The following is a 288358-nucleotide window of genomic DNA, read 5'->3' as shown; positions in this document are numbered from 1 at the left end:
CCCACCTGAGACTGGAGGAGGGTCTCAAATATTTGGGATACAAAATAGCAGAATGGACCTAGCTTATTGCAAAGATGGAAAAGCGACTCAAAATCTGGTATCATAAATATCTATCCAGGGATGGCAGACTTATTATCATTAAAAGTGTATTAGAGGCTACTCCGGTCTATTGGATGTCACTAGCATGGATTCCTATGGGCATTCTCTCTAGGATACAAGCCTTATGCTGTAGATTCCTTTGGAAGGGTAGTCAGACGGGGAAAGTTTTTGCATGGATCAAGTGGGATGCTCTAAACTTGCCAAAGAAATGGGGTGGCTGGGGCATTAAGAAGCTGGAGGATTTCTCCTCAGCACTGGTAGCAAAGCTTGGTTGGCAGCTCATTACAACAAGCAGTCTTTGGACAAAGGTGGTTGTTTCTAAATATATTGCCCCACTCCAAGTGATTGACTGGCTAAAACTGCCTCAAAGGCTCTCCATAGGGATTTCAATCATGTGGAAGGTTGTTATCAAATCTATGGACTCCATCGGAGCAAGCATTACTTGGAAAATACATTCTAGATCGGCTGTGAGGATTGGGTTGGATCCATAGATTGGCTGTGGAAATGCTCACATGCTGCCAATATAACTCACAAACCATCTCAATGCAACAAATATCACTCACATTAGTCACATTGCAAACTCTAAGCATACCACTTTATTTTAGCAAGCATGGAAATCGGCCCACAATTTGAACATTCCGCATCAGTGGACTCAGACCTGGAATGATTATATTGAGGCCCTTACAGAAGCACACATCCGAATAAGTGAGGGTGAAGATGAGGTAATCTGGGCACTTTCGAAGACCAGGAGATACTCACCTAAGGAAGGCTACCTTGTGTTGGCTGAATCTCGCAGACCTCTAGCCATCGAGTCATGGTGGAAGAACCTTTGGAAGCTCAAAGCACCTCCCAGATGTAGACTCCTTATGTGGACAATATTAAAAAATAAAATCCCCACAGGAGACAACCTCCTCAAGCGTTCTCAATATGGTCCATATTGGTGTTGTCTCTATAAATGCTGCAATGAATCGGTCTCTCATCTTTTTATAGAGTGTACAACTGCACAAGAACTATGGAAATCTATTCTAATATCGGTGGCACCACAATGCAGGTGGACGGGAACATCTATCATAGAGGCATGGTCTGATTGGTGGACTATCGCTATCCCTACCAAGCTTAGGAACCTACCACTCCTCGTTAGTTGGGCTCTCTAGATCGCAAGGAACAGGCTCACTTTCCAGAACATCGTCCCATACCAGCTCTCCATTGCTGCTCATGTTTTGTCTGATTTTGCCCTCATTCTAGATGACATTGAACCCTTTAGACCCCGCATTATTGCACCGAAGCCCATAAATCACCGGATTCCTTGGGCCTATTTTGACGGCTCCGCCCAGGAGGGAGGATGTGGCAGAGGCACCATTCTATATATTTTTGTTTCCCACCTATACAACATTCAAATGGGATTAGGGCGGGGAACAAATAACTTTGTTGAATTAACCACTGCAAAATTTATTGTTCAATTCGCTTTGGATAAACACTGTAGAGATCTACAATTATTTGGGGATTCTAAAGTTGTATGTGACTGGCTAAACAAATCTACAAGATGCTCTACTTTTTCATTGAGACACATTTTGGATGAGGCTCTGCGACTTATCTCTTTTTTTGACTCTTTTACATGCCATCATATTTACAGGGAACGGAACACAGCTACTGACAAATTATCCAAAGAGGCTGCAGACAGGCCTCCAGGCACTTGGTTAATACAGGAACAAAGGGATGGCGCTCATTATCAATACTACCATCAGCCATATATGGACATCGCTGTATAGTATCAGCTCATTGGGACCAAGACATATTTACATGTTTTTTTTGTTAGTTTACTCCATCTGTAAATATACATGTTTTTAACTAGAGATGATCAGCACTCTCAAAGTGCTGGACTATTATCTGGTAAATTATTATGCAGTATATTACCTGACATTGATGCCTCCCTACGTGGACATAAGGCATCCAAATTTTGAACATTTATATTCCTGAACATTATTTTTGGACAGGCAGCGCCTCTCTTAAAGCATATGAATCATGCATTTACAACATGTAATTTTCTTACTTAATGAAAATTATGATTTTTCCAAGGGGAAAAAATATGATCTTGGATGCCATAAAGGAAAATCTGATCTCTCATGTATCTGAAAATATTATGGAAAAGGAGATGTTCGATGCCTTAGTTAGTATTTTCAAAAGTCAGTGTTGAAAAGTAACTAGGTTTGGTCTTCATAATGACATGTGTAATTGTGATTTTATGAAATTGGTGAAAAGAAAGAAAAATAAAAAATTTGTAATGCTTGTCTCATGGGTTTCATGAACAAGAAATTTTATTTTAATAATGGCTCCCATTGTGAGCCTTTAGGATTAATTCATCTAGTCATAAAGGTAAAATTTAGTCAATGTCATGTATGAAGGACCCTTCTTGGGCATGATACACTTGTATATGAGTCAATAGAAGTGTCAAACAACCCTCCAAGACAAGCACAAGCATCCTCCTACAGGTCGGCTTCAAAGAAATAATAATATCTTCATAAAAAGGACATGTCGGTTCACCAAAAGTCATGTCGGCTTATTATGAGGCAACAACCACTACAAATAGGCAGCTCGGCCTATTTCATAGCACAAATTTTTGGTCATCTATAAGTCTGTAATTCAGTTGAAGTTTGAAGTGAGAAAGGGAGTGTGAAGTTCACAAGAAGAAAGCCTACTAAACCAATGAGGAAGGGAAGAAGAAGAAGATCAAAGTTTTTAGCATTGTTTTTAGGGCTTATCTCCTCACACGTGTGGCATAATCTAGGGTTGTTGATGTTGTAATAAATTAGTCCTAAATAATTCATCAAGAAGGTCTACAAAACACCTTCTATGCTAGTTGAGAACATTAAGAGAAGCACTCTAGTAAAGCGAAGGAGGATAGTAGCCTAAATCCTCTCCATCTCCTCACATGTGCAGAATTGTTGAAGTACGAAAGTTGTAGGTCCATCAAAGAAGGCTGAATTTCAGAGTAACTGAGATTAGCATTAAAGGAAGGAAGTTTGACTAATGTTGACTTAGTCAAAAATATGAAGGAAGGGTTTGTTTCTTGGCCTTGAAGTGGAAAATAGGTCAAGGGTATTGGTCTTGGTATTCATTAATTGGAATATGTATAAGACGAAGAATTTGTTCGGGTTTTCCTCTCAAAGAGTGAGAGGTTTTGGCCTTATATAATAGCCTATATTTTGTGTCTCTTATCTCTTTATGTTTTATGCATTGGTATTGTTTAATGAAGAAGAACATTAATAACCTAAGTAAAAGAAGATCTTAATCTAAATAAGTAAAAGGCACTCACAAACAATTACTATTAGAAGAGAAATCACCTAATATCGATGCCCTAGATTTATCAACATGGTTTAAGAGCTAAGGTGACTAACTCGAGGAAGGGAATCTTATCAAGGGGCACTCAAGTATCAAATCTCAAGAAAGGCATCAAAGAGAAGATCGTCTTGAAGTCAAAACCATAGATCAAAGAAGTCTACAAAGAAGTATTGAGATCATCATCAAGAGGGAGAAGGCCAAAACCCTACATTTACTCAAGTTAAATTGTTTTGAATACTATTCATCCAAAGGAAGCTAGATCAAAAGGTTGTGGCATCTCACTCTCTGTGGGATCAAGAATCATTTTTGAAGAAAACTATCTTCGACAAAAAGAAGTTTTCTATTCTCTATATCATCATCAACATCAAGGAAGCAACAAGGAGAAAGGAGCATCCTATCAAATAAGTATATGACCTTATTTGAATCTGTCAAAATGTATTTTTGCAAGGAGAGAAACAAATTGGTTGGGGCTTCAAACTATCTTGCATGAAAGAAAAGGACGGATCTAAATCTCATTGAAAATGAGGTCATGGATCATGTCAAAGGATCTATCACAAAACCAAGAGAGGAATATGCTCAAGATATTGTCAAGTATATGAAAGGAGAAATTGGGGCTCAAAGGATTCTCATTGAATCCATCAAGGATCCCCTCATCCCATATGTATCTAAACTCAAAACTTCAAAAGACATCTATAACAAACTAGTAGAGTTGTATTATGTAAGCATTGTTGGAGAAGTCATCTCATTAAGGCAAGAACTCTACAAGCTGAAGATGTATAGGGAAGATGGAATAGCCTCATACTTTATGAGGATATCTGAGATCAAGGATAAACTACGAGATCTAATCTGAAATGGGGACCTAAAGGCTTCTTTTACACCTACAAGAACCTCTCCCACTCCAAAGCTTAAACAATTTCCAAGATCTTACTTATGATTGATAATTTGCGGAATTAAAAGAACTTGAAATAGGTATATGCCTTTTGTTTTCCTTTAACTAACCAAATGACTTAAGTTCATTTGCTTTACTGATATTTACACACACATAACAGTAAACAATGCAGCGCATAAACAAACACATAAGACAGAAAGTTTAATTAGGAGTTCACCCAATTCTCATGGGCTACGTCTTCATGAGTTCTTGTCAATTCGACTAGGCTCTTTGGGATTATGCTAACGCTTCTTTTACAAGTTCCACACTCAACTCCATAGGTTTACAATTATACCTATGGGCTTAGAATACCATCTTACCCCTGGCTGTCCTTACTCTGCAAATAGATCTAGGCTTCTCTGGACTAGAATCCTTCAATTAATGCTCTAAGCTATCTTGAGCTCTAGCTTGCACCAAATCCCTCATAATTCTGTTAACTGTCTCTGGAACTCCGTCTTCTATCTTCAACACACCTCGGACATCAGCAATAGCTTGATCATTTGATCTCTTTGTTGTTCTCCGGATCTTAGCCCTTAAGCTTCTCTGGCTCTCCGACTCTTAAGCTTCTCTGGCTCTTCAGTTCTTAAGCTTATCTGGCTCTCCCGTTCTAACTCTCGGCTCTTGGTTCTTGTAAGGAGAATAACTGCCTCCAACCTCTGGTGGTGTCTCTCTGTTATCCTCTCACTGGCTCGAATTATTACCATGTGTGAGCTCCCCCCAAGTCTCTACACAACAATGGGATCTATCCCTGAGATGGCTCGAACTCCTCGAGTCCACAAGAATAACACCTCCAGACCCCCTGGACGGTTACCAAAACCTATTTGGTTCCCCAAAAACGCCTTCCTTTGTGTTGGACCCTTCTGTCTGTCTCTTCGCCTTCTCTTTTGCGTTCTAATTTGCATTTTCATGACACATTCAGTTACATCATTTTCTTATGGTGGGTAGCAATGATGTTTGAAATAGAAAACGGCTTGGAAAATGAAAGGACTGGCGGGCACGGGCAAAACCCTTTCAATGGAGCTAAAATCCCCAAAACAGATCATTTTACCAAATACACAGGAATACATGGCAAAACATAGAAAACCCAACTATGAACCTTAGCCAGATCTCAAAAGGAAACTACACCCGCATCTATAGAATCGTCGGGTCCGTGCACATCGCAAATTGCATGTCGCATGGTCTGTTGTTCCCCTTTGCTTTGTTGTGCTCTGATCTCTGATCTCCAATCACTCTGATCGACGCTATCGGCTATTGGCGCATCGGCCCATCACTTATCGGAATATCGCATATCACATGGTCTAAAGACCTGAGGTCCATTCCTTTTCCGATGGAGTATTGTGATGTGATATATCGGCAATCGCAAATCACAATCGTTTACGGCCTAAGGTCCATACCTTTCAACTTGACTCATTGTGATGCGACTTAATCTGGTCCGTCAATTTGCCTTTTAATCCGACGGTTCGCACTAAACCTGAAACATCAAGCAGTCCGCTCAATCTCCACCATTGATCTGCGATCTCCAATTCAATGGCTGACAGTCTTTTCGGATGGCCTACTTGCATGGAGATTACCCCCCCCCCCCCCCCCCCCCCCGAAAAAGAGGTTTCCTCTCTCCTACGGCGCGCTACATGTCGGTTGGTGTATGGAATCGGGTGAAGCCCTTCCAATACCACTTATTGCCTGAAGCCTGCTCGAAATACCATTTACCACAGGACTCAATTCCTTCACTGTTTTGTTCAATAATCCTTCGGGTCTGCTTCATCGCATTTCTCTTAAGGCCACAGTCCAAACACACCGCTGGTGTTGGGTCCCTATAATACTAGTGATTACCCCATTATTATTGTAGTTATACCCCTTATTAATATTGTTGTGCCCCTATTGCCCACATATTGTTATTACTGTGCCCCATAGAATCCCTCTATTGTTATTTTTGTGGCTTTATATTATTATTGTTAGGTCGGCTGGATTATATTGTGACTCCTTAGACTCCTATATATAGAAATGAGGTTTTGTCATTTGAATCATCCAAGAATTGATCATTTATGTAATGTAAAGGAGATTTCCCCTCGAAGAGGCTGAATTCTAAGGCGTTGATATATCTTTTCTATCTTTTCTTGAGCTGGTTCCATAACATTTGGTATCAGAGCTGATTATCTTTCCCGGTTTCCCTGCAATACCCCTTAATTCAACTTCCTTTCCTTCCGTAGAAAATTTGATGAAAAGTTCTTGAAAATTAAAAGCTATTGTACCCAAGGATTGTAGCCATTGACCTCCTAGTACAACATCAGCACCTCCCACTGGAATGGAAAGCATTGGGCTAGTCAATACATATTCTCCCATGGATAGCTTGATATTATGGCACTTTCCAGAGCAATTTGTTGTTCCTCCATTTGCAATTATCACTTGACACTTTGGTGCTGGATATAGGAAGAAATTCAATTCTTTTGCTACCTTACAATGAATAAAATTGTGGGTGCTTCCTGAATCAATCAACACTATTACCTTTTTCTTCTTGATTTGTCCTTCTATCTTGATGGTTTGAGGAGTGGTAATTCCCGCCAATGCATTACAAGATATAGTCGGATTTATTTGTTCTTCATCTAGGCTTTGTTCCTGGAGTATATCTTCTTTTTTTGACCTTTCTTGCTCCTTTTCTTCTTCCTCTTCACAATCTATGTAGAATAATTTCTTCTCAGCACACTTATGACCTTTAGTGTATTTGCTATCACAACTGTAACAAAGCCCTTTTGCTCTTTTTTCTTCCAATTGTTGTGGTGTCAACCTTATAGGTTGTGGAAGACTAGGGGCAACAACACTTCCATCTTTATAGTTGTGAGTGGTATGCTTCCTGGTTGCCATAATTTTGCTTTCCATTTTTCTTGCTAACCTGAATGCCTTCTCTAATGAATCAGGTTCCCAAAGGCGAACATCATGTTGGATATTATCCTTTAAAGACCCTATGAACACTTCAATCCTATGCTCCTCTGGAGTATCTTTTACCCTTATGTTCAATTTTTGGAACTCCTCAATGTGCTCCATTATTGAACCCTTTTGTTTGATACTTATCAATTGGCTAAAAAAAGTGTTGCTTTTTGTATCCTCATAATGTGCTATCAATTCTTCCGTAAAAATTGCCCAAGTGATAAATTGTTTACGAGAGCAAAGCCATTGATACCATACAAACTGATTTGGTTCCAAATATAAAGTTGCCATACGCACCTTTTGTGTGTTTTGCACATTACTGAGATCGAAGAATTGCTCCATCTGTAATATCCATGTGGCGGGATCCTTGCCATCAAACTTCCTCATATCGATTTTTGGAATATGGTGACTCTTCGATCTAACATTAGAGTCTATGGAATCATGATTAACATTTCTTTTGTTCTCATCATGAGTTTCCTTTAGTACCCTTTCACCCTTAGTGACCATTTCTTGTAGCAACTTATTCATATTTATCTTCAATTCTTCCATCTTATCATCCATGCCATCAATTTTAGCTTCTACGCCTTTCTTTAAACAATCCATCTTAGCTTCTACACCTTTCTTTAAACCATCCATCTTAGCTTCTACATCTTTCCTTAAACCATCCATCTTAGATTATGTTGCTTTTTGTGCAAGTGACACTTGTTGCACTTGTTCTTGTAATTTTGATATATCATATAGCATTTCTTCTTCTTCTTCGTTTCTTCTTATTTTTTGTGCAATATCACATTCATTTAAAGCCAGTACAGTTTCTACTGCATTTATGGAAACAATTCAAAGGCTACATGGAAACCCAAAGATTATTGTAAGTGACAGAGATCCCATTTTCACTGGAAACTTTTGGACAGAATTATTTTCTTGTCTTGGTACTCAGTTAGCTCATAGCTCATCTTATCATCCTCAATCTGATGGGCAAACTGAGATAGTAAACAAATGTTTGAAAGGATATCTTCGTTGCTTTGTATCTTATAAACAGACACAATGGGTCAAATGGTTGCCTCTGGCTGAATGGTGGTATAACACTTCCTTCCATACAGCAACAAAAATGACCCCATTTATGGCACTTTATGGGTATCAACCACCATCCATCACATCATATTTAAGAGAAAATTCTAAGGTTCAGGTAGTGGAACATCACATCGAACAACAACAACAAGTCCTCCAACTCTTAAAGGATAACCTCATGTTGGCACAGAATAGAATGAAACAACAGGCAGATCAACATCGTAGTGAAAGAAGTTTTGATGTAGGTGATTGGGTATTCCTACGGCTACAACCATATAAGAAAATGTCCCTCAAGCAAGCTAAGAAGGATAATTAATTATCACCAAAGTATTATGGTCCGTACAAGGTGTTGCAAAAGATTGGTACTATGGCATACAAATTGTAGCTTCCTGCAGCGTCTCTATTGCACCCAGTTTTCCATGTTTCATGTTTAAAGAAGGTTATAGGGGACAAGCTCCCAGTTCAAACAATATTGCCAGAACTTGACGAGGAAGGAAAAATTATATTGGAACCAGAAGCAGTCACAGAAACAAGAACTCGACAACTACGAAATCGATCAATTTCAGAGTATCTTATCAAGTGGAAGAACTTATCCGCTGAAGATTCCACATGGGAGGATGAGAATTTTATGCAGAAGTATCCAGAACTACTCAAGCGTTGAGGACAACACTTTTTTGAAGGAGAGGGGCATGTTGGGTCCCTATAATACTAGTGATTACCCCATTACTATTGTAGTTATACCCCTTATTAAGATTGTTGTGCCCCTATTGCCCCCATATTGTTATTACTATGCCCCATAGAATCCCTCTATTGTTATTTTTGTGGCTTTATATTATTATTGTTAGGTCAGCTGGATTATATTGTGACTCCTTAGACTCCTATATATAGAAAGGAGGTTTTGTCATTTGAATCATCCAAGAATTGTTCATTTATGTAATGTAAAGGAGGAATCCCCCTCGAAGAGGCTGAATTCTAAGGCGTTGATCTATCTTTTCTTGAGCTGGTTCCATAACAGCTAGCTTTTCTTCGATGCGATAACAATGGATGACTACTCCATTGTTTTGCTCTCGTCCATTGGTATTTTGAATCCAACGGCCCTTAAGCATTAACGCTGCATTTCTTTGACGGGCTTACGTTTCAACGTAGTTTCCCTGTCATACTTCGATTTAAAAAAATTTCGAAGACTTGGAAAGATTATTCAAGATCCATTTTGGATCACGCCACCCCATTGGGAATCTTTTGGACCCCAAAAGACTGACATATTGATCCGAACAGTAGATGAGAGTAATAGCACCCTCTTCTTTCAGCCTCCATGCACTTGCCTTGCATAGTGCCTCTGAACCAAAGCCTTTGAACACTTCCTTCCTAGATGTGCTGGTCCTCCGATTAAGAACTGTCTTCCTCCTTGACTTCATGCAAAACTCCTGCTGAGAAGGTTACAGAAGGTAGTTTGAACTTCTCTTCCTTGATCATTGATCCAAGGTGGCTCAAACAAATGTGAAGTTACATCTTCTTCACAAAAATTTACATTTGTATCTATTTGACATATTGTCAACAACAACTGTTAACAACAACAGAATTACAGACAACAACTGGATGGCCTAAACTCTTGCTTCATCAAAAGAAACAGATTTCACATCTTGTGAACACCTCCATGTCTTTACATTTGCATACAAATGATTGACTAGATAACAAGCCAACAAAACATGCCTTTAAAACAATTGACCCTTCAAGTCAAGCATGTAGAAAAATAACTTTAGGATTCTTTTTCAAAGATGAAACACTTCATCATTATCTCCATCTTGGAGACCAAATCAACTTTTTCCAAGTCAACATTAACATTACATGCATGCTTAAAAACAAAGTAATCAACCCTTCAAGTTAATTACACACACATGTTTAAATACAAGGAAATCATCAACATCCCTGTGTTCATGTACATCATTCTCATGCATGCATTTCATCCTTCAACTTTCGCTTAAGTACACTGTACTTTCGAAGCTGAAATGAACATAATGTTGCAGCAATAAAATGAGTCTCCTACTCAACTTTTCCATTCACCTTCTTGGTAAAACACTGCAACTTGCATTCCATTAACAAAGAAATGCAAATAGATGCATTATATCAATAGACATGCAATCTTAATTGGATAATAATTCCAACCATTTCTTACCAATCCATTTCAAAGGTGCTACCTTTGTCTGCACATCAGCATGAACATGTGAATAATCCTGAAACACGTCAATCATGGAATCTTTCTTTACATTCCTACCATTCTTTCTTTCCACCTTCTTCAAGTTTCGTGGAAGCATTGTTGGATTCAGAGTCCAACACTTTTCAGCAATGTGTCCTTGTTTATGACAATAAGTGCAACGCATGTGCATCTTCTCAACATCATGTTTTGCCTTGGCCAATGGACCTTTGGCTTTGTGCTTCCTTTCCTTCAAAAGTTTCATGTATGGGCCATTCTCTTCCAACATCTAGAAACATTATGGTTATCCAAACCACAAAAGGAACATGCAATTCTTTTCCCATAATTATATGGAAATTTACCATGCTCGACATAATCAAAAGGAATATGATTAGAACCAAATTTATACCTTTCTCTTTCACCTTTATTACCTTCATGAGGAGGTGAATCAAATGAAGAAGTGGCTCCCTTTGGAACACCATCAATCTCTTCAAGGCTTTCAGAGTTTCCACAACTCTCTAGTTCAAGTGTATGCTTATGAACACCTTTGTCCTGCAAAGTATGTTTCAAACTATTGCATTCCCCAAGAATACAATCTTTACACTTCTGAGGTAGAAGACCTCACATGAAACTCCTTCTTGGAACTATCTCAATTTTCTTCATGGAAGCTTTGGAACTTTCTCCATAAGATTGTCCATAGCCAAGACCCAAATACTTAGGCCTTTCCTCAGCCATTATTGGTTCAACAATACCTTGTGCATATTTTCCCAATCCTTTTCCTTCATAGCCCATTTTGGACATTAACTTGGAACCTATACCTCTGGTATATTTTTCAAAAGAACCAATATAAACATTCTTAGAGGAAATTGAAGACAAACTGGAATTGTTTACCTCTTCTTCAAGCTGATACTTGACTAAGGCTTCTTTGGTAACAAGGAGTTGTGTCTCCAACTCATGCACCCTTTCCAGGTTCATATTTGTAATATGAAGTTGGCCTTCCACTTCCTGCAATTTGTTAGAAAGCAACTACTGCTCTTCCTTCATGGAATTCAACTGCTCTCGAAGCCCAACACTCATTTCTCTCACCATATCCATCATGATGAACAAGTCTTGCTCCATGTCTTTATCACAGAATCTTGTGAGGAAGGAGGGTTTTGAGGACTCACTTGTAGAAGTTGTCATTATCAAAATGAACAAAAGAACTTCCAACAAGATTAACAAAGAGCTTATTCAAGCAACCTTTTGTAACAAACCTCTTGTGCTTCAAGGATTGCCTTGAGGTCCTTTGGGATAAGAAGATTGCCTTCGGCCCTTCTTCCTTCTTGTCCTCTCCTGGACTTAGCTATCAGTAGCTTTCCCTTCACCTTTGCAAATCAAACAACAGTTAGTTTACAATCAATCAAACACCTTTCAAGTCAACCATGCATTCTGATCTGATACCACCTGCTCTGGTATAACTCACTCTGATATAACCAGCTTTGATACCACCTGATCTGAAATGGGGACCTAAAGGCTTCTTTTACACCTAAAAGAACCTCTCCCACTCCAAAGCTTAAACAATTTCCAACATCTTGCTTATGATTGATAATTTGCGGAATTAAAAGAACTTGAAAGAGGTATATGCTTTTTGTTTGCCTTTAACTGACCAAATGCCTTAAGTTCATTTGCTTTACTGATATTTACACACACATAACAGTAAACAATGTAGTGCATAAACAAACACATAAGATAGCAAGTTTAATTAGGAGTTCACCCAACTCTCGTGGGCTACGTCTCCGTGAGCTCTTGTCAACTCGACTAGGCTCTTTGGGATTATGGTAACGCTTCTTTTACAAGTTCCACACTCAACTCCATAGGTTTACAACTGTACCTATGGGCTTAGAATACCATCTTACCCCTGGCTGTCCTTACTCTGCAAACAGATCTAGGCTTCTCTGGACTAGACTCCTTCAATTAGTGCTCTGAGCTATCTTGAGCTCTAGCTTGCACCGACCCCCTCAAAATTATGTTAACTATCTCTGGAACTCCTTCTTTTGTCTTCAGCACACCTCGGACATCAGCAATAGCTTGATTATTTGATCTCTTTACTGTTCCTCGCTCTCAGCCCTTAAGCTTCTCTGGCTCTCAGGCTCTTAAGCTTCTCTGGCTCTCCAGTTCTTAAGCTTCGCTGGTTCTTCGGCTCTGACTATCAGCTCTTGGCTCTTGTAATGAGAATAACTGCCTCCAACCTTTGGTGGCTTCTCTCTGTTCTCCTCACACTGGCTCAGATTATTACCATGTGTGAGCTCCCCCTGAGTCTCTACACAACAGTGGGATTTATGCCTGAGATGGCTCGAACTCCTCTATTCCACAAGAATAACACACCCAGACCCCTTGGACAGTTACCAAAACCTCTTTGGTTCCCCAAAAACGCCTTCCTCTGTGCTGGACCCTTCTATCTATCTCTTCGCCTTCTCTTATGCATTCTAATTCATGTTTTCATGACACGTTCAGTTACATCATTTTCTTATGGTGGGTAGCAATGATGTTTGAAATAGAAAACGGCTTGGAAAACGAAAGGATCGGTGGGCGCGGGCAAAACCCTTTCAATGGAGCTAAAATCCCCAAAACAGAGCATTTTACCAAATACACAGGAATACATGGCAAAACATAGAAAACCCGACTATGAACCTTAGCCGGATCTCAAAAGGAAACTACACCCGCATCTATAGAATCGTCGGGTCCACGCACATCGCAAATCGCATGTCGCATGGTCTGTTGTTCCCCTTTGCTCTGTTGCGCTCCGATCTCCGATCTTTGATCACTCTGATCGGTGATATCGGCTATTGGCACATCGGCCCATCGCTTATCGGAATATCGCATGGTATAAAGACCTGAGGTCCATTACTTTTCCGATGGAGTATTGGGATGCGATATATCGACAATCGCAAATCGCAATCACTTATGGCCCAAGGTCCATTCCTTTAAACTTGACTCATTGCGATGTGACTTACTCTGATCCGTCGATTTTCCTTTTAATCCGACGGTTCGCACTAAACCCGAAACATCAAGCAATCCGCTCAATCTCCACCATTGATCTGCGATCTCCAATCCTTCGGGTCCGCTTCATCGCATTTCTCTTAAGGCCATAGTCCAAACACACTGCTAGCTTTGCTCCATTGTTTTGCTCCCGTCCGTTGATCTTTCGGATCCAACGACCCTTGAGCATTAATGCTACATTTCTTTGATAGGCTTACGTTTCAATGTAGTTTCCCTATCATACTTCGATTTAAAATATTTTCGAAGACTTGGAAGGTTTATGCAAGATCTATTTTGGATCAAGATCTGGGAGAAGTCATGTCTAATAGTGAAATGACTACAGTTGTATTAAATTCACTACTAGAGGAGTGGGGTAACTTTACTTCAAGTATTTGTGGGAAGAAAGAAGCTACTCCATTCCAAGATCTATGGCCACTATGCAAGATTGAAAAATCTAGACTAAAAGCCAAATTTGATGTGGGAGCAGGTGAGAAAAATCAAGCTTATGCTGCAATGACAAGAAGAAAGGGACAATTTGGAAAGTTGGTCCTTAGAAAAATAAAAAGAACATGGCTAAAATCCAATGATATGGGTGTCAAGAATATGGACACTACAAAAGAGATTGTCCTAAGATCAAGAAGGACAATAACAAAAGAAGAACAAAAGAAGCTCATATCACCAAAGAAGTGGAGGAAGCTAGAAAGAATAAGTCCAAGATAGAAGAAGTAAGAGATCTCTACTAAGACTGAGATAGTCTTCCTCACCTAAGTTCTTTTAAAATTCCTAAGTCTTCTGTTGTAAGATATGGCTCACTAAATGGGATGCATCAAGGCATCATAGAAGCATTGAACGAAAGAGCTCAGGACACCATCATAGAGAAGCATGAAATATTGTTAGAATCTATGGAAGTCAAGGATATAGCTCTTGGGAATCTCATTGGAGACACAAGTGTCAAGGTCATATAGTACAAGGTTCATCATTCATCTGACAAAAGGAAACATTTTAGATGAAATTCAATTTTTGAAAGTCCTCAATGTGCTCTGCCATCGAACCCTTTTGTTTGAGATTTATCAATTGGCTAAAGAAGGTGTTTCTCTTTGTATCCTCATAATGTGCTATCATTTCCTCCGTGAAAATTGACCACATGACAAGTGGTTTACGAGAACAAAGCCCTTTCTACCATAAAAATTGATTCAGTTCTAAATAATTAGATGCAATATGAACCTTTTTTAACAGTGGTACACCATGTAGATCAAAATATTTCTCCATCTGCAGTATCCAATTTACCAAATCCTTGCCATCAAACTTCCTCATCTCACTTTTTCTTAATTTTAGGAGCTCAATCTTGAAATGGCTGTAACTCTGTAATTTTAGATCTTTAAGTTCTAAAATTTCGGCCTGTAATAGCCCTCTGAGTCCTCTTTCTAACTCTGCAAGTTTGATTGCAATTGGATTCCCGAAGAAATATTTATTCCCAATCTCCCGCGATGACCTAATTATAGACTAGTTCAGTAAAGTGAACTTGTACGACGTGCCACATGTCACCATTTCCACCTTAGGTTCTAAAACTTATACCCAAACAAAATACAGTCTGTCCTCTTTCTTTAACTTCTTACGAAATTTCAATCTGATGCTCAGAGAGAAAGTTATGACGATTTTCCCAAGGTCACCTGTTTAGGATGTAATTCGGGAGTCTACAAAAACCCTAACTTCCTCAGATCATATATCTGAAAATATAGCGAGACAAGATCTGAAATTTGGATCGAGGTTCAGACCGATTTCTTCTCAAATGGGTTTTTTTTTAGCTTCTAAAACTTTGTAGCGAAAAAGTTATAGCGAAAATTCCACGATGGCCTGTTTTAGATGAAATTTTGGAGCTTGCAAAAACCCTAACTTCCTTAGATAATATCTCCGAAAATATAGCGATACAAGATCTAAAATTCAGATCCAAGGTTCAACGAGATTTCTTCTCAAATGGTTTTTTTTTAGCTTCTGAAACGTCGCATAAAAAAAGTTATAGCGAAAATGCCACAATGACCTGTTTGGAGCAGTGAAACCCTAGAATCAAAAGCTCTGATACCAAATGTTATGAAACCAACTCACAAAAAGATAGAAAAGATAGATCAACGCCTTATAAATAAGCTTCTTCGAGGGGGAAACATCCTTTACATTACACAAATGAACAATTCTTGGATGATACAAATGACAAGACCTCCTTTCTATATATAGGAGTCTAAGGGGTCATAATATAATCAGAGCTGACATAACAATAATAATGTAAGGGCACAACAATAACAATAGTGGGCTTATATGGGGCACAATAATAACAATATGGGTACTACATGGGCACAAAAATATAATAAGGGAGTTGCACTAATTATAATAAGGGGTTACACTAGTAGTATAGGGACCTAACATAGACACAACATTCTTGTTTTCACTTGGGAAGACAGAATGGAGGATTGGGTAAGCATCTGGCATCTAATGCTCTTTGAGGATGTATTAGGGCATCCAAAGTAAGAGTATTCATTGAAGACCGATATTCTTTGAGGAATGGGAATCCAAGATAAGAATAGACCTGGTGGAACACACCTTGAGAACCCGGGTGGGGTATGTTCCAGAAGAGACAATGATGAGGGTGTCTATACATCATTAGTCTTGCTAACATTGTGCTCTGATCTCGTGGAGAGACATAATTGTTAATAAAGGCTTTTCTATGTGACAATGTTGGTTGATATGATGTTATACAGATGGGTTACCAATATGACTCTTCTTATGATAAATTTTTCAGATTGAGAATGAGCAAGTACCATTATGAATACCCCCCTAGTTAAGAGGGAGGGTTGAAAAGTAACTAAGTTCGATCTTCATAATGACATGTGTAATTGTGATTTTATGTAATTGATGAAAAGAAAGAAAAATAAAAATATTGTAATGCTTGTCGCATGGGTTTCATGAGCAAGAAATTTTATTTTAGTAATGGCTCCCATTGTGAGCCTTTAGGATTAAGTCATAGTCTAAAAGTCAAATTTAGTCATGTCATGTATGAAGGGCCCTTCTTGGGCATGATACACTTGTATATGAGTCAATAGAAGTGTCAAACATCCATCCAAGACAAGCAAAAGCATCCTCCTACATGTCAGCTTCAAAGAAATAATAATGTCTTCATAGAAAGGACATGTCAGTTCACCAAAAGTCATGTCGGCTTATTATGAGGTAGCAACCACTATAAATAGGAAACTCAACCTATTTCAAAGCACAAAATTTCAGACATCTGTAAGTCTGTAATTCGGTTGAAGTCTGAAGTGAGAAAGGGAGTGCAAATTTCAAAAGAAGGCATCTTACTAAACCAGCGAGGAAGGGAAGAAGAAGATCAAAGTTCTTGCACTGTTTTAGGGGCTTGTCTCCTCACACGTGTGGCATTATCAAGGGTTGTTTCTGCTGTAATATATCAGTCCTAAATAATTCATCAATAAGGTCTACAAGACACCTTCTATGTTAGCTGAGATCATTAAGAGAATCACTCGAGTAAAGCGAAGGAGGATAGTAGCCTAAATCCTCTCCATCTCCTCACACGTGCAGAATTGTTGAAGTACGAAAGTTGCAGTTCCATGAAAGAAGGTCGAATTTTAGAGCAACTGAGATTAGTAGTAAAGGAAGGAAGTTTGACTAATTTTGACTTAGTCAAAAATACAAAGGAAGGGTTTGTGTCTTGGTCTTGGAGTGGAAGATAGATCAAGGGTATTAGTCTTGGTATTCGTCAATTGGAATCTCTATAAGAAGAAGAATTTGCTCAAGTTTTCCTCTGAAAGAGTGAGAGGTTTTGGCCCTGGTTGATAACTTATATTTTGTGTGTCTTGTCTCTTTATGGTTTATGCATTGGTAATTGTTTTATGAAGAAGAATATTAATAACCTAAGTAAAATAAGATCCTAATCTAAAGAAGTAAAAAGCACTCACAAGCAGCTACTAGTAGAAGAGAAATCACCTAATATCGATGCCCTAAATTTATCAACAGTCAGAATATAAATAAGAAGATAATATTATGAGACAAACTCAATCCATGGAGATGACTAGATCATACATATCACTAGTTACCTTACGAATATCACATAGATTCATGATTAGCTTTTAGTGGTTGGGGAGAAGATTGCAAATGCAAAGCTAGTGAACATGGCATTGAATGGTTTCCCAACTTCATGAGAACTAATTATCAAAGGTATTCTCACTGAGGAAAACCTTATTGACTTTAAGAGGCTTTAACTTGAATATATCCAAAAGGGGAATTTAATGGATTCAAATCCCAACAAGGAATGTGTTGATGACTTAGCTCTATTGGGTCAAAGAAATAAGGGTAAAGATAAAGGACCTTGCAAGGGTAAGGGAAAGACTAGGGATTCAACCTCGTAGCTCTAAAATAAGGAATTGAGTAAAATCAAGTGCTTGGTTTGTCATAAACATGATAATTATGGATCACAATGTCCAAAGAAGAATAAGGGTAAAAGCAAGCAATGACAAAAGAAAGGATCAGAATACACAAAAACTCAAATGAATCAGTTTAACATCGTGTTTGAGGATTTATTGATGATATTTTTCCTTTCTACTAGCATGATTCTAAAGGATGCATGGTATGTGTACAACAGAGGCATCTTGGCATGTAAAAAAACCCAAATTTGTTTTCTAATACAAAGAAGTAGGACTCATGAGTATAGGTTAAGCTTGGTGATGATGCCAAGAATCTAGTAATACGAGTTGGTATTATTCTCCTTCTAGCTCAAGTTAGGTAAATCTTTAGATTTCGAAGATGTCTTATTTGTTCCAGGTCTTGGGAAGAATTTGCCTTCAGTTTTAGGCATGGAGGATAAGGGCTTTGTAATGGAGTCCAAGAAATGACAAGTCATCATCATACCAAAGGATTATATCCTGAATACAAATCCAGCAATGGGGGTTAGAGAAATTAATTTGTATATCTTGTAAGATGAAGGTATTGAAGCTTTGGCACATAAGAGTAACAACTTGTGTGAGTTATGGTACAAGAGAATGAGGACCTACATCACAAGCGATTAACTATTTTAATGGAGATAGTTACAGGTATTCCACAATTAATATTTAATAGCACGATGTATGTAGAGGATGCACACTTGGAAAACATGCCAAGATTGCTTTCATGAGCAACGAGCATAGGTCTAAGGGGATTATAGACCTAGTACATTCAGATGTTTGTGGACTGATGTTAGTAGCATCAATAACAAGAAGTGTGTATTATGATTCCTTATTGATGAATTTTTTTGCAGGACTTGGGTCTACTTCTTAATGACCAAGGATGAGGTATTTAACAAGTTTTAGGAGTTTAAAGCTCCAGTTGAAAACTAGGCAAGGAAGAAAATAAAAGCCTTGAGATCAAGCAATGGGGGAGAGTATACCTCTAAGGAATTTGAGGGTTTTTGTATGGAGGCAGGAATGAAGAGGGAGACAATAGTTCCATGCAACCCATAATAGAATTGGATGGCCAAGTGGAAGAATTAATCCATAGGGATTGTTAAGGCCATGATACATGACTAGGACTTGCCATTATTTCTTTGGGAAAGGCATGCAACAAAATAATCTACATCGAAAATTAGTTTCCTCGTAGGATCTTGGATGACAAGACACCAAAGGAGGCATTCACTATTGTGAAGCCATAAGTGACTCATTTTCACATCTTTGTTTGTCTAGTTTATATTCATGTATTGGTAGAGAAGAGGGCCAAGTTAGAGCCCTCCAACATGAAGGGTTTGTTTATGGGTTGAAATGATACTTCAAAGTCTTATAAGGTCAGTATTCAAGAGTAAAGGGAGACAATAGTGAGATAAGATGTAAATTTGAGGAAGACTTTCTAACTAGGAAGTTCCATGAGCCTATTCCAATGATATAGGACGAGGAGAAAGAAGCTATAGAGGTTGAGTTAAGATAAAAAATGAGTTGCAATAAAGTAAAACAACCTTTAGGTGAAGAGGACAAGACATGAGCACCTTCTACTTCTATCAAAAGCCTCAATGGTTCAATTAGACATTGAGAGATTCTCAAGAGTGTGTTGAGACTCCTAGCAGAAATTTAAGAGAGAGCATACCTTCGAAAAAGTTTTTGGACTTTGTGACATTGATGAGCATGATTCTATATCATGAGCATTATAGTACTCGATGTGCAATAGACATGTTGTCGCTCAAATTGTACACATGAATGTGACAATACTTAGGGCAGGGGGTGTCACTCTGATCTTGGTCCTCTTCGTTTAGGCTATCTCCCTACAACAGGCTAAGGGGGTAGTTCTTATGGATGAGATGATGAGTTCAGGAGACACAACTGAATGGCCTAGAAACTTGGTTAAGGGTAATTAGAAAGTTAAAATATTTATTCACCACTTGATTAAATTTAAGAATTTATTAAGTGTGAGACCAGTGCCTTAGGAGTCAAATTACTTGCAGAATGTAGATTAAATTCCAAGTTATCGGATGAATAGTCGCTGCTAGGATGAGAAATTGTCCTATATGATATGCAACACCTAAAGCTAAGTGAGATGAAAGCTCTTGGTTAATTTTAATTAGAATGCCTATTCTAGATGAGAGCACTCAATTTACCCATCTTAAAGCAAGTCTCACAAGAAGTTTGTATAAAGAAGCCCACAAGAACGAGGCTATGGCCTCATTAATGCTACATATCGTGAGGTTATGACAACCCAAGTTCCTTTGTTCCTACAAGGGATGTCCACAAGACAACTACAAGGTCACATGTTTTAACCTTAGTGCAAGGATCAAGCGTCGCAAGCCAAGAGAGAGGGGGCTCCTATCTTTCTATCAACCAAGCTTACGCTTGGAGGTACGTTTTATAGATGCAATTCTGATCCTAGAATGCTATGCAAGATATGAGTGACAACTTTAAGTGAGGATGTTATATGACTTTTAAGTACTTAAAATTAAGTTACTTAAGATTTAATGATGTTCAACACAAGCGCATAAAAGAAGTACTTGAAGAGCAATTATAGGAACAAATCTCACTAAAGAAAATGTGCTAATGAACCACTTGATTTTCTAACTTATCCAATGAATCAATGAGACAAGCAGCTTCCAATAGATTATCAAATTAAAAGATTTAGTCAACGACTTAACGTTCCCAATGAGAGAAGTGCTCTAAAACAATGATACTAAAAAGCAAGGAGCACCAATTTATCAATGGACTTGATATATAAATTAGAAACCAAATGAGACAATGAGGAACACTCAAATGATATATAAAGTGACCTTATGAATTAGCAATATCAATGTTATTTAAATGATAACAATAAGGAACAAGGACAATATTATATCACTTTTAGCAATTAGATTCACTTCTTTAGAGCACAATTTCTTTAGATATCAAAGAGAACTTATTATGCAATCTTGAGATGTGAATGAAGAAAAAACCATGCCAATGATGTAATGCAAAATTCAAAGAGTGACCAACAAGACCACAATTGCTCTTCCATGATGATTAGTCCATCCACTTAGAGCAAAACCACTTAAATCACTTTGCCAATGAGAGAAATGATCCTTAAAATGCTCAAAATGAGTTTCTTGTGAATTTAGGTGTTCCTTTTATCACTATCATGACTTATATCAGAATTATAAATGCATAGATCAGACCTTATAAATCATATGTCAGTCATCTAAATCCACTTAGAACATAAAAAATGCAATAACCCAAATCTTTCCTATCATTTGAAATTAAATGTGAGATGATTAGAGACTTATGCCAATGTATTCCAGAAATTTTTTGAGGTGTGTACTCGAATATTTTACCATTGTGATTAGATGAATTTAGATGTGATCATAAAATAGTGAGGATAATGATAGGGTTAGAGATCGAACCCTTGGCCCTAAGGCCTTGCTAGATGGCTAGTTGACTTCCCAAAGTGCACTAGAATTATTCCAAACACCCGCAACACAATTATTAGCCTTGAAAAATAATCGGTCAAACCTCTTGTGACTAAAACTAGGACTATATGGCTGAATGATGGACAAATGAGATCTTAAACCCTTTAAACCTCCTTCAACGAGTGATGAAGCCTACAAAAGCAATTGTTAGCTCAAAAATTTAATGGATCAATGGCAAAACAATCTTAGAATCGACTTCAAACCTTGTCAAACTTACCATATAGGTCTTCAAAAAAAAACTTAGTGCCAAACCAAGCTACAAAACCCATAAATGTGCCCAAAAATGACTGCAATGAAGGGATAAAGGCCTAATAAGGCCAACGACTAGGGTGAGGAGGCCTAATAGACCCGCGACCTAGCGCAAAAGGCCCTCTAAGGCCTGCAATTGCCACCAAAAGGCCCCTAGGGCCTATGACGAGGAGAAACAACCCTCCTTAGGGCTATGACTTGGAGGGAGAGCCCTCTTTAGGGTTGCGACTTGGAGGGAGAGCCCTCTTTAGGGTTGCGACTTGGAGGGAGAACCCTCTTTAAGGTTGTGACTTGGCAAGATAAGCCCTAGAAGGGTTGCCACTAAGGAAATTAAGGCCTAAAAGGCCTGCAAATACCCTAGAGAGGCCACAAAGGCCCGCGGTCAGGCCTTAGAAGGTTGTTTCTAGGGTTATAGGAGCCCACAAAGGCTACGACCAACTATAGAAAGCCCTTAGGGGTTGCAACTAAGTGAATTAGGGTCATACAAGACCCGCGGCTAGCCAACGTAGGCTACGACACCTTGCAAACACAAATTTACCTCCAAAGGCTAATGACTTCCTTCTTCAGCTAGACATTAAACAAGTGTTGCTTGGGAGGGCTAGATCTTACCCTCTAGGACTTAGATCAACCTCCTTCTCTTCACGAATAGCCCATAAATTAATTTTCGCTTCAAACCCTTGATTTATCACCTGCAAAAATGAAATAGAGAAGACCCAAGAACCCAATATATACAAAAATGATATAAAACCTCAAAAATTATTTACAAAACTTTACAAATAAACAAGGGTTAATGGAGAAATAATTTACAAATATTTACAATATTTACAAAATAAAATTTTCTCTCATTAACATATTAAACTTTATGGTAGAGGTAAAATAATGATAGAATAATTTTTTTTTTATTTTTTGCAAAGGCCTCCTGCATAAGATATTCGTTAGATGAAGACATGGAGCCAAACAAGGGTGTGATCCCTTCACAGCCTGTGAACTTAGAGGCCAGGGGCTAGAGCAACCTGTAACTCAATGCATTTCAAATGATAGATTATTAAATAAGAGGGGTTTGATTCATGTAATAGATCTATAAGCCTAGAGATACCTATGAGACATCGCTAGATGTAGAGAAGTTACTCTCACCCAACACCTAAGGCAAGATACCTGCACTAATAGATGTTCGTATTACCGACAATTGAAATAATAATAGACAATATAATAACTCAAAGCTTGTCAAATAAATATCCAACACATACCACACATCAACAAATGAGAGACACCTTGAATTGAACCCCAAATACTTTTTATTAAGAGCAAAAAATTTCAGTAGAGCCTTGCTCAGTACATCAAATAATCGTTACATCATCCAAAGATGAAATGAGGAGCTTCCTAACTTCCTTATATAGAAAATGAGTAAAGAAAACCCCTCCAAGTGGAAAATACTGGCTAGTTGGCTTGATCCTCGTCAAAATAATCTCATTCATCGATCTTCAATTGAAATAATTTGACCTCCACCATCGATTGGATTTTATTTTATTTTTTATTTTGAGGAAAAATCGAATTTTTCTTAAAATCCATTTTTTATTAATCCAAAAAATAATATTTTGGACTAATATCCTCAAAAAATGCACTTTTTCTTAACCACTAAGGTCTAAAGGGTCAATTTTTCTTTAAAAAATCCATTTTTCCCTTGGTGGAGGACCTCCAAAATTTAATTCTTTTTTGACCCATGAATTTTTCTATGATTTTCCACTTGGAGAGAATTTAATTTCTCTCAAATTATTTTTTGACTCACAAATAATTAATTTTTTGGCTAATTAATTTTTATTTATTTTTGCCAAAAAAATAATAATAATAATAATTAAAAGACTCAAGTGGGGATTAATTATTTTTTCCACCCTCAAATATTTTAGCCATGGTGTCTAACTATGAGTAACCATGCATTAAAACATTTTTACAAGATATTACAAATTGATTTAATCCTTAGAAGGGGAAATACACATTTACACAGACCCTCAAGACAATATCCAATTCTGCAACACAATATGATATAGTATGAAAAATACATAGACTCAATAAACACTAGGACTTGCCTAAGACCTTGTCAATGAATTCCACCCTAGCTTGGGGTTCATTTGGGAGAAAAACTTCGTCGGTTATGCGTGTTTACAAACACACATAATTCATGGAGGTTAAAAAACTCCCTAGGAAGAAATCTTTCGACAAAAATCATAGGCTTGCCTAAGTGTTGTTACATGGCTTCATAGTCATACTAGAATCATTTATAATAAGAAAAGCAGAATTTGGGTTTACAATGACAAAGTTAATGTTGAATGATGACATTGATCTTCGAAAAAAATTGTCCACTACTTTGTAGTCTACTTCTCGGACCGTTGACAAAGTGTGGTCAATAAGACCGACATATATGGTAGGATGCCATGGTGGAGGAATACACCTCCATAATGAAGAATGATGTTTGTGATATAGTGCAAAATTAGGAAATGATGTCAGTTATAAGTTCTAGGTGGCTCTACAAGATCATGTAGATGGCACAATTGAGAAGTTTAAAGTGAGGTTTATGGTGAGAGGGTTCTCCCATGGAGAGGGAGTGAACTATGAGGAGACATTTGCTGTAATCATTAGGTACACATCTATTAGAGTTGTTATGTCCTTCATTTCATTTATGGGATGGAGGAAACATCAAATGGATGTGAAGATAACTTTCCCTAATGAGATCATTGAGGAAGAAGTTTGCATAGAGTAACCTCAGGGCTTTGAGGTAAGTGGGAAGGAGTCCCATGTGTGTAGGCTTAGGAAAGCCTTGTATGGAGTCAAGGAGACATTGAGAGTGTGGTATTCTAGGATTGATGAATATCTATGGAGTATGGGCTTTACCAAAAGTGAAGAAAATATTAACTTATATTATATTTTTGTTCACGTTGATTTTCCTATTTTGGTGTTGTGTGTAGATGACTTGTTTTTAATAGGTGTAGTGAAGCTCATTACAGGTTGCAGAGTATACATGGCTATAGAGTTTGATATGAAGGACATTGACTTGATGCATTACTTCTTGGAGTTGGAAGCTTGGAAAATATTTCCTTAGGTAGGGTACATACGTAGTTTAGATCTCGAAGATGTTTCAAATAAAGGATTGCAAACCTATGGTCACACCCATGATCACAAATCAAAAGAAGGTGACAACTCTAGGTTCAGAGTTGTTGGATCCTATAATGTATAGGTAATTGATAGGTTCCTTGATGTATTTGGTCAATATGAAGCTATATATATGTTTTACAATGAACATTGTGAGTCAATTCATAGTGAAGCCAAAGTAGGAGTGTTGGATAGAAACAAAACATGTTCTTAGATATCTAAGGGCACAATGGAGCATGGTCTGAGATATCTTGGAGATGTTGAAGTGAAATTGTAGTCTTATTCATACTTATATTGTGTAAGCAATACACCAAATAGGAAGACCACCTTAGGGTGTTGCTTTAGCATAAGATTAGTGATGATATTTGTACAACAAGAAGCAAACTTTCGTGGTGCTTAGCTTAGAAAAGGTAGAATACATGGTAGCTAGCATTGCCGATTGTGAGGCCATTTGGCTCTTCAAGTTACTCATATGTTTGTTTGGTTTGGAATTGGAGCTTACAATAGTTTATTATGATACTCATATTTGTATCAAACTCTTTAGGAACCCAATATTTTATGATAGCTCCAAGCATACAGAGAACAAATATCACTTCATATGAGACACAATTGAGAAGGGAGTAGTGAAACTCTAACATATTCCCATATATCAACATATAGTTGATATTCCAAACAACCACTTGGCAATAGGGAAGTTTGAGGCATTTAGAGACATGCTTAGATTGGTGTAGAATTCCTTCCTTGCTTCAAGGGAGAGCCGAGAATTATAGCTCAGAGAGGAACTGCCACACATGTTTAGTGTGAAATATGTAAGAAATACTTCAAGATATTTCCAAAGAGTAATTCTATTTATGAAAAAAGTATTATATTTTGTAATTTTATTAAAAAGGTGAAAGTCTTATATTTAATAATTTAGTCTAAATGGTATCTTGTGCGTGACTTAGACTATGAGTAATATTAAAACATATTCTCCACTAAAACTGTAAAGACTGGGCAAAGTAGAGGCTTTCAAGACACTTAAGTAGTTGTACAAGTTGAGTAACAGAGAGGGAGAGAGAGTGGTCGATGAGGAAAGAGACGTTTCCAACAGTGTGTAGTCTCATGCAATAGTTTTGTACAACCATATATATAATGTCATATAGATCCATACAATTGTATGAACAATAACATGCAATTTTGTACATGCATATGAATAGGCCGTACAAGCTTATCATGTAGGTCATACATCAAGTTTATAGTGTTTTTGGTTTTGTCAGCAGGTTATACAAGCATAATTTAGGGTGTTTTTGTTATCCATGCAATGCTTTTTTCTTTGGCAACATGTGGAGGTTTCCTTGTGAATTTTTCGAAGGAAGTTGATTTGAATGAGAAATTACTTATATATGTGTGAAATTAATTCTTATGATTTTGCTATTTGATTTCTAGCTTGTGTGATTGATGCTATTTTTTGGAATTCAATTTCAACATTAATTAAATTCAACAATCTACTTGTTTGATTGGGATTGTGAGGACATTAGTCACCTAGAGCTTAAAATTCTCACACTGCTCATTGATCCAAGTGGATATTGGTGGCCACCCACCAATTCCACTTGGACCCCCACCATTGTTTCTTTCATTTTTTCAGTTTCCTTAATTGTAGCATAGTTTACTATTTTTAGCAATTTTTCGGGTCCTCAAACTTCTAGAGCTGTTTTGAGGCCCTAAACACCGTTTTTTTTTGGGAAAACTGGGAGTAACATGGGTCAATGGATTGATGTTTCTCTTCTTAAAATTGTAGTCCTCGGATAGATCTTTCTAACGAGGTATTGTGCGTGTCAAACGGAGATCATATGCCAAAGTTACGACCCTGGGAAGTTGATTTACCAATTTACCCAAAACGGGACCCATGGTTTTGGATGTTTAGGGTTTTCCATTGTTTCTCAACAATAAATAGGCCTTCGAGCCTCATTGTAAGATAGTTCAAAGGCATGTATCCGCCACATCTCTTCTCAGAGATAAGCTACCATCACCCTAGCTAGTTTATTTCCATTTCTGTTTGTAAGCATATTTCAGTATTTTACAGTAATGAAATGAAGTATTATTTCTGCTGCATCTTTGTATGTATGGTTATATCTATAATTTGTTGTGTTCCTGTTTAAATCCGGATCAGTGGTATCAGAGCAGTCTACTCTTTCTCTGTCTTTCTTTGCATGTCCCCAACGAGGTCAGGATATAAGGAGTTAGGGCTTGAACTAGTCGAACCTTTACAAGACTAGCCTCGCAAATCCCGATGGCCTCCCATGGCGAATGAAAAGAAATATGAAGGGGTAGGAGATCCTATCAAAATCTTGCTCGAAGAGGCCCTCGAGCGACAAAGGAATACGATGATAGACAACTTTGCCCAAATCCTTCAGCGACTACCCAGGGGCGACACATCTACTTCCAGCAGCTACTCTGGAAGTGCCACACCCTTTAAGGTACAAGTTAACTTTGACATTCCCATATTTGAGGGTCAGATAGATGCAGATGTTGTAAATAAATGGTTAAATTTGCTAGAAGGGTATTTTTATGTTCAAGATTTTTCCGGCCTAGAAAAGGTTACTTTCGCTCTTCTCAAAGCTGCCCCCCACGTCAAGGACTGGTTGGAAACCTACTGCGAGTAGAAGGATAAAAGTACGACCTCACTATTTTTAGCCGCACCCACTTGGAATTCATTCTGGGCTGCCATTAAGGAACAGTACTACCATGTCGGAAGCTATGAGGATCAACACATAAAGCAGACCACGTTGCGATAAGGAAGGGACCAAGACGTGCCAGAGTTTACCAATATTTTCCATACCCTTCGCACAAAGTTGGGTATCAAGGATTCAGAGCAGCATTTAGTACTCAAATACCGTGACTTCCTATATTATGGCCTAAATCTACCTCAAGCTGAGAAAGGTAGGATCTAGGGTAACATCAAACCACGCTTAACCTAGTAGCTAGCCCTACCAGGTCAGGAGAGGGCTCTCTCCTTGTCAATCTCAGGAAAATATGGTCAATGAAGCTTGAGATGACTGATATAAAGACTAATTTTAGGCTAGGTATATGCTCAGAGAAGTTTGATTGAATTTAATGTTGGTTTGTTGGCTCAAATGTGAAAGGCAGATTTGGGTCTGGAGAATGGACACAGTCTTGCAAAGGTTTATGTGGGGCGAGGTAGGAAAATGGTTTAGTACTTTGAAATAAGTGAGATGGAGAGTCTCAAGACTGGTGAGGAGTTGGAGAGGGCATGAAAATCTTAGGGATCCTCTTCAAACAATTGAAAACATAAATAACTAAACAAACCTTATGTAGAGCACTGCAACATCAATGAATTCTACCTTTATCCTTGATTCATTTAGTTAAGCTGAATAGAAAGAGATGATGGTATACATAAACACATGTAAACTTGCATTATAGAAGGAAAAACAATACCAAATCAAGTTTCCACAAGAATCCCACAAAATGCTGCAAACCCTGGTCTATTCCTTTGCCAAACTGCAGAGATGAATGTACAATAATGCTCAAAGCATTCACAAGAGTCCAACCTTTACAAATGACTGAAAAACTACTAGATATAGGCAACAAACAACTCATGCTAGGCTTTAGGGGTTGAATTCATGAGTTTAGGAGCTATTTCAACAAGATCTAAACTAAGAACTGAAAAGTAGGCAGTGGAACAACTTGCCTCTAAAACCTAGGAAACTGATTCATTTAGTTCAAAACTACCTTTTCATGATGTATCTACCTCCATGAGTGAAATTTTAACATTTTTACATCAAATTCCATCAAGTTACATCAAATTACATCATGAGTTTGACTATGAGAGAGAGAAAAGTCAAACTGAGGAACAACTAGGCGAAAAACAGAGTTTTTTGGCAAAAAAGTCAATTTCCCATCCTGTGTGCCGCGCCACTGTCCTTATGCGTAGCGCCCTTTTGTAGCTAATTTTGGAGGCCTTCCCGTGCACCAAATTTGCTCCAAGTGGGCTTGTTGGAAAGGTCCATCTGTCTACTTTCCAGAACAGGTGGAAATTATGAATTTGGTGTCCATTTGCCCCTCCAAAAGTGAGTTCTCCCAACACTGCTTCCTGTGTGGCCAAAAGGGGGCAGAAAGGGCATTTTTGAGGTGTTTTTGACCCTTTTGGAAGCTCAAAACTTGACAAAATTTCTTGGCCATTTGTCGGCACTCATAATTTTTCACGAGGAATCCAAAAATGCTGAGTTTTCCTCCAGATGAGGTCCCTAGCAAAAGCGAGCGCTGGGTGGCGCTACGCACTAGGTAGAAAAATTTGTGTTTTGCTCCAAAAATTCAAAATTGACAAAAAGTGTGCCAAATTTCTTGAAATTTGGGCTGAGTGTCCTGCATTAAGTGCTATGTTGGGCTAAGGAAGCCTCAGCCAAAATCTTGAGCTTGTCTTTTTTTTTCCCTTCCTCAAAGCTTTCCTCAACTTGGCCTTCAAAGTCCTTATTCTTGCTTTGCAAACTTTGTTTCTTGCTGTAACGACCCATTAATAAAATTTTAAAAACTTTAAACTTTATAATATATATATATTAAATTTTATAAAGTATTTAATTAGACTTTATAATATGAATCTATAAAAATATCACTTAAACTTTATAGCTTATATAATATAAATGTTATAAAATATGTCATTTAACTTTATAATACTTATAATGAAAATTTATAAAAGATATCATTTAAACTTTATAACGTATATACAGGACGTATTATAAAACATAAAGGGAAATTGTAAGCGTAAATCTCAGCTGTCCTAAAAGATCTATATATATATATACCACAGTCCATTAATAAAGGCGCGCCCGAACCAGCTGAATACTTATTGCAGAGCGCAGAGGACAGTGAGAAATATCTGAGAGCCATCAATGCGTGGAAGGTGGTGGCTGCAAGTGGGAGGGCGGCCACCGCCAAGCCGGTAAATAAATAGCAGAGGTCTGAACCGAGAGAAGGGGGGGGAAACCAGAGAGAGGCAGCAGAGAACGAGAAGGATAAATTCATCAGCAGGAAGCCGAGAGAAGGGATTTTACCAATTGAAGAGCTTTAAGTGGTCTGGGGTTTTGGGCACGGAGGGACAGAGAGCCTCTGTGGAGAGCTTTCTGGATTGAGCAACTAGGTTTTCTCTCTTTGGTTGGGTGGTATTGGTCATCTCGAAACTGGGTCAAAACAGCCACGGCATCACCAGCAGCGGGATCACCAGTTCAGCAGCAGAATCAGCAATCAGCTAGCAGTTCAGGTATGTGCCGATTACAATTTTTGCATTATTGTTTTCCAGTTATGAGCATTTATATGTTTGTTGTATCTCGAAATGTGGGCATTACACATGGTATCAGAGCTGCGTTCAAACCCTTTGGGACCTCACAGGCCCTTACACAGCTAGAGATTTCCCTTTGGATGCTTTGCATCTATTGAAACTGTGAGGGTTTTAGCATCCAATCCTCTCCATCCTTCATTTTCCTTTTCGCATTCTGCAGTTAGTGCTCCAGCAGATTTATCAAGAGGACGCTTCACATTGATACTGGATCGAAGACTTTCCTGCAGAGTAGGAAAAATCGAAATCACAAGGTATTAATTTTGGCGCAGTTCTAAAAATCCCCATTTTGATTGAAGGTAGGTTATCTGTTAGGGAAAAAGCGAAAACACACGGGTGTTTTTCTTCTGAATTTTTGCTGTAAAATTCCCCACTGGTTTGAATCTCTGCGACTGCAAAAATGTTATCATCTCCTGGATTTTCGCCCCGGCACATATTGCCCTCGCCCTCACCCTCGCCTGCGCCTACGCCTTGAAGTCTTAACAAATCCTCTGATGATGGAAAAAAAAAAAAGGGCTTTGCTCATAGGGCCTCCGGCTCCCAAGAAGAGGAAAAATCCCGAAACTGTATTAGATGACGAACACAACTGGCAGGCGTACATACCCTTACCAACTAAAAGACTATATATTTTCTTTATTAAAATTAAATCTAGATTTTCAAATTTAATCGGTTTGACGAAGCGCAGCTATCAATTGTAGTGATAATGATATCATCATCTCTCTACAAATGCACCGGCCTTCCTACCTCGTTCACCTCCCGGTGGAGGAGTTTACACTGATAAAAATTGTTGGTGAGAAGCAATTTAAAACCACTTTATACCAGTGGTCGGCAGCATTTTATCCCAGCGATAGAAGAATGAGGGCGCAGAAAAAGGTGTGAAACGCGTTAGCGACTGCGAAATTGGACGTTTCCTTTGGGCGGTTGGACGGCATCCGCAGAGTTGATAAATTGACTGTTTCCTTTTGGCGGTTGGACGGCAGCCGTTCGGGTAAACGGTAATGCCGTCAAATGGGCATTACATGGACTGCTTTGTACAGACCATTCATTTTATTTTAGGGCTGCTTTGCATAAAAAAGTTTAATTGAGATGCGATATGAAGCAGTATCGCATTCTGCCCTGTTAATCGTCTAAAATGCTTATATTTCAACACTCTTGATTGATTTTAGTTTTTAAGTCTCCCATTCCACATTTTTTTTTTAAACTGAAATTTCGATTGTTAAATAATAACAATAAAATTTTCTAGTGACATATTTCCTTAATTTATCTGCGTCAACAGGCATTGTGAATTAAAGCTTAATACATTAAATGCTTTTCAGTAAGCATGAATATCCATGAATATCTATCTACCTATGGTTACCTTATTTCTCAACGTCTTTTTTTTATCAAAGAGCATATTCCTTTGTTTCTTTTTCCCCCTTAGAAAAAGAAAAATCTTTTATTTTGTTGATGAAAAAAAAAAGTTACATTCTCAAAGAGCCGTATAGCTCTCTGATTACCAATGATCTGTATCAACTATGCTATTTTATTATTAGCCATTTTAATTGGTTTTTGGTTTGGTTCCAAAAATATGGTGACGACCCCGTCGCTATGTGTCCGTGTTTTAATAAACAGTTATTTGATAAAATGGTCAAAATTGATTTGAGGAACGTTCTTTTGATTTTGGACATATTTATTGTTGGATATCTAGATGTAGGCTTATTTTATTTTCAATTGGATTGTCAATTTATAAATTGCAATGATCTGTTCAGTTGTGGTTTTCGATTATTAGCCATTTTAATTGGCTTTTGGTTTGGTATCGGAAATATGGTTACAAAAGTCCTGTTGCTATGTATCCGTGTGTTTTAATAAACAATTATCTGATAAAATGGTCAAAACTGTGTGGAGGAATGTTCTTTTGATTTTGAACATATTTACCACTGGATATCTAGACGTAGGCTTATTTTATTTTTAATTTTGGATTGCAGACTTTAAAAATATCTCAATATCTTAAAAGCAATAAAGCTCCAGTAGTTGTTTAACTTCACTAGTATCTATATATTTTAAAATATACCTCTTACATAGAAAATGTACTAATTAAACAATGCTATAAACCAAAATGTTAAAAGTATATGACCAAAACTTATTGATAATAATCCATTCTTAAAATGGTTGATAATATACTGGTATTAATCAGTGGTAAATGGCCGTCCTCAAGCAGGAGGGAGATTAAAAGACCATAAAATCCAAACCAATACTCAGTCTCATCGTAACACAGGTTGCGCGGGGGACTTGTGTTGGGCCATTCAACCATATAGACCTATTCTACATAGTAAGAGATTTTCCAAATTATGTCTGTGGAAAATGTACATTATTCATAATTATATAACAAATTTTATTAAGTATTTCTACACAATAGACTATGCAGAGATATCAGTGAATTCTAGATCAGAATAAGAAGGCGAAAATTCTGCGTTTGTCATAATGAAACATGGACCTTACTGAACACATCATTTTTCCCTCCTAGGTTTCAGGCTAGTATGGAAAGGAAACAATCCTTCTTTTATGGATTAAATCCCCATCCCAATAATATATTCGGGACATAAATATATATGACCCCCTTAAATGTAATAGTCAGGTTGAAGTATGACGGGTATGTTACCGATGTACCTTGTGATCGAGACATCTAACATTTTCATTTTGTGGATGTTGTTAGGTAAATAAACCTTAGATGTCTTACCTTTGGGAGCTGATAAACTTCTGCATTATTCATATTAGGATAGAATACCCTGCATTAGGACAAGGAGGTCGCGAGACCACCCTCCTTGACCTCAGTACCAGTAAGATCCGCCTAGCGGGTAAAAATAGCAAAATTATACCCGTTTATAAATGTGATGTTGCAAAGAAAATTGTGTGTTAAAATTCGGTTACCCACCTCATTTTTATTTATATAAAATTTTATTTTTTCAGGGACCATTACTATGGTAAGGACGTATGAGCGACGACGACGTGACCAGGCAGCATAATCACCATTAATGCCGCCACCGTCGCCATCGCCATCCCCATCACCCTCGTCACCACCAAGGCAACTGTCAACATCAAACGCCCCAACGCCAGAGTTGACTGTGATAATGAACTCTTTGGAGGCCTTATTGGAGACATTAAAGGAATCAGCTAAGGCTAAAAACAAAGAGGAATTTCAGCATGTAGCCACCAGTTCAGCGGAACCAAATAATTTGGAGCCAGAAGATCGAGAGAAGACATCTCTAGAGAGCTTCAGAAAATTAGACTCCCAGAATTTTCGGGAGGTCGAGCTGGTGAACGCGCTGAGGCATGGTTGGAAGGAATGAACCGGTGCTTCAGGTTAAGAGAATATTCACCTTCTGCAAAAACAAAAATTGTTGTGTTTCAACTAAAGGAAAGTGCCTTGATTTGGTGGGGAAACCTGGAAAAGCAGCTACACCTTACATCAGATAACGTTCCTTGGGATCTGTTTGAGGAAAGGTTCCGCGCGAAGTATTTACCTCCATACTTTCAACAACAGAAAGCCAGAGCCTTTCATACACTAATCCAGGGAAGTAAAACGGTGGAAGAGTACGAAATAAGGTTTATGGAGCTGGTAAAATACATTCCCTACTTAGACTCTGATGAACGTCAAGCTGAACGCTTCATATTTGGGTTAAACCCTCACATCAGAGCCTTGGTAAGTATGTGGAAACCATCATCTGTAGCCGAGGCAGTCGAATGTAGCCGTTATGCAGAAGAGCACCTTGGAATCAAAAAGGATATGGGGCCAGCAGGGCCTTTTCAATCAGGGTTTCCAGGGAAGGCTCCTCGGAACGTTTTCAGAGGAGGTAGCTCGAGGCCACCTTACGGTAACAGGTTTACCCCAAGTATGGGGACAAGAGTTCCCATGAATGTAAACACTATAGCTGCGGAATCGTCCAACACCAGACCATGGGCATCGCGAGGGACTACCGGTAGAGGAAGGAGTGCGAGAGGAATCAACATGGGAGGACGCGGCTCGTTCTCTAGAAATTCACACCTTGATTCCAGAGGATCAGCGCAGCTCAATTGTTGGGGATGTGGGGGGCCGCATTTCCAGCGTAACTGCCCAGAAGCGTCATCGGATATATTGCAAAGGACTGGGAAGGAGCCGATATCAGCCAATCGAAGTAATCATAGAATTCATGCAGTAGTCAACCACGACCAAGCAGCCCATCAATCCACTGTAGTGGAAACTTCAGGTATTATCAATGGTGTAAAACTCAAAATCTTATTTGATACTGGTGCCACAGATAGTTTCATTTCGTCATATGCATTAAACAAATGTGGGTTGGCAGCTCGTAGACAAAATGATTTCCACCAAGTGGAAATGGCCTCAGGAGAACTCCAAACCGTGGGCTTGAGTGTGGATCAATGCAAAATTGACCTAGGGGTCTGTTCGACTAAACTAAGAGTCTATGTCACAGCCTTAGGGACGTATGACCTTATCATCGGTATGGATTGGCTGGAAGCTCACCAAGCTTGGGTGGACTGTTATGGAAAAAGGATTTTAGGCGTAAATGATGAAGGAGAAGTAATCCAAATTCAAGGAATCAAGAGGGAAGTTTCCTTACGCTACATTTCGGCAATGCAAGTGAAGCGTTGTTTAAGAAAGGGTTGTCAGGCTTATGCAATTCACGAAGTAAGCCAGGAAAAGGGGCCATCCTTAGAACAATATCCGGTGTTAGCCGAGTTCCCGGATGTATTTCCAAAGGAACTGCCTGGATTACCCCCGGTAAGAGAATTGGATCTCACTATTGAATTAAAGCCAGGTACCCAACCGATCTCAAAAACACCTTATAGAATGACAGCTCCAGAACTTCAGGAATTGCAAATCCAGTTGAAGGAACTACTCGATATAGGGCTTATCCGGCCCAGTACCTCACCTTGGGGCGCTCCGGTAATTTTTGTGAAGAAGAAAGATGGATCCTTAAGATTATGCATAGACTATCGAGACTTAAATCGAGCTACAGTAAAGAATCAATACCCTATGCCGCGAATCGATGATCTTTTCGATCAAATGAAAGGAGCTGCTGTCTTTTCAAAAATTGACCTTCGATCAGGGTATCATCAGCTAAGGATTTCTGAAAATGATATCTCTAAGACTGCATTCCGGACACGTTTTGGGCATTATGAATTTACTATGGTACCATTTGGGTTAACAAATGCGCCAGCCGTATTTATGAATCTTATGAACAGTGTTTTCCGTCAGTATCTTGATAAATTTGTACAAGTCTTTTTAGATGATATTCTCATCTATTCCAATAATGAAGAAGAGCATAAAGAGCATTTATGGCTAGTATTGTCCTGCCTTAGAGAACGTCAGTTATATGGAAAATTGTCCAAGTGTTCTTTCTTTCAGGAAAAGATTCATTATTTGGGTCACATCATATCAGGTGAATGGATTTCAGTAGATCCTGAGAAGGTAAAAGCGATCATGGAATGGCCAATACCGAAAAATGCACATGAGATACGAAGCTTTATGGGCTTAGCAGGTTATTACCGGAGATTTGTGGAGGGATTCTCCAAAATCGCAAAGCCAATCACAACACTTCAGCGTAAAGGTGTTAAGTATGAGTGGACCGAGGAATGTAATAAAGCATTCTCTGAACTCAAAAGACTACTCACCAGTGCACCAATCCTAAGAGTCCCTGATATGGGCAAAGACTTTACGGTATGTACTGATGCATCCAAGCAAGGGCTGGGTGCAGTATTGATGCAGGATAAGGGAGTGATAGCTTATGCTTCCATAAAGCTAAAGCCTCATGAAGAACTCTATGCTACTCGCGATTTAGAATTGGCCATTGTAATGCTAGCCTTAAAGATCTGGAGACACTATCTGGTGGGACGAAATTTTACACTTAAAAGCGACCATCAAAGTCTACAATATTTGTTCACTCAAAGAGACTTAAATGCCAGGCAAAGGCGATGGAGTGAATTCCTAAGTGAATATGACTTCGGAATATCATATATTAATGGAAAAGAAAATGTAGTAGCCGATGCCTTAAGCAGGAGACCCCGGATATTTTCTCTCATACCCATTAAAGTGGACTTAAGACAACGAGTACTGGATCGTCTTATAAAAGACAACTGGTATTTAAAAGTGAAGGCGAGTCTTGAAGGAATTAAGGCAAAAGACTCAAAATTTGCGGGTTATGAATTAGAAAACGATGGGATCCTGCGATTCCACGGAAGGATGTACATCCCTGATGATAAAGATCTTTGAGATACCATCCTTAAGGAAGCTCACAAAGCAGTATATTGTGCTCATCCTGGAGTAGGGAAAATGTATGCGGATACCAAGAAACTCTTCTTTTGGGCAGGCATGAAGCGTGATATCACTCAATTTGTTGCAAAATGTTTGGAATGTCAGCAAGTAAAGGCAGATCATTGTCACCCAGCGGGCCTCTTACAACCCCACGACATACCTATGTCTAAATGGGAGACCATCTCTATGGATTTCATCACTGGACTACCTCTTACTTCTCAAAGACACAATGCCATTCTGGTAGTGGTGGATAAATTAACAAAAAGCGCCCATTTTATTCCGGTAAGAGATACTTATGATGTTGCTGACGTGGCTCGAGTATTCATAAATGAAATTATCAGATTTCATGGAGTAACTAAGAAGATTATATCCGATAGAGATTCGCGATTCACTTCCAGATTCTGGACGTGCATGCAGACAGCCTTAGGTACTAAGCTAAATTTAAGCACTGCTTACCATCCTGAGACTGATGGGCAAACTGAAAGAGTAAATCAAGTACTTGAAGACATGTTGCGAATGTATGTAATGGATCAGCAATCTCACTGGGAAAAGTATTTACCCTTGGTTGAATTCGCATACAACAACAGTTACCACAGTTCGATTGGGATGCCTCCATTTGAAGCTTTGTATGGCAGACCGTGCAGAACACCGTTAAGTTGGGACAGGTTAGAAGATCGAGTGATAATAGGACCAGAATTAATCCATGAAATGGAAGCGCAGGTCAGACAGATTAGACAACGATTAAAGGAAGCACAGGATAGACAAAAGAGTTATGCTGATGCTCATCGAACTGATAGGAGGTATGAAGTAGGGGACCAGGTCTTCGTCCGCATCAAACCAAATAAAAGTACTATTCGATTCGGAAAAGGGACAAAGCTGTCACCACGATTTATAGGACCGTTTAAAGTCGTGGAAAGAGTTGGACCTGTTGCCTACCGTCTTGCTCTGCCACCCCACCTGCATAGAATTCATAATGTATTTCATGTTTCTGTATTAAGACATTATGTAGCTGATCTATCTCATAACATCCAGTGGAAAGAATTGCAGGTATCGGACGAGGGAGTCATAACGGTCGAACCTTTACGTATACTGGAACGTAGAGTTCGACAGTTGAGGAATCGTCTGGTGGACCAAGTTAAGGTCCAATGGGACAAGTATAGTCCTGGATCAGCAACTTGGGAAAATACAGAGGACATATGTCAGAGATACCCTAATTTATGTCCATTTTGAAGAACTTTACAATATGTTTTGTATATATTTACTTCACCACTGTCAGAGACCCAAAAACATTTGAATGATTAGTGATAAACATGAAACTTTGTGGCATAATATATGTTTAAATTCCTGCTGGTACATGGATACCAAAATAATATGTGTTTAATTCCTGCTGGTACATGGATACCAAAACAATATATGTGATTATTTTACTAAATTATAAATGTTGAAGTAAAGTTAAGGCCGTTAAATGATTTTACTTCTGGTAGAAATTGAAACAATATAAATCTGTTTTATTTATGCATGTCAAAGATGAGCAACTGAAATGGAAGACATGAAGTGAATACATCCTAAAGAAAAGTCAGAATACATGCATAGAAAATGACAAAATTATGTTATGTTGTAGTATCATATGTAAATAATACATAAGTTATTTCGAATATGCTGATGCACATTTTACAAATACATGGGTAAGTGTAAGATTGCAGATAAACTGGCAGATAAACTATGATTGCAGATAATTGATCCAATTTTCGAGATGGCCACGTGATGACAGAACCTCAGATCAGTTAAAGCTCAAAGTGATTCTATGATAGGGTAGTAGCCCTAATTCTACTGGAGGGGTGGAGGTGTTACCCACCGTTTATCCTCCGAATCCTGGAGTCATGGGAGGACTGTGCGAGTCACGCTCCCCTAGACGTGTGATGATGACTGCCGGATGCCTACTGGGAATCAGGTCGGTATAGCCGACGCTGTTACCTTCGTGTTATGAATGGTTAGGTCAGTAAATTGACGCCATGGCATACTCTAGTAGAGGACGGATAGGATGGGAGCATAAGAGATTAGGGAGGATAGGATGAGTTTGAATAGCTTGGGGACCTGGATAGAAAAGGGCATGTCCATTAAAACCTTGAACCTAAAGCTCTAACTTCGGGACGAAGTTTTCAGAAGGGGGAATGTATGTAACGACCCATTAATAAAATTTTAAAAACTTTAAACTTTATAATATATATATTAAATTTTATAAAGTATTTAATTAGACTTTATAATATGAATCTATAAAAATATCACTTAAACTTTATAGCTTATATAATATAAATGTTATAAAATATGTCATTTAACTTTATAATACTTATAATGAAAATTTATAAAAGATATCATTTAAACTTTATAACGTATATACAGGACGTATTATAAAACATAAAGGGAAATTGTAAGCATAAATCTCAGCTGTCCTAAAAGATCTATATATATATACCACAGTCCATTAATAAAGGCGCGCCCGAACCAGCTGAATACTTATTGCAGAGCGCAGAGGACAGTGAGAAATATCTGAGAGCCATCAATGCGTGGAAGGCGGTGGCTGCAAGTGGGAGGGCGGCCACCGCCAAGCCGGTAAATAAATAGCAGAGGTCTGAACCGAGAGAAGGGGGGGGGGAAACCAGAGAGAGGCAGCAGAGAACGAGAAGGATAAATTCATCAGCAGGAAGCCGAGAGAAGGGATTTTACCAATTGAAGAGCTTTAAGTGGTCTGGGGTTTTGGGCACAGAGGGACAGAGAGCCTCTGTGGAGAGCTTTCTGGATTGAGCAACTAGGTTTGCTCTGTCTGGTTGGGTGGTATTGGTCATCTCAAAACTGGGTCAAAACAGCGACGGCATCACCCCAGCAGCGGGATCACCAGTTCAGTAGCAGAATCAGCAATCAGCTAGCAGTTCAGGTATGTGCCGATTACAATTTTTGCATTATTGTTTTCCAGTTATGAGCATTTATATGTTTGCTATATCTCGAAATGTGGGCATTACACTTGCCAAATAGTGATAGGCCATGTACCTCAACATCTTTTTCTCTTTGTTGGCCTTCTCCAACATCTTCTCCAAGTGCATGTTTGACCTCTCAAGCCAAGATTCACAATCAGCTTCAATCTCTTGCTCTAGTGGTGTCAACTTGATTTTCTTCCTCTTGGCTACTTGTCACTTTTCTCTTATGTTTTGGAGCTCCATGATAGTTTTCTAGTCCTCTAATTGTTTGTTCCTTTGCTCAAGATAATTGATTACCCACTTGGCTCTTTCCAGGTTGAGAGACAAGTCATGAATGTCAGCTTGCTATTCCTAGATGATCTCTTTGAGCTTTGAGCTTTGGGAGCCCAAATCAATGTCATCATCCTGAATGAGAATGAAATCTCTCTCTTGACCTTCTGAAGGTACCTCATCATGCAATGGCCGCTTACCTTTGTCCTGTACCTGCTTTGTTATTGAAGGAAACGAGACCCCTTCCACCCCGGGTGGAGATAGTACTTGTTTTGTTGCTGCAAACAATCTCCTTGTGCCCTTTTGGTAGGTGACAAACACTGACACACTAGTGGTTTGAGTCTCATGCACCTCTTGCTGATGTGAAGGCTCTCCTGCCTCATGAAAAACTGATGGGGGTACTTGAGGGCTTGTGAAGACCTCATGTGAAATGAAATCATCCCATGAAACATTCAATAAACTCAACTGATGCAAAACCACAATCTTGATTAATGCAAAGTGATAGATGTTGTTATATTGCTGATGAGGAGGTTTCCTTTGCACCAATGTGGTCATTTTCTCAATATTCCGACATATGAAATAAGGGCTATTCATCATCCTCACTCTAGTAAAATGCATCAATAATCTGACATGATAGGTGTATAGGCAAGAAAATTTGCCTTCATAGCTAAAATATTTGATTATGAGTTTCATAAGGGGAGCATATGTGTCCTGTAGGTATCTGAAAGGGAAGACCCTACTGATATGCCTCTGAAAGCCAACCTTGATATAAGGCTCATAATGATCTTTATCCACCAGTTGTCCCTTGTTCCACTGCTCACCCACATTCGGAATGCCTGTTGCTTCAGCTATAGTCTCAGGTGTCAAAGTGAATGTCACACCTGCCAAATTGACCTGGCCATTGTGAAGATGGAGCACAAAAAGTATAGCAAGCTCATGGTGGTATTTGACTCTTTCCACCATCTCACAAAATTGGTAGCAAGATTGATGTTTGAAGCATGCTACAGCAAGAGGGCAAGCCAATAGCTTAGTAAGTGTAGTGGGCTCCTCCTAGATGTGTTTCCCTCCCTCGTGAGGCTTCCTTGGTGCATGAATTTCTTTGGAGGAATCACTTATTGTTTCCTCATCTTTGTCATAAGATGAATCTGTCTCCATGTTTGCCATTATTTGATGTTCTTTGATGAGTATGAAGAGATTTTATAAGAACAATAGGTATTTGCTATTAAATGATAGGGATTTGATGATGGGGGACAGTGAATGAGGGATTGTGATGCTGCTTGTAGGGTTTTTGGGAATGACAGGGTTTGGGGAATAAGGATTAGGGTTTAGAGATGCCAATTAGGGTTTGGGAGTAGTGGGATTAGGGGTTTTAGTTTTAGGGATAAGGAAGTGGACGAGTTTGAATGAGAGAGGAGGGAAAATGAAATGAGGTGAGTGAAATGTAGTGAGGGGATGTGAAAATGGTAGAGGGGGATAAGACAACAAAAATTGCAATTTTTCAAACCCTAGGCAGCATTTTCAATTGACTGTGCAAGGAACTAGGGCTTTGTTTTTTACCTATTGAAACACCATAAAAATTGATGAAAACCCTTACAATGGCAATATGAGATGCTTGACTTACCTGGAAGGAGGAAATTTGCAAGTTTGGAGCTTGGAGGAGGCGATTTGGATGAGTTTCAGGCTTTGGAGGTAGGTGCGCCACGCCTCTCTGGTGTGTCGCGCCCGTTACAATCTCAGTGTATTTCTTGCGTTGCGTGCGCCGCGCCTCAACCCAAGTGCGCAGCACCAGGAACCTTCACAATTTTTCGCTGCAATTTCACTCCTTCGGCTAAAAAATGACTTGGCTCTTTTTCTCTTTCACTCTTTGGACAAATGAGCTTCTTCAATATGAAAAAGACTTTATATACAAAGGATTTTAATTTTTCACTTATAAAAACCCACTTTCTAATGTTTGCCTTTCACTTGTCTTTTAAAACTCTGTTTTGGTAGTTTGACTTGTTTTTTGCCTTTGATGGACTCAATGCTTTGAAATTTTGACTCTTTTGCAGGAGTTGGAGTGCAGGAGCTTGGCTAGGTGACCAGGGCTGCATCTTAGAATTATTACATATAGGAAAAATGAAATAACATGAAATCTTGTACATAAAACATAAAAAACTATGTTTTTCCTCAAAACCCTCTGAGCATGTGATTATTGAAATTTTTGTTGCTAAGGCTTTATTTGACTTCCTTATGTGCTTGCTAACCATTATTGAGCTTTTACAAGACTTTATTGACAAAACCCTAGACCTAATGAGACCTAAAACCCTAAAAATGACTTGCAAATGTAAAGACAGAAAATGACTACAAATGACATAAATGTATGAAAATGGACCAGCAGGTAAAGACCATGAGGGAAAATTTATAAAATGCCACTACCATCAGATGATCCATGATCCTAATGGAATGCAGATGATCAGATGAGACACCTAACATGCAATGCAACAAGAGTATTTTGATCACTGATGGAGGGATGAAGATACCGACACTGACAGCCTACACAGGTACATCCAGGATGAAATATAATTCGAGAACATCTCCTCGCTCGGCACGACATACCAATATGCCGTCAAGATCAAGAAAATTTTTAAAAGAAGAAGCGAGACTTTGGATCTGCGAATCCGAAGTAAGGGAAAGGTGCCCCAAAACCGCAAAACAAAGGACAAAGCCAAGGCGGGGCAGCCCAAGACAATCCGCCAAAGCTACAAGCAAAGAACAGTGCCGCGAAGCCGAAAAAGGACACGGGAAAATGGTGTGAGATCCATAAGAGCTCCACTGATAGCACAAGTGAGTGTCGGGCCAAGCAGTCATTGGTGGCCGAGCTAAAGGTTTCAGAATCAAATGCATGTTTTGACTTTGAGTCAGAACCTGACAAGGGTAATGACAAAGGGAAACAGATTATCGATGCAGAGCCCAATGCCACCGTTGCCACCACGAAGATCCAGAAGGAGAAACCTGAATATCCAGAGGAGGAGGAACGCCTCTTCCACTCCCAGATGTGGGTAAAGGGCTCCCCGCTACAATTAATTGTCGATAGTGGGAGCCAAAAGAACCTCATTTTGGTAGAGGTCGTGAAGTGGCTGGGCTTGCCGACTACAGCACACCCACAACCGTACACCATTGGGTGGCTTCACCAAGGATGGGATCTTCGCGTGAGCCAACAGTGTTGCCTTCCATACAACATCAAGCCCTTCATGGATGAGGTATTGTGTGACATTGCCCCCTTGATGTTTGTGATGTATTATTAGGCAAACCATACTTGTGGAAGCGACATGTTGTGTATGAATCAAAGCCCCATGTTGTTATTGTTACTTTGGGAAATAAGTTTTACAGGATACCGGAGGTATCACTGCCTACCGCCATCTCTTTGGTTACTGCAAAACAATGTAGTAAGTTCATTTCCAAATCTCAGAAATTTGTTTTCCTGATGATACGCCCTCAAGGAAAGAAGAAGACAGTGGCCACGACCTCCAAACAGGGCCCCTCCGCACGACAACTACAGATGGAGAAGGTCATGAAGGAGTACGAGGAAATCTTCACCTCCCCCGCAGGGGTTTCTCTCCACTGTCAGATCAAGCACTCCATCGATCTGACCCCAGGTGCACCGCTGCCTAATGGACCAATCTATCGGCACTCCATTTTGGAGAACGATGAAATCAAGAGGCAGATTCAGGAGCTGCTACATAAAGGTCACATCCATTCGAGTTCATCGCCCTATGGGAGCCTGATCGTGTTGGTACAGAAGAAGGATGGGACTTGGAGACTCTGTATTGACTATTGGGCGCTGAACAAGATCATTGTCCGTAAGAGGTACCTGATCCCACAGATTGATGACCTCCTGGACAAACTGAAGGGGGAAAATACTTCAGCAAGATTGATTTGAAGTTAGGATATCACCAGGCACCAATCAAACCCTCCGAGGTGTGGAAGACTGCCTTCAAAGCCAAGGAGGGCCTTTTCAAATGGTTGGTTATGCCTTTCAGGTTGACGAATGCTCCTACAACCTTCATGAGGCTAATGGATGACATCTTGCAACCATTCACCAACTCATTTGTAGTGGTATACTTGGATGACATCCTGATCTTCAACCAGAGTTGGGAAGAGCACCTCCACCACATCCGATAGGTTCTCCAAACACTACGGCGACACAAGTTATGTGTCAATTTGGAGAAATGCACTTTTGGCATGACCCAGGTTCAATATCTGGGATACATTATTGATGAACAGGGGGTGCATGTGGATCCAACCAAGATCCAAGCCATTCGGGATTGGCCATCTCCAACCACTCTGACAGAGCTCCACAACTTTTTGGGTCTTGCCAACTTCTACCACAGGTTTGTGTTGGGATTTTCTCATATCACTTGGCCCTTGAGTTAAGTCACCAAGGGAGGAGCAAAAGCAAAATTCTTTTGGTCTGAATCTCAACAAAACGCATTCACAGAGTTGAAACATCGCCTCTGCTCGGCACCAATGCTCTTCTTACTAGACTTGCAACAACCATTTGAGGTCGAGACAAATGCCTCTAACTATGTTATTGGGGCAGTCCTTACTCAACACGGGCATCCAGTGGCATATCATCATGAGACACTTTCAGACACAGTCCGGAAGTATCCCACTTATGACAAAGAGATGTATTCCATTGTGCAGGCCTATCGACAATGGAAGCATTACATTTTGGGGAAGGAAACGGTCATCCACACAGACCACCGACCCCTGCAGTTCATAGAGACCCAAGGGAAATTGCAGAATGATCACCATCAAAAGTGGTCCACATACCTACAACAGTTCCATTTGAATATCAAGTATAAGAAGGGCAACACCAATAATGTTGCAGATTGCCTCAGTCGACCACCGATCATGGTGTTAACCACCGTGTTCAACTCCTATTGGCACGAGACTTTTGATTGGCCACTTCTCTACAAAAGTGACTCAGAATTCAGCCACACATACCAGGCACTCTTGGAGGGTCATCATGTTCCATATTTTCACCTCCAGGATGCCCTGTTATGCCACCTGGGTCACCTTTGTGTTCCTTCAAGCAAGCGTTCCAAGATGATTTAGGAAGCACATTGCAATCGGGTTGTTGGGCATTTCGGGGTCGAGAAAATGGTGGCAGTATTGCAGAAGTATTTCTATTGGCCGACTCTTCGACAGGATGTCAGGAAGTACATCAGATCATGCACTTCCTGTGACATTGCCAAACCGACCATCAAGAAGCAAGGCCTCTATACCCCGCTACCTATGCCTAGTCGACCTTGGGAATCCATCTCCATGGATTACATGTTGGGCCTTCCTTCTACTAAGCATGGAAACGATTGTGTTTTTGTGATCGTCGATAGGTTCTCGAAGATGGCCATTATAGCGGCCTGCAAGAAGAATATCACAGCAGAAGCCACTGCTAAACTATTCTTTGAATGAGTGTGGGTACACTTTGGGATCCCATAGTCAATCATCTCAGATCGGGATAGCAGGTTCCTCAGTACATTTTGGTCCAGTCTCTGGTCGATGCTCGACACCAAACTCACTAAGTCCATAGCCTTCCATCCCCAAACTGGTGGCCAGACAAAGATTGTCAACAGAATGATCGTACACATTTTTCACATGTACAACTCAAAGAATCCACGCACATGGGATGAGAGCCTCTCCTATGTTCAACACAGTTATAACTAGGCTCTCCACAGCTCGACTGGCCACAACCCTTTTAAGGTGGGCTTAGGATTCCAGCCACTATGTCCCATTGATGTGGCCATGCCATTTGCAGCTACACAGGCAGATTTAGCTCATGTCTAATCCGAAATAGATAAGGCAAATAGCTTCATTGAGCACATCCAACATATTCGCTAGCAGGTCCATGACATTCTGGAGAAATCAAATACCAAGTACAAGCAGTGACATGATCAACATCAGGTGCCACACAAGTTTCAGGTGGGCGACAAAGTATAGTTGCATTTGCAAAAGGAACGGCTTACCGGAGCCTATCGAAAAGTCAGACCACTTCGAGATGGTCCTTACACCATTACCAAGGCTGTGGGAGATAATGCATTTGAGCTCAACATTCCCCCATTCCTTGGCCTACACTCAGTGTTCAATGTGGACCGCCTTCGACCATACTTTCCACCATTACTAGACACATCCGACATTGCAGAACAAATCACACCCACATAGTTAAATCTAGATTGCATGGAACAAGCTGCAACTGATCGGATCATGGACACACAGATTAATCACACTCGCCAACAGAAGATCCAACTGTATTGAGTTGTCAAAGCAGGCCAATTCCTTCACCAGGGACCAAGTTTAGCAGAAGTTTCCTCATCTCATGGAGGAACTAAACGCAATGGGGACCATTGCTTCCTAAGGGGGGAGGAATGATCCAGGTGGATATTGGTGGCCACCCGCCAATTCCACATGGACCCCCACCATTGTTTTTTTCAATCTTTCAATTTCCTTAATTGTAGCACAATTTACTATTTTTAGTATTTTTTCGGGTCTTGAACTTCCGGAGCCGTTTTGAGGCCCTAAATGACGTTTTTTGGGATAGATCTTTCTAACGAAGTATTATGCACGTCAAACGGAGATCATATGCCAAAGTTACGACCCCGAGAAGTTGATGTACCAATTTACCAAAACGGGGCCCATAGTTTGGCGCTTCATCTCCTAGGGTTAGGTTTTTTGGATGTTTAGGGTTTTCCATTGTTTCTCAACAATAAATAGGCCTTCGAGCCTCATTGTATGACAGTTCAGAGGCATGTAGCTGCCACATCTTTTCTCAGAGATAAGCTACCATCGCCCTAGCTAGTTTATTTCCATTTCTGTTTGTAAGCATATTTCAGTGTTTTACAGTAATGAAATGAAGTATTATTTCTGCTGCATCTCTATATGTATGGTTATATCTGTAATTTGTTGCATTCCTGTTTAAATCTGGATCACTCATGGTAACTCAAGTGGAGATTAAAGGGACATTTATGGTGCAAAGCATATGGAAAGCTTGGGAGGCCATTATACCTTAGTTAACTTGAAAAAATGACTCGTTAAGAGATGGTTCATCTTTTAATTAGCACTATCGTCTATTGTTCAATACAATGGTAAATATTTCATAGAATCCATTTAATTTTTGGTCAAGTGCTTGTATAGGCATGGCATCATTCAAATTAATGTTAATATTAGACTAGATATTAGAAGCACTCTCCTTCGAGGTTGGATTCAATTTAGCTAAAACAATTAGGTGGATTGTAAATCATTTTCAATAACTCATTCTAGATGAATTGTTTCTTGAGCTTGGTTTGCAAATCCTTGTTGCTTAGTGGAGAGACTTAAAGTTGCATTTCACCAAAGGTTTAGAAAAGACCACATATTAGATGCTTATCATTGGTCGAGTACAATGCCCATTTTGAGTTTTTAGCCCAATAAAGCGTGCAAGTTGCCTTCTTAGTAGATGACTTAGTCGTTCTAGCTCCAAACTATCTAGAAACCATATATCAAACAAAATAACACAATTTTTCATAGTCTTTGATATTGGGCGACCTTCATGTTTGCGAAGAAAGTCAATAACTGGGAGTGTCCCAACCCAATATCATTACACGCTTGTTTTTGTTATGCTCTTTTGCTAAGTCATCTTGGTATTGGGCCTTGGAGTTCTTTAGCTAACTACTCCTTACCACCATTACTTAGAAATCTACCCTCCTTAGTAATCAACTCCCTCATGTTGTCAAGTTATATGCAACATGACAATTAGTTAGGATATAAAATTTGTTTTTTTATTTGGAAAATTGAAATGATTATGTAATTACGAATGTTTGACATTACTATAATTTTGCTTAATATGATGGTGATTTGAATTGTACCAACTTCCACTTGTAGATCAAAGTGTAGGATGATGTGGTGAGTGCCAAATCAAGGAGTTCCATAGCCAATCAACTCCCCCTTGTTCTCATAATGATAATTATTCATGGCTAAAGTTAATCAATTCAATGGAGAGGTAACTTATGTAGTAAGATGATGGTGGATGGGACCCTAGGCCCCTTATTGATGAGATTACCCTTGATGGCTGGGGCCCAAAATAAGATGACAAGCAACCTTTACTTGACATAATTACTATGTTTGATGCCATTATATATGACGATCATTTGGCCTTTATGTGCACTTTTATGTTTATGATTATGATGTTGTGATTGTTGGTCCTTGGAATATGAACATTCACATTTTTGTTTATTAGCCCATAGGGCATGGACATTCTTAGTTTTGGTTTGGCTTTTATGATAGTGTCTATATTCCAAATTCAATGTTCATTGTGGTTGTTTTTTTTTGTATATTTATTTTTTCATAGTAATAATAATGATTGTATCAACAAAAAGAGAGATTTTGGCTTGACCCAAACAATTTACATATGTCGAGGATAATTTGAGCACAATAGTAGATATAAAAGGTAAGCGAAGCTCTTTTTGAACCAAACCACAATTAAAAACTACCTTTACAACTACCACATTAACAAAGCTTCCACATAAAAACAAACATCGACTAAACATCTAGTTACTTGTTTGGCACTCTTTTGTCTACATTAGAAGGGGTTGCCATATGGGGGCCATGTTCGTTCAAAGGTGAGGTTTGTAACATTTATCACAACTCCACTACATCACCACGAATCAAAATTAGAGAGGTCACAGATCTATCTTATTGTCGTGGGAGGTTGGGCATCTCCCCACTGGTTTCCTCTTTCCAACATCGCAAGGCATGCATTTGTTATTGGACCCCGTTCCCATTTCCCCAAGCTAGTTTATTATTATATGCATGAAGAGAGTTGATCACTCATTGCATGCACAAAAGTTGTTCCTCCCTAGTGACCTTTGTAGCTTTGGGCTTTGCAATTTCCATTTGATAACACTATATACCTTCATGATGGCACTGGAGGTCACCCATTATTGCAAGCTAACAAGAGTAAGGAGGCATAATTCCTTGGAAGAAATGTAACACTAAAAAAGAATGAGTTAGGGGCTTCACTAATTACGAGTAGGAGGCAATTGAAACATGAAGTAATGCCTCCCCTTCTCATGTTAACGATGAATATGGAATGTAATAACTCTCCATAGAACGAGATACTTAATTATCCCATGATTGTACCACAAAATTGTTAAGAGTTGAACAAATTCATGCGAAGAATTGAGGGATGATTTTGAAGAAGTGGGGGGCATTTAATTTGAAATATGTTGGTCTCTCCTTGAGGGTGTCATCATAGCTACAATGATAATGGGTACATATGAGGATGAGTGCATTCTTCAAGTTTCTAATTTTTAGAGCACTATGTTCTCCTAGTCTCTCTTTTTGTGGTTTGACAATATTTATATAAAGACCTTCCTCCATGTCCATGGTTTCCATGCATTAGGAATCGCTCCTTGGATTTTGCTTTCATGTTTTCTCTTTTGTCATCCTTGCCATTGTGGTGTCTAAACATTCTTTATCATTTTATTAAAACTAAATGGAGTTTTTTTTTGGACTTCCTTCCATATATTAGGATGTGGCTAGTAAAACTAAGTACATGTAGGAGCAAGAGCAACCAAAAACATTCCAACTAGATTTCTTTTGCCAAAAAGTCACGAGAGGAGTTTATAGTTATCTAAAATTGCCAAAAAGACACTTAGCCTTAACTATCATTACAAGTACTAGTATACAACTAACATAAACATGTGCACACACATGCAATTGAAGATACTCAATCCTAGCAAGGGCATTAACATCATCTTATATTACAAGTCACCAAGATACTTGAATCCTAATTAAAACATTAACATTACCAAATCCAAATGAAGACATTAACATCACCTTGTATGACAAGTCACTCTTATCTTGAGTCTAAATAATTTCCTATATGAAATGAAATGATATTTTAGCATCCACGAGACTAAAAATAGTCTGTGGGACCATCAGTTCCCTGCTTTTCGCCTTTTGCAATTCAATCATTTTCTTATTCAAATTGATGATGAGTTGGCCCAACCTTCCAACAATCTGCTCGCTGAAAAGACAATGCCAAGGAATTGATGCTAACATATTCCCATAACTTTCTTTGATGTCTTTGAATGCATCGCATTCCAAAACGAAATGTTTTTCCGATTCCACTACCCCAGACATGCAAAATGTACACACTCGTTCTTCCCAAGCTTCTTTAGGTCTTTTCCACCATCCTGGTTCACACCGAAGTTGATGCGAGTTGGTTCTTAATTGAGTAATAAGAACCTTTGCCCTCCATGAAATGCTAGCTCCAATGAACTCTTTTTGTTGTAGATCACACATAGGGTTGAATTCCTCAATGTAGTACTTCTTCTTTCTACCCAACTCTTTTCCCCATACTTGTTTATGAAACTTCTCCATAACAAGTTTTTTTAACTCCTTGCTATTTGCGGGGCAGGCATTGAGGTAGATATTTCGTTTTTTCATCTATGTGTAGTTTTGTCTCATCCATGTTTTCTTTCTTTCACTCATGCCTTCATTGAAGATAACATTAGGCCATCTTCCCACTCCCACTTGCTCAATTATTTTTAGATATCTTATGGGCCACACCATAGCAATTGCTTCAATGGGAGTTGCTCTTGTTACACTCAACATTATCTCATAAGGTACCAAACTTTTTATTTTGAACTTGCTCATGATCAAACGTTTTTGGATTTTCTCGATTTGTTTCCATTTTGAGACGAGGCTACTGCTAACCCATAATTCACACCCATATAAAATCATTGGACAAACTAGGAGTCCAAAAATCACTTTAATCGTTTTCCAATCCCATAACTCTGCTTCTCTGCATATGTTTTGAAGAGCATATAATGCTTTCCACCCTCCTAAAATTCTATTCTTTTTATAGTCCTCCCAATTAAGTTTGTTGTTGAAATCAATCCTGAGGTAACTATACTCATTTACTTCTTCAAGAATGTTGCCTTAAAAGAAGAATGCATGCCGGCTTTGCTTCCTTTTATTAGAGAAAATCATTATTTTGGTCTTGCTAGTATTGACTTGCATCCCCACTACTCTATAAAAATGCTCAAGGACATATAGGTGCGTCTGCAATCCATGGGTCGATTTAGAAATCAATACAAGATCATCAACATATAAAAGAAGCTTTATCACAGACTCCTCCAACCGAACACCATCTCCACCTTCCAGATTTAGCCACTATTCCAATTTATCAATATATAAACCAAAAAGAGTAGGGGATAAAGGGCAAACTTACTTGACTCTGATGTCACTTCTAAAACTTTCTGAAATATCGGTTGAGGTTCTAATTTTGACTTTCACCTCTTCATAAAGTCTATGGACAACGACTCTATAATGCAAAGGAATGTCAAGTTCTTCCATTCTACGCCACAACTTATCTCTAGGCACCGTGTCAAATGCCTTTTTGAAGTCGACAAAACAACAAAATGCTTCTTCTTTGTCGTCCCAAACCTTTTCAATAATGTGTCTCAATGTAATACCATGATCCACTGTACAACGTTTTGGCCTAAAACCTGCTTGTCCTTTTGCCCTCTTCTCTTATTTCTATGCACTTACTGATTCTATTTTTTACCATGTTGCCGAAAAGCTTTGCAAATAAATGATTGATCATAATGGTTCTATAATTGGAAAGATTATCAATATCTCCACTTCTAAAAAAGAAAAACATATATAAAAATATTATTATTATACCTGCCGCTGGCATGATATAACGTATTTAGTTTTTCATTGACTAAAAAAATTAAAATCTATCCAAAGTTTAACATTATGAAATTAAATTTATTATTTTTAAATAAAATTTATTTCTATTTATCTCAAATATGATTGGTTGAAATGTATCCCCTCTTATTGTGTAATGATGGCAATAATTGACTTTTGCGTACTTTATTATTAATTACTATGTACTATATCACTAATTACTATGTAGAATAAATATAAATAATTTGAAAAATAATATTATATATTAATTACTATGTACCATAGACACAAATGGTTTGTAATTAAATTCAAAAAATTCCATTTTCTTATTGGTGTAAAGAATAGACAATTTTTATGGGTTTTATTTTTTAATTTACAAAATAATAATTTAAAAAATATAAATTTAAAAAACATATGTAAAAATAACACGTGTACAGATGGATAGATCAATGTTAAGCGGGGGAGAGAAGTAGGGCTCTGCAACTTTCGGGCTAGGGTTTCTAGCCTCCCTGTTACGGCGCCACACACTGCAAACTGTTTTGCCAACAATCGCTGACCCAGTCCACATCCGGGTCATTACATCTGCTGATCCCTTTCAATGGGAGCGTCTCAGGGGGAGGCTCTCAATGCCTCCCCCAACGTCAATGCTGAGATGTCCAAAAAGATGTCAGACGACACAAACCAACCTATTCAAGGTAATGCACAGGGCTCTGCAACAGGCCAAAAACCGCAGGACAACAACACGCAGAAGATTCCACTGGGTGATAAGCCGGACAGTCCAGAGGACAAAACGACAGAAGCGCAAGGCACTACAGAGGTACCCAAAGCCACCTCTGCTACCTGTAGACCAATAGCAATGGAACGTCCCAAGATCGAGCTACCGAGCCACAAGATCAATGGCCAGATCCAGTACATGAGAGACCACGCGCTGATTGGCAAATTCGTCGGGTTTTGGCCAACTAAAAAAGCCCTACATGGATGGATTAGGGCCAAATGGAAGCCAAAAGGGCAGGTAACACTGCAACTCAGACCGAAAGGATTCTTCACTGCCATTTTTAACTGCCTCGAAGATAAGAATCGAGTCATGGATGAAGGCCCCTACTTTTTCAACTCCTCAGGTCTCTATCTCAGGGACTGGATCGAAATATTCAACCCGGATAAAGAGGACTTTAGTTGGGTGCCTGTCTGGATTTGACTCTACTCCTTGCCGCTGGAATATTGGGACGAAGAATCCCTAAAGGATATTGGCAACGGTCTTGGCGAATTCATTAAAATTGCAGAGGAAACAAAGCTCAGGCGGTACACCTCCTATGCTCGGATCTGCGTCTTCATGCACCTCGCGCAAGCTCTCCCCGACTCAGTAAGTCTCTCTCACGATGATTATGAATGGGTGCAAACCATAGATTATGAACATGTGCCTTTTAGATGCAGGAAATGCCATACCCATGGACATTTATTCCGTGATTGTCCTCTGAATGCGCCTCCTTGTAAGCCCTCGGATTCTGCCTCTACCCCTGATGCTGAAGGCTTCACTAAAGTCTAGAACCGGCACCGCCACAACAAGAAATCCCCTCCTCTGAACCCCAAACCCCCCTCTCAAGCCCCGCTTCCACCCTCTACCAGCAATAGCTTTGAAATCCTAGCCACCCCTATTTCTGATACCCCCCTCTCGGAAACCATCCCCAAGCCCCCGCTTAGCTCGACGCCTGAATCTAGCTCTGGCCATCCTCGCAACATGGAGGTTGACAATATTGGGGCTAATGAGAACCAGATCACTCCCATGGAAGATGAAAATGAAATGGTAGATATAGGAGACCTAGACATCTTCACTCTTGAGCAAGCATGCAAAAAAAAGGACTTTGACCAGATCTCGAAGAAGCAGATTGAGAACCTAACTGTGGCTCTTGCCCGCGCGCAGCAGAATCAAAAATCCCTAGGCATCCAGCAGGGACGCCCATGGGATGGGAAGAAACTCTTTAAAGACTCAAAGAAGAGAGGGAGGAAATCTGATCTACAGAGGACTATTCTCCTGGGGGAGATGCTTGTAGAATCTGGTAGGTATCCCAAACTTACCAAGTTTTTCCCGCCCCGTGAAGGAAGTTCTCAATGAAACTCATCTCGTGGAATATAAGGGGTCTAAACGGCCCCTCAAAAGTCCGTACAATAAAAAATCTGATACAGATGGAAAAACTTCAAGTCTTTTTCCTGCAGGAAACTAAATGCACAAGTCAAACCCTTGGCCCCATTCTTTCAAAAGCCTGGCCAGGGTGTCACTCCGTCGCAGTTGATGCCTCCAGAGCATCAGGCGGTCTAGCCATCGCTTGGGATCCAAAAGCTGTTTCAATAAATGATGCCCACGCTACTCACAATCTAATTCAGGCCTCTTTCCACATCCACGGGACCAATCTGCATGGGAATCTTTCTAATGCATATTTCCCTCAGGAGGCTACAAGGAAAATCGCTCTGTTAAATACGGTAGAACAACTCAATTCTACCAGAGCTCACCCCCTCTGGATCCTGGGGGGCGATTTTAACATGATCACCAGCCTGGATGAAAAAAGAGGTGGCAGAGCAAAACTAGAGGTGGACAACACCCATTTCAAAGACTTCATCCAGCGGAACTGGTTGATCGATCTTCCCTTTGCCAATGGAAATCACACCTGGAACAACAAGAGAGTGGGCGCTCAACAGATAGCATCCAAACTGGATAGATTTCTCCTTTCGGACAATGCCATACATATTGGAGGTGATTTCCAAGCCACAATTTTGCCTTTTTCAGGGTTGGACCACTGGCCCATTTCTCTGCAATGGACCAGACCAGGGGACCACATCAAAAGACCCTTCTGATTTGAGGCTTTCTGGCTCTCCCACCCAAGCTTCAAGGAAATGGTTCACTCCGCTTGGCGAGCTTTCATTCCTCCTCCAGGTTCCAAGATGTTCCAGTTTCAGCAGCACCTCAAAGATCTCAAAGCCCGCATTAAAAAGTGGAACCATTCTACCTTTGGCAACATCTTCCAACAGCAAAGGCTCCTGGAACAAGAAATGGTGGAGTTACAGCTTCGTATCATCCAAGAAGGCCGCAATGAAGCATCTGACCTGAAAGAGCAAAGTCTCTTCAATCAGTTGGAGGAAAGAAGGCAGCAAGAAGAGATTCTCTGGAAACAAAAATCCCGGATCAGATGGTTAAAGGAAGGAGAACGGAACACTAAATTTTTCCACCGCTCTACCATTCAACGTAGGATGTGTAACAATATTAACTTTCTCCTTAGCCCAACAGGAGAAAGACTGGAGCAGCATCAGGCCATAGAAGCTGAATTGGTCTCTCATCTCAAATCGGTGGTGCAGGAAGACCAGTCTGACAGGCGACCAGCAATTAACAAAATCCTGCAACACATACCAAAGCTAATCATGGAGGAGCACAATCATCTTCTTCTTCGCCCTGTCACTCTTTTGGAAGTTGAACAGGCTGTCCTCCAAAACAAGGAAGGTAAAGCTCCAGGACCCGATGGCTTCACTTCCAACTTCTTTCATCATTTCTGGGATTTGATCAAAGATGAGATCTGGCAATTAGTGGAGGAGTCCAGATCCATGCATTGGCTTCTCCCATCTCTTAATGCCACTTTCATAACCCTGATCCCCAAGGAGGACCAAGCAGCCACGCCTGACAAATTTCGCCCCATTGCCCTCTGCAATGTCATCTACAAGATCATCTCCAAAGTTATTGCCAACAGGTTAAAGCCGTTGCTTCCTTTGCTCATCTCGCCTGAGCAAACTGGTTATGTAGAGGGGCGACAAATCCTGGATGGCATCATTCTCACTCATGAGATTATGCATTCGCTGAAGCAGACTAAAAAGCCAGGTATGCTCCTTAAGATTGATTTATCAAAAGCTTTTGACAAACTTAATTGGAATTTCATTCAACAGATGCTAGCAGCTTTTGGTTTCAGCCCTCCTTGGATAAGATGGGTCATGAGCCTGATCTCCTCTTCTTTTTTCTCTGTCCTGGTCAATGGTATCCCCTCTCATCCCTTCTCCCCCTCTCGTGGCATTCGCCAAGGCGATCCCCTGTCCCCCTTTCTCTTTGTGCTCATGGCGGAGGGGCTAGGTCGGACCATCTCTCATGCCCTTCATTCGCATCAGCTTCGTGGCATCTCCGTTCATGAGACCCCTGCTCACACCCACCAGCAATTTGTGGACGACACTATGCTGTTTGGTCATCCTTCAGCCCATGAAGCCTCCGCCTTCAAGAGCTTGCTTGATTTGTTTGCCGAAGCTTCAGGAATGACTGTCAATGCCTCCAAGTCGCAAATCTTCTTCTTTAACACTGCTATACTCATTCAACATCGCATTGCTAGAATCCTCGGATTCTCCATTGCCAAGCTGCCCGCCAAGTACCTTGGAGCCCCCTTGATTGTCTCAGCGCTCAAGCACTCTTCTTGGAGATCTCTCTTGGATAAACTCGAAGCTAAATTATCCTCCTTGACCTTTCGCCCCCTCAACCTTCCTAGTAGACTTATTCTGGTCAAGTCTGTCCTTCAATCCATGCCACTCTATCTCTTCTCGGTCCTTGCAGCCCCGAAATGGGTCCTCAAGCAGATCAGATCTCTTCAGCGCAACTTCCTGTGGGGAGCATCCGGACAGAACAGAAAATGGGCCTTGGTCAAGTGGAATACGATCTGCAAGCCAAAGCTATTGGGGGGGCTAGGCCTCCGCGACCCTCAGCACAACAACGCTATCATGGGGGCTAAGATCTGGTGGCAATGGCTATCCTCCCCCTCTTCCCCATGGGCGAAACTCTGGAATGCCAAATATGCCAACCATAGACCCCATTCAGAGCTCATTCGACTGTCTATTGTGGAAGCAGGCTCACTGATCTGGAACGCTGCCAAACAACACCGTCTTCTTATTCAGGATCATAGTTTCTGGGAGGTCTGCAACGGTCGCATAGCTAGGTTCTGGACAAACTCGTGGCATCAGCAACCCAAGCTCCTCTCAACCATCAAACCGCCCCTCCAGTTTGATTTGATCGCTCCTCTGGAAGCCACGGTTCACCAATTCTGGGAGGAAAACCATGCTCAAGGGTATAGGCACTGGAAAACGGCTGCAAGCTGCTTGAACAACCAACAAGTTCAGGCTCATCCAATGCTGGAAGTAGAACTAATCAGCAGGAAAATCAGATACTCAGACAAGCAGGATATCCTTCGCTAGGGACACTCTCCCAAAGGCAAGTTCACCACTTAGGAAGCCTATGCCCTGATGACCCAGACTCTCGAACCCCCTGACCCCATCTGGAAAGAGCTGTGGTCACCGCAGCTTTGGCCCAAGGTTTCCTCGTTCCTGTGGTTGCTTTGTCACAAGAAAATCCTCACATGGGACAATTTAATGAAGAGAGGCTTCATTGGGCCTTCCAGATGCCCCAACTGTAATAATCAAGAGGAGACTATTCAACATCTTATGCTGACTTGCCCTCTGGCTGCCTTCTTTTGGGAAAGTGTCAGCTCCAAGTGCAGAAGAGATGGTCGACAGTCCGAGGACTTAAATACTATCATTCGTAATTGGCCAGCTGCACCCTACCGATGCAATATGCTCAACTCTCTCTGGAGGCACATTCCAGGTCTCATCTTATGGCATATCTGGAAGGAGAGGAATAAACAGATCTTCAAGAACCAGTCTACCCCTCTGGAAATCCTCTGGTTCAATTACTGCAGTAATCTCCAGGAAACCTTAGCGCTGCAAAAATGGCAGAAGGAAGATTTCCCTATTCTGCCCCAGGAGCAACAAGTTTGGAACAATTGGCAGCTCAAGCTCAATCCGAGTCCTGAGTCGATTGGTCGAAGAGTCCCAAAGGCAAATTCTAATGAAAAATGGGTCTCCCCCCTAGAGGGTGTCATAAAGCTCAACTTTGACGGAGCCTCCAAAGGTAATCCTGGGGAGGTGGGTTTGGGGGAATTTTTCGCAACCATAAAGGGGACCCCATGCTCGTTTACTATGGCTCTATGGGATGGGACACCAATAACTCTGTGGAACTAGAAGGTCTATGGCAAGGTATGCAGCTAGCCCAGCTCCATAATTTTTTCCCTATCGAGATTGAGGGCGACTCCCAAATCATCATCAACATGATCAGTAAGATCCTCTCAGGCTCCCCTCCCTCAAGAGTAGCGGACAGTTGGAGGCTCATGGCAAGATTGGAACTCATAGCTGAATGGTTGCAAGAGCACAGAGCTATCTACCTCAAGCACACTAGAAGATCTGGCAACAAAGTGGCAGATCTGCTGGCTAACAAAGGGGTAACGAACGCCCAGACCCTCTCTGCAGGGCCCCTCTCTAGTCTCAATGATAGCAAACTCCTTCAGGAATGCACTCAGCTGGTGCATCAGGACAACTTCACCCCGGATGCGGGTGGGCATTGACGTGATGGAGGTTACGATCCGGCAGACGGGCGCGTGGCAAGCCCACTGGTTCGCCGGCGGAAGGCAGGTACTCACCTCTGGAACAATTAAGTTGATGGGCCGTCACCCTACGCGACATTTATATCGGTGGGGAGGCCGAGACACAAAGAGTTTCAACATGAAACCTCCGGCCCCTGTGACCCCGTCCTCAGTTGAGAATTCAGATGCTTTGATTTGGAATTGTGGTGCTCTGCCGGTCTCCATGTCGAGACAACTCTTGCCTGTAGGTTCTTGCTGTTCGCCAGAAGCTGAAGTGCACAACCTTCACACCACGGTTGGAAAGCGCTGCTCGCTGGCGTCCTGCATTAGTTTCATCCCTGGACATCATCACTCGCACAACCCGTTCTATGCTCAGCTCCTCCCTGCTCTGTTCGGCTTTCGCCCCCACCTTCCTCTGTTGGGACCCTCTCTCATTTCCGCCGGCTCTCACGACTTCTGTGTTGCAATGCCAAAGCTGAGGCACCGTATGAGATGCCGCAGGGGAGGCTCCAGGCCTAATCCCTCCCCTTCCCCTTCCTCTTGCTTGTCCCCCTCTCGCAGTCCCAGTGAAAGTGCTCCCCATCGTATTCGTGGAAGTGGTCAAGCTCGTCGCCTCCCTCCCTCCCCGCGGAATGTTACCTTCGCCTCTCACCATTACATTGAACCTCGGCCTGCTTTCGTCGCCTCTCCCCCGTCTTCTGCGCCCCCTATCAGCCTGCAGGCCTCCCCTTCTGTTCCGCCTGTTCCTCTGCCCGTAGATAATAGTCCCTCTCGCTTGGCCGATGAAAGCAGCTCTGGCCCGCTCCAGAACACTGGGACGACTGCAGGCGAGCGTGAAGCGGTGGATGACGCTCCTCAAAGGGTTCCCGATCCAGATCCTGATGAAAGCAGCTCTGGCCAGCTCCAGAACACCGGGACGACTGCAGGCGAGCGTGAAGCGGTGGATGACGCTCCTCAAAGGGTTCCCGATCCAGATCCTGATGACAAGGAAGGATGGTGGTGCAGAATTGAAGAGGAATCGCCCTCGGGTGACTATGGACTCTAGTGCCTCTGCTTTTTCTCGCCATCATGTCTAGTCTTTTGAGCATTTTGTTGGTTTTGTCGCCTATGTATCTAAGCGTGTCTAAGCTGATCTCTGTAGTTAAATTAGTTCTTAATCTATGTACGAGTCGGTTTCCCCTGGTGGGCGGCTCAGTTTTTTGGCTTACTGTTGTTAACTCAAGGCTGGTTTCCTCTTGCGAGGCAGCTTTCAAACACTTCTCGAGCCGGTTTCCCCTTGCGGGCGGCTCAATTTTTGATATCTTGCTGACTGTATGGTGGCACTCTGATGCCTAGAATTCTCTGTATTATATGTTACATTAATAGATTTAAGCTTAAAAAAAGAAAGAAAGAAGAAAACGTGTACAATTTGTACAACTCTCATTATATCAATCTATACTTTAATGACATGACATGTGTACTATAATAAAAACATTATATAAAAAAATTGCCATTATTGAGTATTAAATAAATAATTATTAACTTATTATCATTTTCTTCAATGTCAATTTTATATAACCTTTATCTACCCAAAAATTATTTAATTATACTAAAAAATTAATAAAAAAATAAATTTTACAATTTTATTATGGTTTGTAATAATAAAATTATTTTATATTATAATATTAAAATATTATTTTATTTTATTAAACTAAGTAGCAGAGTAGCTACACGGTCTTATTTATATACCAATCAATCAGATACCAACAATGCATCACTTCATTTTGAGCCTTGATAATGATATAAAAATGTTTCATTTGATTTGGTTTGGTTGGACCTGCAATGTTAAATGCATTTACTTTTCAAAGATTCAACAGTTTACATAATCTACAAGCCATACTATGATTCCATAATTCGCGTATCAGGGAAGAATTGTGTAATCATATTGCATTCATTTCCATCAATGTCGTGTGAAGCTAAAATTCCTGTGAATGACCTTAGTAAGGATAGGGATATCTTTATCTCTATGGGCTGAGTTCAACATTGGACGCTAACTTCACCCCTGTGGTTTCTGATTATGCGTGACGTCCCAAATCCCGCACAGCAAGGGAACACCAATGCCACGCCGCCCCTGGCATAACAGGCCAACCAAAATTGAAGAAAACCATAACGGCGCAGGGGACATACGACCAATATCATAAAGACGAGTTTCTACCATGGACAGATCAAATTGTAAAAGCCCCCAAGCACAGTAATGGCAGTAACAGGGACCGCCCGCAGGGTATGGTCAAAGACTAGTTCCCAGTGGTCCTGGTATCGAAACCCCTTAAATTCATCATCTCCCTATTTCTCACATCAGCTTGCCAATTTGTCTCCCTTTTCTTTCGACCTTTCCCACATCCGGTGTCGGTTCCCTACTCCTTTGTTATTCTCACCCTTAAACCCTAATTCCTGCATTCCCAGGTCTACCTCCACGCACAGCATATTGTATTCACCCTTTAACAAGTGTATTTCTGGTCCTCTGTTTCTGTGGTCACCCACTTGGCAGCTGTCCCAGTTGGCCACTCCTCTTTCTCCCCCGGGAAATTTGTGTTCAGGGAGAATGAGTGGGAAGGGGAGCGGAGGAAGGAGTCCTGTCAACAGAGGATAAACGCATTTGTAAGGAAACATTTGCCAGATGGAGCCAAGGTGCTCGTCCACGTGGGAAGGTGGCAGTTCTCCGATGCTCAGCCGGTTCAAGGAGTTCAGTTAGTGCCAGCGTCCTTCAATAGTGCCCCTAGATTGGAGCTTTCAGCTTCGGATGCAGCCGGGGTTTTTGTGAATTTGCCCAATGCCATCTCCATATCCCGGATGGTGGCTGGTCCATTGCTTGGATGGTATGTACACATTTAAATATTCCATTCGGTCCGTTGCTTGGATGGTGTGTACACATTTAAATATTTATGTATTTATTTTTTGGAAAGGTCTAAGGGGCTACACTGCATGCGAAGCCTGAAGGGTAGTTATTATGCCAAAATTGCTCGGCACTTGTACTGGGTCTCATTCCATTTGAACTCATGTCATTTGGGCGGGGTGCATAGTACGGTGAGAATGGAATCTTGGTTGATGGCTTACTATACCGTCAACCTTGACAGTGAATCAATGCCCTGAAAGGACTCTAGGAAAACCAATAGAAAATATAGCCTATTATCTGCAACGGGCCTGATAGTTCAATACAACGGAATGTTACAGATTAGAGGAATTGTCAAGTCAGTATAATGTAGCAAAGAGGACTTTGAGTTACATTGGATTGAACTGTATTGAGTTTGATAAGTAACACTAAAATTTTTGCCTGCAATTCTACGAAAATATTCTCCCAGCGTAAGAGTTATGAACCTTTAAACGCCTATTTGACATTTACATAGTATGAGAAGCCAAAAGTCCTTTTCTATGCTTCTCCCAATTCTTCGAAGCTTTGTGATTATTTTTATACCTTCTTGTGTATTATATAGCCATGTGGACTTCTTTATTGCCTTTCATCCTGGGGACCAGCATCACAACGTTTTCTAACATGAAATTGCTTGGTTCGGCATTCCTGTTTGTTTGTTTCTATCTTTTGATTATACTCTGTAATATGTATACAACATATGTGGACCAGTTTTGATTTTCAGATGCGATGTTGTATATCTATTAGAGTTGTTAGGGCGAGGTGACGATAATTGGCTTTACATCAATAGTGTAGTTCGTTCAATGGAGTGAGGACATGAAAAGTTTTACCTTAATTTGGCGTTGGTCTGTCAGGGTGAGGCAATGTATGCAAAATAGGCCCTAGTGAATTTCAATGTGACGTGTTATTTTGTAGGTCACATACCAATTCAAGCTCCATGTTAGATGTCGCTTCTTGCTGATGAAGCATCTTAGAAGTGACTTCCCAGAAAAAAATTGGTAGGTTAGTTGGGATTAAATGGCCTGATCCAACTGCATCTTAGTTGTTGGTTTTTCTTTTGTTTTTTGTTTTTATATATTTTTGAGTTGGCACTTTTGAGCAGCACAAGCAATTGACAATTGCTCTATTTTGGATATTCAATGGACAAAAGTGTCTTGCCACGCTATGGAAGTGTAGTTAGAGTGTCCAATGAAAATGTGATAACTTCATGGTGCACAATGGTGGACATCAATCTCAGAAGTAATGCAATACAAACACAACTAGCAGCACAACTAACACAAAACCAGGCAACATAGTATTTACGCATCGATCACAAGAGTTATTACGGAGAACCCTCCTGTTAAAATTGGCAACTAGGGCCGAACTCCATGTGGGTCTTCTTATCTATGGCCGTTGATAATTTTCTTGGATTCCTCTCGTCGAGAGGTATAGGATTGGTCTAAAGATCATCCAATTCCGACATGTATTCATGGAGATATGAATTTATTTGTGTTATGTGACAATTCGTCAAGGTCGGCCAACAACCAAATTACCCCAACCTATCCTCAACGTTTTATTATAAATAGAAGAGGACTTCAATTCATTTTGTACACTCATCTCTTGTGATCTCTCTCTTCATTTGTTTGGGTTTTGGTGAAAGAGAGATCTAGAGGGAGTGCCCTAGCCACAGTCATGCAAGAATCTTATACGCTGCCCTAAAGAGATCAAATGACAGTCTTGGAGGTGCCCTAGCTGCAGTTAAACGTGCCCTAGCCGTAGTCAAGGAGGAGGCCTAATTAGTAGTGAAGTGCAAGCCCTAAACTTTAACGAATAAAATAAATGAAGCGAACAAAGTTCCTTCTATAAATTAATTACTCCAGAAGACTTGGAATATGAAATTATCCATTGAGGATGCAAATATTATTTATTAAATATATGAATAAGAATCAGAATGAATGAGAACGAGAGGCTTGCTTTTATATCAGGCAAGTGTCTCTTCATGAAGAGTCATGTCTCAATTAGACATGCCTCTTCAACCTAATTACTACTTAACTAATAATTAATTATGATTATTATCATTTACATTATATTTATATTATTTATATATTTTATTCGTTACATTGTCTCCTTCTTCAAAAAGCTTTGTCCTCAAAGCTTGTCGATGAAAAGAGGCTTGATCTCTTTTCGGCTTCGAACGTCTTTCTCTCTCGGGATAGTCATTCTCGTCGATACAAGTTGATATGATCTTCTTAGTGACAAACAGAATTGTCGCATTGAGAAGGGATCAGACCATCCCAGATTAATCTTCTGTATAACATTCTGATCACTAAAATTTAGTAACGACTTGTCAGCAGAAGACGAAATTGATGTTACGTCATTATTCTTTGAAACATTAATTTGTTGTCTTGGTTCTGACTGGTTCAAATATGTAGCATGGTTGATTCGTCTGTTCTCATGATTCGGATGCCAATATGGAACCTTTTTGGTTTGATTTCTCCTTTCTGGGCATGTAGCCAATTTTTATATTTTCTTCTGGCAAAGATGTTGTTGAGATGGTTATGGAACATTCATTTGGGATGTTCATTGTCTACACTGCAACATCTAAGTGTGTCGTTTCTTTCACTGACTTGTCTTCTTCAGTTGTCATATTCACTCGATCGGTATTTGTTGTTTTGTGTATTTGTTGTTTTGTCATCAACTTGAATTCCTACATTTGATGCTTCTTTCTCGATAAGTTGTTGTACCTTGTTTTCTAATGACTTCTTATCCTTCTTAAGTTTCTTAATTTGCGACAGTAATTTTTCGCTATGGTTTTTAAATTGAGAAGCTTCTTCATTTTTGTCAACATTGATTTTGTCAATTTCTTTTTGCATATTTTGTAATGCCTTTTTACCTTCCTGAGACATTACTTTTGAAATATCTGAGATATCTTCTGGTGTTACTGAATTTGGTTTTAGTGTAAAATTTTGGAGCGTTATTTTCTTTTTCTTGTAAGAAAATGTTAAAAACTTCTTCTTTGTATTTAGAATAAAGGAACCTAGAGTTTCCATCCAAGGTAACCCCAAAACAATGTCATTATCATCAAAACGTAAGGTTTTCACAGTGAATTTTGAGGTAAAAGTATAATCTCCAATATTTAGGTGTAAATTGCTTGTATTGTATTGTTTGCCAAAAATATTTGTTTCAACTATATTTGATTCAATGATCACCAATTGGTTAGCACATTTAGGACTAACATAATTACTTCTTTCAGCAGGACAGATAGAGATTATGATGTCTCTTCCTGAGAGCGATCCTTTGATTTGAAATAATGTATCATCATATTTACCAAAGGTTTCAGGAAACCTTTCATCTCTCATTTTTGTACTACACTCAATTTCTTTATCATCAACAATTGACTCCATTTTTACTTTGTTAAGATGAACTTGGGGGTTTTTTTTTTTTTTAAATAAATTTCTAAGTAATTCTTTTATTTTTTATATATCTTTTTCAAATATTCTCCTTTAATGTGGATTGTTAAAAACTTGAATACCTTTTTATTAAAAAAAATACTCCTTTATATTGTTGCCCTCTATATATTTATGTATTTCTTTATATTAAGACCCCTTTTCAAAATAACTTTATTATCTTATAATAATAATAGTTTCGCTTCTTTTTTTTAATAATAAATTGGTCCCCTTTTTTTTTATATACTTAATTACTTCCTTGATAAATTTTTAATGTCACCCACTTAATAAATATAAAGGTCACGTCTTTTCATATGACAGAGTCACGATGTTAAAATACCATAGGCTATTACCATGGGTTGTTTTTAAAACTTCCGTTAAAATGTTCTCCACGTAAAAAGTAAAACGTATTCCTTTGGTTTTTTTGTTTTTTGTTTTGTTTTTTTAACTTTTTAAAAATACCATGGGCAATTACCATGGGTTGTTTTTAAAACCACGTGCTTCTCCACGTAAAAAGTTTTAAATATACTTGGTATGAGATTTTGTATATGTTTTTGTTTTTTCTTTTACTTTTATTTTTTTATAATTTATTTACTTATATTTTTATTTTTATTTTATTTATTTATTTATTTTTTTTATATGGCAAAAGGCCTAGAAAAACAGAGAAAATGAGAAACTCCCAAATTCTGAGCAAAATGCTTCAATTGTACGACAACAAGGTTGACGAATTTCGGTAGCCAAGGACCTGGATCGGAGAACGAGCTCTGCACTGGTGAAGCAACCTAGAGGACCGAACTCCTCTGATACCAAATGAAGCGAACAAAGTTCCTTCTATAAATTAATTACTCCAGAAGGTTTGGAATATGAAATTATCCATTGAGGATGCAAATATTATTTATTAAATATATGAATAAGAATCAGAATGAATGAGAACGAGAGACTTGCTTTTATATCAGGTAAGTGTCTCTTCATGAAGAGTCATGTCTCAATTAGACATGCCTCTTCAACCTAATTACTACTTAACTAATAATTAATTATGATTATTATCATTTACATTATATTTATATTATTTATATATTTTATTCGTTACATAAACGCTGTCAAGAGAAGACTTTCTATACGCTGTATAAGGGAGATTCAACGCAGATCAAAGGAGGCCCTAATTCTACCTAGCCGTAGTAAAGGAGGCCCTAATTCTTTGTCCTAGAGGGAGACCTAGCTGTAGTAAAGGAGGCCTATACATAGCTAAAGGAGAAGCCCTCATATGCTCTCCTAAATGCGCTAGCCGTAGGTCATGAAGGGACCTTAACTCGCTGTCACAAGAGACCCTCAAATGCAACATAAAGGAGACCTTGATCTGTTGTCTTTAGAGGCTTCAATCAACAGTTAAGGGTGACCCTTATTCATTGTTCAAGGAGGCTCTTATACGCTGTCCTAAGGAGGCCTAAATCCGCAGACTATTGAGGCTTAATTCATAGCTAGAGAGTGATCCTATTCTGCAACATCTAGACCCTAATACGCAGCTACAGGAGGATGTAAAAGGCAGTCCTAACAGCTGTCATAAGAAGGCTTAGTTGTAGTCTAGAAGGAGGCCTTACATGCAACCTAACTGCAGTCACCTAGCCGCTGTCATAATGGATAATGCAACATCGCTGTAGGTGACAACGTGGCCATTTCAGTATTGTTTGGGTATGTTCAAGTTGTTCTTGAACTCGGTATGTTGGGCAGAAGTATCCACAATAGGGAGGAGTTAGGGACTGTTGCTTAAGGGTTGTTTGGATCATTTGTTGGAGGGAATAAAGCTACAGTCCACTGCTGGGCTAGGTCGCAGGCCATAGCCAACAGTTGAAGGTCACTAAGTGTTGCATTCAGAAAGATGAGCAACCTTGTCATGATCAGTGAAGCAACGAAGGAAGGAGAATCTCATTGAAGGAAAGCCTCCGTATTTTGGGATAATTGGTTGAGGTATTCTAGGCCTATCATTTGCTGCATATCTTCAGTTTTGGTCATCAGACCTGCAACCTCATTTGTGTCATCTTCATGGTGAAGATCTCTGATGTCTGATCTCCTATTTTGGCAAGTCAAGTATTGACTTCAAATGTATTTGTACTATCTCTCTCTCTACTGGACTATTGAAGAATTGATCATGGGTTTCCCCACATTGGGGTTTGTCCCTGGCTGGTGCCACATCTTTTGTTCTCTTGTCTTGGCTTGTCTTTTGTTGTTTATGTTTATGTTCTATCTGCACTTTACTATCATGCTGATGTGATTGCTAATTTGAATATTGACATTGGGCTATTATGAAACATTGAAGTAAATTGCTCTAAGCATAGAACATACCTAAATTTAACATGGTATCAGAGCCGAGGTGAAGACAAAGCCCAAGCTAGAGTGAAAGAGCAATCACTGAAGACAATTGGAAAGGTCAAAGGCTCAATGGGTTCTTCATCCCACTTCTCGGCTGAAGACAAACTCCGTGAAAAGTTTGACTATCACGGATGGAAGATGTCTCTTGATCTAATTTTGGAAGAACAAGAAGTGTTGGATTATGTGAAGGGTAAAATCCCTAAGCCGCCATCAAATGCACCGACTGCTTCAAAGAACAAGTACACCAAGGGTGAAGTCAAAGCGAAGAAGATTATCGGAGATTCCATTGACAAGCGTCTGGTGGCCTACATTTCTGATCTAAACATCTCCAAGGAAATCCAAGACAAATTGGTAAGCATGTTCAAGGTTAGTGATGCAAATCAAATTTTGTTCCTAAAAAATAAGTTGAAGGATATTAAGAAGGGCAAAGACGAGGATGTTCAATCCTACTTCTTAAGGATCACTGAGATCAAGAATGATCTTCTATCGATTGGAAAAGTCATTCTTGACAGGGAACTAACTATCACTACCCTTGGAGGACTCCCTTCCGAGTGGTATATATTTAGAACCACTATTCTCAATAATGATCGAATTCCAGGGTTTGAAGAATTGATGTCGAAATGCATTCAAGAAGAAGCCAGGATGGTGGAACAATAAATTCCTTCTAATAGAGGCAACCCTATTGCTTTCTTTGCTCATGCCAAAAGGAGAAATAATGCAGGGTCTAAAGGTCATTTCAATGGAAAGTCCAGATCTAAGGGTGGAAGGAAAGGTAGATGCTTTACTTGCAATAAGTTTGGCCACTATGCGAGGGAGTGTCCAAATAGAAGGGAGACGTCACATGATGATGATCACAATCACTCCAGGGGTAACTTCAATAACAATGATCGAATGAATGACAGGGACAATGGCAAAGGAAAAAGGAATGCAGGACATCAAGGAAATGGTTGACCCTCCAAGAAAGCTAGGAACTCCAGGTATGAAGAATCAAATGTTGTTTCTGATAAGCAAAAGGAGTATTATCTTATATCGGCCCTCTCCACTACCTCTCCTCCAGATTCTTTTGGAAATTGGCTTATTGATAGTGGTGCTTCAAGGCACTTCACCAGATACAAGGAAGCTCTCTCTAATCTGATAGAGAAGGAAACAAACTTGGAGATTATTCTTGGAGACGATGCCACCTATCCCGTAAAGGGTGTAGGGAATGCTACTCTTCAATTGGATCAGGGTAACTCGATTCATTTACAAAAAGTTCTTTATGTACTTGATCTCAAGAAGAACCTAGTGTCCATTTTGGCAATGGAAGACAAAGGTTACAAGGTGGCATTCATCGATGGAAAGGTACGTGTTTGGAAAAGGAATTTTAAAGATGTTTTTACTCTTGGGTTCAGGGTTGGCACTTTGTATCAAGTTGCAGGAAGTCCATTGGGGACCATGTATTGTGACACATCTTTTCAATGGCACCAGAGGTCTGCCCATCTTCATTGTAAGGCCCTACTCGATGTGAGATAAATGGTGACAGGGATGCCTGAATTCAAAGAAGAGCATGAAGGTACATGTCCGAGTTGTACTGAAGGAAAACTTACAAGGGGACCATTCCCCTAATGTAATAGCAAGACCACGGATGTGGAACCAACCGAGGGGTTTCATATTCATGATTGAGAATCTCATGTATGCAGGTTGAAGAAAGCTCTTTATGATTTAAAGCAAGCACCCCGGGCTTGTTATGAGAGGATTGATAGCTATCTGATGACGCTGAGATTCACTAGGAGTGAAGCCAATCCAAACCATTGCTTTAAGGTTGTGGATGATAGATGTTAGGTCCCTATACTACTAGTGTAATCCCATATTGTTATTAGTGCAACCTCCTTATTATATTTTGTGCCCATGTAGTCTCCATATTGTTATTATTGTGCCCCATAGAAACCCATTATTTTTATTTTTGTGCCATTACATTATTATTGTGATGTCGGCTCTGATTATATTATGACCCCTTAGACTCCTATATATAGAAAGGAGGTCTTGTCATTTGTATCACCCAAGAATTGTTCATTTGTGTAATGTAAAGGAGGTTGCCCCCTCGAAGAGGCTGATTGCTAAGTCGTTGATATATTTTTTCTATCTTTTTGTGAGCTAGTTTCATAACATTTGGTATCAGAGCTTTGTATTCTAGGGTTTTGCTGCTCCAAACAGGTCATTGTGGCATTTTTCCATTAACTTTTTCTCTGCGACGTTTCAAAAGCTAAACAAAAAACCCATTTGAGCCGAAATCGTTCTAAACCTCGGGTCCGAATTTCAGATCTTGTCTCGCTATATTTCCGAAGATATGATATGAGGAAGGTAGGGTTTTTGTAAACTCCAGAATTTCATCTCAAACAGGGCATTATGGCATTTGCGCTATAATTGTTTTTTTATGAAGGCTCAGACTCTGCAATTAAAACCCACTTGAGCCAAAATCTTGGTGAGGCTTGGGCCCGAATTTCAGATCTTGTTTCGCTATCTTTTCGGAGATACAATCCAAGACATTTAGGGTTTCTGCAGGCTTCTGAATTACATCCCAAACAGGTGACCTTGGGAAAATCGTCATAACTTTCTTTCTGAGCATTAGATTGAAATTTCGTAAGAAGTTATAGAAAGAGGATGAACTGTAGTTTGTTGTGTATTGGTTGCAGGTCTTAAGGTCGAACTAGTGATACGTGGAACTTTGTACAAGTTTGCTCTACTGAAAAATTATATAATCAGGTCATCTTGGGATATTGGACATAACTCTTTTTTGGAGAATCCAATTTCGATCAGGCTATTGGCATTGGAAAGAGGACGCAGAGGGCTACCGCAGGTCGCAATTTCAGAATTTGAAGATTTGAAACTACAAAGTTACATTTGTTTCAAGATCAAGCTCCTAAAAGAAAGAAAAGAGATATGAGGAAGTTTGATGGCATGGATCCGGTAAAATGGATACTACAGATGGAGCAATATTTTGATCTACATGATGTGCAACTGTTACAAAAGGTACGTATTGCATCTTTATATTTAGAACCGAATCAATTTGTATGGTATAGAGGATTTTGTTCTCGTAAATCACTTGTCACCTGGTCAATGTTCACGGAGGAAATGATAACACATTACGAGGAGACAAAGAGCAACACCTTCTTTAGCCAATTGATAAATCTCAAACAAATGGGTTCAATGGCATAGCACATTGAAGAATTCAAAAAATTGAATATAAGGGTAAATGATATTCCAAAGAAGCAGACGATTGATGTCTTCATAGGGACTTTAAAAGATAACATCCAACATGAGGTTCGCCTTTGGGAACCTGATTCATTGGAGAAGGCATATAGGTTGGCAAGAAAAGTGGAAAGCAAAATTATGGCAACAAGGAAGTCTACCACTCACAACTATAAAGATGGAAGTGTTGTTTCTCCTAGCCTTCCACAACCTACAAGGTTGACACCACAACAATTGGAAGAAAAAAGAGCAAAAGGGCTTTGTTACAATTGTGATAGCAAGTACATTAAAGGTCATAAGTGTGCTGAGAAGAAATTATTTTACATAAATTGTGAAGAGGAGGAAGAAAAGGATCAAGAAATGTCAAAAGAAGAGGATATACACCGGGAACCAACCCTAGAGAAAGAAGAAATGAATCCGACCATATCTTGTACTGCATTGGCAAGAATTACCACTCCTCAAACTCTCAAGATAGAAGGACATATCAAGAAGAAGAAGGTTCAAGCAGTGAAATATCAGGAAGAAAAGGATCAAGAAACGTCAAAAGAAAATGATACTCACCCGGAACCAACCCCAAAGAAAGAAAAAATGAATCTGACCATATCTTGTAATGCATTGGCCGGAATTACCACTCCTCAAACTATCAAGATAGAAGGACATATCAAGAAGAAAAATGTAATAGTGTTGATTGATTCGGGTAGTACCCATAATTTTATTCATTGTAACATATCCAAGGAATTGAATTGCTTCCTATATCTAGCACCAAAGTGTCAAATGACGGTTGCAAGTGGAGGAACCATAAATTGCTGTGGAAAGTGCCATAATATCAACCTATCCATGGGAGAATATGTATTGAATAGCCCAATGGTTTCCATTCCAATGGGTGGTGCTGATATTGTATTTGGAGTCCAATGGTTACAATCCTTGGGTACAATAGCTTTTAATTTTCAAGAAATTTTCATGAAATTTTTTTTGGAAGGAAAGGAGGTTGAATTAAGGGGTATCGCACGGAAACCGGGAAAGATAATTAACTCTAACGGAATGACAAAGCTTCTAAACAAAAAACAATGAGGTGTAATTGCACAATTATGTTCTCTAGAGGTTCCCACATCGAAATCATCTATTTCTCCAGATCTCCAAAAAGTCTTGGACAATCATTCCAAGGTATTTGAGACTCCAAAAGGCCTCCCACCTATTCGTGATCATAATCATGCTATTCATTTGATTCTGAGAAGTGTTCCTCCAAATATCAGACCTTACCTAATGGGAAGACACTTAAAGGTAAAAACGGATCATGATAGTCTTAAATAATTTTTAGAACAAAGATTATCTTCAAAAGAACAACAAAAATGGGTCACAAAGATGTTGGGTTATGACTTTGAAATCATCTACAAAAAATGGGAGAAAAATGTTGTTGCAGATGCACTCTCAAGAAAGGATGAGGATGTGGAAGCATTGTTTTGTGCCATTTCTATTATCCAACTAGATTGGATAAACGAAGCAAAGGATGAATGGAACAATGACGAAGAAGTGTGGGCACTCATTCAAAAGTTGCAGAAGATCCCAGTTCAAACAATATTGCCAGAACTTGACGAAGAAGGAAAAATCATATTGGAACCCAAAGCAGTCATAGAAACAAGAAATCGACAGCTATGAAATCGATCAATTTCAGAGTATCTCATCAAGTGGAAGAACTTACTCGTTGAAGATTCCACATGGGAGAAAGAGAATTTTATAGAGAAGCATCCATAACTACTTAAGCATTGAGGACAACACTTTTTGAAGGAGAGGGGCATGTTAGGTCCTTATACTACTAGTGTAACCCCTTATTGTTATTATTTCAACCCCTTAATATATTTTTCAGCCCATGTAATCCCCATATTGTTATTATTGTGCCCCATAGAAGCCCACTATTGTTATTGTTGTGCCCTTACATTATTATTGTTATGTCAGCTCTGATTATATTATGACCCCTTAGACTCCTATATATAGAAAGGAGGTTGTCATTTGTATCACCCAAGAATTGTTCATTTGTGTAATGTAAAAGAGGCTGCCCCCTCGAAGGGACTGATTTCTAAGTTGTTGATCTATCTTTTCTATCTTTTTGTGCGCTAGTTTCATAACAATTGACCTCTCATATTGATGCCTTATATGGATGACCTCTATCTGATAGGTACAAACCCTCTCATTTGCAAAAGTAAGAGGGAGTTGGATTCCGAATTTGTAATGGTGGACTGCAAGCCTGTGACTACCCTGATGGAGCTTAACTTTAAGAAGTTATGCGGTAGTGCCGCCGGACTTGATTTGGGAAATGCCTCTGAGTTTCGTCAACTCATAGTAGCATTGATGTTCTTGGTGAACTCCCATTCGAATATATGTTTTGCAGTTAGCATGTTGAGCCAATATATGGTTGAGCCTCATCTCTCACATTGGATTGGTGCCAAGAATCTTTTGAGATATCTTCGGGGCATAATCACTCATGGACTGAGATACATTGTTGGAACTGTGAGGCTGCATTGTTATTCTGATTGGGCAAGCAGTGTGGAGGATCACAAAAGCACTTCTGAGTGCTATTTCTCATTGGGTTCTGCTTCGATATCGTGGATGAGCAAGAAGCAGAAGTCGGTTGCTTTGAGCACCGTTGAGGCCGGATTCATAGCTACGAGTATGGTCTCGTGTGAAGCTGTCTGGTTGGGGAAGCTCTTCAGTGAGCTGTTTGGACACATGCTAGATACCACCGTTATCTTCTGTGACAACCAGAGTGGGATTCGATTGTTAAGGAATCCTGTGTTCTATGATCGCTCCAAGCATATAGACATCAGGTACCACTTTATCTGGGATATGGTACAACAAAGAGCAAGAAGGCTCCGTCACATTGGGATTGATGTGTAGGTTGGCGATATTCAGATGAAGCCCCTGGGAAAGGTCAAATTCTTGACTTTCGGAAAACGACTAGGAGTCGTGGAGAGACCCTCTCCTTAGGGTCCTGTATGATTTGGATATTGAACTCTGGGAGCTCTGGGGGGGCATGGGGTACTTCTTGGAGCGATGAGCAACCATAGGGTGAGTGGTGCAGCCTTCCCCTAGTGGTTTGCTATGTAGGCAGGATGAGTGGTTCATCCTTCTCCTGCTGAGAGACAATCATAGGGTGAGTGGTCCAACCTTCCTCTAGTGGTTTGTTGTGTACAGGGTGAATGGTTCAACCTTCCCTTGGGATACCCCTGACGACAGGTATGCAGGATGAGTGGTTCATCTTTCTCCTACTGAGACATCCTATCCACGTAGTATGGGCCTCATGGGAAGTACCTCTCATTTGGCCAATGAGCAGGGAAATGAGGATAGGGACCATAGTACTACTGATGCACACATTGTGTACTACCGTGCTCCCTATGCTAGGATGATATTGATCTGGGATCAATTGGAACTGACTTCGGGTCAGTAAGAGTGGTATGAGACACTCTCTTTATTTGGAACTGATTTTGGATCAGTAAGAGTGGTTTGAGACACTCTTTATTTGGAACTGATTTTGGATTAGTGAGAGTGGTATGAGACACTCTCTTTATTTGGAACTGATTTCGGATCAGTAAGAGTGGTATGAGACACTCTCTTTATATAGGACTGACTTCGGGTCAATAGAGAATGGTATGATACATTCTCGATCACTTCTTCTTTTTCATAGTTCAATAGAGCAGAGTAGAGTAGTGTAGGGCATTGCGTTGATGGCAAAGATAGTACAGTCTGGCAGATGGATTAGCAGATGGAGTTCTCCCTAGTTGAGAGGGAGTGTTAAAATTGGAAACTAGAGCCAAACTCCATGTGGGTCTTCTTATTTATGGCAGCTGATATTTTTCTTGGATTCCTCTCGTCGAGAGGTGTAGGATTGATCTAAAGATCATCAGATTTCGACATGTATTTGTGGAGATATGAATTTATTTGTGTTATGTGACAATTCGTCAAGGTCGGCCAACAACCAAATTACCCCAACCTATCCGCAACGTTTTATTATAAATAGAAGAGGACTTCAAGTCATTTTGTACACACTCATCTCTTGTGATCTCTCTCTTCATTTGTTTGGGTTTTGGTGAAAAAGAGATCTAGAGGGAGTGCCCTAGCCACAATCATGGAAGAATCTTATACGCTGCCATAAAGAGATCGAATCACAGTCTTGGAGGTGCCGTAGCTGCAGTTAAACGTGCCCTAGCTGCAGTCAAGGAGGAGGCCTAATTAGCAGTGAAGTGCAAGCCCTAAACGCTGTCAAGAAAAGGCTTTCTATACGCTGTCTAAGGGAGCTTCAACGCAAATCAAAGGAGGCCCTAATTCTCTGTCCTAGAGGGAGACCTAGCCGCAGTAAAGGAGGCCTATACACAGTTGAAGGAGAAGCCCTCATATGCTGTCCTAAATGCCCTAGCCACAGGTCATGAAGGGACCTTAACTCGCTGTCACAAGAGACCCTCAAACGCAGCATAAAGGAGACCTTGATCCGCTGTCTTTAGAGGCTTCAATCTGCAGTTAAGGGTGACCCTTATTCGTTGTTCAAAGAGGCCCTTATATGCTGTCCTAAGGTGGCCTAAATCTGCAGACTATTGAGCCCTAATTCACAGCTAGAGAGTGATCCTATTCTGCAACATCTAGACCCTAATACGCAGCTACAGGAGGATGGTCAAAGGCAGTCCTAACAGTTGTCATAAGAAGGCTTAGTTGCAGTCCAGAAGGAGGCCTTACACGCAACCTAACTGCAGTCACCTAGCCGCTGTCATAATGGATAATGCCACATTGCTGTAGGTGACAGCGTGGCCATTTCAATACTGTTTGGGTATGTTCAAGTTGTTCTTGAACTCGGTATGTTGGGCAGAAGTATCCGCAATAGGGAGGAGCTAGGGACTGCTGCTTAAGGGCTGTTTGGATCATTGTTTGGAGGGACTAAAGCTACAGTCCACTGCTGGGCTAGGTCGCAGGCCATAGCCAGCAGTTGAAGGTCTCTAAGTGTTGCATTCAAAAAGATGAGCAGCCTTGTCATGGTCAGTGAAGCAGCGAAGGAAGGATAATCTCAATGAAGGAAAGCCTCAATATTTTGGGATAATTGGTTGAGCTATTCTAGGCCTATATTAGACTTGCAACCTCATTGTGTCATCTTCATGGTGAAGATCTCTGATGTTTGATCTCCTATTTTGGCAAGTCAAGTATTGACTTCAAATGTATTTGTACTATCTCTCTCTTTGCCGAACTATTGAAGAATATAAGAAGAATTGATCAAGGGTTTCCACACATTGGAGTTTGTCCCTGGCTGGTGCCACATCTTTTGTTCTCTTGTCCTGGCTTGTCTTTTGCTGTTTATGTTTATGTTCTATCTACACTTTACTATCATGCTGATGTGATTGCTAATCTGAATATTGACATTGGGCTAATATGAAAAATTGAAGTAAATTGCTCTAAGCATAGAACATACCGAAATTTAACACCTCCCAAGGCATAAAAACCACTCTGCTATCCTCTCTTTATCTTGGAGAATCAAGAGTACATCCATAGATGCGAATAACAGGCCCAAAACCCTCACATGCATTTGTTGGCTGGCATGCAGGCTCAATCTTCTCATATCTCTCCTCTCAGAGATCTGCAATAGGAGGTCTCCTCTCTTCACAATGATCCTTCCCAGCAAGTTGTTGAAAATAGTAGCGAGAAAGGTTCCTTGATTTGTGCCTTAATCAAAGGGAGCTCAACGAGTTCTTTTTTAGCATGCTCGAACTCCTATAGTTTAGGAACTAATTCCTACAAGTTAGGACAAATTCCTAAGATTTACGATAAGTCCCTACAAATTAGGACGAGTTCCTATAATTTAGGATGAGTTTCTAGAAGTTAGGACAGTTCATGAAGCAGTTTGACTGATATGCTAGTCCAAGTTATTTTTGGGAAAAGACAAATGAGTGAGTCTCAACTTCTTAATTTGAGGCAGGACGTGTTGCATAAGTTTGTTAACTCATCAATCACTAGTTTGAGTTCCAAAAATAGAACTTGCCAGAATTAGCTAATTCAATGTGCTTTGAAGGAGATTGAAAGGCACAATTGTATTTATTGTTTTTTGAACATGAATTGGTGAGACAAGGCAATAGAGAGCACAGATTTGTGTGTGTGAGCTTGAGGAAGAGTGTGCAAGAGAAGCTTGTGCACAAATTGGTATATGCTATTTAGGAGCAGATCAGGTCTTGCAAGGGTGTTTCAGCTTAGAACAAGCAGAGAAAACCAGATTGGTTTCCAGTGAAATGAAGTTGTATTGTAAGAGATCTGTTGCTAATTTTATATCAATAAAATTCTCAATCAAGCAGCGGGTTTTCCCAGTTGGGTTTCCTAGAAAAAATATTGTGTTTTGCTACTGTGTGACTAATTTATTTCCTTCCTATTACGCTGCAAAATTTAGTAGAGAAATTCTGTCTATATGAAAAGAAAGTAGTTTTCAGATTGTTCATATTAGCAGTGGCAGAATTTAGTGGAATTTCTACATGGTATCAAAGCGTGGATCAGATTAAGGACCAACACATCACAAGTATAAGTATAACACATCCAAGGAGCAAAAACATCAAAAGAAGATACCTCTGACGCAGCCGCAGATCAGGAGCCCTAGTGAAGGTGAAATATTGCACTGTTTTGGGTCCGATAAACTTGTGACAGCATGCCGAGTTTGTGAAGTTACAACCAGCATAGAGGAGACATCTTCTAAGGCAGTTCTGTGTCAAATTTGAGGGATAAATCCTCAAAAACAGGTCCGTATATATGTGTCTTTGGGATAACAGTTGAACTGCTGTAGGTGTCATTTTGGGAGGCCGAAAGGCTAGGACAGTGGGTAGAAAAGTGTCCTAAAGGCCAGCGAAGAAGAGGAGCTGTAGAGGAAGGGCAGCCGCAGGTTTTGGGTGGAGAGTTTCTCTAGAAACAGGTCCGAATATTTTCTAAGCATGCCCTATTGCTGCCCAGTTCTTTAGGTGGTCTCTTTGAGTACCAAAGAGACCAAACAATGGACTGTACGAAGGCAAGAAGAACAACGAATAAGGGAGGACTGTTGGGAAGCTAATCCGCAATATTTGGAGGCATAGTGGGCTGAGTTTTGGGGCTGTAACTGTAGTTACAGTCAGCCCTAATAGAGGGCCGAGAATTGCAAAGAAGGGCACAAAAGCCGAGGTCAAGAGGAGCAGCAGTTGGCTGAGAAAACAAGGTATGTTTTGTCCTCTTGAATTTGATGTTTGCTAGTGGATGAGGTGTCCAGTTTGGACAAAGGTTGGAGGACATCTTGTGGACTGTGTGGAGGGCAGAAAGGTGTCTTTGGGAGCCCTAAGTGCAGACTTATAAAGGAGCATAGGTCTGCTAGGAGTGGCAGAAGTTTGAAGCTCAAGGGCTTGTTCTTTGAAGGGATAAAAGGGCAGCCAAGGGTGTAGTTTGACAAGCCCTAGTTCACAGTTGTAGAGAAGGACTTCTACGGTGAAAAGAGGGCAGTCTCCAAGGCCTTGACTTGTCTACAGTAGCAGCAGAGGAAGACAGAAGTGGGCAACCTAGGAGTTGTGAACAACTCATAGAAGACCCTAAGAGCTGACGATCTTGGAGGAGCAGGAGAGCAACTAGTGGGCAGATTTGTTTGAGACAAGTGCAGCCTTGAGCAGCAAGGTAGGGAGAGCTCAAAGTAGGGAAGTGGTGGTTGAGTGAGAGCAGGATAGAGCTCTCAAGATGGAGCCTTAGCTAGTATCTTTGTTTCAGTCTAAGCTAGTTGGTAGTTGGGCTGATCAAAAGGATGATGAGGAGCATAGCCCTAGGGCGAATGGAGGCATCCACTCAGTCAAAGACTCCCTTGTATAGGGAGAGTTCAAGCCAAGTGGGCAGAGGATTTGGACCTTGGTTAAGGGAGATCAAAAGGGAGTTGAATTTTCCAGTGTCACTTTCAGCCAGAAGAAGCAGCCACAAAGGTACATAGGGTACATGAAACTTATGACTGAAGTGATGGACTCGCAAAACATGGTGGGAAAGAACATGTCTTCAGATCAGGTTCCGTAGAGGAAAGCAAGGAAGTCTTCTAGTTTAGAGGGAGCAACTGCAACAATGGAGAACGTGGTAGTGGTGGAGACAAATCCAGGTGGACAAGGTTCTTCCAAAAGCACCTTCCTTGCTAAGAGGGAGTGTTGAAAATAGTAGCGAGAAAGGTTCCTTGATTTGTGCCTTAATCAAAGGGACCTCAACGAGTTCTTCCTTAGCATGCTCAAATTTCTATAATTTAGGAACTAATTCTTATAAGTTAGGACAAATTCCTAAGATTTCGAATAAGTCCCTACAAATTAGGACGAGTTCCTATAATTTAGGACGAGTTCCTAGAAGTTAGGACAGTTCATATGTTGAAAATGTAATTAGTTTCGGTCTTCATAATTGTTGTTGTACTCATTTTAATATGTATCTTATGTAACAAAGATAAGAAAAGAAGAAAAAGTTATTATTGTAAAGCATGGGTTTCATGCTCTTTATTGATGGTCTTCTAGGTAAAAGCATGTTCTTCGTGCTTCTAGGGTTTGTCAGGTCATAGGATTTATTGTCATGAGTCAAGAGAGTCAACAATGCATCATGTTTATAAGACCCTTATCTTGTAAAAGAATTTATTTTGAGTCTAGAAAGTCGTGGGAACCTCCAAAGTACAAGTCAGCCTAAAGGAGGGAATTCGACCCCTTGGAAAGGCTACATAAAGGTGTAGTTCAACCTCATTTGGCATTCACTCACTAACAAGTTCGATCTCTCTTGAAATGGTTCGATCCACAGCTAAAAGAGGCAAGGAAGGTGGAGCGAATGTCTAGAAGGCAAAAGAAGGCAAAGAAATCTTATTATTGGGCTCTTTCTCTCTCATAAGTGCGAAGTTCTAGGGTTACTGCAGTTACAAAGAAGGCCGAAACTACAGGTATGCATTGTAGGAGGACGAGGTGCAATATTAAGTAGCTGGAAGAAGAAATACTCTGTCTTGACTTCGTTGACCTTGGGAGGAGCTATCTTGCTCTAAGAAGGATCTCTGAAAGACGCCGATTTAGGGTTTATGCATTAGCTACAAGGTTGAAGTTGCAAGTCAAAGTTGCAGAACAAATTTGCAGGTTGAAGCTGTGGTCAAAGTTACAGCTAGAAGTAGGTTGATGCATGATTGCGTTGTGATATTGGAAGTGTTGACTTGGTACTTGGAAGAGGACTTGGTCTAGGGTTTGGGCCTTTTTGGTCTCATTTGAAGCAGATTCTATAAGAAGAATCCTAGGGTGTATGAGCTATGCCTCTCGAGGTGCTTAGTCTCTGCTTGGTTTGACCTATTCTCGCAAGTTTGTAAGCCATTTGTGCCACAAGGATGGGCATCTTGGATCTGAATGTAAATAGTGCCAAATCAAGGAGTGCAATAGCTAATCACATCCCTTTGGCTTGAATGATAAAAATCCCGTTGGTTGGAGTTAACCATTTCAAGGAGATGCGAGTTAAGCAATAAGATAATGATGGATGGGTCCCTAGGCCCCTTATTGATCATCTTGCTGTTGATGGTTAGTGCTCGAAGTAAGATGGCAAAATTTCTTTGCTTGACACGAGGATTGTTCCTACCATGCTTGATGTCGTTATTTATGACGACTAGTTGGCCTTTATGTTTATGATTGTATTTTCGCTATTCCTTGCCCTTTGGGTGTGGACAATCACATTTCTATTTATTGACCTATAAGGCATGGACATTTTCAATTTTGCTTTATTTCCCTTGTGGCAGTTTCTAGATTCTAGGTTTTATGCTTTTGGTGGTTGTTTTTGTTTTGTATAAATTGCCATATGCATATATTTTTTTTGAATATTTTTCCAAACAATGATAATGATTGTATCAAGAAAAAGAGACATTGCGCCCAAAGGGGTTGGATCCAGTGGTGAAAAGTGAGTAGTTTCTTACCATGGGCAAGGTTCAATTCTCATGAGGTCTACTTTCCTTGGAAGCCATGGGGACACCTTGAGGTAGTGGTTGAACGTGTGCTTGCACCCAAAAAGATTATATTAATGGTCTCATGGCTGTGCACACATAAGTGGATCAAATCCCACCTCCATTTTCTCCTTTTTTTATATTCAAATCTTTCTAGTGTGATTAGATTTCAAGGGTTTTCATCTGTAAGGTGGCCAAGATTTGAAATCCGTCGTAGTTGGTAGGAGACAAAAAAAAATCCAGCGATGTTAAGCGTTGGTGTGGCCCAGGCTAAATGCAATCCATAGGTGATTTTGATAGCTTAGATGCCCATGGGTTGTCGTTTCTTAGACCATAGGCTAGTCCTGCAAGTCACGACACATTAGCAAACCTAAACAAGAAGAAGAAGAAGAGAGATTGCTGTTTCATTCAAACAGTTGTCGTATATCAAGCAAAAATTGAGCATACAAGTAAATATATAAAGGCAAGTGAAATTCTTTTTAAACCAAACCACAACTAAAAACTGTCTTTAGGAATACATTTAAATTTATTGGCGGATCAATCAACAAAGCTTCTACACAAAAACAAACATTAACTAAACATTCAGTTTGTTTTCTTGGTGCTCTTTTGTTTGTGTTGAAGTGGTTGGCATATGGGGGCCATGTTCATTCAAGGGAGGGTGTTGTAATATTTATTGCAACTCAAAGGTGTCAGATGTGGGGGGAGGGGGGCGATTTATCGCCCTCGAGGAACAATTTGAACTAACCTTCTTATGGAGTTTGGGTCAAACCTCTAGTAACCAAGCAAAGGCTTATGCCTTGCTCCAAGGAATTTCTTTAGTTATGAAAAAACACCCACACAAACTAATTATTATTTGGGACTCAAAAAATTCAATCAGGCATTTACACCTCGGCAACTCCCCACTTGACCCAAAGTTAAAGTCAATCTTTTGGGGAATTTGCTCAGGATTGGACTCTTTCCCTGAGGTAAGATGTTTTCATGTTCTAAGGGCTAACAAATCCTTGGCTGACTCCCTAGCTTCCAAAGCGTTGGGGCTTCTCTTCGGAACTTGGAGGATCAATTCTAGGGCGTCTTTCCTGCCCACCCTTAAGTTTTAATGGTGATACAAGAATTATGGCTGTTCTGTCACTTCGTGGCTTTATCAGTCCAATTGTCACCCTTAAGTTTTAATGGTGACACAAGAATTATGGCTGTTCTGTCACTTCGTGGCTTTATCAGTCCAATTGTCACCTTGGTGGACACATGCTATCTCGCGGGAGTTTAATTTTGCCATCATAGTATCTACAGACATATCTAGTTCTTATGGTAAGAAGTAGAGACCTGTACGTTAATGTAATGGGGACATTATGGAAGGAGATTTTGGAATTGTTCAAGGCATCTTGCAACATGCGAGTCTCTCCTCTTATGTCTTTTGTCTGCTCTTGGTCCTTCATACAATTGCTGAAATAGGACTTGGTCGCCACCCTGTCTAATGTATTGATACAAGCTATGGCCTATCACCAGAGTAAGGAGCCCTTGGTCTCCACGGATGAAATTGCAGACATGCATGTGTGTATATGTCATTTCCAGGTCAGGGCAGATCAACTGACATCTCTATTATCTGTTGTGCTGGATATCTTGATTGATCAACGTCTCTAACTCCATTGCATTGAGGTTGAAATGGGAAGTCTGCAGTTTCAATTGGAAGAACTTCAACTTGTTGGAAAAGGGAAAATTCGATCTCCTTCAGACATAAGTTATTTATCCAAACCTCAGATTTTGGCTAATTTAATCATGCCTTAAGGGTTCTTACTTCTAAACCTGAACTTGGAAGCTTCCCAATTGGGTTCTGTTGAAGCTGATGGACAGCCCCAAGGCCTTACTCCAGGTTACATTGTCAAAACAGGTCAAATTTTGTCTGTTTCTAGGGGTGTTTTACAGATTGTATATTTTTCATACCCCTGGTTTGATGTAGCCCAATTCAAATATAGTTTGGAACGTCTGGCTCTAGACCAGGACATAGTTTTGTCTGAATTTGTCAGCGTAGTTATTTGAAGAACTATGTGTAATTCCCTTGTGCCTCCGACCACAGACTTTTCTTTTAAAAAAACTCACCAATTATTGTTAAAAAATATGAATTGCAACTCAACTACCTCTTTATGAACCAAAATTAGAGAGGTCATGAATCTGTTTTATTGCTGTGGGAGGCGGGGAATTGCCCACTTGGTCTCCTCTTCCTAGCATCATAGGGCATGCATTTGTAAGGACCTTGTTCCCATTTCCCTAAGTTTACAGATTACCATATGCAAGAACACAAAATTTGCTTCTCATAGATTTTAGTGTTTGAATTTGACTTGTTGGCATTCAATGCATCTTGCAATGCATTCTACAATATCCTTTTTCATTCTAGGCCAATAATATTGTATACTTGCTGTAGCAATCATCTTTTAGTAGCTTGTGTGTCTAGAGTTTTGTTTCTTGTGTATTTCATCCATAATGATTTTTTTTTTAACTCTATTCAATTAGCAATGTATAGTCTATCTTTGTAGATCAACAATCCCCATCTTTAGTCATCTGGTAACCGTCATATTTCTGTTCAGGTGGTCCTTGTTGGAAACTGTTTCTTATTTGAATGAAGTGTTCATTGTCACACAAGGCTTCTTTTACTCTTATCTGTAGGTTGGATTCAGTTAATTTTTGGTATGTTCTATGCTTAAGAGCAATTTACTTCAATTTTCTTATTATCCCAATATCAATATCCAGATTAGCAATCACATCAGCATGATAGTAAAATGCAGATAGAACATAAACATAAACAGTAGAAGACAAGCCAAGACAAGAGGACACAAGATGTGGCACCAGCCAGGGACAAACCCCAATGTGGGGAAACCCTTGATCAATTCTTCTTATATTCTTCAATAGTTCAGCAGAGAGAGAGATAGTACAAATATACAAAACTGATATTTTATGACAGCAACAGCAAACCCTAACTAGCAAAGTCAACGCTGGTGAAACAGGTCAGATTTGAGCTCCAATCAAGCTTGGTCAAAGCTCAGTCAACTCGGCCTCCAACAGCAAGATGTATCAGCCCAAACACTGCTCATAATTCTGATTTCATTCTGCTAATGATGACTGTTTTGAACTTGCTGCAATGCTGCAAATCTGGGACTGGTTAGGGCACTAACCACAGTCCCTAACAGCCCATCAAACTGGCCCATAATAGCTCCTATTGGCTGCGGCTGTCCCCCAATGGTTTGCTGCCCTCCACGCTGCTCCTTTAGGGCAGTTTCAAGCCCAACACATAGACTGGTCTCCCTAAAACAGCTGCAGCACTCAACAGGACCTTAACTAGGTCTGCGGCAGCTTCTTAGGAGGACTGTCCACCCTCCAGCAAGCCCTCCAGCAAACCTCCTAGCCTCGGCCTCCAAGAACAGGGCCTCGGCCCTCCAACCAGCAGCTCTGTCCTCTAAACGGACCCTGAAACAGTACTTAAATGCCCTCGCTGTCACCTACAGCACATCCAAAATTCTCATGCTTCTTTCACGCTGTCAACAGGCTTCTTCTTGCTGTGTTAGGGCCTCCCTTTGACTGCGGCTAGGGACTCTCTTGACTGCATCTTTAGGCCTCTATTGACTGCGGCTTTATGCCTTTTTGATTGCGGATTAGGGCTCCTTTGACTGCGGCCAGATCTCCCTTCAACTGCGGCTAGATCTCTTCTCAAAACTGCTGCTAGGGCTCTCCCCTCAACTGCAACTGCTGCTAGGTCTCTCCCTTCAACTGCGGCTAGGGCACATTTGATGATTACGTCTAGGGCTCTCTTAGATGACTCTTTCTACTACGTCTTCCTTGAGAGAAGACAAACCCAAACAAGTGGAGAGAGATCATGAGATGTTGTGTGTCTCAAATGACTTGAGTTCTCTATTTAAATGCAATGTTGAGGTTGAGCTGGGGGTAATTTGCTTGCTGGTCGACCTTGACAAATTGTCAATAATACAAATAAATTCATATCTCCATAAATACATGTCGGGATCGGATGATCTTTAGATCTATCCTACACCTCTCGGAGAGAGGAATCCATGAAAAATATCAGCTGCCATAAATAAGGTGACCCATATGGAGTTTAGCCCTAGTTGCCAATTTTAACACTCCCTCTCAACTAGGGAGAACTCCATCTGCTAATCCATCTGTCAATCGGTACTATCTCTGCCATCAATGCATTGTTCTGCTCTGCTTTTCTTTGTTGAACTATGAAGAAGAAGTGATCGAGAATGTATCATACCATTCTCTACTGACCCGAAGTCGGTCCCATATAAAGAGAGTGTCTCATACCACTCTCACTGACCCGAAGTCAGTTCCAATTGATCCCAGATCAATATAGGTCATCCTAGCATAGGGAGTACAGTAGTACACAATGCGTCCATCGATAATACTATGGTCCCTATCCTCATTTCCCTACTCATTGACCAGATAAGAGGTACTTCCCATGAGTCCCAGACTGCATGGGTAGGATGTCTCAGCAGGAGAAGGATGAAACACTCATCCCGCCTACATGTCGCCATGGGGTATCCCAGGGGAAGGCTGAACCACTCACCCTGTACACAACAAATCACTAGGGGAAGGTTGGTCCACTCACCCTATGATTGTGTCTTAGCAGGAGAAGGATGAACCACTCATCCTGCCTACATAGCAAACCACTAGGGGAAGGCTGAACCACTCACCTTATGGTTGCTCATTGCTCCAAGAAGCACCCCAAGCCCCCGGAGCTCCTAGAGCTCAATATCCATATCATACAGGACCCTCATAAGAGGGTCTCTCCACGACTCCTAGTCGTTCTCGGAAAGTCAAGAATTTGACCTTTCCTAGGGGCTTCGACAAAATATCGGCGACTTGCTCATCAACCCCAATGTGTTGGAGCCTTATTGCTCCTCGTTGTACCATATCCCGGATAAAGTGGTACCTGATGTCTATATGCTTGGAGTGATCATGAAACACGAGATCACGGTGGTATTCAACACATGTCCAAACAACTCAATGAAGAGCTTCTTCAACCAGATAACTTTACAGGAGGCCATACTCGCAGCTATGTATTTGGCCTCAGCAGTGCTCAAAGCAACCGACTTCTGCTTCCTGCTCATCCAAGATATCGTAGCAGAACCCAAAGAGAAACAACACCTAGAAGTGCTTTTGTGATCCACCACACTACTTGCCTAATCTGCATCAGAATAACCATGCAGCCTCACATCTCCGGCAGTGTATCTTAGTCCATGAAGATATCTTAGAAGATTCTTGGCACCAATCCAATGTGTGTGATGAGGCTCAACCATATATTGGCTCAATGTGTTAACTGCAAAACATATATCCAGATGGGAGTTCACTAAGAACATCAGTGCTCCTATGAGTTGACAATACTTAGAAGGATTTCCCAATTTAGGTCCGACAACACTACCGCATAACTTCTTGAAGTTAAGCTCAATAGGAGTAGTCATAGGCTTGCAGTCCACCATCCCAAATATTTCCAATATCTTCACAACATATTTTCCTTGAGATAGGAAAATTTCTCCCGGCTTTTGCCATACTTCCAACCCTAGGAAGTAGTGCATCAATCCTGGGTTCTTCATCTCAAATTTAGAATTCAAATCCCTCTTACGTTTGTGAATGAGAGGGTCTGTACCTTTCAGAAAGAGGTCATCCACATAAAGCACCAATATGAGAGGTCTATCATCTTCAACCTTAAAGTAAAGGTTTGGATCGACTTCACTCCTAATGAATCTTAGCTTCATTAGATAGCTATCAATCCTCTCATACCAAGCCTGGGGTGCTTGCTTCAAGCCATAGAGAGCTTTCTTCAACCTGCATACATGAGATTCCCGGACATGAACCTCAAACCCCTCGGGATGTTCCACATAATCTTTGAAGTGACGGAACCAAGTGTTTACTTCATCCTTCCAAGAGCTTACGGGCATTATACAAGATATGTCGGAGTTGACCAATTACAATATATCTGTGGTCTTGTTATTACTTGAGGGGAATGGTCTCCTTGTAAGTTTTCCTGGACATATACCTTCATGCTCTTCTTTGAACTCGGGCATCCCTGTCACCATTTGTCTCATTTCGGGTAGGGCCTTGTCATGAAGATGGGCAAACCTTCGGTGCCATAGTTCAGATTGTAGAGATGTGTCACAAGACATGGTCCCCAATGGACTTCCTGCAACTTGATACAAAGTGCCAACCCTGAACCCAAGAGTAAAAGCATTTTTACAATTCCTTTTCCAAACATGTACCTTTCCATCGATGAATGCCACCTTGTAACCTTGTCTTCCATTGCCGAAATGGACACTAGGTTCTTCTTGAGATCAGGTACATATAAAACTTCTTGTAAATGAATCGTGTTACCCTGATTCAATTGAAGGGTAACATTCCCTACACCCTTTACGAGATAGGTGGCATTGTCTCCAAGAATAATCTCCAAGTTTGTTTCCTTCTCTATCAGATTAGAGAGAGCTTCCTTGTATCTGGTGAAGTGCCTTGAAGCACCACTATCAATAAGCCAATTCCCCAAAGTGTCTGGAGGAGAGGTAGTGGAGAGGGCCGATATAAGATAATACTCCTTTTGCTTATTGTTAACAACATTTGATTCTTCATACCTGGAGTTCTTTGCTTTCTTGGAGGGTCGACCATTTCCTTGATGTCTTGCATTCCTTTTTCCTTTGCCATTGTACCTGTCATTCCTTCGATCGTTGTTGTTGAAGTTGCCCTTGGAATGATTGTGATCATCATCATGTGATGTGTCCCTTCTATTTGGACACTCCCTTGCATAGTGGCCAAACTTATTGCAAGCAAAGCATCTGCCTTTCCTTCCTCCCTTAGATCCAGGCTTTCCATGGAAATGACTTTTAGTCCCTGCATTGTTTCTCCTTTTAGCATGAGCGGAGAATGCAGTAGGGTTGCCTTTAGTAAAAGGCATTTCTTGCTCCACCATTCTTGTTTCTTCTTGAATGCATCTCGACATCAATTCTTCAAACCTTGGAATTCGATCATTATTGAGAATAGTGGTTCTAAATATATACCACTCAGGTGGGAGCCCTCCAAGGGTAGTGATAGTAAGTTCCCTGTCAGATATGATTTCTCCAATCGCAAGAAGATCATTCTTGATCTCAGTGATTCTTAAGAAGTAGGATTGAATATCCTCGTCTTTTCCCTTCTTAATATCCTTCAACTTATTTTTGAGAAATAAAATTTGATTTGCATCACTAACCTTGAACATGCTTACCAATCTGTCGTAGATCTCCTTGGAGGTGTTCAAATCGAAGATGTAGACCACCAGACGCTTGTCAGTGGAATCTTTGATAATTTTCTTTGCTTTGACTTCAGCCTTGTTGTACTTGTTCTTTGTAGCAGCTGGTGCATTTGATGGAGGCTCAGGGATTTTACCCTTCACATAATCCAACATTTTTTGTTCCCAATGTTAGATCAAGAGACATCTTTCATCTGTGATAGTCAGAGTTTTCATGAAGCTTGTCTTTAGCCGAGAAGTGGGATGAAGAACCCATTGAGCCTTTTGTCCTTTCCAACTGTCTTCGATGATTGCTCTTTCACTCTTGCTTGGGCTTTGTCTTCACCTTACCTCTGATACCATGTTAATTTTTGTTTTCACCTCACCTCACTTCAATATTCTTACTAGCCCAATATCAACATCCAGATTGGCAATCACATCAGCATGACAGTAAAATGCAGATAGAACTTAAACATAAATAGTAGAAGACAAGCCAAGACGAGAGGACACAAGATGTGGCACTAGCTAGGGACAAACCCCAATGTGGGGAAACCCTTGATCAATTCTTCTTATATTTCTTCAATAGTTTAGTAGAGAGAGATAGTACAAATATACAAAACTGATATTTTATGACAACAACAACAAACCCTAACCAACAAAGTCAATGCTGGTGAAACAGGTCAGATTTGACCTCCATTCTAGCTTGGTCAAAGCTCAGTCAACTCGACCTCCAACAACAAGATGTATTAGCCCAAACACTGCTCATAATTCTGATTTCATTATGCTAATGATGGCTGTTTTGAACTTGTTGCAATGCTGCAAATTTGGGACTGGTTAGGGCACTAACCACAGTCCCTGACAACCCATCAAACTGGCCCAAAATAGCTCCTATTGGCTGCAACTGTCCTCCAATGGTATGCTGCCCTCCACGCTACTCCTTTAGGGCAGTTTCAAGCCCAACACATAGATTGGTATCCCTAAAACCGCTGCAGCACTCAACAGGACCTTAACTAGGTTTGCGGAAGGGTCTTAGGAGGATTGTCCACACTCTAACAAGCCCTCTAGCAAACCTCCTAGCCTCGGCCTCCAAGAACAGGGCCTCGACCCTCCAACCAGCAGCTCTGTCCTCTAAATGGACCCCTGAAACAGTCCTTAAATACCCTCGCTGTCACCTACAACACACCTGGAATTCTCATGCTTCTTTCACGCTGTCAACAGGCTTCTTCTTACTGCATTAGGGCCTCCCTTTGACTGCGGCCAGGGTCTCTCTTGACTATGCTTTTAGGCCTCTATTGAGTGCGTCTTTAGGCCTTTATTGACTGCGATTTTAGGCCTTTTTGATTGCGGATTAGGGCTCCTTTGATTGTGGCCAGATCTCCCTTCAACTGCGGCTAGATCTCTTCTCAAGACTACTGCTAGGGCTCTCCCTTCAATTGCGGCTAGGTCTTTCCTCAAGACTGTTGCTAGGGCTCTCCCTTCAACTACGGCTAGGGCACCTTTGATGACTGTGTCTGGGGCTCTCTTAGATGACTCTTTCCACTACGTCTTCCTTGAGAGAAGACAAACCCAAACAAGTGGAGAGAGATCATGAGATGCTGTGTGTCTCAAATGACTTGAAGTCTCTTTTATTTAAATGCAACGTTGAGGTTGAGCTGGGGTTAATTTGCTTGTTGGCAGATCTTGACAATTTGTCAATAATACAAATAAATTCATATCTCCATAAATACATGTCAGAATCGGATGATCTTTAGACCAATCCTACACCTTTCGGAGAGAGGAATCCAAGAAAAATTTCAGCTGCCATAAATAAGGTGACCCATATGGAGTTTGGCCCTAGTTGCCAATTTTAACATATTCACAAGTACTGATGGCTGCCATATGCATCACTTGCATGCTTCTTTTGAGTGCATTGACTACTTTGTCTTCTTTTCCTTTTATACGTCTTATCTGAAAGTAATATTCATTGAGAAAAGCTTACTATCTAGCTTGTCTAATATTCAAATGTCGCTGATTAGGTACTTAAGCTCACTGTAATCTATTTATTATCTTACAAATTTCCTGCCCCGTCAAGTATTCATGCCATTTCTTCAGTGCATAAATATAGCAGCAAGTTCTAGGTCATTAATGACAGTTTCTCTCATGTTCTTTTAGTTTCCTAAAGTTTAAACTCATATCTTGCCCCATGGTTATCTTGCCGAAGTACTCCACCAAGTTCTTTATATGCATCCGTACACACTACAAAATTTCTATTTGGATCCATGATTTTTAAATTGACACACTGGTAGTAATGTGTTTCAATGGCTGAAAACTTTCTTCACATTTTGAATACCCCACAAATTTTATTCCTTTCTTCTGAAATGAAGTTATTGGGTGATCAAGCTTGGAGAATCCCTTAAGGAATCTTTGAAGTCTCATAAATGATCTCACACTTGTCACATTTTTTTTGGAGCGGACCAAATCATGATGGCCATAATATTTTCTAGATCAATTGCAATTTCCTTTTTCTAAGATGATATTGTTTCAAGTAATGGATTTGTTTTGATAAAAATCACATTGTAATATCTAGGGAAAATTTTCCCTTAGGGTTTGTTACCGACTCGATTAGAAAGTTTGATAAGGTCTTGGTAGCCTCACTGGATTGACACACGCAAGGCGAGGCCCTACTGTCACCTTGGTCTTTGCTCCCACTCTTTAAGCCCAACACCTCCTAAACGACTAAGGGAGGCTTCCCTGAATATTCCGCACTACTCTGAATATATGACGAGTGCCTTGAATGGAGTCAGATGGTTGAAGGTGTTCCCTGGTTGCTACTTGTTCTTGCTCTTGCTGATAAAATAGTGAAAACAGAGTGCATGTATTATCCCTAAATTGGAATTTAACAACAAATACCAAGCAAGGGACTAGGAACAACAAATAAACTTAAACTCATATATAGCAATTAAACACCAAAATGTCCAACAACACAATCTGAGCCATTTTATTGATTTTATGGTGAAAGAGTACATAAAATGAGTTGAAATTTTGGAAACAGGGCTTGCTATGCAAGCTGAGCAAAACCCCGAAAAATGGCCTTGACCCAAGTGGTAGAAATGGTCTTGGAGTGAACTGCACCCTTCTTCAATAATTTCTATTGTTGGCTACTGACTAGAACTTTAATTTTTGTTGGAAATACTGTCCATTTTTTTGTTGTTGTGAAATTAACCCCAGACTCCTCTCACCAAACCCACAAAAACCCAGGAAGGGTTTGGGTTGAATTCGAGTACTGAAATTGACCCCCAAATAGTGCGAGTTGCACAAATGGCCTGCTGAAATGGGAAACTGACTGAAATGAAGAGCTGGAACACCCTTCACTCAACACTATTGGAATCCTCCCAAACTCCTTTGAGAATTACCCAGAAGGTCCAAATCCTCACTCCTCTTCAGCTCTTGACTCTGCCCACCAAAGGCCTTCGCAGGCTTGCATAGTCCACCTCCACACACTGTTAAGAGATAAGGAAATTGACCCACAAGTTTGTCCCTACCCAGCCTGGTAGCTTGCCTCCAAAATTTCGGCAAAACAATGAGAAGATGTGCCTGCAATTTATCTCCCAAATCCCCTCCTTAGCCCGCGCAATAGCCATATCGATTTTCCTTTTGCGCCCAGGAAATGTGCTATGCTAAAGTATCCCTGCAATATAGCTCTTGGAGAAGCCTTGGATGGACCCCTCAATTCCCCACTATGGAGACACTTGAAGTTCTCCAAAGGAAGGGTTGGAATTGCGCTCAAAATTCCCTATGCTAAACAACACTCGTCTTCTTTTGCTAAAAAACTCCAAGAGAACTATAATTGGAAGTTAAAATGATCATTGATACTCAAAATGAAGGCCTCCAAGCTCTATTTATAATTTGTTGGCCCTCTTCTCCCTTGGTGGTAATTCACACTTCTCCTCTTGGTGGGCCCCTTCTTCCACTAATTCGCACCTCTTCTCACTAGTGTGAATTGCCTTCTTTGGCTGGCCTCCACCTTCCACTAAGGTTGCAATTCTCCTTTTCTCCGAAGTCCCATAAGCCAAAATTGTCCCCAATGCCTAAAATTGAAGAATTGCAATATGCCTTAAGAAATTTGTGAAATTTGGGATATCACAATGCTCCCTGCCAAAAATTGCTTGTCCTCAAGCAATGCTTGAACAAGCGTTCTCTCTTTTGGTTGACCTAACTGTCGCTATAAGCAATACCCAGGTCCCCAAATGTGCCACTGCGTCATGCCGAATTTGTGCACTATCCCATCACAACGAAATCCCTCGATGCCAGGGTCCCAGCCATCCTGCTCAATGTGAACCCCCCCCACTCCACACACAATACAAAAATGTATGGGTACAAGAGACCGCCCACATATTGCCGGTAAGTAGAGTGGCACAATACAAAAATGTATGGGTACAAGAGACCGCCCACATATTGCCGGTAAGTAGAGTGGCACAATACTGCCAAGCCCTTGTCAGCTCCTCAAAAAATTGACCCGCTGAGAAGTCGATCCTGGGTACCTCAAGAGTGAACTCCTGGAGGCATGACTGAAGCCTCATAGAATGAATCCCCCACTCCTACAATCCAATCACGACCATCTTCTGCCCGTCATATAGCCACTCATGGGAAGCGCTACCCCATCGCAACATGTCCCGGAGAAGTGAAATGCTTGCTGCCAAACAGAAGCTCAATGGAAGATTTGCGTGACTTTCCCTTGTGGGAACCCACACTTCCCAATCTGTGACCGAACTGTACAACCCTATAGCTCTTAGGTCCCATACTAATTTTGAAGTGAGGTCACCATGTGGGTGTTGTGCCAGTTTGGGCACGACATGACTGCGATCGCCTCGTGCTCTTGCAGTTCCATCCACTCCCGTAATCCTTCTTCACAACCCCAATAAAGGACAAATCTATAGCGTTGAAGACTATTGTTATGTAACCAACTCACAAAATAGAAGAAAAGATAGATCAACGACTTCAAAATCAGCCTTCTCGAGGGGGCAACCTCCTTTACATTACACAAATGAACAATTCTTGGATGATATAAATGACAAAACCTCCTTTCTATATATAGGATTCTAAGGGGTCACAATATAATCAAAGCCGACATAAAATAATAATATAAGGGCACAATAATAAGTATAGTGGGCTTCTATGGGGCACAATAATAACAATATGGAAACAATAGGGGCACAACAATAGCAATAAGGGCTACAATGACAATAGTAATTGGGGAATCACTAGTATTATATGGACCTAACATGCCCATCTCCTTCAAAAAAGTGTTGTCCACAACGCTTGAGTAGTTCTGGATGCTTTTGTATAAAATTCTCATCCTCCCATGTGGAATCTTCAGCGGGTAAGTTATTCCACTTGATGAGATACTCTGAAATTGATTGATTTCGTCGCTGTCAAGTTCTTGTTTATGTGACTGCTTCAGGTTCCAATATGATTTTTCCTTACTTGTCAAGTTCTGTCAATATTGTTTGAACTGGGAGCTTGTCACCTATAACGTTCTTTAAGCATGAAACATGGAAAACTAGGTGCACTCGGGAAGCTGCAGGAAGCTCCAATTTGTATGCCCTAGTACCAATCTTTTGCAACACCTTGTACGAACCATAATACTTTGTTGATAATTTATTATCCTTCTTAGCTTGCTTGAGGGAAATTTGTTTATATGGTTGTAGCTATAGGAATACCCAGTCACCTACATCAAAACTTCTTTCGTTGCGATGTTGATCTGCCTGTTATTTCATTCTATTCTGCGCCACAGTGAGGTTATCCTTTAAGAGTTGGAGAACTTCTTGTTGATGCTCGATGTGATCTTCCAGCAATTGAACCTTAGAATTTTCTTTTAAATATAATGTGATGGACGGTGGATGATATCCATCAAGTGCCATAAATGGGATCATTTTTGTTGTAGTATGGAAGGAAGTGTTATACCACCATTCAACGAGAGGCAACCGTTTGACCCATTGTGTCTATTTTCAGATACAAAGCAATGGAGATATCCTTTCAAAGATTTGTTTACTATCTCAGTTTGCCCATCATATTGAGGATGATAAGATGAGCTATGAGCTAACTGAGCGCCAAGATAATAAAATAATTTTGTCCAAAAATTTCGAGTGAAAATGGGATCTCTGTCGCTTATAATAATCTTTGGGTTTCCATGTAGCTTTTGAATTGTTTCCATAAATGCAGTAGAAATTGTACTGGCTTTGAATGGATGAGATAATGCACAAAAGTGTGCATACTTGGTAAGTCTGTCAACTACTGCCATGATGACACTCTTTCCTTCGGGCTTGGGTAAACCTGTGATAAAATCCATTGAAACCTCTTCCCAATGTTGGCTTGGAATGGATAAAGGTTGTAATAGACCTGGGGTCTTAATTGTTTCAACTTTATTTTGTTGGCAAACCAAACATTCTGCCACAAACTTTTGAATATCCGATTTAAGGCCATCCTAAAAAAATTCCTTCTTAACCCTGTGGTAAGTTTGTAAAAATCCTGAGCGCCCTCCTAAGGGAGAGGTGTGCAATTCCATAAGAATCTTTTGTTTGAGTTGAAAATTCTTACATAGGTATAAGCGATCTTTGTACCATAATGAATCATTCTTCCAACTAAATTTATTAGATGTACTGGGATCTTGTTGTATCTTTTGAATGAGTGCCCACACTTTTTCGTTGCTCTCCATTCATCCCTTGCTTCGTTTATCCAATTTGGTTGGATAATAGAAATGATGCAAATCAATGCTTTCACATCCTCATCCTTTCTTGAGAGTGCATCTGCCACAACATTTTGCTTCCCTTCTTTGTAGATGATTTCAAAGTCATAACCCAAAATCTTTGTGACCCATTTTTGCTTCTCTTCTGAAGATAATCTTTGTTCTAAAAAGTATTTAAGACTATCATGATCCGTTTTTACCTTGAAGTGTCTTCCCATTAGGTAGGGTCGCCATTTCTTAAGTGCATGTAGTATTGCCAACATTTCCTTCTCATAAATGGTTTTGTGTAAATGCTTTCCTTTGATTGGACAACTTTCGAAAGCAATGGGTCTTTCTTCTTGCATTAAAACAACACCAATTCCATTTCCTGAGGCATCACATTCCACAATAAAGGTTTTTGTGAAGTCCGACGTAGCTAAGACTAGTGCTTGGCACATTGCCTCTTTAAGATGTTCAAAGGCTTTCATTGCTTCTGGAGTCCATGAAAATGCATCTTTCGTCAATAATATTGTTAGAGGTGCTACTATTCTTAACAAACTTGCGATAATACCCTGTCAACTCGAGAAATCATCGCAGATGTTTTATGGATGTGGGGATTTTCCATTCCTTGATGGCTTTAATTTTGCTATGGTCTACCTTAACACTTTCATGAGATACAATATGACTCAGATATTCCACCTCTTGTACTCCAAAGAAACATTTGGAGCTTTTTGCATATAATTGTTTCTCCTCCAATAGTTTGAGCACCCTGTCAACATGTTGAACATGATCCTTCCAAGACTTGCTATAGATTAGTATATCATCAAAAAATACTAACACAAATTTTCTAAGGAAGGGTTTGAAAATGGAATTCATCAAACCTTGAAATGTAGAAGGTGCATTGGTGAAGGCCAAAAGGCATGGCCAAAAATTCATAATGACCCTCATGAGTTCTAAATGCTGTTTTCGGAATGTCTTCAGTCTTCATTCTGATTTGATGATATCTTGAACGAAGATCCAACTTGGTGAACTAAATTGATCCATGCAATTCATCCAATAATTCATCAATGACAGGAATGAGAAATTTATCTTTAATAGTGAGCTTGTTGAGCTCCCTCTAATCCAGACACATTCGCCATGATCCATCCTTCTTGTGCACCAATACTATCGGAGTAGAGAAAGAACTTTGACTAGGTTGAATTATACCAGCCTCCAACATTTCTGCAACCATACGTTCAATTTCACTTTTTTGTGCATAGGGATATCTGTAAGGCCTGATGTTTGGAGGAACACTTCCTGGAATAATATGAATAGCATGATCATGATCACGAACAGGTGGGAGGCCTTTGGGAGTCTCAAATACCTTGGAATGATTGTCCAATACTTTTTGGAGATCTGGAAAAATAAATAATTATGATGTGGGAACCTCTAGCGAACATAATTGTGCAATTACGCCTCGTTGTTCTTTCTTTAGAAGCTTTGTCATTCCGTTAGAGCTGATTATCTTTCCCGGTTTCCATGCAATACCCCTTAATTCAACTTCCTTTCCTTCCAAACAAAATTTCATGAAAAATTCTTGAAAATTAAAAGCTATTGTACCCAAGGATTGTAACAATTGAACTCTTAGTACAACATCAACACCTCCCATTGCAATGGAAAGCATTGGGCTATTCAATACATATTCTCCCATGGATAGCTTGATATTATGGCACTTTCTAGAGCAATTTATGGTTCCTCCACTTGCAACAATCACTTGGCACTCTAGTGCTAGATATAGGAAGCAATTCAATTCCTTGGCTATCTTACAATGCATAAAATTATGGGTACTTTCCAAATCAATCAACACTATTACCTTTTTTTTCTTGATATGTCCTTCTATCTTGATAGTTTGAGGAGTGGTAATTCCAGCCAATGCATTACAAGATACGGTCGTATTCATTTCTTCTTTCTCTAGGGTTTGTTCTTGGTGTATATCCTCTTCTTTTGACGTTTCTCGTTCCTTCTCTTCCTCCTCTTCACAATCTATGTAAAATAATTTCTTCTCAGCACACTTATGACCTTTAGTGTATTTGCTATCACAACTGTAACAAAGCCGTTTTTCTCTTCTTTTTTTTCCAATTTTTGTGGTGTCAACCTTGGAGGTTGTGGAAGGCTAGGGGCAACAACACTTCCATCTTTATAGTTGTGAGTGGTAGGCTTCCTTGTTGCCATAATTTTGCTTTCCATTGTTCTTGCCAACCTGAATGCCTTCTCCAATGAATCAGGTTCCCAAAGGTGAACCTCATGTTGGATGTTATCTTTTAAAGTCCCTAAGAACACATCAATCCTATGCTCCTCTAGAATATCTTTTACCCTTATATTCAATTTTTGGAAGTCCTCAATGTGCTCCATCATTTAACCCTTTTGTTTGAGATTTATCAATTGGCTAAAAAAAGGTGTTGCTTTTTGTATCCTCATAATGTGCTATCATTTCTTCTGTAAAAATTGCCCAAGTGACAATTTGTTTACAAGAGCAAAGCCATCGATACCATACAAACTAATTTGGTTCCAAATATAAAGTTGTAATGTGTACCTTTTGTGTGTTTTGCACATTATAGAGATCGAAATATTACTCATCTGTAATATCCATGTTACGGGATCCTTGCCATCAAACTTCCTCATATTGGTTTTTGGAACATGGTGGATCTTCAATCCAATGTTAGAGTCTATGAAATCATGATTAATATTTATTTTTTTCTCATCATGAGTTTCCTTTACTACCCTTTTGCCATTAGTAAGCATTTTTTGTAGCAACTTTGTCAAATCTGTCTTCAAATCTTCCATGTTGCCTTTAAGTTATTATTCTATACCATCCATCTTAGCTTCCACATCATTCATCTTAGCTTCGATGTCATTCATTCCTAGCTTCCACGCCTTTCTCTAAACCATCCATCTTAGCTTTTGTTATTTTTTGTGAGAGTGAATTTTGTTGCATTTGGTCTCGTAATTTTGATATATCATGTTGCATTTCTTCCTCTTCTTCATGAGTCATGCTAGAGCTTTCAGGTTGCTTACTAGGTGTTTCCATTTTCTTTCTTTCGGGCATCAATTAATGAAAAATATACTTCACTGTGCCCTTTGAAATCCTTCAAACTAATTTTTCAAACCAAACGTATGCAAAATTTTTAAAAAACTACACGCCTTTTTTCACTTTGTAGGAGCTTGATATTAAATCTATTGTAACTCTGTAATTTCGGATCTCCAAGGTCTGAAATTGTGTCCTGCGGTAGACCTATGAGTCCTCTTTCCAATCTCGCAAGTCTGATCAAGATTGGATTCTCCAAGGAAGTGTTATGCCAAATCTCCCACGATGACCTGATTATAGACTGGTTCAGTAGAGCGAACTTGTAAGAAGTGCCACATGTCACCGTATAGGACCTGAAACCGATACACCGAAAACTACAGGCCGTCCTCTTTTTGTAACTTTTTACGAAATTTCAATTTGATGCTCAGAGAGAAATTTATGTTGATTTTCCCCAAGTCACCTGTTTGAGATATAATTCAGGAGCTTTCAAAAACCCTAACTTGGATCCTATCTTCGAAAATATAGCGAGAAAAGATTTGAAATTCGAACTCGAGGTTCATTGCGGTTTCGGCTCAAATGGGTTTCAATTTCAGCGTCTGAAACATCGTAGAAACAAAGTTATAGCGAGAATGCCACGATGATCTGTTTGGAGCAGCAAAACCCTAGAATCCAAGCCTATAATACCAAATGTTATGTAACCAGCTCACAAAATAGAAGAAAAGATAGATCAATGACTTCAAAATCAACCTCTTTGAGGGGGCAACCTCATTTACATTACACAAATGAACAATTCTTGGATGATACAAATGAGAAAACCTCCTTTCTATATATAGGAGTCTAAGGAGTCACAATATAATCAAAGCCGACATAACAATAATAATATAAGGGCACAATAATAACAATAGTGGGCTTCTATGGGGCACAATAATAACAATATGGGGACAATAGGGGCACAACAATAACAATAAGGGCTACAATGACAATAGTAATGGGGGAATCACTAGTATTATAGGGACCTAACAGCTATCTTGCTAGGGCATCCCATCAAAGCCATCATCTACCAATCCTTGTCCAATCTCTAGCCGGAACAATAGCAGGGAAGGCCCTTCTCTATCCATATTGATAATCCTGATGATCCCTGACCTGCCCTCTCGTGGGAGATGTCGTCCCATCATTGTCATCTCTATGATCCTCCCAGAATAAGGTGGTCTACTGCCCCAATGGATCCCTGGAACCCAAAGCCATATTGAAAGCCCATCGCTTCCAATTCCTGTCGCCTGCCACTGTGTAGTATTGATGTTCATTGGGAACTGCACGTGCCATACATCTAATCCCTGAATGCTACCAATACACGGATATCTGATACCTACCACTGACTCAGTGGATGCAGATCTCTCCCGTTCTGTCCAATCATCACCACTAAGTCTACTATCTGCATCCTCCGCAATATGCCAATACAATGTCTGAAGCCTGAATACCTAGTGGTAAACTGTCTCAGTTGTACACGATATCCTTCGCTCAGGCAGGATCCTGACATGCCCTCTGGAAGAGCAACACATGTCCCCTTGTGACCAACTTACCGAATGTAGGCTCTACGATGAACAATATGCCACCCTTGCAGAAGATCACCTCATCCGCCAGCCTGTGGCTGCCAACTCGCGCATTCACCCTGCTCCTCCACTGGAGAATCTCTAATGTGCCCCTGAGGCATTAACTCTCATAGCGTCGTCTCAGGCAAATTCCCCAAGTCTTGTTATCCACAATGTGGATCTGGATCAAACACAACAAGGCTCCCCTCAACTTCACGTGGTGCCAAAGAGTGGAAGATGCGTGGGTTCCGATGGGTATGATCAAAAACCCGTGTGGATGCTCCTGACTCGTCCCGTGATCGATTTGCTCTCCCCACCTGGATATATCTACCTTAATGGCATGCTTGACATTATCATCAAGGAATCTCCCTACTAGTGGCACTCCCTCAGTCCGCAGTGAAACCCCACATGCTACTGCATATAACCATGTATCCTCGTGCCTCTTGGCATACCACTGCACCCAGTTGCACATCTTTGTGCATCGTCAGACCCTGCTACATGCTGCCGCATCATCCTAGATCAATTAGTATCCTTCCTGTATCGATGTGTCCATCACTCTATGAGGAAATGCATTGTGATGTGAACCACTCCTACACCATGGTGCACAGCTACGCACCACCTCACACCTTTGCGCTCCTCTGCATATTGTTGCGCACTGCTGCATACCCCTATACACCCCTGGATATTATGGTCTATAATTGAGTCCATAGGCCTCGACTCGCATCCTGTCAGGGTCACCATCTCTACTACAACAGCTCCATGATCTTGGATGAGTGGACTTCCCCTCCTGATCCTCTTAGAGAGATCTAACATGTAGATTGTTGAGAAATCTAGGGCATCAAGTATTAGGTGATTTCTCTTGAGAGATAATTGCTTGCGAATGCTTTTTTACCTTTTAGATTAGATTCTTCTCTTTAGATTATTATTGTGTTCCTCTTTCATCAAACATTTACCAATGCATAAACAATAAAGAGACAAGGGAAACAGATTGTAGGCTATTCGCCAGGGCCAAAACCTCTCCCACTTGAGAGGAAACAACACAAAAATTCTTCATATAGAGACTTCAATTGACGAATACCAAGACCATGACCCTTGACCTATTTGCCACTCCAAGACCAAGACACAACCCTTCTTTGATGAGGTCCTTCTTGAAACAATCTTGTTGCACTTTCGTCCTTCATGGTTAACGCAAGTCAAATTGTCTGCACTTCTGCAATTTCGGTCTTGTCAATAGATTTGCAATTCTCGGCTTATCTATATCCCTGCAATTTCCATGTGCGAGTTGATATAAGATGTCTTCCTTCTTTGCTTGACTAGGAGACTCACCTTAGTGACTTCGGCTAGGGTGTGCGCTGATATAGAGATCCTTTCTAGACTTCTTTGCTGATTGAAGAAACCTTACTGCCCCTTAATGCAGGTCACACGTGTGAGGAAAAAAGTAACCAAAATAGTGCCAAACTAACTCAGATTCTTCTTCTCCTTTCTGCGCTTGATGAGAGGTTGCTATCCCTTTTTTTTGCACTTCTTTTCTGCCTTAAACCTTGACCGAATTGTAGACTTTATTGCCACCGAAATACTTGCTGTACTTCGCACTCCAGACTGCACACTGCACCTTGACTGAATTTCTGTGCTTTGAAATAGGCTGAGCTGCCTATTTATAGTGGTTTGCCTTTGTAATTAGCTTTCATGAGTGAATGTGAGCCGACATGTCCTTTGGAGGGTTTATATTATTTCTTTTTGAAGCCAACTTGAGGGGGAGACTTTGCTTGGTCTTGGAGGGCTAATTATACTCATCTAATGACTCATAAAAAATGTAATATGCCCAAGAAGGGTCCTTCATACATGACATTGTCTCAATTTGACTTTCATGACTAGATGACAAAACCTAAAGGCTCACAATGGGAGCCATCACTAAAATAAAATTCATTTCTCATGAAACCCATGAGACAAGCATAATAATAATTTTATTTTTCTTATTTTCATCAATTACATAAAATCACAATTACACATGCCATTATGAAGACCGAACCTAGTTACTTTTCAACACTCCCTCTTAACTAGGGAGGTATTCATAATGGTACTTGGTCATTCTCAATCTGAAGAGTTTCTCATAAGAACAGTCGGATTGGTAACCCATCTGTTTAGCATCATATCAACTAGCATTGTCACATAGCAAGGCCTTGACTAAAAACTCTATCTCTCCACAAGATCTGAGCACAATGCTGGCGAGACCAATGATGTATAGACACCCTCATCATTATCTCTCTCGGAACATACCCCACCTAGGTTCTCAGGGTGTGTTCCACCAGGACTGTTCTAATCTTGGATTCCTAGTCCTCAAAGAATATTGGTCCTCTACGACTACTCTTATCTTGGATGCCCTAATACATCCTCAAAGAGCCTCAAATGCCCGATGCTTACCTAATCCTCCATTCTATCTTCCCAAGTGAAGACAAGAATGATGTGTCTATTTCTCCCTCTTAATCCAGGATGACATATCTATTCCAATAAAGGAATGTACTCATTCCTACAAAAGGAATGTACTCATTCCTACAAAAGGAATCTACCTAAGCTCCCTCTTGGCTTAGGAATTTTCAAGTTTCTTCCAAGTAAGGAACTTGTTTCTAGGCTCCCTCTTAATTAGGGATCTACAAAAACTCCTCATATGGAGATAATGGGACAACCAACTGCTTGAAGAACTCCTCTTCACGATGTCCTGAACTTCTTTTCGTCATTTAGGATACTTCATATTTTGGGACTTCTTCTTAGGGCACAAACCATCCATCACTTTCATCCATGAGTCAGTCTTGTCATGATTGAAAAGTGATCCATCAATTCATATTTGGCGGCCTTTTTCATGTCATATTTCCTTAAGGATCTTTCATCCTACTACATGTGCATCAGTGGTGGAAGACATCCATAGATCTTCCCTTGGCAATCCTGCATAAACCCATCCATATATTTGTTCAAAAATAAAGGAATGAACATTAAAATAAACATTACCATTGTGATGGTCTTTCATCATGACATCTTCTAGTTTGCATCAACATCCTCCATTCATATCGACACATCTCCCAAAGATATATATTGTCAAGGTTCTCTTTCTCTCTCAGACTCCATCAGAGTCTTCATATCTTCCATGGAGATATCCTAGTTAAATCTTCTTGGTCTTTCGGATGTTGATTGCCTTTACCATGGTTGCATATTCCACGATCTCTTCCTTCCTTTCACACATTTCATTCCCAGGAGCTTCCAATCAGAGTTCCTTAATTGTAGTCAACCACCTCATACTTCATATGAGGACATATTATGTTAGTTTCATCTATTGAATGTGTGACCCATGCGTTCCTGCATTCTTTTGAGGGAGGAGATCCTTTCTTTTGATCATGCTCTTAAAATAGAGCATCGGTTCATGATATCTGCAACCATATGACATGACTTCCACAATATCAAATGTAAGCATACATACCTCATTTTTCCTTTGGGTCATCTAGACTTTCTGCAACAACTTCCTTGATTGAAAGAGCTTCAATCCCTTGATCTGCTTCACTTTTATGTCATCATACAATCATCCCATGAATTCCACAAGTTTGGAATTCTTGATGAAACACTTGCTTCCCCTCATGATCGGTGAACCTTTCAATGAAGATTCCATCAGAGAATCTTGAGGACCTAAATTATCCCCATCAGCTAATGTTTCCTTTTTACAGATGTATGATGAACCTTGAATTAGATGACATTGCCACTTATATTTTCAATGAGATTCCCAAGAGCTATATCCTTGACTTCCATAGATTCTTACTATCTTTCATGCTTCTCTATGATGATGTCCCGAGCTCTTGCTTCTAATGCTTCTATGATGCCTTGATGCATCTCATCATGATAGCCATATCCTACAACAAAAGACTTAGGAACTTGAAAATAACTTAGGTGAGGAAGACTATCTCAGTCATAGTAGAGATTTCTTACTTCCTCTATCTTGGACTTCTTCTTTTCAGCCTCCTCCACTTCTTCGGTGATATGAGCTTCTTCTCTTCCTCTTTTGTTATTGCCCCTTTTGATCTTAGGACAATTTTTTTTGTAGTGCCCATATTCTTGACACCCATAGCATTGAATCTTAGCCATGTCCCTTTTCTTTTACTGAGATCTAGTCTTTCCAAATTTTCAACTTCTTCTTGTCATTGAAGCATAAGCTTTATTTTGCTCACCTGCTCCCACACCAGATTTGGCCTTTAGCCTAGATTCCTCAATCATTCACAGTGACCATAGATCTTGGAATGGAGTAGCTTCTTTCTTCCCATAAATACTTGAAGGAAAGTTACCTCACTCCTCTGGTAGTGCATTTAGTACAACTGTAGTTATTTCTTTATCAGACATGATTTCTCCCAGATCTTGTAGTTGATCCTAGATTTCAGATATCCTCATAAAGTATGAGGCTACTCCAACTTCCCTTGACATCTTCAGCTTATAGAGTTCTTGCCTTAATGAGATGACTTCTCCCACAGTGCTCACACAATACAACTCTACCAGTTTGTCATAGATTCCTTTTGAAGTTTCGAGTTTTGATACATATGGGATGAGGGGATCCTTGATGGATTCTATGAGAATCCTTTGAGCCCTAATTTCCCCTTTCATATACTTGGCAAGAGCTTGAGCATCTTCCTCTCTTGGTTTTGTGATAGATCCTTTGACATGTTCCATCACCTCATTTTCAATGAGATTCAGATATGTCCTTTTCTTCCATGCAAGATAGTTTGAAGCCCCAACCAATTTGTTACTTTCCTTGCAATAAGACATTTTGACAGATTCAGATGTGGACATAAATATACTTACTTGATAGGATGCTCCTTCTTCTTGATGCTTTCTTGATATTGATGATGATATAGAGGATAGAAAACTTCTCCTTGATGAATGTAGTTTTCTTCAAGAATGATTCTTGATCCCACAGAGAGTGATATGACATTGCCTTTTGATCTAGCTTCCTTTGGATGAATAGTCTTCAAAACACTTTAACTTGCGTAGATGTAGGGTTTTGACCTTCTCCCTTTGATGGTGATTCCAATACTTCTTTGTAGACTTCTTTGATCTAGGGTTTTGACTTCAAGATGATCTTCGCATTGATGCCTTGCTTGAGATTTGATCCTTGAGTCTCCCTTGATAAGATGCCCTTTCTTGACTTAGTCACCTTAGCTCTGATACCATGTTGAGAAATCTAGGGCATCAAGTATTAGGTGATGTCTCTTGAGAGATAACTGCTTTTGAATGCTTTTTACCTTTTAGATTAGATACTTCTCTTTAGATTATTTTTGTGTTCTCCTTTCATCAAACAGTTACCAATGCATAAACAATAAAGAGACAAGGGACACAGAGTGTAGGCTATTCGCCAGGGCCAAAAGCTCTCCTACTTGAAAGGAAAACGAGCATAAATTCTTCTTCTTATAGAGACTTCAATTGACGAATACCCTTGACCTATATGCCACTCCAAGACTAAGACACAATCCTTCTTTGATGAGATCCTTCTTGAAACAGCCTTGTTGCACTTTTGTCCTTCTATGGTCAATGCAAGTCAAACTGTCTGCACTTCTGCAATCTCGGTCTTGTCCACAGATCTGCAATTCTCGGCTTATCTATATCCTTGCAATTTCCATGTGTGAGCTGATATGATGAGATGTCTTCCTTCTTTGCTTGACTAGGAGACTCACCTTAGTGACTTCAGCTAGGGTGTGAGCTGATATAGAGATCCTTTCTAGAATTCTTCGCTGACTGAAGAAACCTTACTGCAAAACCCTTAATGTTGGTCACACGTGTGAGGAAGAAAGTAACCAAAACAGTGCCAAACTAACTTGGATTCTTCTTCTTCTTTCTACGCTTGATGAGAGGCTGCTGTCCTTTTTTCTTTCGCACTTCTTTTCTGCCTTAAACCTTGACTGAATTGCGGACTTTATTGCCACCGAGATCCTTGCTGTACTTCGCACTTCAGACTGCAGATTGCACCTTGACTGAATTTCTGTGCTCTGAAATAGGCCAAGCTGCCTATTTATATCGGTTTGCTTCTGTAATTAGCTTTCATGAGTGAATGTGAGCCGACATGTCATTTGGAGGGTTTATATTATTTCTTTTTGAAGCCAATTTGAGGGGGAGACTTTGCTTGGTCTTGGAGGGCTAATTATACTTATCTAATGACTCATAAGAAATGTAATATGCCCAAGCAGGGTCCTTCATACATGACATCGACTCAATTTGAATTTTATGACTAGATGACAAAACCCAAAGGCTCACAATGGGAGCCATCACTAAAATAAAATTCATTGCTCATGAAACCCATGAGACAAGCATAATAATAATTTCATTTTTCTTCTTTTCATCAATTACATAAAATCACAATTACACATGTCATTATGAAGACCGAACCTAGTTACTTTTCAGCACAGACCTCCCTAAGTGACAGTGGTGGTGTCACTAAGGTGCTGCTGCTTTGTGACCTATGTGCCCCACATATCCACAAAAAGTCCTTATCCCCATACAACGCTCTGTATGGTGGCCGACCTATGCCACCTCCTCTGATCGACCCCTGTCGAAGTGTGCTGATCCTCCTACGACCCCATGTTCGACCAACCTACCATGGCAACTCATGGAATCTGTCTACTCCTTGGTCAATCAAATCTGTTAGTGGGTTGTCTGGAACTCTGATGGAAATCTGGAAGTGTGTATCTGCTCAGGGACTGGATCCATCACAGAGCTGCTGCTATCACTGACCAAATCCCTGATGTGATGGGGGATCCCACCTAGATCCCAATGCCAACCTATGCTCCCAATATCTACTCCACTTGTGTCAATTGAACCTAGATCCCAAGTGGATGTATCTTTATTTGAAATATACTTGTCTCCGCCACCCACGGATGCATGCTTAGGCCCCACTGGAACATATCTCTCTGTAAGGGCTTGTTCATTTGGATCCTTTGCGTGCTTAGACATCATAAGAGGCTGCTTTTTCTGATCATCCCCTCGTGTGGTGGCTGCCAGAGTTAACTGGCTGTCTGTCATGGGAAATGAAGAATATCCATAACTCACATCCATACAAAGCTGCTCAACCTGCAACTCAGATTCTTGAAGAGCCATCTGGGTGCTCTTCAAAGACTTCTGGGTAGTCTCTAGCTCATGGGCAAGCCAGTCAACTTCCTTCTCTTTCTCTTCTAGTGCATCATGGTACATCTCAACAAGCATGAGTAAGTGATCTCTATTTGAGAGGAGGTGTAGATAATTGGATCTCATTTCTTCCAACGCCTCTTTGAGTGTGTGAAAGTCTACAAGTGAAGGCTCCCCTCTCAAGCTGTCAGGTGTTGTTGCATTCCTCCAACAATATTCCACCACTAATGCTTGCGTATCATCATGATGTTTTATGGCTACTACAATTTTGTCGGGACTTACCTTCAATTGGTTCTCCAAATTAAAGGCACATGTAGGCTCATGAGCAATTGCTTCATTAGACAAATCAACTGTTAGATCTGTGTTCTCACAGTTGACTACTTGTATGTTACCATCATTGCCCATCTCTTGTTTGGGGATTGGAGTAGCATCCCCTGTTGTGGATGTGGTCTCAACATCCTCTTTATATTCGTCATCCTCCAATTCATCGATCTCACTGAATGACTGGTAATCCGTGACAACGTTTGATTTTCCTTCATCCCAAGTCCCTGCATCGGCTGGCTGGAGTGTATCTGGGTGAACTCCCTCCTCAATGGGTATGTCTTCTCTTATCTCATCGTTGTCTTCACCTTCAGTCTTTGTTTTTGCAGGATTCATAGTGGCATTTTGTTCAACAATCATGCTCCTCTCATTTTCTTCACCTGTAGGTCTGCATTTGCTTTTTCTTCTCGTTGATCTTGCTGATGCCCATTCTTCGAACAACTCCACCTTTTTCTCGAAATTCCTATCACAATTTTCGAATTTATCCAAGAATTCCTCTTATTGAGACATTTTTGTGCACAAGTTCAATACGAAGAATAATGCTGGACTAGTGTTTCAGCATTTGGAATTTAGCCTCACAATAGCAACTTTGGTGTTACCATGATTCAGACCTACAACTGGCCAAAATCATGCTCTGATACAACTGTAATATTCATAAATTGGAATTTAACAACAAATACCAATCAAGGGACTAGGAACAACAAATAAACTTAAACTCATACATAGCAATTAAACATCAAAATGTCCAGCAACACAGTCTGAGCCATTTTATTAATTTTATGGTGAAAGAGTACATAAAATGCGTTGAAATTTTGGAACCAGGGCTTGCTATGCAAGCTGACCAAAACCCCGAAAAATGGCCCCGACCCAAGTAGTAGAAACGGTCTCAGAGTGAATTGCGCCCCCCTTCAATAATTTCTGTTGTTGGCTGTGAACTGGAACTTTGATTTTTGCCAGAAATACTGCCCATAAAATTCTGCAAAATTAACCCTAGATTCCTCCCACCAAACCCACAAAAGCCCAAGAAGGGTTTGGGCTGTGAACCCGAGTACTGAAATTGACCCCCAAATAGTGTGAGTTGGCCAACTGGCCTGCTGAAATGGGAAACTGACTGAAATGAAGAGCTGGAACACCCGTCGCTTAACACTACTGGAATCCTCCCAAACTCCTCTGAGAATCACCTAGAAGGCCCAAATCCTCACTCCTCTTCAGCTCTTGACTCTGCCCACCAAAGGGCTGTGCAGGCTTGCGTAGTCCAACTCCATGCACTACCAAAAGATAAGGAAATCGACCCACAAGATTGGCCCTACTCTAGCCCGGTAGCTTGCCTCCAAAATTTCGGCAAAACAATGAGAAGATATCCCTGCAATTTATCTCTCAAATCCCCTCCTTAGCCTGCGCAATAGCCAGATCGATTTCCCCTTCTGCGCCCAGGAAATGTGCTCTATTGAAGTATCCCTACAATATAGCTCCTAGAGAAGCCCTGGATGGACCCTCCAATTCCCCACTAGGGAGACACTCGAAGTTCTCCGAAGGAAGGGTTGGAATTCAGCTTAGAATTCCTAGTGCTAAACAACACTCGTCTTCTTGTGCTAAACACCTCCAAGAAAACTATAATTGGAAGTTAAAATGATCAAAGATACCCAAAATGAAGGCCTCCATGCTCTATTTATAATTCGCTGGCCCTCTCCTCCCTTGGTGGTCCCCACTCTTCACTAATTTGTACTTCTCCTCTTGGTGGCCCCCTTCTACTAATTCACACCTCTTCTCTCTCCTCTTCTCACTAGTGTGAATTGCCTCCTTTGGGTGGCCCCCACCTGCCACTAAGGTTGCAATTCTCCTTTTCTCCTAAGTCCTGTATGCCAAAATTGAAGAATTGCAATATGCCTTTGAAATTTGTGAAATTTGGGATATCACAGTGCAGATTTCTAACAACAAATATTAGTAGTCAAAATCATTCAAGATATGGCTTATGATCTATGGATTTTGATTTATGGAAAAAATCCTAGCCCTTTCTATGATTATTATTTATTTGGTTGCACAATTGAAGATTTATGAATGAATTTAGCTTGCTCTCCTGTATGACAGACTACTAAGTCTGTGTAAAATGCATGGGCAACAAGTTGTTTTATGTGTTTAGGCCCACTTATGGTGTAAATACAACTCTTGGGAGTTACCCAAGAGTATAAGGGGGCAAGAGTAAATTTGTAGAGGTTCCAGGGAACTTCCCCTCTAGCTTGTATGATTGAAAATGTAATTCCCAAGTAGCTGAAATTTGCTTTTCAAAATTTCTGAGTTATGTAATAAACTACGAAGTTACCATGTTTAAGATTGGCTAATAAAACAATTAGAAAATATACCAAAACAACTCTAAAATTGATAATATTGCAACTAGACACTATAGAGCTGTCATAACCAAATATCAACAAGGATATTTACTTGAAAAGGCCCAAGGCTTGGTTAAAAAAGTGGTTGGAAATATAGATCCGGTTGAGCAAAGCGTCCCACACCTGCAAACCTCCAACCTTTGGCTAGATACAAGTGTTAAATGTGCGCTATAAAAACTTGTATCTAGGACGGGGTTCCTGATATGATGATTATCCCCAAAATGACTTGCTGTGAAGTAATCAAACAATAAAAACTAACAAGCTCGACCTATTCTAAATGTGGAAATTAAAAGAGATTTTGAGATTTTTTAAAATTTTTGGATTGTTGGAATAATACTTGTGCCAATGGAGGCTCACTTTAGAGTTGGAGTATGAAGACAATGCTCGGCTTATGATGTGATCCACCTTGCAATCATTTAAGATCCCCTTAGGGGCGGCTCCCTCTTGAAGCATCCCTAACCCTTACTCTCTATGCCTGGCAAAATATAAAATCTGTACAGCAACAAAGCTTCCTTCTGGAATGGTTTGAGGCATTAAGATCAACTATACCTGCAACACAACAAACAAGTGGAAATCCTATTTGTTCGCCATCACTTAGCTAGATATCTCTTCAATGATAGAGAATATTAGTTTTAGGATAATCTTTAGCAATCATGCAAAATAGAAAATTAATTATAATGCCAAATAACAATAACAATAGCAAGAGAAAAACACCAACAAAAGCCACTCCACAATGTAGAACAGGGTTTGCAATAAGATGAGCTCTTTTTATTAGATAACACTAATCCCTTAAACAACAACAACCACTTTACAATGGGAGAGGGCTAGCCTTATATAGAAAACATTGTAAAGGCCAGCTAACAGCTAGTTGGACTCTCTCATTATTTTAATGCTAGTCTTCCACATTTCGGGACTTAGCTTTTTATAATTCATAAAAATATTACAATAAAATTCATTTAATCCCTCAAGGGGGTCGACTTAGGCAATTTTCCCAAGGAAATTAATGACTATCCTTCCCAAGGAAATTAATGACTATCCCTTTGAAAGTGGCCCATTGCAGACTTTGGTTAAAATAGTAGACTTTCGTTCCCAATGTCCCCTTGGAATGTCCTCCAACAATTTGACTTGCACATTTTTTGATGCCATTTGTCCCTGGCAATTCGACTTGGATAATTTGTGGAAGTTAATTCTCTTCAACAACTATTTTTCCCGTGAAATTTGGTTCATGAAGCTCTAATGTCCCTGTTTTCTTGACTTTCTCCAACGGCTAGTTTTTGTTGACTTTTTGACTTTTTCAGCAAATAGTAATGTAATTCATCCCTGTTTTTTCTAGTCTAGACATTGCCTTCTTTTCCCAAACGTTTTGCACTATTTTGCTTATCATGCCACATAATATCACCTCAAAATTTTTCCTGTTGACAAAAGTTTAGCTTTGTGCCCCATCATATTGGTCAAGCCCCTAAAATATGGTCAAAATTGAGGATCTCAAAAACCCCACAATATATATATATATATATATATATACTGAAATGCGGGTTTTGTTCCTCTCACTGAGTAGATCACTTTGATGCGATGCATGTCCAAAACAGTTGAATGCCCTTAAGAGATATGCCCAAAAAACCATTGCTCACCCATGTTGACTAACTTTGACCAGCCATATCTCTTTAACTGCTGCCTGGATCTAAAATCTGCTATGTGGCATGCCTTTGTCTCTCTCAGCTCTTCTACCTGAGACTAAGTTGACTTTTTGACCACCGAGACCACTTTGCATTGAGAATCATGAACTACCTTGGGAAATGTGAAAAATGTTCAATAGACTACTATGCTTTGCTAGTTGTATTGATGAATACTGCACCAAAGCCAAGGTCACTTATAGACTTGATAGACCCTAACCATGTGGAAATGACATAGGTGCACCTTGACGTGGGTTGGACTGACCCATACACCAGTGATCACCCCTATAAATGCAGGTTATCACAAAGAACCATGGGTCCACATACAAGTCAACCAAGGTCCTCCAATCCATCTAGGGGCGAGATCCCGTCAAGAAAAGTTGTAAGGGACAAAGCATGGCTCGACCAAATAAAAGAGATATAGACACAATGGTAGGACACAAGTCTAGGACGCCTAATACAAAACCTCACATGGTTGTTACATGGCTTTGAGTTGTGAGCTTTGGGCTTACAATGGTGGAGGATGTTGCATTGCAATATTTTTTATGTATCCCTGCTGACAGAGGGGTAACAACTAATGTAATGTTCCTTTTTCCAAGCAATGGGAACAAAGTCTCGCTGAGTAGCCTAGCCATTCCCATAGACTACAGATTAAAAAGTAATGATGTAACATCTGGCAATTAATTTATTAAAAAGTGACTAAGGAAAGAGAATATTATAAGTCACTTTAATAAGAGAAGAAAACGACCCATGGTATTCGGATAACCCATGGTATTTCGATAGTCCATGATTATTAAAGAAGATGAGAGCTCACTCCTTAAGCAAACATTTGGATTATTGTTTTGTTGTTGTTGAGTTGAGCTCTTGGAGTTTGTTTGGGTGAGAGCCCATATCATGTAGAAGGCTAGTTTCGGTGGTAAATGATCCACCCTACCTAATCCAATGAAGAAGGGTTTTGATATTAAGACATATACCCTAGCCACTCGAAAAAGGAGGGATCAAATTAGATCCGCTCACAGGGCTTAACGTCGAGATCACAAGGAGAGGTTAGTCAGATCTCTCGTAGGTGCATAACATTGGAGGAGCTATTGTCAGCAATACAAATATCTTGCTGGTGTTTCAACAGGTTCTCAGAACCATAATTGGCATGTATTTCCATATCCATATTTAATATAATAACGCTGAGTTTTTGTTTCTATTTCTCGTGTTAACTTTGTGTTGTAGTTTCTGGGATTTTACTGTGCAAAATTTGTTTGTTGTGTCGATAAATTAATGGTGCAAATCATGCAATTTGATTGGGTTTTAAGTAAAGAAATTTATGGTGTAATTTTCTAAAGCAAAGTTTTGGAAAAATCTATCGAATTATTTTTTGGGATATTACAGTGGTATCAGAGTTGGTTTTACTGCTAGCTTGGGGCTTTAAGGGGTAATTTTATCAGAGTGCTTAAATTCATAAGTGTTTATGGCAGCCAAATTCCTTATGTAGGGCTGATTTTAGTTTGTGGGAGCCAGAAACTCTAGTGCAGGTTGAAATTCTAGCACAAGCAAGTGATTGTGTGAAAAGTCGAATTATTGTGGGGCCGAATTCGAGGGTTTTTGCAAGAACCACACCCATTACTTTCTTGAGGTCGAATTCATCATTTTTTTGGGCTGAAATCTCATTTAAATTGCTGGGGCCAAGTTAAGCACATTTTGTTTGCGCTGAGTTTAGTGATTGTTGGGTCGAATTAATGAAGAAAGGGGGTTGCAATCATCATTGCTAAGTTCGAAATTTCTTGGGGAGAGCCAATGCAAATTGGAGGGGTATCTTTGGAAGGTTGCATCAAACCCTAGTGCAAAGAAAAGTCATTTGTGGAGGTTGAAATTATGGGCTGACAAGGGCCAAGTTTTTTAATACCTTGTTAAAGCCAAATTTTGTGTATTCAGGCGCTGAGTTTGTGGATTTTGACAAGGACCGAGATTATCTTTATACAGAGATCGAATTCCACCATTTGTTGGGGACGCGTCGAATTTTGTTGGGTCAAATTCATTGTTTTGGCTAAGGCTAAACTGCCATCTCTAGACACAAATCGTGCAACAGTTGAGGGTTGAAATTTTCAAGTATGGAGGGCCAAATTAACCAGTGCGAGGAGGCCAACTACTCAATGTAAATTGCCAGTCCCGGGAAGCCGAGTTTCGGTGCCAAATTATTGCTTGCTAGGGCTGAGCTGTCGTCCTTTAGGGTTGCATTGCATTTGGAGTAAAACGAGTTCTCTGGGTCGAGTCACCAGTCAAGGAGGACGTACTAACTAGCCGAGATCTTCAGCGGAGAGGCCGAATTGACATAATATTGTAGCAAGCATTTTCCTAAAGTATTTTGTCAAGTTCCATCTCAGTAATTTTATTTAAAATTCCTCTAAAAAAATCCTTCAATAAAATAGTGCTGGAATTGCAGTGTTTCTATTTTGGGGTTTGCATATTAATTTAGTTATGCGTAAATTTTATGGTATTTTCAAGTAAAAATTTATAACATTTTTATTTTTTGTAACAACCCTTGATTTTTTAAAGAAATTATTTAGAGGGATATTACCAACTCTGAAGGGTTCTAGGCTTTGAGAGTGTTGTTAATGAGGCCTTGTTGGAAGGAGCTGAGGTGACAAAAAAAGAATCACAAGGGTTCAAGTTAGTTGGGGCGCCGAATCACCAAGGGCCGGGTTGTAGCAGGGCTCATGGGATTCCGCCATAGTAAACTTAGGAATAAATTTAAAAAGTTGATCAATGGACAATAGATGGAAACAAGCCTTAGAATGCATCACAAATGCCATAAATAACTTGGCGAGAGGGCAACAACAGTTTAATTGTACATCAATTGGTTCTTTGGACAGTGATGCTCTTGTGGAGCAAAGATCAAGATAAATTTGCAAACCCTTCCATATTACTCTCTAGCAGAAGCAGCTAAGGGATCTGCAGAAAGAAAAGGACGTGGGAAATTGGCTTTTTGTCCTTGGATCATATTTGAGGTTTACGAAGACAATGGCTGTTCTCTCTAAGTTGGAGGAGTTAGACATAGGCTTGTCCAAAGTAACCCAATTTAATTGGAGGATATTAAGTTGGGAAGTGAAGCCATCAATGCTTGCCTTAATCCAACACAAGTTTATGGAACATCCTTGTAAGGAGGTAAGACTTGTAGTTGCGTCTTGCCTCTGTGTGATCATATGGGTAATTGCGGCTATTTCCCCCTACAATGATAACATTCTAACAAGAGTGTTACAACTGATTATGGAGAGCTTCCAAGGATTGCAAGATATTGAGGACCTCACGTTTGGTAAGAAACTCTAAATCTTGGATATGGTGGCTAGTACCAGAATGTGTGCCATCATGTTCAATCTTGATTGCATTAATTTGATTTTCTAGATATTACACTATTTCTTCACCAGCGTCAGAGAATATCATCCAGGCATTGGTAAAAACCAACATGCAAAATATTTTGTCTTTGATTTTAGGTGATGGTGATGCCATTGGCAAGCAACTGCAATCAAAGGTGTTAGCTATTTGGAGGAAAGAGTAGGTTGTTTCACCTGCTGTTCATGAACTCTTAGAAAGATTGATTGAGCTTAACCTAAAATGGTTCGAAAGGCAACTGCTTGGAAGAGAGCTAAATTCAATGGGGTTGCATGTCGCATGTTATGCCAACAAGGGTAAGAACCAAAAAAGCAGGAAGTGAAATTGTCCATCATAGTAGGAAAGGTGGATATCTATTCACTGGGGTGGTAAAGATTTCTTGCAGTCAAATGGTGCTAAAAACAAAGAAGCAGGTAGAACCTTGGAGCATGGTGTTAATGCCATACTTAAAGAAAAAAACATGTCAACAAATGAGGAAATGGTAGAAGAAGAAAGAGCTGGTGAAGCACATTCCTCGTCCTCTCATAGCATCGGAGGATGACAGCAACATTGACACAATATCTAATGAGTGAGCTAAACAGGTACAAAGAATCTACAAGTTTGAAGGAGCTTGAGGCGAGATATAGCTTGTAGTAAAAGGATCATGAAACGCGTCTTTCGAAGAACACATCAAAAGCTCAAATGATAGTATTGGGTGAGATGGTAGAGCATTCACATTATGGACTTGCCTTCAATGAAATGCGAGCATGGATGAAAGCATCTGTAGTGGTTATAGGGCTTCCAACTGACAATCACCAAGAACACATTCAAGAAAAGGTTAATAATCTTGCAGGAGGCCTATTAGAAATAAAGGAAAAACTCAAGACGCTAATGATTTGGAATTTATCCAGGACAAAGAATTAAAGGTATTACAAACTCATGTGCTTGGATGTGCCTATGTTACTTTATGCAATGGATCGATAAGATTGCAAAATACATAGACACTGAGGCACTTAGAGAAAACATAACAGGAAAACATGTAATACAACAAGTTTAATAAAGAGTTCACCCAATGCTCCTGGGCTACGTCTCCTGGTCCAGCTTTCAGTGGTGGCCTCTCTATTATGTTTTCAAAGCAGAGTTTCTTTACAACAGTGAGCTCAACTTGAGCCTCACTCAATAGATATGAATCAATAGGATTGGAGTACATAGACTCTCCTTACTGGTGCTTGACCTCTACTAGTCACAGTAGCATGAGCCCAATCTGAAACTCATACATGACAGGCCTATGCTGAGGAGCTCGCTTGAACCTCTCAAGCTTTCTCTGGAGTGCACAGACTCTCTGACTCTCTCTAGCTCTGTTTGGCTCGATGCTGCCTTCAGGTCAGCTCGACTTCTTCTCTCTGTTCTATGCTCTTAGCTTTTTGCGTCTAACTAACTCCTCTGTGTGTGTGTGTCTCTCTACTTCTGCCAGTTCATGGCTTTAAAGCCAGTCTGCTTTCTGTTGGTTTGTTTCCGCTTCCCGGCGTTCTGGTTTTCCTGCCTCTGTCCGTTCGAACTCCCCTGTTCTGCGTCATCATCACTGGGTAACGCTTCACAGGGAGGTGGCCACCTATTCTGCAACGGGTGAGTGTGTCAGGTTCCTTGGACACATTTGAATAGCCGTTATTTCCATTTGCTCCAAGATGCCCGCGAAACACGAATCTTTTGCCAACTCATCATCCATGTCGGACTTCAAATCCCATGTAATCTTGCTTTATAACCTTGTCAAATCTGGTCATTTATCGGGACGCGCCTCTGCCGTTGATTTGGGCCCCCCAGATCCTACGGTCGTCGTTCATATTGGGCGGGTAAGTAGCATGACGTTTACCCGTCTGATGTGAGCAGTTTTCTCTCTCTTTCGCCGGACGCGTGTCACTCAATGTGTGGCATTGGGCGGGACTTGGTCGAAACTGCTTACCGCCTTGAGGCCTTCCGATATCCTGCTGGTTTTGTGGAATCCACGGAACTGAATTAATTACTTTTCCGCATTTCATAGCCATTTCGGGTTCGGGCACTTCGGGGCTGTCCTTCACTGAGGGGGACGCCCTGTGATACGCGATTAGCGCTTTACTAGCCCCGTTTCTTGAATTAGCCTCTAGATTTTCCAATTTGCGCTAGCGCGCGTTACCATGGGTCAACGGTCTGCGCGCTCGACGGAGGGTCCTCGTTGCTCCGCGCTGATCACAATTGCAACTGTCACGAGGATTCCTTCTGATAGCGTGATCTTTCTAAGACTTGAATCTGTTTGGCATAATTTGAATGAGTCTATGAAAACTTAGAGAGTGTTTAGGATCCAATTCGGATCACGGCCTTCCACTGAAAAAGCTTTTGGACCACCAAAAGTTTAATCAATCAAGTGAGGGTACTGATTCCTCGCTTGCCCAATTTCTATCCATTTCACACTGCTTGGTTTTGAACCTTTGAGTCCAATCCTGAGGTACTCAACATCCCCTTTGCGTGTAGTTGTCGCCTTCCTGTCTAGAACTGTATCTTCCTGCAATTCATTAAGATATTCAGGCAACAGATCATCAATAGAAGGCAATTGACTCTGCTCTTCGGGATCTTCAATTAATGAAGGTTCAAATAATCTCAAGATGTCTGCATTAACAACTGAGTAGATGTGCATGTAAGTTGGTAAATCAATGCAAAAACATTCTCACCAATTTTCTCAAGTATCTTGAAAGGTCCATACCTTATTCGCTTCAGCTTCTTACCTTCACCTTGCATTCTGTCTTTGCTGATACAGCCAGACTTGATCACCAACTTGGAAACTATGCCCCATCCGATGCTTGTCATGCCTTGCCTTGTACTTGGCTTGGCTCTTTTCCAGCTATTCTTGTACTGCTTCATGAATCTCTTGGATTTGTTCGATGAACTTGGTTGTCTTTTCCACATCACTGTGTCCATCAACCGCTATATCTTTACCAAAGACAAAATCCAAGGGAGACCTTGGTGTGAAGCCAAAACAGGTCTCAAAAGGAGATCTCTGTATAGAAGAATGTTTAGCTCGGTTGTAAGCATGTTGCACATAACATAAGTGTTCATCCCAAAGCCTGAGATGCTTGCTGCAATAGCCTCTAAGCAACTGGATCACTATCTTGTTGACTACTTCTGTTTGGCCATCTGTTTGTGGATGAAAAGCTGTGCTCTTCTTCAGCCTGGTGTCCATCAATTCCCACAAACTTGACCAAAATTTCCCAACAAATCGGGCATCTCAATCAGATATAATGGAAGTGGGTAATCCAAAATGAACCCATACATGCTGAAAGAACAACTTTGCAGTTTGTTCAGTTGTAATCTGTTTGTTACAAGGTATTAAAATACACATTTTGCTGAACCTATCCACAACAACATATAAGTAGTCATGACCTTTCTTAGATTTAGGCAGTCCTCTATCAAAGTCCATGGAAACACTTTCCCAAGGATGAGAAGGAACTGGTAGTGGAGTGTACAAGCCTAGTTTTCTATTGCTGGGCTTGCTTTTAGCACACATGGTACACCCTCTTACCTATCTAGAAACTGTCTCATTCATTTTTGGCCAATAACAAAATCTTTGCAGCTGTGCAACTGTTTTACTTACACCAAAGTGACTTGACATTAGAGAAGTGTGTGTCTCTCAAATTATCTTTACTCTTTCAGTTTGTGGAATGCATAGCTTCCCAAAATGATACAAGAGCTAGTCCTTAACATGATAATCCAATTCTTCTACTTGTTTGCCATGACTTAAAGTTGCATATACATCTTTAAAATCTATATCTTGAGCATACTGTTCAATGTAGCTTTCATGCAATACTGAATTATGCTTAAGTATAGTGGATGCATTTATGATTGGTCTAGACAACATATTTGCAACTTTATTGTGTATGCCCTTTTTATACCTGATGACTAGATGAAATTGTTGTAGAAAACCCATCCATCTATAATGTCTTGATTGCTGCAACTTAGTTTGGGAGTGTAAATATTGAAGTGGTTGATGATCAGTATGTATAACTGTCTCTTTGCCCATTAAGTAATGTTTCCACTTTTTCACACTCTGTACTAATGCATACAATTCTTTATCATATGTGGGATAGTTAACTACTGCAGAATTAAATGTCTCAGAATGATAACATATGGGTTTACCATGCTGCATCAACACTGCTCCCATGGCATAGTCACTGGCATCTGTTTCAATCTCAAATGGTCTTTGAAGATCGAGCAGTGCTAGTACTGGTGCTGTACTAATCTTTTCTTTCAAGGTGTCGAAGGCTTTTTGCTGTTTGCCTCCCCACTGAAACACCTTGTTCAATCCTGTTAAAGCATGTAAGGGAGCTGCAATTAAGGAAAAGTTAGAAATAAACTTTCTCCAATACTGTGCTGCTCCTAAGAAGCTTCTAACTTCTGTAGCAGATTTGGGTTTAGGCCAGTTTACAATGACTGCAACCTTAGAGGGATCTATCTTCAATTCACCACCCCCTACAATATGACCCAAATAATTCAAAGATGTTTTGCCAAATTCACATTTTGAGAGCTTAACATAAAGATTTCTCTTTTCAAAAAATCTAGAGTCTGCTTAACATGCTTTAAATGTTCTTCCCATGTTTTACTGAATATAAGAATGTCATCCAAATATATAATGACAAAATCATCAAGAAAAGGTCTGAGTACATCATTCATTACTCTCATGAAAGTAGCAGGAGCATTAGTTAAGCCAAAAGGCATAACCAACCACTCATACAATCCCTGCTTTGTTTTGAAAGCAATCTTCCATGCATCTTGCTCTGCAACTCTGACCTGATGATAGCCACTATGCAAGTGCAACTTTGGAAAAATAAACAACTTCCTTTAATATATCCAATAGATCATCTATGTGAGGAAGGGGATAACGATTTGTGATCGTTACCTTATTCAGTGCTCGGTAATCAATGCACATTCTCCATGAGCCATCTTTCTTTCTCACCAAGACAATTGGAGACCCACATGGTGATGTGCTAGGTCTGATGAACCCCTTCTCAAGTAGCTCCTGTACCTGCTTCTTGATTTCTGCATTCTCTAAAGCAGACAACCTGTACATTCCGATGTTAGGCAATGGAGCATCTTGCTGCAAATTAATATCATGTACTATTTCCTTTTTGGGTGGCAGACCTTTAGGTTCTTGAAACAATATATCATATTCTGAAACAACTTTTTCTAAATCAGCTTGCTGTTTAGCATCACAACCCTCAAATACATTGGTTTTATCAGGTTTCTTTTCCTTTACAACCATAAGTAAAAATTGTTTGCACGAATTTACAATTCTTTTCATCTGCCTTGAGTTTATGAGAGTATAATTATTCTTGAGTTTATGAGCTCTTACAATATATTCGATTCCATCTTTAGCGAGTTGATACTTGTTCTCAGCTCTATAGAAAATAGCTTTTGTATCACACAAGTAAGGACTTCCTAAAACAATTCCACATATATCCAGAGGAATTATATCTAACTCAACCTCATCTACAAATGCTGACCTAAAAGAAAACCTAAGTTTACATTGTCTAGTCACTTGTCGCTGTGCTTTATCACATAACCAACCTAATGGATATGGCTTTTTGTGAGGTGTGGTTAGTAATCCCAACTTCTTTACAATTGCTTTAGAAATTAAATTTACTTGTGAGCCACTATCAAACAAAGTATCAATTTTTTGATGCTTGGAAATAACTCGAATATGAAAAATCTCATGTCTTTTCCTCTCATTTTCTTCATTGTCAGTAGATTGTGCAGAATTACTAGTAGATGCTTCAAAATTTTTACCTTTTATACTTGTGGCTGCGATTGTTGTTTCATCTCTTGAGTTTGACCTCAAATCCTTTTCAATAGCTGTGACAGTCGTCTTCTTCTTGCCCTCGAATTTCTTGGGTCTCAGCTCCGAATGCAGGATCCAACAGTGTTCATCATCATGCCCATCCTTCTTACAGTGAGTGCATGAAGACTTGGTCTTTTGTACAATATTAGCCTTCCTCTCTTTCCATTTCTGTTTTCTCTTTTCCTTGCTTTTGCTTGTAGTGGGTTTTGATGATCCCCCAACTTTTGGGTTCACATTCTTTCCTCTAGCCTCTAGATGTGTAACCTAAACATATACCTCATCTATGCTAGTGGGATTAAACATGAGAATAGTGTGCCTTAAGTCGCTGTGTAGACCACCTATATACTTCAGCAGAGTTTCAGGTGAGTCTAAAGAAATTCCTAGAATCAAAGCTCTTTTCCTAAATTCTTGCATGTAACTTTGTACACTTTGCCCTTTTAATTGGCAAAGAGTTTGCCAGCTCATCATGGCTTGCTGCATATAGGGTAGTGGATAGAATTGCTTTTTAATTGCAAAAACAAATTCACTCCAGACAGAAAGAATTTTACCATTTTTCATGTCAGCTTGTGTCCTGCCTTCCCACCATACCAAGGCAGTGCCTCCAAGGCGTAGGCTGGCCAGTTGAATCTTACTCTTGTCTAAATCGATGCTCTGCACTCTGCAATAAACATCAATCTGTCTAATCCAATTATCGAGCTTCTCTGCATTCAGCTCTCCATGATATATCGATAAATCAAATTTAACATCTAATTTAATCAAAGATGTTTCTTTTTGTTTTTAGGGCTACTAGGAGGTGTGGGAAGTTTTTCTTCTTTCCCTTTGCCTTTAGAGTGGTCATGGAGGAGAGATTCTTCTGCTCCTTTATCTTGTTTGGAGTTTGATGAATCTTCAGCTCTACCTTTCTTAAATTCTCTATACATTTCCTCCACCATGGCTTTCATGGTCAGGAAACCATCCATGAACTGGGAGTCTGATTCCAAGGGGTTTTCTTCTGACATTTTCCTCTTAGAGTGGACTCTTCCAATTTCAGGGTTAGCTTCAACCAACTCTCCTTCTCCTAATTTAAGCTTTGATCTAGTTAGCATTCAACAATCAAATCCAACACAAGCTTGTCTAACCTTAGTAATCTAGAGCTCTGATACCACTTGATTTGGAATTTATCTAGGACAAAGAATTAAAGGTATTACAGACTCATGTGCATGGATGTGCCTATGTTACTTTATGCAATGGATCGATAAGATTGCAAAATACATAGACACTGAGGCAGTTAGAGAAAACATAACAGGAAAACATGTAATACAACAAGTTTAATAAGGAGTTCACCCAATGCTCCTGGGCTACGTCTCCTGGTCCAGCTTTTAGTGGTGGCCTCTCTATTATGTTTTCAAAGTAGAGTTTCTTTACAATAGTGAGCTCAACTTGAGTCTCACTCAACAGATATGAATCAGTAGGATTGGAGTACACAGACTCTCCTTACTGGTGCTTGACCTCTATTGGTCATAGTAGTATGAGCCCAATCTGAAACTCATACATGACAGGCCTATGCCGAGGAGCTCGCTTGAACCTCTCAAGCTTTCTCTGGAGTGCACAGACTCTCTGACTCTCTCTGGCTCTGTCTGGCTCGATGCTGCCTTCAGGTCAGCTCGACTTCTTCTCTCTGTTCTCTGCTCTTAGCTTTCTGCGTCTAACTAACTCCTCTGTGTGTGTGTGTGTCTCTGCTTCTGTCAGTTCATGGCTTTAAAGCCAGTCTGCTTTCTGTCGGTTCGTTTCCGCTTCCTAGCGTTCTGGTTTTCTTGCCTCTGTTCGTTCGAACTCCCCTGTTTTGCATCATCATCACTGGGTAACGCTTCACAGGGAGGTGGCTGGCTATTCTGCAACGGGTGAGTGTGTCAGATTCCTTGGACACATTTGAACGACCGTTATTTATGTTTGCTCCAAGATGCCCGCGAAACACGAATCCTCTGCCAACTCATCATCCATGTTGGACTTCAAATCCCATGTAATCTTGCTTTATAACCTTGTCAAATCCGGTCATTTATCAGGACGCACCTTCGCCGTTGATCTGGGCCCCCCAGATCCTACGGTCGTCGTTCATATCATGCAGGTAAATAGCATGACGTTTACTTGTCCGATGTGAGCGATTTTCTCTCTCTTCCGCCAGATGCGTGTCACTTAATGTGTGGCATCGGGCGGGACTTGGTCGAAACTGCTTACCGCCTCGAGGCCTTCCGATATCCTGCCGGTTTTGTGGAATCCACGGAACCAAATTAATTACTTTTCCGCATTTCATAGCCATTTCGGGTCCGGGCACTTCGGGGCTTTCCTTCACTGAGGGGGACACCCTTCGATATGCGATTAGCGTCAGAAACCACCCCCGTTTCTTGAATTAGCCTCTGGTTTTGCCAATTTGCGCCAGCGCGCGTTACCATGGGCCAACGGTCTGCGCGCTCGACCGAGGGTCCTCGTTGCTCCGCGCTGATCACAATTGCAACTGTCACGAGGATTCCTTCTGATAGTGTGATCTTTCTAAGACTTGAATCTGTTTGGCATAATTTGAACGAGTCTATGAAAACTTAGAGAGTGTTTAGGATCCAATTTGGATCAGCTAAAGGGCACAACATTGAAGAAGAATAGTGAGCTTGAAGAATGGAGGATTAGGAGTGCAAGGTCAACTATCAAGCTATTTAGTATTGAGGAGCAGTTAAAACACTTGAGAGGGCAACAATAGACTAATGTTATCAGAACCGAACCGGTCATCGAATTGGTAAACCCCCCAGGCCAGGAACCAGACCGAAAGTGGTAAAAAAACTAGACCAAAAAGTTGGTTAACCAAAAACACATAAAATATTCAAATTTTAAAGAAAACCACATATCATGTGCATCCATCTTAATCCAAACCATTATACACAAACAAGCGAAAGTTCTCATTAATAGAGCATGTAAGGGTGCACATAACCAAAATAACACCGACTGTAATCCATCTACGAACCAAAAATACATCAAAAAACAAGACTTAGATGGCCTCTAGCATCTAAAAATTATTATGCTACAACAAATACCTACATATCATCAAAATCTTTGCCTATATTGGGATCTTCGTCATCAATATCACGCTCGAAGCATTAAAATAAGATAAAAAATGTTTAGCATGTCAATTCAAGATTTTTTTGAGTGATGGGTACATTTTTAGTAGGATCATGATAGAGGAGTTCAACAATCAATGCCACTAACATCAAGGTACATAGAGGGATTGTTGCTCTTGATTAAATGCTAGTTTGATACCCTCATACATGATTAGATCCAACGGAAACATTGCAATTCTACCAATCTTGAAATCCTAAAAAATTGTTAAGTTTGTAGGAGAGTAGAAGTGCGAGTAACAAGCAACCTTGCACATTATTGCTCAACCCACATAGGGAGAAGATGATGGATGGAAGGTACGAGGAAGCAAGGATACAAGGTTGCAGGATGTTTGAGCAAAATAGCAAGTATATCGGGATGCAAAAAAAGAGTTGGAGCTTTGGCGTAGTGGCATCTCAATTATAATCAAAGTAGTGCAACATCTTGGTGGTCTGTTTTAGGGGTTGTTGATGACCGGTGGGAGAGACTCTTTGGGAAGTCAGAGACTTTAGAGGTGTACCCTATCAAATGGGAAACTTATGAGGAGTATTCATACATTGGGGATGATAGATTACCTATTTGGCAGTGGGATCCAGGTGGATTATTCCCTTGTATGGCAAGGCTTGACCAAGCAGGGGAGCACAATTGGAAGGCAGGAGGTATGAGAATCGATCGTGTCCTATTGATTCAACAAGAGTCTAGCAGAGCATTCTTCAAATTCATTTGGGAACCACGATTTAGTCTTGGCATGTAGATTCTAGATTCCATTTCAATGATGCAAGAAGGATTCTTCAGATTCATTTGGGATCCTGGTATTGAAATTAGAATTGATTGGGAAGGTCGAGCAACTTTGGGAAGGGAGAACTTTAATGTCCCTTTTTTTCGAGCATTAGGAATAGAGTCTAGCTTAGTAGCCTAGCTATTCACATAGGCCACATATTAAAAAGTAATGATGTAATATCTGGGAATTAATTAATTAAAAAGTGACTAAGGAAAAATAATATTATAAGTAACTTCAATAAAAGAAGAAAACGACCCATTGTATTCACATGACCCATGGTATTTACTATTTACCCGTGGTATTCCAATAGTCCATGACTATGAAAGGAGATGAGAGCTCACTCCTTAGGTAGACATTTGGATTATTGTTTTCTGGTTGTTGAGTTGAGCTCTTGGAGCTTGTTTGGGTGAGAGCCCATATTATGTAGAATGTTAGTTTCGGTGGTAAGTGATCCACCCTAGCCGATCCAATGAGGGGTTCCAGTATTGAGACATATACTCTAGCCACTCGAAAAGGGAGGGATCAAATCGGATCCACTCATCGGGCTTAACATTTAGATTGTGAGGAGAGGTTAATTAGATCACTTGCAGGTGCATAACATTGGAGGAGCTATTGTTAGCAATACATATATCTTGTTGGTGTTTTAACAGGTCCTCAAAACTATATTTGGCATGTATTTCTAGATCCATATTGGATATAATAAGACGAGTTTTTGTTGTTATTTCTCGTGTTAACTTCGAGTTGCAGTTTCTGGGTTATACATAACAAAATTTGTTTGTTGTGTTGATAATTTAATGGTGCAAATCATGCAATTTGATTGGGTCTTAAATAAAGAAATTTATGGTGTAATTTTTTGTCGCAAAGTTCTGGCAAAATTTGTCGAATTATTTTTGGGGATATTGCAGTTGGAGTGCAGTTGGCTCCAACTGTGAGACATGTTTTTTCACTCGGAGGGATGTGAGAACCCCAGAATCTACCACTTGTCAATCTACCACCTGTCACTTGAAAGCTCACTCATTACAATATCAGTACCAACGAGAGATTCAGATCGAGGTCCTTCCCCTCCCCTAACATAGCAGTAACTTAAAATGAAGTAACAACGAATCGAGGAAATGAAATAACAATAAAGTAAAGCAAACTAACTAATAAAAGTAAATGACCACAACAATAAATGGAAATCATGCAAGAAAAGTTGAAACTACCTAAGTCAGAAAAGCGCCCTTAATAGCACTAGATATTACCTTCAAAGTACAATTTTCTAGCTTGCCCATTCACGGGCAATGGTAGCCTCTCGCCATCTAGATGGCCAATGTAGAATGAATTTTCACTTGCAATCTCAACAATATTGTAAGGGCCTAACCACAAACTTTCAAATTTACCTTGTTTTTTGGGTTTTTGCCCCTTTTGTTCCAAAGCAATACGAAGTCTCCAATATGGAAATCTCTTCTTCGAGCCTTGTTGTCAAATTTTGTTTTGGTAGATTCTTTTGCCTTTGAAGAGGTGGTCATATGCCATTCTTATATTTTTATCCAATTCAATAAACAGTGACATTCTTTCTTACATGGCATCATCGTCAATAGAAACATGCTACAACAATTTGTATACTGGAATCTTTAAATGAGCAGGCAATGTCATATGCATTACATATACTAGGTCAAAATAGCTTTTACTAGTAGAATCTTTCTTAGTTATACGATTTGCCCAAAGAGCATATTTAATTTGAGAATCCTATTTCTTTTTATTATCACCTACGATCTTTTTGATGATGTTCATTAGATTTTTATTACTAGACTTAGTAAGGCCATTACCTTGAGGCTAATAATTTGAAGAATGAGATAAAGTAATGCCATAGTTAAAACAAAAAGATGAAAACTTAAAGGAACTAAAAGCCTTGGCGTTATCAATTATAATTTTTAGAGGGACATTGAAACGTGTTACGATTTTATCTTCTAGGAAATTGATGACAATATTGTTAGGGGCCTTTATGGTAGGTATAGCTTCTACCCACCTAGTGAAATAATCTATGGCGGTTAGGATCCGTTTATGACCATTGCTTGAATTCTCAATAAACTCACCTATAAAGTCTAGGCCCCATTGTTGGAATGGTGCCTCTACTACCACATGTGGCAATGGGAAGGTAACCAACTTATGTTTTCTCGTGAAAAATTGGCATGGTTGACATTCTCTGACGAAACAATGAACATCAGTAAGGATAAATGGCTAGTAGTAACCACCTCTAAGGATCTTATGCACGGTAGTTCTAGCAGTGTGATGCCCACCGCATGAGTCTTTATGAAATTATCTGATTAGGGCTTGGGATTCTTCCAAGTTTACACATCATAAGATTAACCCATCGAGATTTCTCCATCCTAAACCCTTATCCATGAAGCAATGTTTGGAGGCCTTTAGCCTCAATGATCTGTGTTTATGCTTGGGAAGATCTCTGGCACTAGTCAAGTGTTTGAGGTAATATATGATGTCTCTATACCATGCGGAATCCTCTAACTCTTGGACAATGGCATATGCCTCTTCATTCAAACCTAAGGCTTTCTCGTTGCCTTTGGCGAATCCCCACCATTTAATCACTTTAGTTGGTTTTATTTCTAGATAATATTCTTAAATCTTGCCACTCACTTTCCTCGAGTCCCCAGACAATCTTGCTGAGACAAGATATCCTTTATTGTGGAATGGGGGATGAATGCTGCAATTCTAGAGTAGCCTCTGTACGTGCGGAAATACTTGCATGATTTTACTAAGGCATTAGCCAGTTTCTCCATAATAGCGTAATTCAACTCAGCCAGATGATGGCCTTGAGATAATGAATATTTACTCACTTCCCTTCTTTCCATGTTGCTATGACTTGATCCCTAGATAACTTGAGCTCTGCTTGTTGGGATTTGGTGAGGTTAGGATTGAGAAAGATCTTCTGTGTGGGTGAGATAAAAAACAGTCTTCTCTTATCTCTGAGGGCTTTGAGTGTCCAGAAATGAAGAAAGAGCATGGAGTTGGGGCCCATCCATGTGTGCTCAAGGATGAGGTCCTTCATATTTAGAGTGTCATGAAGGAAAGAGGTGCCTAGCTATAAGGGGCCATGGGTTCTCTCAGATTGAGCTCCTAGGTATAGTGGAGGTGTTCCTCGTTCAACTTTTCTTGTACCACCCCTTCGACCACAAGTAGGGGAGGTTGCTCCCTTTTCCACACCACTTCAACCCAAAGTGTTTTTGGTTGTATTTTTGTCTCTTGTTTAAAAATGGCAAGCTATGATTTCATTTTTCCTGTAAATTTTTAATGATTAGAATTTCTTTTTGGAGTGCGTTAACCACTAAATTTTCCCTTGCAAATTTGGAGGGTTAAAGACAAATACGTTTTATTAGGCTAAAGGTTCATAGACAGATACCAATACAGGTTAGTGGTTGGTTCCTAGGGAGACTAGTTATAGGATTGATTCAATGATAGTTCAGACACAGTTCTACATAGATTAGAGAGAGTTGCTATTTTAAGCAGATCCCCTACTTTGTAGATGAAGTTCCATGGATGGTACAACAATGTTGAGCACATATTCAAAGTCCTTATGAATCTAGATTCTAGTGAGGCTTTTTCGGGTGACATGCTTGACACTTCCTATTTTTAGCAGGTTTTGGCCAAAGACTCGTGTCGCTGCAAAATCTAGTAGGCCTTATGGAGGAGTACCTTACAAGGCAAAAACTAGACCAAGAGACAATAATAAGGTAGTATCCCACTGTCAGCACAGCTACTACCCCCTGCTCTTTATGGATTTTCACCAATAAGAGGAGTCCCGATATATAGGTCACCTAAGAGATGTTCTATGCTTAAAGGTATAAGGCGACTAAAAGGATTTTAAGGGAGGACTCACTTAAGGACAAGGCTCAAGTGATGAAGAAGAGGCAAAGCGCTTCCCTTAGAGAAGCCAAAATAGGGCACACCAGAATTAGGGTTCAAGCAATAACGTTGGAAAAAGGAATGTCCCAAGGTCAAGGTGTAAAGAAAAGGTTTCCAATAATGAGTATTATCAAGGCAAAGGTACATGAAACCTTCAACAAGTCTTCAAGTTGAAGCTGTAACAAAATTAGGGTTTTATCCTTGGGATAACCACTAGAGCAAGATAAATTATGGGTGAAAATGGAAAGAATGACCACCAAGGGGAAAGATTTTGAGCCAACCACTACAACCCTTGATGTTGAGAGTTTCCAAGACTAAAAATTCCCCTTCCTAGATAATTCACACGTAGCCCTAATTGGGCCAAATTAGAGAAAGAGGGAGAAAGAATTAATTTATGGATTAAAGATGATTTGATCACCAACTAGACAAGGTCAGTGCCTAGTCCTTGGGTGGATGCAGTCTATGATTCTTAAGATAAGCTATAACTTTCAAAGAAGTAAGGATGTTTGATGCCGTAACACAAACCCTAACTATTGCCTTTGAGAGGGATCAAGGTCTCTTGAAAGAGTCGTAATCAAGATTCACCAAGGGGTTTGCCATTCATACATCATACATGAGTAATGCATACAATAATGAGACCTAGTTTCTACGCAATTGATTTTCAACAAATTAGGGCACAATAGAAAAACCCTAGATCATCTTCAATAAATAAACTCACTTACAAGACAATATGCATGAACAATCCTTTATTGATCCAAGACAACTTCTCTAAAGTCAAGAAAGTAGCTCTAATGAACAAGCGTACTTCATAGATCACATCTTCACCAAGAAACAATAAGGTCAAAATCTCTCTAAGGAGGGTCGAAATAGTCCAAACACTAGTTTGTTTATACTTAAAATATATTTGTATGCAAAATACACAATGAATTGTAAATAATATATATTGATAGAATGAATGGTTGATTGTTTTTTTTCTTGTGGTTCACTGTATCAGAGATCGATACTAGCTACATTCACGAAAAAGCCACCCGTGTCTAGGTGAGCTGGTTATCTTTGATGTAGAAATTACTCCCAAGGAGTGAGCATGTCAATCTCGGTGGGAAGGATAAGAGCAACTCCTCGCTACCACCCGAACTACACCCACTTGACATGAATGGTTGATTGTTACAATGAGGGGCCCCGTTATAAATGTTTAAGAATGTAACTAGTGTCGGTCTTCATAATTGTATTTGAGTCATGATGTAATTGTCAAAAAGAAAGAAAAATAATTTTTATAATAAAAGAAAATTGACTTATCAAAGCATGTGTTTCATGCGTGGGTCAATAGTCAACATGTCAAAAGCACCCATTGTGTGCTCTAGAGTTTGTGTCTTAGTCAATGTCATGATATATAAGACCCTTCTTGGGCTCCTTAAAGTCAAGAAAGAAAATTATTTTAGGTGTCTTGTCTGTCCTCCACCAAGTCGACTTCCTCACTTAACAAGTCAGCCTTAAACACTCTGTCAAGCCGGCCTTATAATGAAGACACAACCACTATATATATAGCCATGCTACTCGACCTGTTTTGGAGGTATTCAATTCATGAAGTCAATTTGCAATAGCAAGTGCGAAGGTGTCTAAGAACGAAGTTGTTTATCATCACAAGGAAAGAGTTATCATTAGATAAGAAAGAGATATTTGGGAGCCGAGATTCTGCCACATGTGTGAAAGAAATTGAGACCTATTACAGGGCCGAAGGTACAAACCGAGTCTCAGAAGTGCAAAGCTGACCAAAATTCTTGGAGGAGCAGACTTATGTTGACTTGAAGGAAGAAGCTCATTACATGGACGCTGACTTGGTGGATGGAGGGAATCTATGTTTTTGTCAAAAGGGTTTTGGTTGTCTCAATCTGATTTGAATCTACTAGTGGAAGAGTTTGACTGGGTTTTTCCCTTCATAGGGGCTTTGCCTTGGCTGAGTGCCTACATCTTGTGTCCTCTTTTGTTTTTGCTTCATTGATTGACATTAGTCTTGATGATAAGAACAAGATAATTTGAAAGAAGAACTAATAAGTGAATATCGCAAGACAATGTCATATTAAGAGAAATCAATTCAAGAAAACCCTAAAGTTGTTGCCCTAATGAATTTCTCAACATGGTATTAGAGCTAAGGACAATGATTTGAGGTAGCTAGAAGATCATTCTTGTGCAAAAAGAACTAGAATTTCAAGCCTTGTCATGAAGGACAAGCATCTCTAAAGGAGGAACAAATTGAAATAAGTCAATTATGGGCATATCCCTGTGACAACTCTGTAGGCCTGAACTAAAAGAACAAAAGCATCTAAAGAAAGCACCGATGACACCATTTTGGAAATTCGAGAGGCTAAGAATATAGTTTATTCCAGGCCGAGTCTTTTGATAGAGAGAGCGAAGCTCTGTGCTCAAATGTTAGGGTTTGAAATCACTTCAAAAGGAATCCAAACTTTCTGTGAGATCCAAAGTTACAGAGGCCTGTGCATACTTGTGAGTGACCAAAATATATCTCAAAGTATGAAAAAGGAGCCCTCACGGAAAGCAATAAAGAACACTTGTCAAAGAAATCCAAGACCGAACCATTAGGCCATATCTTGAAGACCTGTCACCAAACTACAGCTAAAAGCCGAGACGCCTAGAATACAGGCTACAAACCTATGGACTATATATATAAGAAGTCTGAACCTGAACAGAGATATAAAATCCGACTTTTTGGTGATCCTTCAAGCCTCCTTCAGTGATAAATTATAACATCCAAAGAAATTCTTTTGAGCATTCCTATAAACTAAGAATCATATATCGTCAATGGTTGGTGAAGCTTAGGAGTTGAAGATTGCTAAAGTGAACTTAGTCTACAATCTTGGAAAGCAGATCAGCCTAAAGTCTTCATCAAATAGAAGTAAGTATTCACATTACTCTTTGTGTTTTAGTTATCTAATAAATTATCTTTAGTTTGCAAGAAAAGGGAAACAAGCTTAAGGGAATATCAATCTTTCAAAGGTATGTAACCTTGGGGTAAGTAAAGCATGTTCATTTGTATGAAATGTTTTTAGGGTTTAGGTGCTTCTAAGGTTTGTATGTTTTCATCATAATAAAGAATGTTAATATCTAAGGATTATAAATCCTAGATAAAATACATAGAAAACCTCATCCAAAATTCTCTTGTTCCCTCTAAGGAACCCTAATCCATGTTATTTAGGGTTTGTAGGAATGTAATAATCTTTAATGAAGATAGGGTTTGTAGGAACTCAAAGGTTTGTACTCAAAGTCCCTTGAAATTCATTCTCTAAGAGGTAATAAAAAATCCTAGATAAATAGCATGCTTTTGTATTTGTATATTTTGGTGTGTTTATCAAATAATTATTGCAGGTATATATTAAAATAGAGACTTGGTAAATTGAGTTGGTGTAATGTTCCTAAATAGGAAATTAAGTGATAAACAAAGCAAGCAAACAATCCAACAATTAGAAATGCGAAATACACATCAGGCACCCATGAAAATGTTGGAAATAGAGAAATGCTGAGCCATTTTATTAAATCATCGAGGGCAAATACAACAATGAATGGAATGGTGCACTTGGGCTTGTCTTTAAGGACAAGCATGACAAAACCCAGGTGAGCAAATGCTGATCTGAAGGCTACCCAACTGTTGCACTAGAACTGATTTGCGCTGCCCAGAAACTGCACTGTTTGCTGGAACAAAATGGCTGGAATCACTGCTTCCCGTGCTCAGAAAATTATAAAACTTTTCAACTCTCGGATCCTCAGCAAAAACCCACCAAAACCCAGGAAGGGTTTGGCCTAGTTCAGACTTTTGAAATTCGATCCCCAAGGAGTTCGTCCTCTGCTGAAACTGGCAAACTCAGCCAACCTAAATGAAGCTGGGAAAGCTCTCCAAAACTGCTCCAAATCCCTGGGATGAGACCTCCTATGAATTTCCTTCCTCCCCAACTGTGATTCCGGTGCTGTGGCTCTTTCTCTTAAGACCCATGTGATGCCCAGACTAGCCCTCTGCAATTCCCTCCAAGGCTGGTTTTCACACTGCCTGTTTGCTGCACCCACCTGCTCCAAAACTCCTCCCAAGTGTTGATCTCCTAATGTCCTCCAACTCTCCTGGTTCCTTCGACTAGTGCTGGCCCGATGAAGCTCTGTCCACCACTGCGTGTTCCCTTCTCTGCTGGCCCAAAAATACACATTGCTTGATGGTGGTTGAATGTGCTGGATATGGATACTCCTTGGTGCTCCTAAAGATGCTATGAAATTGCCTTCCTAGGGTGGCACTCAAAGTCCCCCCAAGGTAAGGTTGAATTTCCTGCTTGAGAGATTCGTGGCTAAGCAGCCAGTTGACTCGGCTAAGCAGCTCGAGCAAACAGTCAAGTGATTTTCGAAATGCAAGGATGAATGATGCCCAAGGGAGGAGCTCTTCCTCCTTATGACTTCGTGGGCCTCCATTTGCCTAATGTGGGCCCCTCCAATAACCATACGAATTCCCTCCAAGGCAATTTGAATTTCCCAATACGCTTTCCCATGTGAGTGGCCCCCACTTTCCACTAGCAAAATAATTTGGCCGTATTTCTCCTAAGTTCCTAAGTCGAAACTGCTTGGGTCCTTTAACCTAGCAAAAATTGTACAAAATTGTGGAGAGACAAAACCTGTTACAAATTCTTTTGGGAAGGGACATGACAATCCTCCCCTCCCAAATGTTGCTTGCCCTCAAGCAACTTAAGAGATGGGTGCTCCAGAATGTGCTCACCCTCCTAGGTGGCGTCCTCATCTTGCAAGTTCTTTTAGCGTACCCAAAACTCCTTGATGGTCCTGCTCCTCAACTTCCTCTCCAAAATGGTCTCAGGCTCCAAAACTAAATGGCCTTCATCATCCAATGAAGGTAACTCTACTGCTGTTGTCACCTGTTGTCCCAACACCTTTTTAAGGCATGAGACATGGAATATGTTGTGAATCTTTCTCCCCGGAGGTAGCTCCAACTCGTAGGCCACCTCCCCAACTCGCCTGACTACTTTGTATGGCCCATAAAAACGGGGTTGTAGCTTCTCGGCCCCCTTCTGCTTCAGTGTGGATTGCCTATATTACTGTAACCGAAGATACACCAAATCCCCCTCCTTGAAATGTCTCTCGGTGCAGTGCTGATCTATGTACACCTTCTACTGGTTCTACCCTATCACTAAGTTATCCTTGAGAGCCTTGATGATGTCTTGGCTCTCTTGGATCCAATCTTTGGCCTTTGGGGCCCGACTATCTCCAAAAACAATGTCAGCAAAAGATAATGCATCATAACCATACAAGGTACATAAAGGAGTGATACCGATGGGCATGTTATGGGTGTTGTTGTAGCAATACTCACCTAAATGCAGCCACCGAATCTAAGGCCTCTGCTGCCTAGTCACATAGTTCCTCAGGTACCCCTCCAGCCACTGATTAACTCGCTCGGTCTGGCCATTTGTCTGGGGGTGGTAACTCGTGCTAGGGGTGAGCTCGGTACCAACCAACCTGAAGAGCTCCTGCTAGAAGCCTCCCATGAACCTGCTATCCCTGTCACTCACGATGTTCTTAGGAAGCCCGTGTAACCGGAAGATCTCCCTAAAGAACAACTCTGCAACCTGTGAAGCTGAATATCTGGTAGGGATGGCAAAAAAGTGGGCATACTTGGTCAATCGGTTGACCACTACATAAATGCAGTCCTTGCCCTGTACTGTGGGGAGCCCTGTGATGAAGTCCATGGAGATACTCTCCCATTTCCCCTCGGGGATGGGGAGCGGCTGTAATAATCCTGCAAGATGAATCAACTCCCCTTTGTTCCTCTGACATGCCTCACACTCCTGTACGTGCCTCAACATGCCCCCCTTGAGGCCCTTCCATGTGAAGCACTCCCTGACTGCCATGTACGTTTTCCTGAACCCCTGGTGCCCTGACAATGGTGAGTCATGTGCTGCCTGGAGCACTCTCTCCCTCAACTGCGAGTTGGGAACCAGAAATATGCGCCCCTTGTAGTAGATGACCTCATCCATCACTCGGTAGTGCTCATCTGCGTGGGTACCCTCCAGAATCTCGCATGCCCTCCTGTCCTTAGAATACTCCACCAATAATTGGGCCTTCCAATCATGGTAGATGCTCATGAGTGATAGGCCTGCGGGTCTCTGGGATAGGGCCTCAGCCACCACGTTATGTTTCCCCTGCACATACTTTATGTTGAAATCATAGGCCTGCACCTTTCTGACCCATCTCTGCTCTCTGTCGTTGAGGCCCTGCTGCCCCATGAAGTGACGAAGACTGTTGTGATCAGTCTTCACTCGAAACCTGTTAGCCACCAAATACTGTCGGAACTTGGCCAAGGCATGCATAATGGCCAGCATATCCTTGTCATATATAGAATATGACCTCTCATGGGGTAAGAGCTTCCGACTCTCGAAAGCAATGGGGTGCCCATCCTGGGATAGTACTGCTCCAACTCCCTCCCCAGATGCATCACACTCCATGGTGAAGGGTTGGGAGAACTTTGGAAGTGCCAAAACTGGACAACTACTCATCACCTCCTTGAGGCGGTCAAAAGAGGCCTGTGCCCCATCTGTCCATGCGAAAGCCCCTGTCTTGATCAAATATGTGAGGGGAGCTGCCAACTGCGAAAACCCCTTGATGAACTTTCGGTAATAGGTGCAGATGCCCAAGAAGCCCCTCAACGCTGTCACATCTCTGGGTATTGGCCAATCACGGATAACTCGTATCTTCTCCTCATGGACCTTCACCCCATCTGCGCCAATGATATGCCCCAAGTAGAGCATCTCGGTCAGGCCAAACTCACACTTGGACAACTTGGCATAGAACTGCTGCTCCTCCAAAATATGCAACACCTCCTCCAAGTGCTGGAGATGCTCCTCCCAAGTCTTGTTGTAAATCAAGATGTCGTCAAAGAAAACCAACACAAACCTCCTTAATTGCCTTCGGAACACATGGTTCATACACAACTGAAAGGTAGTCGGGGCGTTGGTCAACCCAAATGGCATGACCAAGAAATCGAAGTGCCCATAATGGCACCGAAACGCTGTCTTGAGGATGTCTTGATCCATCACCCTAATCTGGTGGTACCCCAAATGTAGATCTATCTTAGAGAAGTACTTGCCTCCTCTAAGCTCAGCCATCAACTCTTCGATGCGGGGGATGGGGTATCGGTTCTTTAATGTCTTCCTGTTGAGGGCCCTGTAGTCAATGCACATGCACAAGGTTCCATCCTTCTTCTTCACCAACACCACTGAAGAAACAAAAGGACTGGAACTCAGCCTGATGTGGTCCAATGCCAATAGTTCCTTGATGGCCCTCTCAATCTCGGCCTTATATGCCTTAGGATTCCTATAAGGGGTAGTGATCATCGCTTGCACACTCGGCTCTAGCTCGATGGTGTGCTCGAATCCCCTATGTGGTGGCTACCTTGGTGGGATATCTCCAAATACCACTGAGTACCTGTCCAACAAGGCCTATATGTCTGGAGGTGGTCGCTGGGCCTGTCCTCCGACCTTTGAAACCCTTAGCTCCACTGCCCATGCTATGTCCCCATGTCGCAGATCTGCCTCCATCGTATGCGCTGAGACCGTCTGTGGTGGGTATGAATGCATGCCTGTAAGGACCATTGATTTGCCATCCGGCCCGGTGAACTCCATCTCCAGTTTCTTCCAATCAGTAGTAACTCGCCTGAGGGAGTACAATCACTGGACACCCATCACCCCGTTGGTTTCTGGCACATCGACCACAAATAAATGGTCCGTCATAGAGTAGTTCCCCATAACTACTATCAAAGCGGGCACATGCCGAGTGCACTACATGGTACGATCACCTGGTACCAAGACTGAAAAGCCCTCCAACTCGGTCGTGGTGAGGCCCCTCCTCTGAACCAACTGGGTATCTATGAAGTTGTGGATAGCCTCATTGTCAACTAAGACCAACACTCGTTGCCCCTGTATGGTGCCTCTGATCCTCAGTGTCAGAAATTTGGGGAGCCCACATAAAGAAGCAAGGACTCCCCGGATGGGGCAAAGGATGCCCCTCCCTGTGGAGGTGGTGGTGGTGGTCCCCTCTTTGCCGGACTCTCACCGTCTCCCATACTGCACTACTACCTCACCCCATCCTCCTGGTGACTATTTGAAAAGACCTCAATGTAATGTGCTTTGCCAGCAGTGCACCGATGGCCTGGTGCCTAGGGCTCTTGACAAGTAAAGCACAACTTCCTCCTCCTGAGGTCCTTCCATGTCTGATCATCCAGCTGCTCCCGTCCCTAGTGGTTCTCTGAGGTGGGGGTCTAGTGTCATGCCCCTTTTGGGGAAAAGGTGCTCGTGTCTTAGGGATGGCCCCCTGCAAATCTCTGGTGCACATGACTGCTTCCTGCAACGTGGAGGGTCTGCATGACTTCACCAGTCCACGCAGGGGCTCAAGTAAGCCCTCTATGAAGGTGTATACCCTCCGAGCATCTGATAGGTCTGACACCATCACTGAAACTCTCAGAAACTCTGAGATGTACTACTCTGGGTTGCCTGTTTGGCGAAGTTGGGTTAGCTCCCTGAAATGAGCCTCCAGATCCCGTTGGTTAAAGCTCTACACCACCCTCCTGCTGAAATCCTCATATGAAGCCACATTGGCATGCCGTAGGGTGGCCAAGCCATGAAACCACCAGTCGTGGGCTTCCCCTCCATGTGCAGTGTGGCCATCTTGATGGCTTCCAGCTTTGTCATCCGGTTAAGCTGGAAATACGTGTCCATCTTCTCAACCCAGGCCTGAGCAGTGCACTTGGCAGTGCCATCGAATGTAGGGAAGTACATCCTCCCTATTATCCTCTGCAACTCATAGCTTTGCATGCCCTATCCTCCATAACCCTTGCTCTTCTCATTCTGCTTGAGCTTGCAGAAATCTCTGAAAGAGAGTGCTTCCTTGAATTCTGCACCCGTGTACTGCCATTCTCTAAAGTGTTCTCCCATTTGTGAAGGGTCTTCAGTCCCTGCTAGTTCAACCTGTGCCACAAGCATGAAAGAGGGTAGTGTGGCTCGAGTTGGCCCACTCGCTGATGGATGTTGTGCTGTAGGTGAAGGGTGATCGAATTGTTGAGACGCCCCAGAAGCTTCCCCAAATAAGAATCCCCGAAGGGTGGTTCTCTCCCGGTTCTGCATTTTAATCTCCTCTAGCATCTCTTTCTGCCCCTTTGCTAGATCATTCAAAGCCTTCAAGAGGCTGTCAAAAGCCATCTCCTCCCTGCTCTTGGGCTCTCCCATATCTTCCTCTGCTACTATTGCCTTCCCCCTATCCTCCGTGTCTGGAGTGATCTTTGTTCTCTTTCTCTGCGTCGGTACCTCTGCCTCCTGTATGTAATATTTTGCTGGTCCCCTTCTCTCATAGGAGAAACTCCCCACAGCTGAGCCAAGACCTAGGCTCTGATACCACTATAATGTTCCTAAATAGGAAATTAAGTGATAAACAAAGCAAGCAAACAATCCAGCAATCAGAAATGCGAAATACACATCAGGCATCCATGAAAACGCAGGAAATAGAGAACTGCTTAGCCATTTTATTAAATCATCAAGGGAAAATACAACAACGAATGGAATGGTGCACCTGGGCTTGTCTCTAAAGACAAGCGTGACAAAACCCAGGCGAGTAAATGTTTGATCTAAAGGCTGCCCAACTGCTGCACTAGAACTGATCTTGCACTGCCCAAAAACTGCGCTGTTTGTTGGAACAAAATGGCTGGAATCACTGCTTCCTGTGCTAAGAAAATTATAAAACTTCAGTTCCCGGATCCTCAACAAAAGCCCACCAAAACCTAGGAAGGGTTTGGCGTAGTTCAGACTTCTGAAATTTGACCCCCAAGGAGCCTGTCCTCTGCTGAAACTGGCAAACTCGGCTTCCCTGAATGAAGCTGGGAAAGCTCTCTAAAAATACTCCAAATCCATGGGATGAGACCTCCAATGAATTTCCTTCCTCCCCAACTGTGATTCTGGTGCTGTGGTCCTTTCTCTCAAGACCCATGTGATGCCCAGACTGGCCCTCTGTGCTGTCCTCCAACGCTGGATTTCACACTGCTTGTTTGCTGCACCCACCTGCTCCAAAGCTCCTCCCAAGTGCTGATCTCCTAGTGTCCTCCAACTCTTCTGGTTCCTCCGGCTAGTGCTGGCCCGATGAAGCTCTGTCCACCACTGCATGTTCCCTTCTCTGCTGGCCCAAAAATACGTACTGCTGGATGGTGGCTGAATGTGCTAGCTATGGATACTCCCTGGTGCTCCTCAAGATGCTATGAGACTGCCTTCCTAGGGTGGCGCTCGAAGTCCCCTAAAGGAAAGGTTGAATCTCCTGCCTGAGAGATTTGTGGCTAAGCAGCGAGTTGACTCGGCGAAGCAGCTCGAGCAAATAGTCAAGTGATTTTCGAAATGCAAGGATGAATGATGCCCAAGTGAGGAGCTCTTCCTCCTTATGACTTCGTGGGCCTCCCTTTGCCTCATGTGGGCCCCTCCAACAACCATATGAATTCCCTCCAAGGCAATTCGAATTGCCCAATACGCTTTCCCATGTGGGTGGCCCCCACCTTCCACTAGCAAAATAATCTGGCCGTATTTCTCCTAAGTTCCTAAGTCGAAATTGCTTGGGTCCTTTTTCTTAGCAAAATTTATACAAAATTGTGGAGAGACAAAACCTGTTACAAATTCTTTTGGGAAGGGACATGACAGTTGGATCCTTGGGCACAAGTTGACTCATAAGGAAATGAACCATAAAGACGCCGTCATTGTTTAGAGGGAGCACTTTAATAAAGGAAAACCCTACAAGGTTTGTAAGAGGAGCAACTCAAGGTATGTCTAAAGATCAAAAGATGTGTAGCTAATCTTCTTCATTATAAGATACATTCAATTTGTAATTTTCTTTATATTACTATCTTATGTCTAGGATTTTGAATCATAAAGATTCTTGATAGGGTGATTAATCTCTAGATTGAATCTACCCTTGTCACGTTATCTTGTCATTTGTTCATTTTTGGTAAAATCGCCAACCTTTACAGTTCACAGTAAAACCCTAGCTTTTTGATGCTCAGGGTATGTTGACAAAAATGATGAAACCCCAGTCTACATAGGGTTTGTTGATAAAGTCTAGAACTCAATGATATCCTACTCTCTTGATGTTTAGGATTTTGGTAATGTTATGAAGAAACCCTAGCCTTTTAGGGTTTGTCGATTATATCTAGGTTATATGATGAAACCCTAGATTTTTAGGGTTTGATGTATTAAGATTTATGATAAAACTCTTGAGATAGTCAATGTAAATTCCTAGGAATAAAACTCTAGGCGTATGAGCTGCCGCATATTGAAACCCTAGTTTGGTCAAAATTGTTGTATATCTAATTTTGGAGTTTGATGTTTGTATCTAGGGTTTATGATAAAAACCCTAGTAAGAGATTAATATAAGGTAATAGAACCGTAATATTAATAAAACACTAGATATGAAATGGTAGTATGCTAAATTGATTGTTGATATTCATGATTTAGTTTTATCAATGAAATCTAGGGTTTGTGACAAAATGCTAGTAGAGTTTGACATGAAATTCTATGGCATAATATTGACGATGTAAAGTGTAAAGTGCTATGATTGGATTGCTAACTTGATTTAGTTGCTGATATCTAAGGCTTTAAGTCTTGATGATGGAATCTAGGGTTTGTGACAAAATCCCTAGCAAGTTGTTGAAGTCTAGAATATAAAAGATGTAACCCTTGTTGACTATGAACCTAACTAGGTTTAGGTATTTGATGTCTAAAGCTTGATTATTTTGATGCTTCCATTGTAATGACATGATTTTGATATAGTTGACTTCATGCTTCTGTATATTTGTACTTGGTTGTACTTGTTGTTGAAGATTTGTAGGTACATAATCTTCAAGATGTTGAAGATGTTCATAATTGAAGATGACTTGATAATAATGATAAGCATGATGAATAAAGGGAATGATGATGACATAAAATATGACCTTGTTTCCATGAGAAAGAATGATGTTCCTGAAGTTTTGAAAGGTTGAAGTTTCTCCGATGTTATGAAGCTGTTGATCTCCCTAAGTTGAGAGGGAGCTTGGATGAAAGAAAGTGTATATCTCCCTAGTTGAGAGGGAGGGCATAATGTGACAACTAAGACCTTGAAGAAAGAATAAAGATCATGGCTGAAGCATTACAAATATATATTTGTGAGTGGCAAAGTTGTAAACAAGACTAGGATGTTCTGGAAGAAGTTAAAAAAGAAATTTTCTGACGAGATGTGTTTGGATAATTTGATAATAATCTAAGTAGCATCAAAATGATTGAGGACCCCAAAGGTTTGTGCTAAACACACACACACACACACACACACACACATATGTTGAAATCTTATTAATAATTGGGCTTGTGATTGTGCAAGATTTCTCCATAAGAAGATTGAACATTTTGAAGCATGCTTGGACTGGTGGATATATCTGATTTAGTTGATAGGGAGAGATGAAGCATCTTGGGGCGACAAGATGCTTGGGAGGACATCTGGCCGACTTGTGATGATGTCTAGATCTCGAAGTACGGAGGGTATCATTGGTCTTGTGGAGCTCTGACCTTGGACACAATACCCAGATGCACGGGTTGGTGTTAGAGCTGAAGCCTGATGGTACCTATAGCGGCAGAAGCTTGGAACACACCTTAGTCCCACCCGATTAGATACCTTGGTCAAGTATCTAATCTGTAGCACTGCATGTGCTGTGACTCTTCATAGAACATATCATTTTGAGATCATCCTTGTACCTATGTATATATGTAATTATGAATACCTACCTAGTTAAGAGGGAGTGTTGAAGAATGTAACTAGTGTTGGTCTTCATAATTGTATTTGAGTCATGATGTAATTGTCAAAAAGAAAGAAAACAAAATTTTATAATAAAAGAAAATTGACTTATTAAAGCATGGTCTTCATGCTTGGGTCAATAGTCAACAGGTGAAAAACACCCATTGTGTGCTCTAGGGTTTGTGTCTTAGTCAATGTCATGATATATAAGACCCTTCTTGGGCTCCTTAAAGTCAAGAAAGAAAATTATTTCATGTGTCTTGTTTGTCCTCAACCAAGTCGACTTCCTCCCTTAACAATTCGACCTCAAACACTTTGTCAAGTTGGCCTTAAAATGAAGACATAACCACTATATATATATAGGCATGCTACTCGACTTGCTTTGGAAGGATCCAATTCATGAACTCAATCTGCAATAGCAAGTGCGAAGGTGTCCAAGAACAAAGTTGTTTATTATCACGAGGAAAGAATTATCATAGATAAGAAAGAGATCTTTGGGAGTCAAGATTTTGCCACATGTGTGAAAGAAATTGGGACTTATTACAGGGTCGATGGTACAAATTGAGCCTCAAAAGTGCAGAGTAGACTGAAATTCTTGGAGGAGCAGACTTACGTTGACTTGAAGGAAGAAGCTCATTACATGGACGCTGACTTGGTGGATGGAGGGAATCTATGTTTTGGTCAAAAGGGTCTTGGTTGTCTCAATATGATTTGAATCTACTGTAGAAATTTTGAATAATATGACACATATTCAACAGAGATTATCCTGATCATACAATTTAAGCGGAACATGTATAATACATAATCTCCTCTACGTTGATCATCAAATTACAGAAGCAGAAACATCCACAGGCACACATAGAAGCATCAATCAAACTCATAAACACAGTATGTATCCCGGGGAAAGCATCTCGCTAAAAACCCCACACTATCTGTATATTATATTGATTGAATCATGTAACAATACAAAGCATAATACTTCTCACAAGTATCTCCACCTGTTACACACAATACAGCTCAGATTTGATCTCCAAATCTCTCCCGCTGCTTGCCTGCCTCCACTGCTCAAACCTGCTCGAGAACTGATGAGAATTGCTTCCCAAACTCGATTTTACACTGCAAAATAGTCACCCACACTATGTTGGACGTGAGCAACAACTATAATATCATGAAGATACGTGAGCAAACTCATTGGCATACTCAATCCTTTGATTGTGCAAATCATCATGCACAGCTATAGTCACAACTGATAGCAATCTGATCCTCTAACACCTGTCCCTGCTGAACTGAACATGCACTGACATGCAACTGAGTTAACTGATGTATTCTATAGTTGCATTATGAGTTAATAACTTGTGAATTAATTAATAACTAATTCACCCAACTCATCTTTAGTCTATTGATCAGTTAGACTAAATACAACCAGTTTAACAAAGCTAAACTGAACACAACTCCATCAACTGTACCTCCAGTCCACTAAACTCAACTCACTTGAGTTCTAACTGAAGTCATGCATGCAACAACTCAACTGACTCATAAGAAAAACGAATTTCCTTCTGACAGCTGCATGTGCCACTTCCGTAGCTCAAACTGAAGTGCTCCAAGAGAATAAGATTAAGTTTATAGTCCAAATATTATTGTGAGATAATAATATTTGACTTTTCTATTTTTGACTTTGATCACTCACACTGTGATCACTCACACTGTAATCACTCACACTGTGATCACTCACACTTTCATCAAAAATAGAAGTCCATCTATTTTTCCCAACTTGATCAATCATCCATAGACATGATCCATATGTCTAAAAATAGACATAGTCTAAAAATAGACTTGCGCCAAAAATAGCCTGCGGGCCCACTTAGTGAAGGCGACTCTTTTCACTAAGCTCCATCATCTTGTTGCAATCTCAACAAGCATTTCTTGTTGCACACTTTTCAACACTCCCTCTCAACAAGAAAGGCTTCCTCTCAAACCCGATCCTGTAACTCTGGAATGTTCTCCATGCAACACATTTGGCCGGTCCACTTGCTCTGTCATCAAAGTCTCTGACTGCTATTGCCTCTGTCAACTGAAACTCTGCATCTCTGTGCTCTTCAGTATCTGACTGCTCTAGCCTCTGTCACTTTGATCTCTGACTGCATCCGTGTTGCTGCTGGTTCTATCTCCCAGCATTGCATCCGCACTGCACCTCCCAACTGACCTCCCTGTTGGGATAGAAAACATCCTCTGATGCTGAAGCTCTACCTGCTGCTGACAAGTGCTCCCTCTCTGACATCTGCGCTACTGCAACATCTCCATGCATCTCGCACCATTGCACACCTCTCTGTGCCACTTAGCACTGTGCAAAACACTTGTGCCTCTCGCATTGCTACAGCCTGCTAGCTATGCGCTGTCCTGGGATTCCCTGCACTGTCGCTCTCTCTGCCGCTCCATCCGCATCTGTCTCTACCCAATCGGTCAGTTCCTGCTACTACGCATCGGGGCTCCCGTAGCAAGGTCTCATCCAAGAGGTTGGGTACCTCAAGGATCCTGCCCCTCCTCCTTGGGACAATCAATCCACATCACCCCACCTCCTACCTGGAGGTATGCCTGCATGCGATCCTTCAGCCCATCTGGCTCGAAGTTTCCCCCTACTGGAGGTCTCTGGATGACTAGATGTCTCTACTCGATCTCCTCTCAGCTTCCCTTGTTGTGGCTGCTCCACAACCTCCTGAAGCTGCTGCACCAATCGTGGCTCCTCCACAATCGTCTGAGACTTCTTCTGGCTCTGCATGTTGAGAGGTAATATACGCTCCCTCTCAACCACCAAGTCTCCATCAATTGCCTTGCTGCTCAAGGCTTTGCATGCATCTTGAACCTCAAGAGCATACAGGTTCTTGACCCGTGAACCAATCTGCTTCACCTGTCTAGTGATGATGTGTCTAAGGAAAACCTTTCCCTTAGTAAAGACCACATCATATCCTCTGTCTTCCAACATCGCGATCAACACCAAGTTTCTCTTCAGTCCTGGTACATACTTGACATCGGTCAAGGTAAGGCGAGCTCCATGCTCCCTCTGAAAAATAACCGTGCCTACACCTGAGACACTATACTTCTCATCATTACCCATCCCTATGAGTATCTGGAGATCTTTCTCCTCCAAAGTACTGAACAAACTTTTGTCACCGGTCATGTGGAAAGAAGCTCCACTGTCAAGAAACCAACCACTTCCCATCATGGATGAAACCATGCATGCGAAGAGTGTGAAGTCCAACTCAAACTGTGAAGCAAGTGAACTTGCCTCACCTTCAGATCCTTCCCCGGATCCCTTCTTGGACTTCTTCTTTGGGCAATTAGTAGCATAATGACCCAACTCATGACAACGAAAGCATCTCACCTTCGCCTTGTCAACCTTCTTCCCATCAATGGAAGAACAAGATTCGAAAAGAGAAACCTTCTCCTTCCCCTTCTTCGCCTTACTCGCTAAGGCACAGTTCTCCTCATCCTGCATGGATGAAGAACCGTCTCTGGTGCTCCGTCTAATCTCCTCCTGCATCAAATCCGACCATGGTCGTTCCCAATTTGGCAGTTTCTCCCTTCCATTCATCGAGTCCTGGTAGCTATGCCAACTCTTAGGAAGGTCAAGGAGTCCTAGACTCACCATCCTCATCATCAACAGTAACCCCCACACTTCCCAGCTCATCTCGACACTGAGTGAACCTCGTGAGATACTGGGGCATACTATCTCCATTCTCGAACTGAATGTTTCTGAGTTTTATCTCCTGCTTTGGAATTAAATTCGAATTCCACCAGCACAAAACTCAACTGCTTCCGATCTAGAATTCGTGAGAACAAATTATTTCTTGTACAGAGATCGACTGTATGGGCATTCACCAGATATTTCACCTTCCAAAAGAAGGATGAATGCAGACGCTACCTGGCCCGATTACAGACTCTGCCTGAAGAAATAGAATGTAACCACTTCCTGAATAGTAGATCTGATGATCAATCCTCGCTTGATATCCTGTAAAAATCTCTTCTACAAATCAAGCAGCTCTGATACCATGTAGAAATTTTGAATAATATGACACATATTCAACAGAGATTATCCTGATCATACAATTTAAGCGGAACATGTATAATACATAATCTCCTCTACGTTGATCATCAAATTACAGAAGCAGAAACATCCACAGGCACACATAGAAGCATCAATCAAACTCATAAACACAGTATGTATCCCGGGGAAAGCATCTCGCTAAAAACCCCACACTATCTGTATATTATATTGATTGAATCATGTAACAATACAAAGCATAATACTTCTCACAAGTATCTCCACCTGTTACACACAATACAGCTCAGATTTGATCTCCAAATCTCTCCCGCTGCTTGCCTGCCTCCACTGCTCAAACCTGCTCGAGAACTGATGAGAATTGCTTCCCAAACTCGATTTTACACTGCAAAATAGTCACCCACACTATGTTGGACGTGAGCAACAGCTATAATATCATGAAGATACGTGAGCAAACTCATTGGCATACTCAATCCTTTGATTGTGCAAATCATCATGCACAGCTATAGTCACAACTGATAGCAATCTGATCCTCTAACACCTGTCCCTGCTGAACTGAACATGCACTGACATGCAACTGAGTTAACTGATGTATTCTATAGTTGCATTATGAGTTAATAACTTGTGAATTAATTAATAACTAATTCACCCAACTCATCTTTAGTCTATTGATCAGTTAGACTAAATACAACCAGTTTAACAAAGCTAAACTGAACACAACTCCATCAACTGTACCTCCAGTCCACTAAACTCAACTCACTTGAGTTCTAACTGAAGTCATGCATGCAACAACTCAACTGACTCATAAGAAAAACGAATTTCCTTCTGACAGCTGCATGTGCCACTTCCGTAGCTCAAACTGAAGTGCTCCAAGAGAATAAGATTAAGTTTATAGTCCAAATATTATTGTGAGATAATAATATTTGACTTTTCTATTTTTGACTTTGATCACTCACACTGTGATCACTCACACTGTAATCACTCACACTGTGATCACTCACACTTTCATCAAAAATAGAAGTCCATCTATTTTTCCCAACTTGATCAATCATCCATAGACATGATCCATATGTCTAAAAATAGACATAGTCTAAAAATAGACTTGCGCCAAAAATAGCCTGCGGGCCCACTTAGTGAAGGCGACTCTTTTCACTAAGCTCCATCATCTTGTTGCAATCTCAACAAGCATTTCTTGTTGCACACTTTTCAACATCTACTAGTGTAAGAGTTTGACTAGGTTTTCCCCTTCATAGGGGTTTTGCCCTGGTTGAGTGCCTACATCTTGTGTCCTCTTTTGTTTGTGATCTTCATTGATTGGCATTAGTCTTGAAGATAAGAACAAGATAATTTGAAAGAACTAATAAGTAAATATCACAAGATAATGTCATAATAAGAGAAATCAATTCAAGAAAACCATAAAGTTGCTGCCCTAATGGATTTCTCAACAATAAATACTAGGCAGGGTACCCTTTCATATGAAGAGGCATGTCTCTTTGATAAGATACCTTTTACACATTTTAATTAATTATTACTTATTATTATGTTTGTTACACTGCCATCCCCATTAAGGGATGCTTTGTCCTCTAAACATAATGAAAACAATTATATTCCGAAAACAATTATATTCTTGTTGTGTATATCATTTCAACATGGTAGTACTATCTTGGAATTGGGGTTTATCCATTTCTGTGTTGATTTTGATTTTACTTTATTTATTTTCTAATATTTTACTTTATTTTTAATATATATATATATATATATATATATATATATATATAATTAATAATCATCTTTATTTATTTTTTAAGAAAGTAACTTTATAAAAATAATTAAAAAGTGACTTTATAATTAAATAAAGTAACTTTATTATAATTTGATAAAGTCACTTTATGATTATCAATTAATATTCAATTAATTGATTATTCCTTTTTATTTTTATTTGTAATTCACTTAGTATAATTAAGTTCCTTTTTTTAAAACTGTAATTGTATTGTCGTGTCCCCTTCTTGATAATGACATCTATTCCTTGCATTCGTGGATGTGTGTTCATGTCGTAATTTCAATAATAAGGCTAACCTACGTTTAACGGAATTCTCGGGGAAGAGCTTCTCGCTCTTGTACGTTTATCACCTCGGGTGCCAAATAGACAGGTGTCTCGATTCGAGTGTGCAATAAACCGTTCGTCCCTACATTCTCTTCCATTGCACTCACCCCGAAATTAGCTACCTTGAGGTTTCCTTCTCGTCTAGGAGAATATTTTTCGGGCTTGATGTCTCTGTGGTAAAATCCCTTGCTTTTGTTGTTGTGATTCTTCATCCAAGTACCTAACCACATCATTCAACACAAAGTATCCCCTTTCTTAAGGAGCCAAGAAAAAGGATTGAGTGAAGGTTCATGCTTCGCTGTTCTTAAAGGTAATTGATCCACTTACACAAACTAGTACTCCATTGTTATAAGAGGCTTGTGAATCAACTGCCTTGATCTCCACATTTAACGCACTGTAGTCCGTAGACGTTATCAGGTGATTGATAGCCTCCACAGTTGTTACTGAGAGCAATTTTCCATTGGAGTCTGGGCGACCAACTGTGCTGCAATCCTTATAAAATCTGTATAGCGATTGCGGTGACAGAACAATAACTTTGTAATCACTGTTCCCAAACACATTCCTAAAGGTTCATAGATTATAAGCAACAACTCTTGCAACTTGCTTGTTGGGTGGCCATTTCCCCCATAAAGTTGATGCCCCCTTCGTCCTTGTGGGATGTTCGATACTTGTTGTGTGAATACTTCTCTGGTGTAATTTTAGCATTTTCCTTCTCGCCCAACTTGTTCGTCAATATTGAATCGTCACTAGCCTTTGTGACAACTGTAGGTTGATGATATACAAATTCCAACTTACATTTTGGTAATTTTACAAAGTCAGATAAACAAATTCTATGTCCCAACAATTGCGATGAAAGTAGCGGTTTTCTTGTTCGCTGATGTTGAGTACGTTTATTGCCAATGTGTTTTATTATCTTTGGTTCATCTGAAATGACATGGGCGTTTTCCTGATCGATTGTGTTCACTAAGGGTACAATCACCTTACGTGGCCTTCGACGACGCGTTTCCTATGCCATGGCACCTTCGACATCAGTTTACGTGTCATCGTGGGTAGGGCTGGCACCTTGACATTTCTTTTTAAAGGAAACATTAAGGATGCCATGTGGAATCCAATGTGACTTCCTTGCTGGAGGCTCTAACTCTGGCCAAGCCTTTGTCAGTAAGGGCTGAACAATAGGTACATTTTTACAGAGGCAACGTGGAAAGTCTGATGTAAATGATTCTTCTGAGTCAAAATGCTCCGTTATATTGCTTGAACTTTGAATGTCCCAAATTTGATCACAGATCTACATAGGAATCCAGTCACATTTTTTTCGTCATCAACTATGTTAACTATCACCAAGGAATTGTCATGCTCGTTATAGTGGAATGTTTCGCAAAAGGTTCCTTTTGTGAGATTCAATGTTTTTGTAACTCTGTTCATTTCTCGATAAAATATTAACACATATTTTGGAAGATTAGATTTCATAAACATATTGCAATCCTTGATGCAAGCTTTTCTGATTTGTTTTTTCAATACCAAATTGGTGAAATTCGGGAAATAAATTAATCCGTTTGCATCGATTGGGAACTATAGGGTTTGAGCTGAATTCTCTTAGATGTAGCAAACGAACACTGCTGTAATTATGGCTTGGGTTCTTGTTTCAAATTCATCACTTTCATTGTTAGAAGAGGACCCTTTAGACTGCCCACTATGAGAGCCTCTGTGCATGGATATTCCATCTCTGCAACTTCCTTGTTGACTGCTTGTTCCACTATCTTTAATGGGGATTGGTATTTCAACTTACAATTCTTGCGATGACCTTGATATTCTCTATATTCCAGTTTTTCATCTCTATAACTTACCCAACTGATTTCAATGTATCTCTTCGTGGGTTTTTTATCAACTAATGAATCTTTCTTTGCATTCTCTATAAATTGTCTAGTTGTTGTTCATTTGATTAGTCTCTGGAGTCTCACCTTGTTCATTCATTGTATACAGTTTTACTTCCTCATTTATAGCTTCTACATCTTCAGGCGCTGTATTTTCAATAATTTCATCCTCTTTGACATTAAGGTCAACATCTAAAGTAGGTGTTGAATTTGATGTTTCAAGAAGCTTTATTGATTTTACAAGTATTTGTCTCATTTTCAGTAATAATTCTTGAGTAGTTTTATGGTCATCTGATACCACTTGGGAATGTGTTCGCATGATTTCAGGGCCTAAGCATTAATGGACAAACTATGTAGCGGTTATCGTCCAAAGGGTCGAATTGCTCTGATACCACTGTTATAAACAAACACCGGTCAATTTATACTTAAAATGCAATTGTATACAAAATACACAACATATTGTAAATAATATATATTGATAGAATGAATGGTTGATATAAATGCTAGGTAGGGTACACTTTCATATGAAGTGATGCGTCTCTTTGATAAGACACACCTTTTACACATTTTAATTAATTATTACTTATTATTATGTTTGTTACAGTCACTCGGGAGAGCTATTGTAGAATGTCCTTGAAATTCTGCTACTTCTTGAATGAACAAATATGAAACTAATTTGTAACACCAAGACACATAATTTCTCTACCAATTTGCATGGGAATAGAACATAATTAAATATAGTCACATGATAGCAAAGAACACAATATTTTCTAGGGAATCCAACTGGGAAAACCCTCTGCTACCTGTAAAAATTTTATTGACAAAGTTTGAGCAAATAGAATTATTACAAAGCAAATTGTTTCTCTCGAGAATAAGCTCGTTCTCCCTGTTAGTGCTTAGCTCGAAACCTATTTACAAGAACCTTGTCCTTAGCTCCTAAATCCTTGCGCTGGCTAGCCCCTATTTTCCTGCGCTAATCCTGGAAATTTCCTCCTATTTCTTAACGCATAGGAGGCTCCTATTTCTTAGGATTTTTCCTAATTCCTAGTGCAAACCAACAAGAATTTTCTCTGCCAAAAACCTACGTATAAGTCTCTCCTTCACGCTCTTCCTCGCTCCGCTAGCTCACACACCAAACTCGTGCTCAACAATTGATTGCAATTGTGCCTTTCGACCTCCTTATAAGCAATTCGACTCATCTAATTCTGGCAAGTTTATTTTTGGAACTCGGTGTTGTGATTGACTAGTTAACTGAGTCTAACTGACTCTTGTAACTCATCCTAGCGACAAATAAACATTGAGACTTGTCACTTGTCCTTTTCCAAATCTAACTCGCACTAGGAGACAAACAAACTAAGCCTCCAACTATGCACATGAGTTAAAATGCTTCATGAACTTGTCCTAATTTTTAGGAACTCGAGCATGATAAGGGAGGCTGATTGTGAGGTCTTCTTGACTAAGGCACAAGTCAAGAAACCTTTCTCGCTACTAATTTCAACACTCCCTCTTAGTGAGGAAGGGATTCTGTACAACTCCCAAATTATCTTTGAAATGAACAAAGTTGCTTCTTGCCAATGCCTTGGTCAAGATTTTTGTTGTTTGCTCCTCTGTTGGAATGTACGATAGCTTCACTATCCCTTTTTGCACACAATCTCTGAGATGATGATACTTCACTATCTGGTTCCATCATGAACTGGCGCAACTGGGTGACTGCAAAACAAATATCAGGTTGTGTGTTGACCAAGTACATGAACGCCCTGATGAGCTTCCTGTATACTGTAGCATCCGCTTGCTCTGCTCTACTAGCATCCACCTTCCTCTAGTTTGTGACTAGAGGCGTGGCCATGGGCCTGCAATCTTGCATATGAAATCTCCGAAGAATATTTGTAGTGTACTTCCCTTGTCCCACAAAGATCTCACAATCACCTTGCTAAACCTCCAAGCCAAGGAAATAGTGCATAAGCCCCCTATCCTTCATCTGAAACTCCCGTGCAAGGTCCTCCTTGCAATCTTGGATCAAGCTATCTGCTCTAGTCAATATAAGGTCATCAACATAAAGCACTTAAATGAGCAGAAGCCCTCCAACCATGATGTAGTGCAAGTTGGCATCCGCCTCACTCTTAGTGAAGCCCAATCCTAGAAGGTAGCTGTCAATATGAGCGTACCATGCTCTCGAAGCCTATTTGAGCCCATAAAGAGCTCTCTTCATCCTACATACGTCTCTGCTGAACTGCTCAAACCCCTTTGGCTGCTCCATATAAATTTCCTCCTCAACCACTTCATTGAGGAATGCTGCCTTCATGTCCATTTGGTGGATCTTCCACCCCATCTGTGCTGCAAGTGCCAGAATAGTCCTGATCAGTGTTGCAGGAAACGTCCCCCCCCCCCACGGATCAAAAGCCCGATTCGCGATCCGTACGGATCCGTGGGGGATTTGCCCTCCGAAACCTGAAACGTGGATTCGGGCTGAAAAATGCGATTCTTGCCATTTCGGAACCTTACGGCCTGATCCGCGTTTCGGTGTTTTCCGATCCGCGTTTCGGCTTTTTGGATCCGTGTTTAGGTTTTTTGGAAACACGTTTCAGTTTTTTTCCGAAACGCGTTTCAGTTTTTTTCCGAAACGCGTTTCATACGGAGATAATTGAGCAACTATATGCTTAGCACTGGTCCATTTGGGAGCATGCATGCAATTAGCGATTCCAGGATGATGATGATCGAGTTGAGATGCCACGCCCATCTGGTCCCTTGGTTCCTAGGTTCCATGGTTCAACACCAACAACAGGGGGTTCGTCTTCATCAGTTTCAGTGCCACAACTTCCACAGGCACCATCTTCTTCATTGCCACCACATGGAGGCCCGCCACCACGTTCTCTTCGTGGTGGAAGGAGGAGAGATTAGTAGATATATTCACAATTTACTACTTTTGTCATAGATTAATCATTAGACTTGTAGGCTTGTGAATTTGAACCTTTTTGTCTTGGCGAGTGACCTATTTTGTAAACATTATTATTTGAATTTTGGACATGACAAATGTTGACAGTTGCTCACTTGCTAGATAAATCATAATATGCTCTATGTTTTATGTTTTATAATATGCTTAAATGTTTTATGTTTTATAATATGCTTAAAAATTTGATGTATGTTTGTAATTGCTAGAATATAGATGGTTGATGCTCGAATAATTAATCATTGATGTACATACTAGTAACTACAATGGAATCATAGATGCCATATCTATCTTGATTTATGCAAAAATATGCATGATTTCATGTCTTCTACAACTAATTTGGTATTTGGGATGTTTATTTTGAATATAAATGCAAAAAAAATATAATATATATATATATATATATATATATAGCAGACGCTTTCGCAGACACTTTGCTTCCTAGTTTTTTGGAAAATGATGCTTCCGCCTCCCCGCTTCCAAAAAATGTCCCTGTTTCATCCCCGCCTCGTGCAACATTGGTTCTGATGGATGAATACCATGCTATTGGGGCAAAGGTCTCATCATAGTATATCCCCTCAGTCTATGAGAAGCCTTTGGCCACATACCTGGCCTTGTACTTCTCCACACTCTCATCTGCTCCATGCTTCACCTTATACACCTAGCATGAGCCTATTACTGATTTGCTTTCCCATTGTGGCACAATCTCCCAGACATCATTCTTCATGGAGGAATATTCCTCCACCATGGCATCCTGCCAAACCTGCTGAGAAGCTGTCCCCTTGTAAGAAGAAGGTTCAGTGTCCACCAACTCTGTCATCAGTGCTATATAACTTGTGTACCTCTGTGGCTGTTTGCTCTGCTTGAACATGGCGCTAGGGGCTTCAACTTGCTCCTGGGCCTCTTGAATCAACCTGTCAGCCTCTTTGATCTCTTCTTCCCTATGCTAGGAGTCTCCAACACAGCAGCTTCCTGCTCTTGTCCTGGTCTCTTCTCATCATCATCTTGCTCTGCATCCTGTTGTGTGGGCCTCTTGCCACTTGGTTGAGACTCAATCTGTGATCGTAGCTGAGGCTCCTCCTTGGGAGCTTCCGAGAGCTTTGTCCTCCTGGAACCTCACATCATGCTTGAGAACTCTCTTCTTGAGTCCTGGTAGATACACATTGTATGCCTGAGCTATCTCACTATACACAACAAAAATACTCTTTTCTGCTGTGGGCTCTAGCTTCTTCCTGCTATCTTTGGACACATGGCAAATTTTTTTTGTGCCAAAGATATGAAAGTGTGAAACATCAAGCTTCTTGCCTGTGAAGGCCTCCTTTGGTGTAACTCATTCAAGAATCCTGTGTGGACTCCTGTTATGCAAAAATACTGCAGTGTTGCATGCCTCTGCCCACAAGAACATTGGCAGTCCCTGATCATGCATCACAGCCTTGACCGCTCCAACAATAGTGCGGTTCTTCCTCTCAGTCACCCCATTCTACTGAGGGTTATGGGGTGCTATCAACTCTTTCCTAATGCCCTCCTTCGCACACAACTCCTTGAAGGCATTGGATACATATTCTCCACCATTGTCACTCCTCATTGCCTTGATATTCTTCCCAGTTTGGTTTTCTACCAAGGCCTTAAACTCCATGAACTTGGTTAAGCCCTCATCTTTCTTCTTCATAAAATACATCCAAGCTTTCCGAGAATAATCATCAATGAAAGTAATGTAATACTTGTGTCTCATAAGAGACAGAGAAGGGAAGGGTCCAGACTCCACACACATCTGAATATACCAGCTCCAAAATAATTTTGGCTCTGCTCTCTTGACCCTGAAAAGAAGTCTTGGCATACTTGCCAAGCATGCATCCCTTGCACACTCCATTCTTGTCAAAGCTGCATGCTGGTAATCTTGTGGATATCTGCCGAAGAATCTTCAACGCCCCATGAGGCAAGTGCCCCATGCGCCTATGCGAAAGTTCTCCAACATCTCTACTCTGCTCACCACTTGCCTCGTTGCTCAATGCTGCGCAAGTCTCTACCTGCAACTTATACAAGTTCCTCATACTCACACCTATCTGCTTCACTGCTCTAGAAGCTAAGTGCTTGAGGTACGCCTTACCTCTGCTGAAGATGACATCATATCCCTTTTCCTCAAGGGTAGCTATTGAAACCAAGTTCTTCTTCAGCCCTGGAACATAGAGAACATCTTTGAGATGGAGAGAATTCCTAAGATCCCTCTCAAAGTTGATAATACCAACTCCCTTGGTCGAATGCTTGCCATTATCTCCAAGCTTGATATGAGGCTGCATGTCCTTCTCCTCCAGTCGGCTGAAGTACTCCCTGTTCTCGGTCATGTGGAAGGAGGCTCCGGAATCAATATAGCATGTGCTGCTCCCTATTGAGCTTGCCATGCAAGCTATCAATGAGAAATATTTCTCAAACTGAGAAGCAAACCCATCTACCTCAATTGATGTAGCCACATTATCCTTATTTGACCCCTTCTTCTTCTGATTGGGACACTTAGTAGCATAGTGCCCAAACTCATGGCAATGGAAGCTCTTGATCTTACTTAGATACATCTTCTTCTTCTTGCCCTTCTGATTAGACTCGGCCTTCCCTTTTCCTTTCTTGCCCTTTGCCTTGCTTGCAACAACAAAATTCTCCTCGTCTTCAGATTTTGCTGCTCTACCATCTCGGGTTCCTCTCCGAATTTCCTCCTGCACGTAGTCAATCCATAACCTTTCCTAACTAGGAAAGTTCTCTCTGCCACTGACAACATCTTGGAATCCATACCAAGACTTGTGAAGTCTCAGTAAAGCAAAACTCACAAGGTCTTGCTTGGGTACAGTGACAACCACACCTCCTAGCTCATCTTGAACCTGAGTGAACTTCATGAGATATGAAATGATGGGCTCTCCTTTTTTCATCTAGATACTCCTTTGCTTCTCCTTAAGAGCAAGCTTCCTGGCATCACTGCTACTCTGATATAAATCTAAAATAGTTTTGAACATCTTAAAAGCTGCCTTCTTCTCATTGATATGAGGAACTATATGATCTTTGACACCTTCTAGAATAATCCTCCTTGCCTTGATATCATTCTTATTACGCTGGGCCAATTGTTGAGATCTTGAGGTGGTGCTATTGCTTGCTTGATAAACTCTCCCACCCCATTATCTTCCAGCACTATCGCGACCCTCCCTTTCCAAAAGACAAAGTTAGAGGCTCCCTCTAAACAATGGCCAACTCTCATTCCTTGGTACGCCATCCTCCTTGTCCAAAGACTACTCTTGACAAATTTGCTTTGTTCTTCACCAATCTGAACTCTGTGTGCTGGCCTTTATGTTGTTCCTCGTTTTGATACCATGTAGAATGTAACAAATTTGTAACTCCAAGACATAAAATTTCTTTACAACTTTGCAACATAATAAAGCATAATTAAACACAGTCACGTGATAGCAAAGAACACAATATTTTCTAGGGAGCCCAACTGGGAAAACCCTCTGCTAGTTGTAGAAAATTTATTGGCAAAGTTTGAGCTGATAGAATTATTACAAAGAAAATTGTTTCTCTAGAGAACAAGCTCTTTCTCTTTGCTAGTATTTAGCTCAAAACCTGCTTGTAAGAACCCTGTCCTTGACTCTTAAATCCTTGTGTTGACCAACCCCTATGTTCTTGCGCCAATCTTGGAAATTTCCTCCTATTTCCTAGCGCACAAGAGGCTCCAATTTCTTAGGAATTTCTCTTATTTCCTAGCACACACCAACAATAATTTTCCCTACCAAAAAACTACGTATAAGCCTCTCCTTCACACTTTTTCTGACTCTGATAGTTCACACACAAAACTCGTGCTCAACAAATGATTACAATTGCACCTTTTGACCTCCTTATAAGCAATTAGACTCATCTAATTCTAGCAAGTTTTTTTTTGAACTCGGTCTTGTGATTGATTAGTTTAACTGACTGTTGTAACTTGTCCTAGCCACAAATAAACATTAAGACTACTGAAAATAGCAACAAGAAATGCTAAAATTAGAAATGCTAAAAATAGCATTGCTATAGATAGCATTTCAGGATATATTCCAATTTTAATTTGTCCTTGAATTAAAATTCGAATTTAGTCTCACCAGTCAGCTAGATCCTGACTTTTGTTTCAAGTTCCATGAGCAATTGTATTTTCGGGGAAGAACACTGAGCGGAGGGCGAACAACGAGGGTTTCAGATAGTTGCAGTCGATGATCCATATGGAGGGCCGCAGAGGAGGGAGCTCCACTCCCTCCTATAAGGAGGCTGTAGCCAGTAGAGGCAAGAAACCTCTAGAAAATGCTAGAGGTACTGTGGAGGAAGGGAAAAGAAACATGGAAGAGGAGATAGGAGGAGCCATAAATAAGGAAAATAATAGCACAAAAGACAAGGAGGTAGAAGACAAAAAAACAGGGAACTAAAGACAAAAAACAAAAGGGACCCTGCAAACCCAAAGCAGAGATAACACCTAGAGTTATTTTAAATGATCCGGCTCTGTAGGCGCACAGGGATCACATGTGGACGTATGCCATCATCTGTAAATTCATGGGATTATGGCCCACTGAAAAAGCTTTACAGTCGTGGATCAAATACCACTGGAAACCTAAAGGGAGCATTGACCTACATCTTGGGTCAAAGGGATTCTTTACTGTGGTGTTCATGAATATTGAAGACAAGGACATAATATTTGAAGGAGGGCCTTACTTTTATGCAACAACTGGACTTTACATGCGGCCATGGATGATGAATTTTGTTCCAGAACGGGAAAATTTTACTTTAGTACCAGTCTGGGTAAGGCTCTATTCTCTACCTCTTGATTATTGGCAAAATGAATCGTTAGCCACCATAGGCAACAAATTAGGTCGTTTTGTCAAAGCTTCTGAAGCCACAAGAAGGGGAAAATATACTTCCTTTGCCAGAATATGTGTGGAAATGGATCTATCAGGAGCTCTACCAGATGAGGTGATCTTGGAAGTTTTTGATGAAGAATGGGTGTAAATAGTAGACTATGAGCACATTCCGTTCAGATGTCGCAGATGTCATGAACATGGACACCTATTCAGAGACTGTCCGCTCAGTAAAGTAGTAAACAAGAGCAAAACTAACACAATGAAGGAAACATATAGCTTTTAGAAAGTGGTGAATCGAGGAAAAGGCGACAAAAGAGGACCAAAACAACATCAAGATGAAGGACAACAGATCAGTCAGAACAAATTCCAAGTGCTTGAGGAAGATGAAGAGATCACAAAAGAAGATCAAGCAATGGAAAGAAGTCCCGTGGATAAGGAGAAAGAAGAAAACAGGGAACAAACACAGGACATTGATTATCAAAAAGAAGCTACAATGAGTGATGCAGAACTGGAGATGGATCAGGAAATGACCCAGAATGAGATGGACTTGGAGGACCATGAACTATAGGAAATTCTTGACAAAGAAAACCTAGATCTGGAAGGGTTCTTGATACAGGGAACCACGGGAGGAGTAGATTTGTTACCTCAAGAAGAGCTCAATAGAATACAATAGTTGTTTTTATGGAAAACGTAGGCTAAGGCGTTGGAAAAAGGAAAAATCATCGACAAGCAGGACAACAGAGGTGTGAAAATGATGAAAACGACTCTGGGATTAGCCACTAGAAACCCAGGCAAGAAAAGAGGCAGGAAAAAGCAGAATGAACTCTTGATGGAGTGTCGAAAGCTAATGATAGATTCAGGTAAGATGAAAGATCTAGCCAACTACTCCTTTACAAATCTTTAATAATGAAGTTTACATCTTGGAATATTAGAGGTTTAGGGAGTAAGAGAAAGCAGAGAATGCTTAGTAATAGAATGAAACAAGAAACGCTGGATATAATCTTCATCCAAGCAACGAAATGTTCCATTCAAAAATTAAGACAAATTCATTGCAAATGGCTCAATAGATTTGAGTTTCTAGAAGTCAAAGTAGAGAACACAGCCGGGGGCATACTCACTCTTTGGAACCCCCAAAAAATTGGCATTTTAGATGTTGAGGCTTCCAGGAATTATTTATCAGTAGTTATTCAACCGGTAGGAGACAAGGATACCTTTCTGATCACAAACGTTTATGGCCCTCAGAGAATAGACGACAAACTCAGGTTTCTAGATTTCCTTGTGGATCTCAGGGACAAACATGCAGAAATACCTTGGATCATGGGAGGTGACTTCAAAATGATCAAATCTCTTTCAGAGAAAAAAGGGGGAACCAGAGCTCTAAGTAAAGACGCTTTAGCATTTCAAACCTTTTCAGACAATATGAATCTTGTTGACACTAATAGGAATACTGGCCTCTTTACTTGGAATAATAAAAGAGGAGGAGAGTCCCATGTAGCCTCAAAGTTAGACAGATTTATCATCTTTGAGGATCTTATGCTAGCAGACAAGGAAGTAACAACAAGAGTTCTTCCCTTTGGAGGCTCAGTCCACTGGCCGGTTCAATTGGAGATTAAGGGTATTGGTACTCCCAGGAACAAACCTTTTAGATTTGAGAATATCTGGCTGTCCCACCTAGACTTCATCAGCAACATTGAAAAATGGTGGTCAAAATATTTGCAGATTCAGGGGACAAGAATGTTTTTACTTCACAAAAGACTAAAGCACATCAAGCTCCGACTTAAAGATTGGAACAAGAAGGATTTTGGCAATATTTTTGTGGAGAAAAAACTGTTGAAAACAAAATGCAGGTTCTCAACCAAGCTCTGATCACGGAAGGCTTTGATAAAGCCATAAGTGATCAAGTGGATAAACATCATCAAGAATGGGAAAATCTATGTAAACAAGAGGAAATATTTGGGAGACAAAAGTCTAGAGTTCATTGGCTCAAAGGAGAGCGTAACACTAAATTTTTTCACAGAGCCACCATTGCCAATAGAACTCACAACATAATCTTTTTGATCAAGAATGAGGAGGGGGAGCTTCATATCTCCCATGAAGCTATAGAAGCTGTGTTAGTCCAGCACTTCCAAGGTATAACTCAAGAGAACAATTCAGATAGAGAGCACTTCATCAGGGAGGTAACTAGTAATATACCGAAACTAGTGTCCAGAGAGGATAATTTCAACCTTAATAGGCTAGTAACGGAAGAGAAGGTTAGTGAAGTTCTCAAAGATATGCAGAATGGCAAAGCACCAGGCCCGGATGGTTTCAATGTGGATTTTTTCAAAGCTTGCTGGAATATTGTTAAACAAGATATTTTGCATGTAGTGGAGGACTCTAGGTTGAACAGAACCATTATGAAAGCGCTCAATACCTCCTTCATCTCCCTGATCCCCAAACATGACATTGCTCAAACATCGGATAAATATAGACCCATAGCCCTATGCAATGTGGTCTATAAGATAATATCCAAGGTAGTGGCTAACAGAGTCAAACCTTTACTTCTTGTTCTGGTTTCAGGGGAACAATCAGGTTATGTGGAAGGCAGACAAATTCTTGACAACATCATTCAAGCTCAAGAGGTGGTACACTCATTAACTAGCAAGAGGCAGGCGAGCATGATCATGCAATTGGATATAGCCAAATCTTATGACAAGGTAAACTGGACCTATATCAAAAGAATTCTTATTGCTTTTGGATTTGATCACAACTGGGTCAGATGGGTAAGGGCCTGGTGACTTCCTCCAATTTTTCTATATTAGTTAATGGCTCTCCCTCAGAAATTTTCAGTCCTTCAAGAGGCCTCAAACAGGGAGACCTGCTCTCTCCCTTTCTTTTCATCCTCATGATGGAAGGACTGGGTTGGTCAATAAAGCATGCTAAAGTAACAAGAAAGATTAAGGGCCTGCAACTCACTGAGAATTTTCAGGCCCTGACTCACCAACAATTTGTAGATGATACCATGTTACAGGGAATCCCCACAGTCAAAGAAGCTTCAGCTTACAAAAAGATACTGAATCTCTTTGCCTTGGCTTCAGGTATGGAAGTTAATCTCTCCAAATCAAAAATCTTTTTCTTCAATGCCAATATTGCTATTCAGAAAAATATCTCCAGAATTCTAGGCTTTCAAAGGGATTCCCTTCCCTCAAAATATTTGGAAGTTTATCTAACTGCTAAACCGATGCTCAAAATCATTTGGGAACCCTTGATCAATAAGTTGCAGAATAAATTCAGTAAATGGACCATCAGATCTTTAAATCTTGCTGGTAGGTTGGTACTTACAAAAGCTGTTCTGCAAGCAATCCCTATTTTTATGTTATCAGCCCTCCCAGCTCCAAAAGGAGTCCTACAGCAATTCAGAAATATTCAAAGAAACTTCCTTTGGGGTAAGGAGGAGACAAGGAAGAAATGGGCCTTAGTGTCTTGGGAAAAAAATTGTAGACCCAAGAACCATGGAGGGCTAGGCTTGGATGATCAGGAAATACTCAACAAAGTTTTAGGGGCCAAACTATGGTGGCGTTGGGTTCAAAATCCAGAGACTCAATGGGCAAATATCTAGAAAGAAAAATATGCAAGCTCCTGGCAAACCAGTGATCTCATAAGAATGTCAGGAAATATAAAGGGCTCATACATCTGGAACAAAGCCAGGGAGAATAGAAGCCTAGTACAAGAAAATAGTTTATGGGAAATCAGAGAAGGAGATCTAGCTCTTTTTTGGGAAGATAAGTGGCAAAAAGAACCAATTCTATTAAAAGAAGACTTCTTCGACCTTGAGCATGAGATAGATTTCCAAGGATTAATTAAGGTAAAGGACTTCTAGGATCATACTCATCATACAGAAAAGTGGAGAATTTGGAGAAACATTGATTGCAGAAATAACAATCCCTTGAAAACAAAAGCAAAGGCGCTCATGAAAATGGTGGAACAAAGGAAGATCTTAGTTTCAGGGGGGCAAGACCAACTAAGATGGGGCAATAACAAAGAGGGCACCTTCAATCTTAAGGAAGCAAAAGGCATTCTCCTTGAGCTGAATCCCCAGGTTCTGGACAAAATCTGGTAGAACCTATGGAGGCACCAAGGGTGGATGAAAATCAAACTCTTCATGTGGTTGGTATACCACAAGAAAATCTTGACTTGGGACAACATCAGGAAGAGGGGTGTACTGGGGCCTTCAAGATGCTAGCTCTGTGAGGCTCAAGAGGAAACAATGGAGCATTTACTCAACAACTGCATTTTCACCTCTTCGTTATGGGACATATTTGCCACAATCTTTCAGCAATCCGACAGGGACAGAGGGAGCATCATTAATACCCTCAATAATTGGAGAAGAAATTTTTCGGATTATGAAATTCTCAGCTCAGCTTGGGCCCTTATACCGAGCTTCATTATATGGAACGTTTGGAAGGAGAGGAACAAAAGAACATTTAAGGATGAAAAGAATCCCCCACATTCCCTGTTTGAGATAATCCTGAAACAGCTTAAGGAGATAGTGGGAACCACTGTTCGTAACTACCCTAAAAATCCTCCCTCAGAAATGGATTTAAAAATTCTAAGGCAGCTGGGGATGCAGGGGCTCACTCCTCAAGGCCTAGATAGGAAGGTTATATCAATGGACACGGAGAAGGAATTCTGGCATCCTCCTCCGGAAGGATATTTGAAATACAACATTGATGGGGCTTCAAAAGGAAACCCGGGAACTGCTGGGTATGGAGGAGTCCTTAGGGATGCAGAGGGAAGTATTATCTTCATCTTCCATTGCCACCTAGGAAAAGCGACCAACATGGCTGAACTAATGGCTTTGGAGCAATGCCTGGATTTTTTGAGTCAAGATAGCTGTTTCAACGTGATTATAGAAGCGAACTTTGAGTTAATCATTAACTCGGTGAAAAAAATAAATAGTGGAACAGCGCCGGAGAAAGTCTCCTAACACTGGAAATTAATCCAAGTTTTCCAGAGAATTCAGGGTCATCTCCAAGGCCTTCGCACTGTCAGTTTCCATCATTTTCGCAGAAAGGCCAATAAGCTGGCGGATCTTCTTGCCAACCAGGGTGTCAGCTGTACAGATGATAAGGTTTCGATGGAGTGGCAGGAGTTGCATCCGAGCAGACTGAGAGCTCTTTGTTGCGAGCAAGCGGAAGAAGATAGGGAAGTGTTTAGATACAAAGCCATGGAGGCAAGCTCGAAATGATTTGTCCTCTGTATGCGTCATCAGTATCTTGCAAACTGTTCTTTAGCAGGGGCGCAGACCACGACGGGCCGTTGAAAATCTCGGAGTTAGCGAGACGGATATCTCAGTTCATCGGGGTGAGCGAAACAGACATCACAGTTCATCAATTAGTGGAGAGCCTCTCATCTTTACTTGGTTCCAGGTTCAGGCAAGGAAGAAAAGAATGCGAGGGAAGAATCCAGTTTTTTCCGGCAGCTGGATTATTCAGAATTTTGGGTTTCGGAAAGTAAAACCGCTTCCTAGGCGGTTTTCGGTTGATCGCACCGCTTTCAAGTGGGAAATGGTTTTAGAGATTTTGCAGCGATTCCATTCAGCCTCCTACACGTGGTAGGGTGATGGATTCGTAAACCGCCTTTCATCACACACTAATGTCTGGTTATCTTGTTTGGCGCGATATTAATCTCATCCGTAGGATTTCGCAGAGTGGATCAATGGTCAAGTTTGATCGTGCAGCTTGGTGGGGCGGGACCGTTAAACATCGATCGTCTTTGTTGAGCGATTTCCTCCTCGGACGTTGGTTTGAGCGCGGAAATGGACGGTTCAGATTAAAGGGGCTTTTTCGGGGGCTGGGGCGTGGGAGATTCCACGGGTTTTTCGGGGGCTAGGATGCAAATTTGGTTTATATTCCTTGGGTGCGGTGATTATCTTTGTAAGGCTAAGAGGTTTTGACCTAGGTGGCTAGTTTTCTAATTTTTTCTGATTCCTTGGCGTTGGGTGGACGTTTGTATATGGCTTAATGAAATAGAAAGATCGACACTTGCTTTAGCAAAAAAAGAATTTAGTCTCACCAGTTGTTTGAAAAATAATTAATTAATTCATCTTGAGTTAATTAGTTGGTGAAATTCAAACATGAAGTCTTTGTGAAGACATGCAACAGTTATCCCTTTGATTGAGGAAGTTATCCCTTAATTAAGGAGATAAGGATGAGTTGCATTTGAGTTGTAATTAGTTAGCTCAGTTAACTGAGTTAAGTCCAGTTAAATTAGTTCCAAACAGTTTGTGGAACTAATTGTGAGTTCAGTCAATTAATGCATACATGCATGCAACTAGTGTTCTCCAGATAACTGAATATTCTCTCATAAATAACTCATGCATGTCAGTTCAGACAAAGACCCAGTTGAGATTAAAGGCAAGGACAATGTACTATCAGTTGCTAGAATATTCCCATGAGAATATCTCTTTCATGCAGAAGGAATTCATTCCTTGAGGATTGCGTAGTTACTACAGAGGTCAGAGCAGTGTGTGAGGTGAGAATCACACAGGTTATAGCTGGTGGACCCAGGAGAAACTGCGCAAGAAAATAGGAGGCTTGGAGGACAGAGGCGAAGGCATATGTGTTGTCTATTTGTCTATGAGCAGCAGTGAGGGATTGTACTGAGAGCTGGATAGCTTGAGAGCTAAAGTTTTGTGTAATCTTGAGATAATTCCACTTGTATGATAATACAGATAGCGAGGTTTTTAGCTAAGGCTTTCTCCAAAGTTTTCTTCTGTGTTTCATGTGCGATTGAATCTTCTTCTCTGTTATATGTGTTTATTTTATCTTGCTCAAAATCGATTAAGCTTCCGCAAGTTTGATTGTAGAAGTAGATTAAGTATTTTGCTTTAGTACATTGCATAATCACTTTAATCTACAGTGAGAATTTCTACATGGTATCGGAGCAAAGGTGATCAGAGCTGTGAACAACATATTGAGAAGGGAAAAGTTCGAAGTTTGAAGTTCTTGATTGCAGGTACAAAATCGATTTCTTATCACATCTCAAAGTTCACCAGTGGTGTTCAATGGCTTGAGACTCGAGTATGCCCTGGATGGTAGCTCGAATTAAATTGCATGGAAGGATCACATGGAAGCCGTATTAGAGGACAATGGTTTGAAGGACTTCATTGATCAAGAAGTCCCCAAGCCAGCAGCAGCTAATGCCCAAGAATTGGCGGAATGGAAGAAATGTGTGGCGAGAGCAAGGAGGATTCTTCTGGAGGGAGTTCGAGACATTGAAGGACTTCTCGAGTCTCCATGGGAAGGAGACTCCATTTTCAATGTGGAAGACATTGAAGGACCTATATCAGAACAACAACGACCAGAGGAAGCTGGCGCTGAAGGACAAGTTTCAAAAAATCAAGTGTGAAAAGGGTGACACGATCTCTACATATCTGAACAAGCTCACCACCTGCATAGATGAGCTTGGAAGTGTAGGAATCACGACAGTTGATGATGATATGGTGAGTCTTGCTCTCCTCGGTCTTCCTAAGAGCTGGCATAGCTACCAAGGCTCAGTGAATGGAAGAGAGAAACTGCCAGATTGGGAACGACTGTGGTCGGATCTGATGCAGGAGGAGATCAGAAGAAGCACCAGAGATGGTTCTTCATCTAAGCACGATGATGAAGAAAATCTAGCCTTAGCAAGTAAGGCGCGGAAAGGGAAAGGGAAGGCTTCCCATTCCAAATCGAGTTCTTCCCATGGTGGGAAGAAGATTGACAAATCTAAAGTGAGATGCTTTAATTGTCATGAGGTGGGCCATTATGCAACTAATTGTCCATTAAAGAAATCCAAGAAGGGATCCTCGATAGGATCTGAAGGTGAGGCATTGGCCTCTCAGTTCGAATTGGATTTTACCCTCATCGCATGCATGGTTTCATCGATGATGGGTTGTGGTTGGTTTCTGGACAGTGGAGCCTCATTCCACATGATCGACGATAAGAGTTTATTTAGTGCCTTGGAGGAGAAGGACCTCCAGATGAGCATAGAGATGGGCGATGATGGAAAGTACCGTGTTTCAGGTGAAGGTACAGTTGTGTTTCAGAGGGAACATGGAGCTCCTCTCACCCTGACTAATGTTAAGTATGTGCATGGACTGAAGAAAAACTTGGTATCGATCGCGATGTTGGATGACAAAGGCTACGATGTTGTCTTCAGTAAGGGAAAGGTTTTCCTTAGACACATCACCATGCGTCAGGTGAAACAGATCGGTTCACGGGTACAAAACCTGTATGTTCTTGAGGTTCAAGATGCATGCAAAGCCTTGAGGAGCAAGGCAAATGTTAGAGACATGGTGGTTGAGAGGGAGAGTACATTACCTCTCAACATGCAGCGCCAGAAGAAGTCTCAGACAATTGTGGAGGAGCCACAATTGGAGAAGTTAATAGAGGGATCACATGCAGCCATACCTCTAGGTGGGAGGTGGGGCGATGTGAAGTGATAGTCCCAAGAAGGCTGAAATAGGGGCAGGATCCTTGAGGTACCCAACCTCTTTGATTAGACATTGCTACGGGAGCCCCGACGAGGAGTAGCAGGATTGGCTGAGTGGGTAGAGACAAATGCGGATGGAGTGGCATAGGGAGCTTCAACATCAGAGGGTGTTTCTAACCCAACAGGGAGATCAATTACTTCTCAGTAACTGAGTTGCAGTGCAGCAGTGGGCAGCACGATGCAGCATGATGAGAGGAGGTGCAGTGCGGATGGAATGTTGGGAGAAAGGACCAACAGCAACACAGATGCAGGAAGAGGTGTACATAGAGCAACCAGAAGGTTTTGAGACCTTCGATTGTGAGTCGCATGTGTGCTGACTCAAGAGAGCTTTGTACGGGCTGAAGTAAGCACCTCGTGCTTGGTACACCAGGATCGACAACTACTTCACCGGGTTGGGCTTCATAAAGAGTGAAGCGGATGCGAACTTGTACCACATCATGGTGGAAGGTAAGCAATTGATCATTGTTCTTTATGTTGATGATCTGATATTGACAGGTGATGATGAGTTGATCATGTCTTGCAAGGAGGACCTTGCAAGAGAGTTCGAGATGAAAGACATGGGTCTCATGCACTACTTTCTAGGCATGGAAGTGTGGCAAAAGGATGGGGAAGTGTTTGTGTCTCAAGGGAAGTATGCCAATGAGATACTCACAAGATTCCACATGGAGAAGTGCAAGCACATGCAGACTCCTCTAGCAGGTAGCTGGAGGAAGGAGGATGCTACTTCAGGTGAGGTAGTAGAGGCTACTGTGTATCGGCAGCTTGTGGGTTCATTGATATATTTAGTGAACACACGATCAGATTTGTGCTTTGCGGTGAACCGAGTCAAGCTATGGTTCAGCCTACCAAGCTGTTTTGGAAGGCAATGAATCATGTTTTGAAATACCTCAGAGGCACATCTCAGTATGGATTATGGTACAAACGGTCAGAGGGAGTAAAGCTTCAGGGCTTCATAGATGCAGATTGGGTAGGGAGTCCATCAGATCGGAAGAGCACATCGGGAGGAATTTTCAACCTTGGTTTAGCTGCAGTTTCTTGGTACAGCAGGAAACAGAGGTCAGTTGCACTTAGCTCAGCAGAGGCTGAATACATGGCTGCAAGTCAGGCAACATGTGAGGCCATTTGGATGCGGAAAATTCTAGTTGGTTTGTTTGATCAGAGGATGGATCCAACTGTGATCTATTGTGATAATCAAAGTTGTATCAAACTCTCTGAGAATCCAGTATTTCATGACAGGTCCAAGCATATCGACATTCAGTGTCATCATCTCAGAGACTGTGTGGCGAGGAGGATCATGTTGTTGTAGTATATTTCGACTGAGAAGCAAGATGCTGACATTTTGACTAAGGCATTCTCAAAGTGTAAATACGAGTTCCACAGAGACAAGATCTGTGGCAGATAATCCCTTTCTTGTTGAGAGGGAGTGTTGGAAATAGCAACAAGAAATGTTAAAAATAGAAATGCTAAAAATAACATTGCTATAGATAGCATTTCGGGATATATTCCAATTTTAATTTGTCCTTGAATTAAAATTCGAATTTAGTCTCACCAGCTGTTTGAAAAATAATTAATTAATTCATCTTGAGTTACTTAGTTGGTGAAATTCAAACATGAAGGCTTTGTGAAGACATGCAACAGTTATCCCTTTGATTGAGGAAGTTATCCCTTAATTAAGGAGATAAGGATGAGTTGTATTTGAGTTGTAATTAGTTAGCTCAGTTAACTGAGTTAAGTCCAGTTAAATTAGTTCCAAACAATTTGTGGAACTAATTGTGAGTTCAGTCAGTTAATGCATGTATGCATGCAACTAGTGTTCTTTAGATAACTGAATATTCTTTCATAAATAACTCATGCATGTCAGTTCAGACAAAGACCCAGTTGAGATTAAAGGCAAGGACAATGTACTATCAGTTGCTAGAATATTCCCATGAGAATATCTCTTGCATGCAGAAGGAATTCGTTCCTTGAGGATTGCGTAGTTACTACAGAGGTCAGAGCAGTGTGTGAGGTGAGAATCACACAGGTTACAGTTGGAGGACCAAAGAGAAACTATGCAGGGAAATAGGAGGCTTGGAGGACAGAGGAGAAGGCATATGTGTTGTCTATTTTGTCTATGCGCAGCAGTGAGGGATTGTACTGAGAGCTGGATAGCTTGAGAGCTAAAGCTTTGTGTAATCTTGAGATATTTCCACTTGTATGATAATACAGATAGCGGGGTTTTTAGCTGAGGCTTTCCCCAAAGTTTTCTTCTGTGTTTCATGTGTGATTGAATCTTCTTCTCTATTATATGCGTTCTATTTGATCTTGCTCAAAATCGATTAAGCCTCCGCAAGTTTGATTGTAGAAGTAGATTAAGTATTTTGTTTTAGTACATTGCATAATCAGTTTAATCTACAGTGAGAATTTCTACAAAGACTTGTCACTTTTCCTTTTCCAAATCTAATTCGCATTAGGAGACAAACAAACTGAGCCTCCAGCTCAATGTTTTAAAACTCCGACTCCAGTTCGGAAACGACCGAGGGTTGGCTCCGACTCCGACTCTGACTCGGTGATGACTCGGTCGGTTTGATTTCAATGAGTCGATCGTTGTAAAAAATACATTAAATATATTTTTTTTTTTTATAAAAACATAATTTTAAAGATTTTCATTCATGTTTCCAAACACAAAGCTTTAAAATATAGAGAGAAGACAACATATGATCAAAGTAGGCTCATGAATATATCCATTATATCAAAATGGCACCCAGTGCACTGTCCAATACAAAGTTCATACTTAGCCATCAATGATAGGATCCTTTTCTGCCTCAGCCTAAGGACAATCACTAGACTACAACAACAATAATACCAATTCTTTGCTCCTAATGAAATCTCATAACCCTTGATTTAATTATGATCAAGCTCCAGAACAATCAGAGGTAAATATGTATTTATTAGTCCATTGCCAGAACGTTTGCCTTTTTAAAAACATTGTATGTCTCAATGCATTGTTTCAATTTTCTAATTCATACTTCGGATAACCATACTCCGACCTTGTAATTTTCAAAACTCTCACATTGATAGATTAATTTAGGGCTATAAATATGCAATAAACAACCCAACCATTGATATGTAGGAGGCAGAACAACTTTTGACAAATGTGCTTCAGGATTTTTGTCAAAGAGATGAGCAGGCCGAGTTGTTACCGAGCCGGTTGAGTCATTACCGAGTCGGTCGAGTTGTTACCGATCGACTGAGTCAACCGAGTCAATGACTGGGTCGGTAACAACCCGGCTAGCCGTTCGTTTCGGCCATCGAGCCGACTCGACCAGGCATTGGCTTGGTCTGACTCGGCCGAGTCGACTCCGACTATACACATGAGTTAAACTGCTTCATGAACTCGTCCTAATTTTTTTGGAGCTTGAGCATGCTAAGGAAAACTGATTGTGAGGTCTTTTTGACTAAGGCACAAGTCAAGAAACCTTTCTCGCTAGTAATTTAACAACTATAATCAAGATTCACCAAAGGGATTTCCATTCATATATCATGCGTGAGTAATGCATACAATAATGAGACCTAGTTTCTATGCAATTAATTTTCAACAAATTAGAGCACAATAGAAAAGCCTTAGATCATCAATTTGTTCCATACATTAGACATAAATCAGAAGTTTTCAATAATAAGCTCACTTACAAGATAATATGTATGAACAATCCTTTATTGATCTAAGACAACTTCTTTAAAGTCAAGAAAGTAGCTCTAACGAACAAGAATACTTCATAGGTCACATCTTCACCAAGAAACAAGAAGGCCAAAATCTCTCTAAGGAGGGCCAAAATAGTCCAAGAGATGATGATGAAATGAAATGATCCTCTCCTTTATTTATATGAGGAGGACAAGGTCTAATTTTCGTCTATAGTCCCTACTAACAAGTAAAATCACAATGAATACCTTGGGTTACAAGTCAATCCACTAGCTCTCAACATGAATGCTAATAAAAGCCCACACGCGTGAGTCGTGAGGCCTCTAGGGCTGACGTCATTCATAATGTGAGCTCCAAATGTCAAGCGCTGGTGCTACAAGGTGCCAAGTATGATGTAGTAGCATCTAAAAATCATCATTTGAGGGTTGGCTCTCAAATTTCGATCAGTTGCTCTCTATAGTCCCCAAAACCAGTTGGGGCACTACAAAGTGGTCTCTTGGGTCTCCAATTGTGAAAATGTGTCCAACTCTGCTCCAACATTGAGGGATTTCTAGGTGCTACTAGCGCTCCCAAGTCTCTGAAGGTGAGACCATCCTTATCTAGGCCCTGAATTAGCTGCCATCCCTCGTATGGTGCTAAGGCTAGCCTGGGGGCATGCTAGGTCCAGGTGCATCGTCCTGAAGAATCATCAAATGTAGAGCAAGGTGGTAGAATGTCTTGGGTGTAGGAGGTGCCCAAGGTCATATGTGATGTGCTATTGCTACTTGGAGGCCCAAGGCTCTCAACACTTCACCTGTGGGTGCCAATATACATCTCTAATGGCCTGGGTACCCGTTGGTAAGGTGCCCAGGACATGGGCTGCTGAATCAACTGACAATCATAACATAAAGTCTAGTGAAAGCAACCAATCATCAAGGACAATAAGCATTATTTCATTTATGTGAACCAAGCTTGAATGTAATGGGCTATTTAATACTTCAAATTAGGATTCCCTTCCAAAATCAAGGCCTTGAACTCGCAATGGTATTTTCTCCCTAGGTAGGAGTGGCTAAAGGACAACCCTATTAGGTGTTTCCAACCCTCAAGGGGAAGTGACGTTTGCTTAGCCCACCCTTTAATTGATAGGTGTTAGTAAATAATAATGATGGTATGGAGGGGAGAAGATGGCCAAGTGCCAAGGTCAAAGGGACCAACATGATGGGGTTCCACATCCTGACTGTATAGATGTGAAGAGGGAGCAATCGTGGATGCATGAGTTACCAACTAGACCTGTGTTTTTCCACCCTTGTTGTGCACCTTTTACTTTTGCTTGATTTTTTCTTTGTATTACTGCTTGTAGCTCAAAGGGCTATAACTTGCTTTAAATGATATTGCAGTTGTATTACCCCTTAAGAATGAGTCATTTCATTGCTCATCAGGGTTGGGACATGCAAGGGTTCCTTTTCGTGATGTAATAGAGCAACATGTGCTCAGGAATCAGGGGATGGCCATGATGATTGAGGTAGAGCTCATGTTGAGCTTTTCCCACGTGCTAATGTGTATGTCCCAACCATCTTTCACATTTTGATATTCTTTCTTTTGATCTTGTTTTGTGGCCATGGTATGCTCTTTCCTTTTCTTTTAGCTGCTTCAACCTTCGAGGGCACAGTTTTGGCCCTACCTAGGTATGAGGATGTATGAGTGCCAATCTCAAAGAACCAATGGTCAGTTGAATCTGAAGAAGGGATGTGAGATAAGGGCTTGTAATGTATGATGGGAAGTGGTAAGTATGGCATACGTATAAATGGAACTATGCTATCTCAATCAGGGTTTCCCAAGTAGTGCCCCTCCTATAACCATTGGGCCATTAGGGGAGGTCCCACTAGACTAGGATTGAAGATTAAGACCCCCATTTAAGGTTAGAGGACAAGATCACTGCCAAAACCCCTCTTTCTTCCAGGTCATCCCATAATCCATATCAAATGCCCAAATACAAAAAGGCATAAGCACCTAATCACAAAATGAATAAAGTACCTTTTGATTAGAAGCCCACCTTCGTCCATGTGCTGTTGTAGGGCGGGTGAGAATCATATGACTGATGCAGGTGGTGTAGATGTAATGGCACATCATTAACTAGTGGTGGCTGTCAGGGGCTGCATGGCTGGCTGCTGGTCCAATGGATGTGATGAATAGGAGAGAAGTTTTCTCCTATAGGATTACCCATTTTGGTGGTGACAACTCTCATGTCAGAGATAATAGTATATTTAGAATCCTTGTGGCATTATGAGTTTGATGATCTACTTATGAGCAATATGTGAGCACATTCTATTTTTAGCAGTATTTGCATGTCGATTTTGATCATGGATTTGGATACCTTACTGAAAGACGAATTCAACGAGTATGATTTCATTGAGATTTTGAGGACTTTCTATTTTTTTACAGTGGTTGCATGTGAGGTCTGATTACACATTCGAGTTCCTCATCACATTCTAAGTTCAATGGTGGTGTTTTGATCCAAATTTGAGACAATTCTATTTTTAGCAGTTGGCGCATCGTAGTGAGGTCTGATTACATATTTGGACATCCCACTGAGTTTTGAGTTTGTGGTGGTGGGCTCATCAGAATCTGAGCACTACCTATTTTTAACAGAGTCATTGCATGGGAGCACTGACAACATATTTTGGTTCCCCATCAAATTCCAAGTCTAATGAGTATAATAATGGGGGCATGTTGTGAGATTTCTATATTTAGCACTGCCTATTTTTAGGAATGCTATATATGGCAATGTCTCCCTACATATTCCAGGCATTCGATACCTTTTTCTATTTTTAGTGGGATTCCTAATTCTTGGCATGTTTATTTTGAGCAGCATGAGGTGGTAGTTTGAGGGGTTGACGCGTGGTGGCGATTGTGAGTAGACAAGTGGTATGAAATGGGATGAGTCATCAGTGAGTTGGCAGAGGATGAGTTGACATGGCAATTGAGCAATTTAATTTTTCTCTCTTCTTGTGCATTTTCCTTTCTTTTCCCATTTTCCCTTCTCTTTATTTCCTATTTTCTACCCTACTTTTTCTCTCACCTTTGTCTCTATTTTTCCTACGAAATATCTTCCCTTTTCCCCTCCACAAAAAAGAAAATTAATTCAACCCCTTGAAATTATGCTAAGTTGAAATTTCTAAAATTGGTTGAAGAGACAAAAATATGCCAAGTCGAATCACTTGAATAAAATTAGCCAAGTCGAATTGCTAAAATTAACTTGGGATATTTTTATCATGAAAAGTTTTGCCAGTAAGGAAAAATCACTCCAGTTGAATTAAGTAAATTAATTTCGAAGTAATTTTTGTCCAATGTCAACTTGAAGATTCTTCAGTTCAACTCAAGCAAAGGTCACTTAACTAGATTTTCTTCTCCAATCAGAGCTCAGATAACTCAACGATGCACAATGATGGCCAATAATAGAAAATTCAACCTATCCTCCTTCTTGGCATGAATTGGAAGGGGAAAAACTATATATACAGGAGGAAGGCCAACCTTCCAATAGGAATTGTCTTGAGCGAGGGCAAGAATCCATAGTTTCTTCTCTCTCTATTCTAGCTGTTATTACTTTGTGCCCGGATATCATTGTATTCAAGTTTTGTGATAGTCATCTTGGTGCAGCCAATCTTTTGGCTTTCATGGAATAAAATTTTGTTTTGATCCACTCACTCTGGTTGGTTTGACTCAATGTTATCCTGTGCAAATTATTAAGAGTTTATCAACTATTTATTTGGGGAATTAGCCACTCAGATATGCTGTCTTCTTACACTATTTTTCCATATAAAAGGATGATTTGCAAAGGGCTATTTCACGCTTAAGGATTTTTTCACACTTGTTTGGTCACTAACTTGCTGGTCAAACAACCTTTATCTTGCTGTTTTTTGAGTGTTTTAGTGAGATACTGTATGGTTACAGATAGGTTTATTTTTTGAGATACTGTATGCTTGCAATAGATAGATCGATTTTAACCACAGATGTATCAAGAGGCAAGGGGGATCAAATCTCTTGACCTGCAAACATTTTTTCAGGTTTTGCATTCTAAAAGAAGTTTGCACCTCAAAAGATTTGATCTCTCTCAAAGCTTGCTAGATCCGTGGTTAAGATGGATCTATACTGATATAGCTTATTCAACTGATTTTATATCCAATTATGATGATTTTAGTATTTTCCTAATTACTTTATCTAATTATATTGATCTGATAAATTTCTTAATTAAAAGCATTTGGCAAAAGAATGAGAATCCTATATTAAGTTAAGTAACAAAGAGGAAGATGACACTTAGGGCAGATTTTCCTATGTGTTCATTTATTTATAAAGTTTATATCAGTTCACAAGGTGTAAAAATTAGTGCTAACAGAGGGCAGGGGGATTCTCAATTGGTATCTATAAATGCAAGTTTTCTCGTGTTTTCATTTCAGAAACCAGGTGCTTGAGGTCTATTACTTCTGAATGGAGCTGTTGGTTTTTAGTTTTAAGAAATTTCACCCTCCGCAACAAATTTTATATTTGGGAAGTCCAATAAGCAAATCCAACTCCATTGCTATAATAGTGGGGCTATACATTTGTCCTTGGCTGTTGTAGCTATTGTTATCTAGTTCTGATGATGGTGGAGTTTCCTCCATTCCCTGCAAAACATTTTTCCTTGGCGGCAGCTTTCCTTAACGACGAATATCCTAAATAGATGAAGGGTCCACGTAGCTGTGTTAGGGTTCTCAAGCAAGTGTCGAGCTAGGGCATGGGGGAAAGTTGCAACCTCGGACAATCTTGGTCGAGGAGCTCAGTTGAGCTAGGGCGTGGAGATGGCTGAGGGTGTTGGTTGTGGGTCTGTTGGCTGCATATGAATGCAAGAGAGCCTTAGGGTTGAGGATGGCTAGGATGCGAACAACTAGAGACAAGTTGAGTGTGCAGACAGATGATTGGTTGTGGATGAGCTGGGAAACAGGTCGATGAGAGCAATGGTGTTGAGGACTACTAGAATGCATAGAGAAATGAATGTGGGCAGAGATGATTGGCAACGGAAGAGCTGGGTTTTTACTCATATTGTTATTTGTTTTCCAACTCCCCTTGTGTTTGGAAGATGGAATAATTAATTAATTAATCTCCAAAATCTGCACGACCAAATTATTTTCCAAGGGATTGGGTATACCATGATGGAAGCTGCCTTTTTAATATTGGTGATCGACCCTACCTTATCATAAGTTCCTCTAGCAAGTTCCTAGATGGGACCATAAAAGTGCCAAGTTCTAGATGGCACAATAAAACTTAAATGTGCACTTATTTGAATTGAGACATAGCCACTTTCCCTACAAACTCCCAACATGCAATTGACATCCTGCCACCATTGAAGTATTTTGTTGTCAATTAGATTGAAATGTCAATATGGATGGTCACTGTTTCAATAATTGCAACTCTGCCCCATTTTTCGCTTCCTTTCCTACCTTAGAGGAATTTGTTGTTGATGTTACTTCATTATAGTGGTATATTTCTAGGGAGGATATTCTAAACAGTTTTTTTATTTTTCATGATAGTTCTTGATTAAGTCACTGGGAGTTCAAGCTATTCTATCTGGTGTGTTCCGCAAACAGTTTGTCCCTTTCACACATTTTAGTTTGTTCCAGCTTGGAACCTTTTCTGAGGTCAGGTATTCAAGAGGTAGCCAATGTCTTTAACATAACTGTAAAAAATTCCACATTGTGACTAAGTTGGTTTTCAGGCATCCATTTCAATCAATTTTCATTATTTCTATTTTGAATTTGGATAAATTTTAGTTACTTAAGAGGGATTTATTTGAACAGGAAATTTGTAATCAAATTTTCAATCCTGATCACAATCCTGAGTCTTCATTATGTGTGATCTGTGATAGGTGAATCCTTTTAGTAAAGGGGAAATTGAAAATTTTTCTTTCATGTTGCAGGATGATTCTAAATGAATTGTATTTTCCAGCTTTTGTGGGATTGGTATTCGCTGGAGCTAGTGATTGGGTGAGGTGAAACATAATAATGACAATTCTTTATATCACAGCCATTTCAGAACATTGCTTTCACGCGTTTTACAATCCTTGTGATTTTTGTGACATTTACAGACTATTTTCCATAAGAAAAACACATGTAGCAGTTTGCTTAAAATCTTGCGTTTCTCTTGTAGCTTGATGGTTATGTGGCTCGCAAAATGAAGATAAACAGTGTGCTAGGATCATATCTTGATCCTCTTGCTGATAAGGCAAGTAATATCTTGCTTTTACTGATGGGTACATATTCAGATATTATGCTTGAGATACTGTATGCTTGTTATATTTGACATTGCTTTAGTTGCAAGTTTCACCTCTTGTTCACCTCTTGTTTTTAATTTCCTGTACAGGTTCTGATTATCTCTGTTGCGTTATCAATGATTAAGAGTGATCTTCTATCTCGTAAGTCATAGTTTTACACTTGAAGATGCCTCTCTTGTGCAGGGTTAGTTTCTGTGGTAATTAAATAACATAAAAGTTCCATAATTGATGCACCAATGGATTTTGATATTCAAAAACTACTTTTGAAGTATTAATGCCAAATCTTTTTTCGATAAAAATTCCTTAGCATGCATCCAAAGAGACTTTGTCATGTTTCATGGAAAATACCATGGAAGAATTCATTTCTTGAGTATGTGTAAGGGGGAAATTATTTTGACGCATAAATCTATAAATGTAAACACGGAGGAAATTTTCTTATTTAGAGCTACAAAATATGCTAGGTATGGTAAGATCTTCGAGAAAATGTAATAAACTCAATCAGCCCATGAGATTTAATGTTTTATTTGCAATTTTTGTGTTAAACATAACAAATTGGGAAAAACAAGCCCTTTTTTGCCCTCGTCTCTGTAATGAACAAGGGCAATTTTATCTAGTATTCCTTGTAGCAATTTGTCCCTTTCTTCCTAATACAGTGGCTAAATTTAATAAACATACAAATGTTGTTCGATGGAACAGTAAACAGTTCAAAATCCTTCCTTTTGCTAACAATGATATAAACAGTGACAGAATATATATATATATTTCAACAATATATCAAGCTGATGTATTTCCAAAACAGAACCACACATATCTCAGTACAGATTCCAACTTCAAACAATTCAACTACAGGACCAGAGGCCCTAACCGGGACCACACTGAAATACAAACAGGAAGTTTAATTCAGGTGCAGCTCTCCTTCAAGTCACACAAAAACTTCTACTCCTTCAAATCGTGTTCAATTCATGCCTGCGTCCAACAATCTGGGCTTAAAACTGACCTCGGCTCCCTTAGAAACCCTAAGACAGAGGCCCATGAACCTTTTCAGGGTAATCCACACCTCAGACGGGATGTTGATTGCTATTGCACATGCAGGGGTCAATAAATAAGCTTACAGATGCCTCGTGAGGGTTTCTTTATACCTGGATTTCGTTCCCACTAGAAAGAAAACTCCCACCGAACTGTTACAGAATTCTTACCCCTTTCGCTACCTTACAGAACGATTGCCTGTAACCATAACTGGAATCAATTCAAGAAAAGATCTTGCTATTTGAAGTGGATAGGTCCTGCGGTCAGAACAAGGAGAATTTCACTGTCTTAAAGATCGTCCTGTGCCATAACAAAGCTCGTTGCCTTCCCAGAATTATCACTGTGCCAAAACAGAAATTAATCTCCCAAGAATTTGCTGCCTCAGACAGAAACTTTGCCCAGAAGAGAGAGGAATAATAAAAGGATGTCAACTAGGGTGGAATCTTTCACCACCGAAATTGACAAGAGAGAGAAGGGGTCTAAAAAACCCTAATTCTCAAGAACAAATGATTTAATCCGTCTCATATTTATAGATTTCCTAGAGGGGCTCTTCTTTTAAAATGATTGGGTAATCTTTACTCCAAGCCCCAATTTTGGGTTTCTTTACTCAGCTGCCCCAAAACTTGCCCAACGGTGGGAATTTTTGGGGTTTTTCCCCTTTTTGGTGGACTATAGCCTACGGGGATTGATAGGCTACTTCGTCCCATTCGTCCTCAATTTGTAGAGGACGTTATAGTTCTCTCCTGCCCGAAATTGCTTGCCCTCAAGCAAATTGCAAATTCAGATGCTGCAGAATGTGTTCCCCTACCAATGTCGCGTCCTCCTCTGGCAAATTCTTCCACCTGATAAGATATTCTGGAATCAATCTTCCCCTTAGCTTCTTTTCCTGCATGGCCATGATCGTCTCGGGAATTAACTCTAGTTGCCCTTCTTTGTCTAAGGGTGTTAGTTCGATAGATGTGGTGACGTGTTGCCCCACAACCTTCTTGAGGCACGATACATGAAATACATTGTGGATTCTGCTATCTCTTGGAAGTTCTAACTCATACACCACTTCGCCAACCTTTTGGAGGATTTTGTACGACCCATAGAACCTAAGCTTCAACTTTTCAACGCCACTCTTCTTAGGCTGCAATCTCAAGAAGGCGAGGTCCCCTTCCTCAAATTTTCGTTATGTTCGACGCTGATCTACGTACAACTTCTGTCGATTTTGAGCAACGTGCATGTTTTCCTTGAGTACTCTGAGGATGTTCTGACTTTCCTGTATCCAATCCTTAGCAATAGGCGCCTTGTTGTCTCCAAAAACCCTGTCGATAAAGGATAGTGCGTCATATCCATATAGGGCTTTGAATGGTGACATCCCAATGGATAAGTGGTAGGTGATATTGTAGCAATGCTCCCCAAAGTATGACCACTTGATCCATGCTTTTTGTTGACCTGTCACATAATTGTGTAGGTATCCTTAAATCCACTTATTCACGATTTCGGTCTGACCATCTATTTGTGGATGATAGCTAGTGCTAGGGATTCAATTCAGTCCCGGACTCCCCACCAGCTTGAAGAGTTCCTTTCGAAAAGCACCCATAAACTTGCTGTTGCGATCGCTAACTATATTCTTTGGTAATCCATATGGTCTGAAGACTTCTCGGAAAAACAGCTCCGCTACTTGTTTGACCGAATAATCCAATTAGATTGTAAAGAAATGTGCGAATTTGGTCAACCTGTCCACCGTAGTGTAAATGCAATCTTTACCTTGCACTTTGGGCAATCCTGTAATGAAGTCCATCAAAACGCTTTCCCATTTCTGTTAAGGAATAGGTATAGCTTGGAGGAGACCTGCAAGAGGCGTATGCTCGACCTTATTTTGTTGGCATGTCATGAATTCCTTGACGTATTTCATACCATCTTTCTTCAAACCCTTCTTGTTGAGAAATCTAGGGGCAGCAAGTGTAGGTGATTTCTCTTGCATGACAACTGTTTGTGATGTATTTCTGCTTTACTTGATTAACATCTTATTTTGCTTTGTTATTATTAGTGTTTTCTATCATCAAACAACTATCAAATCATGAATAACAATGAGATAAAGGACACAAGATATAGGCGATCAGCCAGGGCCAAAACCTCTCCAATCTGAGAGGAAAACCCACACGAATTCTTCTTCTTATAGAATCTTCAATTGATGAATTCCAAGACCTAGACCCTTGACCAAGACTCCTCCAAGACCAAGTCAACCTTGCCTCTTTTGTCACATCAATTCTGCTTCTCTTTACTTATCTTTGACTTTGACCTTTGAACCCCTTGATTATCTTTCTGCAATTTCGGCTTGACTGCACCATGATGCAACTGTAATTTCTTCGTTGACCCAAAACCTTAGACCTGCAATTTTGACTGTGACTTTGGCTTGCAATTCTCGGCCTCTTGGAGTGACTGTTCCTTTTGTACGTATGAGTTGATTAGGAGGATCTCTCCTTCGCTTTGATTGGACTCTTCTTCTTGTAAATTCGGTCTTCAAGAGTGATCATTTTCTTGCTAAAACTTTGACTTCTTTTCAGGTCTGCAACTTGTCCTTACTGTAGCAAAAAATGATGCCCTAGAACTTGCATGTGTGAGTAGATTGGCCCCAAAACAAAGAAAAAATATAGTGACTTCGTTCTTCCCTCGATCTCCTTCTCTTCGCTCTTCTTTAGGTCTCTTTCTTCCTTTTATCGAACATCTTGAGTGAAGTATGCATGCCTCCTTAAGTGAGGCTGAGTCCTCCTATATATAGTCTTCACACCCATGCAATTAGGCCGATTTGTCATCATTCCTAGGCCGACATGTCCTTCTAGATAGATTGATTGCTCTTTTTGAAGGCCGACTTGTTGTAGCACTTGTGACGAGGTCTTCGATGGTCTCTTGACTCTAACATTGACTCAAATAAATTTCTTTACAATATGTAATGTGCCCCAAATGGGTCTTTCATACATGACAATGACCTAAAAGCTCTCAACGGGATTTGCTTCCAAGTTTCTTCTTAATCAAAAACTTGCTTCCAGGCTCCCTCTTAACTAGGGACTTGTTTCCAGTAGCAACTCTTTCTTCATTGGTGGAGATCATGGGACCTTCAGCGACTTGTAGTGCTCCTCCATTCGATGTCATGAATTTGATCTTTAACGACATGGAGCCTTCATCTTTGGGACTTCTTCGTAGGGCATCGACCATCCATCTCTTTCCTTCTTGAATCAGGGTAGTCATGCCATCCTTCCTTTCATCGAAGAGTGATCCATTAGACCATATCCAGATTTTCCTTGTACAACTACCTTTTCCATTTCATGTCTTCTTCAGGATCTTCCATCCCACCACATGAGTATTGGTTGTGGGTGACTTCCACAACTCTCATTTGGTTGTCCTGTATCAACCTATCCAGAAAAAATGAACATCAAATCAAAATTACCTTTTGTGATGGCCCTTTCATGATGACAACCTGCTTGTAGAAACATCAACATATTGCATACGTATTGACACATCTCCAAAATATTTTTGTCAAGGGTCTTTTTCTTTCCAGACTTCATCAGAGCCTTCATACCTTTTTCCATGGAGATGCCATGATCAATTTTCCCAGTTAGCGGATGTTGATTGTTTCTTATGTGATCATAGTTGCATTTCTCATGATCTCTTTGTTGTTCACATATTGTTTCCTAGGAACATTCCATCCATAGTTCCTTGATTTTTGTCAACCACCTCATATTCCATATGAGGACATATTATGTTGATTTCATCTAATCAATATGTGAACCGTGCTTTCATGCATTTCTAGAAGAGAACCCTTTCCTTTGATCATACTCATGAGGTAGAGTATCTATTGTTGTTATCTGCAACTATAAGATGACATGACCTAACTTATCAAACTTATGCATACATACCTCTTTCCTTCTCTTTGTCATCTAGACTTCCTCCAACAACTTCCTTTCCTTGATTGAGAGAATTTCAACCATCTCAACATGCTGTATTCCTTTGTCATCATACCATCATTCATCCAAATCGTGAATCCCATCCAAGGTGGTATTCTTAGCGAGACACTTGCTTCTTCCAAGAGATGAACTTTCTAATGAAGATTCCCATGGAGAATCTTGAATATCCTTGCCTTGCAAATGCCCTTCTCCAATGATGTATGACGAGATCTATACTAGATGACTTCCTTCTTCTGTAAGTGCTACTTATGCTTCTAATGAGGTTACTAAGAGCTACTTTTTCCTATGATGGCTGCTACAAGTATATAGACTTTTACTTCAGCTATGACATGAGCTCTTGCTTCAATAATATGCTTATTATGATGCCTAAGATGCATCCTATCATTCTTTAACCATGGCAGCGGTCTTTCATCTTCTACTTTTCCTTGCTATCTACATCACGAATAATGTCTTAGGGTCCATATTGTTCCTTTCTTCCATCACGCTTCTCAACGGATCAACCTATCCATCTTTTACTTCTTGTGCCTGCAATACTAATTAACAAGTACCCCAAGCAAAAAATACGATACCAAAACATGATGTCAAGTTATCCTTCTAGGGTTTCTATGCAACCAAGAGGTCATTCTAGGGTTTCTTAGGTTCAAACCCTAAATCATATTACGTCACACTAGGGTTTCTCCCATGCCCTAGAATCCTAACAAACCCTAAATCATAGGGAACAATTACTTTAAGATTCGGGTTTCTTATGAGCCATCAACACAAACCTTAGAGTCATAACTTCAACCCTATAACATTTTATGATAGACCCTTAACAATAAGAAAAATATCATACATACCTCATGGATACCTACCTGTGATGCCATGTTTTCTTCACAAAGGTATCTATGTTGTCCTTTTTGCTATCTTTCAGAGTTTCTTTTATTGCTCTCTTGATGGGACCTGCTTCTTCACGAGTTTCTTTAAGACATGGAATGATTGTAGCTCCTTTCTGCTACCTTGATGGCTATAGGTCTTCCGTGCAACATAACTTCATAACGGGGATCCTTTTTGTTGCACTTATCCTTAAATTGACTGCTTTACTAAAAATATATAGATGTTTATCAGTCCTTTTGAATAACTGATTGTGCTACAACTTACAAGCATGACTATATGATTGATGCTTAACTTCTTAGTATTACAAAGATTTGATTCTCCATGAATTCGGGATATGCAATTAGTGACTTTCAATGATCTTCTTGAGGAGTTAGATTTTTCTTTGAGGATGCCCAGAAAATCAGATCTGAGGTTTCTGCTTCTTAAGGTGATATAAACAACCCATTTCTTAAAGGCCTAGATGTGCGCTTTTATTGTCAAAGGACTCTGATTGCTTTTGAATGTTTAAATTAGGCCTTCCACTTCTTGAGAGAGTGATATAGTTTAGTGTATTTCTTCATTGTTTTGAGGTTAGAGCTTGAGAATCCAAAACTTGATCAAACCTTGAAGCCTTGATGATGATGACAACAATTTTCTTCTTGCTTTTCTTGGACGAGTAGACTTCAATATGCTTTGATTTGCATATTTCTTTTATTTGAGGTCTTTTTGAGGTCTCCTTCTTTGAGTTGATAATTGAGCGAAGTTTCCAAGAATGCTTCAAGTGGAGAAATTAGAGTTTTGAAACCTTCTTTTATTGTCTTCATTCAAGATGATAATGTAATCCTTGTCTTTGAAATGCCTTGGAGAATAGAGGATCTTCTTGATGATTAATACCCTTGATAATCTTCTAGAACTTCGGTCCTTGAGTGTCCTTTATTGAGCTGCCCTTCCTTGACTTGACACCTTAGCTCTGATACCATGTTGAGAAATCTAGGGGCAATAAGTGTAGGTGATTTCTCTCACATGACAGTTGTTTGTGATGTATTTTTGCTTTACTTGAATAACATCTTCTTTTGTTTTGTTATTATTAGTGTTTTCTTTCATCAAACAACTATCAAATCATAAAGAACAATGAGACAAAGGACACAAGATATAGGTGATCATCCAGGGCCAAAACCTCTCCAATCTCAAAGGAAAACCCACACAAATTCTTCTTCTTATAGAATCTTCAATTGATGAATTCCAAGACCTAGACCCTTGACCAAGACTCCTCCAAGACCAAGTTAACCTTTGCCTCTTTTGTCACACCAATTGTGTTGCTCTTTACTTATCTTTGAATTTGACCTTCCAACACATCGACTATCTTTCTGCAATTTTGGCTTGACTGTACCTTGATGCAACTGTAATTTCTTCATTGACCCAGAACCTCGGACCTGCAACTTTGACTGGGACTTCGACTTGCAATTCTTGGCCTCTTGTAGTGGTTGTTCCTTCGTACGTATGAGTTGATTAGGAGGCTTCTCTCCTTTGCTTTGATTGGACTCTTCTTGTAAATTCGGCCTTCAAGAATGATCATTTTCTTGTTAAAATTTTGACTCCTTTTCAGGTCTGCAACTTGTAGAGATTTCTACAAATCTAGCTTTGATACCATGTAGAAATTTCTACAAATCTAGCTCTGATACCATGTAGAAATGCCTTGTAGATTCGAACTATAGATTGTAATATGCTAAAACAATTGACATGAATCTACTCTACTCATCAGCGGAAACAATAATCGATCGATGAAATCATGAAGCATACAAGAGAAAGAATTCAGTCACACATAACACAATGATTTTCTCGGGAAAGTCACAACTAAAAACCCCTGCTATCTATATATTGCATTAGTCAAAGAATATGAGAAGATTACAACGCTTTGCTCAAGCCCGAGCAACCTCTGCACTATCTCTATCTATCTTATTGCTTCCCATGCAAGCCTTGGATGAATACAATATGCTCTGCTCAACCTGCACAAGTATTTTATGTCCTTTCACTGACTAACTGCCTTTGGCCAATACTTAGCCAAATTCCTAGCCTTCCAAGCTCCTACTTACTTGCTCTCACAAGATCCATGCACAAACTTGTGCTTCCTATTGCTTGGTCTCACCAACTCTTGCTCACCATAACAATGATTAAACTTGTGCCTTCATTCCTTCTTTTAAAGGCAATTCAAATGGTTAAAATTAGTGAGTTTTCTAATTAAGGAATGATTTATTTTAGGCCCTTTTCTGACTGCATGCACCATTTGTTTAATTTAGATGATTTTTTCAACTGATAGTACACTGTCCCCAAACTCCAATCTCAACTGGGTCTTTCTCTGATTTGACATGAATGGGTTAATTATGAGTGAATCTTCAATTTATGGGTTGATCACTATCGGCAACACCTTGTGATTCTATTTTGGAATATATATATATATATATATTCCAAAATAGAATCATACATTCAATACAGATTCCAACTTCAAACAGTTCAACTACAAGATCAAAGGCCCTAACTGCTACCAAACCAAAATATAAACTGGAAGTTTAATTCAGGTTATTCTGGATATAAAATTATTCGCTATACTAGATACTACAGGTCATGACTTCCATCTGTTTAGCAAACACAATCTTTGTTCCAATTCAGTGCTCCGTGAGGGTTTTCTGATGGTGCAACTCTCCTTCAAGTCACACGAAAACTTCTGTTCCTTCAAATCGTGTTTGATTCATGCCTGCATCCAACTCTTGTTTCAAATCTGAGCTTAAAACTAACCTCGACTCCCTTAGAAACCCTAAGCTAGAAGCCCACAAACTTTTTCAGGGTAATCCACACCTTAGACGGGACATTTATTGCTATTGCACATGCGGGGGTCAATAAATTAGCTTCCAGATGCCTCACAAGGGTTTCTTTTTATCTGGACTTCGTTCTAGAAAGAAAACGCCCACTAAACTGTTACAAAATTCTTACCCCTTTTGCTATCTTGCAAAACGATTGCCTATAACCAGAACCAGAATCAAGTCAGTAAAGACCTTGCCGTTTGAAGTGGATAGGTCCCGTGGTCAGAACAATGAGAATTTTGCTATCTTAAAGATCACTTTGTGGCATAACAGAGCTCGCTGCCTTCCCAGAGTTATCACTGTGCCAAAACATAGATTAATCTCCCAGGTATTCATTGCCTCAGACAAAAACTTTGCCAAGAACAAAGAGGAATTATAAAAGGATGTCAACTGGGGTGGACTCTGTCACCACCGAAATTGTCATGAGAGAGAAGGGGTCTAAAAAATCCTAATGCTCAAGAACAAATGATTTGATCCACACTTGATGATCCAAAATTATTTCATCCGTCTCATATTCATAGATTTCCTAGAGGGGCTTTTCTTTTAAAAGGATTGGGTAATCTTTAGTCCAAGCCCCAATTTTGGGTTTCTTTGCCCAATTGCCCCAAAACTTGCCAAATAGTGGAAAATTTTTGGGGTTTTTCCCCTTCTTGGAGGACTATAGCCTACGAGGATTGATAGGCTACGTCGTCCCATTCGTCCTCAATTCGTAGAGGCCATTATGTCTCTTTTACTATGTTGTTTGAAAGGTTATATGGTTAAGTATGAAATGTTGAATTGCTGAAAAATGAAAAGAAATGTTTGGGGGAGTGTCTCAAAAAAGAAAATATATATAGAGAAAAACATGTAATATTTCTAATGGTAATTTACAACGACAGACAAAGCAAACATAGCCAAAAACACACAGAAAATTACTCAAACATTAGAACACCATTTTAAAGCCAAAAATTGCGTTGTTGAGCCATTTTAGTATAATAAGGAGAGGGTACAATGAGGTGTTGGAAAGAGTGCACCTGGGCTTGCTCAAGGCAAGCTAGCTAAACCCAAATGAACAATAAGAAATCCCTCACAAATTTGTTGTTGCTCTCTCCTGGCTCTGCGTTGAAACTACCTAGAAAATATGCTGCTGGTTGCAAAGAACTGCTACTAGGGCCTTCTCGGATGTTCAGAAAATTCTGGGAATTAACCCGGGCTGTCCACCAATAACTCACAAAAGCACACGAAGGAATTGGCCAAATGTTGACCTTGGAATTTCGGCACAATTTTCCCCTAGCTCCTCTAGCTATTCGCTGAGTTGGGGACCCTGTTTGACCCCTCAAATCTGCCCAGATTTTTTTTCCAAATTAATCTTGGCCTCTCCTCAATAAACCGAGAAAAACCGAGAAAGGGTTTGTCCTAGTTTTGACGCTCCAAAATTGACCCCCAAATGCTTGCCCCCTCCACAAGCAGAAGAAGTAACCTGAAGCAAATGCTGCGTTTGTTGCTTAGCCAAAATGCTTGAAAAGCACCCATAACACTTCCCCAGACTCCACCTCAAGTTTCAACCCCGAACTCTCTTCACTCCACAACCTCCAAGCGTGCATCCTCTAAGAACTGCGCAGTCCCTGTGCTGTTACTGCCAATCCTCTCCACAAACTCGCACTCCCCGTTGTTGGTACGAACTGGTATAGCTACGACTCCCTCCTTGGGCTGACACTCGAAGTCCACTGAAGCAAGGGTTGAGATATCTGCTCGGAGACACTCGTGTGCTGAACAACACTGCAGACTTGGTTTCAGCTCAAGCGAGCTATGTCAAAGACACAATTTCTGAATAGATGAATGAATGGCCCAAATCGAGTGCCTCTTGCTCTATTTATCAAATAACCTCCAAGATGCCCATGTGGGCCCAACTCGACTTTCCCCACCAACTTCGCTCCAATGAGAGTGTCTTCCACATGTGGGCCGTAATTCTCCATGGGGTGGCCCCCACGCTCCACTAGAGCCGCAATATTTCCCTTCCTTCCTAATGTTTGGGCCCTCACTTAATCCCAAAATTCATGTGGGACCTCTGAACCCACATCTCCTAAGTGGAAACATGAAATAAGGAAAAACTGGGTAAGATTGATAAGTGGGAATATCACAGCCCTCTCCGCCAAAACGTTGCTTGTCCTCAAGAAATTACCGAACAATGTTCTCTAGTTGTTGCTCCCCATTGTCACTGCAAAAATGTGCCAGGGTCCTAGATGCGCCACTGATTCATCCCTGAGCTCTGCACTGTCCTGACATGAAAGAATCCCTCAATACTAGGATCCCAGACCATCTTGTCCCAATTGGAGCTCCCCTCGCTGCACTCACTATCCTGCCTGGTATAAGTATCATAAGTCCCCTGTATACCATCAATGAGTAGCTAAGTTACCGGAAACGTCCCTCCAAAACCCCAGAAACGTCGTTCGGCGTTTCGTAAACAGAAATGCCATGGAACCGACAAAGAAACGTTTCAATTTTTTGGAAACATAAGATCATATTTATGAAATGTTTCCATTCTTTTGGAAACATGAAATCCTACTTCTGAAACGTTTCGGGCTTTTTTAAGGGTTTTAGATTCGTTTCTAGAGTTTCCTGACTTGGATAGACGTTGAACGCCATGTGTCATATGACTTTGTTTGACGAGGAGGCACCAATAATTGCGTCTTCAAGTGGACATGGCAACAATGCTCCCACTCATGGAGATGATCCAAATGATGATGTGGATCTTAATTACATCGCTGAAGACATATTTGATGATGTGTAAATGTAATTTATGATGATGTTTTAAACTTTTGAACAATGAACATTGAATGCCATAATATGTCATATGATAGTAGACTGCCAGTCATAGTTCATTTTGTAATTTGCACTATGTAGTGTGCATATAACATTATTAATTTTAGTGATGATGTTGATTATTGAAATCGGAAACAAAAACTTGATGATATGTTGAATGTTATGATAATCACTATTGATGATGACAATGTTTATGTTGAATTGATGATGATGATTTGTTTGTGGATTTCATGATGATGATTATGTATTTTTAAATACAGAATTTTGATTCTAAAATATGAATGGCCATATGAAAGTTTTATTTTGTCATATATATATATATATATATATATATATATATATAGATATATGCCGTTTCCTTGCCGTATCATATCCATATTTTTTGAAAATTTGCTATATCCGTTTCAAACCCCGTTTCCGTATCCATTTTAGTGCAACTTATATGAGTAGGGGATCATGATAATGTGACACTATAGCCAACTCCTCGTGAAGCTGTCCTACCATATAGGCCATCTCATGCACTCCAGGAGTATACTCTCGAAGATACCACCGAATCCCTGTAGAGATAACATCTCGCTCACGTGGGCTTCTCCTGATATCATCCTATTGACCCACCTGCCATGCTAATGAAGTCCCGCATGCCATCAACGAGTCACCAAAGCCCAATGGAAGATCTGAATGATCTTCCCCTGTAGAAATCAGCTCATCCCCAAGGGTAGTTGTACTGCCAAGTCCTATGATGCCCGGATCCCACGCTAGTCTAAAAAGGGTGCCACTATGCTGTCGCTGCGCAACTCTGATCATGACAGTCTGTCCCTCGTGCTCAAGTTGTATCCACCTTTCCTGGGACCTGACGACTTAACATCTATGGAGTCCCAATGCATTTGGACCAAGCACCTCCATGATGTCGCCTACTACCCATCCAACACTCACCTTGATCCGTAGTGATAACAAGGAAAACCAACCTTGCCATGCGATCAAGGCCTCAACGCTCTGCCACATGTCAAACCAAGGGTGAGCTAGGTCATCACTTGTCCTGATCCCACTCACAACGAAGCAGAGTGTCCAATCGACCAACCAAACCCCTAAATCCCATAGCTAGAACCACTGTGGCATACTCATGACAACTGATGGAACCAACTTGTACCGCGTCTTAGGTCCCTACGTGCAATCAATATATGAACTGCATACACCACGAACCAATCTGGTGCATGCGACACAACCCTGTGCCGGCCATACCACACAATGGGATCTGTCGTCCTACCTGCTAAAAGTGCTCCCAATACTGCCCAGAGTCTAAACATCTGCTTGTAAGCAAGGTCCAGCTACTGCTATAAATGCTCCAGAGACACCTCAGAATGTCTCACCAAAAGGGAATCATGTATCACCTTGAGTGTGGGCTCAAGGGTGGTGCAAGTGCTACCTCTGCAGGAGATTGGACTATCCCCAAGCCTGCATCCACCAAATCACGTCCTGAGTCCTGACCATATGCCACAACTTGAAAGCCTCTCTCCCAATGCACTGTATCCCATCCAACTGCCTCAGATGAACCTCATGGGTCCTGTTGCTCATGATGAGAGCATCAAGAGATGATATCCAAATCCCTTGTGTCAGTGTGCAATACTGGAGAGTGATAAATGGAAGTTCATGATCGGCCCTGTGATCAACTATTCTCCAAATTTGAGTTGTGCCAAACCCAATGGTGTGCCTGATGCCCTCGTCAGGATATCTCTATGGCGACAACACTCTGACAACATGTTGTGCATCATCTTGCTCGTCTGCACATAAGTACGTACCCCTACACACCTCTGCATAACAATGAACTCCGTGGCACAACTCCATGCTCCCTTGGATACCAACGCTCAATGCCATGCCCCCATGTACCATAGGGAATGCCACATGTGCCCATGCAACCACCACGCTGTTAGTACACTTGCCACGAAGTGATCTACACCTCCTTATTTGCCTTGGTAATCCTGAGCGGCCTAACTCCACACCTGCTAGAGGGGATATCTTTGCTGTGTCGATCCTCGTTGACTCCTGTTTCCAATACCTTAATGGGAGAACATGGTCTCCATACAATGCCTGGTCCGGTGGCCTACCCATGCCACCTCCTCCCACTAGGTCCTGCCAGAGAATGCTAATCATCTTGCGACCCCATGCATAACCAACATGCCAATACAATCCATGGAGCCTGCACACAAACCGACTATCTGCTAATGATGACTAGAATTCCCCTAGGGAATCTATGTGCTCAGTCACTGGGTCGACTACCTCATCAATGCCATAGCCATCCCGTATGTTTGATATCGGATAGGGAGCTCCACCTGGATCCCAATGCCAACCTGGGCCTCTAGTGCCCTCGGTGTCTAAGAGTTCTCACTGAGCTTTACTCCAAGCTATGACCATCTCCATGAGTCCAGTCCACTCCACCAGGTACCAACTTAGATTCTCTCGCCATCCAACCCTAAGAGAGGGATTGAATGCAGGAACTCCCACACATAGAACAACCCTGACATGCAGATGTTGCACCTTGTGCAACTCCAATTGTCTCATCTCGCTATCCAGGTCAACCCATGAGATCTGATGAGGTAGCTCCGTTTCCCTCTCCAATGGGAAAAGGTGACCCAATAATGTTGCTAACTTGGTCATCCCCTCTGGTATGTCTAGTCAACTCCACCTCTCTCATTCCAATGCATAGGGGTAGGATGATAACGCTATAGATCTTGTCAGTGTGCCTCTGAAGCGAACTGTGATGGAATCCCCGCGTATGGTCTCTATGTTGCCCCTCATCAATGGTTAGCCCAAAGGATGGCTGCACATCCTCCTCCATCATGGGCTCGACACGAGTCTCCAACTTCTCCTCCATAGACAACCTAACATGCAATGCATGCTCATCAGTTAGTTGTAGGTGGCTGTTTTTCTGAAGCTCTGTCATAGACCAAGATGGCTCATCAATGGATACCTCATAAATGGATGTGTGCTAAACTGCCTCCTCCAATCTGTCTATTGGGGCTACCAAAGGAAGCTCCAACAGGGGTGACTCTTGCGTCACACTAGGTGTATCCTCATGCTAATCCTGCGTGCCATTAGCCTCATGCTCAGCCGGTTGGAACACATCTAGATGAACTCCCTCCTCTAGGGGTATGTTCTCTCTCATCTCCTCACTACCTTCGCCACCCGTCTTCATCTCTGCAGTATTGTTACTAGTGTTTCGTTCAACAACCATGCTCCTCTTATTTCCTTCATTTGCGGGTTGACAACCACTGTTTCTTCTCTACCTTTGCTAACAACCATCCTTCGAGAAACCCCACTAATCTCTCGATGCTCCTAGTAACATTTTCGAATTTCTCCTGCTGAGACATTTTTTGGGCATAAGTTCAATCTGGAGAATAATGTGGGACTTGTGTTTTAGCCTCTGGAATTCTAGTCCCCAATAATACTTGAGCATTTGTGTGATTTAGACCCACAACTGGCCAAAATCATCCTCTGATACCTCTAAAATATTCCTAATGGAAATTTACAATGATAGACAAAGCAAACATAGCCAAAAACACACAGAAAATTACTTAAACATCAGAACACCATTCTAAAGACAAAAACTGCACTGTCGAGCCATTTTATTATAATAAGAAGAGGGTACAATGAGGTGCTGGAAAGAGTGCACCCAGGCTTGCTCAAGGCAAGCTAGCTAAACCCAAATGAACAATAAGAAATCCCTCTCAAATCTGTTGTTGCTCTCTCCTATCTCTGCGCTAAAACTACCCAGAAAATATGCAGTTGGTTGCAAAGAACTGCTACTAGGGCCTCCTCGGATGCTCAGAAAACTATGGGAAATTAACCCCGGGCTCTCCACCAATAACCCACAAAAAACCACGAAGGAATTGGCCGAATGTTGACCTTGGAATTTCGTCCCAATTTTCCCCTATCTACTAGTTGAGTTGGGGCCCCTGTTTGACCCCTCAAATCTGCCCAGATAATTCTGCCAAATTAATCTTGGCCTCTCCTCAATAAACCCAGAAAGGGTGTCCAAGTTTTGATGCTCCAAATTTGACCCCCAAATGCTTGGCCCTCCTCCACAAGCAGAGGACGTAACCTGAAGCAAATGCCGCGTTTGTTGCTTCGCCAAAATGCTAGAAAAGCCCCCATAACACTTCCGCGGACTCCACCTCAAGTTTAAGCCCCTAACTCTCTTCACTCCACAACGTCCAAGCGTGCCTTCTCAAAGAACTGCATTGTCCCTGTGCTGTTGTTGCCAATCCTTTCCACAAACTCGCACTCCTTGCTGCTGGTATGAACTGGTATAGGTAGGACTCCCTCCTTGGGTTTGGCACTCGAAGTCCACCGAAGCAAGGGTTTAGATCTTCGTTCGGAGACACTCGTGTGCTGAACAACGCTGTAGACTTGGCTTCAACTCAAGTGTGCTATGTCAAAGACACAATTTCTGAATAGATGAATGAATGATCCAAATAAGTGCGTCTTGCTCTATTTATCAAAGAGCCTCCGAGATGCCCATGTGGGCCCAGCTCGACTTTCCCCACCAACTTCGCTCTAATGAGAGTGTCTTCCACATGTGGGCCGTAATTCTCCATGGGGTGGCCCCCACACTCCACTAGAGCTGCAATATTTCCCTTCCTTCCTAATGTTTGGGCCCCCACTTAATCCCAAAATTCATGTGGGACCTCTGAACCCACATCTCCTGAGTGCAAACATGAAATAAGACAAAATTGGGCAAGATTGATATTTCCATTAGCAATATTGCTAAGTGGGAATATCACAAAACAACAATAGTCATGAACATTTTTTTGTAGCAAAAGTCAGTTTAGAACTGGAGCTAAGTTTTTGTCTTTTTGGTTAAGAACTTCCACTCCATCTGAAAAAGAATTTTATTTAAAACTGCAAATAAAAACCGATCTTTTTATGTTTACTTCGTGTGGGAATGCCTTGGATGTGGAACCCAGGAAAATACGCCGAATATTGGATATTTGTTTTCAGTCATTGCTAGAAATGCTGGCCAAATTTTAGTCATATTTCGAAATGTTTTAAAGAGTAAATGAAACATATTTTTCTACCAACGAGTGAATGAGAATACTAATTGATTTTCAAAGTTTTCTATTTGCTAGGCTCTTAATTGCAATCATTGGGTCAATGCTTGTTTTAGTTTCTATTGAAGTTGCTGAAATGTTTCAAACTGGAATTTTAATTCGGGCTGTGGTCTTGGTACTGCGATTGTTTCTATGTATGTACAATTACTATTTGGATCATTTGAAATTTGTCCAAATTGATTATTAATACTTAATGCTTGGCATAACATTTGCAGCTTCTCTTGTTGCTTTGGTTGTGGCAAGAGATTGTGCACTTGTGGGAGGTGCATTCTATAAAAGAGCTGATTCTATGGGTTGGGAAGTAAGTTATTTTTCTTGTATTCCCTTTTTATATATTTACTTGTATTTTGAGCTCTTCGTGAAACAGAGTTCATTTTGACCTTTTGAAGGACAAAATCAATTCCATGATGCATGAGGCAGCCTGTTTTGGTATTTTTCATGGCATCTTATGGTTTCGTCTCTCGAATTTGGAATTAAAATTGCTGTTTTTCTTTATCAATTGATGTGTGTTATGCTATGCCTAGGGTCCAGAATACGTTATCTAATGTCCTTGAGAAGGTGTGTAAAAATGATGTTACGTGCACACTTTTTAAAATAGTTTTGGGACTGTACATATCTTGGGATTTGTTCTATTTATTGGGTTGAAGGTAGCAACCAGATGGGTTGAATAGTGTTACTTCTAGGAACATTTTAGGTTAGGAGAGTTTTCAGATGGTGTTAAGGATATAATTTATAAATACGTTTCAAGGTATGAGATACTTATATGGAACAAGGTATGTATGAGATACAATTTGATTGAGTTACGGGAAATTAAAATGTTTTATGAACATGCTACATAATTTAAGAGGATAATATGAATCAACATAGTTCATTCATGCATGGATAATCAATATGTTGATTCATTTAGACTCACAAATATTAAAATATCAAAGTTGCTAATAACTCAGATTGGTCAAGCAGTCAAAATGTAGTATCAAGTCCTATTTCTTGTATTTCGAATCGAGTCCAATGTTTTGCATTATCCATTAATGTTGGTCAGGCTATGCTTAGGGGAAGGTGAATAAAAGTGATGATAGATGCTTACATTTTTCAACATTGTTTGGGGGTATAGATATCTTGGGATTTGCTCTATTTGTTGGGTTGAAGCTATAACAATTAGATGAATGAATATTGATGCCTGTAAGAATATTTTAGGTTAGGAGAAATTTTAGATGGTGTTAAAAGTATTAGTATTTTTCAAGGCATGAGATACACATATGGAACTAGGTATGTGTGAGATACACATTGTCTGAGTTATATAAAAAGGAAATGATTTCCTCATTTGCAAAAAGTTATAAAAGGTATGAAGCTACATAATTTAAAGAGAATAAGGTGTGGGTCAGATGAGGAGACACAATGGAAGAAGGCCTAGTATATTTCATTGATCAAGAGGAATGGGCATTCCAAAGGTCTATTTTCGTGAGAAGGGATGAACTAATAGAGGCTTGGAAAGACTCTAAGGGCTTTAGCAAAGATTGCAGGATAGAGAAACCTCTAATTCTAGAATAGGTCTAGTCTAAATCTGAGGGTAAGGGCTTGGTAAATGAGGAGGTACTTTCCATTATGAAGGAATGACCTATAGTTTGCTAGTACAAATGCTTTATGAAGTCGATGAATGCTACCCCACTTGGAAGGCTGGCATGATAGATTAAGTGATGGATCTATCATATCACTATATCACATTGCTATATCTAGATCTTGAAGAACTAGGCAAGAAATGTAACACAAAGGAAGTTGAAGGTAATCTTGGACTAGGGTTGGGAAAATTGTCATGGGAAGAGTTGGCCAATGGAAGTTGATGGGTTCACGCGCTAATGACCTAGTGCAAAACTCTAATCGAGGAAAGAGCCCCTATAAGAGGAAGTGTTTGAAGAGGTGCAAGGAGAGGGTTAGTTTGGTTATGGGAGAGGATGTGGATCTAGATGACATTACAACCCTAATGAGCATTGCCATTACAAATCAATTCATTGGAAAATTGATTTTGAAAGGTTGGATAAAGAGGCCGATGGAGTGATTGGCTAGGTTTCCTAGGCTACATGCCCAAATACCACACCCTAATAAGTTTTTGGATTTCTTTTGATCTCTGTTTGGAATTCGATATGGAAAAGCTATTACACAAGAAATAGATTTGGGCTCGATGTTTTGGGACATTCATAAATGGAAACTAGGGTTTCACTCTAAGAAAGAACCAATGTATATGTAGCCTATTTAGGTTAAACTCCTAGGCTTGCTAATGGAAATGTTGAGTGAAAAATTCTTAGAAATAATAAATGGAATTGGAACATTTATAGGATTGGAAGATGGGTTTCATTTAAAAATTGATAGAAGAGTAATTGAAATATTGGTTGAAATTGCTTTAAGAGAAGGGTTTGTAGATGAATTGGAAATTAGATGGGGGAAAGGGCAATTTGTGAAAACCCTAGACCATTTGAATATTCCTTTCAGGTGCTCATGGTGCCATGAAAGAGGCCTCTTTTGGAAGGAATCCACAGACCCTAAAGAGAAAAAAGTATGGGAAGTATAAAATAAGCCAGGAAATTCTCCTGAGTCCTAACGCCACTAAGGAAAAGGCTATCCTAGGTGATCCGAAAGAAGTCTCGTGGTCAATTTCAGAAGGGACAGGTTTGAAATTTATGTAAGTAGATGAAGTAGAAGCAAGGAATCATAACCAATCATCTGAAGAAGTAATTATCAGTGTTCCACGGGGACTCGCCCCCCCCCCCCCTAGGGGTCTAGTTTCCTCGCTCCCTCGCGCTCCGGGGACTTGGGGACGAGTAGGGGACGTTTCCCCACGCTCCCAAAATGGAGGAAACTCTGGGGGACGTGCCAGGGAAACGTTTCCCTTCCCTGAGGAGTCGTTTCCGAAAAAGGGGACGTGGGGGGACGAGGGGGGGCGTGGGGGGGCGACGGGGGGCGAGAGGGGGCGTGGGGGGGCGTTAATGGATTAAGAACCATTTTTATTAATTAAAATCTGAATTTAATCTTTAATAAGGGGTTAATAACTTAATTAACAACTTAATTAATGTTTACGGTTTTGGTCCTTGGAAAATGGCGGGAAATGGTGGATTGGTTCCAGGTTATAAAAAAGGCACGCACCCTGCACCATGAACAACACAGCGTTTGCAAGTTTGCTGAGCGTGTTTCACTGTTTGGATTTCTGTCTTTGATGAGCGTGTTTCACTGGATTTCCGTCAACAATTTATCATTCCAGAACTGAGAACTCCGCCCTCTGTCTGGTCGAGCAGCACCCATCGTTCGCAGCGCTGCGTGTTGAGGAGCGGACTGCTACAGCGTAAAACTTAATGGGTTAGTAAACGACTGGGATCTTCAGCTCCTGTTCTGCCATTTCATCTTCAGCTCTTGTCACAAATGCGACCTAGAATTTCTTAACAAATGCGACTTATACTTTCTATTTACCTTAAACTGTAGGTATCATTAATAAGTGAGGCGAAAATTTGATAGTTTATGCGGAAAGTTTTCAAGTGTATAATAGCCCTTATAATGAAGTAGATTCAATGCTCGATGATGAAGTAGGGGAAATGCGGTTCAATGTCGCTAACAGTTCAATAATTTTTTGCGTGCCTTTGTTTGGGTTGAAGTCTGAAAAGTCTGAAAATTTCTTCACGGTTATTTTTTTTCTTACGCCGACGCAGCACGCAAAGAATAAATTATAACTTTCTGCAAACATTTCAACTGTTTCTTGGCCGTTATCACTGATTAGAAATCGGGATGGAAATTCAAATTGGTTGACGCTGAGTCTTTTTTACTAAAATCCACCGTCTTCTGTACACCACTTCTGCGTTGTGCTAAACTAAATCACTAAAAATGTCCTTGGCTTTTGTTGTTAAGATGCTTGTATTAATTTTCAAATCAGTTAAAACTTGTTTGGCTTTTAAGACTAAAGTATGGAGCCACTGAATGAAATGCTGGTTGAATTGTTTTCCAACAGTTATCTCTAAGCTGGAGCTTTCATCCTACAATCACTTTAGACTTCTGCAGTATGATATTTATAGTTGCCAACTGAGTTTTGCTTGTAAGAGTATACACCATTAATGAGGAATATGGTTTTACCTTAGTTATGGACCTTTGGGCACCCTAAGGATCCTTTTTTCAGTTTTGATTTGAATTGTGTGTGCATCCACATTCATTTTTTCCAAGGGAATAGATTCCCCTCACCGTCCTGCACTTAAGTATTCAGAATGTGGATGCTGGTTCCTTGCCAATGCCCCATGGATTTGCCTCCTCTTCCCCAAGTTTTCTGATGGAGGGCGGTATCAACCATTAGCGACAGTAGTCACTGGTAACCCCTCAGGACATGGTGGACATGTATCCCTCTGCACTGTGCATTGTGTAAAATTTTCAAGCTTAGGTGACTGCTCTCCTAATGTGCTGTCATTAAATAACTCCAAAACATAATTTATTTAAAGACAGAAAATTAAATTTCTGAACTTTGCATCAGTCACACAAAAGCCGAAAATGACCGATGGAAGAAATAAAAGGCACAGATTTCTCCTCCTAATCAGCTTTCCATTTCTTTGCTGACAAAGATGATCTCTGCTGCTTGCTTGAACCAGCAGCTATATAGTCAATAAAGCTCCCAGATCTGAAGTGTATGTACTAAAAGGGAATGAGGTTTGAACTGTTATAAAGGAGATGAACCAAGACTCCAAAAGGATGAAGGAATGGACTAACGGGCATGAATGAGATGAATATAATATATATATAATTAACATTTAAATTTTGAAAAGCTTATTCTGACTCCTGAGCAAGAGTTACCTTGATGGTTTATGTCACAATGTCAAAAATGACTTCAAAAGGGGTAAATTAGTGGGAAGAATGTATATTTAATATTTATAAATTTGGATAATGTCATTATATTTTATATTTATAAATTTAAAATTTTTAAGACCCCGACGCTCCCCCACGTTTCCTAAAAAATGGTAGGGAGCTTTTGCATAGGCCGCTCCCGCGCCCCCTCGCTCCCTCGCCCCCTCGTCCCGGAACCTTGGTGGAACGTTGGTAATTATTATGGATGTACACTATCGGTATTTAGGAAAGGGTTGTGTGATGGTTGGGAAAATTCAAAGCATTAATAAATGGTGTGAGCACTTCTACGATGCCTCTGTTTCTTAGTCCCTTTTGAATTTTAATAACCTTAATGAAATAATAGCCCCTAACTCTAGCTATTTTTTGGTCTGGAAAAAATGGTTCAATACCTAGAAGGAACACCTGATAGCCTAGCTGTAATATACCTCTCATGTTAGACTTTGATAAGAAGGAACTTGTTAGCAAAGCTTCTCCTAAGATTACCTTAGACACCTCTCTATCCCAAAATTTTGAGGAATGTTCCATGGAAGCTGACAGGGTGTATGGCCCTAGATATAACCTAAGATCTAGAAGACAATTCTATAATGTCCTATGATAATTTTTCTTTAGGATTTCAGAACTGGTGAGGGTTATTGCCTTTCAACACAATAGAAGAACATATATTCATTCAACAAACATTTATTACACAATAGATATCATCTTGCCCTAAACAAGATTTTCACAGTAATCCAATTAGGTCATGTTATTCTAGGGCTGTTTGCCCAACAATAACCGAGTATATCCAATTCTCAATACGATACCAATTCATATGGTCAACAAATCCATTATCAATATAATTTATAATGATGCTATAATTTTCCCAATGACTTGCTACTACTATCTTCTCTTATTATGCTATTACAACTTATTACACAGGTACCCAACGATTCTGATTTTATCCGCAGATATGGTTCTGGGATGGCTGATCCCTATATCTCCTTGCGTGTTTATGGCTGAATTGAGTAGGGTTCAATCTCTTAAGCTTCAGAGCTAGCTGTAGTAGTTGATGGAACTAGTGCAATTCATATTGTGGTATGCCTAAGTCTCCTGATGCCACCTGCAGAGATTCCCACTATAATCACTCGCAGACTGGAACAACTTCAGATGTGATCTTGCTGCTGGGTTGAAAACAGACCTACTCACCTGCAGATTAAATTCATATGCTAGAACATTTCTATATGCTGTGTCAGGACAGATCTTGGTATCCTAGATGGATCTCCGTTTGGTGACCAATCCTCCTGGGCTTTAATCTTCAGCCTACTCCAGCTCTCTTTTTGGTCTCAGTGTGGATTCGACAGACCTGGGAAGACCTTCTCTCAACTTAGACTTAATTCAAATGGATACAAGCTTCTGGTTCTTGGATCTGTTCCACAAATTCAGCCTCAATACTTGTTTAAAGATAATGTTTAGACCTAGAATACCTCAATCTTCTTTAGAAATGGATTCTTCTGTTATAGAATTTCGTCTTGCAAGATTTCGAGCCTCAGGGAACTTCAATGATGATCTTAAAGGAATTCGTCTACTTTCAGTTGAACTGATTGACCTTGTCACAAATTCTTTCCACTAAGAATTCCTTCACTGCTTCTTGTGTGTAGAAAACTCTGTTGCCAGAGCAAAATAGAAAAAAGAAAAGAAAATGAGACCAACTAGGGTGGAATATTTCACCACCAAAATTAGTAGGGTAAAGGGGTCTTAAAATGCCCAGAGCCTCAGTCGCAACAAAACAAAGACAATTAATTCAATCCAATGATGCCTCAAATGAATCCAACGTCCTTGTTTTTATAGATTTCTTTGAGGGGATTTTCTCCTGAATTAATTGAGTGAAATTCACATCAAACCCCAACTTTGGGCTTTCTTGCCCCAGTCACCCCAAATTTGCCCAAACATATGGGTTTTTGGGGTTTTCCCCTTTATCAAGGACTATAGCCTACGGGGATCGATAGGCTACTTCGTCCCTTGGGCCAATTAATCCCATGGGGATATTATAGTCCGCCCTTCCCGACATTGCTTTTCCTCAAGCAGTGGCATGTCTAGGTGTTGCATAAATTCCATGCTGTCTGCAGTTTGTGGTATCAACTTTTCAGAGGTTTGATTCTGCAAATTTGTCTCTTCCCATTTCTTCTTCTTTCCTTGTTCTTTCTTTAATCTTGCCTACAGTTGCTCCGCTAAATCTTTCTTATCAACATCGCAAATAATCTTATCCTTGTCACTTTCTCTTATGTACACAAACAGATACACATGAGAGTATTTGGTAAATTTAAATGGTGTGTTAATGAGTCGTGGACTGGATGAAGTCTGGATTGGGTTGAGGCAACTCCTCTTCACCACCAAATTGTTCCTCTTGTGCTTTCTTTTCTTCTTTCTTTGTGACTCTTTCATCATCAAATTTGTACCACTGGTCTGAGAGAGTTGGTCTAATGAAAATGTAATAATAATAACTACCATGCACATCTCCACTGTGAACCAACGCGCTATGAAGAGTATATAAATTGCATACACTTTTACCTGCATCTGGAGAAGGATATTCGCCATTGTCTCTATCCAAGTCAAGTTGAAGTGGAAATTTGTATCAATCATTTATCTTGACCATTGTATCTCGCATGAAACCATATTCAAATCGCTTCAAATGAAGTTGTAGTACAGGAGGAAAATCAAGGAAAAGAATACCCTTTCTTGCGTCTTGTAGTCCATACTGCTCCATGTGATATTTGTTATCACCATCAAGTTCTTCAATATACTTGTCAAATGAACTGTAGACATCTCGACAGCCTTTAACATCCAGCTGTAGATCAATTCGAAACACTGCAGCCGAAACGACTACTGAATCTGTTGTCAAAATTGCACAATACATCCCTTGAAATTCCCGAGCCTTGATGCTTTTATAGTAGATCATTGAAGGGATTAAAACTTGACCTGTCATAGTGTCAGTTATGGGATCAAAGCATTTAACAATGATAGCAGCAACCTCTGAAAGTAACACCCTATTGTCAGGGTTCCTTGTTTTTCCATGAAGATGCTACCAGGATATATTCGCACTAGAAGCTTCTTCCAGACCCTTATGATGTCTCTTTTTCATCAACTCATCAATTATAAAATAAAGTAGGCTTTTTGGTCCATGTGCAACCAGTTCTTGCAGTGCTAAATGATTTTTTTTACAATCATTGGAGCAGAACTATTCACCCTCCGAAAATTATTTTAAATTTTCCATGCCCCGGTCTCTTAAACAACCAGCATGGAACTCCTCCTCACATTGTCACAGAGCATAACAGTGCAATTCCCAAATGCCCTTTTATTAAAATCATGAAGCCTACATAATACACATCCACCAACTGTTTTCTCTGGGGCATTGACAACACCTGTATAATGATTGGAAGGCTTTTCTTGAGACCCCAAAGATGCTGCTTTCCATAAAGTTTTGGCTATTTTCTAGCAGACAACTTTCTTCTTCTTCTAGAATGATGCTGACAATTAAGGTAACACCAATCACCCATCGGAATATGTTGCTCTCCAGCACAATCTGTGTGGAAGGCCCTTGGACAACCATCACAAAGAAGCAGATCCCCTCCATTGCCACATTCTGTGCAAATATCATCATTCTCATCACACGATTTTGTCTTAAAACTTCTTTGGCTTGCCTGAGAAAGTGCCACTACGTGTAACGACTACCCATCCGGAAGATAGATACTATTGTAAGGATTCCGCGTTGAGGATCAACCCACATGAGTTTCAAACTGAGAACAACTAGCCTCAATATTGCAGCAACTGCAACATATGCCAGATTGTAGTTTATATTCTTCTAGTAATCGCTGTCCTTTTACATAGTAGGCAAGCTTAGTTCCATTGGGCAAGCCATGCAAAGTCATATCTCTTTGTTGCATTCTAGATTGCACACTGGGCCTTCCTTGTACTTTTCTATCCAACACATCAATGTTACCAGACTCGGAATCAGCAATAAATCAGTGAGGCAAAAGAGCGAAGAGTTTTAATCGGATTGGGAAAAAATCGGCAAAAATCGGTGAATTCATTAAATAAAAAAATACACATATATTGAATTAAAAAAAAAACATTTTTCATTAATATTTGGTACAGGCATGTCCAAATAATGCATAATATCAATAGATGTCCAAAATATCATGAATGAATAAGTATCTCATATATGTTATGAGTCCAAACATGATCTAAAGTATTGAATCTTGACTCCTAACCAGTGACTACATAGAACCAGAAGCACATGCTTCTAAAAGTTTACAAAAAACTGCATACTAATCAGAAAAAAAATCAGTAACTAAGAGTCTAAGACTCTTAAGAGTGAGAACTAGAAGCGATTCCTCCCACTCCTTCGCTTGCTAGACTCTCAAAGTTCTCCATGTCATGAAGGCTTAAAAGAGGAGCCTCCTCTAATTGGACCCAGTCTGCCACATTTGTAGTTTGCAAATCTATCTCTTCAAGGTCGATTGGTGAATGATCCAAACCTGTCATTATTATGAGACATTGAAATGTGAATTAAAGTTTCACTTTGAAGTTTGAAGTTTGAACTTTAAAGTATGAACTAGATTATGAAACCTTCAAATTCAAGCTCTCAAGTCTCACCTAGTATTTGTTTGTTGCGAAGTCGTAGATTGTAATGGACAAATACAAGGTCATTTAAGTGTTTTTGTGTCAATCGGTTGCGCTTCTTAGAATGTGTTTTCTCAAACATGCTCCAGTTGCGCTCACAACCTGAAGCACTGCATGCTTGGTTTAAGATTTGAATGGCAAATCTCTTCAAATCTGGCTGATCACTACCAAAGTTTTGCCACCAAAGACCTAGCAAGTGGCAAGGGTTTGTGAGTAGAAGTACTAAATAGTAAAAACTTAAAAAGACAAGAAAATTTAATAAAACATTTAACATACAAAATAAAGTTTAAACAAATTTAATAAATTGATGAAGCCTTCAAGCTGGGTACCTGGCAACATCTTAGACCTTTCTCTTATAGCACTGGTATAGGCAAAGAATTTAGATGGCCCTATAATCTTGTAGTTGGGAAAAGACGCGACTTTGAAGTTTTGGATCATGGAAGCACCTTTCCATGCATGTCATAAGTCCTCTGCCAACCTCCCCATCCTCATTAAATTTGCTCCTATCATAAAAATATTGTGGGTTTAAGAAGTACCCAGCAGCATGTAAGGGGGAATGCAATTGCCTATCCCAACGTGCATCTATAATGTCCCAAAGAGGCATATACTTTGTCTCATCATCCCCATATCTTCTTTTGATGGCCTCCTTTGCGAGATCCATCGCCTCATAAATGTAACCCATAGCGGGTTTGTCACCATCAACCATCCTGAAAGTTCAAGCATTCAAATTTAAAGAAATATGAAACATTGTAAATAAAAAGAAGCTTGAAATGAAATTTAAAAAATGAAAAAGTTAAAAGACTTGAAGTACCTGAGAACTCTAACAAGGGACTCTGTCACAACAATAATCTCTTCGGCATCTTTCCAGAAACCATCATTAAACACAAGTGCAACAATTTCAATGCCTTCAAGGGTCTTGGAATGTGTAGATGCCATACACTCAGGTCCCAAGAACATCCTCTTCAGATTTATCTTTTGCTCAACCACAGATTGGCAAAGATATGAAATTTGTTGCGAATCTAGTCACTGCAGGTCGAACAATTTCTTTACCTTCAGTGTATTTTCTTATCGTGTTTAGGACAATAGTGTGGTTGTATAGGTATTTGGTTATGGATTTTGCCTTCTCCACAACCTCATGTATCCAATGAAGCTTACCAATGTCCTCAAGCATTAAATCTATGCAATGGGAAGCACAAGAGGTCCAAAAAATAGTGGGGTGCCTAATCTCAAAAAGTCTACCAACAACCATATAATTAGCTGCATTATCGGTGACAATTTGTACAACATGTTCTTCTCCCACTTCTTGAACGACTTCCTCCATCATTTCACAGATAAGTTGGGCACTCTTAACCTTGTCTGAAGCATCCATTGATTTGAGAAACGTTGTGCCTGCGGGACAAGATACAAGGAAATTTATTAAAGTTCTATTCCTCTGACCTGTCCATCCTCATGATGGTGCACCCTATTTCTAACCATGATGAACGAAACTCAGCTAGCACAAGCATGACATCTTCAACACTCTCTAACAACAAATCTGTCCTAAGGCTCTCTGATGTAGGGGCTTTGAACCCTGGACCTACAACAACAATTGCATCAATCATAGCTTGCCAATAGGGACTTCTGGCACAGTGGAAAGGTATGTCACAATAGTACCAAAAGTTAGCAATGGCCTTCCTTTCCTGACTATGGATATTTTTTTTTCCAACCAGTGGCATCCAAGGTAGGTTGGGAACCGGGTTTTGTGCGGGGAGCAAAAAATGTGTTTATGTTTCCACCTCCAGTGTTGAAGGAAGGACTCATTTGGCCTTGAGTTTGACTTGGGCTTGGAGGCATGTGTGGGAAACTTGGGAACGACATTGAGGATTCAACAGAGGGAGGTGACAAGGGGGTAGTGGAAGAAAAACCGTCAACTTCAAGAGTTCCTATTTCACTATTTTGCTTTGCTTTCTTGGCATTATGCCGACACAACATATCATGGCCAAGGTTGCTTGGTGTTTGACATTATCGTCAACCTTGTTGCAAAGACCTATATCATGGCTAGGTATTTGTGCAAGGTGGAATTTGAATCTATAAATGCCTCCACTACATTTCGCTTTGCAAAATTTGCAAAGGAGCTTGGGGTCTCTGGGAATCTTGTCACAATAAGCCCAAGCAAAGTCCTTCTCCCTCGGCATTGTTGTTGTTTTGGACTTGTGTTTAATTTGTGGCTTTTGTTAAGATTTGGAGTCGTGGCTTCTATTTAATTTGTGGCTGCTGTGAAAGATAATAAAAAATTAAATTTAAAACGATCCAAAAATTTAAAATATGCTAGAAATCTAAAAAATTAAATGAAATCCCTTTTTGCTTAGTTATAAGAGGGTGCTCTGTCTATATTAAAAACCAATGAGGAATTTTAATTGTTTCCTTTGTCTACTTTACATAATACTAGAGACCCTCTCTGAGAACATTTGCAGTCTACTCTAGGTTTTATTGAGGTGTGTTCGAGGTCACAATGCCATGTTATTTGAAGGTATTTCAGGCTCTTTGTGAACACATTTAAGGACACTCGGAAGGCACTCTTTTATGATAAGTTCCCAACTTTACTTAGTAACTCGACTAGGAAGGGGTAGATCCCCCAACAGGGATGAAAACAAAGAAGCTACCCACAGAACCTATAGACCTATATCCCATTTTGAAATAGAAGTTACCTAGATAGAGCCGACGGAGGATTTTTTGCGACTTCCTGGACCGCTCAGGAAATTTCCATTTTGAAGCCCACTCCTTCGCCTAGAACCTATGTGGTGCTGCGTGCGTGCTTCAGATAAGTTGTTTGCTCATGAAGATGGAGGATTACTAGACTAGGGCTACCCCATGGTTCACAGTGGAAACTGGAAAACTGTCTGTCAGCAAACTTGCAAAGTGAATTGCGGCTTCTCTGCTTGTCTGTCTGGAAAGAGAACTGCGACGTCTGTCTAGAAAGCTCTCTGCGGCGTCGTGGAATGTGGCTTCTCTGCGGCATCTGTCTGGAAAGCTCTCTGCGGCGTCGTGGAATGCGGTTTCTTTGCGGCAACGAAGTGAACAATGAAATCAGAAACTGGCAGCAATGAAATGAAAACCTGATAAAGTGACAATCCTAAACCGGCGGGACTCGGGAAAAAACGCGAAAATCAGCCCAATCGCAGACTTGTGAGTCAAAGTCGCTTGACTCGCAGAGTTTTGACTCTGCTCGTTTGAAGGCCGAGCCGATTTTAAATTGCGAGTACTTGGCGATTCCTGTTACACTGCGACACATTAGGAGATGTTAATTTGGTAGCTCAGTGACAAATTCCAATCATGGGACTAGATTCCTCTTTTCAAGAGGACCAATTTTGACTTTTGAAGCACTCAATTTGGATGAGGGAAAGCGTATTTTTGAATTGAAGCCCACAATGTCATTTGATCAGGACGACCCTAACAAGAAATTGGTGACCCTTGGAAGCCCATAAATACAAGTGACCTCAAGCTCATTTGGACATCATCATCATCAAGCATTTTCTTCTCTCTTTTCATTGGATTGGTTCGGACAACTCTGAAGTGTGGTTCACGGGGTTTGGTTCGTATTGGTATGAAATTGCAGGGTTCGAAGCTCCCATGTGTGATTAGGGCCTTTGGTTTCCGGCTGTACGGTTGACACAAACATTTTTTGGTTATAACCACAGGCACGCAAGCTCATCCATGTGGTTAGAGCATCTCAACCGCACACATAACCCTTCTTCCATGCGGTTGGGATGTAGGGTTTCAGCTTAAAAGTTAACCGTAGCTAGCCACAGATCGGGAAAGCTAAATCAGATTAGTATTGTTGTTGGGATCATATTTTTTATATTGTTTGGTTGATATTATTGGATATTTTCGTATGGGCTCATTTGTTGAAGTTTCTAAGTCCACCAGTTAGAAACCATCCATGCACTTTACTGATTTATTCCTACCTACTTGTTCCGTTACTTAACAAGTTATTTGCAATGTAAATACTGAAAATAAACACTAGTGCATGCTCAACATATTATCGATCAACAACTGAAGGAAACAGAAACAATCACACCAAATGACACCGTTATTTTTGGACCAATGTCCTAGGAAAAACCCAATACAACTATTTGAGGGTTTTCTTATTAAGCAATTTCAAAGTACAATCTGGGTGCCAAATCCGGCTTACCCAACAAAGAATTTCCCTGGCAGTAGTACCTCTCAGTCTGAGACAAATTTCTTGGCTGAAACCCCGGATAAACCTTCCGGCAGCTCCTCATCTCCAATCTGCCCCAGAAACCCCACCGCCTGCCTTTCTGGAATGCGTTAGCCCCTCTCTGCCCAGCACTGGCCCTGCGTCACCTTGAATGGGTTTGCGTCAACCTCAGGAGGCCATGAGTTAGCCTTTTGGCCCTCTGCGTCAGTAACACTGGCCTCTCTGAAGCTCCGCGCAACTCCCGACTGCCTTTGCGTGGCCCTCCATGAGCCCTGGCTGCTACTGCGTCACTCTCTTCGGCTACTGTGCTGTTGTCCCGACAATACCTCTGCCTCTTTGTGTCTCTGTACTCAATGCCCCTCAACTGCAACTCCGATCACTGATTCTATCTTTCTTAGCAAACCCCGCTCTAGAGAATATAATGATTGGTCATCTGGTGTGCTCTCCAAGTGACCCTCAAGCCTCCTCTTATACTTTTCTCGTTGACATATCAACGACCGCGATTAAGTCCCTAATCAATGGCTAAGATTAGATCTGACTTGATCCATGTCTTTTGGACCATTCTAACACAGTTTTATATTAATCCACATTAATATTTTAATTTCCTTAAGTTTAGATCTAGGGACTCTATTAAAAATATTAATTATTTTAATATCTCCTGAACTGTTTAGAATCTACCCAAACCCTTTCTGGGTATTGGAGATCTCATGTGCCCCAATCTCTCCACCAAATTTCGTGGCTAGAGGACATTAGTTGCTACCCCAATTCAACATCATTGTACTCTTTGTTGAACATTTTATGACAATTTAATAGAAGAAGAATTACAAAGGGTTTTCCCTTGGTCATTGACCAAATTTGGTGTCTCGTTTTGATATGTTTATTGTCTCCTATTTGTCATTACATTACTGTTCTATCTTTAGTTACTATTGATTGATGAAAAGTATTGATTGCTATTGAAAGATTGCAAATTGAACAATTGAATTGGGTTAAAGTAATTGAAACAACATAGAGCAATATAAAATAACAAGAGAACGCTTTATCAACATCTTGATGTGACCACTAGGCTTCACTTGTACTTTTCGTTCCAACATTTTAGAGGGTCTTGCATCCAGGTTGACTTTGTTTTGTAGCTTCAGCTGATTCTGTTCAAGTTTGTTTTCATTTTTGCCACAATGCCCCATAGATCCCGGGACACTTTCCTTAGTGTTGCCTTTTGATGCTTTATTGTCCACATTTTTAGCATGGCAATTTTCACTTACAATAAGTTTTTCAGAGGAAAATGTCTGAATCTCCCCAGTAGATGACAGGAACTGGGAAGGTCGAAAACTATTTGGCTATTCCGTGGGCTCTCTTTCCAGACCATTTTGTGTGAATTATTGAAACTTTGGTTTCTCTGGACTAACTTTTAAGTTTTGATTGAACCCCTGAAGAATTTGGTGATTGCCTATCCATTCTTCTGCAGTGATCCTCGACTTTATATTTTGATTTTCTGCTGGCAACAGAGACAACCTCCAAAATAGTTACATAACTCTTAGATGATGATTTCATCTGAGGTTCAGAGGGTGACAATGATGCTTTGTCAACAAATATATAAGGTTGGACATGACCTTGTTGTCATTATCACAATTCATGGGGTTGGACGATATAACCATGACCACTTTTCCAGATATGCCTTTATCCTTGCTTCAACTTCTTTTGTACTTTGTTTTCTAGTCTTGGGCTCACCATTAGTATCACTCGATTTGTTTTTCTTGCAACGAGCCCAAAATTCGTTCCATTTCCTTATACCTTCTTTTTGTTGTGTGTCTAACAGTCAACTCCTCTAATTTTGTAAGAGCCACTTTGTTCCAATATTGCAATTTTTGATAGTTTCTGCTTATTGCTCTTCCAACTTCCTCCGAGACTCTGCATACTCGTTGCCAAAGAATGCTTCCAACTTCTATCTTCAAACACCCTCCAGGCTAACAGGAGAGCCAACTCTGATACCACTATAGTGTCCTATGATAATTTTTCTTTAGGATTTTAGAGTTGGTTAGGGTTACTGCCGTTCAGTACAATAGAAGTAAACATATATTCATTCAATAAACATTTATTCCACAATAGATATCATCTTTGCATGCCCAAAACAAGATTTTCATAGTAATCCAATCGGGTCATGTTGCTTTAGGGTTGTCTTCCCAAAAATCACTAAGTATATCCAATCCTCAATACAATACCAATTTGTAAGGTCAACAAATCCATTACGAGTATAATTTATAATGATGCGCTATAATTTGCCTAACAGCTTGCTACAACTATCTACTCTTATTATGCTATTACAACTTATTACATAGGTACCCATTGATTCTGATGTTATCAGCAGATCTAGTTCTGGGATGGATGATCCCTATATCTCCTTTTGTGTTGATGGCTGAACTAGTAGGGTTGATCTCTTAAGCTTCAGAGGTAGCCGTAGAAGTGGATGGAACTAACATAGTTCATATTGTGATATGCCTAGTCTCCTGAGGCCACCCGTAGAGATTCCCACTGTAATCACCCGCAGACCGGTAGGACTTCAGGTAAAAGGGGGTGTTGATTTGGGGTAGCATCGGATGTGCTATAGCCATGAAATTTGGTGGAGAGGTTAGGGCACATGAGGTCTCCAATATCCAGAAAGGGTTTGGGCAGATTCTAAATAGATCAAGAGATATTAAAATAATTAATATTTTTAATGGAGTCCCTAAGTCTAAACTTAGGGAAAATAAAATATTAATGTGTATTAATATGAATCTGTGTTAGAATGGTCCAAAAGACATGGATCAAGCCAAATCTAATCTTAGCCGTTGATTAGGGACTTAATCTCGGCCGTTGAGATGTCAACAAGGAAAGTATAAGAGGAGGCTTGAAGGTCGCTTGGAAAATACACCAGATGATTAATCATTCTATTCTTTAGAGCGGGGTTTGCTAAGAGAGATAGAATTAGTGATCGGGACAGTAGCTGAGGGGTATTGAGTACATAGAAACAGAGAAGGCAGAGATTGTGCTGGGAGAGCAGCGCAACAACCAAGGAGGCAGACACAGAGCCAGCAAGGGCTCACGCAGGGCCATGCAGAGGTAGCCAAGTGCTGCACAGAGCACCAGAGGGGCTAACGCAGCTGACGCAGAGGCTCCCAGAGCTAACGCAGGGCCTCCTGGGGCTGACGTAGGGCTAGCGTGAGACAAAGGGGGGATGATGCATTCTAGTTTGGCCAAACGTTGGGGTTGTAGAGCAGTTTTGTGCTAAGGAGCTGCCGGAAGGGTTTTTTAGGGTTTCAGCCAGGGGATTTCTCTCAAACTGTGAGGTATAGCTGCTAAGGAAATTCTCTGTTGGGTAGGCCAGTTTCGGCACCCAGATTGTACTCTAATATTGCTTAATAAGAAAACCCTCAGATCGCTGCACCAGTTTTCCTGCATTAGGTTTTTCTGGGGACATTGGTCAAAAAATAATGGTGTCATGTGGTGTGTTTGTTCTTGTTTCTTTTAGTTGTTGATCTGTAATATGTTGAGCATGCACTGGTGTTTATTTTCAGTATTTACTTTGTAAATGACTTGTTAAAGAAAAATAACAAGTAGGTAGGAATAAATCAGAAAAAGTGCATGAAGGGTTTCTAAACTAAGTAAACTTAGAAACTCCAACGTGGTATCGGAGCGAGATTGCGGATCACAGGAGGACTAAAAGACATCAGCCGAGCGGAGCAATAGCAGCAGAAAACAGCTGCCCTGAGGTGACAGAAGCTGTTTCTAGTAGCGCAGAAGCCAAGAAGTGTGACACAGAGCCAGCTAGAGCCACGCAAAAGAAGTCGGGAGCTGCGCAGAGGGCCAGAGGGCTGACGCAGGGCATCCTAGGGCTGACACAGAGCCAGCGTGAGGCAGAAAGGGGCTGATGCAGTTCACAGAGAGGCAGTTGCTGGAGTCTAGAAGGTTGCAAAAATATTGCAGAGTGGAGCTGGTGAGGTACTGTGGTCAGAACAGTTCCTGACAGAGCAGGGCCAAAGGAGTTGTTGCAGGGCCAAAGGAGTTGTTACTGAGGGTTTCTAGCCGAGGAACCTGGATTAGCAGTGCAGTGGCACAAGACGATCAGAGTAGGGGGCATCTCGAAAAGCGGCAGAAGGATTTCCAAGAGGGAAATCAGGACTCAGAGGGAGTCCAAAAGAGAACTTCCTGACGGGAAGTGGAGACTTAGAGGAGTCGAACAGAGAACTTCCAGGAGGGAAGTAGAGGAGCGTCATGGCACTACATGAGGAAAGAGACCAGGATAGACTGGACCAAGATAGAGCTAGCAGGCTGCAACAGTGCGAGAGGCACAAGAGTGTTGCACCAGTGCAGGACAACATAGAGAGGTGTGCAACAGTGTGAGATGCATGAGAGTTGTGGCAGCAGCGCTGAGGTCATAGAGGGAGCACTTGTCAGCGGTAAAGGGAGCTTCAACATCAGTGGGTGTTTCTAGCCCAACAGGGAGGTCAGTTACTTACTTCTCAGTAACTAAGTTGCAGTGCAATAGTGGGCAACACGATGCACCTTGATGAGAGGAGGTGCAGTGCAGATGCAGTGCTAGGAGAAAGGACCAGCAACAACACAGATGCAGAGGGAGCTATCGTATAGATGTAACAGTGGCAGTTGCAGAACCATGTGCAGCAGTACAGGAGGCAGTAGTGCAGAGGATGTTGGGCAGGAAGGCCTAGCATCAGCACATGTACCGATGCCGGATGATCAGAGTAATACTCAGTGAGGAGTATTGCTAGAGCATAGTCCTCGCTAAGAGGGAGTGTTGATTTAGGGTAGCATCGGATGTGCTCTAGCCACAAAATTTGGTGGAGAGGTTAGGGCACATGAGATCTCCAATACCCAGAAAGGGTTTGGGCAGATTCTAAACAGATCAAGAGATATTAAAATAATTAATATTTTAATAGAGTCCCTAAGTCTAAACTTAGGGAGAATAAAATATTAATGTGTATTAATATGAATCTGTGTTAGAATGGTCTAAAAGACATGGATTAAGCCAGATCTAATCTTAGCCATTGATTAGGGACTTAATCTCGGCCGTTGAGATGTCAACAGGAAAAGTATAAGAGGTGGCTTGAGGGTCACTTGGACAATACACCAGATGATCAATCATTCTATTCTCTAGAGCGGGGTTTGCTAAGAGAGATAAAATCAGTGATTGGGAGAGCAGCTGAGGGGCATTGAGTACAGAGGAAAAGAAAAGGCAGAGATTGTGTCGGGAGAGCAGCGTAGCAGCCAAGGAGGGTGACACAGAGCCAGCAAGGGCTCACGTAGGGCCACACAGAGGCAACCAAGTGCTGCATAGAGCACCAGAGGGGCCAACGCAGCTGGCCCAGAGACTTCCAGAGCTGACGCAGGGCCTCTTGGGGTTGACACAGGCCTAGAAAGTCTGACGCAGGGCCAGCGTGAGACAGAAAGGGGCTGATGCAGTCGAGTTTGGGCAGATGCTGGGGTTGCAGAGCAGTTTTGTGTTGAGGAGCTGTCGGAAGGGTTTTTTGGGGTTTCAGCTAGGAGATTTCTCAGAAACTGTGAGGTATAGCTGCTAAGGAAATTCTTTGTTGGGTAGGCCAGTTTCAGCACCCAGATTGTACTCTGATATTACTTAATAAGAAAACCCTCAGATAGCTACACTGGTTTTCCCGCATTGGGTTTTTCTGGGAACATTGGTTCAAAAATAATGGTGTCATGTGGTGTGTTTGTTCTTGTTTCTTTTAGTTGCTGATCTGCAATATGTTGAGCATGCACTGGTGTTTATTTTCAGTATTTACTTTGTAAATGACTTGTTAAAGAAAAATAACAAGTAGGTAGGAATAAATCAGAAAAAGTGCATGAAGGGTTTCTAAACTAAGTAAACTTAGAAACTTCAACAATGTCACTGTTGGGTTTACAATAGACCTAATCACCCATAGATTAAATTCATATGCTAGAACATTTTTGTACGCTGTCTCGGGACGAATCTTGGTATCCTTGATGGACTTCTGTTTGGTGACCAATCCACCGAAAGACACAAAGTCTTACTGTCTACAAGATGGGATGGAAACCTGGGCTCTAATCTTCAGCCTACTCCGGCTCTGTGTTTGATCTCGGTATGGATTCGGTTGAACTAGGAAGACATTCTCTCAACTCGGACTTAATTCAGATAGATACAAGCTTCTGGTTCTTGGATCTGTTCCAAAAATTCGGCCTCAATATTTGTTTAGAGATAACATTCAACCCCATAATACATTGACCTCTTTAGAGACAGATTCTATGGTCACAAGATTTGGTCTTGCAAGATTTCAGGCCTTAGGAAACTTCGATGATGATCTCAAAGGAAATCATCCACTTCTAGGTGACCCGATTTACCTTATCATAGATTCTTTCCACTGAGAATTCCTTCATTGCTTCTTGTATGGAGAAAACCCTATTTCCAGAACAAAATAGAAAAAAAATAATAAAATAGGACTAACTAGGGTGGAATCTTTCTCCACCGAATTAGTAGGGTAAAGGGTGTCTTAAAACCCTCAAAGCCTCAAGCTCAACAAAACAGAGACAATTAGTCCAATCCAATGATGCCTCAAATGAATTCAATGAGAATTTTCTCCTTAATTAATTGAGTGAAATTCACATCAAACCCCAAGTTTGGGCTTTTTTTCTCCCAACTGTCCCAAACTTGCCCAAACATTGGGTATTTTGGGGTTTTCGTTTTTATCGAGGACTATAGCCTATAGGGATCGATAGGCTACTTTGTCCCTTGGAATAATTAATCCCACGGGAATATTACAAATTCCGGGAAGGAAGAAGAAGGAATAGAATGAAGCTTGGATAAGAATATAGTAAAAAGAAACTCCTTTAATACATTTAAAGTCACCTCTCTACCAAGCCAAAAAGAAACCCATTTGCGAGGTTAAGGAAAGCAAATAGTTGACTATCAAGGGGGCCCTTAGGCGAAGGAAATCCTTAGGGATGTTAAAGTGATGATTGTTCTATCCCTAAACCTCAAAGGTGTAGTGGGCACCCACCAAAAACTTGCCCTTAGGACGTATTTTACCAAATTCAAACTTCTTGTCATTTTGATACCATGTGTGAAGGGAAATAAGGATGCTATGTTATCATCAATCCTAATTAATCGGCATTTTAGATCTCTAGACTTTGAGGGGAGTTTAGGAGGACTTCTAACATGTTGGGATGAATCATTAGATTTTGCTAACTTGTTTTTGCTACATGAAGGTTTTAGGGTTGACCTAAAACCCAAAGAACTAGGGAAATATCCTCAATTCTCAATCTGTATGGTCCATTTGATGATATGAAAATGTTTTTGGAGAGCTTTAAAGAAGTTGATGGAATCAGGGATGACAATGCAATTTTGGGAGGAGATCTTAACTTAACAGTGAAGGCAACTGAAATATGGGTAGAAGGAGCCAGGGAGGATGCCCTAGCTAGCTACTCTACTAATTTTTTTGGAGATCTCAGTCTTTTTGATCTTGAACTTGTTTCCCCTCGTGTTATATGAGAGTTTGTCAGCATGCCCGATTTTCACTTAGCAGGCATTTCTTGATGACATAGGTGATTTAGTTTTTAGGGGCAATTGAGGGTTATTTTATGGACATACACATTTTCCCTAGGATTACCCTTGTGATATCATTGATCACCTTCTCAGCAGTGCGTGTGTGATGTCTAAAGCAAAATGGTTAGTGCAAAGTATATGTTTGTATCCCTAGAGACTAGTAGGGTCATATTGGTTGATTGATTTTGAGCACACTAGAGTTATAATGATGACATTCAATGTTATGGTTTTATGTTGGTAAGGGAACCTAGCTTATATGTTGAGGATATGTAGATTGCATAATATATGATTTCCATATTACATTGATATTATTGAGCATGTGGTTTGCATCACATTTGGATTGAGTGCCATGCATCACTAGTTATTATTACATGATTGTCGCATGGTTGCAATTGTATTACCATAGTTTTCTACCTTGGAGGCCTTCTAGCATGAGTGCCTTAGCCATTCTATGTTGAAATTTCTAAATGTTACCCATTAGAAATCCCTACTACATTATCTGTTTTATTTCACCTACTTGTTTATTCCTTAACAAGTTATTTATCCATATAAATACTGAAAATAAACACAAATGCAACCTTAACTCATATACAAATCAACAACTGAAATACTAGACAAACACACAAGGGACACCGTTATTTTTGGACAATCGTCCTCGGAAAAACCTAATGCTGGAAAACTGGTGCAACAATTTTGAGGGTTTTATTATTATGTAGATATCTTGAATACAACTAGGGTGCCAAACTGGCTCACCCAACAAATATTTTTACATGACAGTAATACCTCTCCTCGAAAGTAGATATTCAGCTTCTCAGCACTAGCCTGCCCCACGAAAATCCTTCCGACGCTTCTCCAAGACTCTGCTAGCCTCTGCGTAGCTCTGGAACCCTCTGCGTCAGCCTTCTGCCTCTCTGCGTCAGCTCTCTGGCCTTTTGCGTCACCCATGCAGGCCCCTTAGCCTCTGCGAACTCTCTTGCTGCCTCTGCATGGCTCCTGTTGCCTCTATGTAGCCTCCTCAGTCACTGCGCTGGCCCTTTGACACTATCTTTGCCTCTCTACTATGTACTCACTGCCCCTCGCTGCAACTTAGATCACTTGTTCGAATTTTCTCAGCAAACCCCGCTCCAAAAAATCGAACTCACTGATCAATCTTGGTGTTTCTCCAACTGACCCTCAAGCTTCCTCTTATACTTTTCTTTTTGAGTCTTCAACGACCAAGATTAAGTCTCTAATCAAAGGCTAAGATTAGATTTGGCTTGATCTATGTCATTTAGAACCTTCTCACCCAGTTTTATATTAATACCCATTAATATTTTAATTTTCCTAAGTTTAGACTTAGGAACCCCATTAAAAATATTAATTATTTTAATATCTCTCTAACCGGGTGGAATTTCCCCAAACCATTTTTAGGTCTTGGAGATCTCATGTGCTTTAACCTCTCCACCAATTTTCATGGCTAGAGCACATACAATGCTACCACAAATCAACACTCCCTCTTAGCGAGGAATGTGCTCTAGTAATGTTCCACCACTGAACATCACATTGATCCTTCTGCATCGGTACCTGTGCTGATGCTTGGCCTGCTGCCCAACATACACTGCACTGCTGCTTCCTGTACTGCTGCCGATGGCTCTGCCACTGCCGCCGTTGCTTCCTGTACTACTGCCGATGGTTCTGCCACTGCCACTGCCACTGCTACATCTGTACTGCAGGTCCCTCTCAACATGCTGCCCATGCTGCCCATAGCATTGCCACTACTAACTGCTGCACTGCAACTTAGTTACCGAGAAGTAATTAACTGATCTACCCAAATACTGACATCTTTGTCAGTCTGGAAGCCTTCTGATGCCCTCTGCTGCTATTTGGTGCTTTCTCTGTTGCCTCTGCGCTGCTACAACCACCACTGTGCCTCTCGCATTGCTGCAATCTCCACTGTGCCTCTCGTACTGCTGCAACCACCTCTGTGCCTCTCGCACTGCTGCAACCCCCACTGTGCTACTACAGACCTCTGCACTCTAGCACTGCCTTGTTGCTTCATCGCATCTTGCTTCTACCCGACATCCGTCATCTTTCTACTGTCATTTGGGGCTCCCGTAGCTGGATATGATCCAAGAGTTTGGTTACCTTGAGGATCCTGCCCCTCATCTTCTGTAGTCCTCCTGACTACAACTCGATGTCTCCCCACCTCTTCTTTAGAGGTGCATGAGCACTCATGGCACAGTCGTCATCAGTCTCGACTTCTTTCTCTGCCTTAGCCGAAGCTGCCTTGGAGTCAGAAGCCTCTTGCTTATTCTTCTTCCTGGTACACTAGGTTGCATAATGACCCAGTCCCCCACAACGGAAGCACTTCACCTTGGAGATGTCCTTCTTCTTCCTCTTCTCTGCTGTCCCGCAGATGGCAGAGCGCATCCTCTTCCTCCTCTTTCTTGATTCGACCTCCTTTGCTGCTACTCCCTGCCTTGGTCAACTGTCTGATCTCGTCTTGGCGAAGAGCTACCCACATCTCTTCCCATCCTGGAAGATTAGCTCTACCCAAAATGCTTTGGACAAATGTCTCCCAATACTCGGAGACTGCATTCAGGGCAGTCCTCACCATGAACTTTTGGTCCGATGTGGCCCCTATGGAAGTAAGCTGGTCCTGAATCTCCTGCAATCTGAGGAGGTATAGATCTATTTGCTCCCTCTTCTACATCTGACACAAATGCAACTGATTCTCTAATAGCATCTTCCTCTACACGGAAGTGCCCTGATACGATGTCATCAAAGTATCCCACATTTCCTTTTTCGTGTTCTTCTCGACAATATGTGGTACGACATGATCCTTGACACCATCAAGGATTATGCACTTTGCCTTCGCCATTGCATCCTCATACTTCTCGTTATCAGCTGGGTCAACTGGGATAGCCACGGTTCTGAAGGTGAAGCCCTTGATGCGATGTCTATCTACAATAGACTGGATCCTAGCCTTCTAGATGACAAAGTTGGAGGCTTCGTCCAACCTGTCCTGATCCCTTAGTCCGTTCATTGCCATCTCCTCTCCTCCTTTTGGACTCCCTTTGAGATTCGACTTCCCTCCTGGAAATCTCCCATTAAGTCCTGATTTCCTTGTTGGAAATCTTCCCGCCAACTGTCAATCTGCTCATCTCCGATCCTCTTTGCAACTGCGACTCAGATATGGATTTCTTGGCTAGAAATTCGTTAAGGCAACGACTCCCTCTACCTTGATTCTATCCCGTTAGGTACTGTTCTGCTTCGACATCAACAACACCCCACCAGCTTCCTAATCCACAATATGCCCATAGATCCCTATGCCTCAACATCTAAAGAAACTGAGACTTCCAGCTCTGCGCAATCCCGACGAAGGCTGAATCACTCCTCTGGCCAACTGCGTCAAGCCTACCTGACTGAGTAGGATGACGTGGCTCTTCGTGAGCCTCTTCTACCTCTCTCTGCCTCTGCGCTGGCCCTCTCTCTGGCTCGAAATGATGACGTAGGCCCTCTACGTCACTCCTTCTCTGCTGCTTTCTGCTTAGGAGCAGCTCTGTCTCTCACGACAGTTACTACTGCTACAAATACTCTGATTATGCTGGTGCCTTCAGTCCTCCTGTGATCTTTAACGCTCTGATACCATGTTGAAATTTCTAAATGTTACCCATTAGAAATCCCTACTACATTATCTGGTTTATTTCACCTACTTGTTTATTCCTTAACAAGTTATTTATCCATATAAATACTGAAAATAAACACAAATGCAGCCTTAACTCATATACAGATCAGCAACTGAAATACTAGACAAACACACAAGGGACACTGTTATTTTTGGACAATCATCCCCGGAAAAACCCAATGCGGGAAAACTGGTGCAGCAGTTCTGAGGGTTTTATTATTATGTAGATTTCTTGAGTACAACTAGGGTGCCAAACTGGCTCACCCGACATTGATTTTCACATGGCAGTAATACCTCTTCTCGGAAGCAAATATTCTGCTTCTCAACAGTAGTCTACCCCACGAAAATCCTTCCGGTGCTTCTCCAAGGCTCTGCATCAGCTCTGCTAGCCTCTGCGTAGCTCTGGAACCCTCTGCGTTAGCCTTTTGCCTATATGCGTCAGCTCTCTGGCCTTTTGCGTCACCCACGGAGGTCCCTCAGCCTCTGCGCAGTCTCTAGCTGCCTCTGCGTGGCTCCTGCTGCCTTTGCGTAGCCTCCTCAGTCACTGCACTGGCCCTCTGGCACTATCTCTGCCTCTATGCTATGTACTCACTGCCCCTCGCTGCAACTCAGATCACTTGTTCAAATTTTCTCAGCAAACCCCGATTTAGAAAATCGACTTGATTGATCAATCTTGGTGTATCTCCAACTGACCCTCAAGCCTCCTCTTATACTTTTCCTGTTGAGTCTTCAACGACCGAGATGAAGTCTCTAGTCAACGACTAAGATTAGATTTGGCTTGATCCATGTCATTTAGAACCTCCTCACCCATTTTTATATTATTACGCATTAATATTTTAATTTTCCTAAGTTTAGACTTAGGAACCCCATTAAAAATATTAATTATTTTAATATCTCTCTAACCGGGTGGAATTTCCCCAAACCATTTCTGGGTCTTGGAGATCTCATGCGTTGTAGCCTCTCCACCAATTTTCATGGCTAGAGCACATCCGATGCTACCACAAATCAACATTCTGGGGTTCCATGATGGCTAGATCACTTTATTATGATGTTGAGATTCCCCTGTGATGGAATACTATCTTTGGTGCTCATTTGATGCCAATTTAACCATTCATTTGACTACAGTTTGACCATGCAAATGCTCCTTACTAGAGTGCTTTGGCTATTTAGCTTGGTTTTATGTTTAATATGAGTTTGTTAAATTGCAGTTGGTAGTTTTGAGTGGGGTGCTCACCTACTTGGCACATATGTTGAGGCACCATCTTATGATATTGTTATTTCACTACTTAGATTGGGCTATCTACTTCTTTTGGGAGCTTGTTGATCTTTATTTGACTTGGCACTTGGTTCATTGCATTATTATATTTTGATTGATTGACTTTTCATCACCTGGGAGATAACATCTACCATAATGGAGGAGGTTATTTGCACTTGGATTGAGGAGCACTCTCCTTATCTTCTTGTTGTTGTCACATGTGTGGCCATATCCTTGGAGGACAAAATTATAGTGGGATATTTTTTTGGTTCCTTTTGGAGGATTATTATATCATTAGTTTGACCTCTCTACACAGTCCACGTTCTTGGTTTGAGGAGGTCGTTAAAGCTCTTCTACCATGGTTAGGAGGGTGCACCACATACTTGAGCTCATATGCTTTGAGACTTGTATGCATTGCGACTATTATTTTATGCATTTGTTGACCATTTCCACTCAATTTAGTTTAGGGATATTCTTTCTTTACACATTCCTACATTAGATATAGGATTTTTGCTCAAATATTATTTTATTATTGGAGGTTTTGAGCTTCGAACATTAGAAAAGCAAGGCTCCTCCACTTGTAATGGTTGTTGAAGGGTCAAGTATTGAACTCTTGGTGCTTTTGTCTAATCTTTCTTTGGAGCATTTGGATGGTTTAACAATGTACCCTAGTGGATGAGGAAGTTCTGTACATGTTTATGTTGTTCATGGTTGATGATATCTTCTTGGAAATTGTCGCGAGGCATTAAACTTGGTAAAATCAACCCTATTTACTTGTATCTAACAATGAAGTGATTTGATGTACGTCTCTCTATGCTTGGTTATATGCACTTTGAACCTTTAATGATAAATATAAATCCTACATCAATTGATTTTATCTATTCTAGTAATGTCCCTTGGCAGATTTCAGAGGCTTAGGACCATAAGGAAGAGAGTGATATAGCTTATAATCTTCAGCCTTTCCTCTTTTCGTTCCCTCAATAAGATGGTCTCCCATTAGCTTTGTTAGTCCCCATGTGTCCAATGCAAATAGAAGACATGGGTACCACTTTTAATTACCAATTAAAAGTGGCACAACAGGAGTGTCAAAGAGATTGAGCAGATTTTTGGTGGTTGAGAGGGTTCTCAAAGAAGCAGATAGACTAGTGTCTTAGGTGGGACATGGAGGAGGTTCAAGCCATCTCCCTATTCTGCTACAAAATAGAAAAGGATGATCGAAACTCTCCAAGATCCTTCAAATTTAACTGTAAGTGGTTAGAATAGGATGACTTAGGAAACCTGGTATTTGAGGCTTGGAGCAAGGTTGCAAAAGGAGATTGGGGTGTCACGGGAACCCAAGGTTGCCGAAACATGCAAAATGCCAAACTAGTTGCAGAATATATGAAAACATGCATATTTGTGCTATACTTGTAGATGGATAGTATAGTTTGATGAAGTTAGAAATTCCTTACGGTTTCCATAGTACATTAATGATTACATTGAAACTTTGAAAAGAAAGCCTTACGAATAAACGAGCGATAACATTTAAATGAAAAACATAAATGACAAGTAATTTTCCACAATAGCTTATATTGGGATCCTAATATTTAGTACCATCCTTCATCCTTTACTTCTTGCCTAACCTTTGTCTCTACCTCAATACTTTTGAGACATTAGTCGACCCCAACCAATTTCGATGAAACTGCCTAATCCAAGCCTTAAAATATGGTAGAAAAAGTTTAACATGCCTTATCAGTGACTTTGGTTTGAGTTAAGGGCACATTTTACTAAGGCCATGGCAAAGGAGTTCAACAATCAACACCACCAACATTGAGGTACATAAAGGGCTTGGCTCTCTTGATTAAATACCAATCACATACCCTCATATGTGATAGAATCTAATTAAGATGTTGCAATCCCATCAAACTTGAAATCATAAAAATTGTTAAGTCTGCTGAATTTTGATTGCGATGTTAAATTCTTCTTTTTGTGTATGAAGTTTGACGAAATTGGAACCAATCTCAAACATCTTGAAACAGTTAACAATAATGTTAAAAATTTAAGTCTTTTTATGTTAAATTTCCATGAAACTTTTCAACTACTTAGATGAGTAACTGATAACGGAAACTGGTTAACTTTCACCAAGATACAGTCTCTGTTAACAATTCATATGCAGTGGAATGAGAAAAACACAGAGATAAAAACACATCACACAAATTGACACACTTTTCTCAGGAAACCCAACAGGGAAAACCTGCTTGCTTGATGTGGCTATTTTATTGATTGTGTTGGAGCAATTGAATCTATTACAAAGCAATCTATCTCTCTTGAGAAAGCCTTCTACTTCTCACACTAAATCTCAGCTAATGCAATTGATCTTGGCCTTCCTTGATCTCTACTTGATCTCTGTTCCTGCACACAATTAAACCTCTGTTGCCTCCTTGACTTGCTCTGCGAACCCTGCTCGTCAAACCCTGCTTGTCTTTTCCTTGATATTTGCACACAAGGAGCCCGCAAATCTTTGTGCACTTGTGGCCTACTAAATCTCAACGCACAAGCTCCTCAAATCTGCGCATAATCGATCTACTCATAAATCCTAGCGCACTTGTGCCCCTATTCTTTACAACACAATTCCTCCTTTCCACAATCAAGGCTCTCTCACACTAACTCATGAGCTCTGTCTTGTCACAATCCTTCGTGCACAAAACAATTTAATTTACTTGTACATTCGTCCTTCTTTTATAGATTCGATCTATGCTAAATTAGGCTGGTTCAATTTTAGAACTCGAGCTCTGATAGCGAGTTAACTGAGAGTGTTACTTGATCTCCTTCCAATCATCATTTGAGTTGTTAACTTGTGCTTTCTCCAATCAACATTTTGTTGAAGAATGTAACTAGGTTCGGTCTTCATTATTGTATAATGTAATTTATTTGTCAAAAGAATTTTTTTAGTGACTTATTAAAGCATGGGTTTCATGCTTGGGTCATGTTTATAGGTTAGAGCCTCCATTGTAGGCTTCTAGGTTTTATATTGAGTCAATAGAGTCATTGTCAATTTTATTAGACCCTTCTTGGGCTTTTGTATCATGTAAAAAGAATTATTTTTGAGTCAAATAAGTCATTTGACACCTCCACACCAAGTTGGCCCTATCCTGATGAAGTCGGCCTACATTAGGGCAATTCGACCCACAAGAAGGCTATATATAAGAGGCAATTCGATTAATTTGTAACACCAACTCAACAAGTTTGATAGTGAAGAAAGAGGCAAAAAAAGTGCGAAATTCCTAAGGAAGGAACATATTTGATGTTTTGGGCTATCAATTCCTCACACGTGTGAAGTTACTGGGCATTTGCTGGGGCCAAAATTATGAACTCTACTGCTGGTCGAAGTTCTGTTGTTGGGGAGGCCGAAATTCTGCTTCTGCAAGGTCGAAGTTGTTGCTGGGAAGCTATCATTTGGAGAGGAAGTAAGCGCTGACTTGGTGATTGGAGGAAGTCTGTGTCTAGGTCAAAGAAGTCTTGGACTATCACATCTTGTCTTTGCATTTACTGAAGGAAGAGTTCTGACATTGGTTTTCCGCATATAGGGTTTTGCCCTGGCTGTCCACCTACATCTTGTGTCTCTTGTTCTTGTGATCTTCATATACACATAAATTGGTAATTTCTTGATGAAACATAAAATAATAAAGAAATAAAAGAAGCCAACATAATTCACAAGCAATTATCAAAGAAGAGGAATCAAACCCTAATTACTACTAGCATTGATTTCTCAACATGGTATCAGAGCTAAGGACGAAGAAGGTTGGAGATCACTTTGTTGGCTTGGAAGAAATGATTACTCCCTCTATGACAAGTTACTTAAAGATGGGATTCAATATCATAAGAATTGCAAGAAGCTGGATTGGAAGGATCATCTACAACTTATCTAAGAAAATCAAAAGCAAAGAATTATTGGTTGTACTTATAGGTACTCTTGATGATGACAATGCATGGATCATTGATAGTGGAGCATCAAGACATATGACAGGAGAAAGTGGACAACTTCATACTCTATCAAAGGAACAATCATCTCATGCAGTGGAGCTAGGAGACAACAACAGTTATGAAGTCAAGGGCCTTGTATCTACATCATTGAAGCTAGAAAATGGAGCAAAGCTACACCTCAACAATATACTCTATGTTCCAGGTTTGAAAAAGAATTTACTTTCAATTTCTTGTTTAAAAGATAAAGGAGATATGGTTGCCTTTGTAGATGGTAAAGTTTTGGTTTGGGGAAAAGATTCAAGCATTAATAAGGCAAAAGTTATTGGAGTTCGAAGACTATATAGAGTTATAACACCATCTCCTCAAGCCCTAGTTCACATGGAAATCAGTCCTATTGAATTATGGCATAGAAGTTATGAGATAATTCCCTAACTTAGTCAAATAGTAAATATCAAAGAAGATCGTGAAGGAGTATGTAAGGGATGTGCTCTGGGAAAGATTACAAGGAAGCCTTTTACAAGCAGTGACACAAGGTCTAAGGAAATTATACTTCATTCATTCCAATGTATGGGTCAATGTCTATCAAATCTCTTGGAGGCGATCTTTATGTGACCTTCATTGATGATCACTCTAGAAAAACATAACTCTATCTTCTGAAGACAAAGGAAAAAGTATTTAACAGTTCAAGGAATTTAGATACGAAGTGGAGACCTTAACCGAAAGAAAGATAAAAACTTTGAGTTCCAACAATGGAAGAGAATACACTTCAGAAGAATTGATTGCATATTGTAAAAAAGGTGGTAGTAAGAGGGAGCTCATTGTTCCCTTTAACCCCGAGCAGAATGGAGTTGCAAAAAGGAAGAATAGAACCATTGAAGAATGCATAAGGAGTGAAATTCCACCATTTTATCAAAAGATAAGAGTCTTGTTCCTTGTTTTCTTTGTTATGTTTAGTTTCCCTCTTATATCAAGACTTGTTTGAGTTATATGCTAAATAACTAAGTTGCATTAAAACGGATACGAAAACGGGGTTTGAAACGGATACAAATTTTCAAAAATATGGATACGATACGGCAAGGAAACGACATACACACACGCACACACACGACAAAATAAAACTTTCATATTACCATTCATCTTTTAGAATGTAGATTCTATATTTAAAAATACATAATCATCATCATGAAATCCACATAAACAAATCATGATCATCAATTCAACATAAACATTGTCATCATCATTAGTGATTATCATAACATTCAACATATCATCAAGTTTTTGTTTCCGATTTCAATCATCAACATCATCACTACATAGTGCAAATTACAAAATGAACTATGACTGACAGTCTACTATCACATGACATATTATGGTATGCAATGTTCATTGTTCAAAAGTTTAAAACAATATCATAAATTACATTTATATATCATCAAATATGTCTTTAGCCATGTAATTAAGATCCACATCATCATTTGGATCCTCTCCATGAGTGGGAGCATTGCTGCCATGTCCACTTGAAGATGCAATTATTGGTGCCTCGTCATCAAACAAGATATGAGACGGATCATATCCAAGTCAATAAACTTTGTAAATGGATCTAAAACCCTTAAAAATGCCTGAGATGTTTCAGAAATAGGATTATGCATTTCCAAAAAATGGAAGCGTTTCAGAAATAGGATCCTATGTTTCCAAAAAATTGAAACATTTTCGTGCCGTTTCTGTGTCGTATCGTACCCGTTTCCGTTTCCGAAATGCCGAACGACGTTTCTGGGGTTTTGGAGGGACATTTCCAGTAACTTAGCTAAATAACCTTTTATATTTTCCGTGTTAGGAAAGATTGTGGAATACTCAAGGGTCATGGAGAAGACTTAAAAGGATAGACTTGAAGTATGAAAGAAGTTATATTGAAACCCTTCAAGTATTAATGTCCTTCAAGGTTTGTTAAGAAACAACCCAAGGTATGTCTTAGCTTATAAGCTTTGTTACAAAGATCTCTTTATATAAAAATACAATCATTCTTCTTTTAACTTTTGATCTACATTACTAACATCGTTATGTCTAGGGTTTTGAATCATAAGAGATTCTTCTTTGGGTGATTGATCATTAGATTAAATCTACCCTCATTATATTTTGATCATTCGTATGGAGCCCTAAAAGGTTCTCTATAAAACCCTAACCTAAGGGTATGTCTATAGTTATGAAACCCTAGTCTACTTAGGGTTAATGATGAAGTCTAGAAATCCTATTCTCTTGTTTAGAGTCTTGGTATTGTTATAATAAAAACCCTAGTCCTTTAGGGTTTGGTAAATTAGGGTTTATGACCAAAATCTTTGTAATTTCTATAGTAAGGTTCTAGGGATTAAACTGCCGATGTATATATGTTTGTATGACCAAAAACCGTAGTCTGAATAAATTGTTGTATATCTAACTTTGATGTATGGACATTTGTATCCTAGGTTTACCTAGTAAATATTGATGAGAAATGCATCCTAGATATGTATATTCGAGTATGCTAACCTACTTGTTGTTGCTCATGTAAATTCTAGGGTTTATAACAAATCCCCAGTAGAGATTGATATTCTAAGATATGATATTGTTTTCAATATGATTTAGCCTAGGGTTTGCAACAAACCCTAGTAAAAGTTTGTCATGTAAAAGCATACTGTTGAAACTTTAGATAGTACTATGATTGGATTGTTATTTGATCATTGAGATCTAAGGCTTTGTGTCTTGAAGATTGAATTTAGGGTTTACATTAAGTCATGGTAGAGTCTGTCATATATCTCTAAAAGTAATATTGAGGCCCTAGATATAATGAGATTGATATCTTGATTGAGTTGCTCGAAGTCTTGATGATAAAGTCTAGGGTTTATGACAAAACCCTAGCAAGAAGTTGATGTCTAGCATATAAAAAGATGTATCTCATGAACCTAACTAGGTTTAGCTATTTAATATCCAAAGTCTAATGCTTCCATTGACATGATTTTGATATAGCTAACTTCATGCTTCTGTATATTTGTTTTTGGTTGTACCTGCTATTAAAGTTTTGTAGGTACATAATCTTCAAGATAATAAAGATGTTCATATAAGCATGATGAAGGAAGCATATGAATGATGATGATCAAGGAATGAAGCCATGAAAGGTTCTTCGATGTTATAAAAGAAGGAAGTTGTTGATCTCCCTAAGTTAAGAGGGAGCCTGGATAGAAGAAAGAGTACATCTCCCCAGTTGAGAGGGAGGGCATATTATGATAGTCATGATAGATACCTTGAAGAAGAAATTGGAGAATGAATTGGTGTTGCTGAAGAAATGAAAGAAGAAGAAAGCTTCTGACAAATTGAATATGGATAATTTGATGATGATATTAGCAGCATCCGAATAATTAAGGACCTTGAAGGTTTGTGCTTACTTGTATATTTGAAAGTTTATTATTGATTGGGGTTTGTGTTTGTACAGGTAAAATCTCTCCACAAGAAGATTGAACACTCTGGAAGCATGCTTGGACAAATGGATATATCTAGTTGGAGTATTTTAGAAGCATGCATGGTTTGGTTGATAAAGGGAGATTAAGCATCTAATGGCGGATGCTTGGGAGGACATCTGACTTGCCTATGTGTGTTTGATGTCTTGATCTCGAAGAGGGAAGGTGGCGTTGGTCTTGAAGCTCCGACCTTGGATACACACCTAGATCCCTGGGTTGATGGTTAGTTAGTAAGCCTGATGGTACCTAGAGTGGCTGAAAACTTTAGTCGATCTTAGTCCCACCCGGATAGATAACACTGGTCAGGTATCTAGTCTGTGGCACTCAATGTGCCTAAACTCTTCGTAGTTCATGTGTTTTTGATATCTTCCATGTAGTTATATATGTATATATGAATACCTCCCTAGTTAAGAGGGAGTGTTGAAGAATGTAACTAGGTTCGGTCTTCGTAATTGTATAATGTAATTTATTTGTCAATTTTTTTTTTTTTAATGACTTATTAAAGCATGGGTTTCATGCTTTGGTCATCATGTTTATAGGTCAAAGCCTCCATTGTAGGCTTGTAGGTTTTATATTGAGTCAATAGAGTCATTGTCAATTTTATTAGACCCTTATTGGGCTTTTATATCATGTAAAAAGAATTATTTTTGAGTCAAATAAGTCATGTGACACCTCCACACCAAGCCAACCCTATCTTGATGAAGTCGGCCTACATTAGGGCAATTCGACCCACAAGAAGGCTATATATAAGAGACAATTTGGTTCATTTGTAACACCAACTCAACACATTTTATAGTGAAGAAAGAGAGGCAGAAAAAGTGCAAGATTCCTAAGGAAGGAAGAAGTTTGTTGGAAGGAACATATTTGATGTTTTGGGCTATCAATTCCTCACACGTGCGAAGTTACTGGGCATTTGTTAGCGCTGAAATTCTGACCTCTAGTGCGGGTCAAAGTTTTGCTACTGGGGAGGCTGGAATTCTGCTGCTACAAGGTCAAATTTGTTGCTGGGAAGCTACCATTTGGAGAAGAAGGAAGGGCTGACTTGTTGATTAGAGGAAGTCTGTGTCTAGGTCAAAGAAGTCTTGGACTATCTCATCTTGTGTTTGAATCTCCTGAAGGAAGAGTTCTGATTTGGTTTCCCTCTTATAGGGGTTTTTCCCTGGCTGTCTGCCTACATCTCGTGTCTCTTGTTCTTGTGATCTTCATATCCACATAAATTGGTAATTGCTTGATGAAACATAAAATAATAAAGAAGTAAAAGAAGCCAACATAATTCACAAGTAATTATCAAAGAAGAGAAATCAAACCCTAATTACTACTAGCATTGATTTCTCAACACATTGGAGATCTAACTTGCTCTTCCTTCAATCAAGACTGAAAACCCAACTCGTTCTATCTGAACTCAATCTACCAACCAATCCTGTAGTCAAACTGATGAAGACTTCCACTTAACTGAAGCTCCAACTCTACGCATGCTAACAGGATGATTATTCTGTTAAACTGGAAATAACTCCTCCTAACTGATGTCTAACTCATGAGGACAATTTGTCTAAGGCACATCTAGAAGACCTTGTTCGCTACATTTTCAACACTTCCTTTTAGCGAGAAAGGTAGTTCTGGAAGAATCTCTTACCCCTAGATATGTCTCAAACACTACCACATTCTCCACTGTTGCAGTTGCTCCCTCCGAACTAGAAGACTTTCGTGCTTTCTCTTGCGGCATCTGATCTGAATACCTTTTCTTTCCAACCATGCTCTGTGAGTCTATCACCTCAGTCATAAGTGCCCTTTGTATCTTTGTGGATGCTTACTCTGGCTCAAATTGGTACTGGGAGGTCCAATTCTCTTTAGATTCTCCCTAAACAACTCTTTTGCCCACTTGGGTCGAACTCTCCCTATATTGAGAGTCACTGACTGAGTGGTAGCCTCCATTGCCCTGGGCTCTCCTCCTCATCATCATGCTGGTCGACCCAACTGCCAACTAGCCAAGACTCGAACTGAGATACTGGCTGAGGCTCCATCTTCAGTAGCTTCTTCTCAGGTACTCTAGCTTGCTCTTTCTCTAAGGACTCTCTCCAAGCCCTGCTCTCCTCAACCATCACATCTCTACTCTGAGCACTTCCTACCTTGTTGCTCAAGCCTGCGCTTGTCTCTACCCGGAACTTGTAGAGATTCTTCATCCTCACACCTATCTACTTTTACATCTAGAAGCTAAGTGTTGGAGGTAACCCTTATCTCTGCTGAATATGACATCATAACCCTTTTCCTCAAGGGTCACTACTGAAACAAGATTCTGCTTCAGGGCTGGAACATAGAGGACATCTTTGAGATGAAGAGGATCACCTGACACCCTCTGAAAACTGACAATACCAACTCCTCTAGTTGTATACATACTGTCATCTCCTAGCTCAATCTGAAACTGCATTTCCTTCTCCTTTAGGTGGTTGAAATACTTCTTGTTCCTGGATATGTGGAAGGATGCTCTTGAATCAATATACCATACATTGTTGTTTGCGGAGCTTGCCATACAAACTATCAATGATAATTTTTTCTTGAACTGGGTAGAAAACACATCTACCTCTGTTGATGCAGCTACATGATCCTTACTAGACTCCTTCTTCCGATTAGGACACTTAGTAGCATAGTGTCCAAACTCATGGCAATGGAAGCACTTGATCTTGCTTAGATCCTTCTTTTTCTTCTCACCCCTCTGATTGGACTCGACCTCTCCTTGGCCCTTCTTTCCCTTTGCTTTGCTGCCTTTGCCTGCTAGGGCAAAGTCCTTTTCATCCTTTGTCTTCACTAATCTACCATCTCTTGTCCCTTTCTGGATTCTTCTTGAATGCAATCACTCCATAACCTTTCCCAACTGGGAAAATTTTCCCTGCCACTCACTGCATTCTATAAAGTATACCAAGACTTATGGAGTCCTAGGAGCGAAAGACTCACAAGGTCCTTTTCTGCTACTGTCTTGACCACACCACCTACCTCATCTCGAATTTGAGTGAACTTTGAAAGATATGTGCTCATCCGAATACTTCTCAGCGTCTCTTTGAGAGTAAGCTTCCTGACATCATTAGAACCCTGATACAGATCTAATATGGCTTTAAACATCTCATACGTTGTCTTCTTCTCATGGAGATGAGGAATAATATGGTGTCTGATCCCCTCAAGAATGATCCTCCCCACCTTGATGCCATTCTTGTTATGCTGGGCCAACTGTTGGGAATATTGAGGTGGAACTATTTGATTCTTCACAAATTCTATCATCCCATTATCTTCCAACACCACATATGTCCTCTCCTTACATGCACATAAATTCGAGGGTCCCTCTAAACTGTGATCTGACCATAGCCCTAGGAATGACATATTGCTATCTAAGGAACTTCTTTGCTTTGCTCTTCAAACTCTTGCACTAGCCTTCATGACTGATCTACGCTCTATAACCTAATTGATCAACTTGGTGCTAGTATTTATACTAATCTTTGATCTGATACCATGTTACATTTCCATGAAACTCTGCAACTACTTAGATGAATAATTGGTAATTGAAACTAGTTAACTTTCACCAATATACAGAGTCTCTTAACAATTCATATGCAGTGGAATGAGAAAAACATAGAGATAAAAACACATCACACAAATTGACATACTTTTCTTAGGAAACCCAACAGGGAAAACCTGCTTGCTTGATGTGGCTATTTTATTGATTGCCTTGGAACTATTGAATCTATTACAAAGCGATCTGCCTCTCTTTAGAAAGTGTTATGCTTCTCACACTAAATCTCAACTGATACAATTGATCTTGGCTTTCCTTGATCACTACTTAATCTTGGTTCCTGCACATAATTGATCCTCTGCTACCTCCTGGACTTGCTCTGTAAACCCTGCTCATCTTCTCCTTGATTTTTGCGCACTAGTAGCCTCCTAAATCCTTGTGCAAATCCTTGCGCACTTGTGGCCTGCTAAATCTTAGCGCACAAGCTCCTCAAATCTACGCACAACAATTAACTCGTAAATCCTTGCACTCTTGTGCTCCTATTCTTTAGGACACAATTCATGCGCTCCACAATCAAGGCTCTCTCACACTAATGCGTGAGCTCTGCCTTGTCACAATCCTTCATGCACAAAACAATTTAATTTACTCGTTCCTTTGTCCTTCCTTTGTAGATTCGATCCATGCTAAATTAGGCTGGTTCAATTTTAGAACTCGAGCTCTGATAGTGAATTAACTGAGAGTGTTACTCGCTCTCCCTCCAATCATCGTTGGTGTTGTTAACTTGTGCTTTCTCCAATCAACATTGGAGATCTTACTCGCTCTTCCTTCAATCAAGCCCAACTCATTCTAGATGAACTTGATTTGCCAACCAATCCTATAGTCAAACTAATGAAGACTTCCACTTAACTGATGCTCCAACTCTGTGCATGCTAATTGATGTCTAACTTATGAGGACAATTTGAGGTCTTCACTGGCTAAGGCACAAGCCGAAAGACCTTGCTCGCTACATTTTCAACATTTTACTTGAGAATTTAAGATGGCCATCAATTTACAACGTTTTTGGTCAAACCTACTAAAAAACTATAGTCATGGTTCAATGTGTATAGGGAGTGTCTGGTGAGTGTCTAGGGAGCGCCCAAGGAGCATCCAGAGAGCACATTCTCTGGTTGTGGGTTTCCTAGGGAGTGTCACACTCCCAAAAGGGTAGGGAGTGTCTCAAATTCATTTGAAGCGCACTAGCGTGCTCCTTGGATGCTTGTTCTTGAATCATGGTTTTGGGGGGAGTAGCCCCTAGGGCGGCATTCTTGGTAATACTATTGAAAAAACTTTAATCAGACTGAAGGGGAATCTGCAATGTTCCAATTGGCAGATAATCTGAAAGGATTCGAAAAAGTTGTGGTGGAATGGGCTAGAATGAAAGCATAGGAAGCTGAGAAAGAATTGATAGAAATAGAAGATCAAATCAAATTCTTTATGAAAATATAAGAGGCTATTTTTAGAGAGAATGAGAAATTTGAATTGAAGAAATCAAAAGGAATTAAAGGAAAGATAATAGAAATTGATTTGCATGGAGGTTGAAGAGTAGGGTTTTATGGTTAACAAAAGGGGACGAGTTGACAATTTTCTTCCAAAATTATGCCAAGCATAGGAAGAATATCAATACAACTTGGGATGTTAGTAAAAGTGATGGATCCAAGGCCAGATCATTTTAGGAGATAGCATAAGTAAGTGTTAATCACTTCGAATCCTTATTTCAAGATCCCCCAAGATGCAATATAGCATAAATTCTTAAGATGGTCTTCATTATTCCCTAGATCAGTAAATGAACAACAAAATGAGAACCTGATTTCTGACGTAATAAAAGGGGAAGTGAAAGTAGTTCTTCAATAAATGAAAATGTCTAGGTTTGAATGGTTGAACAATAGGTTTCTTCCTGGGCTTTTATGAATTCCAGGAGGGAGACCTATTGAAGGAAATTGAAGAATCTAGAGAGTTAGGGAAAGTTTTGGGGCTTTCAATGTCACATTCATAGCTTTAATTCCTAAAGGAAATGACCTTGAAGCAATTTAGGTTCCTCCACAGTAGGAGATTCATGACGTTGTGGCTGTTACCCAAGAGAGGTTGCACACAATCAAGGTTAACAAGTTGCTTGCTATTGTAATGAAACTTGAATTTTCTAAAGCTTTGAAAAGGTCAATTAGATGTATTTTGTTAAAGTTTCTAAGTCTAACAGTTAGAAATCGTCCATGTATTTTCTGAGTTATTCCTTCCTACTTGTTCTGATTAACTAATAAGTTATTTACTATGTAAATATCTGAAATTAAACACAAGTACATGCTCAACACATTACAGATTATCAACTGAAGGAAACAGAAACAAGCACACAAATGACACTGTTATTTTTGGACTAATGTCCCCGAAAAAACCCAATGCGGGAAAACTGGTGCAGCTATCTGAGGGTTTGATTTATTAAGCAGTTTCAAAATACAATCTGGGTGCCAAATCCGGCTCACCCAACAGAGAAAAATCACGACAATAGTACCTCTCCTTTGGAGACAGATGCTCCGACTGAAACCCCGGATAAACACTACGGCAACTCCTTAGCTCCAATCTGCCCCACGAAAAACCCCAATGTCAGCCTCTAGGGATTGTGTCAGCCTCTTTGCCCTCTGCGTCAGCTTTCCCAGTAGTTCCGGTAGTTCCCGACAATTCTAGTTGTTCCTGGCAGTTCCGACTTCTGTCGTCTACGTCAGCTTTCCCAGCAATTCCGATTGTTCTCGATAGTTCCGGCTTCTACCCTCTGCGTCAGCTTTCTCGGCAGTTCCGACAGTTCCGGCTGTTCCCGGGAGTTTCGAATTTTGCCCTCTGCGTCAGCTTTCCCGACTGTTGCGCTGATCCTCCCGGCACTATCTTTGCCTCTCTACTTCTGTATTCACTGCCCCTCAGCTGCAACTCCAGATCACTCTCTCAACTTTCTCAGTAAACCCAGCCCTAGAAAGTCGAAATCTTGATCTCTTAGTGTATTCTCCAAGTCACCCTCAAGCCTCCTCTTATACTTTTCTCGTTGACAGATCAACGACCAAGATTAAGTCCCTAATCAATGGCTAAGATTAGATCTGGCTTGATCCATGACTTTGGACCATTCTAACACAGTTTTATATTAATTCACATTAATATTTTAGTACTCCATTAAAAATATTAATTATTTTAATATCTCCCAAACTGTTTAGAATCTGCCCAAACCCTTTCTGGGTATTGGAGATCTCATGTGCCTTAGCCTCTTCACCAAATTTCGTGGCTAGAGCACATCTGATGCCACCCCAAATCAACATATTTATGGCTATTATTAATTCAAATAGAAATGATCATCCAAAAGGCAAACTGGATTCTCAGGTGCTTATCTTCAGCATCATCTGCATTGTTGATAAATGGATTGGCCTTGAGGTTTTCCTATGCTACGAGATGTATAAGGCAAGGTTGTCTAGTGCCCCTCTTCCTATTCCTATTGGTGGCAGAAGGATTGAGAAAACAATAGAAGCATGCAATAGAGGAATAAAAATGGGGACCTTAGTTTTGTTATCCATCTATTATCTGTTGATATTGTCATTTTTTTGAAGTAGGGACTAGAGGAGAGGTAGAAAAATTCAAAAGAATTTTGAACTTGTACAGCAAGGCAACAAAGATTGAGGTGAATATTTTCAAGTCTTCTATACTATTCAATGGTTTAGAAAAGGAAGGTTAAAGACAGTGTAAGTTGATTTGCCATTTCAATGCTACTCCCTCAATAATGGAGTAAAATATATTATTGTTCAGCTGAAACCTTGTTATTGCCTGAAAATGCAAGTCCATTTTGCATTTTGAGAGACATTCTTTTTAGCATCATTGTGCCAGTGGATGTTGGAATTTGATGAGTTTTGGGTTAAAGCCTCATCTTGTTATCATGGATGGGAGATATAGTGGTAATTTTTTTTTTTCCTCCATGTTCAAGGATGTCCATGTGTTTGGAGGAGTGTTTTATTGTTGAGTTCACATATTTTATATTTGGAGGCATTTTTGCACATGTGGCAACATTGTTTGGGGCTGTTTGTTATGTATTGATATGCACATTTCTCCAATGAGGGTACCTTCCACATTCCCCAAGGAAATCTCTACGTATTTGGAGGCATGAGTCATATATGGCTTTGACAAAATTACAAGAGAGAGAAGCTTATAGAAGGACATCTTGCATTAGGACAATGAAGCTTTTAGGAGAAGCACCCTAGCTTAGGATGTGACAAATGGTATATATGCATGATTCAAGAAAGGGATCATGGCAGATTTTGAGGAGCGCTTTACTAGGGAAGGCTCTTATGAATTATAAGTTATATTTTATGAAGGGTTCTAAATATTTCCAAGAATAATATAATGGAGGCTTCTAGGAGGTTCTTTAAAATAAATTATTAGAAGAAAATATGGAGGAGGAATCTCTAGGGGTTTCTAAATAATATTTTATCAGAAGTTGTCAGGTCCCTTCTCAAATGTATTAGTCACGGGGTGCAACTACACAATTTTGGCATCATTTTTGGCTTAGGAGGAGGACCTCACACATAGAACTTAGGAACTATAGGGAATTCAACTTTATTTCTAACAGCTAGTGGAATGTGGGGGCCACCCACATGAATAATTCGAACTTGGCCTTTTCATGAGCTTGGAGGGAATCGAATTAGTGGAAGGAGGGGCCCACATGATGCTAAGGGTGGCCAAGGTGATAAAAGAGGAAGGACATCTCATTTTGTAGCATCTTGATCATTTTAGAAACAAACTCATCCTTGTATGCTCTGTTGCTTAGCAAGTCTATCGGCTGTTTAGCCACGAATCTTCCAAGCGGGAGATTCAACCTCCACTTCAGGGGACCATCCGAGCCTGCCCTAGAAAGTCTATTCCACAGAAATTTCAGAGGTTCCAGGATAGTCAGTCACTTCATCTAGCCACGCAAAGGAGAAGACTGCGTATTTTCTGGGTAGTCAGAAACATGTAGGAGGAGATTGAGCCAGCCAGGAGGTCCATAGTTTGCTGGGAGTTCCAGGAGCTGAAAAGGTTATTTGTGGAGGACATTTTCACTGAGTTTTGCAGCCAACTCAACAGGTGTTACAATAGTACGATTTTCTGGGCAGAGGGACTGCATAGAGGCCTTTGGCAGCAAATTCGTGGTGCTTGGGAGAGAAGTCATCGGGCCAAGATTCATTCGGGGAGCAAGGAGTTAGTTAGCACAGGTGAACCCAACATTCTAGGGGTGTTTTCAGAGGGATTTGCAGGCTGTTTCCTGCAAGTCGAAATTGGCAGCAGTAGTAGGGGAGAGGCTCCAAGGAGGCCGAAAATCCAAATTCAAAACCAGAGAAATTACCTTCTGGGTTTTTCTGGTTTTTGTCCAAGGAGTCCAAGGTTGAAAGGATATAACTTTCTGGGCAGTTTTTGTGCACATTCTAGTAGATTGAAGTTCAACAGGGCAACAGTTTTACTGGGACAACACAGTGTAGAGTGGTGCAGCAACTAGGCAACCTTCAACTCAACTATTCCATCACCTGGGGTTTGTCAAGCTTGTCCTTAAGACAAGCCCAGGTGCACTAGCTCATTTATATTGTACCTATGCTCTCAGATTTTATAATAAATGGCTCAACAATTCCAGATTTACAGTGTTTTTATGGATGTGTAATGCATGCTTTTAATTTTATGCGGCTGCACTGTTTATTTTTTAAATATCACTCATTTTCCTACTTAAGAACATTACAGTGGTATCAGAACCTAGTTCTTGGCTCAGTTGTGGGGTTTGTTTCCTATGAGAGGAGAAGACCAGCAGAACATCACTTACCAGAGGCAGAGGTACAGGAGCAGAGAAAGGAAGTTAGAAATTATTCCAGATACGGAGGAAAGAAGGAGAGCAGTGGACAGAGAGGAGGAAATGGCAGAGCCCAAGAGCAGGGAGGAGATGGATTTCGATAGTCTCCTAAGGGCCTCGAGTGACTTGGCCAAGGGAAAAAAAGACATGCTGGAGGAGATCAAGTCATAGAACAGAGACAGAGCCACACTTAGAGGGTTTTTATGTGGAGAAACTTATGGAGCCTCTCAGCCTTTCGATCACCTCTCACCAGCTGCGCAATGCCCTTCAGTTAGTGTGCCAACTAGGGCTACACTACCCTCTTTTGTGCCAGTGGCACAAATCTAACTAGCAAGGGAGGAAGGCACTCCCCAGATGGGGGATCACTTCAGAGAGTGACTGGTGATGGACCAAGACTTCAAAGAAGCCCTCTCCTTCAGAGATTACTGCAAGCTCAAGCAGAGTGAGAGGAACAAGGGGTACAGAGGACAAGGGACCCAAAGCTATGAGGTGCAAAGAACCATAGGGAGGATGTATTTCCCTACATTTGATGGCATTGCCAAGTGCACAACCAGGGCTTGGGTAGAAAAGATGGACACATACTTTCAAATCAACTGGATAATGGAGCAGGAAGCCATTAAGATGGTAGTGCTGCACTTGGAGGGTGAAGCCCATGACTGGTATGACCACTTTGGGGCATGCCTAGATAGTTTCTTATGAGGACTTCACCCGGAGGGTGGTGGAGCGATTTGATCAGAGGGATCCGGAGGCATCTTTCAGGGCACTGACACAATTGCGCCAAACAGGCAACCCAAAGCAGTACTTCTCTGACTTTCTGCGTGTGTCAGTGATGGTCCCGGATCTCTCTGAGGCAAGGAGGGTTTACACGTTCATTGAGGGCTTGCTTGAGCCCCTGCATGGACTAGTGAAGTCACGCAGACCCTCCACGCTGCAAGAAGCAGTGGTGTGTGCTAGATATTTACAGGGGGGCATCCCCAAGACCAAAGCGCCATTCCCTGCACGGACCCATTTTCCATAGAAGGGGCATGAGACTAGACCCCCACCACCGATGACCACACAAGGGAGGGGGCAGTTAGATGAGGAGACACAGAAGGCCCTCTGGAGGAGGAAGCTGTGCTTCACATGCAGAGAGCCCTGGGCACCTAGTCATAGGTGCACTGCAGGTAGATCACATTACACTGAGGTTTTTTTTGACAGTGACCAGGGGGACGAGGTGGAGCAGGATTGTGGTGGGACAGATGGAGAGAGTCTGACAGATAGAGGGCCACCACCACCACCACCACAGGGAGGGGCATCTGTTACCTCATCGGGAGGAGTCCTTGCTTCTTTATGCGGGATTCCAAAGTTTTTGACACTCAGGATCAAAGGTACGGTACAGGGACAGAGGGTGTCGGTGCTGGTGGACAGTGGGGTTACCCACAATTTCATAGATGCATAGAGGGGTCTCACCACAACAGAGTTCGAGGGGTTCTCAGTCCTAGTACAAAGTGACCGTACCATCCAATATACCAGATACGTGCCCTCCTTGACTGTAGTTGTGGGAAACTACTCGATGACAGACCATTTATTTGTGGTCGATGTGCCAGACACCAATGTGGTGATGGGTGTCTAGTGGCTATATTCCCTTGGGCGAGTCACGATAGACTGGAGGAAACCTGAGATGGAGTTCATGGGGCTAGATGGCAAACTAGTGGTCTTGAGAGGCATGCAGCCTTTATCCACCTTAGGTAGTTTTGGCCCATAGGATGGAGGCAGATCTCTGGCATTAGGACATTGCATGGGCAGTCGAGTTGAGGATCTCAGAGGTTGGGGGACAGGCGCAGCCACCACCAACAGACATACAGGCTTTATTGGACAACTATGCAGTAGTGTTTGGGAACATTCCACCAGGGCAACCACCAGATAGAGGGTATGAGCACACCATTGAGCTGGAGCCGAGTATACAGGCAATCACCAGTACTCCTTACAGGCAGTCATCAGTAGTCCTTATAGGCACCCCAAAGCCTATAAAGACGAGATAGAGAAGGCCATCCAGGAGTTTCTGGCGTTAGGCCATATCAGGCCAAGTTCCAGTCCTTTCGCTTCTTCCGTAGTGCTGGTGAAGAAGAAGGATGGAACCCTCCAGATGTGTATCAACTACCGAGCCCTTAACTGGAAGACTCTTAAGAACCATACCCCATTCCTCGCATTGATGAGCTTAGAGGAGCCAAGTACTTCTTTAAGATTGATTTGCGTTCAGGGTACCACCAGATCAGGGTTCGGGATCAGGACATCCTGAAGACAACATTTAGGTGCCACTATGGGCACTTTGAGTTTCGGGTCATGCCATTTGGACTGACCAATGCTCCAACCACATTCTAGTCTTGCATGAACCATATCTTTTAGGGACAACTGAGGATGTTCATGCTAGTGTTCTTTGATGACATCCTGATTTATAGCCGGACGTGGGAGGAGCACCTCCAACCAATGTTGCACGAAGCGGGAGCGAAGCGGAAGCGCGGAGCGCGGAAGCGTCATTTTCCAAAAATCTAGGAAGCGAAGCGTTTGCGGAAGCGTCTGCTATATATATATATTTTTTTATATTTTTTTGCATTTATACTCAAAACAAACATCCCAAATACCAAATTAATTGTAGAAGACATGAAAACATGCATATTTTTGCATAAATCAAGATAGATATGGCATCCATGATTCCATTGTAGTTACTAGTATGTACAACAATCATCTATATTCTAGCTATTACAAACATACATCATGAAAACCGACCAACGTAAATGCAGTAAGCATCAGAATCCCCTGGCCCTGTCTTTTGCTCTTTGGCACTTCTTGATTTCCTTGCACGCCCTTTGCGCAACATGATTATTCACTCACCATAATATCTTACAACAGTGACATGTTTTTTTGGACGCATTTTCTCAAGATCCGATAGTAATAATCAGCATATTGAGGACAGTTAAGTTCTATCTGTTTAAATGCCACCAGACAGATTGGTGATGAGCAACATTACATCATATTTAATATCATGTGGATCGCAATAGACGGTACTTACTGAACATCTTCCTCGCAAGTTGCAAGTATATATTCAATTGATTTAATAAACTGATATCTTATTCTATACGTAGGTAACGACGAAATTAGCACACTGCTGTATTTTTCAATTTAAAACAACCGGTAACCTGTTATGCCGCTCTTTCTTATGGCCTCCTCTCCTATCATCACTCGTCATTGTTACGAATGAAAGCAGAGTGACTTTCGACGCAAGTGTTGGGATTTTAATTATTTTTTTCTGTGAATGATCTCATCGCTGAGACGGGGCTCAACCTCTCTCGTTCGTTTCTGGATAACGTGTTAGGTAAGCATTTCAAATAATCATATTGTAACTTGCCTCGAGGTACTCTACGCGGCGTTCAACCGTTTATTTCTGACAATGAAATGCCTAGCAAATATTAGATGAAGCTGTAGGTAATGATTTTGCTTCTCAAAAACCAGGAATCGCTCAAAAAATGCGGAATCGCGCTTCGGGAAAAACGGAATCGCGCTTCCTTTGGCGCTTCCGGAACGCTTCCATACGGGACGCGATTCCGGCCTAGGATCCGGGGGGGGGGGGGGGGGGGGGCTTCCTGCAACACTGCCTCCAACACTTGCAGGAGGTACTGTGCATTCTAGTGGAGCAAGAGTTTTATGCGAAGCTCTCCAAGTGCGAGTTTGGATTGATAGAGATGCTTTATCTCGGGCATATCATTGGAGCAGATGGGGTGAAGGTTCACAAGGAGAAGATTTGGGCCATCTAGGATTTGGCTATTACCCTGAGATGTGACTACGTTGAGAGGCTTCTTGGGTATTTGCACTTACTACAAGAAGTTTGTCAAAGGGTTCTCACAGCTAGCAGCACACTTGACCGACTTGACTAAGAAAAAAGCCTTCGCATGGATTGTTGGAGCATGGGCCGTCTTCGATCGCCTCAAGGAGGTGATGAGTAGTTGTCCTATTCCGCCACTCTCGGACTTTTCCCAACCATTCACAGTGGAGTGTGATGCATCAGGGGTAGGCGTTGGAGCCGTATTGTCACAGGAGGGGCATCCCATAACTTTCGAGAGTTGGAAGCTCCTACCACATGAGCTGTCATATTCCATATATGACAAGGAGATGCTGGCCATTATGCATGCATTGGCCAAGTTCTGCCAGTACTTGGTGGGCAACCGATTCCGGGTGAAGACTGATCACAACATTCGTCGACATTTCATGGGGCAGCAAGGCCTCAATGACAGGCAGCAGAGATGGGTCAGCAAGGTGCAGGCCTATGATTTTGACATTGAGTATGTGCAGGGCAAGCACAATGTGGTGGTCGATGCTCTATCCAAGAGACCAGCTGGGTTATCTCTTATGAGCATCTGCTGGGATTGGGAGGCTTAGCTGTTGGTGGAGTACTCCAAGGACAGGAGGGCCTGCGAGGTGCTGGTGTGATGGATGAGGCCATTTATTACAAGGGGCATATTTACTTAGTGCCCAACTCGCAATTGAGGGAGAGGGTACTCTAGGCAGCTCACGATTCACCACTGTCTGGATACCAGGGGTTCCGGAAGACTTACATGGCTGTTCGGGAGAGGTTCATGTGGAAGGGCCTCAAGGAGGACGTGCTGCAGCACGTACGGGAGTGTGAGGCGTGCCAGTGGAACAAGGGGGAGCTAACTCACCCCGCAGGGCTACAACAACCACTTCCCATTTCGGAGGGGAAATGGGAAAGTATTTTGATGGATTTCATCACTGGGCTCCCCACGGTACAGGGGAAGGATTGCATATATGTAATGGTTGACAGGTTGACCAAATTTGCCCACATCTTCGCCATCCCTACTAGATACACGGCTGCACAGGTTGACGAGTTGTTCTTCCGAGAGGTCTTCAGGCTACATGGGCTCCCCAGGAACATTGTGAGCGACAGAGACAACAAATTCATGGGTGGCTTTTGGCAGGAGTTCTTCAGGTTGGTTAGGACAAAGCTCACTCCTAGCACTAGTTATCACCCTCAGATGGACAGTCAGGTGGAGAGGGTCAACCAATGGTTGGAGGGGTACCTGAGGAACTATGTGACAGGTCAGTAGAGGACGTGGATTCGGTGGTTGCACTTGGGCGAGTTCTGCTACAACACCACGCACCACATGTTTATCGGTATGACTCCTTTCCGTGCTCTCTATGGATATGATGCACTAACTTTTGCTAATATTGTTTTCGGAGACAATCGGACCCTAAAGGCCAAAGACTGGGTCCAAGAGAGCCAAGATATCCTCAAGGCTCTCAAGGATAATTTAGCGACAAACCAAAATCAACAAAAACTGTATGCAGATTGGCACAGGATAGAGAGGCACTTCGAGGAGGGGGACTTAGTATGCCTCTGATTGCAACCTTACAAATAGTCTACGTTGAAACATAAGGGGGGCCGAGAAGCTACAACCACGTGTTGAAATTTCTAAGTCTATCCGTTAGAAATTTTATCTGTATTCTTCTGGTTTATTTCTCCTACTTGTTAATTACAAACAAGTTATTTAAGCATATAAACATCGAAATAAACACAATAGAGTCTCAACCATTTACAGATCAACAGTTGAAAGAAATAGCAAAGTCACAAGTGACACCATTATTTTTGGACAACTCGTCCTCAGAAAAACGTAATGTGGGAAAACCGGTGCGACAATTCTGAGGGTTATATTATTATGCAATATATCCTTGAGTATAATTGGGTGCCAAACTGGCTCACCCGACAGAAAAATAACCGGCAGTAATACCTCTCTATTCGGAAGCAGGTATTCAGAAAACTTGCCCCACGAAACCCTCTCCAGCACCACTGAAGCACTGCGTCAGCCTTCTTGGCCTCTGCGTCAGTTTCAGAACCCTCTGCGTTAGCCCTTTGAGGCACTGTGCAGCCTCTGGGACCCTCTGCGTCACTCTTGCTGCCATTTGTGTGGATGACGCAGGTCCTCTGGCCTCTGCGTCAGTTTCAGAACCCTCTGCGTTAGCCCTTTGAGGCACTGTGCAGCCTCTGGGACCCTCTGCGTCACTCTTGCTGCCATTTGCGTGGATGACGCAGGTCCTCTGGCCTCTGCGCTGTCTCTGCTGGGCTCTACGTGGCCTGCTCTGGCATCTGCGTCTGCCTCTCTGCCTCTGCGCTGGTCTCTTGACACTATTTTTGCCTTTCTGTCCAGTACTCACTGCCCCTTGCTGCTGATCACTGAGTCGACTTTACTTAGCAACCCTGCTATAGTAAATCGAATGACTGATCACTCTGGTGTGTTCTCCAACTGACCCTCAAGCCTCCTCTTATACTTTTCCTGTTGGTCCTTCAATGACCGAGATTACATCTCTAATCAACGACTAAGATTAGATTGGCTTGATCCATGACTTTTGGAACCTTCTAACCCAGTTGTATATTAATACCCATTAATATTTTTTTTTCCTAAGTTTAGACTTAGGAACTCCATTAAAAATATTAATTATTTTAATATCTCCCAAACCGGTTAGAATCTGCCCAAACCATTTCTGGGTCTTGGAAATCTCATGTGGTTTAGCCTCTCCACCAATTTTCATGGCTAGAGCACATCTGATGCTACCCCAAATCAGCACCACGCTTCTATGGGCCCTACCGGGTGACTAGGTAGGTTGTGGAGGTGGCTTATTAGCCAGAGCTGTCTCGAGGGAGTAGAATCCATAACGTATTTCATGTCTCATGCTTGAAGAAGGTGCTAGGACAATAGGTGACAACAACGACTGATCTACCATTGTTGGATGATGAGGGCCATTTGTGTTGGAACCAGAGGCCATTTTGGAGAGCAGGAAGAGGAAACTGAGGAGCAAGACCATCAGGGAATTCTTGGTATGCTGGAAGAACTTGTCGGAGGAGGATGCCACCTGGGAAGGTGAGCACATACTGGAGCACCCAACTTTGAGGTTGCTTGAGGGCAAGCAACATTGCGAGGGGAGGACTGTCATGTCCTTTTCAAATGTATTAGTCACGGGGTGTAGCTACACAATTTTGGCTTCATTTTTGGCTTAGGAGGAGGACCCCACACACAGAACTTAGGAACTATAGGAAATTTGACTTTATTTTTGGCAGCTAGTGGAATGTGGGGGCCACTTACATGAATATTTCGAATTTGGCATTTGCATGAACTTGGAGGGAATCAAATTACTGGAAGGAGGGGCCCACATGAGGCTAAGGGGGCCTAAGGTGATAAAAGAGGAAGGAGCTTTCATTTTGCAGCATCTTGATCATTTTACAAACAAACTCATCTTTGTATGCTCTGCTGCTTAGCGAGTCTACCGACTGTTTAACCACGAATCATCCAAGCGGGAGATTCAACCTCCACTTCGGGGGACCATCCGTGCCCGCCCTAGGGAGTCTATTCCACAGAGATTGCAAAGGTTCTAGCATAGTCAGTCACTTCATCCAACCACGTAGAGGAGGAGACTGCGTATTTTCCCGGTAGTCAGAAACACGCAGGAGGAGATTGAGCCAGCCAGGAGGTCCATAGTTTGCTGGGAGTTCTGGGAGCTAGAAAGGTTGTTGGTGGAGGACATTTTTGCTGAGTTTTGCAGTTAGCTCAACAGGTGTTACAACAATATGATTTTTCTGGGCAGAGGGCCTGCGCAGGCCTCTGGCAGCAAATTTGTGGTGCTTGGGAGAGCAGCCATCTGGGCCAAGAATCATCTGGGGAGCAAGGAGCCAGTTAGCACAGGTTAACCCAACATTCTAGGGGTGTTTTTAGAGGGATTTGCAGGCTGTTTCCTGCAAGTTGAAATTGGCAGCAGCAGTTGGGGAGAGGCTCCAAGGAGGCCAAAAATCCAAATTCAAAACCAGATAAATTTTTTTCTGGGTTTTGTCCAAGTAGTCTGAGGCTGAATGGATATAATTTTTTGGGCAGTTTTTGTGCACATTCCAGCAGGTCGAAGTTCAGTAGGGCATCAGTTTTACTGGGACATCGCAATGCAGAGTGGTGCAGCAACTGGGCAGCCTTCAGCTCAGCTATTCCATCACCTAGGTTTTACCAAGCTTGTCCTTGAGACAAGCTCAGGTGCACCATCTCATTTATATTGTACCTATGCTCTTAGAATTTATAATATATGGCTCAACAGTTCCAAATTTACATTGTTTTTATGGATGTGAAATGCATGTTTTTAATTTTATGCGGCTGCACTGTTTATTTGTTTAAATATCACTCATTTTCCTACTTAGGAACATTACAGAAGTTTCTAGAGGAGTACTCTTCCCTCGAGGCTTCTAGAGTTTTCTTTATACAATTGAGCCTTCTAGTATTTTCTAAATATATTTTTTGAGAGGTGGTTGGAGATTGAAAACTATAAAATAAAGAGAGCTGTCATTTGCTAGAGGTGTGAAAGAAGTGAGAAAGAATCCTTAACATTCTTTTCTCCAGCTAGATCGTCAAGGTTAAATTTGATTGCTGAAGTTTCCTTTATAAATCTGCTGTAAAGATCTTTTGTAGAAGGGCAGTTTTGCTCCATAAAGAAGGTTTAAAGTTAAGTCCATGATTTGTATTGGTGGAAGAGGTGCACGTTTGGAAGATCCCTCTCTTTATTTCTGCATATTGAAGAAAGCTATATGGTTAATTAGAGCATGTTTATAACATCATAGTTCTGCCTTCATCCCTTTCTATTTGAACCCTCTTGAATTTGACCAACTCCATTTCTCAACTAGGTTGACAGTGGTGTATTTGTTCACCCATTTATATAAAAAAGATCTTAAACCTTTTCTAAGGTTGCCCCTTTTGTGTTGGAGGAGAGTTGACCTACAGCAAGAGAAAGAGTTGCTGTGGTAACAAACAGGCAACCTTCCTATTTGCCCCTAGGGTTGTACTTGGTTTTGAGACTTTGAATACATTTGAGTGCAAGTTTGGAAGGTAACAAGTCCAATGATACAAGTATAGGGAGTTACTATGGTTGGATGAAAAAATAGAAAAAAGATTCACAACTAGTGCTACAGATGGTCGTCCAAAGGTGGTAGGTTAACATTAGTGAAATCAGTACTAGAAGGGATACTAGTGTTTAGGCTTTCATATTCCAAAGGGCATCCTGGGAATGATAAGAAGAAAGTGTTTGAGTTTCTACTCAATCTGCATTTATGCTATATTGTTTTCAATGAGGATCACTGACATATGAGATGATTGTGCACACAACTAATTTTAAATGAAGGTGGGCTCTGGGTGGGAAATGCACTTATGAGGGAAACAATGCTAAATTTACCACCTGACTCTGAAATTTGATTGAGAGTTTTCCAGTGATAAGCATTGCACATGATAAGCTTAGAAAAGGTTGCAAACCATACTCATGTGATTGGGATCAATCATTTCCTTCATTTTTCCTTTTGTGAACCATTCTCATCATGTTTTCTGTGCATTTTTGATTTCCAAACCTTGAATCTCATGACTCAAATCTGCGTGCTGCCTGGCCTTCATGTTTCGTTATTGGATGTGACTTGATCTCAATATCCTATGCCCCAATAGCTTGTTCACATCTTTTGTTGCATGCCATTGCATCATTCCAAATATACATGCATAGGTCACTTGCTCATTTTACACTCGTCGATTTGGTATCTGACCTCTCATGCCTTTTGTTGAAAGGTTACAGTGGTTGCTTGTCTTTTCTTCAATCCCATATGATAAGGTATGGAAATTTATGCAAATGTGAACATTAAAACATGTTAACCATGAGATCACATCAGTCATTAACTAGTTGAAAATGCAAATGGGCCAAGGAATGTTCCATAGAAGAGCAAGGACACAAGCGCAAATGAGATTAAACCAAACATGCGAGCCTTGAGGGTTTATTAGGTTGGAATTGTTATCAAGAAGCAAGTAACTTGCCATAAATGGAACTAAGCAAATCCATAACGCATAACACAAAGTACTACAAAGCTTCATGTAAAGAATAAAGGAGAAACAAATATGTTATCATTCTCGATCATCCATGCAATCTATAAGACACATAAACCACAATCCATAAACTTGAAAGCATCTTCAAACATTACATGTGGATGAGTCGAGAAAAGGCCATTTGATGTCGAAGCTCAAAATAAGAGTTTAACTAGTAGGGTCCCCAAGTTCGGCAACTTTGGGGCTAGTTGAGGCCTCAACAAAAGAGCTAGGGTTTTGCAGCCCTAGCTGCAAGGGGTCACGAGGCAAAGGTCAACTGTTTCTACGAGTCCCTTGAGGTTTGCATAATCTTATCGCAAATAGAAAATGACACTGTTCCCACCTCATCCAGTGGGATCCTCTGAGTAGTGAACTAGCTCCTCCTCCATCCAGCTGCAGGGAATCACTCTGAATTATCATCAAAGAACTATTTTATATTGTATGTCACCTCCATATCTGTTTATTGCATGTGCATATTTTTGTAAATAGATGATGAACTGATGAAAATGCCTCATGATAATTCCCACGTTTCTTGAATGATATGTTAGTGTTTTATTTCTTTTATTTATTTAAACCACATGCACTATAATGTACCATTGTGCTATATAATAATGTAACAAGGGATGAGAACTTGAGGAAGAGATGTATATGCTGCAGTATCATCAATAAAATCTGTTCCTCTTTTTGTGTCCACATCTGTATCTCTCATCTGTATTTGTTAAATTCTAAAATTCTACATTCATAATACGATTTTACAGAATATCTTCATGTACTAGGAAGCTTTTGGAAATCATTAAGGTAATTGAGCTACAGATTTCCTATTAGTATGTATATTCTTGGCTGACAGCTAATTTTGTACAGTGGAAAGATTGGAGGGATTTCTTTAATGTGGAGAACAATGGTGCAGAAAAAGTTGAGCCTCTCTTCATCAGCAAGGTTTGGCTCCCTTCTGAAGTATTATGCAGATGCAATGGTTTTTGCAGAAGTCTGCTTTTCTTGTTCTCTCTATTAATATCATTTAACAACTCGAAGTGGAATAAGAATGACAAAGTGTTTTAGTATGCCTGGAGAAAGAATTATAATCCATTCAGCTTTAAAAGCTGTCTAATGTTGCAAATTAAATATGCTTGAGAAGTTATTTCTAGTAAAACTGTTTCTGTGTAGAATATTGTTTTTATCGGGAATAATGACTTTGCTATAGAGCTATCAGTTGGCTTCCCGTCTTGAGGTTAATCAGTATTTCAATTCGACTATCATAATACCCTGGACATGACAGGTTAACACAGTTTTGCAGCTAGCCTTGGTTGGCCTAGCTCTACTTCAGCCTGAAATAGGAACGGATGATTCACTCACTCTGGTGACATGGTTAAGGTTTTAATTTTAATCCGGATGTGTTCTGAATTATGTTTATGCATCAATTGTCACATGAATGCTGGAAAATTTTCTTGTACCATCTACCTTTTCTACTATCTTAACTCAAAAGCATTTTTGCCAAATTTTTAGGTTGATATAAGTGGTTGATACAAAAGTATGGTGTGTTTGCAGTTGGTTGGTGGCAGCAACAACATTAGCATCATGGGCAGGTTATGGACTGTTATACTTACAGAGAGGTTCTCAAACAGCTCTAAGAAGTCGAAGAATAATGTCTAGCCGCAAGGGCCAAGATAGTCGATAGTCATCTCTGGTAATTGATATTCTTATGTATTTGATATTTTACTTGCATTCCAATTGTTGCTTGTATTCAGCTTTTCTTTTATGAATGCCTCTTTCTATCGTCTCTTGGTGCTTTAGTTGATTGAATCTAGAAGGGCCATTGGATCCATTAGTACTAAGTAAGGCATACACAAGTCTGAGTGTGTGGACATGTCCTGTGACAATGGATTTTTTTTAATCCATCGAAGAACATACATTGATCGTGTATAATCGTGTATTTTGATATCTACAAATTTAGCTGATATAGTTGGCCAAAGGCATGTATCGTTTGCTTGCACATTTATGATAGGGATGGAAATATTCAATTATGTTTGTGTAAGAATTAATTATAAGATTGTGTTTCAATGCAATAGTTTATACTAACAGGACAAAGAAATAGAATTTATGCAAGGCACAAAGTGTTAGCTTTTGAGGTTACTCTGAACCTCAAAGTGTTTTCACCCTACTAGGAGAGTGCAAGGTCTCCTAGCACCTTGGTGCACATTTAAGGTAAGGATGGAAATATATCAGCTATGTTTGTGTAAGGATAAATTATAATATTCAATTTCAATGCAATAGTTTATGATAATGGTACATAGAAATAGAATCTATTAAAGGCTTGATGTTAGCATTCAAGGTTTGCCCCACAAGTGTTTTCACCTTGCTAGGAGAACGCTAGGTCCTTTGGCCCTTTGGCAATACTTTACGGGATATGGATGGCTTAATTTGGGTAGATGCTTGACCTTGGTTAGAGTGCTAGCATAGCACCCATACCTAGGATGTTGTTACCTTGATCAACATGATGACTAATTCATTGGCTGCACACAATGTGGGAGTTTGTTGCTTGATTAGGGGAGGTACTTGTTACCCACTGAAGTTGGGTAGCCCAAAAGATAAGATGAGATAAATGTATTAATGTCCAACTCATGACCACAAAATTAGGTCAATGGGACTGTGATAGGTACAATGATGTTTGTGCATAGTGGGAGTGCTAAAGTGGCTCTTATATAAGACAAAAATCAAGAAGTAAAAGAGCATACTAATCTAAAACCCTAGATGACCAACTCCAAAGAATGAAGAGGCAATCCAAGAGAAGGATGTACAAAATGTGTGGCTCATTGGCCTATAGTACCAATTGTAAGAGGTGGTCCTAGATCACTAGAGCTCTCTCTCTTAACATCTGAGGTCAAATGGATAAAACTTAGCATAGATGTTTGTCTTGAAGAATAACAGGGTAGGGGGCTTGAGTGAGTTTTGTGCGATTGTCTGCAAAGATGGGCTTGTCATTGAGGTCTAGAAGGTCCTCAATGTGTCACTGAACTGACTGCTGGAATGGGGTCTGGTCTGGGGTTGCCTCTGGGATCTCATTGAGATAGGAATGGAGCCCCATGTCCTCACTAATCTAGAATCATTTGATTTCATCTGCTGTTTGGTGCCCTGAATCGGGGGTACTGTAAAAAAAGAAGTAATATGCTGAGTAGAAGTTGATCTTTGGAGTGGATGTGGTTGAAGAATGGAAGTGTGAAAATGAAGAACCTTCTGCATGTATAAGGCCAAGCATCTTTGGTTGGGGTATCTAAAGAATTGACCAAGTGTCTGTATCTTGCGGAAAAGGCAGTGGAACCACCCTCAAATCACATAATAAACTGTACAACTGAAGATTAAGTGCTCCTTAGTCTCTACCTCCTAGAGATGGCACAACCGACATACCCTGTTTGAGCAACTAATTTGGTGGTCACTCTCAATTCGTAATCTATGAGACCCAACTCTAAACTGGCCCAGGTGTATCCAAAGAGCATGTGTCCAGTGGTGAGATGTATAAGGAGGTCGAATAATATGTCCATCTCTCATAACCATGAAGTGCACAATGTAGAAGGCCATCTTTGAGCGTAACCCACCTAGGGGTTGATCTGGGTGAACCTCACAAACTGCTTGTAGATGTCCTCTCTAATGATCATGTTAAACTCCTATTGTGTGGGTAGAAGGTGACTAGGTGCGTCTAGGGAATATCTGAAAGATGGGAGGCAATCAATCATAATGCCAATGGATGCTAGAAGAGCCGGAAAAGCCGGAAAAGCCAGAAAAGCTGGAACTGCCGGAAAAGCCGGAATTGCTGGAAACGCCGGAACTACCGGGAACTGCCGAAACAATCGGAGCATCTGTCTCCGTAGGAAGGCAACATGATGTATGAGATAATGGGCAGCATGATGTATGAGATCATGGGCAACATAATAGGCAGGATGATGATATGAGCATGGACAACATAATGATGCATGATGATATGAGCGTGGGTAGCATAATGATGAATGAGATTATGAGCATGGGCAACTTGATGATGAATAAGACCATGGAAGATGTAGCATGATGAGCAACATGAAGATGAGAGCAGCTCAGTCATCAAGGTTCAACACATGTGACAATATAACAAGGTGTCACACGGTAATGTGCAACAAATAGACGAGATGCAACACTATGATAGGTGAACGAGTCACCTTAGAGAATCAGTTGAAGCAATATGTCTTCAACTGATCTCATGCCGATATCAAAAGTCAAAGTGATTGACTTCTATTGTAAATGTACTATCTCTCTCACTTTCTCTGCTGAACTTTGAAGAACATAAAAGAAGAATTGATCAAGGGTTTCCCCACATTGTGGGGTTTGTCATTGGCTAGCGCCACATCTTGTGTCCTCTTGTCTTGGCTTGTCTTCTGCGATTTATATTTATGTTCTATCTGCAGTTTACTTTATGCTGATGTGATTGCTGATGTGGAAAAGAAATTGAAATAAATTGCTCTAGCATAGATCATACCTGAAATTAACATGGAATCAGAGCTGAGGTGAAGACAATGCCCAAGCGAGAGTGAAAGAGAAATCAACAAAGACAATAGGGACAAGACAAAAGGATCAATGAGTTCCACATCTCTCTTCTAAGTTCGCTAAGGGTGACGTGGAAGCAGAGAATATTATCAGAATGGCACAGCGGAAGATCACTTCATTGGGAAGTTCAAATATAAGGGTGGAAGGAAAGGCAGATGCCTTGGTTGCAATAAGTTCGGACATCATGCAAAGAGCAGAGGCACATCTCTTGATGAAGATAACAATCATTCCAGGGACATCTTCAATGGTCAGAGGAATGATAAGTAATGCAGGTCATCAAGGAAATGGTCAACTCTTCAAAGAAAGCAAGGAATCCCAAAATCTCTTTTATGTACCTGATCGCAAGAAGAACTTGGTGTCCATCTCGGAAATGGAAGTTTAAGATTTCAGGGTGGCACTCATCGATGGAAAGGTATGTTTTTGGAAATATATTTTTCGAAGATGTTTTAGAGTTCAGGGTTGTATCAAGTCCATTGGGGACCATGTCCATTGACTCAGCACCGGAGGTCTGTGAATCAGATGGTGACTGGGATGCCTGAATTCAAAAAAGAGCATGAAGGTACATGTCTGAGATGTACCGAAGGAAAATCTTACAAGGGGACCATTCCCCTCATGTAGCAGGTCCACAGGTTTGGAACAATCTATGGAGTTTGAGATTCATGAACGGGAATCTCATGTATACAGGTGGAAGAAAGCCCTCTATGGCTTGAAGCAAAACACCTCGGGCGTAGTATGAGAGGATTGATAACTGTTTAATGAAGCTGAGATTCACTAGGAGTGAAACCGATCCAAACCATTACTTGAAGGTTGTGGATGATAGACCTCTCATACTGGCACCTCATAAGGATGACCTATTTCTGACAGGTGCAGACCCTCTCATTTGCAGAAGTAAGAGGGAGTTGGATTCCGAATGTGGAATGATAAACTGCAAGCCTGTGACTACCTCAAGGATATTAACTTTCAGAAGTTATATGGTAGTGATGTAAGAGCAGATTTGGGAAATGCCTTTGAGTTTTATAAACTCAATCACGGTGAGGTTCTTGTTGAACTTCGGACATATGTTTTGCAGTTAGCATGGTGAGCTCATATTTGGTTGAGCCTCACTAGATTGGTGCCAAGAATCCTCTGAGATATCTTCGGGGCATAATCTCTCATGGATTCAGATACACTGTTGGAAATATGAAAATTGCATGATTATTCGAATGCTGACTGGGCAGGCAGTGTGGAGGATCACTAGAGCACTTCTCAGTGCTGGTTCTCTTTGGATTCTGCTTCGATATCATGGATGAGCAGGAAGCAGAAATCAGTTGTTATAAGTACTGCTGAGACTGGATACATAACTACGAGTATGACCTCGTATGAAGTTGCCTGGTTGTGGAAACTCTTTATTGAGTACACATGATGAATACCACTGTGATTCTCTGAGACAATCAGAGGTGGGACTCGATTATTGAGGAATCCCGTATTCAATGATTGCTCCAGTAGATAGACATCAGATACTGCCTTATCTGGGATATGGTAAGTCGATGAGCAAGGAGGCTCCATCACACTGAGATGATGTACAGGTCGCTACACTTTGTCAGAGCCCCAGGGAAAGATCAAATTTGTGATTTTCCCGAACGACTTGGAGTCGTTGAGAGACCCTTGTAAAAGGGTCCTGCATGTTGCATACATTGAGCTCTGGGAGCTCTAGGGGCTTGCGGTACTTACTGGAGCAACATACGACCACATCGTGACTCACCCTCCCCTGGTGCTGCGCACTAGGACAGTATGATTTACTCTCCCGTGGACAGGATGATTCGCTCTCCCGTGGATAGGATGATTCACTCTCCTGTGGACAAGATGATTCGCTCTCTTGTGGGACAGGATGATTCGCTCTCTTGTGGGACAGGATGATTCGCTCTCCTGTGGACAAGATGATTCGCTCTCTTGTGGGACAAGATGATTCACTCTCTTGTGGGACAGGATGATTCGCTCTCCTGTGGACAAGATGATTCGCTCTCTTGTAGGACATGATGATTCGCTCTCCTATGGACAGGATGATTCGCTCTCCTGTGGACGGGATGATTCGCTCTCCTGTGAACAGGATGATTCGCTCTCTTGTGGGACAGGATGATTCGCTCTCTTGTGGGATAGGATGATTAATTCTCCTGTGAGGTCTGGATGAAGTGTTCTCCATGACGATTGTGTAGCAGGATGATTAGTTCTCCTGTGAGGTCTGGATGATGTGTTCTCCATGACGATTGTGTAGCAGGATGATTAGTTCTCCTGTGAGGCCGGATGATGTGTTCTCCATGGCAATTGTGTAGCAGGATGATTAGTTCTCCTGTGAGGACAGGATTGATTAAGTTCTACTGTCGAGGCATCCTACCAATGCAATTTGGGACTCATGGGAAGTACCTCTCATTTGATCAACGAGCAGGGAAATGAGGGTAGGGACCATACTAGTACCGATGGATGCATCGCTGTATCTAGCGTACTCCCTATGCTAGGATGACCTTCATTGATCTGGGATCAATGATACTAGTCTGGGACCAGTGGTAGGAGTTGTACCCACTATGACACTGACTTTGGGTCGGTTGAGGACTGGTCTGGGACCAGTGGTAGGAGTTGTACCTACTATGACACTGACTTCGGGTCGGTTGAGGACTGGTTTGGGACCAGTGGTACACACTCTGAGACTGACTTCGGGTCAGTGGAGAATGGTATGACACATTCTCGACCAATTCTTCTTCTTCATGGTTCAGCAGAGCTAAGTTAAGCAGAGCAGAGCCAGCAAAGCTGAGTAGAGCCAGTAGAGCTGAGCAGAGCCAGAAGAGTTGAGCAAAGCAGAGCAGAGCCAGCAGGGCCAACAGAGCTGAGCAAAGCAGAGCAGAGCCAGCAGAGCTGAGCTGAGCAGAGCAGAGCAGTGCAGGGCACTGATGGCAGAGATAGTACAGTTGGACATATGGATCAGCGGATGGAGTTCTCCCTAGTTGAGAGCGAGTGTTAAAATTGGCAACTAGGGCCAAACTCCATGTGGGTCATATTATGGTAGCTGATATTTTTATTGGATCCCTCTCGTTGAGAGGTGTAGGATTGATCTAAAGATCATCCGATTCCGATAAGTATTTATGAAGTTATGAATTTATTTATGTTATGGACAAATTGTTAAGTCGGCCAGCAACTTATGTAGGCTCAGAAGCCCAATAGTCATGTCTATTCAACCTCTACGTTTTAGCATGATGTGAGATCATGGGCAGCATAATAAGCAACTTGATGATATGAGCATGGGCAACATAATGATGCATGATGATATGAGCATGGGCAGCATAATGATGAATGAGATCATGAGCATGGACAGCTTGATGATGAATAAGACCATGGAAGATGTAGCATGATGAGCAACATGAAGATGAGAGCAGCTTAGTCATCAAGCTTCAACACATGTGACAGTACAACAAGGTGTCACACGGTAATGTGCAGCGAATAGACAACATGCAGCACTATGATAGGCGAACGAGTCACCTTAGAGAATCAGTTGAAGCAATATGTCTTCAACTGATCTCATGCCGATATCAAAAGTCAAAGTGATTGACTTCTTTTGTAAATGTACTATCTCTCTCACTTTCTCTGCTGAACTTTGAAGAACACAAAAGAAGAATTGATCAAGGGTTTCCCCACATTGTGGGGTTTGTCCTTGGCTAGCGCCACATCTTGTGTCCTCTTGTCTTGGCTTGTCTTCTGCGATTTATATTTATGTTCTATTTGCAGTTTACTTTATGCTGAAGTGATTGCTAATGTGGAAAAGAAATTGAAATAAATTGATCTAGCGTAGAACATACCTAAAATTAACACTTACTCTTAGATACGATATGTGGGAATGCCAATGGCAAATAGTAAATACAAAACAGGGTAGATACTAGAACCGTAGATCAAGATGGAAGAATCTCATAAGCTATAACTCATCAACATCAAAATCAACATCACTACCACCACTGCTCTCTTCTGATCACCCCCCTCTGTATCTAATCTAATCCTTGCATCTGTTGTTGTGGAGGATGACCCTTCAAGAGGATTACCGTCATCCAAAGTGTCAAGCTAACACACGTTCATTAAGATCCAAGTTGGTCAATTCCAAGTCATCACTGCTGTCCAGACCCATATCATTAGGAAACACATCCCACATAGGTCTTTCCCTTCAACCACTCTTCCTATTGCCTGTAAATAAGACGAAGGTTGGTGTGCACATACACCATTGTCTTTGCCCTTCTTCAAACTATATAGACTCGCATATGTGTTCCAATTCCTCTCGCAACAAGAGGATGAAGTAACTTGAGAGAGGATCCTCATGGATAACTGCTATAGAGGAGGGCATGTTGCCCCATGAGTTGCCCACCAAGCATAGGGATTCTTAGCCCCCTGTCTCTAATCACATCATAGCCTGCAAATCTCCTAGTGCTAGTGAATACACCATTGTCTCTGCCCTGGACTACTCAAGCATGCTCTTCTTCGAACTATATAGGTTCCCATATGTGTTCCAATTCCTCTCGCAACAAGAGGATGAAGTAACTTGAGAGAGGAGCCTCATGGATAATTGCTATAGAGGAGGGCATGTTGCCCCATGAGTTGCCCACCAAGCATAGGACTTCTTAGCCCCCTGTCTCTAATCACATCATAGCCTGCAAATCTCCAAGTGCTAGTGGATAGCTTTGCAAAGACATCCTCCACCTCACAAGGGATGCCTATCCTGAAATGTCCATCTAAATGCATCCTTTCTCCCTTTTGAAATCTCAACATCCATGTGAGGAGGGAATCTGCATGAAGGTCCACCATTGAGCCACTCATTTTTGTAGTATTTTGGATTCAATGAGTGAGCCAAGCAATGCAAAGGTGTGCAATTCTTGTCCCACCTACTAACAAGAATATACTATATGATGGTGAAGAAGACCTTTGCTAATGTCTCATACTTAGGGCACTCATTCTGAAAAATAATGGTCCTCACAGACTCAATCATGGAATCCCACCCCTCATAAACCTCTCCTAGGATGGGTTGTTAAGTGTTTGCAAATCGTAACAAAGCAATGATAGGGTCCATGATCTTAATAGTAAGATCTACCCTCTCCCACCAAGCATCATCTAACACTGCATCCTTGACTTTTTTTTACACTACTTGTTGTATATTTCTCCAAAAAGTCGAAAACTTTGAAATAACCATGGTCCCAAGAGCGGTCTTGACTTGCCTCAACCTCTTCAACATGATGAATGTGGAAACGAACCGTGTATTTGAAATCTTCAACAATCATAGATGTGTGTACTCTTTGTAGATTGTGAGGGCATTGGTATGATTTTGTACAAAGTTGCGGATATTGCATGCATCCTCAATAAGATTTCCAACCAATGGCACATCATAAGCAATAGATTTAAGTGCTAAATTCAAAGAATGGACAATGCAAGCTGTCCAAAATATTTTTGAATATTTAACTTCCACAATCATGCCAACAACCTTGCAAATAGGTGCATTGTTTGTAATGATTTGCACACAGGAATCAACCCTACATCTTCAATATATATATATATATATATATATATATTTAAAGGAATGGCTATTCATTGCATAAAATAGACCTGTTTTGAAGGCTAGAACCTTTTACAAAATATTCCAAAAATTCTACAGCATCTATCCCCAAACTCCACTTCATTCTTTCAAATTTAACCCTAGAGCTACACAGAACATATTGAAATTGGTTCCTCCCATATACTCCCCAAAAAACACCGAGAAAAATTACAAATCTACATAACATAACCAAAAACTAAAAGAGTATGTAACGACATTTTTGTAGACCGCAGGCGACGTGGACTTCCTCTGCTTCTGCAATGAACTGAACCGGAATGAATCCTTGTTCATTAGTTCCTTCACCTTCTTCCTCATCCAATAGATCCTCTTGATCAATCTGCTCCTATTAGTCTGCATTCACTTGCATGTGTTCATCAGCCCCAAGCCTTTCTTCATTTCAAGCCATGTTTTCCACTCGAAATTCGAGCATCTCATTTGCAAGTTGTAGCCAGTCCATCTTAAGCTCCAACAAGCCTAGAGGTTGCAAGAGTGCTTTAGAATGGGCCCTGGATTTTTCCATAAGCATTTTAGTATGCCAAGAGATCAGGGAGATTACAAACTTTAGAAATCCGACACCCTTGCCAGTAGGAGCCCTAAGTCCTCCTCTGCAACCACCCTTGCGAGAAGGAGCCCTAAGTCCTCCTCTGCAACTCCTATAATCCGCTCCATGATTTGGATATTGTGCTGAATGGAACTGAGAACTTGACATATTGCATCTCTTGAAACAATTCCACAACCTCCATACGCTCCCCGACATTCATATATGTTCGTTCCTTCTCTTTTCGCCACATTCTTGTTCCAAGCATCATTAATGTCAGTCCTTGTTGGAAAATCAAGAATCTTGTATATTATGTTTGACTTTCCTTACTTGATAATTGTTGGAAATACTGAAAGGGGGGTTGAATCAATATTTCTTAATAATTAGCACTTTTAAATCTTTTCAGAGCATTAGTTAATCTTCAATTATTATTAATGTTTATGCAGTAATAACAGTAAATAAAAGAACATAGTAGACACAAGAATTTTAGGTGGAAAACCCCCTCCTGGTGAAAAACCACTGAACGCTTTTCTACTAAATTCTTTAATCTTCAGCCCTAAGTGAAATGAAAGCAACAACTTCCTAGAATTCTAGAAAAACATTCTTCTCCAGCTCCCACTGGAAGGATGCCCCAACACCCTGGTATCTTCAATAGTCAACGGAATGGATGCCCCAACATCCTAGACCAACCTACCACCCTAAAGTGTTCACAGGCTCCAACCTGTAGGCGACTTCATGCACTCGCCTAGCACCTCCCTGCCACCCTATAATGACTGAAATGAGACAAGAGTGTGGATTCCCGTACCAAGGACAACGGTCCACGATACAATATGATTTACAATGATTTTGACCGAACACCCAATCACACTATGACCTGCAACTGTAATATCCCTTATCCGGAATATACCCCAAACTCAAGCAAACTCCAACCAGAGATGGATTGGGAGGGCATTTACCAGATATGTCGCCTCTGAAAAGAGGACGAGATCCGGAGGCTACCTGGCCCTTTCCAGACTCTGTCTAAGAGTATAAGAGAAACACCCAAGTGGTATAATAGCCAAGAATGCTCAAAGAGATACAAATAATAATGATGCAACGTATAACAATAAAACCATAAGCAGATACTCAAGAAATGCAGAGAGAATGCTAAGCCATTTTATTATACTGAGTAATAGAATGAGTATAGGAGGTGATCAGGAAGATGGCACCTTGACTTGCACAAGGCAAGTGAAGAAATACACTCAGAATAGCAAAGGAATGGCGCCTCTCTGAACTGCGTCCCAGCGACTGGAGTTCTGCTGTGTTGTTGTTGCTGCTAGAAATCAAATGAGGATTTGGGGCTGCTCCCCTCCTCGGAAATGGCTGAAACTCTGGAATCAGACTCTACTCAAGAAACCCAGAAAAGCCCAGAAAGCGTTTCTGAAATGGCTGACCCCCGAAAATCACCCCCTTGGGGTTCTGCGCAATCTCTCAATGCTTTGCGCTGCCACTGAATGAAACCCTCCAGAAATATGCCTGAAACCCCTGCCAAAAACTCTCCAGATGCAAGGGCTGATCCCCTGCTCTATCTCTCAGCACAAATCCTACTGCAAACCCTCAACCCAGAACTCCTGCCAGAAAGAACTGCGTCCCTCTCTCAGTGCTGCGCAGTCCTCCAAAACGCTGATAAAACTGCTGCTGAAATGCTGATGAATCTACTGCTGAAATGCCAATGGAAATACCTTGCCCGAGCAGGCACTCGAAGTCCCCCGGGGCTAAGGGTGAGATCTCCGAACGGAGACACTCAATGCACTAAACAGTGCTGCAGACTAGCTAAACAGCTAGCGTGCTCTAAGTCGAAATGACTATCACAAATGCTCATAACTGAATGATCCAAATGAGGGGGTTCCTCTCTCTTTTATAGCCCTTGCCTCTCTCAATCCCAAGGCTCACCTCCTCTTGCGTGATTCCCCTCTTGCCACGTGTTTTTTTTCCCTCCTGCGCAGTTCCTCCATGTGTCTGCATGGGCTCCATTTCTGCGTCCCCCTTTGGCCCCCTTGGCTCCCCTTTATGTCACAACATTGTGCTACTAGGAAGTGACTTTTATTCTAAAAGTGAGTTATGTCCCCCTTCCTCACTTTTTTTATTTACAAATAACTGTAGAAGGCAAAAATTGAACAAAATTGAATATTCCAATTAGCCATGGCTAATTAGGAATATTATAGCAACCCAACCATGACATCATCCCATTAGAGACTCCTATACCTCCCAATAATGCCTTTTCGACCTTAGGCAGATTGACTCTTTTACAATAATGACTCTTCCAATGATGAAACTTCTACAAATGACTCTTTTACAACTTTACAATGATGACTCTTGGCCTTGACACTTCTTCACAATATATGGATGGCTGTCATGTCTTTAAGGGATGTCCCGCTGCAATGCTTCCTTTGATTTGATACTTCTGCTCTTGAATTCTTGCTTGAAGTTGTACTTGAATCTTCTTCTACCTGCATGCAAAATTTGCCCGAAACCAATCCCAAAACAAAACAAAATACCCTTCAACTTACCTCTGCTTGCAAAACACATGTAAGTGCATAATAATGAATAAATACAAATTAAAATTACAATGCGTACCTGAAGTATGTTTGTCACTTTTGTTGTTGACTTGTTGCAGTAGTAGACAAAGACTCCCACTCTTGATATAGGTCTGGACTCTATGCAAGACTATATCCAAAACTGACCTAAAGATATATACAATAAAAACTGATGACAAACCCTAGACTTGTGATGGACCAAGTTCTAAGTACAACAACAGAGACCATTCTATCAACTATGACAAGACAAGTAACATGAACTTACAACATCGTATAGAATAAGCAGACTTGGTGTAGCGTCAAGAATATGTAGCATCAAATGTGTAGTATCAAGAATAGGACATCCGAAATGTGGTATCAAAACTAATTGTGACATATAGAGACATAAGGATATAACTGAGACCCTGTATGTACTTACGTTGTCCTACAAAAACATATGTCAGAGATGATACTCATATTTCAAATGTAAACATTAATTATATATACCTTGTTGTAGGAGACTTACCCTTGACTGTTGATGTGTGGTCCTTACTGCTGTGATCCTTGAATGCATGCTTTTTCTTGCATTCCATGAGCTCGATATTGAATTTGTTGTATCTATGTAATTTCAGATCTCCAGGGTCTGAAATTTCATCCTGTGGTAGCTCTTTGAGTCATTTTTCCAACCCTACAGGTCTGATCAAGATTGGATTCTTCAAGAAAGAGTTATGCCCAATCTCCCACGATGACCCGATTATAGACTGGTTCAATAGAGCGAACTTGTATGAAGTGCCACATGTCACTGCTGCGACCTTGGGCCCTGAAAACACTACTCAACAAACTACAGTCTGTCCTCTTTCTGTGACTATTTACGAAATTTGAATCCAATGCTCAGAGAGAGTTATGACGATTTTCCCAATGTCCCCTGTTTGACATGGAATTCGGGAGCCTGCAAAAACCCTAACTTCCTCAGATCATATCTCCGAAAATATGCTGAACCAGGATCTGAAATTCGGTCACGAGGTTCATCAAGATTTCGGCTCAAATGGGTTTTAAATTCATCTTCTGAAGCTTCGCAAGAAAAAAATTATAGCGAAAATGCCACGATGACCTGTTTGAAGCCACAAAATCCATACTAGAGGAGGATATGAGGGTCATTATTTATATGAATGTCTTGAGTTGAGAGGGTCCTCAACAAGTGAACGTTGGAGGGATTTTAGGAGGAATTTTTTTTAATTAATTATTGACTATTCAATGACCACAACCCATAATGAGTGCCATGCCACAACCCCATAGAGTTTTAGCCCACTACCTGGGGTTACTAACTTCAAACATGAATATCTCTCAAATCGTGAAGAATTACTTGGCATGCCATATATCAACGGAAACTTCTCGAGAATCCATCTAGAAGATATTTGACTCACAATAGAGTAAGTTGTCAAGTCAAAATGGACATGCAAGATTGGGGTAGCCCTTGGTGCTCCTTGGGTTGACATCAATGACAACCACTGATCAACAATAATTACTTGTGATGTCAGTTGGCCTTTTATTACTTTTATTTCTTGTTCATCAAGCAATTACCAAAACAATGAAGATCACAAAGAGACAAAGTACACAAGATATAGGCTTGAAGCTAGGGCAAAACCCCTCTAAGGGGAAAACCCATAAATAATACTTCTCTTCTTATAGAATTTGTTCAAAATGAGACTTTCAAGACCCAAGACCAAAGCCAAAATTCCTCCCAAGCACCAAGCCAGCCCAATGACAAGATCTCTTCCAAACGAATCAAACTCTCTCCAAGTTAGCGATGATTTTTTCCAGTCAAAGTAGCTTCAATCAGAGTTTCGGCCCTGCAAAAAGGTTTGCAATTTCGGCCCCTGCAATTCACACAGAAACCCTAGATAGCTTCACACACATGGATATAAAAGAGAGCTTTCCCAATATATCTTCCTTCCTTTGACTCCTTGTTGCCTTTCTCGCTCTTCTTCATTCTTCGCTATTGTATATCGAACTTGCTTGAGTGAGTGTCTTAAATGAATCGAAGTCCTTATTTATAGCCTTTTTAGGGAGTCGAATAGACCTCTTTAGGCCGACTTGGTCTTGGAGGATAATTTTGCTTTCTTGAGTCAAAAATAATTAATTTCTTTTGTTACAACGAGTCCAAATGGGACTATAATACATGACAAAAATTCTTCTTTGATCTATAAATCCCTAGAAGCATGAAGAACATGCTTTGACCTAGACTTGACCATGAAACCCATGCTTTTACAAATAAAAAATTTCTTTTTTTTTTATATACAAAATATACAATTTCATATTTACAAAGGTCATTATGAAGACCGAAACCAGTTACATTCTCCAACACTCCCTCTTAACTAGGGAGTTATTCATAATCCCATCATGAAGTACAAGGAATCTCAAACTTGAAGTATTTTCATAAGAGTTGGATTGATAAGCCATCTTTTAAGCATCTATAATAAAACCAACATTGTCAACAAGACCTTAATTTGACAAGCTCCACTTATATGACAACATCATGCTGGGAGGCTTTATGTGAGATACCACACTATCTCTAAAGTCACATACCCCATCCGGATGTTCACTAGGTATGTCCTTTAGGACTATAATTATCTTGGATTGCCAATCGTCAAAGAATATTGTTCTTCTTCGACTACTCTTACCTTGGATGCCCTACCTCATCCTCAAAGAGTATCGGTCGATAGGTTCACTTCTATCTTGGATTTTATAATCCTCACGAAGTTCAATCTTAGATGCTTATCCAATCTTCCGGACCCCATTCTTTCCTTATGGCCTTCACTAAGACTTATGACTGTTAGTCTTGGTCTAGTGCATGATACATAAGGAGAAGTATATATTGTCCATCATTCCTCCCTCTCAATCAGGGAAGAAATATCCACCAAACCAAGCTTGCTTCTTAGGTACTCAAGTTTCTTGTTTGATAATTCTGTTGTCAGAATATCAATTACTAGTTCATCTGTAGGAATATAGTGTAGCTTCACGGCCCCATCTCATACCAAACTTATGATGTAGTGGTACTTGTTGTTTATATGCTTTGTCCTAGCATGAAACACTGGGTCCTCAGTCAATTTTATGTAGCTTTCATTGTCACAATGTATACTTGTAGGGCTTAGTGGACCATCAAATAAATCTTATAGTAACTTGTTGAGCCAAACAACTTCCCTGCAAACTTCACTTGCAACAACATACTTGACTTCTACACTACTTAAAGCAACAATGTCTTGCTTCTTGCTCATCCATGAGATCATGGAAGATCCCAAACTAAAGCATCCACTTGTAGTGCTTCTTCCATTTGTCTCACTGCCACCCCAATCAAAATTTGTATAACCTATGAGTTGGATGTCATTACTAGCATATCAAAGGCAGTGATGTATGGTTCCATGTAAATATCTAAGTATGTGTTTGAACTTTGGCTGCTATCCAATGGTCATGGTTTGGTTCTATTTGAAATTGACTGCGGACATATACCGAAAAACAAATGTCAGGTTTTGTATTCACAAGATACATTAAGGTTCCAATTAATTGTCTGTAGCAAGTAGGATCCACTAGACTAGAATCTGAACTCCTCAACTTCTTTATATAGGTAATTGTAGGAGTTGTCATTGGCTTGCTATCCATCATGCCAAATTTTTGTAGAATCTTGATCACATATTTTCCTTGACCAAGAAATATTTCACCTAGTTTGTGCCAAAGTTCTAGTCCCAAATAATAGTGCATAATCCCAAGATCCTTCATGTCAAATTCGGTTGCTAACTGTTTCTTGCATTCCTGAATTCAATGTTCCACACCTGTAACAAGTAGATCATCCACATATAACAGTATGATGATTGGTTCATCCTTGACCACTTTAATGTAGAGGTTAGGATCTACAGAACGCTTGACAAATCCAAGTCTCAATAGGTATGCATCCATTCTAGCATACCATGCCCTAGGTGCTTGCTTTAAGCCATATAACACCTTCTTTAATCTGTAGACATGTGTCTCCCTCTGATGGACTTCAAATCCTTGAGGCTGCTCGATGTAAACGTCCTCATCAATGGTCCTGTTGACCACTGGAGTGGCACTTGAAGATTATATGAAGACTCCATGCTCAAGGATGATCCAGAGGACACTTGTACCATCAGATATCATTAGTCAATGGAGTTTTTAAACTCTACTTCTATCTTCTCATCATCTTTCTTGTACCCATATTCCACACCCTATGGGGAATTGTAATAAGTGATACTAGTAATGATGAGTTTTGAGTCTGTAACAGGCCTAGGATGTCAGGACTCGATCAACAAATGAGTACACCTTGGAGTGTTTTTTTTATCTGGTTAATTATTCCTTCTTTTTTAAAGGTGGATAATTTTTTAGGTTTTTTCACTCACGTTTTACTCCAAAGTCAGGGTGACGGTTTGAAGGTTGAGCCCCTGATACATCTTAGTGTCTAGAATCGATGTATATTACCATACTAGATCACACAAAAATTTCGTGGCATTTGATTAGGTCTAGGTAGTCATTTTTTAATTTTTTAGATTTCCCGCAGGTCAAAAATTGCAAATAAAATTGTATTGAAATTGTAATAAGTGTAGTTTAGAAAAGTTGCATGGGGTATGAGTAATCAAATTTACACCTCTCACCCTCAACTTTCTACTATGACACACTTTGAGGGGTTAATAATGTGTTTTGGACCCTTAAAACCCACTTTTCCTAAGTTTAGTGAGAAATCTGGCAATTAATTAAGCCATAAATTAAATAAATGGAGAAAAATAAATATCCACACATGCTAAATGTTGTGGAAATGAAGTGGAAAATTATGGGGGAGTTAAAGTGAAGTCCCAAGGTGATTTGGACTTCTAAAATCAAGGAAAGGACATGTGCTCAAATAAAATCGAATTTCTGGCATTAAATGAAAACGCTGCTTGGAAATTCGAATTTGTGAAGTTAATGCACATTTGGGAGGATTTGAGAGAATATTTGGTGGAGATTTTTGTGGGAAATTGTCCCCACATGGGTTACCACCCATATACACTTGCCATTCCACCATAAAATTCGAATTTGGCACATAAGAGAAGAATAAAATGATGTTCACTTCCCAGAATTCGATTTTTACACTTGGCATTGGAGTTCCATTCAACAAATTCGAATTTCTCTTTGGGATTATCACCTCATGCCACTTGTTTAGTCACTTCTGCATTGGGATTGGCTCCAATGCCATTTGTCATTGCCATTCTTCATTGGGATTTGCTCCCAACTCTCTATATAATAGAGCCATGGGCTCTCACATTGTAATAAGATTGTTACTAGCTATTGTGCTTGCGAAAGCGCTGTTGCCTTGTACACTTTCAGAAATATCAATAAAGACTTTGGGGTTTTATTCATGAGGTGTTCCTCCTTTTCGAGTGTGATGAATTGTTGAGCATTGTTATAATTCTTTTTACTCATGCTTTGATCAAATTTTCTTCCATATGCTCTTGTAAATTTGTTAATGTAGAGCTATCTTGCATTGACATTTGATTTAGAGGTATGCTCTAGGTATAGAATGCTCTTGTTGGTTTTAAATAAATCTCTAGAGTTTCTTATTATTGTTTATTGCTAAATCTATATGAGACTAATTTTTGATTGAAGTTTTGTAGAGGGAACATTTTGTTGGGATTACAGAATCAAGCGTGAAGGGAAGTCTTTGGAGAGACCAACCCACTCTTGATACATTCTTAAAGGAGCTCTCATTTGTTCTTTGAATCTTCATAGTCTTATCTTACAAAGTGGTTTTGCAGGGATTTCGGCACATAGCTTGTACACAAGCCGACAACTTTTAAATTTAAATCTCTTTTAAAAAAACATTGTACTTCATTTATTTCATTTGTTATCTAAGAGCTTGAATATGGCTATGCAAAAACGAGAGTTTATTCTCACTCTTTAGCTTAGCCTTTTGTAAATTATAATTGTACATATACATTTTATCTTGCTGACTTTTCCATTAATACTTAACTTATTTTGCAGCTATTGTTTGGATTGTTTGCTAACTCTTGTGTGGCAGATTTTGAAGAGCAACTTCCCGCAAGTTCTAACAAGTGTTTGCAGGACCTTTGACAAATGTTGGGGGTTCTATTTCCAAGGATGTCATGAGCCCTTTTGAGGCTTACTTTGGCCAAGTCGAATTCACTAGAGGGTTGCCCATTTTTCTCTTTAAGCCATGGGCATTTGGAGGAAAATCACACCTTGTTTCCCTTGCATAAGTTTTGTGAGATCTTGTCACTACTTTCTGAAGAAAGGAGGTCTAGTGTCCAAGTTTCAAGCAATTATTGTGAGGACTCTCCTTGAATTATAGTTGAGAACTTTGAAGGGCCCTCTTTTCATTGTAATATTAATAAAAGATCTAACTTGCTTGCGGGAGCTTGGGATTTCTCCCATGGTATCCTATCTCCCCATTTAGAGGGAGGCTTCTCTCGGGTGGGTTGACATTTGCATGGTTTAAGCTTTCATACTTCTTTCACTTGCATGCTTTAATTGGGAATTAACACAACCTCACTATCACATTTCATTAAGTTAAAGTTTGTTACAATTTCATTTGAGTTTTGCATTATCTATCTCATTGTTGCTTGAAGCTACAAGCTTATAATTTACTTTGGGCAATTCATCCTTTACATGCAAGCATTTTATATTTTTAACAAACTTTGATTCGTTTCCATTTACCTTCGTAAATTGTTTCATGAGCACTTGAATACATGCTTCAATTTTATGCTACATTGTTATCTTGAATATTGGAGCAATTTATTGCCATTGTCTATTTGAAACAAATTTTACTTTCAAGCAAATTACTTGTATCATTTTAATTCATTGATGAAACACATGCAACACTCGTAAGCTAATTTTATTCCTCCAGTTGAAGTTATAATTGCAACTTATGTTGAACACTATTTTATTCTCAAGCATTGCAAATCAATCTCTTTGAAGCATTTGCATGTATCATTATTTTAATTTGGGAATTAACACAATTTGCATTTCATCTAGGCATTTTAGTGTAGGAAGGCCCCAAGCCTCATTAAAATTTTACCTCCAACATAAGTTGGTTGAAGTAGACATCTTAGGGATCCTCTACTCCTCTATTGACTCCTCACTGTGAGATCCATATCATTGGGCGAGGGTGAGGTCTGAGGATTGAAGAGTTAAATTGTAATCTTGTTGTAGAGCTAATTAATAAAATTAACCAAGAGCACTTTCTATTACATTTACTTTATTTGTTTCTTGATGGTTTGAATTTTCATATGCAAAGTCTATTCCAAAAGCAAGTATTGTAATCATTTCAAACAAGTGTTTTCTTTTCATGTTTCGAGTCTAATTGCATATTGATGTCTTGGTTTAGCACTTCCTTTCTTTTACATTTCCCACTTCCTTTCTTTTACATTTCCAAGTTAATTACTAATTTTTGTGTTTTGGCAAGATATGTTTCACATGTTTTGATTTATAAAGTTGATTATCTCAAAAGCATTTTGTATCTTACATATCTTGTGCTAACAATTCTTATTTACATTTTAGGGTGACTTTATTTTCTCTTTTGAGAGCATTGCATTTTACTTTGAGCAAATATATCTTTAAATTGTTGAGCAAATTCCTTATAAGGCACTGGTTTTATGGTTTTTAATCATATTAATGATTGGCATTATTATCTCAAGTTGCTCACTTCATATTTGCTCATAAATCCTTAAAAGTAATCCATTTTCACTATAACACTCTCCTAGAAACTCACATCTTTTAACTGAACTTTTCATTAGGGACCACCCCCTTTAGCTAACCTAGGAGATAGCTCAAACGGAGAGAGTTAGGATTAGTGTGACAGCCTCTTCTCTGAGTTACCTACCACCAACCACACCTTGTGGGGTTGAAGGCTTTTCTCACTGACTTGTAGGTAGGTGTAGGTGGCAGGGTCAACAGGTCCCATTTAGAAAATCCGTCTTAACATCCATTTGATGGATGTTCCATCCCATAGTGGCAACCAAAGAGACAAATGATCTGGTTGTAGTATATCTAGTTGTAGGAGCAAATGTTTCTTCATAATCGATACCTTCTTTTTGTGAAAAGCCGCCTCTAGCTACAAATCCAACTTTGTACTTATTAATGCTCCCTTCCATAGTGTTGTTGCACAAAGTGTCTAGGCACCGTGACAATGCTCAGAGTAAGGGCTATCACTCTTGATCCTTACTCACTCCGTTTAGACTCTCTCCTAGGCAAGTCAAGGGGGGTAGTCCCTAAGGTAAATGGACGAGAAAGCCTGTGGAACACAGGCTCTAGGAGATTTTAAAAATGAACAACTTGATGAATTTAAAGCAAGTATTGGTCAATTGCGATAAATGGATTAAGATAAGACACAATTACGAGATATAAATGATTACAGACCAGTGCCTTTTATATTTAACCATAGATAAAGTAATAACAAGTCATCCAGAGAAAACTTATGGATGTGGCAAAGCGACGATCACGAACAGTTAATGTAAATGCCCAAAACTTTAACATACAAGAGATTCCAAATTTAAAATGATCTTCATTAACTGCCCAGATCTAGATTCAATTAACTTTCTCCTATAGCCAATATAAATTTTAAAACACTAGTCACATTTTGACCATAGAAAAATCATAAAAATGCATTTAATCACCAGATAACACCAAGGAACTTTAGATTAGCGCTTCAATTATTCCTTGGGCAAAATATAAAGAAGTAAAACAAATCAACGGATTAATAAATCAAAATTTTAATGGGTTGTAGGCCATGTTAAAATGCAATCCCTTTAAATTATTTTTAATTCATTAGTCACAAAATTTAAAATTTTTAGAATTTTTTAATGTTTTGATGTTTTTAAGATTTTTTAGGATTTTTAAAATATTATGATTTTTAAAATTTTTAGAATTTTAAATTAAAAAAAAAGGAAAAAATCAAATGTTAAAAGAATTTTTATATTTTATATTTTATAGATTTTTTAAAACTTTTGTATTTTTTGAGTCAAAATAAAAGTCATAAATTACAAAAAACAAAAATAAAAAAATGAAATGAAAAGAGAATAAAGTCAAAATCTAAAAAGATAAAAATGAAAAGAAAAAGAAATAAGAAAATAAAAATAATAAAAAGAAATCCAAAACCAAAAATTAAAATCAAACCTAAGTAAAAAATTTAATGAAACTAGAATGCTAACCCTAACTCCTAACTAAAATACAAATAAAAGAACTAACCTAAACTAGATAGAAATGAGATCATTCATATTACAAAAATGAAATAAAAATAAACTAAAAAAGAAATTGCGGCTAACCTAATGTATATACATAAAAACAAAATCGAATGCATAAAGGAAGCCTAACCCTCACACACTAAAACGAAAAAATAAAAATTGAAATGTATGTTTGTTGTTCTGCAGGTTGACGGAGCAATGCACGCGAGGAAAGGGTTTGAATGTCAAGGAGGAGTGCGATGAATGGAGCTGCGTGAGGGTGCAACGGATGGAGCAGTGGAATGGACATAGCAAATTGAGCAACGTGGGCAACGTTGAGGGAGGAAAGGTTGCGGGAGAAGGTTGCGGCCGTTGTAAGGAAGGGAAGCAATACGATGAGGCAACGATGTTTTTTTTTTGTGTGTAGGTTTGCGATGGATGCATGGGATGGTAGGACAGAAGGCGTGGAAGAGCTAAAGATCTAGAAAAGCGGCTAGGGTAGGAAAGAACTACAGATCTGAGTGGGAAAAAGCAAGGATTTGGCAGCAATAAAGGCTGCGGACAAGTAGCACGCAGAGGAAAATCGCAAGGTTTACAACTACACCTTAATGGTGGGCAGCGAAATTATGTAGGAATACTGTAGTAGCAGGGATGGACATGTGTTGCAGAGGGAGGAGCGACAACAGATTTGAAATATGAGACAACAGTCTGCCAGGGTTTAAAAAAAACACGTTTTTTTTTGCAGCAAGAGGCCACGCTAAAAATGACTGCAGGAAGGCAAGAATGGAGCTGCGATGGTGGACGGATTTCGTTGATGAGAAAGATGGCAGCAAGACCAGGGTTTGCAGATTTATAGAGAAAGCAACAACAACAAAATGATTGTGAGCCCTCTAAAAAATTTCGAAATGCACAGTGAACTCCACAAATCAAGCTGGAAATCAAAGAAACCAACTAGCAAACTGGTGGCCCAGAAACCCTTTGAAAACTCGCTAGAAATCTTAATTAAAGTATGAATCCACTTGCTTCAAATTTAATAGTGAAACCCTTATAGAAATTTGCAGATCTAAAAGTTTTTGGAACCCTTATAAATTTTTTCATATTAAAATAAAAAATTAAATTTAAACCCCTGGACAGCAAAACGCTGATTAATATTCCTGCAAAATGATGTTGATGAACCCTAGAAATCCAAATCTTACCCTCCATGGCCTAGATCTGGACTCTATATAGATTTCTTTTTTAGATCTGTAGCATCAAGGCAACAATAAAACACCCAAATGATATATACAAAAACCCAGAAAAACCCAAGTCACAAAACCAAAAATAATTACAGATTTATGTACATGAATGACAGATCTATCAGATCTAGGGAGTGTGAGTCCAACTCCGCTCCCAGATCTGATAATCTGAGGCTCTCAACATCCAGCTCTATCAATCTAGTACAGAAAAAATTTAAAAATTTAAAGTTTAAAGGAGGTGCTGAGCTCAAAACCCTTCATACATCACCCATAAAAAATATCTTATGATAAGCCTGGGATCAAATTAAGCTGGGCTCTTCAGAAAACACGGATTAGGAGTTGGTTGGTCCAACTGAAAACTTCTCCGAACGCCCGATGATCTAAAAATTAGGACTTTCCTGCAAAACTCAATTAAACCATCAACATAGAGCGAGAAAACGATAATAAAATTCAGATAAATAGAGTTACCTGCTATTATATTCAAAACTTAAATTATCGTTCAAACCCCAGCCACTGAACAAGATACCTGTACTCAAATCACTTTTCTGAAAGCTACATCAATGGCTAAAAAATAAATCTATGCATGAAAATGACACATCTTACAGTATTTCCACGAAGAGTAACACCAGTAGAAATTAACCCCAAAGTCTTTCTTTATTGCTTATAAAAGATTACAAGAGAGCTTTTCGCTTAGTACATGATCAAAAGATCGGATGGACTAACTGACAAATGACCTCCTATTTAAAGATAAATCCTCGAATGGCTAGTTCGAGTGATTCTCGTCAAAACAATCTCGACCATTGATGAAGATCAAAATTCCTTTTAATCTCAAATGTCGAAATTTTAAAATCTTGAAGAAATTCGAGTTTTTCAATTAAATGCATTTTAATTAATTCAAAAATTAAATTTTTGAATTAATTTTCTCAAAATTTTGACTTTGACTTAACCCTAGGGACCAAAGGCTTAAAATTTAGGAAAATATTTAATTTATCTTAGTCCCTGGACCTCTTAAAATTTAATTTTTAAGGACCGACGAATTTTGCTTTCGGAGAATTTAAATGTACTTAGGACCTAGAATTAATTAAATTTCTGGCTTAGGATTTTAATTAATTTTGGCCAGAAAATTTAATTAATTAACCTACGAGGGGATAAATAATTTTTCCAACACTCAAGACACTTTACATCATGATTTTTACATTTTTTACATCTCAAGGGGGAAAACCCATTTGCAAAAGACCCTCATAGACTACCCAATTCTGCGACACATAATCTAGCAGATCAGGCAATTTGTAATAAAATAACCTAACCAAATAGTTATGATTATTCCCAAATCACTCTTACATAGACTCGATCTAGAAGACTAGGATTCCCTTAAGATCCCAATGACAAAATCCATTCTGGCTTTGGGGTAAGGCTGAAAGAAAACTCTGCCGACCATCTGAGAATGGATCAGTGGGACAAAAAACCTCCCGGAATGTAAATCGTTACCAGAAAAGTAGGTTTCCCTAGGTAATTACATACACGACACGGATCTGCTGAGATTGTTTTCATTACACATGCAAAATGGGTTTACATTATAAGATGATGATCAAGTTGATGATGATAGCTGGATGGCACGAACACATCGATCAGGCACTATCCCTTTTACAAAAAAAAGGGGTGTACTACTATGAGTTGTTGACACGTAGTGGTCACCACATAGCGCGCTTTATCTTATATATCCATTTGGAAGTGACAATAGATTTGTCACTGGGTCTAGGAACAATCTCCTAGACATCATTCTTCATAATGGGCTGGTATTCTTCCTGCATTGCATTCCTCCATTTTTTATGTGTAGCTGCATCTTCATAGGAGGAGGGTTCAACTTCAATGAGTTTAGTCATATAGGCTACATAACCAGAATACCTCTTAGGTCTTGTACTTTTCTAAAGGTTTCTTTTGCAGTGTGACCACCTACTTCTTGTAGAGTTGTTCTCAACCAGACAGGGCTCTTACGAATTTCAGGACCAACAACTCGCTGCACAGGTTCACTAGTGTTGATTTTTTGGTAGCATCGGATGTGCTCTAGCCATGAAAATTGGTGGAGAGGCTAAGGCACATGAGATCTCTAAGACCCAGAAATCATTTGGGGAAATTCCACCCAGATGGAGATATATTAAAATAATTAATATTTTTAACGAGGTTCTAAGTCTAAACTTAGAAAAATTAAAATATTAATGTGTATTAATATAATATGGGTGAGAAAGTTCTAAATAACGAGGATCAAGTTAGATCTAATCTTAGCTGTTGATTAGAGACTTAATCTCGACCGTTGAATCGTCAACAAGAAAAGTATAAGAGGAGGCTTGAGGGTCAATTAGAGATATGCTAAGTTGATTAGTCAAATCAATTTTCTTGGGCAGGCTTTGCTGAGAAATCAAGTTAGTGATCTGTTGTAGCGAGGGGCAGTTCGGCAGGAGGTTTGAAATACATATCAAAGAGGCAGAGAGACAACGCAAAGCCTAGCAAGGCTGATGCAAAGGCAACCTAGGTTGATGCAGAGGCAGCCAGAGTTGACGCAGAGGCTTAGAGGGCCAGCGTAGAGGACACAGGAGGCCAAGAATTTGATGCAGGGATATGCAAAGGCTAGCAGAGCTGACGCTGGGTTGAAGGAGTTGCGCTGTAGTGTTTTCATGGGGCAAACTTAGAGCTGAGAGGCAGACACAAAGCCATAGAGGCAGGCGCAGTCCCTGGAGGGTGACGCAGTTCCAGAGAGAAGCTTGGAGCAGCTTTCATTGTCCAACTGAGAAACAGTCGAAGTCACTGTGGGACTCATCATCCGGTTGTTGATCAACTAGAATATTAGTCTCCGGAGAAAGGTACTTCTGCCAAGGAAAATCTCTGAAGGGTGAGCCATTTCTAGCACCCTAGTTGTATTCAAAAAATTGCATAATAATAAAAACCCTCATATTTGCTGCACCAGTTTTCCCGCATTGGGTTTTTCCGGGGACAATTGTCCAAAAATAACAGTGTCCCTTGTGTTATTGTCTTAATTATTTTAGTTGTTGATCTGTATATGTGTGAAGGCTGTATTTGTATTTATTTCGGTATTATATTAATAAATAAAATGTTAATGGGAAGAACAAGTAGGAGATAATAAACTAGATAATGCGGTAGGGATTTCTGATGTGTCAGACTTAGAAATTTTCACATGGTATTAGAGCGATTGTAGATCACAGGAGGACTGAAGACATCAGTAGAAATCTGAAAATTTGTAGTAGACGCAGCTGTCCTGAGAGACAACATTGTTCCAGAGCAGAAGCAGCAAGAGAAGAGGTGAGACAAAGCCTGCGTCAATAGTTCTAGCCAAGGGAAGGGCCAACACAGAGGTAGAGTGAGACAAAAGAGGCTCACGGAGAGCCATGCCATCCTGCTCAGCCAGGTAGGATTGACGCAGTTGGCTGGAGGAGCAGATTCAACCTTTATCGAGATTGCGTAGAACTTGAAAGGCTCAATTTCTTTAGTTGCTGAGGCTTGGGGAGCTGTGGGCAGATTGTGATTTGAGGATTTGGTGGGACGCAGTTTCTGTCGATATAGAACAATGTCTAAGGAGACAGAATCAAGGTAGAGTCACTACCTTGACAGATTTCTTGCCAAGGAATCCAGATTCGAGTTGCGTTTGCAAGGAGGATTGGAGAGGAGCGGTTCGATAGCTGGCCAGAGGATTTCCAGGAGGGAAATCAGGACTCAGAGGGAGATTTCTAGGAGGGGAGTTGAGACTTAGAGGGAGTCCAGAAGAGGAGCTGAAATGGCAGTGAACGGATTGAGGGACCAGGACAGGTTGGACGGAGCTTCCAACTTTGTCATCTGGAAGGCTAGGATCCTGGCAGTCCTGGATCGACATTGCATCAAGGACTTTGCCTTGAAAGTAGTGGCTATCCCAGTTGAACCACCTGAGAATGAGAAGTATGAGGAGGCAATGGCGAGGGCAAAGTGCATGATCCTAGATGGGGTCAAAGATCATGTCATACCACATATTTATGAGAAGAACACATCAAAGGAGATGTTGGACACCCTGACCACCTTATACCAGGGCTCTTCAGTGTAGCGGAAGATGCTATTGGAGAATCAACTGAGGTCATATCAAATGCATAAGGGTGAGCAGATAGATCCATTCCTTCTCAGGTTGTAGGAGATTTGCGACCAGCTTACTTCCGTGGGGTCTACACTGGATCCAGAGTTTATGGTCAGGACTACCCTGAATGCAGTCTCCGAGGAGTGTGAGACATTTTTCCAAAGTATTTTGGGCAGGGCTACTCTTCCTACTTGGGAGGAGATGTGGGCAGCTCTTCGACAGGAAGAGATCAGGAGGTTGACCAATGCAGGGAGTAGTGGTAAGGGAGTTCGAGTCAAGAAAGAGGAAGGGAGGATGCGGCTCAAGCATCTGCGGGACAACAGGGGGTTCAGAAGAGGAAGAAGAAGGACATCTCCAAGGTCAAGTGCTTCTACTGTGGGGAGTTGGGACATTATTCATCTCATTCCCCCAAGAAGAAAGGCAAGGGAGAAGCTTTCGGTTCAAAGGCAGCTCTAGCTAAGGCAGAGAAAGAAGTCGAGACTGATGAGGATTGTGCCATGAGTGCTCATGCGCCTCTAGAGAAGAGGTGGGGTTACATCGAGTTGTAGTCAGGACGACTACATGCTAGGGGCAGGATCGTTGAGGTGCCCAAACTCTTGGATCACATTCGACTATGGGAACCCTTAACGACAATAGCATGATGACAAGTGTCGGGTGGAGCAAAGTGCAGTGGAGGTTGCAGCAGTGTGAGAGGCACAAAGGTGTTTGCAATAGTGCAGTGTCAGCAGAGAGAGCACAGGATAGCAGCAGAGGTAGCTTCAGCATCACGAGGCTTCTAGACTGATTAGGATGTCGGTATTTGGGTGAAGCCAGTTACTTACTTCTTGGTAACTGAGTTGCAGTGCAACAGTTAGCAGTGGCAGTGCTATGGGCAACATGATACAACATGTTCAGAGGGTGCTGTAGTACAGATGTCGCAGTGTCATGGGCAGCAGGACAGGAAGCAACAATCCAGTGGATGTAAGGCAGTAGGCCAAGCATCATCACAGGTACTGATGCGGAGGATCAATGTGATGTTTCTATGATGAAGCATTACTAGAGCACATTCCTCACTAAGAGGGAGTGTTGACTTTTGGTAGCATCGGATGTGCTCTAGCCATGAAAATTGGTAGAGAGGCCAAGGCACATGAGATCTCCAAGACCCAGAAATCGTTTCGGGAAATTCCACCTAGATGGAGAGATATTAAAATAATAAATATTTTTAATGAGGCCCCAAGTGTAAACTTAGGAAAATTAAAATATTAATGTGTATTAATATAATATGGGTGAGAAAGTTCTAAATAACGAGGATCAAGCCAGATCTAATCTTAGCCGTTGATTAGAGACTTAATTTCGGTCATTGAATTGTCAATAGGAAAAGTATAAGAGGAGGCTTGAGGGTCAGTTGGAGATACACCAAGTTGATCAGTCAATTCGATTTTCTGGGGCAGGGTTTGCTGAGAAATCTAGTTAGTGATCTGTTGCAGCGAGGGCAGTTCAGCAGGAGGCCGAGAATACATATCAGAGAGGCAGAGAGACAGTGTGGAGCCTAGTAAGGTTGACGCAGAGGCAGCCAAAGCAAATGCAGGGACTTAGAGGGCTAGTGTAGAGGACGCAGGAGGCCAAGAAGTTGACGCAGAGCCAACGTAGGTAGATGCAGAGGCTAGCAGAGCTGACGCTGGACTGAAGGAGCAGCGCTGTGGTGTTTTCGTGGGGCAGATTAAGAGATGAGAGTCAGACATAGAGCCATAGAGGCAGACCCAACTCCATAAAGAAGCTTGGAGCAGCTTTTGCTGTTCAGTTGAGGAATAGTCGAAATCACTGTGGGACTCATCATTTGGTTGCTGATCAGCCGGAATATTTGTCTTTGGAGCAAGGTACTTCTGCCAAGGAAAATCTCTAAAGAGTGAGACATTTCTGGCACCCTAGTTTGTATTCAGAAAACTGCATAATAATAAAAACCCTCATATCTGTTGCACCGGTTTTCCCGCATTGGGTTTTTCAGGGGGCAATTGTCCAAAAATAATGGTGTCCCTTGTGTTATTGTCTCAGTGATTTAGTTTTTGATCTGTATATGTGTGAACGCTGCATTTGTATTTATTTCGGTATTTATATTAATAAATAACTTGTTAATGGGAAGAACAAGTAGGAGATAATAAACTAGATAATGCAGTAGGGATTTCTGATGTGTCAGACTTAGAAATTTCTACAACTAGGACCTTCAACATCTTGAGTTGATGTGAGATCTTGACCATTGTTGTTCCTAAAGATATCCTCAAAAATGGGTACCTCTACTTCATTAGCATCGACTGGAATATCTTTGGATCTCTTGTAAGCTATATTTTCATCAAAGATGATATCCCTGCTTACTTCAATACACCGATCCTCTTTAATGTAGATTCTGCACTTTTGATAAAGCACTATAGCCAAAAAAGATGCCTTTCATACTGGCAGGATTCAACTTCTTCCTTTTGTCCTTTGGAATATGTAAATATAAATAAGACATCCAAATATTCAAAGATGATCTACACTGGGCTTCTTTCTTGTAAATGCTTCTTCTGGAGTCATGTTGTTGAGAATCTTATGACGACTTTGATTCCGCAAATAGACAACTATTGCCCATGCTTCTCCCCATAGGAATTGAGTGAGATCTTGGTCATGTAGCATTGCTCTAACACATTCTTCAATTGTTCTGTTCCTTTCAGCTACACCATTCTGTTTAGGATTATAAGGAACAATTAGCTACCTCTTAATCCCTGCTTCCTTGCAAAATGCTCTCAGCTCTTTGGAGGTATATTCTCCACCATTGTCAGACCATAGGGTCTTGATCTTCCTTTCTGTCAGATTTTCTACTTCATTCTTGAATTCTTGGAATTCCTCAAATACTTCACCTTTATTCATGAGAAGGTATAACCATGTCTTCCTTGAGAAATCATTAATGAATGTCACATAATATTGATGACCTCCAAGAGACTTTACTGCCATAGGACCACACACGTAAGAGTGTATGAGATCTAAGGTTTCTTTTGATTTGGTATCACTTCTTGCAAAGGGCTTCTTTACATTCCTTCCTAGAGCACATCCCTTACAAATTCCTTCATGTTGTTCCTTTAATTCGGGGTTACCATTGACCATTTGATTTAGAGATGGCAAAACCTTGTATTGAAGATGTCCATATCTTCTATGCCATAATTCAAAAGGACTAACATCTAAGTGGAGTAGGGCTTGAGGGAGAGGAGTAATTAGTCTATACAAGGTTCCCTTACGAATCCCAATCATCTTAGCATGATCAATACTAGGTTCCTTTCCCCAAACAAAAACTTTGCCATCAACAAAAGTAATCCTATCACCTTTATCTTCTAGACATGAAATAGAAAGTAGATTTTTCTTCAAACCTGAAACATATAGTATATTATTGAGATGAATGCTCCCATAGGTCTCTAGCTCCAATGATGTAGATCCAATTCCTTTCACTGGATAGCTCTTCTTGTCTCCAAGTTCGACTGAATGAGAAGAAGTTTCTTTTGACATGTTTTGAAGTTGACTGCTTCACCTGTCATATGTTTGGAAGCTCCACTATCTATAACCCATACATTATCATCCTTGAAAGTGCCTAAGAAAGCGGAGAAGAAACTTCCATCCATCACTTCTTTTGCTAGCTTGGAGATGATCTTCAAGATGCTTTCTTTGATAGTCATAACGAGGTTCCCAAGAAACTTGAAACGCTTCATAATCCCTGCTAATGAGAGATTGCCAACTAAGATGTGATGTTCAGTCTCCTTCTTGCACCTTAGATCTGATTCCATGTTGGAAAATTAAGAATCTTGTATATTATGTTTGACTTTCCTTACTTCATAATTATGTGTGATGTTAGTTGGCCTTTTATTACTTTATTTCTTATTCATCAAGCAATTACCAAAACAATGAAGATCACAAAGAGAAAGTACACAAGATATAGGCTCCAAGCAAGGGAAAAACCCAGAAAGAATACTTCTCTTCTTATAGAATTTGTTCAAAATGAGACTTCCAAGACCCAAGACCAAAGCCAAAATTCCTCCCAAGCACCAAGCTAATCCAATGACAAGATCTCTTTCAAACGAATCAAACTCTCACCAAGTCAGCGAAGATCAAACCCAGTCGAAGCAACTTCAATTTAGAGTTTCGGCCCTGCAACAAGGTTTGTAATTTCAGCCCCTGCAATTCGCACAAAAACCATAGATAGCTTTGCACATGTGGATAGAAAAGAGAGTTTTCCCAAGATATCTTCCTTCCTTTGACTTCTCCTTCGTCTCCTTCTTGCCTTTCTCGCTCTTCTTCCTTATTTGCTATTGTAGATCGAACTTGCTTGAGTGAGTGTGTCAGTCAAAGTCCTTCTTATTTATAGCCTTTTGAGGGGGTCGAATAGGCCTCTTTAGGCCGACTTGTCCTTGTTAGGGATGACTTGGTCTTGGAGAATAATTTTGCTTTCTTGACTCGAAAATAATTATTTTCTTTTGTTACAATGAATCCAAATGGGACTATAACACATGACAAAAATTCTTCTTTGATCTACAAAGCCCTAGAAGGATGAAGAACATGCTTTGACCTAGACTTGAGCATGGAACCCATTCTTTTACAAATAAAAAATTGTTTTTTCTTTTTATACAAAATATACAATGCCATGTTTACGAAGGTCATTATGAAGACTGAAACTAGTTGCATTCTCCAACAGACCTGACTAGCATCATCGAGTGTGCGGACTTCATTATGGAAAGATTGCAATCATTGCAAGATTTAGTGTGAAAATATCCAACGAAGTAAGAACCAGACACAATGAATGAAACTTCCCACATTTGACGTACTTTGGGAATTAAATGAAGCATACTCCATCTGTCCTGAGCCAAGCTCACCATGATGAATACTACCCAAGTGTCCTCTGCAACATAGTTCTCCATGACGACAACACGCCTCCATAAACGCATATTTAATGTGAGTCCATTATAGTGCATTGCCAAAACGAAGGAAGCAAATTGGCTCAGAAACCAATGCTTACCTTTCCCCAATAGCAATTTAATGCTCATTTGATAAATATTAAGGGATATGTTTGATAATAGAATCAACATTGTCAATCTTTAAAATTCCTTGTTCTAGTTGCACCTCTAGATTAGCCAAGGTGTCGACTTCCTTGTTGAGGTTTCTCTTAATGTGAAAGAATTCGATCCAGTCATATTTGTCCATAGATAGTTTGATTCGATGCAGGATAGAGGGGAGGATCTGCTCATTATTTCCTTGGAGTTTAATATCTTGTTGAATCACTGTCATAGAGTCTCCAGAAACTGATAATTGACGAACACCTTTGGAAAAAGCCAATTCCAAACCCTGCCATAATGCAAGAAATTCTTCCTGGTTATTTGTTGAGATTCCTAGCCCCCAAGCGAATTGAACCACTCTTTCTTCATTGGGGCGAATGACAACCCCTCCCGCTCCAGCCTCCCGATACATCTTCAATAACTTTAATGAACAACTCACCCATATATTTTGTCCTTGTATTTTCCAAGAGCATCCGCTGCCTTCAAGAAAATGGTCCATTCAAGGAAGACACCATGAAGTTGATGAGTGAATGGCGCATTGCATCTGTCCATCCATCAAAAACAATTCTAACCCCAGATGATGGCCGTGCTGATTTAATAGGCCCATGCATTTTATCCACCTCTGCCTTTGCCTTAACCAACAATGTGGTTCAAAGTTTCTTTGAACTAGGAGGCACATAACCCAATGGAGCGCCTTGAGCTAGAGATCGAAACATCTCAATAAATAAATGTGACCATGCAACATTAAATGATATGAAGTAGAGATAGAAAAAAAAAGGCTAATAATAAGACCAATCTCTTCTTGCCTCTCTTGCTGAAATATCTTGTCCATTGGACCAAGTGCTGTCCTTTTTGTTGCTTGACCTGCAGCCTTCTGAAACTCCCAAATGGATGATGGATTTTCCTCAAGAATGCAAGAAGATCCTCATTCTTGTCTTTATTAGATGATGCAGCCATCATTGCCACACCAACATCGTTCTCTCTTTCTAGTTCTTTCCTCTTGGATGCACTCACTCTTGGACATGCTCCAAGTCCACAAGATGTGCCCAACAAATGCCCTTTCACACGGAAATAGGTGCTCTTGAATTGGTGGTTGCAAATGCTGCATGTCCAAAGAAAATTGCCGCCTCCCTGGTCCTTGATGTCTTGTAGCATACTACCACAAGGGATATTTTGTTTCTTGCGCCTGCTGTCTTGCTAAAAGAATGTTTCTCTCAACATTTGAAGCTGCTGTTGCAGCCCCACTTCCAACAGATGGAATACTTGCAGACCCTGATGAAATTGAAAGAGGGGGGGGGGGGGGGGCATTATCAATTGGGGCATTCCTCCCCTTCTTTTGCCCCTTTCCTGCTGCCCTTGATTGAGCCATGATTGCTCTGAATATAAAGAAAAAAATGGACTGCTGTAAGGCTGTGCATGTAAACAAAAATGGAATGGCAGACTGTTGTAGGAAAACTAAAAAAATTGGAAGGGAAATCCACTTACCTGCACCTTTAATCTCCTCCAGAACTCGTCTTTCTCCTTTTCAGGTCTTCCACATGCTCCTACAGCTCCAAAACAGCAAACAAAAGTGAGGGAAATAGGACCGAAACAGAATTTTAGAGTGCATGGGGGTCATTTCACGTGGGACACGTGTCATGAAATCAGGACACGAATTTGGCACATGCCCGACACACGTCAAATTCATGTCCCTCTCCTTGGATGCAAGTCAAACTCGTGTTGGGTACGTGTCATGTCTGACATGAAGGATTCGTGACACCGGGAGTTGGGGGGGTGTACGTGTCATGTCACTTAGACTGACACATGATATTATCATAGTGCAAATATGACATGTGATGTGCTAAGTTCTTTGTGCCTAGAACTGAAGTCAATACAAGACAATTAAATATCGTATATTTGTAAACAAGTTGCTGTCTTACTGTCCAACAGTTTCAAAAAGGTATCATACATTAATCTCTCTCTCTCTCTCTCTCTGTACACACCCACATGCACAACATCGTTGTGAAGAACAACTCAAACATAGCAAAAACATTTATCCTTTCAACATTAATTATATATTATATCATTATCCTAGGCAGGACCTGACCACACTCTGGGTATCCTTTTTCTTGTTATTTGGGTGTCATCTTGTGCATATAATTTTTCAAGTTTATTTTCAGATATATATTTCGGCCGTAGAAGTTTTGTTGGTATGATCAAACGTTATTCTCTTGAGTTCAGTCTTTGTAATGAATTCTCTCCTCCCCTTGATTTTCAGAGTAATCTTTGTCTCTCTTTCCTATTATATTCTGAAGATGGCCCTATAATGGCACTCGTGACATTGAAATTTGAATGTTACTAGTATTGGTCAATCCCTGAAAGTGTTCTTGTTAGCCAACAAAGGACCTTGTTTCTTTGATAAGTTTATCTTGCAATAGAGTAAGTGTGTTGAAGTATCCTTGGGATGTAATCTGACTCCTGACAAGATATATATTACCAGTAACCCGTTTCACTTGTTTGCCAGGTGGTACTTTGCTATCTATCAACGCTTTTAAAATAAACCCTATAAATCATTACACGTTCTCCATCTGTATTTATATTTTCTTCTGGTAATGTCATTTATTTGTCTGTTTGAATTAGATGATGGTCATAGAATATTAATATAGTGTAACTGTTTATCTACTGACAAGGTATCTGTCTATATATTTAACATTTTAAGTTTGATGATAGTGATATATGTCCATTCATCAATCTCTATTCTGACTAAAATGGTGTATCCTTACCAGGTGTTGGAAGAAGAGTCGAACAGGTGCTCTTTTGCAAGATTTTTCTGTTTCCATTTCCGACTACGATATCCCTTTAAAATGTTGGGTTTGTGGAAGTACTTATTGAAAATACAAGGGAGCAATGAATGCTTCTCTTACGAAAATTGCCTATGGTGTAAAATCTGTAAAATATAGAAAATTAATCTTGTCATTTCACGTCGAACCTCCTTTTAACATACACTGATATGCACCAATCAAATTTTCCATCGTCACTGAATATTGACCCTGGGAAAAAAATGAAGCTTGAGGAATAAAATTCCCTTCCAAAGGTCTAGTTGCATTGTGAAGAAAACTCTGTGATGAGGCTACTGGCATTAATGCTTTATCACTTGAAATGGTTTAATCTTCCAGCAAAATGCAGCTTTCAAGTGAGTGATGCATAATTATGTTGAATGCTCCAATTTGAACTCTTTTTTAATCAGTGAGCTTATTGGCAAGTATTTGCTTTGATATTGTCTATGGCTGTTTTCAGTGATAATAATTTTGCTTACGTTGTCAGAGGTGACAATTAATTTGAAGTAGAACAGTCTCACTGTGTAAAAAAATGTTTCTATACTTGTCGCTGCAATTTTTTGATTAGTTATTATAAGACTTACCTGCAATTTAAAATTTCATTTGTAGTTTCTTTGTATGTGCACGTTCGTGTGAGACTTTAGTTATGGGTATTCGATTTTCATCTCAATCTTAGCAACTATGTTAAATGCACTTTCCTTATTTCTGGAGGTACCATTTGGATCCATGGCAGTTTCTTATTGTAAGCAAGTGCCATGTGAATTGATCGCAAAGACAATAGAACTTAGAAAGTATATAACCTTCTGTAGATTAGAAAGGTGTTAATCAACAGTTCCACACAGAACTTTGATAACACGGGGCCTTCTATTCTGATAAGCCCTGGCCTTCTGCTAGTTAATGAGATGGGGTTGTTGAGAGGGAAAAGGGGGTGATGTGATGGATTTAGTTGGAAGTTTCAGCACAAGAGTAGGGCTATTGTAGTTTGTTGTGGTGGCTATGGGCTACATGATGATGTCTAGGATTGTTGTGTCAAGATGAAGATTCAAGCCTGCAGTTGACGTTGCTTAGATGCATATAGGTGGTGTGTTACATTGTTGTGCATTGGATGGACGATGGTGGGTATTTAATCATGTAGCCTATGTTTGTTGTTACATTGGTCAGTTCAAGTCGTCTTTTTAGATTATGAAGGAATTGTAGGTGTTACAACAAAATCCAGCACCCCCAAGTGATATAAAGTCCTAGGCATCGAGGAGCTAGTTTTGTGCACTGAAGAAGGCTATCTACTGTCACTGCAGTAGCTCTTCCTCACACTTTTGGTTGGATTTTCTCCAATTCAAAGGGGGTTTCCCCAAAGACAGGATTGCGGAAGTTTATAGAGTGGAGGCTTAAGGTGATTTTGTGAAAAGTTAGTCTAAATAAAACAAATGGTTGTAGTAAAAGTGGAATAAATCACTGTTGTGGGAAATGATATGAAGGTTGAAACCCCTAAATCAAAAGCCTAATCACGTTTTGTGCAAATAGAGTCACGGGGGCATGGATCAAAGATGGCAAGTGCATGGAATTGTAAGGCAATAGGGGCTGTAGTGCATGCCACAAATCAATCTTAGGTAAGACTAGAGGTGCTACACTTGAGCATTTGTCATAAATGTGATGTTATATTTGTATAGCAAAAATTGGGTTTAATATATGACAGGCTAACATAACAACAATAGAAGTAATAGAGATGAACCCTCACATAACTCTATCCCAACAGAGCATGGTTTATTATATAGGCAATCACAACATGCTACAACTGTTCCTAATACAAAATCAACACATAAAATACAAGTGCACAATAAAGCCTCACAATCAAATGAAAATATACCTCCAATTCTTCATTAGGCTCTAACACATGAGGTGTACAAATGAAATCGAAGGGGAAAGCTCCTCAATCCCCAAATTCTCAACCACAACCATACAAAATTAAGAGAAAAACCATATATAGGTTTGAGCTCAAACTTTAATTAAAACGTAATTGTTTTCGTTAGGCTCTAACACATGAGGTGTACAAATGAAATCGAAGGGGAAAGCTCCTCAATCCCCAAATTCTCAACCACAACCATACAAAATTAAGAGAAAAACCATATATAGGTTTGAGCTCAAACTTTTATTAAAACGTAATTGTTTTCGTAGATCTTTTAGTTCTTCAATGAATATAATAAAATATTACTCTTTTACTCTCCTCAACAAGCTCCTTCCTAAGAGTATCAGTGAGTTGTTGGGATCTACTCTTTTCTCCAAGAAATAATAAGAAAACTAACCTCTTTTCCAAGGAAAACAATATGGTAGAGTTTCATTTAATTTCACTAGAAATTTCAACAATAATAAAATAATGAGTTAGCTATATGCACATAGTAAAATATATAGTTAGCGATATGCCCTTCAAAAGATAGCCGCGAGTAACAAAATCAAATATGAAATTAACCTCCAAGGTGGATCTCCATCAAAATTTTCAATAAAATTGATCCATTAGCACATGTTATTCATGAATATGAACAACTCCATGATACGTGAGACTACCAATATATTCAAGGTGATGAAGATAGAGATGACTCAATGCACATGAATGGTCCCGACATCTCTAATGATAAATAAACTTGGTTCTTTGAATAGGATAGGACAATTCCGTGATGTGTGTTGTCATACAACTCATAAAGAGAGGTTGTATATTCTCCATAAATCTTGGGATGTTTCCCTTATCAACTAAGTAAGTCATATAATAAAAAGTTGTGGTTCTTTTAAGTTATTGGTGTTGAAAAATGTAACTAGTGTTGGTCTTCATAATTGTATTTTGTATCATGACTTGATGTAATCATTGTATTTGTCAAAAGAAAAGAAAAGAAAATATTTATTTTGTAAAAGAAAAATTATTTATTGTAAATAGGTTTTATGCTCATGGTTTTGGTCCTAGGTCAAGTACGTCATTATGTGCTCTAGGGTTTGTACAACGAGTCAAGTCAAAGTCTTGATGTAAAGTCCCTGGAGGGCTCATGTATCAATGTAAATAAATTATTTTTATGTCATGGAAAGATTTAGAATCCACCCAAGAGATTAGGTTGGCTAGTCCTAAAGGTCAACCTAGAAGAGGCTTGAAGACCCATCCTAAAGACTATATATTGAAGATATTTCGTCCTTCATTTACACACCTGTGCATTTGACCTTCTTGAGGAGATTTGAAGAAAAACATAAGTGCAAAAGGAAGAAAGAAGGTCAACGAAGGAGGAAGACCTCATATGATCTTGTTTTTTGTTAAATTCTCTTTTTCTTAACAATTGAATTTCTAAGGAAGGTTAGAAGATCCAAATTTGTGAAGAAAGGAGCATATCTTACCTTTGTGGGTGGATGGTCTAGTGTCTTGGCCTTGGAAGTCGTCATTAAAAGAAATTCTATAAGGAATTCTCTGGGTTTTCCCCTTTTAAGGGGTTTTGCCCTAGCTTGGAGTCTATTTATGGTGTCTTTATTGTTTGCATTGTCATATTGTTTGGCATTTATTTTGATGATGAAAAGACACAATAACATTAATGATGAAGTAATTATGTATCACAAGTGATCTCAATATTCAGAGAAATCAATTAATAATCTAACCCTAATGAATGCCTTGGATTCCTCAACAATTAGTATATTTGGCTAGCTCATTGTTGGATATACTTTGTGTTATAGTGGCAACCACAAGATTGTACTCCAATATAGTACCGATTGACCATGGCAAAAAATTACTCCTTTACATCACCAATTCAATGTGGCAAAAAATTACTCCAATACGTCACCAATTCACCATGGCAAAAAATTACTCCAATATATCACCAATTCACCATGGTTATGACTCTCTCCGTACTCAGTGTAGTCCCACGTCCCATGTTACAATTGATTCAAAAGTCGAAGTAGTAGTCAACACAACTTGTGGACTTGGAATAATGGCCCAATCCAACAAAAATGGTTCCATAAATGAAGACGACTCCATAATAAACATTGTCTTTATAATAATCAATAATAAGGATGGCGACAACCATGTCAACTTGTCCCGTATATGCAAGAGCTCAAGTCATAGTCAAGAAAGTGAGGAATTGTCCTGAGGATGAAAGATGGAGACTCGGTGACAGAGCATCTAAATGCATTTAACACTGTGGTAAGTCAGTTAGCATCTATTGATATTAAAATTTCAGTTGAAGATAAGTGCATCAGTTTGTTGTGTTCTCTACCAGATTCGTGGGATAGTCTGGTTATTGTAATCGGTAGCAATGTAATTGCCTTGCAGTTTGATGAAATAGTCTCATCCTTGCTAACGGAGGAGATGAGACGGAAAAATATGGAGAGCCAGAATGGTGATGCCTTGTTTGTACGAGGATGGTCCCAGAACATAAACAAAATTAAGTCATCAAGTGGGAGATCTAAATCTCCAGGAAAACCTGTAAAGGTGGTGTGCTAGAAATGTGGAAAGGAAGGACACTGCGAAAGGGATTGTAAATCTAAAGCTCCTGATAAAGGAAAGGGATCTGATGATGCTCGTTTTGCAGAGGTGAAAAGCACCTCAGATGAAGGTGGGGATGTGTACTTGGCTTCTTCAAGTACACATGTAGATCATAAGGCATGGTTGATTGACTTAGGTGCATCCCTTCACTTCACTCCCCATAGAGAGTGGTTCTGCGAGTATGAGAAATACGATAGTGGTGATGTCTTCTTAGGGAATGATAGGAAGGCTAGAATCGTCGGTCGTGGAAAAGTAAAGTTGAAGTTACAAGGTGGAAGGGTTAGAACACTTCCGGGTGTTCTGCATATTCCTGCATTGGCCAGAAATCTGATTTCTATAAGCAAGTTGGATGATGCAAGTGTAAAAATAATGTTTGAGAAGGATACCTGCAAGATGGTTCGGGAAGCACTGGTATTGATGCGGGGAGTTCGGATTGGAACTCTGTACAAGCTGCAAGGTAGCATGGTTGTTGATGGATGCAACAGTTATGTGGTTCATGAAAGTGGCGCAGAAAATCTAGTGGTCTCTGGAGAGAAGACAATGCTGTGGCATCAAAGGCTTGGACATATTGGAGAGAAGGGCCTTCGAATACTTCATAGTAAAGGTATGGTAGAAGATATGAATAATAGCTCTCTGGATTTTGATTTCTGTGTAAATTGTGTATATGGGAAGCAGAATCGGGTGAGTTTCCTCTCTGGTGGTAAGAGGGCGAAACATATATTAGAGCTTGTGCATAGTGATGTGTTTGGACCTGTGAAGGTTCATCACTAGGTAAGTCTGTGTGCTACGTATCATTTATAGATGACTTCTCAAGGAATACATGGATATATTTCCTTAAGAAGAAGTCTGAAGTTTTTGACAGGTTTAAAGAATTCAAGGCTTTGGTGGGAAACCAGGCAGAGAAGAAGATAAAGGTGTTGAGGACAGAGAACGGTGGAGAGTTTTGCAGTAAGGAATTTGAAGAATTCTATAAGAAGCGTGGTATAACACGACAGAAGACTACTCCATATACACCTCAACAAAATGGAGTTGCAAAAAGAATAAACAAAACGTTGATGGAAAGGGCAAGAAGCATGCTCAGTGGTGCCCAGTTAGGACAAGAATTCTGGGCAGAGGCAGTGGAGACAACATGTTACCTGGTCAACAGATCACCTTCATCAGCGTTGGAGAATAAAAGTCCATAAGATGTATGGACTGGTAAAAAACCCTCTCTTTCACATCTGAGGGTATTTGGATGTGATGCATATGTACATGTTCCAAAGGAGAAACGAACCAAGTTGGATAGTAAATCTGAAAAGTGCATCTTTATTGGGTATAAGGATGGTTTAAAGGGTTATAAGCTTTGGAACTCAGTAACAAGGAAGGTTGTGTACAATCGAGATGTGGTGTTCAGAGAGGTGAAAGATGTTATTAAACATGAAGTTCAACCAAAGGAACCCGAGAAGAGTTTGAGCTAAAGGAGAAAGAATCAGACTCTACAGCAGAGGTGGAATCAGAAGATGAAGAGCCACAAACTCCGAGTGTGAGAAGATCAGTTCGAGAAAGAAGGCAGCCAAAAATGTATAGTGCATCTGCTTTCCGTTCAAATTTTGCTTTATCTATTACTGATGATGATCCCAGAACTGTGAAAGAAGTAGTAGATTCAAAGAATGGAAAACTCTGGAAAGAGGCCATGGTTGATGAAATGGCATCTTTGCACAAAAATGAGGCTTGGGATCTAGTGGAGTTGTCGGCTGGAAGGAAACACATTTGCAACAAATGGGTGTTTAAGAAGAAGACAAATGCAGAAGGAAAGGTGGAGAAATATAAAGCTCGGTTGGTAGAAAAAGGTTATTCCCAAGTGTCGGGAATTGATTTTGGTGATATTTTTTCTCCTGCTACCAAGATAACCTCTATTAGATTACTTTTATCTGTCGTTGTTGCTTTTGATTTTGAGGTAGAACAGATGGATGTGAAGACATCATTTTTTCACAGGGATTTGGAAGAGGAAATCTACATGAAGGAACTTGAAGACTTTGCGATAAAGGGTAAGAAAGAATTAGTATGCAAGTTAAAGAAGTCTCTGTATGGGTTAAAACAGTCACCAAGGATGTGGTATCAGAAATTTGATACATTTATACGGGGACTTGACTTCACCAGAAGCAAAACAGATCACTGTGTGTACTTTAAATTAATTGGTGACCGTGTTATTTATTTGGTCTTGTATGTGGATGATATGTTGTTAATTGGAAATGACAAAGAAATTATCCTGGATTTGAAGACTCAATTGTCCTCCAAATTTGACATGAAAGACTTTGGTGCTGCAAACTATATTTTGGGCATGGAAATTAAAAGAGATCGGGCAAAGAGGAAGCTCTGGTTAAACCAGAGGAAGTATGTCGAGACAATACTGCAGAGATTTAATATGCATGATAGTAAACCAGTGAAGGTTCCTATTCCTGTAGGTGTAAAGTTATCTACTGAACAGTGTCCCAAGACACAAGAAGAGGAAGAGGACATGTCCCGTGTTCCATATGCAAGTGCAATGAGTAGCCTGATGTATGCAATGCTCTGTACTAGACCAGACATTGCACATGCAGTGGGAGTATTGAGCAGGTTTATGTCAAAACTAGGAAAGGAGCATTGGACAGCAATGAAGTGGGTTTTCAGGTATTTGCATGGCACTAGTGATTATGGTTTGTGCTACCAAGGAAGACCAGGATTGGACAGAGTGTTGGATATTCGTGGCTTTGTTGATGCAGACTGGGTTGAAGATCGGGATCAGAGAAGATCTACAAGTGGGTATGTGTTTAACTTATTTGGAGGTGCAGTCAGTTGGATGAGTAAGAAACAATCCGTAGTGGCAGAATACATGGCAGCCACTCATGCAAGCAAGGAAGCAATTTGGTTGCAGAGATTGTGTTCAAGTATGGGGTTAGTACATGGAGCTATAAGGAGAGACTGTGACAGCCAAAGTGCAATTTTCTTGGCAAAAAACCCTACATATCATTCAAAGACAAAGCACATTGATGTTCAGTATCACTTTGTGAGGGATATGATAGAAGACAAAAAGGTGTTGTTGGTAAAGGTGGACACTTTGAAGAATATTGCAGATGCATTGACAAAATCTGTGAGCTCTGAGAAGTTTTCTTGGTATAGAGAAACAATGGGCGTTGTAGGGTTGGATAAATGACTAAGCTCTCTTGTGGCTCCCTATGGAAAGAAAACAACAAGTGGGAGAATTTTGGGTTGTGTTATATTCTTTCCACGACTAACCCACATAGTTAACTGGGGGGTTAGAAGGGGGGCGGAGCCCCCCTTCGTTGTGCTGATTACGTAGTGGGGGAAGCCATAGGGGGTTTAAGGGGTGCAGGTAACCCCATTCTATGGGGTTCAGGGCAACGCCCCGAAATTTTTTGGTTTTGGACCCTATATTAGGTTGGGCAGACTTACCTATGGTTTTGTGCATGTTTTTCGCACATGGTTTTGGACGCGATGGTTTTCGGTCCATGGTATTGATGCTTCGGGATGTATAAATACGTATTGTAACATTGAAAGAAACATAATGAAAAATCAAGCTGGTAGTCCCAGTTTTGAGATCCAGGGGAAAATATCTGTGTATATGTGTTTCATGTGTTATGCTCTTGCATTGTTCATTTTATGTGTTTTAGAATTCGTATGCAGGTAATTTCTGTACGGGGTTAAAACCGACATAATATAATAATAAGTACTATTAATAATAGTAAATAATATGATTAAGTATTTTTCCCTGTAGGAAAAAAAACCGTATTTTGATTCATAGATATGAGTGAAAATTTCGTTTCTTAGATACATAATTGATGTGTATTCACATATCCAAAGGGACCAAAAGAAGAAGCACTTGTGTGAGCTCAATATATGGAAAATGCTCATATCATTGAGAGTCTAAATACATGTTAATAGCTTAGAAATATTTGTTGATAAAATACTTTATAAACAAAAAAATTTGTGGCATCCTCGTGGCTTAAAAAAACTTGTTGATTAAAGCACCAATCATAGAGTATAGAATAACAAAAAGGACCAAGAGTAGAAAATTCAGTGAGTTATGATGTTGCTGATTTCTAGAAAATGTCTGTGTAGGACTAGTGACGAAAATATAAAAGTTGACCATCCCTTTGTTCTACAATACTCCATAAACCTTGTGCCAAATTGAGCCCTTCTTTTGACAACCTGTTCATCTTTTTGTTTCTGTCCCTATAGATATGGTGACATGAGAAATGAGAAAAATAATGAACAATAATCATGATTTCCTCCATTATTATCTTAAGGATAATATTTTTGTAGACTTGAGATTTGTTTAAGCAATTTATAGTGAGCATTGAGTCCCCAAATATCTAGATCTAAGTGCAACCCTTCTCCAAAGCAAACAACAGTAAGAATTTGCAGGCAAGGAATTCTGCTTGGTTGTTGGTCCCACAACCCAAGCCAAATTTAACCTGATAGCAATGTGCTTATGATAGGAAGATGATGAATCCTCCTATGCTCTGTTGTCCCATGTTTGATGAGG

The 288358-nt window shown here is 40.4% G+C and overlaps 1 protein-coding gene and 1 pseudogene across 1 annotated transcript; one reads left to right on the top strand and one right to left on the bottom strand.

Moving 5' to 3' along the window:
* Positions 1-59667: 59667 nt before the first annotated feature.
* On the top strand, positions 59668-279773 carry LOC149221693 (CDP-diacylglycerol--glycerol-3-phosphate 3-phosphatidyltransferase 1, chloroplastic-like). Its single transcript, XM_089385191.1, is given in 10 exon segments — positions 59668-60464; positions 60467-60758; positions 173740-173806; positions 173970-174044; positions 174183-174234; positions 190902-190987; positions 244496-244570; positions 244911-245005; positions 245180-245318; positions 279276-279773. Coding segments are annotated over 9 exon segments (1200 nt in total). The 5' UTR covers positions 59668-60136; the 3' UTR covers positions 245310-245318; positions 279276-279773.
* Positions 198161-199454, bottom strand: LOC149221694 (increased DNA methylation 1-like; annotated as a pseudogene).
* Positions 279774-288358: the final 8585 nt, after the last annotated feature.

The sequence above is a fragment of the Pinus tabuliformis genome, chromosome Q, assembly GCF_031772625.1.
Source record: "Pinus tabuliformis cultivar Carrire ecotype Pingquan chromosome Q, CPIR1, whole genome shotgun sequence".
In the NCBI taxonomy this organism is placed as follows: domain Eukaryota; kingdom Viridiplantae; phylum Streptophyta; class Pinopsida; order Pinales; family Pinaceae; genus Pinus; species Pinus tabuliformis.
This window is presented reverse-complemented; position numbering and strand designations above follow the sequence as displayed.